The sequence below is a fragment of the Bos mutus genome, chromosome 3 (genome assembly GCF_027580195.1).
Source record: "Bos mutus isolate GX-2022 chromosome 3, NWIPB_WYAK_1.1, whole genome shotgun sequence".
Taxonomy (NCBI): Eukaryota; Metazoa; Chordata; class Mammalia; order Artiodactyla; family Bovidae; genus Bos; species Bos mutus.
Genome location: NC_091619.1, coordinates 80,733,600 through 81,021,957, shown reverse-complemented (window position 1 = coordinate 81,021,957; position 288,358 = coordinate 80,733,600). Strand labels below are relative to the sequence as shown.

At 37.2% G+C, this 288,358-nt stretch overlaps 3 protein-coding genes, 1 non-coding gene and 2 pseudogenes across 10 annotated transcripts; 3 read left to right on the top strand and 3 right to left on the bottom strand.

Annotated features, from left to right (window-relative positions):
- Positions 1-1,984: 1,984 nt before the first annotated feature.
- LOC138987304 (U6 spliceosomal RNA) lies at positions 1,985-2,089 on the bottom strand. Its single transcript, XR_011463795.1, has one exon. It is a non-coding gene; the product is annotated as a U6 spliceosomal RNA (small nuclear RNA).
- Positions 2,090-55,826: 53,737 nt separating this feature from the next.
- USP1 (ubiquitin specific peptidase 1) lies at positions 55,827-67,493 on the top strand. Its single transcript, XM_005899850.3, has 9 exons — positions 55,827-56,184; positions 58,178-58,416; positions 59,901-60,021; positions 60,701-60,805; positions 61,336-61,496; positions 62,788-63,473; positions 64,093-64,263; positions 64,931-65,132; positions 66,428-67,493. Exons 2-9 carry the CDS (start codon positions 58,247-58,249, stop codon positions 67,161-67,163), a joined length of 2,352 nt encoding a protein of 783 aa, XP_005899912.1. The 5' UTR covers positions 55,827-56,184; positions 58,178-58,246; the 3' UTR covers positions 67,164-67,493.
- Positions 67,494-68,939: 1,446 nt separating this feature from the next.
- Positions 68,940-260,806, bottom strand: DOCK7 (dedicator of cytokinesis 7). Of its 7 annotated transcripts, XM_070367918.1 has the most exons (50): positions 260,399-260,785; positions 233,790-233,895; positions 224,519-224,694; positions 224,275-224,343; positions 220,986-221,115; positions 220,679-220,891; positions 220,275-220,360; positions 219,331-219,397; positions 218,246-218,395; positions 214,398-214,478; positions 212,092-212,257; positions 206,493-206,635; positions 202,541-202,634; positions 200,974-201,136; positions 172,634-172,751; positions 169,186-169,256; positions 165,318-165,456; positions 164,292-164,393; positions 161,503-161,589; positions 156,500-156,731; positions 153,748-153,912; positions 151,872-152,041; positions 142,977-143,069; positions 141,687-141,776; positions 140,669-140,764; positions 137,701-137,841; positions 137,492-137,605; positions 135,727-135,897; positions 133,418-133,557; positions 125,229-125,398; positions 123,813-123,967; positions 118,658-118,840; positions 118,418-118,553; positions 114,818-114,914; positions 111,974-112,070; positions 111,529-111,663; positions 110,423-110,575; positions 103,909-104,067; positions 103,167-103,267; positions 101,198-101,390; positions 99,117-99,260; positions 96,704-96,835; positions 95,148-95,162; positions 86,779-86,904; positions 84,938-85,027; positions 84,585-84,821; positions 84,110-84,253; positions 83,378-83,484; positions 73,801-73,968; positions 68,940-70,551 (listed from the first exon to the last, which is right to left on the bottom strand). In XM_070367918.1, the coding sequence occupies exons 1-50, from the start codon at positions 260,434-260,436 to the stop codon at positions 70,509-70,511; spliced, it is 6,396 nt and encodes a 2,131-aa protein (XP_070224019.1). In that variant the 5' UTR covers positions 260,437-260,785; the 3' UTR covers positions 68,940-70,508. The 7 variants fall into 7 exon arrangements, with proteins under 7 accessions (XP_070224019.1, XP_070224021.1, XP_070224022.1 ...); XM_070367920.1 differs by lacking the exon at positions 95,148-95,162; XM_070367921.1 differs by lacking the exon at positions 142,977-143,069 and having other exon boundaries at positions 68,942-70,551; positions 260,399-260,783.
- ANGPTL3 (angiopoietin like 3) lies at positions 181,571-191,279 on the top strand. The gene is made up of 7 exons (XM_070367917.1): positions 181,571-182,276; positions 184,177-184,287; positions 186,600-186,714; positions 187,705-187,818; positions 188,524-188,619; positions 190,229-190,492; positions 190,838-191,279. The coding sequence occupies exons 1-7, from the start codon at positions 181,782-181,784 to the stop codon at positions 191,020-191,022; spliced, it is 1,380 nt and encodes a 459-aa protein (XP_070224018.1). The 5' UTR covers positions 181,571-181,781; the 3' UTR covers positions 191,023-191,279.
- LOC102277607 (large ribosomal subunit protein uL14 pseudogene) lies at positions 247,503-253,603 on the top strand (annotated as a pseudogene).
- A 21,002-nt stretch (positions 260,807-281,808) lies between the features above and the next one.
- Positions 281,809-282,578, bottom strand: LOC102277315 (heterogeneous nuclear ribonucleoproteins C1/C2 pseudogene; annotated as a pseudogene).
- Positions 282,579-288,358: the final 5,780 nt, after the last annotated feature.

Genomic DNA, 288,358 nt, shown 5'->3' with positions numbered 1-288,358 from the left:
CTGAAAAATAAGGAAAATGATAGTCCCACCTCAGAGGGTTGTTGCAAGATCAAAACATTTCCATCATGAACATTAAAAACATATGTTTGCATAAGTTAACATGCAAAGCACTCCAAAAATGCCTAGCACACTATAAGCATTATTTAAATATTCACTTTTAATATTAGGAACAATTCCAAGATAATAAACTAAAGTGATAAAATGGTTTTATCAGAAGATGCAAAGTGTTTATTTAAGTATTTATAATTAGTATTGTTCTAATTTTTATTACTGTTGTTATGTACCTTTAACACTTATCTGATGTCACAGGCACTCTGCTGAGCAGTTCCTAAGCATTGTTTATCTAATCCTCTCAACATCCCCCATAATGGATGAGGAAACTAGGACATAGAGAACATAAGTGATTGTCCAACAATCAGCCAACTTGAACTACAGTGTATCTTACTTCAGACCTCTTATATCACTTTATTATACATTTTACAACAGTCTAAAACTGCTGCTAACAAAAATGCATGTACAACAGAATGATGGAAAAAAAGTATCTGGGAAGAGGGCCAATGATTGAGACTGGAACCTGGGTTAATATAGTTATTGCATTAAGCATTAATTTAGAGCTAAGCTTCCCAGCAACCAAAGCAAAACAGAACATGCAGTGTGTCATATAGTATCTGATTTTAAGAAACAAGCCATGCTCTGTCTTCTCTCACCCTGAACCTGATGTACTCCTACTCATTTATTCATCCATAAAAGCTAGTAAATATCTACATTTGCCAGACACTTTTCAGTCCTTCAGAAGACATAGTAGTTCCTGACACCAAACTGTCAGCTAATTTTACATTGTGGTTTGTCATAGGACAGATATGGGGTGACCTATTGAATAACGTCTTCATGAAAGCTGGTGCAAGAGCTGCATGATCACAGTCTGAGTGACCACTTTTGGTGTCAGCCCTCAATAAAGGCAGGCAGCAGCATATTCAAGCCGTAGGTCCTGGTAGGGCTAAGTACCTCAGAGCTCTTTGCATGGCTGTGAACTACTACGATCTATTCAACTGAAAATAACCTAAGATGCCATTGTATAAGACAGTGCATTATTTTACTTGACTTGAAACTGTAAAAGGAGTAGCAGGCCTAAAGATTTAAGAGGAAATTATGGAAAAAATTGAAATTTTTTAAATGTTGAATTCATCCATTGAGGTAATATATTTTCCTGAAAATTGGGGAAAACTAGATTTCAGAAATAGAATATCTTGATACAGCCATCGAAAAGTAATGATCATAAAATAAAGTTACAAGTGAGAGGATAGAGCTCTTTTTTTCTTTTCTTTTAAAAACATTTTTATTAGAGTATAGGTGATTTATAATGCTGTGTTAATTTTAGGTGTACAGCAAAGTAAATCAGTTATGTTGTTGTTGTTTAGTAGCTAAGCCTTCTTCAACTCTTTGCAGTCCCGGAGAGCCCCACCAGGCTCCTCTGCCCATGGAATTTCCCACACAAGAATATTGGAGTGGGTTGCCATTTCTTCCTCCAGGAGATCTTCCTGACCTAAGGATCAAACCCAATTCCCCTTCATTGGCATGAGGATTCTTTACCACTGAACCACCAGGGAAGCCCCAGATCAGCTATGCATTTACATATATCCACTTTTTTACTTTCAGTTTGTTAATTTTTATTTTAAAAAAGTTGTATTGAAGTATATACAATGTTGTATTACTTTCAGGTATACAGCAAGGTGAATCAGTTACACACATACATATATCTATTCTTTTTCAGATTCCTTTCCCATACAGTTATTATAGAACAATGAATAGAGTTCCCTGAGCTATACAATAGGTCCTTATTTGTTATCTATTTTATATGTATAGTAGTGGGTATATGTCAGTCCCAATCTCCCAGTTTATCTCTCCCCCACTGCCTTTCCCCCCGGTTAATGTAGGTTTGTTTTCTACATCTGTGACATTATTTCTGCTTTGTAAATAAATTCATAAAAATATGGAATACTTCACGAATTTGTGCCATCCTTGTGCAGGAGTCATGCTACTCTTTTATGTATAATTCCAATTTCAGTATTTGTTCTGCCAAAGCAAGCACGAGGACAGATCTCCTTGGTGTCTCCCTTGTTGTCCATGGGAGTGTGGCTGAAGTTGGGGGTCAAAGCCGGGAATGAGGAACCAGGACCCTGGGTTGCTGCCCTCTAAGTCCCTAGGATGGGAGAAAGGCATCAGCCCTCACAAGTCAGCCTGCTTCCACAGAATGAATTCCCTGCTGTGCCACAGGCTAGGTACTCTATTAATATTTCTTACTCTGCCTTGGAGCCCTAAGGCAGCAGGCTAATGTGCTTTCTGTATTTCCAAGACAGGGTAGCTTAATGCAGCATATCCCAAACTTCGATGAGGAAAAATCTTCGCTGGCAGCATACCTACTAACATCTCCAGGACAATGTTCCTCGTGACATGCTGATCTAATGTGAGTGTACATGAATAAACTCTGGCCAGTGTTCAAGATATGGGAAATAATCCTCGTATTATGCTTTCATCTGGCTTTCAAGTTTGGATGTTGGTTTTTCTTTAAACAGGCCTCTAACTCACTGAAGCTCTTTGTGCAAGTAGATATGTTTGCATTTCAAAGTCTACATTTCCCAAGAAAGCTAAGTTCTGAAAACACATTTTGCTGTGATAAAGACTTTTATGGATTATAAAGCTAAACAAAAAGTACAATGAATTTAAATGTTCTTTCTTAACATGAACTTAGCCACACACAAAAAAAATATTTATACAATCTTCTTTGCCTATCAGTCCACTGGGCAATGACATAACCAACACATTAAAAAAAAAAACATGTAGATATACATATGTCAGGGGCTTCCCCGAGGATTCAGCAGTTAAAGAATCTACCTGCCAGTGCAGGAGACACAGAAGACACGGTTCAGTCCCTGGGTTGGGAAGCTCCCCTGTAGAAGGAAATGGCAACCCACTCCAGTATGCTTACCTGAAATATCCCATGGACAGAGGAACCTGGCAGGCTACAGTCCAATGGGTCACAAAGAGTCAGAAACTACTGAATGACTAAGCACACACACACACATACATATTTGGATGCGTTCATGGGTAGTAACTATACTTCAGGAATATTAACTATTCTTCTCCCGTGGGGTGACTTTGACAAATCATTTCCTATGTATATTTCAATCTCACTATCTGAAAAATGAAGGTGTGGGATTATACTGTTTTTAATATTTCCCCAAAGATGAGAATCCCTGGGAGTAGTGGTTAAACATTGAAATTACTAAATCCTATGTTTGAACTTCTGATTAAATGAATTTGTTTGTTCATTTTTTTGTGGGCTTGCTTATACTCTTGCTTGTTCATTTGTTTCCTTTTAAACAAAGACTCTAGGTCTTTATCTTCGAGGAAGTTGAAAACTTGATTAGATGACTCAGGGACTTTCCATCTCTGTCATTCTGTAATTCTATAACTCAGTGAGGTGGAAGACCCATTAGCCTCCTCACTGGAAGCTACTGAGATTAAGATAAGACCTTGGGAAATTTCTCTTTCTTAGGTTCTCCCCCATGAGGAGTGGCATCCAGGTAAGTTTGTGTGAAATAGACATCTATTTCTCCTAAGTCAGTGAGATGATAAGCCTCATGAGAACAACAAACAGTAGTTATGCTGTGGTTATTAAGACTGTGAACACACTTCCCTTTAACTTTTCTAATCTGTTCTCCTAAATAAGTATCCTACTCAGGGTCTTAGTGTCGGTTCTCCTCCCCAAACCTCACATTGATAGCTTTGAATATCCAGAAGTGGTTTGAGAAACTCATAATTCTTTCACATGAGTGTATGTTCCTCGGTTCTTTGTCTCGTCACAACAAAGATTTGGAATGACGGACGTTAGAGCCCCCTCGGCATGTCACAGCTCTTGGGTCTTGGATAGACCATGTTATAGCTCTCAGGTCTCAAAAGGACCATGTTATAGCTCTTAGACAAATCAGTGTTACAGTTCAATTTATTTAGAAAATAGCAGGAAAATTCATCTCCGTGGCGTGAGGGCACATCGATCCAAAGACACCAGGAGAAGATCACCCCAGTGGGAGAGAGAGAGAGAGAGAGCTAGCTTTGGCTCCTCTTTTTATATGTTTTTCTCTCCCTGGGCCTGTCCTATGTAAATTGGGCCAGTCTGGAGTGTTGTTTGTTTTACCTGAGGTCCTCACTCGGGTCCTCGGACCTTCCTTTGTTCTATTTCCACGGGCTTTTCCCTTCCTTGTCTTTTAGCCACCACCATTTTGGACTCCTCTTCCCTATTCTACCTACCTAACAATTCCATGAGTGGCTCTGGAGGTAAAGAGCATGGTGATCTGTGGTTAAACTTCAAACTACTACAAACATTGAGTCCATCTGCACTCTTGCTTCTCTGGAAGCCAGTGGGTCCCCGAGATTGATTTAACAATTTCTGGGAACTGGCTGGAAAAATGAAGGCTGGTTTTCCAATCAGTCCTTTAAGACAATCAGAAGACGAAAGGCTTAAAGTTCCTAAGACTTTAGCCTCTCTAAAAGAAAACCTATAGGAGAGCACCCAAACACAATCATTTCAATTTTCATTTTTAAAATTTCAGTTACCCTTTCCATCGTCCAAATCAATGATTCATGTAGGGAAGAAAGCAGCATTGTGTTCTGCTGTGGAAAGATTTTGGAATCTCTTTCCCCGAACATCTTTAATAACAGTGTTAATCAGCATGAGAGAAAACAATGGACACTAGGGAAAGGAAATACAGATATGAGACTGATGAGGTTAAGTAAAAATCCTGAAATCTTGAATTTGAAATGGAAGTATCAGTATGAATCATGATATAGCTTTAAAACAAAATGGTAGTTTCTAGCTCTGTCCATGGAAAAGGCCTAGAAACAAATAACCAACCAAGTAGAATAAAACATGTAGTACAGATTGTGATCTTTAAACGCTATTTTCCACCAAAGAGAGCCAGAGTGACTTGGAGAAATAGAAGTGTTAGTTGCTCAGTTGTGTCCGACTCTTTGTGACGCTATGGACTATAGCCCGCCAGGCTCCTCTGTCCATGGAATTCTCTAGGCAAGGATTCTGAAGTGGGTTGCCATTTCCTTCTCCTGGGGATCTTCCTGACCTAGGGAGCAAACCCAGGTTTCCTGCATTGTAGGCAGATTCTTTACTGTCTGAACCACCAGGGAAGCCCCCTTGGAGAAATAGATGATTCCAAATCTGGGGTGGAAAATTACAAGATGAGCTTGTATTGTGTTGCCTTGCGAGAAAGCAAGGAAACTTAAAACAACTAACATGTCAGAAGGTCTTGGGAGCTAACTTAAAGAGAATCCCGCTAGTCAAAGATGGTACAATTGAACACTAATAAGAATAATCACGGTAATATATTGAAACCATCAAGCATATTAAAAATCCAAGAATTTACTATGGTATGTTTAAGTCCTCATTGGTCAAAAAAAAGAAAAAAGAAGAAAAATGCACTGGTCATGTTTGGAGGACCCTGGGGAGCAACTCACTATTTTGAAAACTGGTAAACAAAGAAAAAGCATCAAGCACTTAGCCACTTTGCTATACAATCTGTTATTTCAGCCAAGTAGTGGATTAGAAGAAGTTTCTCTTTATAGAGTAAATTTCAGCTAAATATTTTGTAAAGGAATGATCTAATTTGATTATTGCCAATTTACATTTCCTAATAGATCCATAAAATGATCACCAATAGTTGCTAGTATCACAAAAAAAGAAACAACAAGATTTTATGTATCTCCTGATGGAAATATACATCATCCAGGAAGTATTCTTGCCAACAAATTCAAATTGGAATCTGAGTAAGTCTCTAGCTCTAACCACGAATTTATAGGATGTACAGGGGTCAGAGAAAGATGAAATCAAGGAAATACAGACTATACAGAAAACTCTACAAGGCACTGACCCAGATTTTTCAATGAATAAATTACAAGGAAAAGAAGAAAAAGGAAGGAGAGTGATCTTTAGGTTTAAAATCGGTTTAAATATATCAACTGTTCAATACATGGATTTCATTTGGATCCTGATTCTAACTAAAAATAGTTAACAGTTATGAGACAATCAGGAAGTTAGACCACAGGCTGGATATGTAATGATAAAAAAGACTTACAATTTTTTTAAATGTAGAAAATCTTCTAGTGATATTTTTTAATAGTTCTTATATTTTAAATGAGCATACCTATTTACAGAAAAATGATTCAATAGCTGACATTTGCTCCAAAATACTCTAGCCTGCAGGGAGTAGAGAGTATAGAGAAAACTAAATGGATTATCAATTGATAATTATTAAGCTGGGTGATGGTTACATGGGGGTCTTATTATGCTAGTCTCTCTACTGTTGTATATAGTATAATTTTTTCCAAAATTAAAAAAAAAAAAAGGATTGATCATTCCCGCTCTTGAAAGGATTTACCTTGTCTATTCTTGAAGGTGGCCAAGGAAGTCATGCATTGGTCTCATTCCTGTGGGAGGAGCTATGCACAGAGGTGGCAGAAGTGGGATGACCCTGCTGGATTCTTCCACTGAATTGAGGTATTTTAAAATAAGTGATTTTAATAAACATTCAAAAGCAACTTTTTCCAACATCAACTTATTGCAGTTGTTTTAGGTGAGGGTGGAGGGCCACAGAGGACCATGATGTCAGATTCCAGAACACAATTTTTCCCCCTTGAACATGATTTAAAACTCAAACCATCTTCATGAGTCTTTCTGAGGCCAAAAGGAAAATCCTGGGCTCTAGGCCAGCACTCTCCCCCTCGGCTTTTCACAACCAGCTTTTTTCCTCTCATTTCTTTAAAGAACATAGAAAAGCAGAAAAACCTGGAAAACATTATGTACCTTTGACAAAAATAAAATAAAAACATACTGTGTCAATTTCTCACAGACACTATAGTCAGAATCAGAGTCTCATATTATTTTCAGATATGTGGGAGAGTCTTCTGTTAGATACTCAGCCCAGCACAGCAGGGAGAAAACAGGATATACTGTAACAAGGTTGTAAATAGATTTAAACCCCTTGGGTTTCCCTGCCTGTAGCTTCCTAATGCCCTGCCTCACAGTGGAATGACAGGGCCAGTATCCTACACCTCAGACATTTTCCCAAATTTCCTTCTTCACACAATCCTGGAATTCCTCTTGTGCACAGACTAAATAGAAACAAAATCAAATTAATGACAAATGACTTTCCAAAAACTTGAAATACAACAAAAATTTTTCTGAACAGGAAGAGTAGCAGACCCAAACAAAGCCACCCAAATTGTTTTCTTCACATGCCAAGCTTCATATCTAACACAATTATTCCTGATCTATGGTGCCCTTTTCATTAATTTGTGGATTTGAACCCAATCTGATTCCCATCTTTTCCATTAAAGCCTTCAATCTCCCCTAAGAACCAAGGTCTAGGCTGAGGAAGTTGCAGTTACAAACAAAAATGAGTTAATACCAAGCAAAAGGTATCAAGTAAAGCCTGCTCTACTTTCTTGACTTCTTTCTTATAATGCTTTTACAACCCTCTGAGGCAGCTGCTCTTATTTCCTTCATTTCACAGTCAAAGAACCCAAAGCTTCAAGGGCTACAACAAGTAAGATGCTCAGCTATGACTGGAACAAATTTCAGTTTTACTCCAAAGCACAATCCTGTAATCACTGCACTAAACCTCTTACCAGCCAACTTTGGAAGGAACTTAGCTGCTTATGTTAAAGGTAGCAGAACTTTGTAAGGAAGATGCCAAGACAGCAAGACATAGTGAGAAAGGGTACTGGCTGTTGTATATGGCTGTGCATATTGTGTAATGCACAACTCCAGGGGGCACCACTCACCCTATAGCTTATGGAAATGGTGCACTTGAAATTATGCTTAGCACCACCTGCACGGCAACATGCATTTCATGTCCTTGAAATTTAAATAAGCTCCTATGATCTTTGATCTTCATTTCATTTCTCTGAGCTTTAACTTCATCATATACAAACTGGGACTGCCAATAAATGCAGAACAGGCAATACTGCTAAGATGACTGCTACCCCAAGCCTATTAGAGTCATTATGAACACATAGTTTATCAGTACTGTAACTAGAAATCAACTTCTCCCAGAGTGCTCTGCCTAGGGGTACAAGATCATTTTGAACTGGGTTTGGCCAGGTGAAAGTCTCCTTCTCCTCCTTCTGAACCTCTACATGTAGGAGTGCCAAGAGCTCAGTCCTTGGGCATCTTCTCTACCTAATACTCATTTTCAAGGTGATCTCATGCAGGCCCATAGCTCCAATACCATCCAAAGATGATAACTCTTACATTGTTAAGAGTTATCCCAACCTTCTCCTTGAGATTCAGGTCCTGTGTCCATCTCGACTTCCCACTTGGACACCTAATTGACCCCTGAAACTAATATAATTTGAGATATCCACACAAGCAACAAAACCAAAAATAAATACATGGGACTATAACACACTAAGAATCTGCACAGCAAGAGAAATGATCAACAAAATAAAAAGGCAACCAATGTAATGGGAGAAAATATTTGCTAAATACATTGTATCTGATAAGGGGTCAATACCCAGAATATGTGAGGAACCCATATACTCAATGCTAAAATGTAATAATTCAATTAAAAATGGACAAGGGATGGACCTGAATAAACATTTTTCCAAAGAAGACATACAAATGGCCAACTGGTGTAAGAAAACATGCCCAACAGCAATAATCATTAGGGAAATGCAGATCAAAACCACAGTGAGCTATCACCTCACACCTGTTAGAATGGATGTCATCAAAAAGACAAGAGACTGTTGCAGTTGAGGATGTGGAAAACCAAGGGAATCTTTGTGTGGCTCAGCTGGTAAAGAATCTACCTGCAATGTGGGAGACCTGGGTTCAATCCCTAAGTCGGGAAGATCCCCTGGCGAAGGGAACAGCTACCCACTCCAGTATTCTGGTCTGGAGAATCCAAAGGACTGTATAGTCCATGGGGTCGCAGAGAGTTGGGCATGACTGAGAGACTTTCACTTCACTTTGTACATTGTTGGTGGGAATGTAGATTGGTACAGTCACTATGTACCAAAATAGTACAGAGGTTCCCCAAAAAGTTAAGATAGAACTGCCTATGATCCAGTTATCCCACTTCTGAGTATATATTCAAAGGAAATAAAATCACCAACTTCAAAATGATATCTGCACCCCCATGTTCACCACAGCATTATTACAATGACCTGGAAACAACCGAAGTGTTCATCAGCAGATGAATGGATAAAGAAAATGTCACGCACACACACGCACATACACACACATGCACACAATGCACACACACGCACACACACACACATGCACACAATGCGCGCACACACACACACACACACACACACACGCCACGAGCACACACACGCACATACATGCGCACACATACGTGCACATGCACGCGCACGTGAAAACACACATGCACGTGCACACACACACGTGCACACACGTGCACACACACACATGCACATACATGCACGTGCACACACACACACATACATACTGGAATATCATTCAGCCATGGAAAGAAGGAGATCCTGCCATTAACTACAAGGATGAAACTTGAAGGCATTATGCTAAGTGAAATGTCAGAGAGAAAAAGACAACTAACATATGTTCTCACTTATGTGCGGAATCTTTAAAAAAAATCTTTAAAAAATCATAGAAACAGAGAATAAATTGGTGGTTGTCGAGGTTGGCAGGGGAGGAAATGAGGTGAAAGTGGTCAAAGGTACAAGTGTTCAGTAATAAGAAGAGTAACTTTGGCGATGTAACATACAGCATGGTGACCATAGTTAACAATATTTGAAAGCTGCACTGATTCGTACTGACATATGGCAGAGACCACCTTAACATAGTAAAGCAATTATCCTCCAATTAAAAAAAAATGAAAGTTTCCAAGACAGCAGATTTTAACACACACACAGAGAAAGGTAACTGTGTTAACTAATCTTATTGCGGTAATAATTTTGCAGTATATACACATATCAAATTATCACATTGTACACTTTGATCTTATACAATGTTATATGTCAATTATATCTCAATAAAGTAGAAAAAAAAATAAACTTAGTCAAATTTTTAAAAAGATCCAGAATGCAACTTGTGCTTTTGAACTCTAACCAACTCTACCCCAATACTATCAAAGTCACAACATCCACCCAGCTGCTCAAATCCAAAGCAAGTCCTCTCAACTGTGACCTTCAACATTTATCCTTACTGTGACCCTCTTTGACCACTTCCAGTTGCTGCTTGTGTGTGTGTGTGTTTATTCCATGTGTTGTATTTGTTATTCATAAAGAGACATTGTCTTTCAGTTTGTGGGTTCCAGTTTTCCTTTTAAAGCAGTGTCTTCATGGGTGGGCCCTACTTACCAAACTGATTTTATTGCTCTCACTTCCAAATCAAAGCAGACAGTCTTAGTCCTGCCTTGACCACAAGTGTCTCAAAGGAGTTTGCCTCTTCTCACAGCCCCTACTTCCTTCCAAGTCCCTGACTATTCCACCCTCTATATTTCACCCCCGCAGCAACCTACTGACACTGCTCTTGTCAAGACCGCCAGAATGTTCCTAATTGCTAAACCCAAAGGATTATCTGTAGATAATGTATGATTATCCCAATCATATTGGACCTCTCTGCTCATCAGAAATTGCTCATCTTTCCTACCATTCTGAGTCCTGAGGCCCCTGCATCCTGCAGTGTTCCCACTACTCCGGCTGAAAGGGGTCAGATTTCTTTGGTGACTCTCCTTCAGTCGCTACTCTTCATTCTCCTTTCTTCTTAAAGGTTCTTAAGCTTCTCTTTCTCAAGAAAACCTCTGAAAATATTGTTGAAAACTATGGGACACACTCTTCTTTTGGAAAAAAAAAAAAGGCTATGTTCATGGATACATGGTATTTTAAGTCATTTCAATTACTTAATATTTCAGGCTCCATCACACCCTGAAGGCAAGCTAGACAGGCCCTCTGCTCTACGTTCTCAGCCTGGGGGATGCCAACCATTCCCTGGGCTTTGAGAGTCAACTATATGCTAGTTTTCAAATGTGTACTTCGAGCAGCAACTATTCTCCAAATAGTTGGAGAATAGATTCTCCCAATCTCACATCCTCAGTTTCCAACTAAAACATGTCTATTTATCACCATGTGCTCAGTGTATTCCAACCTAGCCTGAATATGTGGCAGTCCCTGGCTAATTTCTCCTCCAGGTGGATGACATCACTACTCATCCCAATCACCAAAAAAAAAAAAAAAAAAAAACAAAACACCCTGCTCTCCCTCTCCTTTTTCTTGTAACTTTCTAGACTCAAGTCCTTCTCATCTCTTACTGGGATTATTAGAGGAGACTCCTATTTGGTCTGTTTCCCACACTGCCTTCTTCAAAGGCACCCTCCACAATACAGCTATTGGGTTAGCCAAAAGATTCATTCAAGTTTTTCCATGAAATGTCACGAAAATACCCGAATGAACCTTTTGGCCAACTTAATATATTACTCTTTATGGACCCCCTGCACTTCTCATGACAGTATATCCCAAGTGTGTTTCCAAGAATACAGTGTGTGCGAACAAAAAGTTATCATGGTCAGTTAAGTTGAGTAAGCATTAGGTTTAATTACTTCTCAGAACCTTCAGTAAGTTAAACACATTTTGGAGTTCCAACTGGGGGTGTGTGGAATAAAACATTTGTCGAGCATTTTGGCGACAAAAGTCCAGTGTGCTTTAGATTAAACTTTAAGTAGGGTTGGTCTACGAGTTGAAATTTAATTTCCTCATCTGTCTTCTCTTCCAGTTTCCAGCTGTTCTTCTTGATAATGTTGACAATGGGAGGACAGCAGTGTGTACTCTGGATTTAGGAAGACCAAGGTTTAAATTTCAGCACAAGACTTTGGGCCGAATTGCTTAATCTCTCAGAATGTGGACTAGCCCCTCTGCCCCTCACTCAGCTGACTTCTACAGGCTGCATCATCTAGCTGTTCCTGCCCTCATCTAGATGTTTCCAGTGGTTTTGTGGAAAGCAGTGGTGGGAGCCCAGTGGGTGACAGCAGTGGGAGAAGAGAGAGCAGTATATTCAATACCCCTACCCCCACCTCCCTGCCTTGTTGTAAGGCAGTGTTTTGACCATCTGACTCTCCTGGCTCCAGCTGTCTCCTGTCTGGGTCAGTCTCTCCCTCCTCCTTCCCTTCAGACCTAGAGGTGATAATGACTTCCAGCTGTTGCTAATCCCTCATGGTTTCATCGTCACTTGTGTTCCTTTAACTCTGTTCACACCTCTGTAAATAGTCCATTCCTTAAACTCTCTTTGATTAACTCCCCTAAGTATACCATCTGTTTCCTGCTGGATCTCTGACAGCATAGAACTTTAGTCTCCTTACAAAACGGGGATCACAACACCCATCTCATGGAGCTGTTGAGAGCATTTGGTGAAGGTGCATGAGTGTGTCAAGTTCCAGCAGAGTGCCTGGCACACAGTGGAGAGTGTGTTAATTGCTCAGTTGTGTCTGACTCTTTGCGACCCTATGGACTGTAGCCCGCCAGGCTCCTCTGTCCATGAAAGTCTTCAGGCAAGAATACTGCAGTGGGTTGCCATTTCCTTCTCCAGGGGATCTTCCTGACCTACGGATCAAACCCGAGTCTCCTGCACTGCAGGTAGATCCTTTACCATCTGAGTCAGTACTGCTCACTAAAGGAGAGATGGCTTCCCTGGTTCTGCTCCCTTCTGCCGGTCGTCCAATAGTCACATACACAGAAATCTTCCTGCTCCCTTGCAGTGACCCAGGCTGATATGCGTAAAGGGAACAGTGCCGAGCCCCAATCTGAAAAGCTGTCATAGGAACCCAGGCTCCACTCAGCAGCCACAGAACAGGGCTGACCTGCAGGTCCTATTACAGGGTCTGGAACAGAGGATCCTAACAAGAGCTGGAACAGTGAGGGTCAGGGTATCTATGTGCTTAGCATTCCTCTTGGGAAAAAAGCTGCTTCTGTACTGGCCCCAGATGGTCTGTCCCCCCACAGTGGCCAATTGTTTCCCAAGGAGGAAATTCTTCCAGTTCCAAATCTACTCCCTGTTCCCCATTCAAGTGATCAAGTGGCCTCCAATGGAGGATGCTACTTGGAAGGGGAGGTCATTTGAGCTGGCTTGTGGCATGTAATCAGAATGCAATTTCACTTTGTTTTCTACCATCTCTTTAAATGTGGAAGAATTCTTCCCATACCTCGTGAAAACTCGGAGTTTGTTTTTTTTTTCATCATTCTCAAAGCCCATAGAACACAGAAATAAACTCAGAAATAAAACCACCCAGTACATTATGCAACATTCAAACTTCATTCAAAGGTTAAGTCTCTTCCCTACCTCATGAGATATCAGAAAGAAATTCTCTACCAGGACTACAGTACATCCTGTGGCAGAGGTGACAGCTGCAGTGACTTTGAGCCCTCCCAGCACCCAGGGGCCTTAGTGATTTCAAATACAAAGTTTCTCCTAGCAACACGGAGCCCCATTGTGGTCTATCGCCTCCCCAGTGAGGCGACAGGACTGGAGGAATGATTCCAAGGACAAAATGAGGACACAAAAACAAAAGCCTAGCAAGGAGAGGAGGTGGGACTCTGCGTGGAAGGCGAACAAGGAAGGTTTCGTGGCCCTCTTCCCCTAGCACTTTTTAGCCTCCTCAAAGTGGGGTCAAGTGTCCCCAGGACACTGAGGCTTTCCCAGAGATGAGGAGGGTCTACCCTGGATAGCACAGGGTGCCCTGATTTCAAGTCCACCAGTAGGAGAAAGAGAGTTTTAACTCTAAATAGCCCGTAGTAAATGCAAGCTTGGGGGTAGGGGTGTCACAGGGTGGCCGCCAAATTAAATGACTCTCTTCTACAGGCCACTCTCCAGGACTCTCTATAGCATGCTGACAGCCTGAGGCACAGCTCCAGGAGTTTATTCAGATCTGCAAAGATGGTAAAATCCAAATCCAAGAACACCTCCCTGGGTCAGGTGAAGACATAGGTCATAATGGCATCCAACCACCTGAGCCAGAGTTATTTGGGAGGCAGAGTGTGAAGAAAGCTGTGAGTCAAGGTTGTTCTGTTTTTTTCTAGATCTAGAGTTAGAGGGGAGAAGGCAATGGCACCCCACTCCAGTACTCTTGCCTGGAAAATCCCATGGACGGAGGAGCCTGGTGGGCTGCAGTTCATGGGGTTGCTAAGAGTCGGACACAACTGAGTGACTTCACTTTCACTTTTCACTTTCATGCATTGGAGAAGGAAATGGCAATCCACTCCAGTGTTCTTGCCTGGAGAATCCCAGGGACAGGGGAGCCTGGTGGGCTGCCGTCTATGGGGTCGCACAGAGTCGGACACGACTGAAGCGACTTAGCAGTAGCAGCAGCAAAGTCAGAGGGTTGTGGTCACAGCCCCTCCATTTGATGCCACCATTTTCAACATCGCCGCCATCAGATCCACTACCTAGAATCCTTAGTGTGGCAGGCAGAATAATGATGCCCGCAAGATGTCCATGTCTTAATCCACCAGACATCATAAGGCAAAAGGAACTCACAGAAGTGATTAAATTCAGGATAAGTTGGGGACATTTTCCCGAAAGATGGTGCCAGTGCTGTCACATGGGTCCTTATAGGAAGGAAGCAGGAGTGTCAGAGTCAGAGAAGATCTAACAGCAGAAGTAGTGGTCAGAGTGATGCATTTATTGGCTTCAAAGATGAAAGGGGGCCATAAGCCAAGGAATGTGGGTAGCCTCTGAAAGCTAGAAAAACCAGGATTCTCCCCTACAGCTTCCAGAAGGAGTGCAGCCCTGACAAGGCCTCGACTTTAGCTAGAGAAACTGATCTCAGGTTTTTGACCTCTATAACATAATTTGGGTTTTTTTTTAAGCCACTAGGGCCTTCCCCAGTGGCACAGGGGTAAGGAATCCACCTACCAGGGCAAGGATGAGGGTTTCATCCTTGGGTTGGGAAGATCCCCTGGAGTAGGAAATGGCAACCCACTCCAGTATTCTTGCTAGGAAAAACCCATGGACAGAGGAGTCTGGCAGACCCCAGTCCACAGGGTTGCACAGGGTCAGACATGGCAGCTAAGCACACACACACACTAGGTTTTTAATAAATTGTTATAGCAGCAACTTGGGAAACTAAAAACATGGTAAGAGAATACTGAGATGATTCTTTCAGGATCCTAAAGCCCCAGTCAAAAATCATCCTGATGAGACCCAACTCTCCACCTCACCCCTGTCCAGTGATATTTTTACTGAAGTTGATCTTCCTTCCAAATCTGGAAGTCACAGGATTATTCATATCCAAGCTTAATCTCTGTCAGGGACACCTTACATGTCTCAGCACTGGGCATAGCTCTCCTTCTTCATGGGTTGATGCCTAGTTCTGGAGTGGATATAATTTTGATATGAGGAAGAGTCCCCTTTTGGAGAGAAAGTCCCTGATAGAAGATTCTCCCTCATCTATGATGGCATTCATTCAAAGATCATGGTGACTCATTGAGTGGTAGTGGGAATAAATGGTCAGTTTTCATAATATCTGTATGAGAAACATCAGCAAATGCTAAATAGTATTCAAGTACCCCTGGAGGAAGAGATTAGGAACTGGAAATACTGGGGATCAAAAGATACCGCAGCCTAACATCAATACTCAATGTTAACTTTATTAGAACTATGTATTATAATTAACTTTATTATACAACATTTGGTTTTCTCTCAAGTTAATTGCCTTGGTTTTGTTTGTTTCGTTTTTTACCATCACCTTTTAATCTTCAAACTCTGGTACTGAAGTATAAATCTCCTCTTAAGAAGTTCAAACACATGAGGCAATTGACCTGCTTTATTTTGTCTTGGTTACATCTCTCCCAAGTCCCTCCAGCATCCCCCTCACCTCTGGACTGGATCCTCTCTAGGCTGAGCACAAGGGCTTTTCTGCTGGGTTAGCTCCACTTTGGGGTTAGTAGTACTAGATTGATTGAAAGGTACCCTAAAGGAAACTGCCTTGGAATCTATGCCAGTTCAGATTTTTTTCCTGAAGAGACTCTATAGCCTCAATTCATACATGGAACATTCTCGGTCATATTGAACTTAATCCCAACACCCAATAAATCCCCACATTTTAAACTGTTAGTGTGTCAAGTAAGTCTGACAAACAAAGATAGCTAGCAGGATCGCAAGGTGGGGATAAGTAAACATAGACCCAAGGCAAAAAAAAAAAGATGTTATTACTGCTCTGACACTAGCTCTGGCCCCTACTAAACAAGGGGGCTCAGGTCCACACCAGTCCCTGGCCCATCACCTGGAGAGGCATGTGTTGTTGAGACTTTGGTTGAAGAAGGGCACCACAGAACCAACTGCATTCCGGACACCAGGTAAAGAAATGGGAGCTATGCTTAACACAACATTGTAAAGCAATTTTATTCCAAATAGAAAAAAAGAAAAAACAAAAAAGCAATAAGAATATATGGAATAGGTGGATAGGTGGCTCAGATAGTGAAGAATCTGCCTATAATGCAGGAGACCTGGGTTCAATCTCTGGGTTGGGAAGATACCCTCGAGAAGGAAATGGCAACCCAATCCAGTATTCTTACCTGGAGAATTCCATGGACAGAGGAGCCTGCAGGCTATAGTCCCAAGGGTCACAAAGAGTTGGCCACAACTAAGCAACTAAACACTTTCCACTTTCAATCAGGATATATGAACAGCACATGTAAATGTGGCCATTATTTTGTAATAACTTTAAATGGAGTATAATTTATAAAAATATTTAATCATATTGTACACCTGGAACTAATATTGTAAATAAAGTATACTTTAAAGAAAAGCTTTTCTAAAAAAATAAATAATTTTTAATAAAAGAAATGGGAGCTATGGATGAAAAAAAATGATGTCATGTTGAATAATCTTTTCCCTAGTTTCCTAATTTCTTAGCCAATTCTCCTGGAGCACGTGTTCTCAAATAAGGGTGACAAGTTCTTAGATATTACAATGTTTCATGGCCCTCCAAGAGGCCACAGTAAATAAACAGATATACAGTATATCTGTGATATTAAAATTTTATGGGGAGAAGAGTGATTTGGAAAACTCTCCAAAAAATTCCCTTAGGAGGGAAATCACAAAAAAATTCTTTTTGAGGGTTGAAAAATGCTGTTCTCGAGAAAGCTGTTTTTGATGACTAGTCTCTTCATAATGTATTTTTTAATATATTTTACTTGATTATTAAAATTTGAGTCAAATGGAAAACTGGATTATTTTCTGTTGTGTTCATAGTTGGAAAAACAGCTCCTACATAAGCCTGAATCCTATCAGGACCCTTTAATAGTCATGGCACAGGAAGCGAAGGTAGAAACAAGGAACTCGGGGTTACCTATTAGTAACAGTCCAGGTTTATAAAAATCAGGAGTGGGGGCAAACCTCATACATGAAATTCACCCAGGCACGAGATAGGAATGGGCTGTACCTGCTTCCAGGACCAACTTGGTGGTGAGACCACTTGTGTTCATACAGCTGCCTGGAATAACATCTCAGTGCTAATGAACGGACCTCCATTATAAGGGGTGCCCTAAGTGTCCTAATAATCAACTATTCTGCACCTTTGAAAATACTATAGTGAAAATTGAGAACAATTTGAATAGCCTCAGCTATTGGAGCCAAATTTGAGAGCCCTGGGGTAAAATATTGGGTAGCTTGAATCTATTAACTGTTCAAAGAAAGAGGTCAAACTGCTCCAAGCACAAATTGAGCTCCTAGGGTGGAAGTGACTGAGACAGAGAGTGGGACTAAAGTGGGCCCAGTTGGAGAACTACTGTTTTACTTGATAAAAGCTTTTGATGGATAGAGCCAGGACTTAACTTGCGGTCCAGTGGTTGAGACTTTGGCTTCCACCACAGAGGGCTCAAGCTCCGCCCTTTGTCAGGAAACTAGAATCCCACATACTGTATGACCAAAAAAAAAAGGATAGCTCCTGCAAAGAAAAGCTCCCAGTTTTCATTTTCAGGTTATTTCAGATTCCAAATGCAAAGAATCTAAATGTGTCAAGGCCTCTTAGATTTTTGTTCTGTTTGTCAGATGGATGGAGGATGATGAATCATCTTTCCTCCCCCTGCCCCATCCCGCAAAGTAGCTCAGCCTCGATTCTATCACCTGAGCTGGAGCGGGAGCCTCCGCTGAGCTGGGCTTCCCATAAGTGCTTGTTGCTGAACTCACGGTGTCGGTGTGCATGTTTTCTGGAGGGAGAATGACATGTCAGTATACTAATGACAGTCTGCATACACACAGGCCCGTGGGCCATCAGAAACACAGACCCTGCTGTGTAACCTACAAAATAATCAACTGGCAATACTTTATGTCAATGAAACCAAACAGTCCTGGCAGGAAGGACACTGATGGGTGTGTGGAAGTCAGGCAGGCCAAGTACTTGCTGGTTCCACAGGAATAGCGACACCTCTTCTGACTCCAAAGGAACCTGATCTCCTGGAAGACAGGACTGTGAATCTACTACTGGGTTTGGCAAAGTGGAAAAGTTTACAGTGGTGACCTGGGACAAATCCTGAATGGAGTGAGTTGAAAGGAGAATGAGGGGAAAGAGAATTGGAGACAGTGAGAACTGACTACTTTTTCAGGAATTTTGATGCAAAAATGAGTAAAGAAATGGGATAGAAGTTGGGGCAGGGGGAGAGAGAGTTGGGATCAAGAGAAGATGGATAATGGAAGGGATAATGGTTCAGTTGTATGCTCATGGCGAGTGGGGGCAGTGAGGTGCAGACTGACAATGTCAGCTACAATGGATGATCAATCAATGTGATGGAAGGCTTCAGTGGAGTTGGAGGGTTGTTGAGTTGGGACATTAGAGCAGAAAGTTGGAAAGTTACAGTTGAGATGATGAAAAGCCCAGATACTATCTTTTAGTTTTTTGGCCATGCTGCTTGGTATGTGGGATCTTAGTTCCCTGACCAGGAACCAAACCCACACCCTCTGCAGTGGAAGCATGGAGTCTTATCCACTGAACCACTAGGGAAACCCCCAAACACTATCTTAAACCCACAAAAAGGTATCCTGCAGAGGGATGATCCTACCACCAGAATGAGGGCTCCTTATCAAACTATGCTGGGAAGTCTTCTAGTTCCATGGTCTAGGATTTTGAGGATGACAGGCATGCTGTGTGGATGGTTGGGTAGCAAGGATAGAACACTTTGGTCCCAAAGAACCTGAGAAACAGCCACAGTGTCAGCCCCAGGCTGCTTATCTCAGGACCTCCATGTAGAAGAGAAAAATCTACTCTCACTTAGATTCCTGTTATTTTGGTTCTCAGTTCTTTGCAGCTGAATCTAATTCTAACTAATGCAAAGAGTAATTTTAAAAAGCCCATCCAGCAAAATTACAAAATTATTTATTAGGTAAAATAGAACTGGGGACTAAAAGTAATAAGTAGTCAGAAAGAAAGGCAATACTATATTTAAACAGACTTCATTTTTTAGAGCATTTACAGAAAACTTGAATGGAAAGTACACAGATTTTCCTTTTACCCCTCTACCCCCACACATCCATACATAGCCTTGATGTCTTTTCATGACTCGATAGCTTATTTCTTTTTAAAGATGAAAACGTTTCCATTATCTGGTTATACTACAGTTTATTCATTCACCTACTGAAAAACATCTTGGTTGGTCCCAGGTTTTGGTAATTATGAATAAAGTTGCTATAATACCCACACGCAGGTTTTTGTGTGGTCTTAAGTTTTAACTGACTTAAAGTTGCCCATTCCCATCCATTTTAGTTCACTGATTTCTAAGATGGCAATGTTCAATCTTGCCATCTCCTGCTTGACCATATCTGATTTACCTTGATTCATGAACCTAACAATTCCTGAAGAGACGGGAGAACCAGACCACCTTACCTGCCTCCTGAGAAACTTGTATGTACATCAAGCAGCAACAGTTAGAACAGGACATGAAAAAACTGACTGGTTCAAAACTGGAATAGAAGTACGTCAAGGCTGCATATTGTCACCCTGTTTGTTTAACTTCTATGTCGGAGTACATCATGCAAAATGCCAGCCTGGATGAATCACAAGCTGGAATCAAGATTTCTGGGAGAAATACCAACAACCTCAGATATGCAGATGATACCTCTCTAATGGCAGAAAGTGAAGAGGAACTACAGAGTCTCTTGATAAGTGTGAGAGAGGAGAGTGAAAAAGCCGACTTGAAACTCAGCATTAAAAAAACTAAACTTTGGGCACCTCATCTTTGACAAAGGAGGCAAGAACATACAAGAGAGAATAGATAGTCTCTTTAGTAAGTGGTGCTGGGAAAACTGGACAGCTTTGCATAAAATAATTAAATTATAACACTTCCTAACAGCATACACAAAAGTAAACTCAAAATGGATTAAAGACCTAAATATAAGACAAGAAACTATAAAAATCTTAGAAGAAAACATAGGCAGAACACTCTTAGACATAAATCACAGCAAGATACTCTATGATCCACCTCCCAGAGTAATAGAAATAAAAATAAAATGGGGCTTGTTAACTTAAAAGCTTTTGCACAGCAAAGGAAACTATAAGCAAGGTGAAAAGACAACCCTCAGAATGGGAGAAAATAATAGCAAACAAAATAACTGATAAAGGATTAATCTCCAAAATATACAAGCAGCTCATTCAACTCAATACCAGAAAAGCAAACAACCCAACTAAAAAGTGGGCAGAAGACCAAAACAGACATTTCTCCAAAGAAGATATACAGATGGCTAATAAATACATGAAAAAATACTTAAGATCACTCAGTATTAGAGAAATGCAAATCAAAACTACAATGAGGGATCACGTCACACCAGTCAGAACAGCCATCATCAAAAATTCCACAAACAATAAATTCTGAAGAGGGTGTGGAGAAAAGGGAACCTTCTTGCACTGTTGGTGGGAGTGCAAATTGATGCAGTCACTGTAGAGAACTGTATGGAGATTCCTTAAAAAACTTGGAATAAAGCTACCATATGAGTTTTTACCGCAGCACTATTTACAATAGCTGGGACATGGGAGGAACCTAGAGGCCTATCAACAGATGAATGGGTAAAGAAGTTGTGGTACATATACACAATGGAATATTATTCAGCCATAAAAAGGAACACATTTGAGTCAGTTCTGATGAGGTGTATGAACGTAGAGCCTATTATACAGAGTGAAGTAAGTCAGTAAGAAAAAGACAAATATCATATATTAATGCATACATATGGAATCTAGAAAGATGTTACTGATGAACCCATCTCCAGGGCAGCAACGGAGACACAGATATAGAGAACAGACTTGTGTACATGGGATGGGGAGGAGAAGGGGGAACAAATTGAGAGAGTTTCATTAAAACATATATATTACCATATGTAAAATTAGATAGTCAGTGGAAATTTACTGTATGACACAGGAAGCTTAAATCCGGTACTCTGTGATGACCTAGAGGGGTGGGATTAGGTGAGAAGCAGGAGGCAGGTTCAAGAGGGAGAGGATGTGTGTGTACCTATGGCTGATTCTGGTATCTGGCAGAAACTGACAGAATATTGTAAAGCAATTATCCTTCAATTAAAAATAAATAATTTTTTTAAAAAACTAAGATCATGGCATCTAGTCCCATCACCTCACGGCAAGAAGAAAGGGAAAAAGTAGAAGTAGTGACAGATTTTCTCTTCTTGGGCTCCAAAATCACTATGGACAGTGACTACAGCCATGAAATTATTAATAAAAGACACTTGTTCTTGGAAGGAAAGTTATGGCAAATCTAGACAGCATATTAAAAAGCAGAGACATCACTTTGCCAACAAAGATCCATATAGTCAAAGCTATGGTTTTTCCAGTAGTCATGTACAGATTTGAAAGTTGGACCATAAAGAAGGCTGAGTGCCACAGAATTGATGCTTCCTAATTGTGGTGCTGAGAAGACTCTTGAGAGCCCTTGGACTGCAAGGAGATCAAACCAGTCAATCCAAAAGGAAATCAACCCTGAATATTCATAGGGAAGTCTGTTGCTGAAGCTGAAGCTCCAATACTTTGGCCAACTGATGCAAAGAGCCAACTCATTGGAAAAGACCCTGACGGTGGGAAAGATTGAAGGCAAAAGGAGAAGAGGGCAGTAGAGGATGAGATGGTTAGATAGCATCACTGACTCAGTGGACATGAATTTCAACACACTCGAGGAGACAGTGGAGGACAGAGGAGCCTGGCTGCAGTCTATGTATGGGGTCACAGAGTCAGACACTCTGTCAGTCACTTGTGTCTGACTCAATAATAACAATAATAACAATGACTAAATAACAAAAGTTTTAATTCCTTTGGATGAAAACTTTGGTAAGGAATATGACTGCTGGATTTTATGGTAGGAGTATGCTTATAAAAAAACTACCAAACTGTCTTCCAAATTGGCTGTACCATTTCTCACTCCTGCCGGCAATGAATGAGAGTTCCTGTTACTCCACATCCTTGTCAGCATTTTGATGTGGTCAGTGCTCTGGATTTGGGCCACTGTAATAGATATGCAATGATATCCCTTTCCTATTTTAATCTGCACTTCCCTGATGACATATGATACGGACCATCTTTTCATATATTTACTTGCAATCCTTATATTTTCTTCAGTAAAATGTAAATTTTATTTCTTTGTTAAGGTCTTTGGCCCATTTTCAAGCCAAGTTGTTTGTGTTCTTGTTGCTGAATTTTAAAAATTCTTTGTATATTTTGGTTAACAGTCGTTTCTCAAAGTATATTTTACAAAGAATTTCTCCGAGCCTGTGGCTTGTCTTTTCATTTTTTTGGCAGTGTCTTTCACAAAGGAGAAAATTTTAATTTTAATGAAGTCTAGCCTATCTTTCTTTCATGGATTGCACCTCTAATGTTGCATGAAAAATGTCATCATCAAGCCCCAGATCATCTATGTTTTCTCCTATGTTATCTTTTAAGAGTTTCACAGTTTTGCACTTTACATTTAGGTCTGTGATCCATCTTGAGTTAATTCTTATAAAGAGTATAGGTCTGCGTCTAGAGTCTTTTGTTTTATGTGGATGTTCATTTGCTCCATTGTTTCCCCTTTACTTCTTTGTCAAAGAGCAGTTGACATATTTATGGGGTTCTATATCTCCAGCTCTATCTCTGGGGCTTTATTCTGTTCCATTGATCTATTTGTTTGTTTTTCTTTTATCTTTTGCCATTACCACAACTGACCTGATTATTGTAGCCTTATAATATATCTCAAGGTCTGGTAGTGTCAATCCTCCAACTTTTATTTTCTCTCTGAGTATTTTGCATGTTATATTTTAATATACTCCTATCAGACATGATCACTCAGTGGACTAAAAAAATTAGTACTAAATAAACAGAGTATGAATATACAAAAAGTGATCATGTATTAATATTATGTGTAAATTATGTGTAAACTATGTGTAAATTATTAATATTATGTGTAAAGGTTATTCCTAGTGGCAGACAAGAGAATCTACACAAGCTAATTGAAGCAGAAAAGAACAACTAAAATATTAGGTATCTCCTTGATTATCCAGGAAGACCAGAGAGCCAGGCTTGTAGACCACATTGCCAGTTCTGAAGTGGTCTGTGTCCCATTCAGTTCAGTTGCTCAGTCGTGTCCGACTCTTTGCGACCCCATGAATCACAGCACACCAAGCCTCCCTTGTCCATCACCAACTCCCGGAGTTTACCCAGACTCATGTCTATTGAGTCATTGATGCCATCCAACCATCTCATCCTCTGTCATCCCCTTCTCCTCCCGCCCTCAATTTTTCCCAGCATCAGGGTCTTTTCAAATGAGTCAGCTCTTCGCATCAGATGGCCAAAGCATTGGGGTTTCAGCCTCAACATCAGTCCTTCCAATGAACACCCAGGACTGATCTCCTTTAGGATGGACTGGCTGGATCTCCTTGCAGTCTGAGGGACTCTCAAGAGTCTTCTCCAACATCACAGTTCAAAAACATCAATTCTTTGGCACTCAGCTTTCTTTACAGTCCAACTCTCACATCCATACACGACTACTGGAAAAACCATAGCCTTGACTAGACGGACCTTTGTCGGCAAAGTAATGTCTCTGCTTTTGAATATGCTCTCTAGATTGGTCATAACTTTCCTTCCAAGGAGTAAGCATCTTTTAATTTCATGGTTGCAGTCACCATCTGCAGTGATTTTGGAGCCCCCCCAAAATAATGTTAACCACTGTTTCCACTGTTTCCCCATCTATTTGCCATGAAGTGGTGGGACCAGATGCCATGATCTTAGTTTTCTGAAGGTTGAACTTTAAGCCAACTTTTTTCACTCTTCTCTTTCACTTTCATCAAGAGGCTCTTGAGTTCTTCACTTTCTGCCATAAGGGTGATGTCATCTGCATATCTGAGGTTATTGATATTTCTCCCAGCAATCTTGATTCCAGCTTGTGCTTCTTCCAGTCCAGCGTTTCTCATGATGTACTCTGCATATAAGTACATTAAATAAGCATTAATAAGTACATTAAATAAGCAGGGTGACAATATACAGTCTTGACATACTCCTTTTCCTATTTGGAACCAATCTGTTGCTCCATGTCCAGTTTTAACTGTTGCTTCCTGACCTTTACACAGATTTTTCTGGATGCAGGACAGGTGGGCTGGTATACCCATCTTTTGAAGAATTTTCCACAGTTTATTGTGATCCACACAGTCAAAGACTTTGGCATAGTCAATAAGGCAGAAGTAGATGTTTTTCTGGAACTCTCTTGCTTTTTCAATGATCCAGTGGATGTTGGAAGTTTGATCTCTGATTCCCCTGCCTTTTCTAAAACCAGCTTGAACATCTGGAAGTTCATGGTTCACGTATTGTTGAAGCCTGGCTTGGAGAATTTTGAGCATTGCTTTGCTAGAGTGTGAGATGAGTGCAGTTGTGCCATAGTTTGAGCATTCTTTGGCATTGCCTTTCTTAGGAACTGGAATGAAAACTGACATTTTCCAGTTCTGTGGCCACTGCTGTGTTTTCCAAATTTGCTGACATATTGAGTGCAGCACTTTCACAGCATCTTCTTTTAGGATTTGAAATAGCTCAACTAAAATTCCATCACCTCCACTAGCTTTGTGCATAGTGATTCTTCCTAAAGCCCACTTGACTTCACATTCCAGGATGTCTGACTCTAGGTGAGTGATCACACCATCGTGATTATCTTGGTTGTGAAGATCATTTTTGTACAGTTTTTCTGTGTATTCTTGCCACCTCTTCTTAATATCGTCTGCTTCTGTTAGGTGCCCATACAACCAGGAAAAGTGTCTAAGCCCCAGCTGAAACTTAATGAACAGCCCCAGCTGAAACTTAACAGCCATTACCTCTGCCACCTGCACTCTGCACCTTGGACAGTAGGGGGCAGATGTCAGTTAGTGTTCTTGCATGAGGCTCAAGTCTAGTTGAGAAAGTCCTCTTGAGAAAACCTAGTTAGATAAAAGTCTGTGTGTGTGTGTGTCCTCAGTCGAGCCTGACTTTTTGCGACCCAATGGACTGTGTAGCCCACCAGGCTCCTCTGTTCACGAAGTTTTCCATTCAAGAATACTGGAGCGGGTTGCCATTTCCTTCTCCAGGGATATACCCGACCCAGGGATGGAACCTGCATCTCTTACATCTCCTGAATTAGCAGGTGGGTTCTTTACCACTAGTGCCATCTGGGAAGTCCTATCCCCATACAAAAAGTCACCAGCTCAGACAGTTTCATGTATAAACTCTTCCAAAATTTCACAGAACAAATAAGGTTTCACACATTTTCAGAGAATAGAAAAACAGGGAAAGCCACCCAATTTATTTTATGAGACTAGTATAACTTTGATTGGGCTTCCCTGATGATTCAGATGGTAAAAAATCTGCCTGCAATGCAGGATACCTGGGTTCCATCCCTGGGTTGGAAAGAGCTCCTGGAGAAGGAAATGGCAACCAACTCCAATATTCTTGCCTGGAGAATTCCATGGACAGAGGAACCTGGTGGGCCACAGCCTATGGGGTCACAAAGAATTGGACATGACTGAGTGACTAACACATGCACACACATAACTTTGATATCCAAATAAGGAAGAAAATAAAATCATAAGCCAATCTCTCTTATGAATTAAAAAAATTAAACTTAAAAAAATCTAGCCAAATTTAATACTATTTTAAGAAAAAACAAGTGGAAAAACCAAAAACATTTATCATGACCAAGTAGGACCTTTGGGGGAACACCAGGCTGAGAGACGTAGTCTAGTGTATAATTAAGACAGCAGGTACTAGAGCCAGTCTATCTGCAGCTTCCAAGATGTGTGACCTTGGAGAATTTGCCTACCTCCTCTGTGCCTTGGTTTTCTCACCTGCAAAATGAATGTAATAATATTTCCTACCTCATAGGATTTTTATGCAGATTAAATGAATGAAATCAGTCAAGAACTTAGAAAAGAGCCTCAATTACTTGTCATTATTTCATCAAATGCAGTGCAAATACAGATGCAAATAAAAAAAGATGAGACAAGACCAACATTAACAGCAGGTGCTGGCCAGGGGTGACAGTGAACCAGAAAGCTCTCCTCGATGCTTAGATACCAACACAGGACAAAGGAAGCCATTTGGGATGAGTAGGACTCAGAATTAACCGTGATTTGAACATAACATGACAAAGAAATTACTGAACTGGACTGAATTTTCCTGTATGGGAGCAATCAAGTTTTTACACTAGGCAGAATAGAGGCTGAGTCAGTACTCCAACTGACTTATAGAAAAGTTACATTTAGCGCTCCTGAGTCAAAGCTATGAACAATGCCAGCTGCATAATTTGCAAGGCCCAGTGCAAAATAAAAATGCAAGACCCCTTGTTCAAAAAGCAGGAATAATACACTGTTAAAAGTCCTAAAAATGTAATGCTTTTTCCTTTTTTCCAAAGTCTCCTCTCTCTCTCAACTTGCCATAGTACTTTTAATTTGCTATTTCGTGTTGTTTCAAAGTAAAGAAAAATTTAAAATTCAAATTATTAGCATGAATTCTACCATTCGTCTTTATATTGCGTAATGGCAGTTTTAAATGCACATTTAAGAGCGTTTAACTCATATCTGAAATCACCCTATTCATGTTTCATAGCTCATACATGAATGTGTATTTTGTTGTTACCAGAACAGTGGAAACACTGCAGAAAACTTAACTGGCTTTAGTTCACTTCATTGTACACACATATCCTAACAACACTCTTCACCTTGAGTATTTATTTTATATATACATTTATATATATATATATATATATATATAGTAATTTGTACCTCCTAATCTCCTACCCTATCTTACTCATGTCCCATTCCCTCTTTCAACTGGTAACCACTAATTTGTTCTCTGCATCTGTGAGTCCGTTTCTGTTTTGTTGTATTCATTTGTTTCATTTTTTAGAGTCCATACCTAAGGGATCACATACAGTATTTGTCTTTTCTGTCTGACTTATTTCACTAAGCATAATACCCTTCAAGTCCTTTCATGTTGTCACAAATGGAAAAATTTAATTATTCTCTGTGGCTAAGTAGTATTCCACTTTCTTAAAAATTGAAGTTTAATTATAGTGTTGTCTTAGTTTCAAGCACACAGTAAAGTGACTCAGGTATATACATATATATAACTGAATATATATTCTTTTTCATATTCTTTTCCATTATAGATTATTATAAGATATAGAATATAGTTCCTTGTGCTATACAGTAGGTCCTTGATGTTTATCTATTTTCTGTATAGTAGTGTTTATATGTTAATCCAAAACTCTTAATTTATCTCTTTCTGCCTTTCCCCTTTCAGTTCAGTTCAGTTGCTCAGTCATGTCTGATTCTTTGCAACCCCATGGATTGCAGCACACCAGGCCTCCCTGTCCATCATCAACTCCCGGAGTTTACTCAAAGTTATGTCCATTGAGTCAGTGATGCCATCCAACCATCTCATCCTCTGTCGTCCCCTTCTCCTCCTGCCCACCATCTTTCACAGCATCAGGGTCTTTTCAAATGATCAGTTTTTCGCATCAGGTCCCCATAAATTTGTTTTCTAGGTCTGTGAGTCTATCTCTGTTTTGTAATTAAGTTCATTTGTATCTTTTTTTAGATTTCACATATAAGTGATATCAAATGATATTTGTCTTTGTCTTTACTTCACTATGATAATCCATAGGTCCATCCGTGTTGTTGCAAATGGCGATATTTCATTCTTTTTTATGGCTGAGTAATATTTCATTGTATATATATCATATTCTATCTTTTTATAGCTAAGTAATTTTTCATGTCTCTCCATATTCTGTCTGTCCATCTGTCAATGGACATTCAGGTTGCATCCATGTCTAAGCTATTATAAATAGTGCTGCTATGAACACTGGGGTGCATGTATCTCTTCAAATTAAGGTTTTCATCTTTTCCAAATATAATCCCAGGAGTGGGATTGCTGGATCATATGGTAATCAATCCTACTTTTAGTTTTTTAAAGAAACTAAAACACTGTATTCCGTAGTGGCTGCAGCAATTTACCTTCCCACCAACAGTGTAGAAGGGTTCTCTTTTCTCCATACCCTCTCCAGCATTTGTTGTTTGTAGACTTTTTGATGATGGCGATTCTGATCAGTGTGAGGTGATACCTCACTGTAGTTTTGATTTGTATTTCTCTAATAATTAGAGATGTTGAGCCTTTTTTCAAGTGCCTGTGGGCTACCTGAATGTCGGTGTGTGTGTGTGTGTGTGTGTGTCACTTAGTCATGTCCGACTCTTGCAGTCTCATGGACTGTAGCCCGCCAGGCTCCTCTGTCCAGGGAGTTTTCCAGGCAAGCATACCGGAATGGGTTGCCATTTCCTTCTCCAGAGGATCTTCCCAACCCAGGGACCAAACCTGCATCTCCTGCATTGGCAGGTGGATCCTTTACCACAAGCAACATGGCAAGCCCATGTCTTCTTTAAAAAAAAAGTCTATTAAGTTTTCTGCCCACTTTTTGACTGAGTTGTTTGTTTTCTGATATTGAGCTATATGAGCTGCAGTATATTTTGGAAACTAAGCCCTGTCAGTCACATTGTTTCCAAATATTTTCTCCCATTCAGTGAAAGTGGAAGTTCCTCAGTCATGTCTGACTCTTTGCAACCCCATGGACTGTAGCCTGCCAAGCTCCTCTGTCCATGGAATTCTCCAGGCCAGAATACTGGAGTGGGTAGCCATTCCTTTCTCCAGGGGATCTTCCCAACCCAGGGATCGAACCCAGGTCTCCCGCATTGCAGGTTTTCTTTACCAGCTGAGCTACCAGAGAAGCCGCCATTCAGTAGGCAGTCTTTTCATTTTGCACTAGGCTGTGTCCCCAGGGTGAGCTCCAGTTGTCTCCAGCACCTCCAGTAAACTCTTTAAGATCAGCAGGTTGGTCTGACCCAGTCTTCTTTCCCTGAAGAATTACTACTGCCTTGAGCCCCAGATGGCAACCCACTCCAGTACTCTTGCCTGGAAAATCCCATGGACGGAGGAGCCTGGTAGGCTGCAGTCCATGGGTCGCCAAGAGTCGGATATGACTGAGCGACTTCACTTTCACTTTTCACTTTCATGCATTGGAGAAAGAAATGGCAACCCACTCCAGTGTTCTTGCCTGGAGAATCCCAGGGACGGGGGAGCCTGGTGGGCTGCCGTCTACGGGGTCGCACAGAGTCGGACACGACTGAAGTGACTTAGCATCTTAGCATGAGCCCCAGAAGTGTGAAATTTTGTGTGCACTCTTTAGGAGTATAGTCTCTATCTCCACTAGTCCTCTAAGTCTTCTGAAAGTAAGCCCTGCTGGCCTTCAAAGCCAAACATTCTGGGGACTCATCTTCCTGGTGCAGGACCCCAGGCTGGGGAGCCCGACGTGATACTCAGACCCCTCACTCCTTGGGAGAACTTCTGCAGTTGTAATTGTTCTCCCATTTGTGAGTTGCCTATCCAGCAATATGGGTCTTGACTGTACTGCAGCTCTGTCCCACCCCCACCCATCTCATTCCGGTTCCTTCTTCATATTTTTACTAGAAGATTTTTATAGATCTTTTCTATAGATTCTGGTCTTTCTGATCACTAGCTGCTCTGGTGTGCCTGTGAGAAGAGGGGAACTCAGGATCTACCTACTCCACTATCTTGGACCAGGGTCAGGAAGAAAAGGTTTTTAAACTGGCAAAGCCCCTACCTCACAGGATTGTTGTGATGATTAAATTACATAATCCATACAAACAGTGAAACCTAGTACCTGGTACATAGTACACACTCAACAAACATTATCTTTAAAAATAGTGTGAAGTAGTATTAATACCCCACTGTATATAACTGTAGATCTAATTCCAAACTTTCAAACATTCATTAAATAACTTCACATCATGCTCAGCTGCCACTTTTAATACCTCTGTCTCTTCTAAGCAGATTTTTTTGTTGTTGTTGTTAAACCACTCAGGCAAAGAAACTTCCTGGAGTGTCTAGAGGACCAACCAACAGAAGCTGGGTAAAATATTAATAATACTTATTTTTAATACAATGTTTATTATAACAATTATATACTGGGCCCTCAGCTTACATAATGAATGCAAGGAACTTTTTTCATCATCAAGTCAGTATCTTGGGAAACCAGCAGGTTAAAGACCATTCAACACTGTGATGTGAGTGCCACCTACTGCTGAGAAACTTAAAGGCACTCTCAGATAGTCAATGCCTCTATCTGGTTCGTGACATGACTTGTTCCTTCAGTTGGATGAAACTTCAGTTAGTTAAAAAGGTCAAACTTAAAAAGTTCTCTTTAACTTTTATTTAGTTAGCTAGTTAACCATCCAACTACTCGTGCACAGGCCCCCTTTTAACTGGAAAACTCTGTCTTTTAACTACTTAAGTTTTAAATTTTAAGTTATTTTAACTCTGAGTGATTTAAGTAATTATTTCTAAGACTAGCTCAACGGGCCTGTCTTTATGATCTATAACATAAAACTTCAATTTCACTTTCATTGAGCACTTTAAGGAAGGTACTAGACATGGAGGATAATAAAAAATTATCTCAATAGAGAGCAACAATGTAAAAATTTGTTGTTGTTTAGTCATTATATCATGTCCAACTCTTTTGTGACCCCATGGACCTTAGCCTTCCAGTCTCCTTGTCCATGGGATATTCCAGGCTAGAATACTGGGTTGCCATTTCCTTGTAGAGGGGAACTTCCCAACCCAGGGATCAAACCTGTGTCTCCTGAAATGGCAGGCAGATTCTTTACTGCTGAGCTACCAGGGAAACCCCAAAATAAATATACATATGATCAAATGTTAAGTGCTAAAAGGCAAGGATGAAGGAAAATCAGAAAAAAGATGAGAAAGCAGTTAGTTCTGAGTGAGAGTCTACAGACGTAACCTTTGAACTACAGAATGTCAGAACAGGTAGGAATTCATTCATTTGTCCATTCACTTATTAAGTGCCTACTCTTTGCACACAGACATATCATATAGAATTCATTTTCTAAAAGAGCCCATAGACTAGTAGGTGAGACAGATTTATAAGCATTTCTTTCCCCACCAGAATAAAATTTGGTAATTTGGAATGGAAATAAAAACATCAGATACCCATGTATACAAAGAAATCCACATCTAGTATAAAGCACTATAATAGTATTAAGTATTATTTTTTTTTCAAAGAAGACATACAGATGGCTAACAAACACATGAAAAGATGCTCAACATCACTCATTATCAGAGAAATGCAAATCAAAACCACTATGAGGTACCATTTCACACCAGTCAGAATGGCTGCGATCCAAAAGTCTACAAATAATAAATGCTGGAGAGGGTGTGGAGAAAAGGGAACCCTCTTACACTGTTGGTGGGAATGCAAACTAGTACAGCCACTATGGAGAACAGTGTGGAGATTCCTTAAAAAACTGGAAATAGAACTGCCTTATGATCCAGCAATCCCACTGCTGGGCATACACACTGAGGAAACCAGAAGGGAAAGAGACACGTGTACCCCAATGTTCATCGCAGCACTGTTTATAGTATTAAGTATTATTAAGTATAGTAATCATGCAAGGGCATGATTAATCAATTCCTCAGTGAGTCCCTGTACTGGAATATGAGTTCTTTGATGGTGAAATGTGCTTATTTGTTTTGTAACCCCTGGGCCAGCACAAGACCTGCAACATAGCCACCAATTGAGGCTGGATTGTGCTCGGGGGAGGGAAAAGACCAAAAAGGGTTTATCAAGAAGATTGAGCTGGGTGTTAAAGTTAAGAAGGAGTTTTAAAGGTTTACAGGGGAAGAGGGGGTTGGAGGGAGGGGGGGAAGAAGCCAAAGAAGAATAACAGAACAGAGGAATTGACATGGAAAAAAGATAGATTTGTAAGAGGTTTCCCTATTGTTGTTCAGTTGCCCAGTCATGTTCAACTCTGCAGCCCCATGGACTGCAGCATGTCAGGCCTCCCTGTCCCTCACCACCTCCCAGAGTTTGCCCAAGTTCTTGTTCATTGCATCGGTGATGCTGTCCAGCCATCTCATCCTCTGCCACCCTCTTCTCCTTCTGCCCTCAATCTTTCCCAGCATCAGGGACTTTTCAATGAGTCATCTGTTCTCATCAGATGACCAATTACTAGAGCTTCAGCTTCAGCATCAGTCCTTCCAGTGAATATTCAAGGTTGATCTCTTTTAAGATTGACTGGTTTGATCTCTTTGCTGTCCAGGGGACTTTAAGGATCTTCTCCAGCACCACACTTTGAAAGCATCAGTTCTTGGCATTCTGCCTTTACAGCCCAGCTCTCACAACCTTACGTGACCACTGGGAAGACCATACCCTTGACTATACGGACCTTTGTTGGCAGAGTAAGGCCTCTGCTTTTCAACCTGGTGACTCATTGGTAAAGAATCCACCTGCCAGTGATGGAGACACAGGTTCGATCTCTGATCCTCGAAGAGCCCACATGCCTCGTAGCAACTAAGCCCGTGAGCCATAACTATTGAGCCCCTGCTCTAGAGCCTGGGAACCACAACTATTGAAGTCTGCATGCCCTAGAGCCTGAGCTCCAAAACTAGAGAAGCCACTGAAATGAGAAGCCCGTGCACTGCAACTATAGCATGGCCCATGCTCACTGCAACTACAGAAAGCCCATTTGCAGCAACAAAGACATGGCACAGCCAAAAATAAATAAATCAGATAGATTTGAGAAAAAGCATAGCCCATTGGGAAACTGCAAATTGATTGCTATTTTCGGAGTATAGGGTGAAAACTGGGAATTGGTGGGATATTCGATTGGAGAAATAGGAAAAAACCCACGTAATGGGGGACCTTGCATGCCATACACAGGAGTGATGACATTACTGTGCACAGATACAGGTGTTGGAAAGGCAACTCGAATGGCAATGGAGAAGCTGGATCAGAGTGGGAAGGAGACTGAATAAGAGAAACTTAGCAGAAAGGTGGGCAAGCAGACAGTACAGACTGAACTAGTCATGGAGACAGAGAGAAAGGGACAGATTCCAGAGATATTTGTGACTGTTTTGACAATATGGAAGACCAGAGATCCTGAAATTCTTCTGCTGGATATCCCCCCAAAATACTCAACATACTAGTACACACACTATCTCACTCTTTTACATGATAAGATTCAAAATAGGAAGGAAAGGGAAATCTGATGAAACCAGGGGTGAAATGGTTGGGGGGGTGGGGGGTGGTGTTTAGTGGGTTTTTTTTTTTTTTGGCTGTGCTGAGTCTTCGTGCAGCATGTGGGCTCTTTGTTGCTGCATACAGGCTTTCTTTAGTTGGGGCGAGTGGGGGCTACTCCTCATTGCAGTGTGCAGGCTTTGTGGTGGCTTCTCTTATTGCTGAGCGTCGGCTCTAGGGCATGTTGGCTTCAGTAGCTGCAACGTGTGGGTTTAGTCATTGCGACTCACTGGCTCTAGAGCCGAGTCAGTAGCTGTGGCTCATAGGCTTGGTTGCCCAGCTGCATATGGGATCTTTGTTCTCAGACCAGGCATCAAACTCATATTCCCTGCATTGCAAGGCAAATTCTTAACCACTGGGCCACTAGGAAAATGCCAAAATGGGAGTTTAAGGCTAGGGAGAAGAGCATGGGGTTAGGAAAGGTGATGAAATAAATGGCGAGTGTGAATGATGATGGCTTCAGTTATCCTATAGTCATACTGCCCAAGGACCAAGGACAGGAGAACCACTGTATGGAGCGAGCTGAGAATAAAGCCTTGGGCCTACCCAGGGCAGGGCTATAGCAGAAAGACCATGCTAGGTAAAGCTAAGACACAGGAAAGGCTGGGCTGAGGAAGCTAGGGCTTCCCCAGTGGCTCAGACGATAAAGAATCTGCCTGCAATACAGGATAACCAGGTTCAACCCCTAGGTCGGCAAGATCCCCTGGAGAAGGGAATGGTTACCCACTCCAGTATTCTTGCCTGGAGAATTCCATGGACAAGGAGCCTGGAGGGCTACAGTCCACGGAGTCACAAAGAGTCAGATACAACTGAGTGACTAAGCCTTTCACACTTTTAAGGGGAAGAAATCGTTCGCACCAAGGTAGGGAACAAAGAAAACAGGTTTTGGCCTTGGCTCGCAGAGAAGTTTAAAAAAAGAAAATCTCCCCTGAGAAGTTTAGTGATTGACCAGCTCTCACATCTTTATGGCCAGAATCTCCATTTATTCTGATGGTCTTAAAAATTGCAAATCCCCCCTCCTCTCAAAAATCATTAGACAGAATGGACTAATTCTTTCCTGGAAAACCCCATGGACATCATAATAAGTCTAGTGAATGTCATAATCTCATATAGGTACAAAATTTTAAAATAGAAAAAATTTTCTTGTGCTAACTCCTTGGATTTATTCTCTTAACAACTTTCACATATAACATTATTGTTGTTCTTTAGTTGCTAAGTCGTGAACGACTCTTGCCATGGACTGTAGCCCACCAGGTTCTTCTGTCCATAGGACTTCCCAGGCAAGAATACTGGAGTGAGTAACCATTCCTTTCTCCAGGGAATCTTCCCAACCCAGGGATTGAAGCCAGGTCACCTGCATTGCGGGCAAATTCTTTACCATCTGAGCCACTAGGGAAGTTCTTATATAACATAGAGCAGGGTTAATTATATTTATCAATGTTGTACATCACATTCGTAGAACTTATTTATCTTGTAACTGGAAGTTTGTACCTCCTGGACACTTTTATCCAACTTCTCCTCTCCCTACCCTCTGCTCTGGTAACCACAAATCTGATCTCTTTTCCTATGCATTTGTTTGCTTGCTTGTTTTTGAAGTATAATTGAACCTACAACACTATGTTAGTTCCTGTTACACAGCATTGTGATTCAATATTTCTATGCGCTTCAAAATGTCACCATAAATCTAGTTACCATACAAAGATATTACACAGTTATTGATGATACTCCCCACACTATACACTGCATATCCATGACTCATTTATTTTGCAACTGGAGGTTTGTACCTATTAATCCTCTTCACTTCTTTCTTTCCTTCTCCTACTTACCTCCCTTCTGGCAACCACCTATCTGTTCTCTGTACCTATAACTCTGTTTCCGTTTTGCTATGTTTTTTCATTTGTTTTGTTTCTTAGAGTCCACATACAAGTGAAACCATACAGTATTTGTCTTTACCTGACTTAGCATAGTGCCCTCTAGGTCCATCCTTAAGGACTTAGACCTATTTTATTAAAAAATAAAAATAAAAAGAGTGAAAGGGTAAGTCTTATAGATACTTTTGTGTTTTTATACATTGATCAGTTGATTCCAAATTTACATGGAAATGCAAAACAACTCTTTGTTGTTCAGTGGCTCAGTCGTGTCCGACTCTGCAACCCTATGGACTTCAGCACACCAGCTTCCCTGGCCTTTACCATCTTCCAGAGCATGCTCAAACTCATGTCCAACTCTAGAATAGTTAAAATAATTTTGAAGAGAAACAAAGTCAGAGGATTGACTCTATGTGATCTCAGTATTTAATATAAAGCTACAATAGTCAAGATAGTGTGGTATTGGTGTAAGGATACACATATGGCTTAGTAGAGCCCAGATACAGACCTACCCCTACAGTCAGCCTTCTGATCTGCAGGTTCTGCATCTGTCAATCCAACCAACTTGGAAGGAAAATATTTTTTTTTAATTACTAGAAAGTTTCAAAACATAAAAAACTTGAATTTGTTGTGTACCAGCAACTGCTTACATAGTATTTACATTGTACTAGGTATATATAAGTAATCTAGAGATTAAAAATATATAGATTTATTTATACTAGATTTAAAGTGTATGGAAGGATGTGTGTTAGATTATATGAAATACTACATGATTTTATATAAGGGACTTGAGCATCTGAGGATTTAGATATCCAGTGGGGTCCTGGAACAAATTCCCTGTAAATACCAAGGGATGATTCTATATGATTAATTGATTTTTAATCAAGATACCAGGGTAATTCAAAAGAGAAAAGTTGGGCTTTGAAAACATGGTGCTAGAATACCTATAGATGCAAAATTGAAAAACCTTGACCCTTATCTTATACTACATATGGAAATTAACTTAAAACAGAAAAGAACTAAATATAAGAGCTAAAATTATAAAATTTCTAGAAGAAAATATAGGGTGAAAATCATTTTGACCTTAGGTTAAACAAAGATGTTTCAGATACAACACTGAAAGTATAAACCATACAGGAAAAAAAAATGGTAAATCGGGATTCATCAATATTCAAACTTTTTGTTTTTCAAAAAACACTGTTAAGGAAATAAAAAAGGAAGCCACAAGATTGAGCAAATATTTGCAAAACATATTTAATGAAGAATTGTATCCAAAATATAAAAAGAAGTCTTATAACACAACAATAGGGGGGAAAACAGCCCAGTTAAAAAAAAAAATAGGTACAAGGCATGAACAGAAATGTCAGTAAAGAAAATATACAGTAGCACACGAAAAGATGCTCAGAATCATTAGTCATTAGGAAAATACAAATTAAAACCACAGGAAGTTGTTGTTTTATATCTTCTAGTTTGGGGGAAATTAAATAAAGAAATTTGACAATATCAAGTGTTGGTGAGGATGCAAAGAGCCAGGAATTCTTATATTTTGCTCGTGTTTGTGTAAATTGGTATAAACACTTTGGAAAAGGGAACTCCTTGGTGATCTAATGGTTAGGACTCCATGCTCTCACTGCCCAGGGCCTGGGTTCAATCCCTGATCTGGGAGCTAAGATTCCATAAGCCACACAGTACAGCCTAAAAACAAACAAACAAACAAAGTACACAAAACAAAAACAATTTGCCATAACCTGGTCTACATACACCACAAAGAAATGCACAGGTCTATCAGAGATTGTATATAGCTAAACGTGATAATAAGGGAAAAAAACATGGAAATAATTCAAACGTTCATTGACAAGAAAATGGATAAATAAATCACGGCATGGTCACACAACAAAATACTGCACAACAGTGAAAAATAAATCCATTACAGTTATATGCAATAGCATAGTTGAATTCCTCAAAAGTAAGTCTACTAATAGTACAAAAACCAAATCAGGAAATGTACATAAACTTTAAAATCAAATGTAATGGAGTAGTTTATCCCAACACACACACACACACACACACACACACACACACATATTTGACAGAATTATAAAGATAAGAGAAGAATGAAAAAAAAATCTGCCTAAAATAGTAATTACCTAGAGGAGGGAGGCAGAAGCAAGACGGACAAAAGGGGTCCAATGGAGATCTCAGTGATGCTCACGTTTTAGGTTGGTTGGTGGTTCCACGGGCACTCATTCTATTATTGTGCCTCACAACTTACATATAAGCCTTGTATATTCTTCCAATCTCTCAAATAGTACTTAGTGAATAAAAGATATTTGGAAAGTTGGCTCAATGTGTAAGAAAGAAATCTAAGATAGTAACAGAATGTACTATAGCAAGTCTATTATGGGGAGTTTTTTTTTTTTTTGAAAACTCCCCAAAACTTTTCTTGCTCTACGACATATATTTTGTATTTGTGTGGAATCTTTTTCTTTCAAACAAACTGTAGCTAAATTTGTGTTAGCTAAACTTGTGCTAGGCCTACTTTAGGCCTTTTAAACGCTTGTGCAAGGAACATGAGGGATTTCTAATAAATGTAGCTGCTTGATGATAAGGCTTGTGACTCTTGTAAGCTTCAGATTATCTCATACTTACTTAAAAGACTGAAGTGGAAAAATGTCATAACAATTCCTTTTATGTGACTTTTTCACTGTACAAATATGACCGTCTTGCCTCTAGGAGTAAGAGACAATCTTGATTACACAGATTTCTCAATTCTAATCTTTTCCATTCCCTCCCCAGCAATGGTTGAAGTGTTGGCCAAACTAAATTACTACCCAGAGCAGATCTTAACAAATGTGTGAAATCTGGTACAGTTCAATAATTTATGGTCCCTTGATTGGAGTTACTTTGCTTAATAGATGGATAGCTGGGTGCATAATCCCATGTTGGCAGCAAAAGCCTCTGAAATCATTCTTGGGATCCTTTCATGGAGAGCAGCCTGAGAACTAACTCTGGTCTGGGATCATGCCTTTTTGCCAAGAGATCACAGACTCAGTTTTAGTGTGCTGCTCCTCTGTGTGAATCAACGAAATACCCTGGGTAAACCAAGGCTGAATGGTCCAAGGGTATGTTTTTTTCTTATGAGAACTGAGACAAAGGGCAGTTCCAAGGACATGCTCATTAACATATTAAATGTACACATAAATGTTCTTGATTTATGAATGTTGGAAATGGTATACTGTAGGTAATTTGAGACAAGATGTTGCTATCTTTGGGATATACTTGAAACTCAGGGGAGTTGGGACACTCCACTAAAGCCCATTTGGCTGGACTTTTTAATGTATGGGAAAACAGTGAAGTCAGAAATCTCAGCTGGGGAGACTTCAAGACTAAAATGGCCAGGTCAAAGTTCTTCAGCAAAACTGGGCAAGTTAGCCCAACCTGCTTCTTATACCCTACTGACAAAAATACAAGGGAGCGACAAAGAGATGGAAGAAATTATTACAGATTTTATAATTCAAAATAAGGAGAGATTCTTTAAAATTTTTATTTATGAGGAACTTTTAATATAAGTTAATAAGTTGTTTGCTTTTAAAAACAAGGAATTGAAAGAGCATGACTTAAAAGCCATGTTATTCATGCAAATTTTCTGCAAGCTAATTGAGTGTTTAAGAGGTTTTTAAGGTGTTGCAAGATCTCAAAAATGATTGTTTAGAAAAGGTTTCTCACAAGCAGCCAAATAAAAACCCTTAACTGAAAACTTAAATCTTCTTTGGTTAAAAGGTGTAAAAACAAATTATTTTTAAAATGTCTGTTTGCAAGAATGAATATGCATAAGCATATTTTGTGTTTTGTGCACAAATCTAAAGATATAACTTTTATTGGTATTGTGATTAAATTGTAAAAAACCAATAATCCTCAAGTGGTACGAATTAAGTTGTTTTAACTACTAATTTTGTATTTCAGCATAATCCCACAGGAGCAAAAGAGTGAACTTTTAAGTTCCAAAACAATGGCAGCAACCAGACAAAAAATTGTTGTGATTAAATAATTATAAAATGCTTGTCAGGGCAGCAAAGGAGACTCAGACATAAAGAACAGATTTTTGGACCCAGTGGAAGAAGGTGAGAGTGGTATGATTTGAGAGAATAGCATCGAAAAATATACATTACCTTATGTAAAATAGATGACTAGTGGGAGTTTGATGCATGAAGCAGGGCACCCAAAGCCTATGCTCTGGAACAACTTAAAGAGATTGGGTGGGGAGGGAGTGCGAGGGATTCAGGATGGGGGTGGTGGAAAACATGTATAGCTATGGCGATTCATGTTGATGTATGGCAAAAACCATCACAATGTTGTAAAGTAAATATACTCTAATTAAAATAAATAAATTAACTTAAAAAAAAATGCTTGTGTACCCACAGGTACACACACATAGCTACACATCTGGTAACAAACACACAGTTTCTCCATACCTCACTCTAAAGTGAGGAAAAAATGTGTCACTTTGCATCTTTATGGGCCTGGTGGCTCAGATGGTAAAGAATCTGCCCTCAATGCAGGAAACACGGGTTCAATCCCTGAACTGGGAAGATTCCCTTGGAGAAGAAAATGCAACCCAGTCTAGTATTTTCGCCTGGGAAATCCCATGGACAGAGGAGCCTGGCAGGCTAAAGTCCATAGGGTCACAAAGAGTTGAACATGACTGAGTTACTAACACTTTCACTTTTTTGCATCTTTATTCCAAAGACCTTGGTTTCTGGGCTGATAATAAGAAGTAAAGCTACTCCTTTATTTTTTTTGGTAGAGAGGAAAACAGAGTTTGGGGGGTTTTGTTTTGATGTAAATTTTAATTTTAAGTTTTAGAACTTTCATATTAAATGTTTAAGTTCAAAGGTAATGAAATATATGACATAATGAATCTAGGAGCACTAATATTTCTTACTGTGGAAATGTTCTTACTTAAGTGAAATAATAAAGAAAATTTATTGGTAAAATTTTTAATGAACTTTTTTTTTTAAGTGACTTCATGGTTCACATCTAAAGGGAAACCGTAGATCCTACAAAATAAAAAATTGGGAATACCTGGATAACCATGAAGGTATCACTTACCTAGAACCTGACATCCTGGAGTGGAAAGTCAAGTGGGCCTTAGGAAGCATTACTGTGAACAAAGCTAGTGAAGGTGATGGAATTCCTGCTGAGCTATTTAAAATCCTAAAAGATGATGCTGTTAAAGTGCTGCACTCGATATGTCAGCAAATTTGGAAACCTCAGCAGTGGCCACAGGCCTGGAAAAGGTCAGTTTTCATTCCAATCCCAAAGAAGGGCAATGCCAAAACATGCTCAAACTACCATATCATTGAGCTCATTTCATATGGTAGTACAGTAATGCTCAAAATCCCCCAAGCTAGGCTTCAATAGTATGTGAACCCAGAACTTCCAGTTGTATAAGCTAGATTTAGAAAAGGCAGAGGAATCAGAGATCAAATTGTCAACTTTTGTTGGATCACAGGGAAAGCAAGGGAATTCCAGAAAAACATCTATTTCTGCTTCATTGACTATGCTAAAGCCTTTGTGTGGATCACAACAAATGTATGGAAAATTCTTAAAGAGGTGGGAATACCAGACCACCTTACATGTCTCCTGAGAAACCTGTATGTGGGTCAAGAAGCAATAGTTAGTACCCTACATGGAACAATGGACTGGTTCAAAATTAAGAAAGGAGTACAACAAGGCTGTATATTGTCACCCTGCTTATTTAACTTCTATGCAGAGTACATCATGCAAAATGCTGGACTTGATGAATCACAGTCTGGAATCAAGATTGCTTGGAGAAACATCAACAACCTCAGATTTTCAGATGATACCACTCTAATGGCAGCAAGTGAAGAGGAACTTAAGAGCCTCTTGATGACAGTGAAAGAGGAGAGTGAAAAAGCTGGCTTAAAACTCAACATTTAAATAACAAAGATCATGGCATCTGGTCCCATCACTTTATGGCAAATAGATGGGGAAAAAGAGGAAGCAGTGGCAGATTTTATTTTCCTTGGCTCCAAAATCACTGCTGATGGTGACTGCAGCCATGAAATTAAAAGATGCTTGCTCCTCAGAAGAAAAGCTATGACCAACCTAGACAGCCTATTAAAAAGCAGAGACATCACTTTGCTGACTAAGGTCTGTATGGTCAAAGCTATAGTTTTCCCAGTAGTCATGTATGGATGAGAGAGTTGCACCTAAAAAAGGCTAAGTGCCGAAGAATTGATGTTTCTGAATTGGGTGCTGGAGAAGACTCTTGAGAGTCCCTTGGACTACAAGGAGATCAAATCAGTCAATCCTAAAGGAAATCAACCCTGAATACTCATTGAAAGGACTGATGTTGAAATTGAAACTTCAATACTCTGGCTACCTGATGCAAAGAGCCAACTCATTGGAAAAGACTATGATGCTGGGAAACATTGAAGGCAAATGGAGAAGAGGGTGGTACAGGATGAGATGGTCAGATATCATCGACTCTATGGACATGAATTTGAGCAAACTCTGGGAGATAGTGAAGGACAGGGAGACCTGTTGTGCTGCAATCCATGGAGTCAACTTAGTGACCAAACAATAACAAGCAACATGATATAAAATAGATATACATGCATATAGATAGATAAGGATATATCATCTGTCAATGGACATTTAAGTTGCTTTCATATCTTGGCTATTGTGAATAATGCTGCAATGAATATAGGGATGTATATATCTTTTCAAGTTAGTGGAATTTTTTTTTTCTTTTGGGAAAATACCCAGAAGTAGATTTACTAGATTGTATGATAGTTCTTTTTTTTTTTTTTTTTTTTTGGGGGGGGGTGGAATTCCATACTGATTTCCAGAGTGGCTGCACCAGTTTACATTCCCATCAACAGTGCATGAGGGTTCTGTTTTCACATCTTCAACAATACTTGTTTGTTGTCTATTAGATAATAGCCATTCTGACAAGTGTGACTTGACATCTCATTCTGGTTTTGACTTGCATTTCCCTGATGATTGGTGATGTTGAGCATCTTCTCATGTTGACCATCTGTATGTCTTCTTTGGAAAATGTCTATTCAGGGCTTCCCAGGTGGAGCTAGTGGTAAAGAACCTGTCTGCCAGTGCAGGAGACTTAAGAGACTTTGATCCTTGGGTTAGGAAGATCCCCTGGAGGAGGGCATGGCAACCAACTCCAATATTCTTGCCTGGAGAATCCTCATGGACAGAGAAACATGGCAGGTTACAGTCCATAGGGTCACAAAAAGTCTGACACAACTGAAGTGATTTAGCATGGATGCATTTCCATTCTTTAATAAGATTGTGTTCTTGAAGTTGAGTTATATGAGTTCTTTGTATATTTTGGATATTTACCTCTTTTCAGATGTATCACTTGCAAATATCTTCTCCCATTCAGTAAGCTGCCTTTTTGTTTTGTTGATAGTTTCCTTCACTGTGCAAAAGCTTTTCTAGTTTGATGTAGTCCCATTTGTTTTTGTTTCTCTCCTGTCTGAGAAAACATATCAAAAAATAAAACTACTAAGACCCATTTCAAAGATCAAACTGCCTATGATTTCTTCTAGGAGTTTGATGGTTTCAGATCTTATATTCAGGTCTTTAATCCATTTCCAGTTTATTTTTGTATATGGTGTGGTAAAGTAGTCCAGTTTGATTCTTTAGCATGTATCTGTCCTGTTTCCCCAACACCATTTCTTAAAGAAGCTGTCTTTTTCTTTTTGTATATTTTTGCCTCATTGTCATAGATTAGTTGACCATATAATTGTGGGTTCATTTCCAGGCTCTCTGTTCTGTTCCATTGATCCATGTGTCTGTTTTTGTGCCTGGACCATACTGTTTTTGAGTACTGAAGCTTCGTAATATAGTTTGAAATGAAGGTGTGTGATACCTCCAACTTTGTTCTTCTTTCTCAAGAATGTTTTGGTTATTCAGATCTTTTGTGTTTTCATACACATTTTAGAATTATTTAATCTACTTTTGTGAAACATGCCATTGGGCATTACCATAGGGATTGTACTGAAGCTGCAGATTACTGTGGGCAGCATGGTCATTTTAACAATATTAAATTAGTTCTTATAAGTCCTAGATGAAAAATACAAAATACAAATCCACAGAAAGAATTTCTTTAAATTGTTTTAAATTGTGATATTTGTGATAATTTTTCATTACAATATTAATTTTATTATATTTTAATATTAAATTGCTTTTAAAATTCTTAACTGGCTTTTGGTGCTGTAGAAGAAATATATATATATACACACATCTGTATACACACACACACACATATATATATACATATTCAAAGACTTTTTAAAGGTAACACTGAACTGCCTTAGATGAAAGATTTAAAATGACACTAGGAAATATATATTTGTATATAAAAAATATCTATAGTTAAGGAGTTATCGGGGCTTCCCTGGTAGCTCAGATAGCAAAGAATCTGCCTGTAATGCAGGAGACTCAGGATCAATCCCTGGATTGGGAAGATCCCCTAGAGAAGGGAATGGCTACCCACTTCAGTATTCTTGCCTAGGAATTCCATGGACAGAGGAGCCTGGCAGGCTACAGTCCAGGGGGTCACAAAGAGCCAGACGCCACCGAGCAACTAACACTTTGAAATTTTTTTAGACCAAATCTAATATAAAATTCTGTATCAATATCAGTTCATCTGTCTGATACATCCATGAGTGGTAGGATTTATACTTCAAGATAATATTCACACAAGACTAGGATAGACTGTATCATTAATGGCCCTGAAGACCAAGTTTCCCCACCCATATCCATGTCCTTGTGAAGACCCCTCCCACGTTGACTTTGGTCTTGGCCTTGGGATTTGATTTGGTGAAAGAAAGTATAATGCAGTATAAAACTGGAAGAGGTTTGTTACATACTTGTGTACTGAGTCCTGACCTCTTGAAATGCTGCTGTAGACGCCTAACCGGGAAGCCCCATGCAGCCTCTTTGAGGAGAAGTGGCCACGAGTATTACATGGGATCTTTTCAAAACCCAAAATGGAATGGTAAAATAATGTAAGGTGAATAGGAAATTAGGACATACTTAAATAAGACTTTTTTAAAAAAAATTAAAGCTTATAAACTTTTAATAATATTGTGGTAAAACAACATATTACATGGTATATTCAAGTTAGTTAGAAAATATTTTTAAAGATGAAACTGGAATTTTCCAGGAGGCAAGGGTGCTTTTCAAAACATTGCGAGGACATGGAGGCCAGTTTAAAGAGTCCACACAGGTTAAAAATGTGACAGGTTTTGCTTCAAAAAGGAAATCAGGATTACACTTAATTTTTTAAAAGACTGTAAAAAATCATGAATCCATAATGATACTCAAAAGAAAACAATTTATTTTCCTTTCAAATACTTGGTACTTTATTCAAGTAAATCTTATTCAGAGAAGGAAAAATATTGTTGTTGAAGTTTAAATGTAGGTCTCTTTTCAGGATAGGATAAACATACACAGGATAAGAGAATCTTAGTGGCATGAGACAGACAAGACTCGCTTCCCCTGGAATATAAATAGGTTCATGAGTCTTCCTGTCACCCCCTCAGCACCCACCCACTTACCGGACATTCATCTACTTCAGTTCAGTTAGACAGTTCAGCCGCTCAGTCATGTCCTACTCTTTGCGACCCCATGGACTGCAGCACGCCAGGCTTCCCTGTCCATCACCAACTCCCAGAGCTTACTCAAACTCATGTCCACTGAGTCGGTAATGCCATCCAAACATCTCATCCTCTGTTGTCCCCTTTTACTTTCACCTTCAATCTGATGCTGGGAAACAGCATCAGAGTCTTTTCCAATGAGTCAGTTCTTCGCATCAGGTGGCCAAAGTACTGGAGTTTCAGCTTCAGCATCAGTCCTTCCAATGAATATTCAGGACTGATTTCCTTTAGGATTGACTGGGTGGATGTCCTTGCAGTCTGAGGGACTCTCAAGAGTCTTCTCCAACACTACAGTTCAAAAGCATCAATTCTTCAGCACTCAGCTTTCTTTATAGCCCAACTCTCACATCCATATATAACATGACTACTGGAAAAAACATAGCTTTAACTAGATGGACCTTTGTTGGCAAAGGAATGTCTGCTTTTTAATATGCTGTCTAGGTTGGTCATAACTTTTCTTCCAAGGAGCAAGCGTCTTTTAATTTCATGGCTGCAGTCACCATCTGCAGTGATTTTGGAGCCTCCAAAATAAGTCTGTCACTGTTTCCATTGTTTTCCCATCTATTTGCTATGAAGTGATGGGACCGGGTGCCATGATCTTAGTTTCCTGAATGTGGAGTTTTAAGCCAACTTTCTCACTCTCCTCCTTCACTTTCATCAAGATGCTCTTTAGTTCTTCTTCACTCTCTGCCATAAGGGTGGTGTCATCTGCATATCTGAGGTTATTGATATTTTTCCTGGCTTGTGCTTCATTCGGCCCAGCAGTTCTCATGATGTACTCTGCATATAAGTTAAATGAGCAGGGTGACAATATACAGCCTTGACATACTCCTTTCCCGATTTGGAACCAGTCTGTTGTTTCATGTCCATTTCTAACTGTTGCTTCCTGACCTGCATACAGATTTCTCAGGAGGCAGATCCAGTGGTCTGATATTCCCATCTCATTAAGAATTTTCCACAGTTTGTTGTGATCTACACAGTCAAAGGCTTTGTCATAGTCAATAAAGCAAAAATAGATGTTTTTCTGGAACTCTCTTGCTTTTTCTGTGATTCAGCGGATGTTGGCAATTTGATCTCCTTTTCCTCTGCCTTTTCTAAAACTAGTTTGAACATATGGAAGTTCACAGTCCACATACTGTTGACCTGGCTTGGAAAATTTTCCTGGCTTGGAAAATTACTTTGTTAGCGTGTGACATGAGTGCAATTGTGTGGTAGTTTGAGCATTCTTTGGCATTGCCTTTCTTTGGGACTGGAATGAAAACTGACCTTTTCCAGTCCTGTGGCCACTGCTGAGTTTTCCAAATTTGCTGGCATACTGAGGGCAGCACTTACACAGCATCATCTTTTAGGATTTGAAATAGCTCAACTGGGATTCCATCACCACCTCCACTAGCTATGTTTGTAGTGATGTTTTCTAAGCCCACCTGACTTCACATTCCAGGATGTCTGGCTCTAGGTGAGTGATCACACCATCGTGATTATCTGGGTCATGAAGATCTTTTTTGCATAGTTCTTCTGTGTATTCTTGCCACCTCTTCTTAATATCTTCTGCTTCTGTTAGGTTCATACCATTTCTGTCCTTTATTGTGCCCACCTTTGCATGAAATGTTCCCGTGGTATCTCTCATTTTCTTGTAGAGATCTCTAGTCTTTCCCATTCTATTGTTTTCCTCTATTTCTTTACACTAATCACTGAGGAAAGCTTTCTTATCTCTCCTTGCTATTCTTCGGAGCTCTGCATTCAAATGGGCATGTCTTTCCTTTACTCCTTCGCCTTTCACCTCTCTTCTTTTCACAGCTATTTGAAAAGCCTCCTCAGACAACCATTTTGCCTTTCTGCATTTCTTTTTCTTGGGGATGATCTTGATCCCTGTCTCCTGTTCAATGTCACGAACCTCCATCCATGGTTCTTCAGGCACTCTGTCTATCAGATCTAATCCCTTGAATGTATCTCTCACTTCCACTGTATAATCATAAAAGATTTGATTTAGATCATACCTGAATGGTTCAGTGGTTTTCCCTACCTTTTTCAATTTAAGTCTGAATTTGGCAATAAGGAGTTCACGATCTGAACCACAGTCAGCTCCGAGTCTTGTTTTTGCTGACTGTAGAGAGCTTCTCCATCTTGGCTGCAAAGAATGTAATCAATCTGATTTCAGTATTGACCATCTGGTGATGTCCATGTGTAGAGTCTTCTCTTGTGTTATCAGAAAAGGGTGTTTGCTGTGACCAGTGCATTCTCTTGGCAAATTCTGTTAGCCTTTGACCTGCTTCGTTTTGTATTCCGAGGCCAAATTTGCCTGTTACTCCAGGTATCTCTTGACTTATACTTTTGCATTCCTGTAATGAAAAGGACATCTTTTTGGGGTGTTAATTCTAGAAGGTCTTGTAAGTCTTCATAAAACTGTTCAACTTCAGTTTCTTCAGCATTACTTGTCAGGGCAAAGACTTGGATTACCGTGATATTGAATGGTTTGCCTTGGAAACGAACAGAGACCATTCTGTCATTTTTGAGATTGCACCCAAGTACTGCATTTTGGACTCTTGTTGACTATGATGGCTACTCCATTTCTTCTAGGGGATTCTTGCCACAGTAGTAGCTATAATGGTCATCTGAGTTAAATCCACCCATTTCAGTCCATTTTAGTTCACTGATTCCTAAACTGTCAATGTTCATTCTTTCAATCTCCTGTTTGACCACTTCCAATTTGTCTTGATTCATGGACCTGACATTCCAGGTTCCTATGCAATATTATCCTTTACAGCATCGGACTCTACTTCCATCACCATTCACATCCACAACTGGGTGTTGTTTTTGCTTTGGCTCCATCTCTTCATTCTTTCTGGAGTTATTTCTCCACTAATCTCCAGAAGCATATTGGGGAGTTCATCTTTCAGTGTCCTATCTTTTTGCCTTTTCAGACTGTTCATGGGGTTCTCAAGGCAAGAATACTGAAGTGGTTTGCCATTCCCTTCTCTAGTGGACCACATTTTGTCAGAACTCTCCATCATGACCCGTCTATCTTGGGTGGCCCTACATGAAATGGCTTATAGTTTTATTGAGTTAGACAAGTCTGTGGTCCATGTGATCAGTTTGATTAGTTTTCTGTGATTGTGGTTTTCATTCTGTTGGCCCTCTGATGGATAAGGATAAGAAGCTTATGGAAGCTTCCTGATGGGAGAGGCTGGCTGAAGGGAAACTGGGTCTTGTTCTGATGGCGGGACCATGCTCAGTAAATCTTTAGTCCAATTTTCTGTTGATGGGTGGAGCTGTGTTCCGTCCCTGTTGTTTGACCTGAGGCCAAACTATGGTGGAGGTAACGAAGATAATGGCAACCTCCTTCAAAAGGTCCCATGCATGCACTGCTCCACTGAGTGCCCCCAATCCTGCAGCAGGCCACCATGGACCCATGCATCTGCCAGAGACTCCTGGACACTCACAGGCAAGTCTGGGTCAGTGTCTTTTGGGGTCACTGATCTTTTCTCCTGGGTCCTGGTGAGCACAAGGTTTTGATTGTGCCCTTCAAGAGTCTGTTTCCCCAGTACTGTGTAAGTTCTGGAGGCACTATGGTGGGGTTAATGGCAACCTCCTCCAAGAGCGCTTCTGCCATACCCAGGTCTGCTGCACCCAGAGCCCCTGCCCCTGCAGCAGGCCACTGCTGACCTGTACCTATGCAGGAGACACTCACAGTTCCTGCTCAGTCTGTGGGGTCTCTGGTTCCTGGTGTGCACAAGGTTGGTTTGGGCCCTCTGAGTGTCTCTGGCAGGTATGGTGTTTGATTCTAAATGTGATTTCACCCCTCCTACTGTCTTGCTGGGGCTTCTCCTTTGCCCTTGGATGTGGGGTATCCTTTTGTGTCGTGTATTATTACCAAACATTAAGGAAGTGGAGCAAGGCATTCCTTTCTTCATAGGCATGGGAGGGCCTCCCACTTGACCCTGGGTCTTCAGATTGTGAAAAAGAATTTAAAATCTTGAAGCCAACTGGATTTTACCTTTTAAATAGACTTTAATTTGTGGAAATGATTTTTTTAAATTTAATTACTGGACGGTGGTCTTACCAGCTGTGGTGAGGTGGCTTGCTATTTGTGATTACTAAAGATGCTGAATGAAGGTCAAGGGGTTCTCATACTGAGTCTTTCTTTACCCTGTACCCAGGTGGGGGCTGGAAGAACTGTTGTGTCAGTGCCAAATAACACATTCCTGTTGAGCCTATCTGCTCTTTCTCCAGGAATGAAATCAGAAAACAGTTCATTTACCAGTTTCTTTTTTTTTTTAATTTGTTTTCAAAGTAGTACGTGATTTAAAGGGTTAAATGGGTTCAACAAGACATTCCCTCAAAACAGTCCCTTCCAATTTTTAGCTCATTCCACCTGTTTAGATGACATGTTTGTATTTCTACTTCTTAATGCCTTTTTAGTCATCATCTATTGACTTCCCAATAGGAAGGAAAGGATTTAACACACTCCTCTGCACTTCCACTGCACATATACACTCTTAGTCCTTTTATCCTACTGATAGTTATATTTTGCTCAATTTGCCCAATCGGCAGGATGTTATTGATATAATAGATTAATGTGATGTTCAGCAGGATGTTCAGAAAGTCCAGATTGCTCCAAGGATATTTTATGATAGAGAGTAGGAATGTTAACGTAGCCTTGGGCCACTCTGTAAATGTGAACTTTTGTCTATTTCATGGGAATGCCAGCTGTTTCTGATCTTTGCTTTTGATTGGAACAGAAAAGAATGCATTCACTAAATCAATGATGTGTACCAAATACCTGAGGCTGTATTAATCTACCCTAGCAAATATGCCACATCTGGGCATAGCAGCTGCCATCAGGGCTACCAAATGTTTGAGCTTCTAGTAGTCTACTGTTATTGTTCAGGGTCCATCTATTTCTTTCAGGGCCACATGGTAGGTCAAACAGAGATATGATGGGAATCAGTACCTCTAAATTTTTAAAATTCACTAATTTCTGCCACCTCCCTACTCAGAGACAATATTGATTTCCCATACCATGTTTGGTTGGAGAGGGGAGGTGTTATCAGAAGCTTCCTTTTGAACTTCTGAACTAGGATAGCTTTTACTCCACAGGTGTTTGTACCAATTGCCAAATAGGTCAATCCCCTTACATATGTGGGGACTAGGAAAAATGACCACTGGGTGGGGCCACACATCCAATGGGCCAATTCTATGTTGGACCTTGACATGACCCCATTTATTAACTGGCCTCTCTATGTCCTCAGTCTGAGGGCCATATGATGCTTCTGGTCTCTGGATATCAATGTCAGTTCAGACCCTGTGTCTCACAGTCCTTGAAATGTCTGGGTATTCCTATTTCCTCAAGGTATAATTACCCAAAAAAATAACCAAATATACTTCAGGGCTGGACTGGTGAAATCACTACTGTTTATACTTGTTAAAGCACATCAGTGTCCTTCCACCCAAGGTCCTCTTCAGTCAGTGGGTTCTAGACCTATAAACTGGCTTAGCTGTGGAAACTGATTAAGGAATCGTAACTTTACTGGGTTACAGACCTTAATCTCCTGGTCATTCTACCCTTGATTTTTCTGCTGATACAAGCTAATAGGACCTTTGTTAGCTGTCTTATCTATTTTGCCTCCAAGAACACCATGTTTTATTAACTGGCTCCATAACTGTGTGCGTCATGTCCACATTATAATAATTGTAACCCCCTGGCTCCTGGAAGTTGAGTACTGCTGCTGAGCCTCAATTTGGGGGCATCTTGTCATCCCCACTGCTATCAGTGAGCCAAGTTTTGAGAAACCTCTGCTACCTTCAATCATGACTTGCAGAGAGTCACCATTGAACTTTTTAGTGTGCTTATGCCCTTTGCGCCAGTCTGCATTATAGTCTTGGTGAATACTGTGTCCTTTGGGCCACCCTTCAGAACATAATTATCATAAACTTCTGGCTGCACTGTAGTATAGCACATTTTAGCACACCCGCTTGCCAGAGTCTTTTAATCCCTTCTTGTCCAATCGGCCTGCCTTAGCACTTCTGGCATTTCATTCAGTGGGGATTATCGATTTCCCCATGTTCCTAGGAGCCATCATAGTAGCATATTTTGAGAGAAAGCCCATTTCTGCTTTTTAGGATATAGACATTATGGCTGGAACTTAAAACAGCTATACTGGACCATAGGTAGAAGCCACTCACTGAGAATGGAGGAAATTAGGTCCCCGATGGTCATGGAATCACCATGTGAATCTAAACTGCCTCCCTTGCACTGTTCATCACTGTTTATGTGATAAAGAGATAAATATTCATGTTGGCTAAGGACACTTGAAATATTCTGCTTCTCATAGGTTAATCTATTTGATCCCTATAAATTTATGTTGCATGTAACCTTAAAGATATATAGTCTTGGCTTAGTTGAAGAATTTGGGCAGTAAAGACTCAGATATCACAAGATGGGAAACTGGTGACCCTTGTTGCCCAGCTGCAAGATTATTTGTGGCATGATGGAAAATTGGAAAAATTTATGAACTTGGTATTTACTGGCTTTTTTTTTTTTTTGCCACTTTTAGCAAAGTTCTGTGAGCAATGAACTCAGACCTGAGCTAACCAATTTTGCAAGTACAGATGGAAAGAAAGGTACATTGCTTTGCTAAGAGGGAAACTCTACCTATTACCTAAGTAGATTAAGAGTGGAATTGGAGCATTAAAGGCCTAAAAAAAAAAAAAAACCAGCAACTTGTTATACACCTCCCCATCAAAGCACACAGAAACAGTGCCTGTGAACAAAAGCCTTGGAATGAACTCTGCTTGCCACTCGGTTATACAAAGTTGACAAATATTGGATTAAGAATGCTGTCAACCTGTTGAATCCCATTGTTTCAGATGCCTCCTAGTTAACTTGTCATTGAGAGTGATGTACAGCATAGCACACAGAAACAGTGAAATAAAAGAATCTTTGGGCTTGAAAACTATACCTAGGAAAGAAGAGTGGCTTTAACTTCTCCCACAAAGAACTGACTGAAAGCAAAAGGATCAGAAACACTTTAATTTTTGCATGAATTTTATTGCCAGAAATACTCCAAGCCTGATATGGATGTCTGTCATTGCTACTGACAAGCACAGTTGTGGAGGTGTTTGGCATTTCTGAAGCAGCATTAGCAGAAGTCTCGGTATTCAACCACTAGTTTTGTGGGCCTTAAGAGGCAAGACTTAGGATGTATTCTGTTGGTATTGGGTACAGTGTGGTCTTGAGTTGGCAACACAAGCAGATTTCTGATGCTTGTAATTTCCCACACAACACAGGGCCAGTTCAGTTCAGTTCAGTCGCCCATACGTGTCCGACTCTTTGCGACCCCATGAACCACAGCACACCAGGCCTCCCTGTCCATCACCAACTCCCAGAGTTTACCCAAACTCATGTCCATTGAGTCGGTGATGCCATCCAACCATCTCACCTTCTGTCGTCCCCTTCTCCTCCTGCCCTCAATCTTTCCCAGCATCAGGGTCTTTTCCAATGAGTCAGTTCTTTGCATCAGGTGGTCAAAGTATTGGAGTTTTAGCTTCAGCATCATTCCTTCCAATGAGTATTCAGAACTGATTTCTTTTAGGATTGACTGGTTGGATGTCCTTGCAGTCTGAGAGACTCTCAAGAGTCTTCTCCAACACCACAGTTCAAAAGCATCAATTCTTCAGTGCTCAGCTTTCTTTGTAGCCCAACTCTCACATCCATACATGATTATTGCCAGTGTGGTTTAGAAATCATCCTTTCTTGAAATCATAGAAGAGTCACTACACTTTGGCGGCCTGGTTCTGCGAAGACTTTGGTACTATTCCTGAAAAATTATTTTAGAGTGTCTTTAATCAACACTCCCTAGTATTCAAGGGGCTTCCCTGGTGGCTCAGTGGTTAAGAATCTGCCTGCAAATGCAAGAGACCCAGGAGATATGAGTTCAATCCCTGAGTCGGGAAGATCCCCTGGAGGAGGAAATGACAACCCACTCCAGTATTCTTGCCTGGAGAATTCCATGGACAGAGGAGCCTGGAGGGCTACAGTCTAAGGGGTCACAAAGAGTCAGACATGACTGAGCACACACAGATGACACCCAAGTATTCAATGCTTTTCCTGCTTATACTAGGGGAAGGACTCTATTCTATGCAACTGAATGTTGACGACTGATACTGTCAATTGTGTAGGAAGAGTAGCGGCTGCTGACACTAGGATCTTAAATGTAACTGGAAACTAGAATTAGGAAAATTAGAACAGAAAACTATAATTGGTATTCATCCTCCTAGAGTCTGAAGCAGAAGAAAAGATTGAGAAGAGGTGGTAAGAATACACAGAACTATACAAAAAAGGTCTTAATGACCCAGATAATCACGATGGTGTGGTCACTCACCTAGAGCCTGATACACTGGAGTCTGAAGTCAAATGGGTTTTAGGAAGCATTACTACAAACAAGGCTAGTATCACAGAGTCGGACACAACTTACCAACTGAACAACCACTACCACCATTCTAGATGATTCTTTAAAGTCTTGTGGATTTAAACACCATTTGGTGACTCTCAAATTTTTATCTCCTAATCACAATGCTCTATGGACCCCCAAACTTGAAATCTGTTGGCTCAGTATCCCTATTTGTATGTGAAAGAGACATCTCAATCTTTATGTCTAAGAACAACCACCCCTCCCACCAAACCCATTATTACCTCAGTGCTTTCCATTTTAGCCAGGACAACCACTATCCTATCACTTTGGTTTAAAACAAACAAACAAAAAAAACACGTTGTCTTTTTCTTACCTAACAGCAGATCCCATTGGCTTTACTTCAAAATATATTCTAAATCCTACTCATTCTCAACATTTCCACTGCTACCACCTTCTAATTTATTAGAAGGTGAGAATCTAATTTATTCCCTGGGTGATCTTCCAGCTTGCACTTTAGAAAGTTAACAGTCTACTACCACAAGCAGCCATTTTAGATTATCCATGCCCCAGCTCAAAAACATCAAACGGCTCCCATCTCCTTACCCTACTTAATAAGAGTCCTGACCATATCACTAATCTCATTTCCCACAGTCATTAAAACTAGGCTAACTGTGCTCTAAGCACCCTGGCCTCCTTGCTTCCTCCCAAAACACCAAGCACATGAACCCTGAAGACTTTTTAAACTTGCTCTTCTCCCTGCCTGGACCATTCACCCTCAGGTTCTTCCAAGGCTGGCTGCGCTTTCATTTAGCTCTCTACTCAAATGTCAAGACTGTGATATTATTACCCAAGAGAGCACACTCCTTATTTCCTTTCCTTGTAAGTCACGTCAAGAATGCCTGCACATAATGGGCACCTAAAACACGCTTGGTTAAATGAATTTGGATTGTACTTATTCTTCACAACACTTGTTTTGTGAGGTACCTCACCGAGGTAGGCGTACGACAGCAGCAGAAACCCGGTAAAGCCTGCCTTGCCGTTTTTGAGCGCGTAAGGACTAGCGCAGGATCCCCTTGCAGCTCCGTCAGCCAGAGCTGAGCCTTAAGAACGCTCTTTCGTTTTCTTGTCCAGTCAGGAAGGGGAACGGGTAAGCAAGAGGAAATGAGGCGCAGATGAAAAGGGAGTCTCAACTTTGTAGCATTCAGTTGAGAGAGAATCTACTATTATTTACTGCGGCGTTTGTTTTTACTGGGTGGCCTAGGACCCGGGGCTGCGATTCGATACAGAAATCCAAAGCGCAATGGACTAAGCAAGGAAGTCGGCCATTTTCAGAAACTAATCTCCGGGTAACTCCGCCCTGCAGTGTACGCAGGAAACGGGGCGGGATTTATTGTGGGCCTAGCTCCGGAAACCACACCCTCGCAGGCGTCCCACCTTCGAGGATTCACAAAACTCAGAGCGAAATTTAACAGTCGGCAGCGAAAGCGCGCACTAGAGAGCCAATGAGAGTCCAAGGAAGGGAACAGCGCCTGAGGAACACTCTGTATGTCCAAAAATGATTGGCTGAAGTCCTCCTCTCTTCTTTTTGGTATTGGCTGAACTGTTTTTCCCCGCCCACCTAATCCGCTTTTTGCCTAGGTACTTCTGATTGGCTCCTCTTGGGAGGCGGGTGGGCAGGGTTGGGGACTGTCATCACGGATTGGTGGATTTGAGTACCTGGCGGCTCCTTCCAGAGCAAGGAGCCCGTCCCATCTTCTCTCTGTCCCGTCTCCCGACCCGTACGCTTTTCCCCGAGCTCTCGCGCACGAATGGTTAAAAAAAAGGGCGGGGGGAGGGGGTGTGTGTGTGTGTGTGAGGCTCGAGCCCGCCGGCCAGGCCTCTAGCTCCCAGCGCGCGCCCTCAGCGAGGACCCGCGCGAGCTGCCCGTGACGCTGCCTGCGCTGTTTGAAACTGCAGAACCCGTTACGATCTTGGGGCAACTACCGTTCCAGCTGGTTCCGGAGTCGGGGCGTGCCAGAGGGGCGAGTGGCGGTCGCGAGGCGGCTCTGGCCTTTCGCGTCTCTGCAGCGTGGAGACCAGAACCGGCACTTTCGTAGGACGCCGCCTCCAATCGCGGCGCTGGCGCGGGCGGAGGCTAAAACACGGGGGTCCTGAGACAGAGGAAAACGCGCCAAGTTCCCGTCGGTCGTGGAGTGAGGAAGACCCTAGCGGTTCGGGCGCCCGGCTAGCGGAGCCGCTTCTGGCGCTCCTTGCCGTCCCGGGGCGGGGGCGGGCGCGGGAGGGCGCCGCTCCGGGGATGTAGTTGGTGCCCGCGCCAGGCAGGACCGAGCTGCAGCCCGGGTTCCCGCTCTTGAGCGCGAATGGTCACTTCCCCCGGGGAGGGCGATCGGGTCAGCTTTTCTGAGGGTCGGGGGCCCGGGGAAGGGGCTCACCTGTCGCACCCGCACTTAGCGGGTTGGACTCGCCGGCGTCACCGCCGCGGACCTCGCTCTGGGCCATGACCAGGTAAGGAGGGCCCGCGGAGGAGGGGCCGGTTCCCGGGCGCCGCGTCAAGTTCGGCCGGCGCCCAAGGGGGCCGTGGGGAGGACCCCCGGCTCCTTGGGTTGCCGCGTCCCCGCCCAGCTGCCAGCCGAGCCCTCCACTCAGCGGGCCGTGCCCCTTCCAGCCGCCGCTAGGGACTCGGGCAGGTGCGGGCTGGGCGTAAATAGGCCAACTCCGCGGGCGAGGGGCCGGGCGTTATGGTTTTGCTCTCAGACGCCTCCCGCCTGGTGCCCGCCGCCTCTGACGGGCTCGGACAGCGACACCGTCCGTCATCTCCTCAGTTTCTTTTCCGTTCCTACAGTGTGCGGGGTAGGGGCAAGAAATGTTTGCACTCACGTTGTTCTGTGTCGGTGATTGCTAAATTTTACCGCGCAGTTTAACTTTTAGATGTTCTACAAGTTTTTAGAACGCCACGTGTCTTAAACCTTTGTCGAGGATGTTATCCTAGTTTTACATTTTTCGTGAAAAGAATTGAGTTGTGCCATATTAGAGGAAAGAACCTGAAACTGATGGGACTTCGTGCTCACACTGTCATTTGGCCAAGAACATTTAACGTTCGATATATTGTGTTTTCTGCGAAACCTGATTTAGAGAAACGTTTTTGACGTAACAGCCTCCCAGTGATAGGACAGCCAGGAGCAAGAAGTGGTATAGCTTAAGATATGGCACCTGGTAAACTGATACATAGTCTAGGTAGGGCTAATGTTTAATCATTGCTTTGAGGAGGCCTGAAGATTGGTTTATGGATTAGGATTGATAGTTATTTCAGCTGCTGGGTCGTTTTTGTTGTTGTTAAGTCCGATTACTCTCTCAGAGAATCCAGTTTCCATCGTTTATTAGAATTGGCTCCTAAGAACAACCTTTTACAAGAATCAAGTTATGCTTAGGGATCCCTGACACTGTAGTGCAGTCTAGTTTACCATTAGTGATAGCATTTCATACGAATAAATTGAGCTGGAGTGTGGAAATTGGTTTGCTTTCTAGGTTTTCCTGAGATGTCTCAAAAAAAGGGCATGTTTCACTGCTGAGTTTAGTGTTGTGAATTCCCACTTCAGAGGCAGCTGAGTGAAATGCTTAAGGGTGTGAGTTTAGTTCATCCTTTACCTATATTTGAAAGTCATTGCTGAGCTTTTGGACGCTTAACTGATTTTCTGGTAGTAGATAATTATTCCTAATATCTTCCTAATGAAAAACAGGACTGAAGTGTAAAATGACTACCACAAATACAGCCTTTTTTTAAAAAAAAAAAAATCCAAGTTTTATTATAAAACAGGGAAGAAAGTTTGCACAAGGGAAGCTTTTCTTTTTTCCTACTTCAAGCAGTATTTTAATTCTATAGTTAGAAAAAGTTTGGAAAGTCAGTATATTTTGGTTTCTAGTGCAAAAGAATTTGATATACACAAAATACAGCAGTTTTACACGATTATCTCAACTTCGAATAGTTTATTACACAAGTTTTTAGGTGTAAACACTAGGTATAGGCCTTTTCTTGTATGTAGATTTTTAAGTAGATTATTCCATATAACTAGAAGAGACTTTGGAAGAAGAACTCAAGTCACTTCCAGCATTCCTTTGATTTTCCATTCATCCTTTTTCCCACCTTGTACTGTTGCTCAGTGTTTTCTGGATGAACTAACAGATGATAAGTTTTTACCCTTTAATGATAATACTTTACCACACATATCTTACTAAAGTGGGGTATTTTGTGATGCTCCCCTTAAATCTAATGGCAGGCTAATAAAAGTTCAGTATCAGGACTTTTTTTTGTTAAGAGTTAAGGACAAATGGCAGCTTGTTCATTTAAGCAGTAAACATTAACTGCCTCTTATTGGTGGGCATTAGATTTTCCAATACAAAGTTCTAATTAGTACCATTCCTTGGTAAATTTGTTTTCAGAAATGATTTTATTGCCTACAGTTGATAACTGAAAACGAATAACCTTTTCTCTGATTAACAGATATGATTGGTGATTACAAGATCCCTGTATAAGTTAATTCCTGTCAACTGCTTGGGATTTGAGGAGAAAATGCCTGGTGTCATACCTAGTGAAAGTAATGGGCTTTCAAGAGGTAGTCCATCAAAAAAAAACAGACTTTCCTTGAAGTTTTTTCAGAAAAAGGAAACCAAGAGAGCCTTGGATTTCACAGATTCTCAAGAAAATGAAGAAAAGACTTCTGAATATAAAGGGTCTGAAATGTATGTATGTTATTTTTAGCTTTTCTATACTTTTAAAAGTTCTGTATCAATGAAAAAGCAGGGAACTTGGTTTGATTTCTACAATCATTCTGACCTGATAGTCCATGCTGCTGCTGCTACGTCACTTCAGTCGTGACTCTCTGCAACCCCAGAGACGGCAGCCCACCAGGCTCCCCCATCCCTGGGATTCTCCAGGCAAGAACCCTGGAGTGGGTTGCCATTTCCTTCTCCAGTGCATGAGAGTGAAAAGTGAAAGTGAAGTCGCTCAGTCTCTTCCTACTACTAGCGACCTCATGGACTGCAGTCTACCGGGCTCCTCCATCCATGGGATTTTCCAGGCAAGAGTACTGGAGTGGGGTGCCATGGGACATAAAAAAACACACATTAGTGAGACAAGTCTAGCAGTGTATAGTAGAAACTGGATAAAACTGCTGGTTCCCCACAGAGATCACATCACAGTTAATATTATAAATCACTGAAATTGTGTTTGTCCAGTTAGACTAACTTACAAAAGTATTTGTTGACTAAAATTATTTTTCAATTTAAACCTGATTATAGTGCAATATGTTTTATGTAAGGGTAAAGAAATTTGTGGTGGGCTTTTGGTTTGGAAGACCTGACAGTTACCTGAGATGCACTTTGTAGTCCTACCTAGTACATGAATTCTCAAACCTATAAGATACGTTTTTGATGAAATAAATCCTTCAGTGATTGAAAAGAAATCAGAACAGAATGATATTCTTTGTTTCACCAGTAATGTTGTAGTTGGAGTCTATGCTTTGCTCTAAATTCAACACACAGTCACTCTGCTATATGACTAATGTAGATTTGGTCCCCTGTGTAATTTCCTAGTATCGGTATTTACCAATAATCAGTTTAGGAGATTATGTATAAACCTCTTGTTTACCAGCTTCATGCCTATAAACACCTTAAGGTATTAAGAATAAAAGCCAGCAGCTGTAAAATAAAAATGCTGTGAAGACTTTGTTAAAATGAGGTTAAAGAATTATAAACTTGAACAATTCATTTTTAAGTGAGGGACAGCTATATAAGTAAGTATCTTCATAGACTTGGTTTCCTCTTAATCTTTTATTAACAGAATCTGACTTAGTGCAGCCTCTCCCAAATATTGTCATATTCCCAGGATTCTGTTCAGAGTTAAACTACTTGATTAAAATGTCATGTTGGCTGAACAAATCATAGTACCAGTTCTGTAGTTTTCTACTTTGTAAAGTGGGATTAGCAGACCTTTAGTGGAATTGTTTGAAGCTTGTTGGCTGTAATATTGTTAAAGTGCTTGTAATACTTTTATTCTGGATGTTCAGCAGTTTTTACACCTGTAAAGATTAATTCTGTTAAAATGCCATCTGAATAAAATCCATGTACTTATCTACAACTTTGCGGAAAAGACTAAGTCTAGGGAAGTAGTATTTCTACTCTAAGATTTTACTTCGTTATCCATTTCTCTTCTCTGTACTTAATAGTGACCAAGTTGTTCCTGCGGCACAGTCCTCGCCTATAAACTGTGAGAAGAGAGAAAACTTGCTACCATTTGTGGGACTGAATAATCTCGGCAATACTTGTTATCTTAATAGTATACTTCAGGTAAGTTGACAGTTGTGCTGTATCATAAAATTTTAGTATGCAAAGACTAACAGTGTTTTCTGAGAATCTAGGTTATTGGAGGATTTCAGTTGTCCATACTGTCTTTGCCATTGATTGTAAATGAAACATAATGGGGTAAAATAATCACGATTCTAAATTGTACGTTATAAATTTCCTTTGAGGTAAGAAAAAATGATATATTAACATTGGGATAGCAAAGTTGAGTAGATGTTGGGTAAATTGAAGATACCAGACCTTTAGTTTTCTGTCCAGTTGGTTCTATGTGATATGAGAAGGGGATGACAGAGGATGAGATGACTGGATAGCAGCACGACTCAATGGACGTGAGTTTGAATTGGTGATGGACAGGGAAGCCTGGGATGCTGCAGTCCATGAAGGTCGCTAAGAGTCTGACAGGATTGAGCAACTGAACTGAACTGATACATGTTTTACTCCTTGAAACTATGTTTCATGTTATACACTTTAGGCTCAGTGCTTTGCTACAGAGGAAAGATAACAGGCTACTATGATGAAAGAGAACAATTGTTGACACACATCTTAATCTCAGAATTTTAAGTAATACGTATTTGAACATGCTCTTCAAAAAGCATGATAACATTTTAATGATTTTTTTAGGTATATTGTTTTTGTAAATACTCAAAACAGTCTCATTTTATAGGTATTATATTTTTGTCCTGGTTTTAAATCTGGAGTGAAGCACTTATTTAATATTATTTCAAGGAAGAAAGAAGCCCTAAAAGATGAAGCCAATCAAAAAGATAAGGTAAAATATAAAATTAACAAAACTCACTTGCTTAGAAATGAAAAAGTAATAAATACACAGAGGATTTGGGAGAATGACCAAGATTATTTCTCTTAAATTTACATGTGAAAATTAAATGTCTTATTGGCAATTATTTTTCATTCTTATGGGGTAGGCAGTTTGCTTAATTATGTCCACTTTTATATTTTTTTCTCCAGTCCTCTTGATTTATTATCAGTAAACACTTTCACACATACCACCATACAATATATTGTGCCCTTTTACCCTATTGTATTTTCAGATTGACTCATTTTTACTACTTATGTAAATCTGGAGAAACCTTTGACTTACATAATTAAAAAACCATTATCACTCACATAATAGAAAGTAACCAAAAATATGCTTAAATTTTTTTTGAAGTTTATTTTGTATACTTCCATAAAATTAGTCTTATGAAATTAGAGTTAGAAAAGCTAGTATTGTCTAGTGAGAAAAAGGGGTAAGTTACTTAATTTGTTCATAAATAAAAATATTTGTGTGTTTCTTGACAGGGAAACTGCAAAGAAGATTCTTTGGCAAGTTATGAACTAATATGCAGCTTACAGTCCTTGATCATTTCAGTTGAACAGCTTCAGGCTAGTTTTCTATTAAATCCAGAAAAGTACACTGATGAACTTGCTACTCAGCCAAGGCGACTACTTAACACACTCAGGTATAGCCTATTATATGATTTTAGGTTTCCAATTTAGCTACTTACTACTCTCTTTGGAGGAGAGTGCTATGTGAACAATGGGGGGAATAAATGGCAAGGAAAGCAGAAACTACAGGTCTATAGTCCTGATATCCCAGAGGCTCAGAAGACTGGAAATTTTTCCTAAGATTGGTACTAAATTCATTAAATCTGAATTTGTATGAGTTTATATTCATATTTACCTGTAATGTGAATATTCATACATTTCTGTAGAAGTAGTAATGTGTATAATTAGGGAATACTGTCCCTATTTTGTCAGTGATATGTATTTTACTTACATGCCAGGTTTTTTTAATCTGAAAATTTCTGAATTACCAAATATACTTGGTCCCAAGGATTTCAGATAGAAATCCTTTGGTCTGTATCCAAAATACGTTATACACAAGAACAACAAATCCCAAGCCTTCTGGTTTTGTTGTTTGTACTCAGAAGAAAACTATTAACTGAATTAGATTTCTTTGTAGTATTGTAATGAAACTTTGTCCTATATATAAAAAGGGTTTATCCAAAATATTACAGGGTTTTAAGTCTTTAAAAATTATTTCATCGTTTAGGAATAGACCTAGATGTAACATATTGCCACACATTTGTTAAGAGGCAGTGTAGCCTGGTGGCCAGGAGTATGTTGAAGCCTTGATTTTTGCATATCTGTGACTGACCTAGAGAAGTTATCTGTAAATAGTGGTGATATAATAGTTACCTCATAAGGTTATTGTGAGGATTACATATTTAATATAAAAAGCATTTAGAAGGAATTCCCTGGTGGTCCAGTGGTTAAGACTCCATGCTTTCATTCCCAAGGACCTGGGTTTAATTCCTGGTCAGGGAATGAAGATCCCACAAGCAGTGCAGCTTGCCCATGCACCACATCCTCCAAAATGAAAAGTTTGAGACTGTCCCAGCAGTCCAATGGTTAAGACTGCACTTCCACTGCTGGGGGCACAGATTTGATCACTAGTCAGGGAATTAAGATCCCACAAGCTGTGCTGCAAGGCCATAATATCTATCTATCCATAGTAAACATTGTGTACATATTAGCTATTATTAAAAATATTTAGGAGATCAAAGTATTTGTGATGATGAAAACGAGATTAAATTTGTTTTTCAGTTAAAAGTTTAGGTAGGGAGTTTCAGATTAGTAGCTGAATAAATGTTTCTGGACTTCAATAGTTCTGTAATGGCAAGGTGGTTTTTTGTTTTGGTATTATATCTTCAAAACTAGAATAGATGAAATGAAAATTTTTGTTTATAGGGAACTCAACCCTATGTATGAAGGATATCTACAGCATGATGCACAGGAAGTATTACAGTGTATTTTGGGAAACATTCAAGAAACATGCCAACTCCTAAAAAAAGAAGAAGTAAAAAATGTAGAAGACTTATCTACTAAGGTAGAAGAATATCAGAAAGAGGAAATGAGTGATAATAACAGCATGGAGATGGACAATATGAGGCATTCTGAGGACTATAAAGAAAAACTCTCAAAAGGAAATGGGAAAAGAAAAAGTGATGCTGAATTTGGTAACATGAAAAAAAAAGTTAAAATCTCCAAGGAACACCAGTCTTCGGAAGAAAACCAGAGACAAACCAGATCAAAAAGAAAAGCTGCAGGTGATACATTAGAGATTTCTCATAAAATAATCCCCAAGCACATTTCTGAAAATGAGAGTACAAGACCCTCCCAAAGGAAATCAAAAGTTAAAATAAATTGGTTAAAGTCTGCAGCTAAGCAACCCAGCATTCTTTCCAAGTTCTGTAGTATGGGTAAAATAGCAACAAACCAAGGATCCAAAGGACACTGTAAAGAAAATGAATATGATCTTGAAGAGGACTTGGGGAAGTATGAAAATGATAATACAACTAATGATTGTGAACTTGAGTCTCCAGGGAATAATGATATGCCCATTAATGTTAATGAAGTTAAGCCCATAAACAAAGGTCAGTATAATTTATTCTTGAACATTGATAGGAAGATTAACAGCTGCAGAATTGGAATTTTCTTAGATGCATATACATCTGGTATAAGTTTTAAGAGAAGTTTAACACAATGTGAACTAGTTTTTTAAGCACTGCACTTGTATGTAGTTTGTGTGTGTGTCTTAAGGTAATAGTAATTTATGTTTATAAATTAGGGGAGTTTAATACATCTTAATGACAAGGGAATATTTTATCCCTTTCTATATGCAGTATTTGACGTAAACTCAAGAAAGAAATTGCATTTACTAAGTAGTTATACTTGAACTGGATTTCTACATAGGTTCACACAGATCTCAGGGAAAATTTGTAGAACTGACACACTTTGGGATATCTTTGGGAAGGGAGTTTTAAGACACAATTGTGTTGAAACTCTTCATTGAGGTAACAGTAATTCATATATTCAAAATTTTCTTTACAGTGAGTTTATATTACATGATTGTCACCTCTTAATGCTAATAAGCAAGTTGAAATGTGAAAATCAGCCTTTTATTCATGGTCTACTTTAAATGGAATAATGGTTATTTGTGCTGTACTGAAAAACTCATCTGTATAGATTTGTATTTTCCTTTTTTTGTTTTAGGTGCAGAGCAAATTGGTTTTGAGCTAGTGGAGAAATTATTTCAAGGTCAGCTGGTATTACGGACTCGTTGCTTAGAATGTGAAAGTTTAACAGAAAGAAGAGAAGATTTTCAAGACATCAGTGTACCAGTGCAAGAAGATGAGCTTTCCAAAGTAGAGGAGAATTCTGAAAGTAAGCGAAATCTGAGTCTTGCACGGATCATGGAATAATTTCAGTTTTCCTCAACAAAACAGTCTAATAAGTAGCTTATATAATTATTGAGAAAAAGAAACTGTCTTTAGTGTAATAAAATCATTCTCGTATAACTTCATTTGTTAATAGTTAACTATATTTGAAAATTGTGGCATCTTTATTTTGATGTATAGAGTATGTTATAATGAGAAAATGAAATGCTTTAATAAGTTAATTTTGGCTACTCAAATATCTGAGCTGTTGAGGATATTTTTGTTGACAACATATTTGAACCTAATGTTCTATTTTGTGTAAACCACAAAAAGAAGAGTAATGTCATGGGAAATGATTGAGACTGGTTTACCTGTTTAGATACTGTAAATCGACTTCAATATAAACTAAAATCTCTCACATGGAGTCAGAGTAGGCCTATCTTGATTTTGCTGTCTCTTTTTCTCAATATTTTTTTTACCAGATATGAAATATTTAGAGGTATGTGCTCTGTTGAAGAAAGTTACTAGTTTCTGAAACTAAAAAGAAATCTCTTTAGTTATTATATAGGAAGGATTAGTCAATTAAAAATGCATGCTAATTTTGAATATAAAAAAGTTGTAGCTTAGCTTTTCAGAGATTTTTCACTTGTGAGTGACAGGATTCTTTTGTGTAGTTTCTCCAGAGCCAAAAACAGAAATGAAGACCCTGAGATGGGCAATTTCACAATTTGCTTCAGTGGAAAGGATTGTAGGAGAAGATAAATATTTCTGTGAAAACTGCCATCATTATACTGAAGCGGAACGAAGTCTTTTGTTTGACAAAATGCCTGAAGTTATAACTATTCATTTGAAGTGCTTTGCTGCTAGTGGCTTGGAGTGAGTATTCTAAAGTTTTATTCAAAATACTATGATATTTACTATAAAGGAAAAAAAAGATCATTTTAACTCTTGCTAATATTTCTTAGACTATCAAAATCATTTTATTCAATAAATAACATAAAATATGTCTTATACATGTGTGTGTGTGCTAAGTTGCTTTAGTCATGTTCGACTCTTTGCAACCCCATGGACTGCAGCCTGCCAGGCTCCTCTGTTTATGGGATTTTCCAGGCAAGAATACTGTAGTGGGTTGCCATGCCCTCCAAGGGATCTTCCCAAACCAGGGATCAAACCCACATCTCCTACATTGGCAGGCAGGTTCTGCAGTAGTGCCACCTTGGGAAACCTCTTATATGGATTTTACAAGTACACAGAGGTTGTATAACCAATCAGAGGGTTGCTGCTCAGACACAATTCTGATGACAAAAAACAAACATCATTGGAATACAGACCTTACTCAGCTTCACCACTCATAGGGATTGTCCTTAAAACCTCTTTCATCTCTTCCTGCTGTCAGCATCCAGCTACATATGATTTGTTCATTTTCATTCCTTTTTAATGGATTTGATTAAAGCAAGGAACAAATTTACACATCAGCTTTTTTTTTTTTTTTTTTTGAGGGGAGAGAAACAAGCAAAATTTAGTTTTAAGTAAGCCAGGAAATAAAACAGGTATGAAGAGATTTTTCTATAGTTGAACATTTAAGTATTTGAAAGATTTAAAAATAATAAATATCAAAATTCCAGTTAGTTTTAGATAGACTTTTCTGACATGTAGATATAATGTCATTGTAGCTTTTATTCCTTTCTATATTAATGAATTGTTTGAAATTACCATGAGAACTTCCCAGGAGCTCTCCACACATTTTATTTTGCCAGAAGATGACATAGTCCTTTCTTTCAGTGGACTTCTTCTTTTCTACAGTTATAGCTTTTCCTTTTCCCCAAATCTTGGTTGTAGAGACAGAATTCACACTAAAATAATTTATTAGATTTACAGGAAAAGAGATTTGAAGATCAGTGGTTTTTTTAAATGTCATTTTCTTACTGTACAAAATTAGGAAAATAAAAGGGGGAAGTGCCATATATCCTACACAGTAGCACCTATTAGTAGTGATTTCAGTATTTGTGTAAATGTCATACAAAATTTGGGTGGTGTTTTCATTTTGTTTTTATTCATATGACCAGTAAATATTAAGGGTTTATTCAGCCTTTTTACTTGGTTTCACATTGGGTGTAAAACTGAATATATAAAGTGGAATCCCAGAAAACCTTTTTTTTTTCCTTCCAAAGGTTTGACTGTTATGGTGGTGGACTTTCCAAGATCAACACTCCTTTACTGACACCTCTTAAATTGTCACTAGAAGAATGGAGCACAAAGCCAACCAACGACAGCTATGGATTATTTGCAGTTGTGATGCACAGTGGCATTACAATTAGTAGTGGGCACTATACTGCTTCTGTTAAAGTCACTGACCTTAACAGTTTAGAACTAGATAAGGAAAATTTTGTGATCGACCAAACGTGTGAAATAGGTAAGCCAGAACCATTGAATGAGGAGGAAGTAAGGGGTGTGGTTGAAAATTATGACAATGAAGAAGTGTCTATTAGAGTCAGTGGAAATAACCAGCCAAGTAAAGTTTTGAACAAAAAAAATGTAGAAGCTATTGGACTTCTTGGAGGACAAAAGAGCAAGGCAGATTACGAGTTATACAACAAAGCGTCTAACCCTGATAAAGTTGCCAGTACAGCACTTCCTGAAAATAGAAATTCTGAGACTAACAATACTAATGGGACCGATGAATCTGATAGTAACAAGGAATCCAGTGACCAAACAGGCATTAACATTAGTGGTTTTGAGAACAAAATTTCATATGTAGTGCAAAGCTTAAAGGAGTATGAGGGGAAATGGTTGCTTTTTGATGATTCTGAAGTGAAAGTTACTGAAGAGAAGGACTTTTTGAATTCTCTTTCCCCTTCTACATCTCCTACATCTACTCCTTACTTGCTATTTTATAAGAAATTATAGAGTGATTGTATTTTCCTTGTGTATATATTAAACAGACATGGATAAACATTGGTAAATTGATTACATCAAAGTAGCTTATCTTTTGAAGCTATTGGATATTATTGGTCTCTAGGTTTTTATATAAATAGTGAAATTTGAATTATTGAAAACCATATTAATTTTTAGAATGCATTTTCCTTAGTAGAGACTAGTGATACATTAGCTTCTGGGAACAAACTTGTATAGGTTCTTAATTGAATTATTCAAAATGGAAGCATTTAAACACTTTTGAATTTACATCTATCTTTTGTGTTTGCTTTTTAAAATAAAGTGCTTGTATTTGTATCTCCATATTTTGGAGTAATTATCTACACGATGTTTATAGGTCTTGTGGTTTTTCAGCTAAGAAGCAGCATCTCATTTCAGTACATACAGTTTTGTAAATCATAAACCAAACCTTAGATGGGCTATATTACAGGCACAAACTCTGGAATATGTATGTATTCACAACAGTGTACATTTTGTGCCTTGAATCACTTTGAAAAATATCTCAGAAAACCTGTAGTCAGTCCTCTTCTATCTTCAGAATTTTATGTGTATTTACGAAAATAATTCTGAATCCTAGTAAATCTTTTGGGGCATGGACTAATTTGTATTCCTTCATAGTCATACTCTGCACGATCTGTATATAGTACATCAAACTTAGAGGTGAGACCTTAAATTTAACTTTTTTAAAAACCAGGACAATAAAATGTAAACTGCTTAACAACAATGTATACAAATGCTTGAAGAATTTTTTACTTGCATATTTTTTACCATATATATAGCTGGATTCTCTTTAAAAAAAGAATGTGTGTATGTATATATACACACAAACATACTATAAACATATATACATAGAAGAGAATAAACATGCATAATTACCTTTAATAATACTTTCTGACAGTTGGAGGTGAAGAAATTTTCAAATAGAAATTGCGCTTATTGGTCCATCTTAACTGTCATACCTAGTTTTCCTTTAAAGTAGATGTATAACTTTAAGGAATCCAAAACTGGAGAACGTAAGGCTTTAGGCACAGAAAAACTGGGTTAAATTTTTACTTTAAATATTAAATTGGTAAATAATTATGACTTGTTAAAGGACATTCCTGATATTAAGAATATTAAAAATCCAAAGAATATATAATTCTTGGAATAACACTGCTATACCCCACCCACTTCAACAAATAAGAGTACCAGTCACCTAATAATCTATACAGTTAATGTCTTACAAATTCTTTTACAAGATGGTGCGATATAAAAAGTCACAGTTCATACCTCTTTCTACATTCAGAATCAATGGGACCTTTTAAAACTAAGAGCTCAGAACACCGCCCATAAGCGTTGAAGGAGTAGGAGTCACTAATAGACCTTTAAAAATAAAACATCCTTAACATTACTTTATGAGCTCTGATGGAGTAGTTCTAGGACAGAACTTGGGCTTCTGTAACACTCAAGAGACAGCTATGGTTAAGAACTAGTATAGATTGCTGACACAAAAATTTTATCTTTTAAGAAAACTGAAGAATACAGTAAGCTAAGTTAGGAAGTGTTCAGTTATACCAATGTTTTGAGAGGAAGCTTCTTCCTCTCAAATGATTATTGCATGATCATTAAGTCATACAAATCTTTAAAAAGTTCTTGATAGTGACTGAGATGGGTGGCAATCCAAATTCTCATATATGTGTAACCTTATGAGAAATGACCTAGGAATTACTTAATATTCTTCCCCCACCCCCCACCCTTAAGAGGAGACTATGTAAATAAGTTACCTTTTTTTGCTTGCTTTAAAGAGTTTCTGTCCTTGACTCTGCCTTTCCTTATTGTCCATCTGGATCCTCTGTTCTCATATATTTTTGAGGTTATGCTTTTCTGACTCCCTAGTTGACCCATTTTGGTTCACCTGTAACTCACCTGAAAAACCTTTCTGAGATTGTCTTTGAATTGATGTAGGTAAGAGGAATTTTAGATAATATTGCGGGTTAAAAAGATAGGCTGGAGCAGGGAATATTAGCCATCATATCTATGCTCTTAGAAGAATGAAAGTACCGTGTTTGACCAGTTCTTCAGTGATTCATATAAGTGGTCAGTAGATCAAAGGGACAGATTACAAGTGATCTTTCCTAAAACTGCACAAAGAAAAAATGTTCAGACATTTTCAGAAATCCTTAATACACTCTTCCTTAGAAAAGCTTGCCAAATATATGTTGAAAAAAACCTGAATTAGTTTTTCATATCATAAAAGTTGCAATTTAATTAGCTCTCAACTTTGACAGGTAATTTTACCTTTTATACATGTACTTTGTAAAATCTATACAAGTATCAAAAAATATAACTTCTTATTCACCTGATAGATTAAAATCAAACACTAACTCTTATTTTTATGGTGATGTAAATAAGTTTAAAGCAGATTTCTAACATCAGTTTAGATCACTAAAAACCGATGAAATGACTGATGTAATTTGAAACAGGAATCATTCATTTTAGTTGCATAAGAGTAAAAACTGATGAGATGATGGGCTTATTTAATTTGAAACAGGAGTCGTTCATTTTAGTTGCTAAGAGTCAGCTCATACTATCATTATTATAAGGTTGAGTCAGAGATCAAACTGGGTATTAGCTATCCTAGTATATAATCATTTATAGAGAGAAGTTATCAGGTAGTTACTTCTGCAGTTCTAAATACCATTTTGGGGTGTCTGGAAAATACCTTAGAAACCAGTCTGAAGACTTAAGCCAGTTATCAACTTATTTCCACCTATTTATTTAATCTGGAGCTATTATGTGGGCCCATAAAGTGACTGTCAATTATGATTTTCATTTTGCTATTTTTGCAACTATTTCTTGAATCAACTCTAACTCATTCTCTGCTTTTATCAATAAAAAAATTTTTAAGTCTTTTAATTAGTGTAAACGTTCACATATTTAATAGTACCTTTAAAATAAGCATTACTACATTTAAAATGGTTCCAAACAAATCTATAAATGGTAATATAAATTAAAAAATACAAACTTAAAGTAAATAAATTTAACGTTAGCTATGGTATAAATAATGGTAAATGTAAGTGTACCTTTGAGTCATTAAAATGTCTTTTTAAAAAAGGACAGCATATTACCAGAACATTAGAAACCACAGCCATGATTCTCAAACTTCACCAATTGCCATTTGATATTATTTTGGCCACTGCATTCTTCCATGAGTAAATTAATGCTATAATTTCCAGAATTAAGTCCCAAGTCTTTTTCAATAGCTCTTAAATTCTTTTCACACTCAGTGTTGATTGAATACATGGCTTTTTTCAAATGAATAAAACAAGTGCATTTAAATTAGAGATCCATTTTGCGCAGACTCATTCGACTGAAGGAATCTCTGGAGAGAAAATGAAAGAATATGAGTAAACAATTTTTATATAATCGTCTAAAATGTTTACATGTTTTCGGCCAGATATCTCAAAGTTTTGCCACCAAAAGCTTATTAACTTTAAAACTTTTGCAAGCAAAGCTCTTCATTTTCAACTTACATGCTCATCCTACACACTATTGCTCCATATATTCTAACTTGTAGACTTTTCGATAGATTTGAAGTGACACTGTCCAAGTCCATTGATCATTTATTCATTTGTCCAATAAATGTACTAGATATTTGATTAAACAGGTACTAAGGGGCAATGGGAGAGATTTCAGGAGATTTACTTGAGGTTAAAAGGCAAAACACAGGTATTTTACTTAAAATAGTAAACTCTAAGCCTTAAATCAGTGGTTCTCAAGTTTTGGGCATTTAGGTCCTTTATACACTCTTAAAATTGAGGACCCCAAGGAAGCTTTTGTTTATGTGGATTATTTATGATATTTATAATAACAGAAATTAAAACTAAGACTTTTAAATTATTTCATAAAATGAACCATTATATATTACTATAAATAGGATTTTCTATTAAAATTTGCAATAAATTTTAGAAGAGTTTAAATTTAGAAAATTATTTTTTAAATTCTAAATTTAGAAATTATTTTTTAAAATAATTTTTTTGTCATGGGAACATCTTTATTATTTTTTAATTTAATTTTTATTTTTAACTTTACAATATTGTATTAGTTTTGCCATATATCAAAATGAATCCGCCACAGGTATACATGTGTTCCCCATGCTGAACCCTCCTCCCACCTCCCTCCCCATACCATCCCTCTGGGTCGTCCCAGTGCACCAGCCCCAAGCATCCTGTATCGTGCTTCAAACCTGGACTGGTGACTCATTTCATATATGATATTATACATGTTTCAGTGCCATTCTCCCAAATAATCCCACCCTCTCCCTCTCCCACAGAGTCCAAAAGACTGCTCTATACATCAGTGTCTCTTTTGCTGTCTCTCATACAGGGTTATTGTTACCATCTTTCTAAATTCCATATATATGCATTAGTATACTGTATTGGTGTTTTTCTTTCTGGCTTACTTCACTCTGTATAATAGGCTCCAGTTTCATCCACCTCATTGGAACTGACTCAAATGCATTCTTTTTAATGGCTGAGTAATACTCCATTGTGTATATGTACCACTGCTTTCTTATCTATTCATCTGCTGATGGACATCCAGGTTGCTTCCATGTCCTGGCTATTATAAACAGTGCTGCGATGAACATTGGGGTACACGTGTCTCTTTCAATTCTGGTTTCCTCAGTGTGTATGCCCAGCGGTGGGATTGCTGGATCATAAGGTAGTTCTATTTCCAGTTTTTTAAGGAATCTCCACACTGTTCTCCATAGTGGCTATACTAGTTTGCATTCCCACCAACAGTGTAAGAGGGTTCCCTTTTCTCCACACCCTCTCCAGCATTTATTGCTTGCAGACTTTTGGATAAATTTAGAAAATTATTTTTAAAATAATTTTTAAATTTAAATATTTGAAAATAATTTTAAATTTAAAAAAATTTTAAGTAAATTTAGAAGGTAGTTTTGCTTATCTTTCCTAACATTAACGTTAATGTCTTAAGATTTACAATTTCTAGGAAAGGAGAGGACAGATACAAAGAGATTGTATTCAGCATTGAATCTCAAAACTTGGTTTTGGTGTTTTTATTTTGTGAAAATAGCAGTCTTGGAAGATAGTTTATCAAGAAAAAGTATTTTCTAAACTCAAAAAAACTGCCTGCAAATACTAAAAACTAAAGCTTGGAGGAATAACCATGATAGAAGAAGGCACAATTCAGGATACTGGTGTAAGGGAAGCTTCCTTCAGACAGAAACAATAGTCTTTCCACTAAAAGGAGTTTGAGAAATTTGATGGAAGTGAGACTAGCATTAGGACACCTCACTATTTCAGGGACCCAGCACTCTATCCCAGGACCTTTGACCAATGAATATAAGACTAGTGAAGGTAGGTAGAGGCAAGAAGTAGTCAGACATTCCAAAAAGACTAAAAAGGAAGCCAAAAGTGGAGGGGACTAGTGTTGCTTCCCAACAAGAGTTTCAAGAGGAAACCACCTAGGCTGTCTTGCATCATTGTAACAATAAAGTCAAGTCGCTCAGTCCTGTCTGACTCTGTGACTCCATGGACTGTAGCCCACAAGGCTCCTCCATCCGTGGAATTTTCTAAAACAGGCCGTTTGGTCTCCTGTTCCTGTACATGGTCTGTCTACATGTTCCCTGCAGGGGACATGACATACAGCATGCATTTGTTATACACTTCCAGAGGTTTAGAAGTACACAAATATTCTATCACTGAAGAACAGGGAATATTACCAGATAATCAAATAGCCAGCTTAATTTTCTTATGTATCAATAGTATACATGCTATTTATATAAGCAATTTCAAATGCCTTCCAAATATTTGATCAAGTAAGTATAAGAGCTTCACTGTTATAATTTTTTAAAAAGGGGGTGGTAAAATATTGGTGCCATAATTATTCAAGAGATGTATGTACATTCTAATTTAAAAACGCAAAGAATGCAGTTTACTTTTAGCAGTTATCATGCCCTGTCCAGAATTCAGGGGTTAAAAGTAAAAATATTAAGAGCTGTCCTTGGGACTTTACATGCCATTTAATTTCCACAACAACCTCTTCAAGGCAAGTATTATTTTACAGAGAAGTCTAAAATTAGATTAAATTATCTACTCAAATTAGGATCAGTTGTAGAAAATTCCAAGTTATTTCCACTTCTAATTTTGTCGCACTGAGAAAATAAAGGAAATAGTGAAGCTTTCTTGATACTCAGTGCAGTTAGCTGTTTTGATCCAAATCTAGAAGGACATATTATATACTATTTACTGTCAGGGATAATGGAAATGAATACCTGGCTTCAGTATATTCTAGCAAATTCTCTCAACAGAAATACCAGAAACTTTGACAGGACATTAGAAGAAACAGTTTTAGGAGATGAAACTTATGTGTGGTGTCCTGGTTAGTATGAGAACTTGACTTTATTATTCTCTTTCTCACAGACTTTTTATCTGGTAGGCTGATTCAGGTATAGCTGATAGAAGGCTTACAAAAGTTGGACTTGTTAGGTTTCAGAAGACATAATATTTTAAGCCATTTAATATAAGGTAAATACATTCACTATTAAATAATTCAAGTGGATTTCATTTTTCTGAAGATACAAAATAATAGAAAAAAACATGCATACCTGTGGCAGGTAACAGGTAATACTGCCTTGTATAACTGAGGGATCTTTCGGTTTATCAGAGGCTGTAGGGCCTCTTTAAGGCGATGATAATTTCTCTCCAGTTCCCTTTGATACTCCTTTTGATCTGGCCCAATTAAGCTCTTATTTTTCCTTAAGGCATCTTCACACCTAGGGAAAACAGTGTGTCGGCAAAAGATTTCTTTTGACATAGTTTGAAGGCTTACTGCTATATGTATATATATATACATATATACATATATACACACACACACACACACATACATCTCCACTATGATGAGGGCATTCAGTTTTTCTGTTTTATGTGAAACATCCTCTCCTGCAATTAGGTTTAGGGTAGGGAAGCAGGGCTCAACAGATTTCTTTAAAATCTACCTTCCACTTCCAATTTTCACAATTGAAAATTACGTATTTTTTAATATTAAATCTGACACCCCCTTCCCCCCCACACACACATATCACCACTAGACTATAAGTTCTTTAAGGTATATAACCATACTTATTTACTCAATGGCATCTGGCACAGTAGTTTGCCTGTATTCAAATAGAAGTTTCTTAAATTAATAGATGGACTTCCCTGGTGGCTCAGTGGTAAAGAATCTGCCTGCCAATGCAGGAGATGTAAGTTCAACACCTAGGTTGGGAAGATTTCCTGGAGAAGGAAATGGCAACCACTATAATATTCTTGACTGGGAAATCCAAGGTACACAGGAGCCAGGCATGCTATATACTCCATGGGGTCACAAAAGAGTAGGCCGTGACTTATTAATGAAACAAACAAAAATTGAATAGATTGAGATTGCTTATTCAATTCAGATATTAAAAAAAAAACTATCTGGACTCCAATAGATAAATGGAAAAAGTATGTTTAAAAAAGTATACATATCAATGCTTGTAGAATGCAGCTAAAGTGATACTTAGAGGAAAATGTATATATAGCCTTAAATGCTTATACTGAGAAGGCTAAAACTGAAGAGCTAACCAGCAATTTGAAAAGAATAAACTCTAAGTGTAAGGAAGAAAACAAAATTTTAAAGTATGATAATTCTACATTTAAAAAAATGCAGAAGATGGTTGTTTGAAAAATCTAAAAAAATAGACTAAACTCTGGCAAGAATAAATGAAAGAAGGCCAGGTATCCTCTTCTAGAAATGAAAAATGAGACGTCAAATACAGCAGAAGTTTATACAGGCACAGAGGATATTAGGTATAATTTAATGTAAATAAATCTGAAATTCTGCTTTTCTAGATTTACCAAAACACTCAAGTAAAAATATGAATAATCCAAAAACCATTAAATACATCAAATCAGTCAAATCACAAATCTACCCACAGAGAAAACATAAACAGGCAAATTCTACTTAACAGTCTAAGGACAGATAATCCCATTGTAGCACAACAATTCTGAATATATAAAAAACTATTCTAGACTATAGGAGGAATAAAGACCTATTCCTGAGAAGAGTTTCAAACTCACTTTTCAAGGCTGGGATATCAAAACTTAATGGAGGCTATAAGAAACAACTTGTAATTCAATCTCATCCACGAAAACAGTTGCAAAACTCCCAAACAATAAGAAACTGTCCTAACACTATATTACATCCCTACTCCCTACACACAATCCACTTTATAAAATTTTAAAATACTGTCATGACAAACTTGTAGCATAACTAAAAACTGGTGGGAACTTATTTCACTTAATTAAAAATATCTACAAAATACATGAAGAAAACATTATACTCAACGATGAAAAAATTTCTTTTAGATCAGAAATAAGAAAATGATGCCCTCTATCATTATTCCTATTCAGCATAGTTTATTAGAGATCCTAAACAGTACAGTAAGAAAAAGGTTCTACATATAAATTATTAGAATTAACAAGTGAATTTGGCAATATTCTCATGTAAAGCATGTAAAAATAAATTGTATTTCTGTATGCCAGCAAATAGAAAATAAATTTATTTTTTAAAAATATTTATTTGGCTGTGTTGGGTCTTAATTGTGGCACATGGGCTAGGTTGCCCAGCAGCAACTGGAATTTTCCCAGACCAGGGATCAAACCCATGGCCCCTGCTCTGCAAGGCAGATTCTTTACTACTGGGCTTCCACGGAAGTCCCCCAAAATGTAATTTTTAAAAATACCATTAACAAAAGTATAAAAATATCAAATACCAAAGAATAAGTGAAAATATAAAGTTTCTACAGAAAAATTTTAGAAAAACATTTAGAGGATATAAGTAAATGGAGAAATGTACTGTATTCATAGACTGGAAGAGTTAATTCTCTTTCCTTGAACAAAATGTGAGAGGAATTGGTCTATCATATATAAAAGGTTATTATAAAGCTGTAGTAATTAAGACAGCATATTAGTCAAAGAGATAAATAAAACAATGGAAGAAAGAAATCCTAGAAACTGATGCACACAAAGTGAGCACTTGATGTATTAACACTGCAAAGCAGTGGAGAAAGGGTAATCTTTGAAATAAGTGGCGCCAGGTCAACTGCACAACCATATGGGAACAGAAATCTGATTGCTATCTCACATCATATTCAGTTATCAGTATGGACAAAAATCAAACTGGCCCCCACCTTGAAGCATATGCAAAAATCAATTGAAAGAATTGTTTTTAAAAGTAAAAAGGCCTTTTTTGCCTTCTTCCCCTTTTGTTTGGGCTATACTTAATTTGAGAGCCCAAGGAAAGTTATGACCAACCTAGATAGCATATTCAAAAGCAGAGACATTACTTTGCCAACAAAGGTTCGTCTAGTCAAGGCTATGGTTTTTCCTGTGGTCATGTATGTGAGAGTTGGACTGCGAAGAAGGCTGAGCGCCGAAGAATTGATGCTTTTGAACTGTGGTGTTGGAGAAGACTCTTGAAAGTCCCTTGGACTGCAAGGAGATCCAATCAGTCCATTATAAAGGAGATCAGCCCTGGGATTTCTTTGGAAAGAATGATGCTAAAGCTGAAACTCCAGTACTTTGGCCACCTCGTGCCAAGAGTTGACTCATTGGAAAAGACTCTGATGCTGGGAGGGATTGGGGGCAAGAGGAGAAGGGGACAACAGAGAATGAGATGGCTGGATGGCATCACTGACTCGATGGACGTGAGTCTGAGTGAACTCCGGGAATTGGTGATGGACAGGGAGGCCTGGTGTGCTGAGATTCATGGGGTCGCAAAGAGTCGGACACGACTGAGCGACTGATCTGATCTGATCTGATCTGATCTGATTATATAGATGTTTAGGAAGTCAACATACTCTGACCTTGGGTAAAAAATTTCTTAAGACACAAAAAGCAAGAGTCGTAACAAGAAAGATGGAATTATTTTGCAATACTAAATTTAACAACTTCTGTTTATTAAAAAAAAAGTGCTAAGCCCCAAGTTCAGAAAAGATGTCTGTGATACAAATGATAAAGGATTACGTTTCCAGTATGTAAATACCCTTAGAAATCAGTAAGGAAAAGAATTCAGTAGGAAAATGGCAAATAAAAGAAGTTTGAACATTACAGAGAGGAAAGAGAAATAGCTAATAAACACATGACAAGATGTTCAACCTCGCTGGTAATCCAGGAAAAGGAAATTTAAACTATGCTGCTGCTGCTGCTGCCAAGTCACTTCAGTCGTGTCCGACTCTGTGTGACCCCATGGACGGCAGCCCACCAGGCTCCCCCGTCCCTGGGATTCTCCAGGCAAGAACACTGGAGTGGGCTGCCATTTCCTTCTCCAATGCATGAAAGTGAAAAGTGAAAGTGAAGTCGCTCAGTCGTGTCCGACTCTTAGCGACCCCATGGACTGCAGCCTACCAGGCTCCGCCATCCATGGGATTTTCCAGGCAAGAGTACTGGAGTGCGGTGCCACTGCCTTCTCCCAATTTAAACTATAATTACATATTATTTCATACCCACTAGATTGGTAAAAATTAGGTTGTCAGATAATATCAAAAGCGTCTGCCTACAATGCAGGAGACCTGGGTTCGATCCCTGGGTCGGGAAGATCCCCTGGAGAAGGAAACCCACTCCAGTTCTCTTGCCTGGAAAATCCCATGGATGGAGGAGCCTGGTACACTTCAGGGGATTGCAAAGAGTCAGACACGACTGAGCGACTTCACTTTCACTTCCACTTTACATTGCAATAGGAACTCTCCCAAACACTACTGGTGAGAATTTAAATCTGGCTTACGCACTTTGGAAAAAGATGTATTATCTGGTTGAAATTGAACCTATGGATATGCCATGATTTATTTACTCTTCTGTTGATGGATATCTTGGTTGTCTCCTGGTTTTGTGTTTTGTTGTCGTTTTTTAGTTATAAAGAATACTATTCAACTATTTCTTTACTTCTGGATGTACAAGAGATAGTTCTAGAGCTTATATACCTAAGAGTATGTAAAGAGTAAATACAAAAAAAAAAATGTTTATTGTTTTTAGGAATAAAAGAATGCAAGCTGAAGTACCATTTAAACTGATTAACAAGAGACACCATATTTAAATAGCATTACATAAAGTAAGGTGTACTGCAACTAGTAGTACATTTGCATTCTTGGCATTGTTACTACTTAGAACTTTTTGGAACAGATTACATATTAGGAGCCGATAAAAATGCTCATGTACTTTGGCTCTGTAATCTTGAGCTTAATACTTTAATTTGGCAAAAGAAAAAAAATACACTTCATTACTATACCACACTTAAATTCAACTTAAATTCAGATCTTTGATGAGATAATACAACTATTAGAATAATAGTTTTAACCTTAATTGAAAAAATAAGAATTTATATATATAACAGTTGTGGTAGAACAAATATGCATATTAACATAAAATATATACACACAAAAATCAAAAATACAGTATTCGCTGACTTGTAAGGTTTAAAACATGTAGTCTGGCTTTCTGCCTTTTTGTAATTTAAAAGAGAAAACCTTCTTTATAGTAACCCTTAAGGAGACCTGCAAACTATACGAATTCATTACCTTATCATAAATAAACACAAAAAAGAGGACATCTGTTTTAGAACTGTAGTAATAGTAAAAATTCCCCAAAAAATAGAAAGAAAATAAGCATTATTAGTATCTATGACCTAAAGAAGTATGTATTGTTCCAAGATCATCCAGCTCACAATCACAGTAGGGTTTTTTTGGTTTGTATTTGAAACGTCCCAAATAATAAAATCAATGTTTAAAAAATTTTTGTCAGAGTATGCTTGATTTACAATGCTGTGTTAGTTTCAGGTGTACAGCAAAGTGAATCAGTTGTACATATGCATATATCCACTCTTTTAGATTCTCCTCCCATATAAGTCATTACAGAGTATTGAGTAGTTTCTGTGCTATACATTAGGTCCTTGGTGGTGGTGGTAGTTTAGCCACTAAGTTGTATCTGACTCTTGCGACCCCATGGACTGTAGCCTGCCAGCTCCTCTGTCCATGGGATTCTCCAGGCAAGAATACTGGACTGGGTTGCCATTTCCTTCTCCAGGGGATCTTCCCGACCCAGGGATTGAACCCAGATCTCCTGCACTGCAGGCAGACTCTTTACCGACTAAGCTACAAGGGAAGATATTTTATATATAATAGTGTGTATATGTCAGTCACAACAGAAGTCAGTCAATTCTACAAAAAGAAGCTTGCTTTCTTTACTCTGGTCGTTCATCTTCAACATACATTAGGAGCCATGTTTTCTATAACCAAACTGATAAGGTCATCTAGCTCAATAATCAGATTATAAAATCCCAGACTTCCAATAAAGCTATCTGAAGTTTTTAAAAAGATGTTTACCATGTTCATGCAGGAGTAACTGATAACAATTAATGACAGCTATTGCAGTGAGAATAAAATACTGTCTTGAGAGACTTGAACAAGTTAGCATTCCTATTTTCCTGATGACAAAGTGCTGTAATGTGAAATTACTGCTACCCAAATAAACCCTTTCAGTGAATGATTTGATAAGAGAAACCACAGTTCATAATATAAGAGAAACCAGAATAGGAAGTCCAAGACTGGCTTCTGACTATGGTTCTGATGCTGCTTCGCTAGTTAACAAGTCATCTACTTAATGGTACTTAGTCTATTTCCACCAGTGTTTGACTACTTGTCTTCAGAGACTACAGTTCCAGCTTCACTATTCATCTTTCTCAGAACAGATCTAAACTTTGCTCATGCTGGTTATTTGTTTTTAGTATATCCCTCCCCTCTTTTCTGACTGAAAAACTAATATTCGTCTTTCAAGGTCCATTGTTTTTGTTGTTCAGTTGCTCAGTTGTGTCTGACTCTTTGTGACCCCATGGACTGCAGCACGCCAAGCTTCCTTCTCCTTCATCATCTCCCGGAGCTTGCTCAAACTCATGTCCATTGAGTTGGTGATGCCATCCAACCGTTTCATCCTCTGCCACCCCTATCTCCTCCTGCCTTCTATCTTTCCCAACATCAGGGTCTTTTCCAATGAGTTGATTCTTTGCATCAAGTGGTCAAAGTATGGAAGCTTCAGCATCAGTCCTTCCAATGAATAATTAGGGTTGATGTCCTTTAGGATGGACTGGTTTATCTCCTTGCAGTCTAAGGGACTCTCCAGAGTCTTCCCCAATACCACCATTCAAAGGCATCAATTTTTTGGCACTCAGCCTTCTTTATGGTCCAATTCTCACATCCATACATGACTACTGGAAAAACCATAGCTTTGACTATATGGACATTTGTTGGCAAAGTAATGTCTCTGCTTTTTAATATGCTGTCTAGGTTGGTCATACTCTTCCAAGGAGCAAGCGTCTTTTAATTTCATGGCTGTAGTCATCATCCACAGTGATTATGGAGCCCAAGAAAATGAAGTCTGTGACTATTTTCACTGTTTCCCCACCTATTTGCCATGAAGCGATGGGACCAGATGCCATGATCTTTGTGTTTTGAATGTTGAGTTTTAAGCCAGCTTTTTCACTTTCCTCTTTTACTGTCATCAAGAGGCTCTTTCGTTCCTCTTCACTTTCTGCCATAAGAGTGGTGTCATTGGCATATCTGAGGTTATTGATATTTCTCTCAGCAATCTTGATTCCAGACAGTGATTCATCCAGCCCAGCATTTCACATGATGTACTCTGCATAAAAGTTAAATAAGAATGGTGACAATATACAGCCTTGACATACTCCTTTCCCAATTTGGAACCAGCCCATTGTTCCATGCTCAGTTCTGTTGTCTTGACCTGCATACAGGTTTCTTAGGAGGCAGGTAAGGCAGTCTAGTATTCCCATCTCTTTAAGAATTTTCCACAGTTTGTGATCCTCAAAGTCAAAGGCTTCAATGTAGTCAATGAAGCAGAAGTAGATGTTTTTCTGGAATCTCTTGCTTTTTCTATGATCCAACTTGACTTCACACTCCAAGATGTCTGGTTCTAGGTGAGTGAACACACCATTGTGGTTATCCCATTCATTGAGATCTTTTTTTGTATTGTTCTTCTGTGCATTCTTGCCACCTCTTCTTAATATTTCTGCTTCTGTTAGGTCCATACTGTTTCAGTCCTTTATTGTGCCCATCTTTGCATGAAATGCTTCCTTGGTATCTCTAATTTTAAAGGTCCATATATGATGTTAGGAGAAGGGCATGGCAAATCCACTCCAGTATTCTTGCCTGGAGAATTGCATGGACACAGGAGCCCTTCAGGCTAAAGTCCACGGGGTCACAAAGAGTTAGACACAACAGCAACATTTAATACTTTGTACTCTGTACTTTTGTTTATGATGTTAATTCCTGTGTGAAATATTCCCTGACATCACCATGTAAAATGATCATTTCCTCTTTTGTGCTGATAGTGTGAGTGAAGCAGGAATCAGTATCAAGTTGTTGATTCTTTTCCCCTATTGTTTCAAAATTTTGCAGTTACTGAACACCTATTCATTATATGCCAAATGTTATTTGTGAAGCAAAAGAGGTAACGGCAGGCCTGAGGTTGCTATCCTAAAAAGGCCTGTTTGCAAGGTTGGCCCTGGGTTACAGTCTGGGAATCTGGATTTGGGAAGGGTTCCTATTATATGCAGAAACAGTGGCTCACTGTGCCTGAACATTTTATATAAACACTATAGTTTCTGTTAAATACCAGCTTTCCTTTTGGGAGTCTGGAATTTTGCTAACTGTCAGGGAGAAGATACCTATTGACTCAGTTCAGTTCAGTCGCTCAGTCGTGTCCGACTCTTTGTGACCCCATGAATCGCAGCACACCAGGCCTCCCTGTCCATCACCAACTCCCGGAGTTTACCCAAACTCATGTCTATTGAGTCGGTGATGCCATACAGCCATCTCATCCTCTGTCATCCCCTTCTCCTCCTGCCCCCAATCCCTCTCAGCATCAGGGTCTTTTCCAATGAGTCAAATCTTCGCATGAAGTGGCCAAACTATTGGAGTTTCAGCTTCAGCATCAGTCCTTCCAATGAACACTCAGGACTGATCTCCTTTAGGAGGGACTGGTTGGATCTCCTTGCAGTCCAAGGGACTCTCAAGAGTCTTCTCCAACACCACAGTTCAAAAGCATCAATTCTTCGGCACTCAGCTTTCTTCACAGTCCAACTCTCACATCCATACATGACCACTGGAAAAACCATAGCCTTGACTAGACAGACCTTTGTTGGCAAAGTAATGTCTCTGCTTTTGAATATGCTATCTAGGTTGGTCATAACTTTCCTTCCAAGGAATAAGCATCTTTTAATTTCATGGCTGCAATCACCATCTGCAGTGATTTTGGACTAGCCCTCAACAAAAAGCCTGGTTGGCATCTGAGTCTCTACTAGCTTCCCGGGTGGACATGATTTCCCCCATGCTGCCACGATTCTTTGCTGAACAATCAGCACGTCTAAGTGACCACCCTTGGAGAGGACCCAGGGAAGCCTATACCTGGTTTCCTCCAGACTTCACCCCGTGCCCTTTCCCTTTGCTAATTTTACTTTCAACTCTTTCATTGTTAACAAACCATAGCCATGTATATGACTATATGCTGTCCACTGAGTCCTCCTAGCAAATCATCCCATCTGGGGGTGTTTTGGGAGGCCCCAATTCATCCAAGTATTATTTCATCTAATTTGCACAATCTCCCTGTGTGAGGTAGATATTATATCCTTACTTCATACATTAAAAACAGAGGATCATAAAGATTAAGTGACCTGGAAAAGAGACATATAAGGATAAGATCTGAAGACAAATTTTTTGCTTCCAAGTTTGCTGCTTGTATGTTTTCTGAGGGAAGAGAGACAGAAACTCTCACACTGAATGTTCAAAATAAATAACAGCTTTCAAAGTTAACTAGTTAAATGTCAAACTAATAATAGTTTCAAGTTAAAGATTTCCTGAATCGAGGTTTCTCTCATTTTCAAAATTTAAAACATGGCATTACATAGAGAATTGGGGGGCACGGATACATATATATATATAAAATACATATGGAGTAGCAAGTTATACTCAGACTACGTCTCATTGTGAACCATTTTCCTATAGTTTCTCCTTTCAATAATCCCTTATGACTCATATCAAACTGTGGATTAGACATTCTCAATTTGAGTATCTTTATGTAGAAAACTTTGAATACCTTTTAGTAAAATCTTTGAAGCAAAGTCGCAGTTTATTATGATGTCTGAAGAGCTTTGGGTCACTGGGTATTTCCGATAGGAAAACCTGGGCAACTTCCAAAGGCCCCTGTAAAATAAGAAAATAAAACAAAAAGTATGTTTTTGTTTTTTAAATATTCACAGAAATAGAATTTACCAAATCCATTTTTCTTAGCACCAAGATGTGTGCATTTAAGCTTAATACATCCCGATGCCAAATCTATACTTTTGCCCACAGCAATTAACTTATTATTTCATATTTCAAAGAAAATGAGTAGGAGACAAAGCACTAACTATTGTATTCATTAATGCCTTTTGCCTTGTATTTTTTATATTCTTTATCTTAGATATAACAGTTATCAGGCTATGGACAATCAGCTGTCAGTCCACTGATTATTAGACACTTTACTTTGCGAAAACAGTTTCCCCAAAGCATTCATAATATTAGGAGGATATTTGGAATTAAAGGTAATCTTTTGTGCGTAAGTATATCATTTGGAAGTAAAAACTCTAAATCACATATACTTTTAGGAGGTAAAGGCCTTAAAATCTTTATTTCAGTTTAACCTCTTATATTTTCAGTGTCTGTGCAACTACTTCTAACATATTTTCACTTGATGTAACACATTTGTGATTTCTGGAAAATATAATACTGTAATCATTCCAAATTCCATTTATAACTAAAATCACACAGTATTAGCAAACACTCCCACCTGATTCACTGTTGTGCCTACAGACCCCTGGAGGACCATCTGAAGCATTTTTGGGTCTGCTGGATCTTGATGTGTTGCAAATGCCAACTCCTGAGTTTTTTTCTGCATATCTTCAATAGCAACTTCAATTGGTGTTAAGATGATCTGGGTGAAATAACATCTATTTAGGCCAGTGGATTGATTGAAAAATATTTAGTGAGCTTTATACACAATCAATTAAAATAAAAAAAGTGGCAACTATGAAGTATTATCTAATAATATATCCTGAAACTTTGGATCATTCAATGAAAAAAAAAAAACTTTTAAAGCATAAGCTGAGGGTGAATGAGGGACTTAGAAAAGAAGCTGAAAGTTAATGACTTAAAAATGGGTCAAATTCTAGTATGTTACCATACACAATGCTATGTCCACATTGTTCTCACACGGCTTCAATGTATTTGTTCCACTAATTCTTTTTCCCTCTTTGGAGTCTTACCTCCTCTTTGTGAGTGACATTGACCCTTGTCTTAATGTAAGGAAAGGCATGAGAAGTAGTCAGAATGGTCTTCCGTTTGAATTGTTCATGAAGCTCCCCATGGGCACGACCATCTAAAGTGAAGGGTGTACAGTACATGAAACGACGAAGATTATAATTTTTGTCAAAATATGTGATTCTGTCCTTCATCTCATATGTGTCAAAGTATGGTTCCACGTAGGTAATCTGAATATAGGCCTGAGAAATGAAAAAGTTCTTCATTTATTCACTGTTAAATTATTGTTTAGTCTTCCTCCAACAAAATCAGAGTCTCAAAGATGCATCTATGGGGCATCACAGTCTGTCAATCATACCTTGTTAGGATCTAATTTACACTTGTCCACAGGATTAGAATCTTTGATTACTTCAACTACATCCTCTCCAAATCTTTCTCCATAAAATCCCTAAAATAAAGAAAAAGAAATCTTTCACATGAAGTTAACAGTAGTAGAAAACAGAGAAGGCCTCTGAGGGAGACTCCTGAACAAATGAAGCCGTTTAGTAAGTTCTTATAAGATGGTGTCAATGATTACAAAATAATAATTATTTACATTAACAGAATTTATATTTAGCCTATCAAATTAACAGGCTCTCACTCCATATTTATTTGATATTATTCCCATTTACTCACTTTAAATAACACAAAATAAAAATAATTTTCACCAATGAAAATATAGGATTCCACAAGAGATCCTCAAGAAAACCAAAAAGGGAACAGAAAGAAGAGACAAAAAAAATTCATTATATTTGATGTGTATAGGATATTGGACGTCTCTGGTGGCTCAGACGGTAGTGTCTGCCCGCAATGAGGGAGACCTGGGTTCGATCCCTGGGTCGGGAAGATCCCGTGAAGAAGGAAACGGCAACCCACTCCAGTACTCTTGCCTAGAAAATTTCATTAACTGAGGAGCCTGATAGGCTACAGTCCATGGGGTTGCAAAGAGTTGGACATGACTGAGCGACTTCACTTTCAGAGTCTGATGTAACCTGACTTCTTACAGGCATGAGTCAATGAACAAGCATTCATTTTTCTGAATGATTAATGTAATGTTCCAGAATTTCCAAATAAAAACATTAACTTGTTGAAGTTCTGTGTAAGTTCAGATTTTGAAAAGGTAACCCTGGGTCAAGAATGTAGTGACTTTTCCATATGACCCTGAGTGGCAGCATGGGCAAAAGATGGAGCTCTTCAAAAGGAAAAATTAAGTCTCAATCCTCAAAGCAGAACAGACACTCCTACCTCAAAGATAACTTTTATGACTCAGTAAGTTTGAAAAATACTGTCTCAAAATTTCCCAAGACTTAATAGGCTTTTGAAAAAACAAGAAGTCACAACTAAAACCAGTTTGTGGAAGTTGAGCCCTGTGAAGTCACCAATAAGAACAGAACGCTGAAGAAATTAACATCATCTGTGAATAAAAACAAGCCTACACTCTTCTGTCTATACAAATCACCTGAGGATTTGTTAAAATACAGATTTTAATTCAAAAGGTCTGAAGTGGGGTCTGAGATTCTGCATTTAACAATCTCCCAGGTAATGTCAATGCAGATTCTGTCCATGAACCACACTTGGAGTAACAAGGACACAGAAAGATTGGAAAGAACAACTATAGCAGAAAAGACAGGTTAGTTTCATCAATATTAAAGTTAATCGTTTATTTTGAAAATTAAGTATCTGTATAAAGGTTAAAGGATTCTAAGAAGTGTTTTTAAAGTATAATTTCAAGCTTTTAAGTTCTAAAGATTACTTCACTGGGAATCAGTTAACCCAAAAAGGTAATGCACTTGGGTCAGAAATATCTTGGGGTTCTAGTTCCATGATTATTAATTCCTTATAACCTTTTCTACAAAATGTGGATAATACTATATACATTTCTCCACAAATCATGGTAATTCTAAAAGATACAGGGTTTCTAAAATATGTGTGAAAATAGACCCTCAAAAAATCAAGTTAATAATAATATTTTACTGTTGCTATCAAAGATTTTAAAAATTCAAGAGAATATTATTGTACCTATAAAAAGCCTCATACCCAAAAGGAGTAGATTATTTGGCAGGATCTGGCTTATTAAAGGATTAGATCTGGATCTGAAAAGTCTATTCATCATAGAAAATACAAATTAAGGATGAAATTTTGAACCACCACAGTATTCACCTCCAATCTGTGAGATATCTCTGCGAGTTTGGTTATTGCAGGTTCCTTGTAAACAAATTCTTGTTCATCCAAATCCCCAAACTTAGTTCCATAAAAACCGACCCGAAAATAGGTGCCAAACATCCGCTTACCATCCTAGGTGTAGGAAAACAGAGAAACTTTAATACAGAGACTTTTTGTCGTGCACATTCTGCTTAGATTGCTATGAGTATAAAATTCTCAAAACAAAAGTTTTAATTCAAAACCACAATATTTTATTATTTCTCAAATGAAAGTAACAAAATAATCTTTTCTTCATTATTTCTAACAAATAACATTGTGCAATTAGGGCTTTTACCGAATTACATATGGCATATATTTTTCAGGGACTGTACCAAGTAACATCCCATATAAGTCTATGTTTTTCTAAGTCCATACAATTGAGATAAATTAACTTATTTTCTCTATTGCAAGAAAAGTTGCTTGGTATAAAATAAACTGTGTTTTAGTCATCCTAAAGTAGAGCATAAAGTTAAATTTAAAAACAACACTAACATATTTAGTTACCATTATTAGCCTTTACATTACTATCTCTTTTCGTATTTTAAATGAGATCATAAAAGTTAGAAGCCAAGTGTAGCATCTGGCACAGAGTGGATGATCAGTAAATGTCAAGATCATCCTGAAGCACTGAAGCAAAAGATTTACAGTTAGTATCCCTCTGCTAATAAAAAAATACTGTTATGTTTAAGAGTAACTAGAAATGGAATTAGGAAGTAAAAAATACATAAATGAAAGAAGAAAAAAATTTGAGAAGAGTTGGTTTTTCTAAAGTACCCAAACCACCCACTGCATACATTAACCACACACATTCATCCCAAGTACAAAGTATGCTAAGGTCACCTTAACTCTTACACAGAAGATTTGAAAACAAATTCTCTTGATAAAGATAAAATACGTGGAAGCCTTTTGTGCTATTCTTACATTTTAGATACAAAGATGTTTCAAAGGATTTTGTGGTAGTGCCTTTAAACACAGCCACACATGACTGTTTATATACCTCAATTCTCTTTAAGCCTAGTAAGTTTCATACTTATTTTTCCTTTATTTACTTCTTACTGCAAAGGCTTACTCCTTGGAAGGAAAGTTATGACCAACCTAGATAGCATATTCAAAAGCAGAGACATTACTTTGCCAACAAAGGTCCGTCTAGTCTATGGTTTTTCCAGTAGTCATGTATGGATGTGAGAGTTGGACTGTGAAGAAAGCTGAGCGCCGAAGAATTGATGCTTTTGAACTGTGGTGTTGGAGAAGACTCTTGAGAGTCCCTTGGACTGCGAGGAGATCCAATCAGTCCATTATAAAGGAGATCAGCCCTGGGTGTTCTTTGGAAGGAATGATGCTAAAGCTGAAACTCCAGTACTTTGGCCACCTCATGCGAAGAGCTGACTCATTGGAAAAGATTCTGATGCTGGGAGGGATTGGGGGCAGGAGGAAAAGGGGACGACAGAGGATGAGATGGCTGGATGGCATCACTGACTCGATGGACGGGAGTCTGAGTGAAGTCTGGGAGTTGGTGATGGACAGGGAGGCCTGGTGTGCTGCGATTCATGGGGTCGCAAAAAGTCAGACACGACTGAGCGACTGAACTGAACTGAACTGCAAAGGCAAAGGGGTATGTAAAATAAGTTACAAATGAAACAGATAATAAAGCAAAATGGAAAATTCTGATCCTCAATTTACCAGCCTTCTGATAATAAAAACAAAACAAAAAAGCATACAATTGACTAAAAATATCTCCAGATTTTGTCCAGAAGAAATATAGTTTTAAAGAAAAATGTGTCTAGAGTTAAAGGAGGTTTCTAATTTTAAAAAATTGTTTCAATTATTTCAAACTTTAACAGACAAAATTAACTGACTTCTATAGCAAACGAAATTTCTCTAGATAGGTTAAATATATTCAATCAAAATTCTGATTAAAACCATCAACAAGCCAATGGAGCAATATTTAATATAATCAAGAAATGAAGGCCCCACTGCCTGGAAAATAAAAAAGGCATGAGAAAACTAACAATTTTTGATTGTTTTTTCCAAAAAAATACCATACATGAATATATTTATTTACTCTTTGGAAGCACAAATATTAAAATATTGTTATCCTGGCTGTACTCCTCTCAGGGCTTTCTAGTTTAAGATTTCTATTCCAAATCTTCAGTATTATGACCTTTTAATTATTTGAAAACTGCTATTAGAACTTGTTTCCCTTAAACTTTCCAGTCCTCAATCATCTTCATATGATGATTCACACTATGCTATCTTCACTTTATTAGTCTTTTGATGGCACCTTTTAAAGTGTGGTATCCCAGAAACAGACACAACATACACTGATCTGATCAGTGTAGAGATCAGTGGGCTCACTGCCTCTTGGGATGTGGACTTAAATTCAATAAATGCAGCTTAAAACTGAACTAGTTCCTGAGCAGCCATTTTAAACTCTTTTTATTCACTTTCTCATACTGACATTCAGTTCAAGGAAAAAAGAATATTGAGTGCTTGTAATGTGTTGGCCACTGCTCATCCTCAGTTCAGTTCAATAGCTCAGTTGTGTCCGACTCCTTGCGACCCCATGGACTGCAGCACGCCAGGCCTCCCTGTCCATCACCACCTCCCGGAGTTTACTCAGACTCATCCTCAGGAATAGGACAATAAAAATAAGTAAGACTTGGCTCCTCAAGAGAGTAAAATATGTATTCAAATAATTACAATACAAAAGGTTATAAGCTCTAATAAAAAGTGTCTTGAGAAAGGAAAGAGAAATCCTGTTGGAGCCAGGTCACAAAAGAGGTGACACACAGAAAGGATTCTGCAACCTAAAAGAATGGCTGAGCGGATGCGGGAGGGAAGGAAAGCACATTCTAGGGGGAGGGGAGGGAAGGAGGGTGGAGTGGAGGAGGGGGGTGGGAGGGACAGAAGAAGAATAAAAATGAAGGTAAGAGTCATTAAACAACGTATATGAGGTAACCATGCATCCATTCACATATTTATTGAAGGTTTACTATGTGTCTACAAACTGTTTAGACACTGGTGATATATCTGTGAACAAAACAGAGTGGTCAGGCAGGTCTCACCAACAGGTGACATGTGAACAAAGATGTGAAGGAGGTGTAAGAGTTATTCATGTGACTCTCCAGGGGAGGTGCATTCCAGGCAGAGGAAAGAGCCAGTGCAAAGGACAGGAGCCCCCCTCCTGTGCTTGAAGAACAGGAAAGTGGCTAGAGTGGTAAGGCAGAATGTGCAGCAGGGAGAAGATCAGAGGAGATAAGATCAGAGAGGAGTTACTAGAACTGAAAATGAGTGTGTGCAGTAGAGTAAGGAGATTTATTTTCAACTTACAAAGAGTTCCCTAATGTAAAACCATTGACTCTATCATGTTCATGAAAGTTTACTCATATAGCTTTATCTTCAAGAAAGATATCACTTTATCTTACTTCCTCTTCAGAGGTTTGGACCACAGGATGATAACCATTTTTCCTCTGAATTTAAAAAATAATACATTTTCCTACTATCTAGTCTATATTTTTCTAGCAGTATCTTCTTTTAATGTCATGAATTCTTTCTGAACTTCCCACCATTCCCACACTCCAATTATTCTTCCTCAGCAGTACTTACTGATTCCACCATCCTGTGTATAATGAAACTACATCCCAAGCAAGGAAATCCATTTACTCATCTATCCATGTCTCTAGTGGTTGAAATCTCTTATGACAAATAAGTTTTTTCTAGTTTTGTTATCTTTATTTAGCAGGAAACATTCAGTTGGGCTATTGCATATTTCCACACTGACGTCACTTCCAAAACTTCTTTCCTCTTCACCCACAGTTCTCTAATACATTTCTCTCGTTAACTGATTTTTCAGATAGGCAGACCAGTGTTTCCCAGGGGTCATCTCCTTCTCTTCTGTTAGATCTATTCCCCTTAAAGAACATACACTTTTATCAGTTTATTTAGTCATAGAGCTTGACCTGGGAACCTAACACCTCTTAGACTTCACAGCTAAACTGTGTTAAGATTTCAAGTAATTATAGTGATAGTAATGATGATGATAATCATAATAACAATAAAAATAATAATCACCAACATTTTTAAAGTATTGAGAATCCCAGGGATGGGGGAGCCGGGTGGGCTGCCGTCTATGGGGTCTCACAGAGTCGGACACGACTGAAGTGACTTAGCAGCAGGGTTTCCCTGGTCAGCTGGTAAAGAATCTGCCTGCAATGCAGGATACTGGGTTCGATCCCTGGGTTGAGAAGATCCCCTGGAGAAGGGAACGGCTTCCCACTCTAGTATTCAGGCCTGGAGAATTCCATGAACTGTATAGTCCATGGGGTCACAAAGAGTTGGACACAATTGAGTGACTTTCACTTTCACTTCACATGTACTAGATATGGTTATCCACTTTACATGGGTTATGCCAATTCTTATCACAACTCTCAGATATCATTATTTTCACCCTCTTTTTATAAATGAGGAAAAGTAATTTGCCCAAGGTCATACTGCTAGCCAACAGTGGAACTCAGCATTAAATCCTAGTATATTTGACACCTGAGTCCAAGCTCTTAATTACACTATTTAATCCCTGTATTCCATACACTCATATACAAATATGAGGACATAAGTATGATCCCTGAACCATTTTTCACTTCTCTGATGTCTTCCTTGAGAGTTTTCGAGAATTTCCCTGAGTAACTGAGATTTCCTGGGTCCCTTCCTCCCTAAGTTTTGTCTTCCTCTATAGTACAACACTGTCTCTACTGAAATTGTTATTACATGTTTGCATCTCCTTTCTGCACACTCCAGTATGAAAATCAGGTTAATGATTTTCATAAACTTACCAAATATATTCTTCTAAGATATATCCTACCACATTTCTTATCAGATGTTCAATTTTAACCTTTGTATGTTCCAGTCCAGGAAAAAATAATCATGTCCAATATAATCTAATAAATAAATGTTTGCTGTCCATATCTTTTTCTCATCAGAAATAACATAAAGGGCAGAACCCAGCCAGTAGTACCACATCATCAGGTGCTCAGTCATGGGTCTATACCAAATATTAGGGAGTCATCAACTATCAGAAAGTACCTCTTCATAGAGTTCTTCTCATCACATTTTCCTTACTTTGTCATATCTGACTTCACCTCTTTGCCTCTCCTGAGATAAATGCTCATGGATGTTTTATCCCTACACAGGTCTAGTTTCTTCTTTAGAGTGTCACATTTTCACACTTAACTACTTATTGTAAAAGTTTTTGCTTTTTTTTTTCATACTCTTTCAGCTTCCTGCCCCCCATCACCTATTAAAACTTGCTGTTTCCCATTCTACCCTTTACTCACTTGGATGAGTTTATTTATCTCATGCAGCCTCAGCATGCATGGATTGTGTTTAGTTGCTTAGTCGTGTCTGACTCTTTGCAACCCCATGGACTGTAGCCCGCCAGGCTCCTCTGTCCATGGAATTCTCCAGGCAAGAATACTGCAGTGGGTTGCCATGCCCTTCTCCAGAGCATGGATTAGGGCATATAAAAATTCAACGGGAGACACTTCACCAGAACTATGGCTAGTATTTCTCAGCATATAAAAACCAAAATATTGGCTCATCTTCATGTCCATCCAGTACAATGAAAAGAGTTAATATATAGTTATTTTGTATGCTTGAATCTCAAAAGTTAGAATACCTCATTTTTCTTTAGTGACTTAGTAGAGAGACTTCAGCTTAAACAAGCTAAGCCCACCTTCTCCAGCCTTGCTGGAGACTATAATATATACCTACTAGAGTGGTGATATTTCCTCTTGGATGGTGAAATATGTTGTAATTTTTTGAAGAAAAAAACGGAGAAAGTGTTATGTGACTATGTTATCAATAGTTGGGGAATGATTATTCTGAACATAATAAACTTGCATTAATCTACTTCTGAATACAAACTGTTCACTATTTGATAAATGGATAAATGTATCTTAAAATAAAATATGTGCACACAAAATATAAAATGGCTATAATTTTCCATATAGAAATTCAATATTTCTTTTCTCCAAAAATAATTTTAAAATGCAATTATAAGTAAGACATTTTTAAACATACTTTTTTCCCTATTATTTCAAGAAAAATAAATGTACTTGGGAAAGAGAAAATAAATAGTAAACAGTCATTCAGATATTGAAATTTGCAGAGCAAGTAATAGTTACCATGATTTAAGAAAGGTTCATGACTTGCTATTTTATATGGTAAATATTTTACCAAATTTGCTACCAGGTTTTAGAGTTATCTTTTACACACACATACACAATCTCACACACACAGCCCTAAAAAGCTTTGCCAACTCAAATGATTTGTACCAAATCAAGGAGCACAGTGAAAAATGAAATACAGTGCTAATATATAAGCTCAGATCAAGGAGGGAGCTATCAATTCAAAGACCCTTTCTATAGTGTATCAGATATCCTTACTGGATCTCAATCCAGTGAGAGTTCCTTAAGAATACTAGGAAATTAGCTAGGAACCATAGCTTTTAGAAAAAATGAAATTACTGAAGTTTTCCCAGAGTCAAAAAGAAAAATATTCACAAGATAGGAACTTACCACAATAGACAATAGTAAAAGTAGGGAGTAGGGTCAGCAACCAGGGGCAAGAGAGAAGAGAAAACAGAAAGCATTTTAATTAGGGAAATTTCAAAACAAATAAGCAGCAAATGGTAGCAAACATACTTTTAAAATGCAAGCATCCACTTAAGTTTTACAAGGGAAAAGCAAAAAACAAACGTGCAACAATTTTAGAAGCTACAAAGCTAAAGGTCCAGTGAAAGGTAGTGACAAGAATATAAATAAGAAAATAAAGTCCATGTGACTTTTACCATGCAATAAACATGATGACAGAATATTAATCATAACCAGTGAAAATTATACCTTTCAGGGGTCGATTTAGCATCAAGCAGACTAGTAATAAACTGCTCAGAGGTTCAATGTCTCTTCTTTCATGCTTACTTTTCACCTACTTCCATTTTGTGTTAGGAAATCCATAAGTAACTTTATGACTCAGAGATAACCATGGAAAGTCTCTATATAAGCCTTAATTGAGACACAAAAATGAGACGTTCTATACTGGGTATAAAAAAAGTCATACACATTTAATCTGGGGAACTAAGGTAGATTAAAAGTACTGGTTTCATCTGACAAAAAACAAAAGGTGGCAACTAATTCAGAAATGGAAGAGAATGCAATAGTAACACTCATTCTGAAGGTTTTCTAGCTGGGTCTCAAAACAAGAACTGCAAAAGCAAACAGAGAAAGCCTAAACTGTTTAATCAACATAAACCTGACTACAAAGTGAAAGGCAAAGCAGAAAAATTAACAAATATTAATACTCAGCTTTAAATAAATTGTCTTATTAATACCTTGCTTTACCTCATCAAAATGAATTATTTTGTAGAATTTTTTATTTTATAGAATTCTTTCCTTTTCAGAAAGGTTTTTAAAAAAGGTAATCAATTCTTTCTGGCATTTTTCAGGTATGATTTGATTTATATATAACTTCATGAGCCTAACTATTATACTTACTCCCTAAAAGGAAGCACACACAGTCTTCATTGAACACAATTATCAAACATTGTCAGAAAATGAGGTCAAATTAAACTTCAAGTTCTCTCAATCTGTTTTCCCTCCCCCCAACAAAATCAAAATGACAAAAGTGAATTTCATTCCTCAGTAGTACTTATACTCAAGGTGAAGTGACTCAAGATCAGGTTAACATACTCTTATCAATTCCAAGATGCACATTTTTTTGCCCATATTTTAGTATCTCTGTAGTTGGCATTCATTTTTCAACTGATGGGATGTTGGAGTTTAATACACAGGGATTGTTTGTTTTTCTAATCTTTCTTAAAGGAATGTGAAATAATGGGATATGTTACAATTGATAGCATCTTAGATCAGATGAAATATTTTATATTTACACCTCTGAGCAATAACACATAAATCGACCTCTGTAGAATGAGGTGAAACAATATGGTTAAACAAAGGAAATCTTGTGTGTAAATGTTGATGAAAGAAAATGCTTCAAAGGATAAAAACAAACTGAAGTGATGACAAAGTGGCTCATTTACCAAAGAATATCATTAGTGTAACATATGGATTTCCATGCACTGCCTACAACCTCTTAATAACAAATTTCTTAACATAACTTACAGTATTTTAACAAAATTTCTTTGGTTAATGAATTCAGTTGACAGCAGACAGCAACAGAATGCCCACAGCTAGCACATGTGGGCAAAGCATTGGCATAAGAAATCTGATCAAATCAATCTATTAGTGTCTTTAACTAACTAAAACATTACCTACCTCCCAGCCAGTACTCTGTATAATAAAAAAGTGAAAAAGGGCAAGTCATAAAAAAAAACTGTTTAAAAAGAACAAAAAAAAGCCAAAGGAAGTTCAGTAGTGTAAGAAACCATATACCATAAATTCTTCTCCATACAGAAAACACTATTGGGTATTTTAAACACCATATTCCTTTGCTTAAGACCTATGATAATTTTATAAATTGCTTGTTCAAAACCTAGAAGCTAAAATTTCACCATTTAAAACTTTAATAAGTAAAAAAGTACAAATTTAGGGGAAAGAAAGCTAAGTGCTTGTTTCATTTGTGTCTAAATTAGATCACTAACTAACGGGAGCTGCACTTCACTGAAGTACCCAGGGTAAGCCGGAATAGAAACTGAAATTTTGCCCAAATGTCTTTGATACAAATGGATGAAAGTTTCTTGGAAGCTGCTGGCTCTAGATGTTCCAGGCCTGACCTGTGTAATCTGCAATTTGTGTAACATATGGGAAGCTGCGATGAGATGTAACAGTATAACTGATTATAAAAAGACCCACCTGCTATGATCCAGAATTCTAATGATCTTTCGCAACTCCAATATTTTATTAAATGACAATAAAATCCTGGCTTAACAGGATAGCAGCCCTATTTAAGACTACGTTTTTCAGATTATATCAATTCATCTAGAACAGCTTAGTCCATGGCAAGAAAGAGGAAGTCAAGCTGGTAAGACAATAAAGTGGGACTAATACTGCACGCGAAAGTGGAAAAACAATACTATACTTCAATTCTTAGGTGATGGCAATAGCAGACAACAGCACAGGTAGCACAGGAAAGGAAGCAGAAGAGTGGAGGAGGAGGACCCTTAGCATAACGTTTCAGAGCATTTCAATGGAGCCAACGACTTAGCTTCAGGGAAATCAACTGCTAGTAGTCTACTTCATTTTAAACCAAGCTTATTTTAATTTTAAAGATAATATGTGGATCCCATGAAGTAAAAATAAGTACTGACATCATACTATTATAATCAAATAAATAAATAAATACAACCATTTGTTATTTTCACTAAATATTACTTTTACATTAGAAATATGTCAGAGGATGACTGAATAAAAATATCTGGAAAAAAGTTAAAAGTTCAGTTGAAATCATTAAAAATATTAGGAATTTATTAAGCTTTCATATCATTTAATAAAAAGTTAAATATAACAACATTTTGGCAAAAAATGAACAGAAATCAACTTAAAAAATCAAATTCATAACTATTACCCACACTGTGAAACAGAAAGTAACTCACAACTAAAAAAAAAATTAGCAACTAGTAATAATTCAAAAAAGTGAAGAAAAAAGAGAAGCTATGTGGGAAGGTTATGATGATCATAATCTACTTTAGGTTAAATTAATTGTTGTTAATGAGTCTTGCTTTGGCCATGAACCATCATTTTGACACTGTTCATTTGTAACTTGATTAAAATGGTCATTTCATGGGATCTAGTTTGACATTAGTACAAAGGAACACTAAAGCTTGTAGACAGTTTTTTCCACTTACACTGAAGTTAGAAAGTACAATTGTTACCTGATGAACAATTTTGCTGAAGGCTTCCTGAAGTTTACCATGAATCGTGGATAGTTTCTTTGCATCCCGATTAGCTTCGTGAATAGGAATAAGTACTTTGTAAACTTCATTAACTGCTTCATACATGCCAGCCTATAAAAATAATAAGAGATTGCTTTCTTTTACATCGACAAGAGAGTGAATTGCAGTTTATGAACTCACAATATTTCCAAGGCAATACTAGTATTTTCCAATAGGACATAAAAACAAATGCTACTGATTTTTAATTTGATTAAGACCTAATAAAATAATTTTGCACAATATATTATCTCTTCTATTGCGTGAAAACATATGTGTGTATCTGTGTTTTTGTATTTAAAATACACACATGTACATATATGTATACTTATACTTTTATATAATTTGAACTGGACATTCTGCTTTTACTACTCAGTAATTACTTAACTAAAATAAATGTGTGTATGTGTGTGTCCTTATATGTGCATATAAACTTTTGCAGAAACAAATTCAGAGCAGAGACATAGAAACCCAATTACTACAAGTCACAGATACACAAATATCACATAAACCTATTGCTTCCTAGGACACTAATATTATTAACTTTCCCCAAATATTAAATTGGCACAGAAAATCTTAAGGGAACTCTCCTATGGAAAAATCACTGATCTTTAACAAAGCGTAAGAAGATTCTGAGCCACCAGATTTTATTCAAGTAGGCGTTTTGGTTTACTAGTGGTTGGCCAAGTGTTGCTCTGATTATAATCAGAGTGAGTGACAAAACATGTTTATACTGCTATCCCCTTTTCTTGTAATGGATTGGTGGCTGTGGTGAAGGAAAAGAGATATTTTCCAAGAGTCACTAAGTTCCCATTGCTTCACAAATCAGCATTTTCCCAAGAAAATAAACATATGGTTCTTGTATTTTCTAGTCAGCTCACAGGAGTATATTTAAGCAATCATGTAGCTGCAATAGTAAAATATATTCAGTTTAACTAAAATATCCCAGTAATTATTTTAATTAATATTAAATAGATAAACTGAAAAAGAATGAAATTCATAATTAAATGCTATTGCAAAATAAAGGCTTCTGTAACATAAGCCACTGTAACCCAATCTAAATTCACTGCTGTGAATTATTAAAATTACACACATATACAGAGAATATTCCATTACTAGTAAAAACTTTTTTCCCTACTAGTTCAGATCCCTTAAACTGAAGCTCAAGGAATAGAGATCTGGGAATGGAATCAGGACAATCAAGGTCTTGAAAAACAAGAAATTTTAAAGAGGACAAACACCTAATGTTCTTTGAGTCTCAGAATCATTTTTACATGAGTTACTTCTAAGTGCCTATAATGATGAGAGGATGGTAACAGCAAACGTACTAAAACTTACTTGGAGCCAGGCACTGTGATTAGCACTTTACATAGGTTAATTCATTTAATCCTGACAGCAGTCCTTGAAGTACATACTATTATTAGATGCATTTAATGGATAAGAAAAGTAAGGCCCCGCTAGGTTGAGTAATTTGTGCCTAAAGTGCTTTAACTATTAAGTGCTTAACTAATAAGATGGCAGAGAAAGGGGCTAGACGTCTCCTAAATCAATACCCATAACCAACATATTGCTGGGTAGGGTTAAGGCCAGGAGAAGCAACAACCGATTCCCAATAACAGTATGGGGAAGTAATGACTATTACTTAACTACATCAGGAAACAGTACTTTACATCAGGCTTCCCTTTTACCCTAACATGGACCTCACTGTCTTGCAAACCTTGGTGCTGGGACACTGAACACTCATCAGGAAACTCACAGAAAGGAGGTGATGCTATCAACATGGCTCAAGAAAGTAAGCAAGGATTCAGCAAGCTATTTTTTTTCCTTCACCAATAAATATCGCATCTCTGATCCACATGACTGCTTCAATTCTTCATATACAGATGGGGAGGGACAAGGACTGGACTTCTAGCATGGTAGGGAAGTCAGACGAGGGATCTAGGACGCAGTTCATAAAGTTCCTGATACCACTTCAATGTCTACCCAATAGAGCTCATTATGCCAACAAACCGGTGAGAGGCCATAACTTTCCTGAGCACCAGAGGCTTTTTTAAGGTTTTAGAAAATGTTTGGTGGTAAAAGTTTTCTTTAAAAAAAAACAAAACTCTTATAGACTAAGTGCTGGTTCCCAAACAAGCAGATGAAAAACACTGGAGGAAGTGACAGACTATTAAAATAAAAAGGAATAAGCAATGATGAATGTGAAAAGAAAATCCATTACTAGAGAGTTCTTAATATATTTAGAGAAAATTATCATAAATGAAAAGCACAGTCATAAGCAGAAAGCATAAATATACATGTCACTAATAACTAAGAAGTACATAATTGTGGGAAGAAATGAACAAGAGTCATCTACCATAGAGAAAGAAGCAGCTGCTTGTTCCAGTAATCCCACAAGTCCTGACTCAGTAAAGTACTTTCCAGAGCAGATACCTTCTTCATCTGGAGATACCACGTCATCTGAGACTGCAGATTCTTCTAAAACATTAGAGGAAATATTCTAGGAGGAAAAAAATGTTTAGGTTTGTGAAATGGAATTAATTTATTAACATGAATGATATATATGAAGTAACTGAAGATGAAATACAGCTATCGGCTTATTAAAAAAAGGGGGGGTAGTCAATGCAAAGCTAACAGACAAATCTCCAAAAACTTCTTGTATTGTGAAGATGACAATAAAATGTAACACCACTGCTATCTAACTTTTCCATTAATAAAAAGTTGTAAGAAAATTTTTAAAAATCATGGGCTAAGGAAAATTGTAATATGACATAGAACACCTAAAGTGACTTAAACAGTGTTTATTTTTAATTTAATTCATGTTGTTAAAACTCCCTATCAGGGAAACTGAGATACAAAAATGGTCTCAAGGGTTGCCTGCTGCTGCTGCGGCTGCTCCTAAGTCGCTTTAGTCATGTCTGACTCTGTGCGACCCCATAGATGGCAGCCCACCAGGCCCCGCCGTCCCTGGGATTCTCCAGGCAAGAACACTGGAGTGGGTGGCCATTTCCTTCTCCAATGCATGAAAGTGAAAAGTGAAAGTGAAGTGGCTCAGTCGTGTCCGACTCTCAGCGACCACATGGACTGCAGCCTACCAGGCTCCTCCGTCCATGGGATTTTCCAGGCAAGAGTACTGGAGTGGGTTGCCATTGCCTTCTCCCAAGGGTTGCCTTCTAAGTCGCTTCAGTCGTGTCCGACTGTGTGCAACCCCATAGACGGCAGCCCAACAGGCTCCCCCGTCCCTGGGAGTCTCCTGGCAAGAACACTGGAGTGGGTTGCCATTTCCTTCTCCAATGCATGAAAGTGAAAAGTGAAGTCGCTCAGTCGTGTCTCACTCCCAGTGACTCCATGGACTGCAGCCTACCAGGCTCCTCCATCCATGGGATTTTCCAGGCAAGAGTACCAGAGTTGGGTGCCATTGCCAAGGGTTGCCTAACATACATCAAATTAATGAAAACACTCAGGTATAATAAAAAGCCCTCTTATCCAACGAGATTGGGATCTGTCATTACTTCTGAAAAGGAAATGATACATACATACCTTAAATATTTTATTTGAACCTAGATAGTCACACATTTGTCAATTTCTTGAAGTAGATCTAAGGCCTTTTCTTTGTGCATGGGTCTCAAGATCAGAGTTCCATGTAATCTCTTTTGACTAAATACCCACAGTGTAACCTCCATTTAAGATTTTCAATTTTGGTTTCTTTAGAGTAAAAACTTGAACTTAAGAGATTATCAAATTATCCTAGATTTCTTGGAGATTTTCCCTCAATCTTTTTCTATTTGTCTTGATCTCTTTGCAAAATATTCAGCTTATTAATAATTTTCATGGAAACAATAACTCACTTTCTTTTTGTATGTTGATTTATCAGAGAACATAATATTTAAATAATTTTTATAACTTCCCATAACTGGAATTAAGAGGCTTTGAAGAAAAGAAAAGCATAATTGACTCTTGGTAGACAAAGAATTCAGCCAGTGGGTCAGAGGTATGTAGCCCTACTAGAGCATAAACTATCATCTCTGAGTCATATCTTAGCATATTTTATATAAGCATAAATTATGGAGAATGCTGGTTTACCTGGTATTTTAATTAAAAGCCAATGAAGAGTGTCCACTATCCTGATTTTCAATATTTTGAATGTATTTCATAGATGCTATGAAGTCCATAGCATGCTATGGCCCATGCTATGAAGGCAAAGAGAATAAATATACTTTACACAGCACTGATAATATACAGGTAAGAAAACATGGAAGAGAATTAACAAGAAATACTCTTTAAAAACATATTAATGAAAGTGATAGTGAAATATTAATTCTTCTTGTGAAGCATCACTTTCAGTCTGTGCTTTCATTATAAGCTAAATGAATATAAACAGCAGTGAGAAAAGTTAAATCCAAAAAAGGACATACCTTGATTAAGGCAGATTCCTACCTGAAATGTTACACATCCCACGGGAAGATACTTCCGGTCCTCCAACATGCTCAGATATTCAGCGACAAGCGCTGCTGAGTGAACGAGGCACTGGGCAGCTTCAGCATGATTGCTGCGCTCCGAGTGTTTGCCAGCCATGTTCTGCAACCAGGTCAGCCGCAGATCTGGAGAGGTCTGGTAGCCCTTGGCAATTCTAGTTACAACAGAAATTCTCAATTAGCATTTCCTTCCTAATCTGGAAGGGAGTTCTAATTGCTTGTTTAGTGTGTAGGCTTCTATTACTGAACACAACCTATCAAGACAAGTTTTTGGGTGGTATGAACATGCTTTTGAGTGTGCTTAGAGAAATAATTGTGGGCCCATGGAATGGTGAGTATCAGGTTTTTTTGGCAGGGGTAGGGGAAGCTTAAAAAAAAAGATATTTTATATGAAAATCTGCCCTTTAAGGAAACAATCAGTAATGGAACATTTAGGAATTTACATGTTTATTATGGGGCTCTAAATAAGTTTTATATTCAAGGAAAAAATTTATAAAAGATTCTTTCCTTGTATCATCTTAATTTTAAGGGAAATATTTTATTCTTGTCTTTAAGAAACTCCAAAACTGTAAAAAATGAAGGTCAAATGGCAAAGAAAAAGTCAAGCTTTACTTATATCTTTGAAGATACAATAGGAATTACAAAATTCTAAAAATACCCAATAAAAGGAAAGTTATGAAAGAAACCTAGATAGCATATTCAAAAGCAGAGACATTACTTTGCCAACAAAGGTTCGTCTAGTCAAGGCTATGGTTTTTCCTGTGGTCATGTATGGATGTGAGAGTTGGACTGTGAAGAAGGCTGAGCGCCAAAGAATTGATGCTTTTGAAGTGTGGTGTTGGAGAAGACTCTTGAGAGTCCCTTGGACTGCAAGGAGATCCAACCAGTCCATTCTGAAGGAGATCAGCCCTGGGATTTCTTTGGAAGGAATGATGCTAAAGCTGAAACTCCAGTACTTTGGCCACCTCATGCCAAGAGTTGACTCATTGGAAAAGACTCTGATGCTGGGAGGGATTGGGGGCAGGAGGAGAAGGGGACGACAGAGGATGAGATGGCTGGATGGCATCACTGACTTGATGGACGTGAGTTTGAGTGAACTCCGGGAGTTGGTGATGGACAGGGAGGCCTGGCGTGCTGCGATTCATGGGGTCGCAAAGAGTCAGACATGACTGAGTGACTGATCTGATCTGATCTGATCTGATAGGCAAAAACCATGTCTAACATTAGTAAAATTAATGTTGTAATAAAGTATTAATACACTATGTTTTCTTCTTAAAGAACTAATTTTTACATTTAAAACGTGGGTCTTCAGCCTTCGTAGGAACTCTAGGGCCCAGGATGCCAAGGTCTTAACTATGTCATTATTTTAAAAATCTTGTTTTTGATAATCAACAAATACACTGAACAATTATTCATAATTCTTAAAAGAAGTGTCATAGGGGATCTGATAAAGCACATTTTGATTTTTAATTACCATTACCATGCCTTGCTAAGTCGCTTCAGTCATGTCTGACTCTTTGCATCCCACGGACCATAGCCTGCCAGGCTCCTCTGTCCATGGGATTCCCCAGGCAAGAATATACTGGAGGGGTTTTAATTACCGTTAGAAAATGACAAATAATTTTTGTATTCTTGTAAACTCATGTTTTCTGTGTATCATATTAACTTAAGCCCCATTATACAAGACATAGGGCTTCCCAGGTGGCTCAGTGGTAAAAAGTCCATCTGCTATTGCAGGAGATGTGGGTTTGATCCCTGGGTCAGGAATTTAACTTGGAAAGGGAAATGGCAGCCCACTCCAGTATTCTTGCCTGGAAAATCCCATGGACAGAGGAGCCTGCTGGGCTACAGTCCATGGGGTCAAAAAAGAGGTGGACACAGCTAAGCAGCTAAAAACAATACAAGGTATAAGTGAATTAAACAAATGCTACCTGTACATTAGATCAATTAACATTTCAGGATCCTCCTGGTGTTCCTTCATTTTAACAGTATCAGAAAGGATCATATGGAGATTAAAAACCAAATCTTGAACCTGTAGCAGAGAATTACATGAAAAACATTCTTCAGCTGTCATTTATTCACAACCATTAAATTAGTTTGAAAGATATTTCAGATTTGAAATCTAAAGCTTTCAAAACAAACAATTTTGATGAAGTTTTTTAGAGTGTGGGTATGCTGAAGTAAGATGGGCAAGGAGTAAATTTTACACAAATTCATCAGCAAACTATTTTTTCACTTCTCTCACCCAGAAACAAGTAGAACTACTAGTAGAAATAAAAAACATATACGGATATAAAGAATACAAAACAAAATTCTTTCTGATTTTCAGATTTTCTCAAAAGGTAGTTTCTATAAACTTAGTTTTTGAGGCAAACTACTGTTTCACAAATCAGTGGGAACACTTTCATCATAAAGTTTTTTGTTTATCCATACTGACTAAGTCTAGTGTTCTTTCTGGTACAAATTCACAGAATTAAACACCAAAAATATTAACCATTATGAGAAGGAAGGGTGGCTTATTAAAACAGAGATTCAGTCCTATCTATGACACATATGGATCTAAAGAAAAATATAGGTTCTGCCAGGAAAAACTAAAGTTTGATTTAACAATTTGGGAAATGCCTATTTACAATTCCTATTTCAGTTCATGCTGTAAAAAGTAGCATTTCTGACCTGATCAGGAAATGTTGTTTCCCTCAATTCCAAATCTTCTTCAGCATATGTCAGTATAGTCTTTAAAGAACGTCTTAAGAATTCTTCATTAAAATTCTGAGATGTGCCCACCAAGGAAGACAGTGACATGGTTACCTGCATTTTAACCCTGGCGAAATTCTGTAACAGAGAAATTGCCAGGCAAATATTTAATAAAGGAAAGCTTAAAGGGGAAATGTCTATTTTTTTTAACTTCCTATAAAGAAAAAGTTAGTATAAAACATCATTCTAGGAAAAATATTTTTGAAAAAGTAATGAAATGACCTGCCTCTTGAGAAATTTGTATGCAGGTCAGGAAGCAACAGTTAGAACTGGACATGGAACAACAGACTGGTTCCAAATAGGAAAAGGAATACGTCAAGGCTGTATATTGTCACCCTGCTTATTTAACTTATATGCAGAGTACATAATGAGAAATGCTGGACTAGAAGAAACCCAAGCTGGAATCAAGATTGCCAGGAGAAATTCAATAACCTCAGATATGCAGATGACACCACCCTTATGGCAGAAAGTGAAGAAGAACTAAAGAGCCTCTTGATGAAAGTGAAAGTGGAGAGTGAGAAAGTTGGCTTAAAGCTCAACATTCACAAAACGAAGATCATGGCATATGGTCCCATCACTTCATGGGAAATAGATGGGGAAACAGTGGAAACAGTGTCAGACTTTATTTTTGGGGGCTCCAAAATCACTGCAGATGGTGACTGCAGCCATGAAATTAAAAGACACTTACTCCTTGGAAGGAAAGTTATGACCAACCTAGATAGCATATTGAAAAGCAGAGACATTACTTTGCCAACAAAGGTCCATCTAGTCAAGGCTATGGTTTTTTCTGTGGTCATGTATGGATGTGAGAGTTGGACTGTGAAGAAGGCTGAGCACTGAAGAACTGATGCTTTTGAACTGTGGTGTTGGAGAAGACTCTTGAGAGTCCCTTGGACTGCGGGGACATCCAACCAGTCCATTCTGAAGGAGATCAGCCCTGGGATTTCTTTGGAAGGAATGATGCTAAAGCTGAAACTCCAGTACTTTGGCCACCTCATGCCAAGAGTTGACTCACTGGAAAAGACTCTGATGCTGGAAGGGATTGGGGGCAGGAGGAGAAGGGGATGACAGAGGATGAGATGGCGGGATAGCATCACTGACTCGATGGATGTGAGTCTGAGTGAACTCCGGGAGTTGGTGATGGACAGGGAGGCCTGGCATGCTGTGATTCATGGGGTCACAAAGAGTTGGACATGACTGAGCAACTGAACTGAACTGAACTGAATGAAATGTGTAATACTGAAATCCTGTTTTTAAATGGACATTAAGCTTAGAATCTTCCTGTGATAACAGCCTACAAAACAAGGTTGAAAAAAAAATTGTGGGTTAGACTTGAATTAGAAGTTGTGCCTAGACTTTACATTGACCTTCTATGTTGCTGCTGCTGCTACTGCTAAGTCGCTTCAGTTGTGTCCGACTCTGTGCAACCCTGTAGATGGCAGCCCACCAGGCTCCCCCGTCCCTGGGATTCTCTAGGCAAGAACACTGGAGTGGGTTGCCATTTCCTTCTCCAATGCATGAAAGTGAAAAGTGAAAGTGAAGTCGCTCAGTCGTGTCCGACTCTCAGCGACCCCATGGACTGCAGCCCACCAGGCTCCTCCATCCATTGGATTTTCCAGGCAAGAGTACTGGAGTGGGGTGCCATCGCCTTCTCCGACCTTCTATGAGGTATATGTTATTAACAATAACACCATTTTTACAGATGACGTTAAAGAACTTGACCAACATCACAAAATTCTTAAGTGTCAGATGTGGTCACTACACTCTACCTGATTTAATTATGTCCACTGTTATGATAAAAGTATAACTTAAGTCATATCCTGTACAAAGTAACGTAAAGGTATATTCTTTGGAATGATGACTGTAAGAGTTTACATTCTTCCTTTTTTAGTGTAAATTCATTTCCATTTCACTATTCCCCAGTATGAAACCACTTTTAAGAGGTTATCAGTGACAACCTTTGTTGTTGTTCAGTCCCTAAGTGGTGTCCACCTCTTTGCAACCCCAAGAACTGCAGCATGACAGGCTTTCCTGTCCTTCATTATCTCCTGGAGCTTGCTCAAACTCATGTCAATTGAGTTAGGGAGTGATGCCCTCCAACCATCTCATCCTCTGTCATCCCTTTCTCCCCCTGCCTAAAATCTTTCCCAGAATCAGGGTCTCTTTCAATGAGTTGGCTCTTCCCATCAGGTGGCCAAACTATTGGAGCTTCAGGTTCAATTTCTCCAGCACCACAGCTCGAAGACATCAATTCCTCAGCATTCAGCCTTCTTTATTGTCCACCTCTCACATCTGTACATGACTACTGGAAAAACCATAGCTTTGACTATATGGACCTTTCCAGGCAAAGAAATGGCTCTGCTTTTTAATAGGCTGTCTAGGTTTGACATTACTTTTCTTCCAAGGAGCAAGTATCTTTTAATTTTGAGGCTGCACTCACCACCCACAGTGATTTGGAGCCCAAGAAAATGAAGTCTGTCCTATTGATTAAATAAATGGTGCTACTATTGCAGTCAGTCACACAGGCCCCAAACCAGGAGTCATTCCATAGCCATTCTGCCCATTCATTACTCATACTATAAACTCAATCTACATCATCTAATCTGTGTCAATCTGTTCTTTCTCCATTCTCAATGCCATTGCTTTACTTTATGCCCTTATCATTTCTTACCTGGATTACTCCAACAACTTCCTAAGCAATCTTTCTTTTTCCTTACCCCCTAAGTAGCATCAGGGAAATTTTTGTAAAATGTAAATCTGAATGTACATTTCAGCCTTCTTCTTAAAATACTTTAATGGCTGCTCACAGCTTTTATTTTATCACAGCAGATAAAATTCATGTATTTGACCAAATAAACCTGCCAAACTACATGGTTGGAACTGAGTACAGTGATAAACAGGTATCTGTCCTATGACAGCTTAGTCTAAACATTTCAATTACAATTTTATCTTTTATTACTCTCTCTTTGAGCCATAATAATTAAGAAGCGCTAAAAAAGTTTCCTTCTCTGTTTGCCTGTTTCCTTCTCTCGTCTCAATGCCTTTCAAATTACATACGTGCCATTTTTGTTACCTAAAAAGTCTACCCACTACTTCTCTATCTGCATGGGCAATTCTTCATCCTTAGTTCAAGCATCTCCTCTTTCTGAAACCCTCCTTGAGAGCTCTTTTTCTCTGTGCTTATATAGTCCCCTGTGCTTACCTCTCAGTGTATGAACAGTAAATACATACTAAACATTTGCTCAGAGCCAGTTACTGATATAATAAGTGTGTTACCTAATATTAAGTTATATAATCCTCACAAAACCATCTAAAGTAGGTTCTTACTATTACTAGCTGAACATTACCTGTTCATCTCCTACCCTAGTAGATGCCAAGCTATTTTAAAATAAGTTTCCTTTTATCTATGTTTGCCTGATGCCTACCACAGTACCTAGAACACAATTCAATACATCTCTTGAATATACAATCTGTATAAAATCGTGTCAGGTATAAATCACCTATTCCTTTTTAGAGGTACTACATGACATTGACCGGAGAAGGCAATGGCACCCCACTCCAGTACTCTTGCCTGGAAAATCCCATGGATGGAGGAGCCTGGTGGACTACAGTCCATGTGGTCGCTAGGAATGGATACGACTGAGCAACTTTCACTTTCACTTTTCACTTTCATGCATTGGAGAAGGAAATGGCAACCCACTCCAGTGTTCTTGCCTGGAGAATCCCAGGGACGGGGGAGCCTGGTGGGCTGCCGTCTACGGGGTCACACAGAATCGGACACGACTGAAGTGACTTAGCAGCAGCAGCAGCACATGACATTAACATGATAAATTATCCATTTTAAATCCTCCTGTATTAACATAAAGCTTTCCTAAAATAACGGAGGAAAACTCCAAGTGTAGTCAAATTTTAGGGACTCATTTCCAAAACTAAATAAGATCTATAAAGTAACTAGATTCTTTGTTCTGAATTAGGAGAGAAGACTTGGCTTCCAGTAAAAATAGGACAGTGTGAGATAGCAAGTTCCTATTCTTCTGCATTTCATATAAAAATAAAAGACAAATAGAAAAAAAAGTTCATAAACTCTATTTCAGCAAAATGAGGAGACTGATATAATCTACACAGTATAAAAATGCATAATGGCTGCCAAGACAAGCTAAATAGGAAGCAGCTTCAATGGAAGGTAAGGAGGGGATAGCAAATAGTGAGGAATCCTAGGGTGCAGATATAAGAAATAATGGGAAAAACACTTCTTTTAAATTTAAATAAGAAACTCACTTTGAAGTGATAAAACTATCTGTCTTGAGGAAAAAACAACCAAAAAATCTCATAGGGCTGGACAGAAATAGACTGTCCTACAAATACCTAGGCCAATATAAACTGCTTCATTCTATGCTGAGTAACAAAAAGGTAAAGAAGATCAGTGAAATACCAGATAAAGAATACTTAATAGGAAAATGTGGTCATGAAACAGATGAAAATTCTAATTAAAATATTTTACTTTGAATTATAAAAAATTTATGAAGCCATTAACTTTAGGAAGGAAAAAAAAACAGAAATATAAGGACTCAAGGGAAGCCACTGTGGTAGATAAGAACCAATACCCACTAGGCTGGTGACAATACTGCCTCCACTAAGAATGTATGATTAAAGAAATAGAGGACTGAAGGTACTACATAATTATAAAGGTAACCACTAAAGCAGTATAAACTTTAAGGCGAACTTACTATGTACAAGATGAAAATAACCAACAAATTTTTTAAGGAGAGGAGTGGGGAAGCATAACAGAATAATACAACACAAATGCAGGATATAGCTGATATAATAACAAGTATGAAAGGTTTAATTCAACTTAGAAACTGAATTACAAAGCAAAACCCAACTCTATGTTGTAGATGAGACACACATTTAAAATAAAGTGATTCAAAAAAGTGAAAAAGAAAGGACAGGCAAAGATAACCTGAGCCACATTCAAATTAGAAGGAAAGTAGAGGTCAATACTACACAAGGCAGAAGTCAGGTCAAAAATATAAAAATTTTAAATTAAGCCATCTCAGAGTCTTTTTCAATTCTAAAGGGAATAATTCATAGTAAGATACAATTGTTACGAATAGTAGTTATCAATATACCAAACAGTTACGAATATCACTTTACCAAATAAGACCAAAAGGAGAAATAGACAATATGTAGGCTTTAAATCATCTCCTTTAGTCAACCAAAGAGACGAAAATAAAGTACCCCTTCTTTTTAAATGCTTGTGTAAAACATTTATAAAAACATTTTATGTTTGAATACACAAACACACACATCCACAGTACCAAAATGGAGACATATTAATTGTACTATGATCACTCTGCAGTAAAACTAAAAATTACTGGGAATTCCCTGGCAGTCCAATGGTTAGGACTCCACGCTTTCACTACTGAGGGCCTGGGTTCAAGCTTGGTTGGGAACTAAGATCCTGCAAGCCACAGGATAGCCAGAAAACAAACAAAAACCAAAAATTATCATCAAAACTTTTAAACTCTGTAAGGAAATCAAACCAGTAAATCTCAAAGGAAATCAATCCTGAATATTCATTGGAAGGACTGATGCTGAAGCTGAAGCTCCAATACTCTGGCCACCTGATGCGAAGAGCTGACTCATTAGAGAAGACCCTGATGGTGGGAGAAATTGAAGGCAGGAGGAGAACGGGATGACAGAGGAAGAGGTGGTTTGATGGCATCATCGACTCAATGAACATCAGTTTGAGCAAGCTCCGGGAGATGGTGAAGGACAGGGAAGCCTGGTCCATGGGGTCGCAAAGAGTAGGACATTACTGAGCAACTAAACATCATCATCATCAAAACTTTAAAACTTCAGGTTAAAATGAAAATACAAACTAAAATTACAAAATATGTATTGAATAGAAACCAAGAATACTAAAAATACTAGGTATTAGAACCAATGAGACATCAAAAGAGCACAATGCAATATTCTAGACCTTAAATAATTACATGAGTAAGAATAAAGGAACTAAACATTAGACTCAAAAAGCTAGGAAAAATACAACACATAAATCTATAATCAAATAAAAAACCATGAATGAAGACATGGAATTCTTCTAAGACTGGCATATAATCATGAAATACTGAGCAAAGATGTTTAAACTTAATTTTTCTTAGTACTTTCACTTCACTTAATGATAATAATTACAATTTATAGTCGCTCAACATACACTTGTAGTTTAAATCTGTACTATTATACGTTATTCTTAGTATACAAAATAAAACTGGAGATTTGGATTTTTATGTTATCCCCAGAATGAGAAAAAGAAATAGTCTTAAGATTAGACTCAAAATGCTATCATCTCCCTAAACCCACTTAATAGATACCTACAGAAGTTATAGTTCATTATGAATCCAAAGATACAATCCTACAATGAAACACTTACATTCCCAATCTCAAAGTTCTGTCTCATAAGCAGGTAAAGGGAGGCACTAGCATGTGACCGTATGGTACTGATGCTGCTGCTACAGTGCCGTAGAAGCCGGAGGCAGAGGTCAGCACACTGCTCTGTTTCTTCTTCAAACAAGAGCTCAGGGAACTGTAAAGAAACAATACCACCACTGAATTTATGTAGCAGGAGCTTCACATATATGTTAATATAACCTGATGAAGAGATTTGTTAGTTTAGCCCAGGAACTGAAAGCATGTTTAAGAGAGAATATTTGCTGCTGGTTAATAAAATGGACCAGAGAACTAGACAGACTGGGTTCGAATATGGACTATGTTAGTACTGTGACCTTGGACAGGTTTTCTCTTCCATAAAATGGGCCTAATAATACTACCTATGTGGGACTGTAAGACTACCTTAGATTAGATAATGTGAATAAAACACGTACTATAGTAACACACAATAAGTCAATGATAAAATTTTTTATTAATTTTTATTGAAATATAGTTGCTTTACAATATTAAGTTAGTTTTTTGCTGCACAGCGTGAAATGTTCTTACTATTACAAAATGGTATATGTTATCTTCACTGGCTAAGTTTCATCTTATAAGATGACTAAGATGAAATAGATACCTTCAAGATTAAGAATGTAGATTTTCAGAGGAAAACAAACATAGGAAATAAATATTTGAAGTAGTTAAACAAACAAAACAAGTACTTTTCTTTCCATTTACCTAGGATAAGCTAATTTCAATGGACTGAACAACTGACACACTAATTCTTGATAATTCACATCAATAAGAAATAGATAAGATGAACACACAAAAAGCCCAATATTTAAAACAGGCTATTAATTTCAGGCCCTTCTCCACATCAGAACCACTCTTTGTTTTTTTTTTCAATCCAGAAAACAGGTTAAAGGTAGTCCAAATAAGAAAAGAAATAAACAGTAGAGGAAAGGCGAAGAAGAATCAAGTCTTAGGTTATTACTAAAATTTTATCTATAAATATATTTAAGATAGAATCAATGAATGCATCAAGTGATCGTAGACAATGTTAGTAAAGAAAGGTCTGACAAGACAGCAGGCACAAAAATAACCCACCTTGGAAACCAGGGCTCTCTGGGTGGCAAAACAGTGCTGCAGATACACTGCACTTTGGTTACAGGCCATGCTGTGCAGAAGCACTTTTAGCACCCCACCAAGGATGCTCTCTTTGGATTCTGTTACAGAGACTGTCTGCAATTGTAAAGCAGAGATGTTAACTGTGATCTGGTTAGAGACAGAACATGTAAAAATTAACACATAAAAATTTTAATAGGAAAAAGATAAGGTAAGATCTACAAGCTCCTTAAGGAAAAGAAGCTGCAAGGGATTTTGATAAGAAAAGGGGAATCTAGAATTTAAATGAGAAAAAAAGAAGAGCAAGAACATAACTTTTAGGATCTACTGATATGCAAATATAATTATATGGTTCAATAAATACTTTTCCCCAACCCTAACTTACCAAATCTATACTAGTTTAAATTCCTCTAATTAGTGTTTTTACCTGAACAACAATCTCTAATGTATCCAAAATGATTAGATTTGCTTCAGTAGCCAGATTGCCATCAATCAGTGCTTCGTGTTCAATCTCTGCTCTTGACCTAAAACAAAAGATTAGAAAAAATTATATTTTATCTTTTAGAAAATCCAATAGATCTGAAATTCACAAAATACTTAAAGATGCACAGAAATTAAAAAAAACCTTGGAATCATTTTTCTTTTTCAGGGGGAGAGTTTTTCCAATAGTTGCCCGAGTGCAAAGTTATTAAGTGACTAAGGAAAAATATTCTGCATGTTTAAAAATGTTTTGTTTTAATCTACATTTGTCAAACATGCCAATACAGACTTTCTCACCCCGTTACAGTACTACAGTGCCACTAAAGGCATAAACACTTAGCTTTCAGAGCGAGTTACAGCAAACACAGGAAAACATTGTTGTGTTCTACACGGCACAGACACTAGGTGGTGCTATATAGGCTTGTATTTAGGGCTGCTTCCATGTAAGGCAGTACCCGAAATGTTTAGTACTCATGTTACCATTGCAAGGATTTTCAACATATTTATTTAGGATAACAGAACTTTCTTAAAAATAAAGTTTTGTCTAATTTTCCCAAATTTCTGATACAAAAGTTTTAATACGGAAAATGAGTAACTCTTCAGTGAGATTCTGGATGGAATTACTCATTAGAAATAAAACTTGATGTAATAAACTGGTTTACTTGAATACTAATATTTACAAAAGTATTATTTAATTAAAATTTAATGACTATATACGATTTATGAGTAAAGTTGACATTTCAATCACAATGCATATATGGAAACTACATCCAAATAGACCAAAAATATATATATATAAATCAAAGCAAAAATACAAGGACACATTAAATACTAACTTTTCAAAGTTAGCTATTAATTAAAGTCTGAATCTTTATTACTACCACTAAAGAGAACAGTTTATGAATTTACATTTTATAAATTTAAGGAGAAAATACAACATTAGAATTAAATTGGAAAAGAAATATAATGTTCAAACTTAAAATTCCAGTGAGATTTTGTGAAGACACATGAAAAACAAGATGTTTAAACCAAAAGAATCAGGAAAATACCAACAAGAAAAAGGAAATGGCTTCCTTAAAACAAAGTAAGATAAGCAGAGAGAACACATAACACAAGTGCAGAAGTAAAGCAATATACTAACAACATAGTATTTCAGTGCTTTGTGATTTTTAAAAAACACAATACATATGGAAAAATAATTAAAGAAATGGACTTGGACAAAAAGACAGAAAAGCAGACATTCAAACTTTAAAAATTTTTAACACAGTTATATACAGCATCTGCTCTGGTCCAAGTATGTGTCTTTCCTGCCAAATTCATACAATGAAAATCTAATGCCTAAGGTAATGGTGTTAGGAGGTGCAGCTTTTGGAAGGTGATTGGAAAATCAAGGCAGAGCCCTCATGAATGAGATTAATGCCTCTATAAAAGAAGCCCCTAGGAACTTCCTTGTCCTTAAACCATAAGGGAAAACAGCAAGAAGCCTATAAACCCAGACAAGGGCCTTCACCAGATACTGAATCTGTTGGTGTAATGATCTTGAACTCCCCAGCCTTCAGAACTGTAAGAAATAAATTTCTGTTATTTAAAAGTGACCCAGTGCGTGTTATTTTGTCATAGCAGCCTGAAGAGACTAAGACAGTTTCTGACAATCCTCAACTTATCTATGTGGTACTGATCCTGCTGCTTCTGTCTCTGCTGGCTCCCATAGGGCCTTGCTTCCTGTGTTTTATGATTTTACTGTGGGACAGCTGGTTTCCCTGGTAAAGAATCTGCCTGCCAAGCAGGAAATGTGAGTTCGATCCCTGGGTCAGGAAGATCCCCTGGAGAAGGAAACAGCAACCTTGTATTCTTGCCTAGGGAATTCCTACTTGCCTAGGAAATCCCATAGACAGAGGAGCCTCACAGGATGCAGTCCACAGGGTTGTAAAGAGTCAGACATGACTGAGCTACTGAGCATGTAGGAGAGCTAATATTTCTGAAAGCTTCTCTGTGAGAATCCTCTAAAGTTTGGATGGAAGATGGTTCTCAGGGTGACCAATTTAGGACAGGACTGGGGTGGGGGTCCCTGGGACATTCACTGCTAAAATTAAGAGTACTAGGCAAACCCAAATGAGTTGGTCACTATATTCTCAAAGTTTTAGGGGCCTATCAAGTTACCTGAGGGCCAATTTGAAATTAGAAATTATCAGGAAAAGATTGCAGCCCCCTGACACAATGCCAAGCAATTTTCAAGCCAAGCAATTTTACCTGTGGTTACCTGAGCAGTGAGAAGGGTTTATTTCCAGTTCCCCTTATGAAGATGCAGTCCTTTAGAATCCTGGACTCACGAAAGTGCATTTTAGGTTGTTTTTGGCAATAGAGTGGCCAGTTAGTGTACCTAGTTTGTCTCTATACTGGAAACAGAAGACTTGTAGTGTTTTGTCTTTAACTGTATTTTAAGCTCTAAGAGAGCAAAGATTTTCTAATTTTTTATAATCCTTGAAATATTTAGTTTCAGTGTGACACCTAAAATAGTGACATTTCAAAAACAGTTGCTCAACCCATTTTCCAGGGGGGATTGTTAGGGAAAATAAGGTGACATTGAAATACGTAACCTTTAGCTTTACTATACCATATGAAAAATTCTTCCCCAAAATTGTTTTTAATCCAAAATGGAAAAATTAAATATAACTGTTCTGACTTCTAAAATTTGAATGCCTAATTATATAAAATAACACTGAAAGTAATCGTTTTCCTCTTGCACTTGAAATTCAACAAGCCCATCAAAAAGATAAAATAGGTTTATTACTTGTCAAGCTTCTCGGTGTTTTGACGCCAGTGAGTCATATCCTTTCTCCACCTCAGATTTTCTTGACTTCCAAAGGCACTTCCAGATGGGCTTCTCTCTGTCAAACAAATTTCAAAACTTTCTTTAAAAATGTTATTTCAGTTAGACCGCATTCATGTATATTTGCAACCATATAAGAAACACTACAGGGCTTCCCTGGTGGCTCAGTGGTAAAGAATCCACTTATCAGTGCAGGAGACATGGGTTTGGTTCCTGATCAAGGAAGATCCCACATGCTGCAGAGCAACTAAGCCCGCCACAACTACTGAGCCTGCGCCCTAGAGCCCAGGAGCCGCAGCTACTGAGCCCATGTGCTGCACTACTGAGGGCTACTCGCCCCAGAGCCCACACTCCACGCAAGAAAAGCCAGTGAAATGAGACGCTCACAAACCGCAACTGGAGAGTATCCCCTGCTCACCACAACTAGACAAAAGCCCATGCAGCATCGAAGTGCCCAGAACAGCCATAAATAAATAAATAAAATTTTTAAAAAGAAATACTACATAATGTTAATAATTTTATTAACACAGCCATTTTATCCTCCGTACAAGTGGAAAAATCTGACAATGGTGCTTTTTATTAAAAATTTTCACAACAATTACAGGATATATTTGCTAAATGTAATATAAAAAACCCAAACACTTTTTTAAATAAGCAAACTTTTAAATTCTGACTTTCTGAAAATCTTAACCATGGTTTATAAGACTATGCATGATATGATTTTATTTTCTCCACCTTTGTTTATACTACCATTAGGGTGTGTGTGTGTGTGTGTGTGCATGTGTGTGTAGTTTCAATACATATGCTCTTGATTTAGGATGTACACAACAGTGATTGCTCCTTTTACCTGATTGTTTTTCACATAAATTTTCACTGGCCAGTTATTCATCACCTCTGCTGAAAGGCCTTCCTCAACTTTCCACCACTTCCTTTCCTCTTAATTTACTTTATTTCTCTCCACAGCACTTATGACCACAAGAATAAAAGCTACAAATTAAGGAAGGTTCTGAAAGTAATTACTTCTTTTGGTCCACAGAAGGCAGGAGAGGAAAACAGAGGGGCTCTCCCCCAAGAGAAACAGAAGGCAGAGTAAATGGTACGGGCTCCTTTAAGGGGCAGCAGCGGAGAAGTCATTAAGAATTGTGGAGAAATACATATATTTAAACAACGGAATCAAGTCATGACTTCAAGCTTTCAACTAGAAGACTACTCCTCCTCTTTGAAAAACAAGAGACTTTGGCTGGGAGGATGGAAAGTAAAATGAAAGTAAAAATGCAGAGTTCAAACAGAAATTCTAAAAATACTGAAAAACAAATATAATTTGACACACAATAAAGGATTAGTCCGGATATTCCTTCTGCTTTCCCTCCTTTTCCTTCTCTTTCTGTCCCTCTTTACTTCTTCAATTTTGAAACCTCTGTCTTTAAGGAATTTTGTGAAAGAAAGCAAAAAGATCTGTCTATCTTAAGACAGTTAACAACATAAGTATCTGTGATCTATCTTCATTATTATCATTAACTTTATTTTTTTTTTTCAGGAAACTTTCTCTCATCTCCTTAGTTAAGAACATCTATCATTAGGTGATCTAGCTTATTAAGTGTCCAAATATAAATAAGAATTGCAAACAGAATTATTTTAAGAAGATGAGAACTTCAATTATTTTTTTAAAGTGAGACACAATTGACATACAATATTATATTGGTTTCCAGTGTATAAAATAATGATGCAATACATGCATATATTACAAAATGATCATCACAACAAGTCTGGTTAACATCCATGACCATGAGTAGCTTCAAATGTTTTTCTCTTACGAAAAGAACTCTTATGATGTACTCGCTTTGCAACTTTCAAGTATACATTTGTTAACATGCTATAAGCTACATCTCTAGTACTTAAAGAATTTGAAAACTGTGAGTTTGTACCTTTTGACTCCCTTCACTCATTTTGTCCACCCATACCCTGCACCTAACTCTTCCCTGTACCTATGAGTTTGGGGAAAGTGGGGTTTACTTGTGGTTTTACTTTTTTTAGCTTCCACATACAGAACTTCATTTCTTACATTTAAACAGTGGTAGCTGTCCAAAGACTACACGTTTAAAAATGTAACAAACATATTGTTAAAAGCTCCATTCCTTTCAACAGTAAGTCCTAGAAAGAGCTATGGTATAATATAAAGAACACTAAATTAGAAGTCAAAAGATCCTGGTTCTGTCACTTAGTTTATGACCTTAGGCAAGTTATTTACCTCTGAGAGTTTTATTTTAAAGATGAGGATAATTGTTTGTTAGGTTTGATATAATTAAATGACCTAGAAAGTTAATTTTCATACTTTATAGAGTTGTTGTCCATATTAAATGAGTTAAAAGAAAATCAATAGGTACACGATATAAGCCAGGCGTGCTGCAGTCCATGGGGTCGCAAAGAGTCAGACACAACTGAGCAACTGAACTGAACTGAAACTCTATACAACTAAAGTGAAAAAACAACACTATTAATTTCAAAGGCAAAAATTGTCTTATTCATTATTAAATTCCATATACACATAGCATATACTTAAGTTTACCTAAATAAAAGATCATTAAGTTAAATGGCCAATCAAAAAACAACACATATAAAATATTCATGTAAACATACAATCACATTTTAAGTCAACAACATATATTGAGCTGTTAGCATATGTCATGTACACAGATGACTAAGCCATGTCCTTGACCTTAAGGTGTTTTCAGCAATACTACTACTTCACAATTTACGAAATGTTTACACACACACACACACACACACACACACACACAGTCACCACAAAGATGATAAGATCAATTAGTTACACTACTTTTTAAAATCTCAAACCACCACAAGTGGATGAGGAAAGAGAAAGTGGGAAGATTAAGTGGTTGGCCAAGATTATATGGCTAATGGGTAGCAGACCAGGGATTAGAAACAGACTTCATATGCAACTAAATTATTTTCTCTTCCTGACACTTGAGATAGGCAATATCTTTGCCTTATCTATGGGATATATTAATTCACTGCAAAAGTAGGAAACTTTTAAGAGTACAAAGTCGTGTTACAAAGGATGTACAGCCAAGAGAGAACCACAATGTAAGCTATAGATTCTGTATGATAATAAGGCATCCGTGTAGGTTGATCAATTGTGATAAGCAATGGCAACTCCTATATGAAAACCTAATAATGAGGGGTGTCATCCATGTGTGAAGACAGAGGATAAATAGGAAATATCTGTATTTTCAGCTCAATTTTTCTATGAAGCTAAAACTGCTCTTAAAAACACCTATTTTTTAAAATAAGGGAAACTATTAATAATCACACAAAGGTTAGAAGAACAAACTGAGATCAGAGCAAACTGGAAATATGTTCACTCTAAATAGGAATTCTAACTTGCAAAGACATGGCTATTCAAGTTAATTCACAGCTACATTAAAACACTGTTTTAAAAGTGCAGAATTGTCACTGAAGACTTGCAAAAATGATCACTGTAATAGTGTTCAAGGAAACTGAAAACATTCTCACCAGAAGGAGAAGACATTGTGTACGTACCAAGCTGTCCTCGGCTTCGGCGCACCATTTCTTGCCTAGCACCTATGCTTCCAAGAATAGCTTCCTCAAGCTTTGCTCTCATGTCTTTTGATTTCTTAAAGGTCAAACTATTCATTCTTTCAAATACTTTCTTTCCCTAAAATTTAAACATTAGAAAAGAAGACACAGTAAGGAAATTTTCTTCTTTTCCACATTATGTTCCCTCTTGCTCTTCTTTGCAATGGCACAATGATCACTTACTTTGTACTCAAAGCAAGATACACAAAGATAAAGCAGATCTAATAGCCGGTTTAGCTGCAGGACTGAGAGATCTGTAAACCACTTTTGTAGAACTGTCTCATCTGCATTCTTGAGAACCCAAAGCAGACAGATCAAAAGACTCCGACTTGATTCTGCTGAAAAGGTAGTGTGTTGCCTGCCACTCTGAAAATAGAAGGCAGTAAAATGAGACAGAATGATCAAAGACCACTTCTTTTTTTCAGTTGTCAGTTGTTTTCTTCTAAAAGCAATGTGAAAGTAATTACTTTAAAATCAAATATTTTGAAAGAGCCATTTGATTTAGGCAATATTTGTGTAACTCATACATAATCTTATACTTAAGGTTCTGAAACTTAACCTTTCCTAGCAACAGAAAATTATTTACAGGGCTTACAGAAGACTGTAAATAAAAGTTAACAGGAAACATGAAGGGAAAAACTAAAAGGTTCTATTATTAAAAAGTAGGTCCTATATTAAAAACTATGATATCTAAAGAAGACAATCAAAAGGGAGGGGTTATATGTATACCTATGGCTGATTCATGTTGAGGTTTGACAGAAAACAGCAAAATTCTATAAAGCAATTACCCTTCAATAAAAAATAAGTAAATTTAAAAAGACGCCAGGCCTCCCTGTCCATCACCATCTCCTGGAGTTCACTCAAACTCACGTCCATCGAGTTCGTGATGCCATCCAGCCATCTCATCCTCTGTCGTCCCCTTCCCCTCCTGCCCCCAATCCCTCCCAGCATCAGAGTCTTTTCCAATGAGTCAACTCTTCACATGAGGTGGCCAAAGTACTGGAGTTTCAGCTTCAGCATCAGTCCTTCCAAAGAACACCCAGGACTGATCTCCTTTAGGATGGGCTGGTTGGATTTCCTTGCAGTCCAAGGGACTCTCAAGAGTCTTCTCCAACACCACAGTTCAAAAGCATCAATTCTTCAGCTCTCAGCTTTCTTCACAGTCCAATTCTCACATCCATACAAGACCACTGGAAAAACCATATCCTTGACTAAACAGACCTTTGTTGGCAAAGTTATGTCTCTGCTTTTCAATATGCTATCTAGGTTGGTCATAACTTTTCTTCCAAGGAGTAAGCATCTTTTAATTTCATGGCTGCAGTCACCATCTGCAGTGATTTTGGAGCCCAAAAAGATAAAGTCTGACACTGTTTCCACTGTTTCCCCATCTATTTCCCATGAAGTGATGGGACCAGATGCCATGATTTTACATAAATGTAAATAAATTTAAAAATTCTAGTGAAAGACAAAAATGAACAGACCAGACTTTAAAAATATAAGACAAAATACAACTACATGAATTAAATAATGAAAATGTTAGCTATAAATCGTAGTATGTAGTTAGAAGAATAATTAATGGAAAATATTTACAATTAAAATAAGTATCAAAGAAGGAAGGGTGAAAATTAGCAAGTAAATATTTAAGCATCTATCTAAAGAAGTTAGAAAAAAGAACATCAGTATAAACCAAAAGAAAGTAAAAGTAAATAATAAACATTCAAAAGTGAGGCTCAGCATTGACCCCAAATGTGTTCTTTATACAAACTAAAGGAATATACAAATTTCTATTGAGACTGACTTAAGACAAAAGATAGGAAAAGCCAGTCACAGAAATGAAAATGTTTACATCTACTATAAATGTTATAGACTTTTTAAAAATCATGGAAGATACTTGAAACAATTTTGTATGCCAAGAAATTTGAGTAAATTTCTACTAGAATAAAATTTACAAAAACCAGTGTAAAAAGAAATAGAAAACTTGAACAGTCCTACAATCATTAAATACATAGATAATTTTAACACTTTCAAAAAAGATTACTGCAGATACAGATGGCTTCACTCACAGGTTCTCCAAATATTCTAGGAAGAAATAATTTCAATTTTAAACAAGTATTTGCAGGGAACAGATAAAATGGGAAATCCCCTAGCTCATTTTCATCGGCTAAACTACCTGATTCCAAAATCTGAACAGAACATTATGATCTTACTAACACAGATACACAATCTTAAAATATAGCAAATCAAATCCATTAATACACAATCACAAAAAAATTAAGTTTAATTCAGGAATTTAAGGTAGGTTTAACACTAGAAAATCAATTGAAAGATTTAAAAATACAAGATAAAAAAGCAAAATAACATGACAGTCTCAATGGTGCAAAAAAGCATGATAAAACTCAACAACTATTCATAATCACAAAAGGTAAACTTAGCAAACTAAGAACAAGAAGGGGACTTCCATAATATAATAGAGGGTATTAAAAAAAAAAAAAACCAACCCCCAAAACCAAAACCTTTAGCACCTATATTTAAGAATAAAATGTTGCAATCTTCCCCTTTTATGATGCCAACTATCACTACTTCTATTTAACACTGCACTCAAGATTCTAGCCCATAAACAAGCTATGAAAAAACACTGAAAGGAAGAAATGAACGGCCATTATTCATAGATGATATGATTGTATACATAGGAAAAAAAATTACACCTATGTTATTAATTTAGCAATTCTTCTGGAAATAAACATTATTGTTCAAAATCAATTCTATGTCCACACAAAAGCAATCAACAATTAGGGAGTTCTCTGATAGTTTAGTGGTTAGGATTTGGTGCTCTCACTGCCATGGCCCAGATTCAATTTCTGATCAGAGAACTGAGATCACACAAGCCATGGGGCATGGCCAAAAAAAAAAAGATAATCAGAAATTAGAAAACAATTTATGAAAAAGATGACATTTATGAGACTATGAGAAAATGATGTTATATATATACTTATATGTGTATTATATATTATCATACTGCATAACTTTATAATATTACTAAAATACTTTTAAAATATCAAGGACGTACAATATACCTACAAAAGATGTTCTGGGCCTCCTTGGTAAAAAGCTATAAAAGTTTATGTATATAAACACATCAAAGAAGGTCCAAATAGTGGGGAGATCTAACATATTCAAGGATTTGGGGATTTACTGGTGTAAAAATATTAATTTTTCCAAAAACTGATCCATAGATTCAATACAATCTTATGTTAAAATAAGACACTCTATTCACCAAATTCACAATTAAGTGTGTGGAAAAAGCAAGTTACAAAAAGAAAGAAACCTTTGAACCACTTATAATTGGCAATGGACTTAATCCTGACATGAACTACTATAAATTATAAACAAAGGCAGACAATCCAACAGAAAATGAGGAGTCAGTGTTCTATATTTTGTCCTGAATGATGGTTAAAAAAGTATTACTTTAAAATCTTTTGTAAACATCTACATTTATGTTTCATGTACAGTATATTTCACATAAGTGAGGTTTTAAAAAACAAAAAGCAAGGCCAATAAAATTGAGAATAGTCGTCATTTTGAGGGGAGAAAGGGATTGAACTGAGGGCAAACTGGGAACTTTCAAGAAAACTGAAAAGTTCTACTTCTGAAGCTGAGTGGCAGGTACGCTGCTGTTTTTCCTATTATATTTTAACTGTACATGCACTTTATATACATATATACAATAGCAAATGCAAGTAAAAGAAAAAACTGATAAATTGGAATTCATCAAAATTAAAACTTTTGCCGATTCAAGTGACACTATCAAGAAAATGAAAAGATAATCCACAGTAGAAAATATCTGAAAATCACATATCTGATAAAGAATTTATGTCCAGAATATACAAAAACTCTTTCAATAACAACTCAACAAGAAGATGAATAACTCAATCTTAAAACATTAAAGGATTTGAATGGATGTTTCTCTATGTAAGATACATGAAAAGATGTGTATTATACACAAATGAAATGATAACTCTCAATATCAGTAGACATTAGGTAAACACAAAGTAAAACCACAATGAGACACCACATCATACATACTAAGGTGTGAAGAATATATAATAAAAAAGGGATAATAAAAAGTGTTGGTGAGGATTTAGAGAAATAGAAACCTTTATTAATTGCTGGTGAGAATTTAAAATGGAACAGCTACTCTGAAAGAGCTTAAAAGTTTTCTCAAAATATTAAAGATATTAATACACATGATCCAGCAAATCCATTCCGAGGTATCTACCTAAGAGAAATGAAAACATGTGTGGACATAGAGACACGGACACAAGTGTACCTAGCAGCATTATTCCTAACAGCCAAAAACTGGAAATGAGTCAACTATTCATCAAATGATAAATGGATAAAAAAAAGCTGGTCTATCAATATAAAGGAATATTATTTGGCAATTTAAAAAAAGTACTGATACATGCCACATCATGAATGAACCCCAAAACATTACTGCTTAGTGAAAAAAGCCAGCCATAAAGATCACAGTGCATAATTCCATCTAGATGAAATGTCCAAAATAGGCAAATCTCTGCAGGCAGAAAGAAAGTTAGTTGCTGCCTAGGACTATGGCTGTGCGGCAACAGAGAGCGAAGGCTAATGGGCCTCAGGGTTCTTTTTGGAATGATGGAAATGTTCTAAAATCAGATTGTGGTGATAGATGCCTAACTCTGTACAGATACTAAAAACCATGACATTATACACTTAAAATGGATGAATCTTTTGATATGTAAATTATCTCAATAAAACCTTTTTAGAAGTTGTCAAGGAGGCTAGCTTCCATAAATATGACTGCAGCTTTTTGAAAGAAAGTCATTTAAAACTTTTAGAAGTTGATCTTGCTCTACTAGCAATTTGTCTCCTCCCTGCCACCATGTTCTTCCCTCTTTAAGAGGGGAAAATACAGAGCAAAATGATTATCAATTTATTTAAATATGAAAAAGTATGAACCTTCACAGATTAAAAATAAATATTCTCAACAGCTAAAAAAATCTCTTAGGACTGATAAAGAATAAAATAGATTTTAAAAATGAAGAATAGAGGCTATAAATTGAAAATAAGGCAACTTTCAAAATTCTGAATGGTAAAATAGAGTTTTTATACCAAAAAGATTGAGGTAGTTAAGAGTTTTTCAAACTTAGTATAATATAGAAAATATTTTCAGAAAAAAATAATATTTTCACAAAATAAAACTCAAAGTACTTTTGCATCAGTTAATATAATAATCTGTTATTGAAGAGTATATCCTTGTAAATATCTGTCTTTCCAGATAAAACTTCTGTAGGAGGGTTGTTTTTACCGTTGACGTGAGGAGGAAACTGCCGGGCCTTGTTAGTTGAGGAACTGATGTTCCTGCAATTGCCATGGCAACTGTCTGGCTTATCATGCTTCCACTCTCACTCTCATAATCATCAGTAGCTATACAGATTGGTCTTCCTCGTTGATTGTGAGTTTCTGGAAAAAATAACCCATAAATAAATAAACTTCTAAGTAACAGCTATTGGGCATGCAATTCCCTTTCTATTCTCCTTTACTCTTCAAAGGAAAACCTATTAACATATACTGTGTATTATTATATTTTACCTCTTTTAAATAATAGTTTAAATATTTTAAACACTAACTCATTCCTACAGTATTATTTAGAGTTTTGTAAGGAACATTCAGTTCAGTTCAGTCGCTCAGTCATGTCTGACTCTTGGCAACCCCATGGACTGCAGCACTTGCTAGTAAAAGATATACAGTAACAATAATATAAATTTCTGCCTTCAGATAAGGAAACCCACTTTAATGATCAAATACTAGGAAAACTACTCAATTATAAGTCTATCAAAGGCAAGGAGTTGGTTATCTTTGTAGCAGTAGCATCTACTGATGTACATATTAGATACCAGTAAAATTTTTTTAATTAAACTGGAAGTACTTTATCAGGCTAACTGCTAGTTCGAATGCAACCTACACTATTTTCTTTAAAAGAAATGAAGGAATTTAAATAAATTCTAAAATTGGAAAGCAAGAATAAAATTTTGTGGGTTACAGTTTTTAAAAAGCAACATAACTTACACTTATTAACCAGCTATTAGCGATATCATTCTCACTATTCAGGTGAATATTAATTTCAATTTTATGTATATGAATAAAACTGAGACTGAGAGTGGTAGATATCTGACAAGTTTTCTCATATTTTTTTTCCAGATAAACAGTATACACTCACACACACACACAATTCTCTTTCCTAATAGGTAGACATGTGCGTGCATGCTCAGTCCTGTCCAACTCTTCCCAACACCATGGATTGTAACCTGCCAGGCCCTTCTGTCCATGGAATTTTCCAGGCAAGAATATTGGAGTGGGTTGCCATTTCCTCCTCCAAGGGATCCTTCCAACCCAGGGACTGAACCCATGTCTCCTGGTCTCCTGAATTGGCAGGCAGATTCTTTACCACTGGGTCACCTGCGAAGCCCAACAGGTAGGTATACAAATGCTGTAAAACCATTTTTTTTAATGCATCATAAGAAATACTTACAGAATCCTTGCAGTGAATTTTCTCACAAAGTCAAAAGTTTTTTTTCAAAATCTGTTAAGTATTTACAGTGTACCTACATCATTGTGAGTTTTCTTACATTTCTTTTCCTACAGTAAGATCATTTGCAGATTTTTCTAATACTTTTAAACATTGAGATTTGCCTTTAGAGTTTGTCTTCAATATACTAAGTACCTGTAAAATCATATAGCTGAGGAACAGTTTCCATGATAATACCAATCAGAGGTAGATACAACATAGCCACTCGAGCCTTTGTCTGAGGGTCAGAGTACCGTGGATCTGAGTCGTGACTGGATAATAAATTGTGTACCATATTGATGACTTTCTTATGCAATCCAAACAGTCTATTTAAAAAGAAGATGAAGAAGGAGTTGCAGTAAGGTCACAGAGATTAGTTAACATCTTTAGAGCAAATAGTAAGTCACGGTACTGAATCAGTTTGTTCAACTTCTTAACTTTGCCACATATTTGCATGTATTCCTATAAAACATTTTTCATTTTAAAATTAACAAATGTTCAAAAAATAAATAAAATAAAACCAGTGAATGTCTCACTGTATTAAAATAAGAAAGGAGGGAAAAGGAAATACTATATAAATTCACTTAGAAGTAAATCTGAATATATTTTCATTAATTCCTTAGAAATTAATGCACTTAATATTAATAACTTTAGATCAGTTACAGTTATATTTTAAAGCAAAAGAGTTTTAAGTAGCTGTAAATTTTATTTCATCAAGTGAAATCTTTTCACATTTATCTAAAATAAACTTTTCTTTCCTTTTGCAAAGAGGAAAAATCCTCTACCTATGGATTATGTAGTCCACAACAAGGGTTGTCTTTCATATCTCTGTTTAAACTGACCCTCCACGCTCATTTGGGCCCTTACTACTTTCTACACATCTAAGCCCAAGTTTCAACTGGGCTACTACAATAGCAAGGATCACTCTCCACACTCTTTTGGCTTCTCTTCTTAGACTGAAGCTGCTTGATGATGCAAACCATTCTAATGTAAAATGTCTCCAACTTCAACTGCCCTTAATGCTGCACCTGGCAGGTGCTTCAGATCTCATTCTTTCTCCTTAAGCCTCTCACCATCAACCTCAACAGAAGACCTTACCTCTAACTTTCTTCTTCAAGGAAAGAAAAGCCATTCTAAATATGCTCTGGCCAGATTTGTCAATGCATCTCCATCTTTACAGCTATCAAATCAACTTCCCTTTTATCTCAGAGAAAGTTGTACCTTCTTTCAGAAAGTAGTTCCCCTTATGCTCAGTGAATCTCCCCTTTCTTCAATAGCTTCAATGAACCCCTTCACTAAGTTCTTCCCTTGTAAATACACCTTCACTTGAAACTAGTTTACTCTGGCTTGTATATAGTATTCCTCTTATATGATTTATCTAGTAATAAATTTCCTGAATGTACAGTCTGTATCAAGCATTTTCTTCCATTTACTTCCTAATATCTACTCTCTTTCTCTCAAACTACAAGTTTTTTGAATGCTTACAACGTGGAAATGTAACAGTTTCATCATTTAATAGCTAAATTTTCAAAGATATTGAACCTCTGTTTCCCTATGTATAAATAACCTACCTCATAAAGTGGCCGTGAGAATTAAGTTACATCATTTATGTAACATGCTTACCACAATGCTTTGCATACTGCATCCTTCAGTAAATATTAGCTTTTCTCCTTAAAATCACATAGCAGATTTAAAACCAGGTATTCTTTCTCTGGGGCTTTTGATCTTATCTACCATTTTACATAGCTATATATGAAATCTAGCTGGAGATTCTTCTTCCTCCCAGATTTTTATTCAGAAAGTATATTTTTAAATACTGTTGAGAACTCCATCTAATGGACATATCTCAGATTTCATTTTCTAGCTCTCTACTTGACACTTTGTCACTTTTTATATTTTCTTCTCCATATTTTCTCTAAATAGCTCCCACCACTCTTCATATTCTCTATCATTCTTCCCAAGTTTCAGATTCTGGTCATTTGCCTTTTATGTTCTCTTTTTCAACTTGTATCACCAGTGATGATTCCCAAACCTGGGTATATTAATATTTAGCATCTCTCAGCAGCTACAGGCCCCAGACTTCAACCTATCTAAACTCTATCCACTCATCTTCATTAAGCCTTTTCATATGTCTACAATACTTAGACACACACAGCCTTTACACACACACACACAAACACATGAACACAAACACACGAATGCTCTGGACACATGCACGCCCAAGACCTGTCAGATCTTATGCTGGATGCTGGAGATAAGACATCCTATCTTATCCTATCCTTGTCCCTATTCTTAAAGAGTTTGCTTTAGCAAGAGAGAAACACAGACACAAAAATAATAATTCAGTGTTACAAATGCTTATAACAAAGGTGCTAATCTTCTTCAGAACTAGGTTCTGTACTACAAAATTTGCATTTAACCATAGTATATTGTTTCAAAGTTGTAACTTTCTAACTACAATGAAAATTTCTAGAGAGCAAATCTTTGGTCAATATTAGAACATATTACTGCTACTCAAGGAATTATTTATGATTACTTAGCAAGCAAAAGGAGTAAAAACATTCCTCTTAAGGGTCTATCTCAATGTATGCTGTTTTTATCTATGCAAATGTGAAAAAAAATGTAAAATATAGAGATGAGATGTGAGTCTCAAATAGTCAATCATTCACTCACTGAATTAACATATACTTACCAAGTGTCCACTCTGTACCAGACACAATTCTAAGGCAGTGGGAATACAGCAGTGAACAAGAAAGAAAAGTGCTGCTCTCATGAGCTCATATTCTAATGGGAGGAGACAGATAATGAACAAACGAGCAAATTTCAGGGAAATGCTTTGTAGAAAATAAAACAGGCTTATATGGTTAAGAATAATTGTGGCAAGGGTAACACAGCTATAATTCAGACTGGGTGGCCCAATGACGTCTCATTGAGAAGACACTGTTTGACTGGAGACCTGAAGAATCACAAGGAAGAAATGCCTCTGTGTGGAAATCTCAGGGCAATTTCAGCATTGCTTCAGGCAGAGGAAAATCTAAGTGCAAAGACCCTAAGGTGGGACTGGGTAGGCCCATAAGGGAAACAGAAACAAGTCTAGGATGGCTAGACTTTAGTATATGCGGAAGAAGGGAAGTGACCGTGTAAACAAGAGTTACATATACAGGGTTTCGAGGTTCATTACTAAGTCTGGATTTTATTTTAAATGTTATTTTAAAAGTATACATTTTTAACTATTTTTAAAGTAAGAAGTGTGTGCTTTTAAATACATTGAAGAGTTTTAACCAGGGAAGTAATATAACTTAATTTTCATTTCTAAAAGACCACTTAGGTTGCTGTGTAGAAAAGGGATTTTAGGGAGGGAAGAGCAGAAGCATTATTAGGGGAGTAGCTGTAAAGAAGAAGGGAAGTAGCTGGACTTGGAATATATTTTAGAGGTGGTCCTAAAGCACTTGCTAATGGACTGGGTGTAGGAAAGAGTGAGAAGACAAGAGAACAAACAGCAGTAACAGCTTATAATCCTGTGTATTACCATTTAAAGCTATTCCAGTTACCTTCTAAAACTCAATAAACAAAGAAAAAGTAGTGGTGAACACGATTATCATTGCTTTCAGACTTTACAGGGTCAGAAAGTATCTAAAGAGCCACCTTGAAGACCAGCTTGAAGAGGCAAAAGGGCAGTAAAGAAATCAAGAGGCAGGGGACATATGTATATCTATGGTTCATTCACGCTGATGTATGGCAGAAACCAACACAATGTTTTAAAGCAATTACCCTCCAATTGAAAATAAAATTTTAAAAAAAGAACTCTGAATACAGCATACAATTTTTTTTTTTAAAGAAGTCTTTCATGAGCCCTACACTGTTCCACAGAAATGTATCTATTTTAACAGAACTGATCCTTGACTTTGAGAAGGAAACCTCATCACAAAAATGGTTGACTGTTAGAATTCTCTATTCTTTATCAGACACCACTGAATACCTACACAACATCTCAGAGCAGACATAGAGAATAGACTTATGGACATGGGGAGAGAGGAGGAGAGGGTGAGATGTATGGAGAGAGTAACATGGAAACTTACATTACCATATGCAAAAGAGATAGCCAATAGGAATTTGCTATATGGCTCAGGAAACTCAAACAGGGGCTCTGTATCAAACTAGAGGGGTGCAATGGGGAGGGAGATGGGAGGGAGGTTCAAAGGGGATATATGTATACCTATGGCTGATTCATGTTGAGGTTTGATAGAAAACAACAAAATTCTGTAAAGCAATTATCCTTCAATTAAAAAATAAATAAAATTTTAAAAAAGGTTGACTGTCAGAATTCTCTATTCTTTATCAGACACCACTGAACACCTACCAACATCTCCTTCACCTGTCTTCCTCCCTAATAGAATGCAAAAATGTTCAGGTATACTTTCATGTCCCTGAGACTCAGAAGAAGCTGACTCTATTCCCCTAGTTCCTGAAGTCAATCCAATCAGACTAGCCCTGCCACTTACAGTAGCCAGTCAACAAGCTGTTTCATTACTAAGATGAGAAGAGATTAATGTTAATCAACTGTTTCCTTAATTGAGAAGGTCTACCAAAAAAAAATCACATGAACTAAACACTTTTTAGTGCCAGCTGATTATTATTTAGGCATGAGCTCCTTATCTTCTGCTTTGTAACAAACCACCCATGAACTAAAACCTGTCTAAGCACCACATGTGAGTTAAAGTGATCTAACTCACCTGGAAACCTGGCATTGCTCTGGTGTCTAATAGTGCAGGACAGGCAAGTGAGCCAGACCAGTCCAAAGAAAGATGTGCATTGCCTGCTTGGGAAAAGGGTTTTTTTCCCCTCTCTGCTCTCCTGGACACGAACAAGTAAGAATTTAATCCGAATTGGCAGAGCAACTATCTTACAGTCATGAAAGGCACACTAGCCTCAGGAAAAAGCTGAGGCTCCTAGCAGAAATAAGATATAAAAGAAACAGAACCCTGATAACATCACTGAGCTGCTGGTTATACTGTGCTAAAACCTTGCCTCTTTCTTCCAAATATGAAATGATAACTATCCTTCTTTTAATAAAACAGGCAAGAAGAAAAGTTTTCTATTTCTGGTAACCAAAATTATTCTGATACATCAAGTAAAAATACTGGAAATATAAATTCAAATGATTGAGATTTAAGTTACTTAGGAAAGGCAGTATGTTTAGAAGTTGCTTTCAGAGGGATTTTTTTCAAACAATGGATCCTTTTTCCCCCAAAATGACATTATATTCATTTAACAATGGCAAAATAAAAAACTGGTGGCAAGCAGGGGTGCGAGACCCAGAGTCTCACCCATTAAGCCTGCCCTCCCCTACTCCAATGTCTGCACCACAACCCCATCCTACATGGAAACACACTAAGAACCTTTTCAGAACCCTACAGTTCTGCAAAGTACAGCGTGAAAACCTGCTTCTTAATATATCCCTAACATGAGAAGATGCTGTTATGAAAAAACTCATGACTTTCATTTGCATAAGATTTACCCTTTCACAATTTATTAAGCATTAACTATGTACCTATTGCTAAGAACGTCACAAACCTCATTTCATTTGCTCATTAAGTACATCAAAGTATTCTTATAAAACCTGCTCAAAATATCTCCTTTTGTTCTCTGGACCTCTTCAGGTTAAACTGCATTACAAACTCCTTAATGATCCTACTATGAGGAAAGTTGAAAAAAAAGAGCAATTACTACCCAAATGAGTTATGGTCATAAAAACTTTTGAAAACAGCTATACACTAATAATGAGAAAACAGAAAGAGAAATTAAGGAAACAATTCCATTCACCATTGCAATGAAAAGAATAAAATACTTAGGAATGTATCTACCTAAAGAAACTAAAGACCTATATATAGAAAACTATAAAACACTGGTGAAAGAAATCAAAGACGACACTAATAGATGAAGAAATATACCATGTTCATGGATCGGAAGAATCAATATAGTGAAAATGAGTATACTACCCAAAGCAATCTATAGATTCAATGCAATCACTATCAAGCTACCAACGGTATTTTTCACAGAGCTAGAACAAATAATTTCACAATTTGTATGGAAATACAAAAAACCTCGAATAGCCAAAGCGATCTTGAGAAAGAAAGATGGAACTGGAGGAATCAACCTGCCTGACTTCAGAATCTACTACTAAGCCACAGTCATCAAGACAGTATGGTACTGGCACAAAGACAGAAATACAGATCAATGGAACAAAATAGAAAGCCCAGAGATAAATCCACGCACCTATGGACACTTTATCTTTGACAAAGGAGGCAAGAATATACAATGGATTAAAGACAATCTCTTTAACAAGTGGTGCTGGGAAAACTGGTCAACCACTTGTAAAAGAATGAAACTAGAACACTTTCTGACACCATACACAAAAATAAACTCAAAATGGATTAAAAATCTAAACGTAAGACCAGAAACTATAAAACTCCTAGAGGAGAACATAGGCAAAACACTCTCTGACATACATCACAGCAGGATCCTCTATGACCCACCTCCAAGAATATTGGAAATAAAAGCAAAAATAAACAAATGGGACTTAATTAAAATTAAATGCTTCTGCACAACAAAGGAAACTATAAGCAAGGTGAAAAGACAGCCTTCAGAATGGAAGAAAATAATAGCAAATGAACAATAGCAAATGACAAACAACTAATCTCAAAAATATACAAGCAACTCCTACAGCTCAATTCCAGAAAAATAAATGACCCAACCAAAAAATGGGCCAAAGAACTAAATAGACATTTCTCCAAAGAAGACACACAGATGGCTAACAAACACATGAAAAGATGCTCAACATCACTCATTATCAGAGAAATGCAAATCAAAACCACAATGAGGTACCATTTCACGCCAGTCAGAATAGCTGCGATCCAAAAGTCTACAAGCAATAAATGCTGGAGAGGGTGTGGGGAAAAGGGAACCCTCTTACACTGTTGGTGGGAATGCAAACTAGTACAACCACTATGGAAAACAGTGTGGAGATTCCTTAAAAAACTGGAAATAGAACTGCCTTATGACCCAGCAATCCCACTGCTGGGCATACACACTGAGGAAACCAGAAGGGAAAGAGACACGTGTACCCCAGTGTTCATCACAGCACTGTTTATAATAGCCAGGACATGGAAGCAACCTAGATGTCCATCAGCAGATGAATGGATAAGAAAGCTGTGGTACATATACACAATGGAGTATTACTCAGCCATTAAAAAGAATACATTTGAATCAGTTCTAATGAGGTGGATGAAACTGGAGCCTATTATACAGAGTGAAGTAAACGAGAAAGAAAAACACCAATACAGTATAATAACGCATATATATGGAATTCAGAAAGATGGTAACGATAACCCTGCATGCAAGACAGCAAAAGAGACACAGATGTATAGAACAGTTTTTTGGACTCTGTGGGAGAGGGTGAGGGTAGGATGATTTGGGAGAATAGCATTGAAACATGTATAATATCATATAAGAAATGAATCGCCAGTCCAGGTTCAATGCAGAATACAGGATGCTTGGGGCTGGTGCACTGGGATGACCCAGAGAGATGCTACGGGGAGGGCAGTGGGAGGGGCGTTCAGGATGGGGAACACGTGTATGCCAAAACCAATACAATATTGTAAAGTAATTAGCCTCCAATTAAAATAAATAAATTTAAATTAAAAAAAAAGAAATTCAGAAAAAAAAAAAAAAGAAAACAGCTATTAAGATAGAAATACCCTACAAGGATCTTAGATCACAATATATTTATAGAAAAGCTGTTTCTGCAAATTCAAATCATCAGACAATGAACTCTTCTTACTATATCAATTTTCAATAATTCTTTAAAAGTGTGGAAGTTTTTAAAACAAGTTTACTTGTTTATAGAGCAAATTTTGAAGTACATGCTATATATTATTAATATGATAGCAAATGACAAATTTTACTCCCAAAGAATCAAACAGATTAGTCTATTTTCCTTAACTGAATTGTGCTTATTGCATATCAACAAATCTGAAAGTCCATCTACTAACATGCACAAATATTTCAGGTACTACTAAGAAGGAGAAAAATACTACCAACTAAACCATGATAGAATATGATACATGCTAACTTCAAGACAAACATCAAATTCAGAGATGACAAAAATGTCTTTCTTAAAACTGATGAAATACAGAAAAAACATGAGTATGGAACTTAGTGAACAGAGAAGTAGAAGAAGAATGGTAAAGAATATTCTTTTGAGTCCCAGAAAGTTAAGTGGGATACTTCTGTTCCACTGTCCAAAATCAAACTGATACTGTACACAGCAAAACTGGTCTACTCACCCTTCAGCATCAGGGTCCAAAATGACAGCCAGCTCTGTTAACACAAGTCCTGCCAAATAATGCTGTTGGCGGAAAGGCACAGACAGTTCAAACATATTTGCAATCTTCTGGTCTTGGACATTGGTGGAAAATCCAGAACTCTGTTTGGGAGTGAGGTAGAACAAAACTATAATAGCTATGCAACAAAACATTCTATAGACAGAGCATTACAACAAACAAGATGTGAGCATCAAAGAGAGTGAGAGTGAGACAAACATTTTAAGTTAATTTTTACATTACTATTATTAACACTGGAGAAAGCACCTGCTCTTACTTTTGGTATAGGAAACTATGATGAAATAACATTTTAAATTACTTTCAATTTCCTTTTTTTCATATTAAATTTTTTCATCTGATTTTTCCTTTATACTTTTAGCCACTAACTATTTCACTATCATATTCTGAATGGAAAAAAGAACTAAATCTCTATGATGCATTATGTACTCACTGTTGAGTACAAGAGAAATATTCATAGTCAAATGCTATTGGTTTCCAGAGAAATTTCAAATACTAATGAAGCTGTTTTTTTCAGGGAAAATACTCTCTCTAGAAAATTACTATTATTTTTTGGTTCATTCAGAGTTTTTACAAGTTTTCTAATACTGAAAAATAGCATCCCCCAAGATACAGTTCAAGGCAAGAATGTCCTCAACCTTATCACCCTTTAATCCATATTCAAGACCAACAATGTGAGGTTTCTTACAACAGACTTCAGATTTCTCTATGGAGAAATCACCTTCTTAGTAAGTATATAAAACTATTCAGGTCCCTACCTCCCAAAGAGTGATGTCTCTGTCATCTACTAGAATCTGAAAATTATGCAGCTAGATGAGAAAGTAGGGGATGACGGGACATTGGAAGAAATTCTATTAATTTCTTGGCTGGAGAAAATGTTCAGCAGGGAGTCAAGTATAAACAAATGTGTTTCATTAAAGGTTTAAGGAACTTTACCTATGATTAATTTGTCCTTGATTGTATAGCCACATCTTTGACAGAGGATGGGGGAAGAGAACAAAAGACTAGCCTCATTAGTTATTAGAAGAAATGCGTCTTAGCCAGGTAAAAATATGTGGAAATAGGCTGATCCTTAAGAATTTTTGCAAAAGTAAAAAATGAGAAGTTGTGGGTGATCTCCGTGTTTTTCAATCTTTCTAAGTAAAGTTCAAAAATTTTTTATCAAACATCTGAGATTGATCTAGTGTAGTAAATTACTTTCAGGAATTAAAAGTCTCAAAAGCAAACTTAAAAAGAGTTCAGATCACCTTTGACTTTAGACATTAAGAATATAAGGAAGGGACTTCCCTGGTGGTCCAGTGGCTAAGACTCTGTGTTCCCAATGCAGGAGGCCTGGATTCAATCCCTGGTCAGGGAACTGGATCTCACATGTCACAAGTAAGAGTTCATATGCCGCGACTAAGACCCAGCACAGCCAAATTTTTTCAAAAAAACAATAGCTTAAGGAAGTAGTTTGTTTGTCTTAGGAATTACATAGCAAAACATTTCCCTAGGAGGGAACATCTAGACTCCTCTGATACTAAAACCACAAAATCCCTTCATTTCAATCTATATGACAGGACACATAATAATTGCTATGATAATCTTTTGTCATCTTTAGAGCAATTATTAGGCACCCTGTGAAAACCCATGAACAACACCTAGTTTCCTTTGGGTTCTCTGGATACAAGAGAGGCAGGAAGGGCTTTGCCAGGACTGCATTGCTGTTTTACTTCTTTCTCTGCTAAGTATACTTCATTCCCTTTCCTTCCATAGGTACTGACAGCTAATAAACATCTTGCCCCCCCCAAACTCAGTCTGTGTCTGCATCAAGAAAACCCAACTTGTGAAAACATCAAGTGAGTTTATTATGTAGGTGAATTCACTCCCTTGTGCGCAAATCAGTCAGAGGGGTACAACAAAATGGTTAGAACTTAGACCTAGAATAAAGCCAACATGTGCCATGGATCAAAGCCTAGCTCTGCCAGTTTTTACTAAGTGACCCTGGGTAAGTTACTGATCTTTCCGTGTTTCAGTTCACCTGTAAAAAAATAATAATAGTAGTAATAGAATGTACCTCTTAGGGTTGCAATGAAGAGTAGTAAATGATTAATATTTATAAAGCACTTAATCATTTACCACTTACAAAGCCCTGAGTATGGAGCCTATCACACAGTTATTATTCACTAGTGTTACTTTTCACTTTTCCCAGCATTTAAAATACTTTTTCCACAAATGCAGGCTTAAAAAATTTTTTTTTCATACATTTTGCATACCTGAGACGTTGCAGAAGAAACAGAAGGTGATGGTGATGCAGGTGGAGTGAGCAGGCTGCAGGGTAAGTTTAAGGTAACATAGTGCTCATGGCTGCAGATGATTCGCAAAAAATCAAGCCTCAAGGACACCAGGACACTTGGACTTGGTAATGAATAAAGCTTTGAAGATACCTTGTAAGCATTGCAGAAATTAAAAAAAAAATACCAATTGAACATATCATTTCTCTAATACCAACACCAGAATGATGAATTAAAGAATTAGAAAACAGTACTCAATGGACAGCTTTGGGTTTTGTGGTTTAAGTAACATTGTCAGCTTTTTCCAGAGTTACTGCTAAAATAAAAAACTGAGAACTACAAAATTTACTGTATAAATCCACTGACAAGGTGCATTCTTAAAGCCACATTCTTATATTTCCAATACAGCATTAATATTTCCACCTCTCAAGGATATTCTTTCTGAAGAAAAATTATACTATCAAAGTAACTTTATAAAAAATTATCCATTCTTTTTTCAGCACTTTGTGCTAAGCTATATTTATAACTATCTGTTTTCCCAACTACACCATTACTTATTTGAGACAGTTATAAACTGACTTATTTTAAGAGTTTTAGCATCCCTAGAGTCCAGCTTAATGTGTGGCAAATGTAGGAGGTTAATAAAGAATAAAGACAGGACAGGTTTTGAGAGCAATAATACATGAAATTTCAAGGGAAACATTACGAATAATACATTGTGTGGCAAATACTTGCCAACAGATCAGTGCCCATGCAGTTTCAACTTCTCTATTAAAAAACAGAACAGGGATTTCCCTGGTGGTCCAGAGGTTAAGACTCCAAGCTCCCAATATACAGGGCACGGATTCAATCCCCAGTCAGGAAAGATCCCACATGATGCAGGGCTCAGCCAAAAAAGAAAGATACACACAATAATGGCATCCAATTGAACAGATTTTCAAAATTCTAAGTAGACTGCCAAATAGCATTTTAAACCAGTAGTTCCCCTAAATTAATCTGTGGACCAGCAGGGAAGTACTTTACAAGCACTGTTTCCCACACTCCCCACCCTACCACCGGATTCAAACTCCTCAATAATGCTGGGATGGGACACAAGAGACCTGTATATTTTTAAAGCTGCCTTAAAAGGCAATTCGAGGATGATTATATAACTTACTACCCAAATGGTCTACCAGGACAAATAACTAACGTCTTCTAAAAGCCAGGTTTCATTAATCAGCTGAAAATTTTAACACAAAACCAGCTGTTTGTAGACAAGTTCCAGGATACTTTTAGTTTAGAAAAGGCAAGATGGTGATATTTTAGACTTGGGTAAACATCTGCCCACGATTCTAAACTCTACAATGTCTAGGGCTTCCATCATGAGGAATACACAGCAAAATGCAACTGCTTTAAAAATCACTTAAGCTAGAAAAGGTTGGGTTAGCTGTTCATTCAGTAAAAATGCTACTCTGGCATGGCAACCTGGGGCTGTTTTACATATAGACTACTGACTTGATGGTATACTTCTAAATGGGAATTAAAGAGTCATGAGTGGGCCAGGAAAACTCAAGGAAAAGATGGCTCTACTGATAGCAGCTTGCCATAGTTCTATGAACTGATAAATGTGATTTATTTTTGCCTTACTAATAAATATAACACTTTTAAAAAATATCACTATATAAATGTGTTCATGAAAGTTTCTTAGCTCTAGCCCTTAAAGAGCAAACACAGAATTTAAATTATTTCATTACTAATTATACTTTACCTGTTTATAGCAGGTCTTTATAAGGCTAAAGACAAATCCTCTGTCCATAACAGACAACAGATCATTGAGAAAAAATGCAAGGCTTGTGTTGAGTCTCTCAACCATTTCTGTGTCCTGGGAAACAAAATTAAAAAAAGAAAAACAAAAGTATGGTAGTTTAACGTGTGCCTGAAAGACTGACTTAGTTTTTAAAAGTAAGTTATCATTACCTTCTGAAACCGTGAAACTATATCACTAGCAATTGTGCTAACAAGAGCAGCAATGTCATCCATGAAACGTTCTGGAAAACGAGTCTTCCTTGGCGCATCGAGTTTATCATTAAAGTATAAATGATGCACCATGCTCTTTACCTGAAAAAAGAAATAAGCCATTAGTTCAATTTCCTTTTTTAAAAAAATTGAAATATAATTGTTTTACAATGTTGTGTTAGTCTGCTGTACAGGAAGTTGATCAGCTATACGTATACATATATCCCCTCTGTCTTGGACCTCCTTCACCTCACTCCATCCCACCGATCTAGGTCATCACAGAGCACCAAGCTGAGCTCCCTGTGCCATAGAGCAGTTCTTATGGGTGTAACTAGCAGTTACAGAACCCTAAACTTTAGGGTCATTTCCGTCAATATACCACATGATTTAATAGAAGGCTAAAATACTCTTAACTCCTCAAAGATTATGAAAAAGTTCCCTACAATATTTTGTATGTTGTAAAGAAGTATCAAACAACATACAACTCAATCTCTGTAACACCTTCATAAAACTATTCTGGCTATCAATGGGAAAAAAATTCTGGGTATGTCAACAGAAAAAAATTTTCATCCTTTGAAATTACTTTAAGTCAAATCTTTCTAAGACTCAGCAACTGTGCCATTCCATGTTCCCTGCAACTGGTAGCTTTGAGTGATCAGAAATCTTGACTGCACGAAGTATCTTTAGCACTTAGCATCCCGTGGCATGATGAATACATATTAAGATTAAAATGTTAGATAAAAATCAAAGTAATTTCAATTTACAAAACACTTTTAGACATAAATTCTTATCACAGTGTGTACAGTAAAGAATTTTAAATTCAGGGAAATTAATGACAAGATTTTACAGTTGGTAAAGAGTAGAAACAAGTCAAACTGTACCATTTTGACTATTTTGTGTTTTAAGAAATCCGAACATACATATAAGGCTATTGATCTTATATTAAAAGCACATGAATTACAATTTGATGTTTAGTCTCAGGGGGAAAAAATGTGTTACCTATCACTAACATATGGTCCCTGATTTATTTTTTTGCTGAAAAGCAAATCTCAAGAAGAAATGTCTTTTTAAGGAAAAAAAAAACACTTTTTCTGAAGTATAGTTGATTTATAATGTTGTGTTAGTTTCTCGTTACAGCCAAATGATTTAGTTTTGTATACATTCTTTTTCATATTTTTTTCCATTATGGTTTACTTCAGGATACTGAATATAGCTCCCTGTGCTATACAGTGGGACTGTGTTATTCATCTACTTTATATATAGCAGTTTGTATCTGCTAATCAGAAACTCCTAATTTATCCCTCTCCCATCGCCTTTCCTTTTTGGTAACTCTAAGTTTCTTTTCTACCTCTGAGTCTGTTTCAGTTTTGTAAATAAGTTGATTTGTAGCATATTTTAGATTCCACAAATAAGTGATATCATATGATATTTAACTTTCTGACTTACTTTATTTAGTATGGTAATCTCTAGGTGCATCCATATTGCTGCAAATGGCATTATTTAATTCTTTTATTTAGTTCTTTTTTATACTTATACTAGAATACAATAGTATTCTATTGTGTATCTATTGGAGAAGGAAATGGCAACCCACTCCAGTACTCTTGCCTAGAAAATTCTCTTTTTTATCCATCCATCTGTCGACGGACACTTTAGTTGCTTCCATGTCTTGGCTACTATAAATAGCGCTGCTATGAACATTTGGGTGCATGTATCTTTTCAAATAAGAGTTTTCTCCAGATAACATGTCCAGGAGTGAGGTTGCTAGATCACAGGGCAACTCTAGTTTTAGTTTTTTAAGGAAACTTCATACTGTTTTTCATAGTAGCCACACCAAATTACATTCCCATCCACAGTGTAGGAGGGTTTCCTTTTCTCCACACTATCTCCAGCATTTATCACTTGTAGACTTTTTAATAATGGCCATTCTGACTGGTGTGAAATAATACCTCATTTAGTTTTAATTCAATACTGAGAATGACTGTGAGTGGCATACTCTAGAACCTCCATTGTTTCTTTTCTATCTTTTTTTGTTGTTTTGCTCTTGTTTCTTATTATTTTACATAATTTTTGAAAGAAAATTATGTAAAAAGAACAAGTGAAACTTTTTCACCTTTCTATAGATAGAGAGGAAGGGCCTGAGTGCCAGCATACCTGAGTCTGAATCAGAGGTCTGCTGTCTACAAGCTATGTACACTTAAACAAGATCTTAATCTCTCTGTGCCTCGATAATCCCTGGGCCATAGGTCTGACCACACGGTGTGTGTATGTACATTGCTTTTATGTATATATGTGTTTATGTTGTGTGTATAAATATTTACAAAAATATTAATTCATTTATTTGTTTTTAATATCATTTACTGAATTAAGAAAAAATTATTGTTGTTTTTTATTGTCTGTAACCACCGTTTCCCTTTTAAGAGCTTTCACCATTTTAAGAGCTTTCTAGCCATAAAAGTAGTAGGTATCTATAAAGCTCTTTTTATCTGGTATTGCCATTATACACTAGTATGTTTGGACTAAGACTGAATGTATCACAGGTTAAAAAGATAGCTGCTGCTGCTGCTAAGTCGCTTCAGTCGTGGCCGACTCTGTGTGACCCCATAGACAGCAGCCCAACAGGCTCCCCCGTCCCTGGGATTCTCCAGGCAAGAACACTGGAGTGGGTTGCCATTTCCTTCTCCAAAAAAGATAGCTAGCTTCTCCAACTATTCCTAAAAACAGACTTAAAATTAACTTTATAACTCCATCTAAATAGTGCTGATTATTCACAGTGTTATTTAGAGATATAGCAAACATAATTTTTCTTTGGAGGCACATGTAAAACCGTAACATGGACAACAGAGAAAGATTTCTAGGGCAGTAATAATGACCCAACACAAAATTATTCAATAAGGAAAACAGTATTACAAAATGTGTTTAGTTTGCTCACCATTAACTCAAAAAAGAACCAGGCTTGTTGCAAAGCTGATTCCCGAACGCTGCCACTGCAAACAACCCACTGCAAAGCCAGCTCCTCATGAAAAAGCTATCCAGAAGTAAATCCAAAGTTATTATCAATGCCAGGTCTGCTGATAACACAAATCAAATAATAATGCAAATACAAATGAAGATATAATGAGGATAAGCAAAATAAGGCATGTGAACCATTCAACGATGCAGTGAGGACACCCATTAACGAAACGGCTATTTATACATGTAAGACAGTGGCATGTTGAACAGCTGAAAAAATTACATGTTATCTTGCAGTAAAATGTAATTCCAAAAGGACAGGTGGGAAAGAGCCTCCTAAATTGTACCTGCAAACAGAAACTAGATCGAAAGCTCACAGCTACAATAAAATCTGGCTTTTGTCTTACATATATATTTCAACATATGCAAATACATTCATGAACTTTGCTGGTACAATTTAGGAAATACCTTTAAAAATTTAAACTTTGATATCAGCCATCAATTTTCAAGGTCTCAGGTATTTAAAGTCATTTTATTAAAACAGCAGAAATTTCCTGCCTTATAATGGATATGCATACAAAGCATTTGCAAAATAGTGTATATTATGAAAAAGGACTAACAAAACTGTGCATAAGGGAAGCAAATCAACATATCTTACTAAGAGTGATAATTTTTCTAACTCATCTTCCTTTCCCTGGAGATTTAAAACACAAAACAGAAGCAAGTTACAGAAATAGAATTAAGAGTTGATACAATTTTTTGGTACTAAAATTTGATGATCAAATTTAAGTCACTAAACTAAAAATATTCATCCACAAAGATATAAGCATTATAATAATATAAAAGGGCCTGCAATGGAAAGGCATGCCCAAAAAGGCATCAGACAAGCAATGCTTGCTCAAATGTATCTTTAAAAGCAATCCAATTATCTTAACATCTTGTTCTGGTTATGTTGGAATTATTTTCCCCCTATATGAATTGTCTTCATATGAATCTACCTTTTTAGTTGGTAAGCGTCCCGTTAATGTTTGTAAGAAACTTGACGTCTCTGTGTGCGAAGACATACGATTACAACTTCGATCCATAGCCTATGGAGTGAAGATGAATGAATGACGAGATAACATTAAAGTCTGCTGTGAATGACTTTGCTCCTCAAGGATTACCTATAATTTTTTAAATAGAGCTTTACTGTGGTTTCAACAACCATCTATTTTATTGCGCATCCCATTTTCACCATTTAAGTTGGTTTAATGACAATGGATTAGAAGTATCAAAATGGCTTCTATATATTTTATCCTTAAAAGGTAAATATTTTAATGATTATATAAATTGAGAGTGCTGCAAAGAATGAAACTTTTATCTCTGTGATATATACACATGCATGTATCTAGTAAGAAAATGCAAAAAGTAAAAACATACTTCTCACTGGTCTCAGACCAAAAAGAGAAATCAAGAATTTTATATTTAATTTAAAAATTAAAAGTTTAGAATGGTTTCTTTTATGTTTCACTATCATCAAAAATTATGATTCAGATCTGCCATATACTATATTAAATATAAATCATTTATAATAATGAATTTGCAATTAAATTTTTCCCTCAAGAATGAGAGAGAGCATCTTCCTCTAAAGCCAGCACACAGGTGAGAAGTATATTTTGAGGAATCATGCAGTATTAGCTATCAAGCAACTAGACTAAAGTAAGCAAAACCTAGTACAAAGAGGTTACAACAAACTTCATACTTTGCAACACAGCACAGATTAAAACAGATTTTTGTTTCTGGTACTTAATCTTACAGCATGGGGATCATATACTATTCGTATTTACTTTCAGCTTATTAACAACATTTCTAGTCAGTGATTATGAAGAAAATGACAAGATAATAAATGCTAAAGGAGAATGATACAATAGCTACACTTTAAACCAAAAGCAAATGAAAAACTGTCAGGTTTTTTCCACACAAAATTTTTTTATTTTAATTCTTCCTGAAGATGTGGTACCCCGAGGGTAGAAACTGTTATCAAAGCCATCAATTACATAAGCAGCAGGCACTGAAACATCAATGGGGTGTACAACAAAGGAAGGAGGAGACAGGAAACAGGAAAGGAGAGTATTACTGGTGCAATTGGTGGTATTCATGCATAGCAGTTGGAAAATGTGCTAAGTAAACAAAAACACACTTTTTAATGATTAAAAAGCAAGCCACTGAAATCATAGTATATACTAAGAAGTAACGTTCTAAAGGGAAACATCAGCAGCCAAAAAAGAAACCTCTAACATAAACACCACCTGTGTTGATTCTGCACTTGGACTGGGGTTGGATCCCCATGGGGCAGCTTTTGGACCACCAGTGTTAACCCAGGAATTGGAGCGATCTAAACCCTAAGCATATAATAGAAAGCAGTTGGAAAGGAAAGAAATATTACATGTGGCATGCTATATTCTTAAAGAAATCCAGACTTTCCAATGCAAACATGTTTTTAATTAGTACTGTTAAAGCAACCAAAATTTTTAGGCATCTATAGAATATTAGTTAATCAAAATCATCTTATTACATGGTAATTTTTTAAAAATCACAATGAAAATTAAGCATAGTATTTAATGGCAATTTCTCTTTATATAAAAGGATCAACTTTAACTATCAACAAAGTTCCCACAGCAACCATCCCCCTCAAACTCTCTTTAAAGATGATACAAGCTAGCAGCAAACAATTTCCTCTAAATCTAACTGAGGTTTAAAAGAAATCAAAGAAGAACATTCCATTCTTGTTTAAAAGACTTTAAATTTTACTCAATCTGTCATCAACTGAAAACGTCTGTGCAGCAATACTCCGTAATTATATTTGAACTTGCCTCCTCTTTCACTCTCTTTTAGGGACCAATAAGAAAAATTAGGCAAAAATTAAGGAAGAAAAAAAGATGCCCAATATATGCTCCTTCCTAAAAATGATAGTAGATTTGGAGTTGTCTTCAGTCTTATTGTGCTTGTTGAAAGTAAACATAATCATAGTATTTTATACAAAAACTGTAAGAAAAAACCTTATGCTGGGGCTGTCTGTAAGATCTGCATCTTCATCATCACTATCATCAATTTGAAGTTAATTTTAATATGTATGACTACAAGTGACTTCCCTGGTGGCTCAGACAGTAAAGCGTCTGCCTACAATGCAAGAGACCTGGGTTCAGTCCCTGGGTCAGGAAGATCCCCTGGAGAAGGAAATGGCAACCCACTCCAGTATTCTTGCCTGGAAAATCCCATGGATAGAGGAGCCTGGTAGGCTACAGTCAGTCCATGGGGTCGCAAAGAGTCACAACTAAGGGACTTCACTTTCACTTTCACAAGTGAATTATGTCTATCTTCTCTGAAAGAGGTTATTATGACCCTAGGTAGAGGGAACTGGATGGTATCATCGACTCAACGGACATGAGTTTGAGCAAACTCTGGGAAATGGTGAAGGACGGAGAAGCCTGGAGTGCTGCAGTCCATGGGGTCACAGAGTCAGACATGACTAAGTAACTGAACAACAAAAAGGGAACTGGGGCTTTAATTCAGTTTCTTAAACCTGATCAATCTATTTGAATTATAAAATTCAGATTCTGGGCCCTCCCTCGAGCAATCCTGATTCAGTAATCTGGGCTGGGCCCTGGAAATCTGCTAATAGAACTGAACAAGTTATAAGAGATTTTTTAGAGGACTGCTGGAGACAACACAAGAGAAGCCAAGTAAAAATATTAGGGCTGAGTATGAGCCCAGACAGAAAGCACCAAAGAGAACAGGTAAAAGAAAACAAAGAGTAAACAATGGTAATCAAGTCTATGTAGACACTAGTATCACTTGGGAAGGTTAAGGACAACCACCACAACACATGTGCAGGGCCCTACCTGTAAGCAGTCAAATAAGAATCTCTGAAGGTGAGGCCTATGCGCTGATATTGCAGGAAAGAGGAGACTGAAGGAAGAGGGAGGGAAAGAGAGAGGGGAGGAAGGGAGGGGAGCGGGGAGGAGGGAAGACAAACTACTAGCTCTCAAAGGCTTATGTTTAGAGGGAGAATATTTCCCCTCCTTTTTTCTCTATTTTTTTTCCAAAAATACAGAGAAGTTCACATGATGATACAGTAACTACCTATTTCCCCTCATTTTTGACATTGAATGTGTAAGATGAGTTAAAGTTGAAATGCAGGTTCTGTTGCTTACTAATTGCAAAATCTAAGGTAAATTACCTAATCTCTTTTTCAGTTTCTTAGCTACAAAATAGGAATAATGATGTGTCTCCTTCAGACTGTAAAGATCAAATTAAATAATGGAAGTAAATCACTGAATGTAATGCCTCAAATATAGAAAATTCTTAAAAAATAGTTTTAATAAAAACTTGCCCTAATGTTTTTAATGCTTCCTAGCAAAGTAAATTGGGCAATACTCAAATACTATAGAATTATTTAATCAGTAAGTTTGTTTAAAATAAAATACCCCTATACAGACTTCTCAGAACTTCATTATATTATTTCAAATAAAAGCAAATCAGCACACAGTATGCTTTTCAGATAAATTAAAACAAAAACTTTCAGTCTCTCAAATTATGTCACTGCCTATGCTACAAAAAAATAACAAAATATTATTTTTAATATTATTTAATAACAAAAAGTTTTTAATATTATTTTAATAACAGAAAAACAACTGTGCTCTCCCTACCACAAATTTCTACAAAAAGAAAAACAGTAACTTTGTTGTACACAAGTTTACTTTTTAACCTCTTGCTTAACAATTTCCTTTAAGACATGTACTAATACGTAATGTGAGAATAAACAATAACCCTGTTTGTACCATTAATTATATATTATATTCACAATACTGAGACTCTGAACAGTTATAATCACATCCAGTCAAAGCTAACTATTTAAAGAAAACTGGTAGCCAATTTATTTGTAAAGCAAATTATTTCCATAATTTAAATGTCATAAAGTTAAGAATTATATAGAACAGCCTTCAGTTAAACAAATTCATCACTGATATTTACAAATATAGTAACTATATTTATGGATCTCCAGTAGCAGAAGAGATTAACCAAATGTGTGTGCATGTGCATGAAAGTGTTTTTGCTCTGTTTTTGCCTGATCTCTGTAATCTTATTGTTTTGTCCCTTAGACGCAGACAGGCTCCTTCCCTGAACAAGTCAATTTCACTTGCCATCAATACTCATGTTTTAATACAAAGATTTGGCTTTATACCCACAAACCGTCAGCATAGTGGGTTTAGTAAGCTATGCACACAGTAAGTTCTCAATGTTTGAAAAATAAATGAAAAAGTAGGAGACAATACATTAGAAAGAAACTAATTATCAATGTAAAATTGCTCTGGAATTTGACTGACTAAAAGCAATGAAGTTCAAACCTGATGTAACCATATATTAGTATTAACATAACTGATTGTTAAAAGAACATTGCTAGGATAAAGAAAGATCAGTTGTGTCAAACAATTATGAAAAGTCTCAAAAGTATGGTTTTATAGACACTAGAGTAACAAAAGCCTGTTTATAGTATTTTTTAATTTTAGTAGCTTCACATTTTGTATTAGGAAATGAAGTCTAACTGAAACATTCATAAAACTAAATTTCTTAAAATGTTTAAGTATTTAATTAATCTTGCTAGCAAGGAGGCAAACAAAAGCATAACTCATTTTTTTTAAGTTGTTTACTCTTGGTAGAGATACTCAATGGTTACTAACATTCTTTCATTGGATAAAGATCTTTTGAGCACCTTCCATATGCTGGACATTATACCTACTTTAGATACATCAGTGAAGAAATATCTCTGCCTTCATGAGCTTATACTCTATAATCAAAGGAGATAAACACTGAAAATAAACATAATAGGTAACTAATTTATATTTGCTACATTAAAAGTAGACAATGTTATCAGTCAAAGAAACAGAGTAAGGGATGAGAAATCCCTGGCACAAGGCTGAGGAGAAAGACACACTTAGACACTTAAATAAGCTGGTCAGAGAAGACCCCGTGGAGAAGGCAGTCCTTTGTGTAAAGACTTAGGGAAGTAGGGGAGTTAGTCATAGGATCTTGCTCAGAGAAATGACATAATCCAACTTATGTTTTGTTTGTTTGTGATTTAAGCTTTTAAAGCAGCATTCTGGCTGCTACTGTGTGAAGTGAGTATAGGCTGAAAGCACAGAAACCATCTTTAAGATGATGGTAATTCAGACCAAATGGTAGTATTAGAGGTGGTAGGAAGTGGCTCTACTTTTAACATATGCAAATCTGAACAAAAGGGTTTTAAAAATGCAGCTGAGTTTAGAATTCCAGAGAGAGATTTAGAATTCTAGAGAGAGATCTGAAATGTAATTTTTGTTAACTATCACAATATAATGATACTTAGAACAACTGGACTTCATAAGATCACCAAGTCGGGGAGTGAAGAGAGAAAGGAAAATAAGACAAGAGGACTAGAAACCTGGGGCACTTCCAAATTAAGAGATCAGAAAAAAAAAAAAAAATCTACAAAGGAGATTAAGCAGGTATAATAAGTACAGAGGGAAATCAAGAGAGTATAGTGCCCTACAAACCAATTAAATAGAATAAATCAACAAGGAAGGAGAATTACTGTGTCAAAGCTGCCGTAAGATAGTGGCTCAGTGGCTTCCCTAGTAGCTCAGCTAGTAAAGAATCTGCCGGCAATGCAGGAGACCCCAATTCAATTCCTGGGCTGGGAAGATCTTCTGGAGAAGGGATAGACTACCACTCCAGTACTCATGGGTTTCCCTGGTGGCTCAGATGGTCAAGAAACCACATGCAATGCAGAAGACCTGGGTCGGGAATATCCCTGGAGGAGGGCACAGCAACCCACTCCAGTATTCTTGCCTGGAGAATCCCCATGGACAGAACAGCCTGATAGGCTACAGTCCACGGGATCACAAAGAGTCAGAAACAACTGAAGGACTCAACACACAGCACAGCCAATGCAGGAGATGCGGGTTCAATCCCCTGCAGGAGAAAATGGCAATCCACTCCACTCCACTCCTGGAAAATCCCATGGACAGAAGAGCCTAGAAGGCTACAACCATGGGATCGCAGAGTCAGACACATGTGAGCAACTGAGCACACATGCACATAAGGTAAAGTAGGTCAATTGTTGAGGCTCAACCATCAGATTTAAGAATATGGAGTGCCTGGAGAGCCCTGAGAGCATTCAAAGGGCTTTTCCAGGGGTCATATATGGATGTGAGAGTTGGACTGTGAAGAAAGCTGAGCACCGAAGAATTGATGCTTTTGAACTGTGGTGTTGGAGAAGACTCTTGAGAGTCGCTTAGACTGCAAGGAGATCCAACCAGTCCATCCTAAGGGAGATCGGTCTTGGGTGTTCATTGGAAGGACTGATGCTGAAGCTGAAACTTCAATACTTTTGCTACCTGATGTGAAGTGTTGACTTATTTGAAAAGACCCTGATGCTGGGAGGGAGTGGGGGCAAGAGGAGAAGGGGACAACAAAGGATGAGATGGCTGGATGGCATCACCAACTCGATGGACATGAGTTTGAGTGAACTCCGGGAGTTGGTGATGGACAGGGAGGCCTGGTATGCTGCAATTCATGGGGTTGCAAAGAGTCGGATATGACTGAGTGACTGAACTGAACTGATGCGTGGAAGATCAAAGAAATATGTTTGAAGTAGGGTAATGAGAGTTAAGGGCTTCCCTGGAGACTCAGTAGTAAGGAACCCACCTGCCATTGCACTTGACATGAGTTCTATCTCTGTGTGGGGAAGATCCCCTGAGGGAAGGAAATAGCAACCCACTCCAGTATTCTTGCCTGGGAAGTCGCATGGAGAGAGGAGTCTGGTGGGTTGCTGAACATGGGGTCAGAGCAGGGTTGGATATGACTCAACAACTAAACAACAACAAACAAATGAGAGTTAAAGAACAAGAATAAATGAATTGAAGACAGCAAGTATAGAAAATTCTTTTAAGGAATTCTATAAAAGGTAGAAGAGAAATGGTAAAGAAGCTACTAGAAGAAATACTAGAGAAAAAAAAATTTTAACTGGAGAAATAATAGCATGCCTGTACGTGGATGGGATGATTTAGTAGATGGGGAGAAACTGAAGATGTAGGAGAGGATAAACACTGTTGGAGTGAGGATCCTGAGTAGGTGAAAGGGGATGGAAGGTTGTATACAAACAGAGGGAATGGGCTTAAAGAAATGGGCAGGTCATCTATGACAGACGTATTAGTAGTAGGTAGTAGTAGATGGTGGTGGTTACAGAGATGTGATGGTCAAAGGTTAAAAAAGTTTTCCTCTAATGACCTCAATTTTGTTAATGAAGTAGGAGATAAAGTGAGGACCGGTGGGGAGCTGTTAGAGGATCTGAGGTACAAAGCACGTAACGTTTTTCTGGGACAATGGGGAAGAAAAATGGAATAAAGAAATATACTACAATTGCTTGACAGCATTAAGGGTTCTCTTAATCTCAAGGGAGCCTTTAATTTCAAATAAGACCAGTCATGGTATTTCTCAAATCATGTTTAGCAGCATAGGCAGTCAACGAAATTCAACTACAGTTTGAGGTTTGGATTAAGCAAGTAAAATGAAGTGAGAGAAAGATAAGGGAACTGAGGCCTGTTTATAAAGGTAATAATTATAATGACTGCTCATGGAATTTAGGGCTGGCTAAACTGGATGAAAGAACATTAACAGGGTGAGGTACAGTAAAAATATCTTACCATCAAGTGACTGGAGGTGCAGAGTAATTGTTGGAGTTGGGGTACTAGACAGAAAAATATGAGCTAATGATTAGAGAATAAGATGCATGAAATTGAGATTATGAGGATTAAAGTTATTCGTCATGACAAGACCAAGGGTACGACCATGGCTAAGGCAGCACGAAAGACAAAAGTCATTAAAGAATTTCTTGAATTTCCAAGTCAACAGAATCAGAATAAATGAAGAGTAGGTATAAATAAACTTCAGATTCCTTATTATTTTCCAATGAGATAAAAGTTATACACCATTATTATTAGGGATTATGACTAAAGGGTAGGCCAAAATGAAGGTAGCTATCAAAAATTTTGCAATAAAAAAAAGAACACAGAAAAAACATTTAAATAAAATTTGATTAGGACAACACTATACTGTCATAAGACAAAAGTCTCATCTTATAATGGCTTTCTCAGAAGTTTCCATATATCACAATATCAGAAGCAAGTTTACATCATTATTATGTCCCATTTTATGAACCACTTGAAAAAAAGCAAATAATCATTCCAATATATGTACATCTTTGTTCTAAATCATGATGTTATAATCTAACACATCATATTAAAGGAAAACACTAGAATTATGCTAAATCTTATAGAAATTAAAAGGTGTTTCACAAGTAGAACCTTGAGGAAAATGGCATCTATAGCGCGAAGGCAATGGCACCCCACTCCAGTACTCTTGCCTGGAAAATCCGTGGACAGAGGAGCCTGGTAGGCTGCAGTCCATGGGGTCGCTAAGAGTTGGACACGACTGAGTGACTTCACTTTCACTTTTCTCTTTCATGCATTGGAGAAGGAAATGGCAACCCACTCCAGTATTCTTTTTTTTTTTTTTTTCACTCCAGTATTCTTGCTTGGAGAATGCTCCCAGGGACAGGGGAGCCTGGTGGGCTGCCGTCTATGGGGTCGCACAGAGTCGGACACGACTGAAGCGACTTAGCATAGCATAGCACAGCATAGCGCTTTAACAGGAAAATCTCTTATAATTCACAAACGGAATTCATTCTACTGAAGAACTGTACTTACAGTAAATTATGCTAAGTGTTACTTCTATTACAGTGAGAAAAGATCAAGAATGAAGACAAAGATAAAAAACCTTTTCCTAGACATGGAAAGATATGTAGGGGGAGAAAAGCTTTCTCTTTAGCAATTAGGAATTATTACTCTGCAGGATTCATGTAAATACATCTGTACAACACAAAAAGTGAAAGTTTGTTTAATTAGAGTAACATCTATTTGGATCTTTAAATTATTGAAATTCACATTTATTTTTTAAATTAAAAAGCTACAAAATATTCTTTTCACTTTCTCACAGACCAGAAATTACTTTAAAAATATATTTTTGGTCTGTGAGAAAGTAAAGTTACTTAAAAGACACTTTAAAATGAGCAGTAATAAAGTTTATTGGAAATTTCTGAATGCAAATTTCTATAACTGTATGAATAGATTTTAGTAATTCTGATGTGTTTGGTCAATATCCAAGTATTTCACATAACAAACAAGCTCAGATCCTTTTTTTAAAATGTCTATTATAGCTCAGACTAAGAGTTAAACACAAGACTGCAGAACATTTACTAATTCTTTCTCATATCCCAATCAAGAGACTAAATGCCAAAGAAAAATTGGCTATGATTCTATTAACAATGGTGTCTTCCTCCTTTCCAATAGCAAAAAATCTACTTAAGATGGTTCGGTCAAAACACAACATAATATGATTACTTGGCCTCAATCTTACAGCTCTTTTTTCCACTTTAATTTTCAAACTGAGTTATTTTTGTACTTTAATTATAGTAAGGCAATGACTACTTGTTCCTTAAGTATATGTGAGGGGGAGGTAATAAGGATGGATGCTTAAATAAAATATGGCTGGACCTTATACTGGCCGACCTCTCCCTTGTTGTTTGGAATAATCATTAACCATGATTAACTAAATCACATTTTTCTAATCCTGGAGCACCTTACATAGAGTTTTCCATGTGAAATATAGCTCTATTACCAATTAATTAATCATTATTTTTTATATTTTTAGAGAAGTGAGACTCATATTTCAAGTCAGTAATATGGTCCCACTGGACAGTAGTCACAGTCTCTTAGCCCTGTAGAACACCAATATAACCATTTTCACATGATGATCAGACAGACAATGAGTTGTATGTGACTAGTCATTCCGGACAAATTTTGAATTTGGCAGATTTTCTTAAGCATAGTGCACAGACGAGTTTGTAATAGCAAGCACATTAATAGAAACATCACTTATGTGTTCACTGATAGAAGAGAAACATAACATTTATTACTAATTCAAATATATTTTAAAATTCTTACTACTAACTCAGATACATTTTAAGAATAAAGTAAAACAACTGGATATTTCTCATTTGTTCATGAACTGAAAACCAAATCTATAGATGTATATCTTCAGTTTACCTTACTGCTGATGATTGACCGTACTTCATCATCTGGGGACGTGGGAGTTCCAGATATATCTGGATTACTATTACTAAGGCTCCGAGAACGATTTAAATTAAGGCTTGCAGGTCTCACAGCAGATCTAGCCATTGTGGCATAATGCACTGATCCTCCCAAACCCCCAGGACCTAGAGTTGTATATAAAATAGCACATAATTAAACAGTTAATCGGGAAAGGACCTGAAAAAGTCTCTTCCACTTTATAAAATTCCATAAAGATAATAAATTGCTTTTATTTCTAAATGAAAATAGTAGAAACAAGAAAACCACTCCAGACCTCATGAGAGCTATACAAAGATAAATTTTTTACAGCAGCTGACAAAACCCTGTGAATTATAAATACAACCATTATCTCTTCAATGTTTCTACATTTTGTATTACATATAGAATAAAAAACAACAGTAATAAGAAACATATACAAACATCATTTCACTTATATATGAGGGTATCTAGGACCCAAAGTGCTCCAGCTAACATCTTTTCCTTTTTTCCCACCCCCTCCTGCTCTGCCCCTTGATACAAAGTCACGAAGAGGGAGACCCAATTTACCATCAGTATCTCTTCAATGAAGCTATGGCTATATCTCTATCTTCATAAGTGATAATTTTAACTATAACAAAATAGCATCTTTATAACATACATACATAAATAAAGATAATTCTCCTAAGAGCCCAAGTTATACAAAAAAAGCAAAGAACCCCTTTTCTGTCTGAAATCAAGCCTGATACCATCATTCAACCAGGATCTATAAATATAAAGTACCCAACAAATGTAACTCCATTTCTTATTTAATGAAATCTTTCTAAGTGTCATATCAGCAAATGACATACACTTGTCAACTAAGTAATTTATAGTCTTCAGGTCAGCATGTGAAAAAGACATTTTGCAAAATCTGTGAAATTCTAATAGTGTACTAAATGAAACAGTAAACGGAGCAGCATTACATATAGCCCATAATCACTTATATACTCTGAGACAAATTTAGAAATTAAGATAGGAAACAATGAACAAGATTACGAAAGTCAATCAGTTCTCTTTTTACAATTAATAAAATGCACTATAACTTAATTATTATACCTAGTTTTCCAAGTGAATGTCAGAATTTCTTGTCATCATTATTTATGTTAACACTGAAAATAGCTGAAAAAGGGCACTTACCATTTTCACTAGTGATGAATGATGACTCTTACAGACAAATATGTGAACAGGTTGAAAAGTATGTACAACATAATCATTAACCAACTAACTAAATGACTAAAGGGTGATTCAAACACTCAGATATCCCCCTACCACCACTACCACCAATGTCATATAAAACACAAGTAAGTGACGACTTTGGGCTCTGGTATCCAGAAACGCTATATTATTTTATTGACCATGAAGAGACTAGAACTTTTCTAGAGGATCATCCTTTATATCACTGCAGGTTTCACAAGGTTATCAGGAAACTACTGGGCCACCATATTTCTTCTTTAATGTCCAATAACACTCTGAATGACAAATATAACATTCTATTTATCTTAACAGGAAATAAGAAATGCTTCCAGAAACAGAAGTTATTTTCAAGGTTCATTTCCAAAAATTAATTCAACTAAGATCTCTCTAATTCAAATTAAAGGAAGCTGTACAAATAATGATGCTTTAAAATGTAACCTATTTATCCCTTTAACTCCGGTAGCTAGCATAGTCCATGGCACTCAGCAGGCATTCAACAAATGTTTGTTGTTGAATAAACGCATCACACTATGCACTTCAAGATTATTTCAGTCCTGCTTATAAACAATAAACACATAATCTATGCAAGATAGTTTCATAGTAAAAAAGAATAAAATACCTGGTGATGGGGAATTAGGGTAAGTATTTGGCAACCGAAAAACATAATAGATATATGATGCAAGAAGGCAGTTTCTGCCATGCTGGTCATGATTTCCTTCCAAGTTTTTGTGAAGCCGATTTATAATTGATGCCATAGCTTCAAATGATGCTTGACCTAGATTAACTTTTAAGAAGGAAGAAAATATTTTTTGCACTAACATTTTTAGACTGTAAGTTATAAAACATCAAAGCTTTACCTCCACTGTATACATTAAGTATAATGACTACACACATTAAGTGTTTAAGATATTTGACATTAATTTTATGGTATCTATTTATGATATTATATTAACTGGGACAAAAATATTTCTCTCAACAAAATGAGAAAAATATAATTTTACTAATTTTACAGGAAAATTACCTGGTTTTGCTTACTCAAAAAAAAAAAAAATCATCAAACAGGTACCCACCATTTTGTAGAATAATACAAAGTACATGATAAGAAAAAAATCTATCTTGTTAGAACCTTTGAGAAGTAACTTCTCATTTTAAAGATGACGCTGAGAAACTAAATATTAAGCACATTACTTTTGCTTAAAAATAAGCACACTACTTTTGCCTAAAAAATAAAAATTAACAATAAAAGTTGATTATGAAAATATTAACATGAATAGAGCTCATAAGCTACTTAACTGAAAACAGTATCTATAAAAGGATTGGAAGGACAAAAGGGTAGAAAACCAGGATAAGGTAAGACCACTGCACATTAAATGCAAAGCTAAGTAATACCTACTCAGCCATGCAAGTCAGTATATAACAAGAAATTTGCAAAAACTGGAAAATTCTGATAGCACAGTGAATAAATGGATAACCTAAACAGCTATTCTGAACAAGAGAGCCTCACATTTTATGATTTATTTCATCAAGACAGGAATTTATGAACAGATAATGAGGCCAATTAAGTCTTCCTAAAAGTGGAATAATCAGACAGAGTGGTCATTTAGGAAGATTAATCTACATATACTGTACTAGAAGAGAGACTGGAGAAACAGAGAAACTAGAGAGACAGAGACTAGAGAGACAGAGAAACCTAAGCAGGCTTTAGAAATCCTATCTGTATTCCTGGTTGACTCCTTTTTCTTTTCCTTATCGTAGCTATTTTGGAGGAGGGTATGGCAACTCATTCCAGTATTCTTGCCTGGAGAATCCTCATGGACAGAGGAGCCTGGAGGGCTGCAGTCCATGGGGTCGCAAAGAGTCAGACATGACTAAGCGACTAAGCACAGCACAACACTGTAGCTGCTACAAACCATCCTACCATCCTTCTCAAAACTAGGTCCACTTTAGTCCCTTCTCAGCAAATCTTGTTTTTATGTCATACTAGAAATTTATAAAGCATGAAAGTCCTGAAGTTCTTACTACAAATGTATTAGAATCTGAAACAATTTTTAGTTCCTTTCCAAAGGAAGCAGTGCTTGTCTCCTAAGTAAAAATGATCTATTCACCTTCATTTTTTACTTATAAGCGTGCTTCACTAATTGAACCCTTGTGTACCTCTATACAGATTCTCAAAGCATATGACTCTTTGACCAAAATTATTCTTGCTAATTTCACCAGTGAACATTTCTTCAGAATAGTAAGAGTGGGACTTGGAGTCAGTTGCTTAGGTGTGAATCCTTGGGCAAATTTTTAAGCATATGCTCACGATTTTATTCATGAAATCATGAAATGTATACTTATATCTAGAGTTGTAGAGATTTCACATATCAATATAAATAAAGTATGCTGTGCTTAGTCACTCAGTCGTGCCCAACTCTTTGTGACCCCATGTACTGTAGCCCACCAGGCTCCTCTATCCATGGGGATTTTTCAGGCCCGAATACTGGAAAGGGTAGCTTTTCCCTTCTCCAGGGGAATTTTCCCAACCCAGAGATCGAACCCAGGTTTTCCACAATGCAGGCGGTTCTTTTACCAGCTGAGCCACAAGGGAAGCCCTTGTACACTATACATATAATTAGTCTCCTGGGGCTAATTATTTACCGGTCAGACTCTTACTCATTTTTAAATGCTCAACCTAAAATTTACCTCTACTCACAAGTCATCATAAAAACATCTCAAGGAGCTGAATACTCCTCTCCTTTGTGCCACCTCTTAATTCAAAATTTCTATAACAAGTTACCTGAAATTTCTTACAAGCTCAACTACTTTGCAGGATTTGGGTGGATACTGTTAGCAAAAGTAAAAGAATAAATCTTGGGGAAAAGGCAGGAAACAAGAATAATTCTTTTTCCTTCCAGAACAAGTCACAAGAAAAAGAAGATAGAGATTTTGAGTTACTGAAGAAAATATCAGCTATAGTATATAGAGGATTGCAAATGAGTGAAAATACAGATTACAAATCCTGTACACAAACATAAATGATTTATCTGTTGCATGTTTTCTTAACTAGTCTATGACATCCATAAAATCAAGAACCATGCCTTGGTCAGTGCCCATCAGTGTATAGTACATATTAAGTGCCTAATAAATATTTGGTGAGTGAATAAATATTTGTGTTCATAATTTGAATAGAGGTGTATGGCACACTTTAAAGAAACAAAGAAACTTATTATTTTCCAGCATTAGAAACAAGTAACAACCTTCCCCCCGCCCCCACCCAAATGAAACACAGTCCTTACAGAGATAGCAAATAGGAATCATGGTATTATTTCTGTAAAAGTTAGAAATGTCAAATGATAAATCTTATGATTCCCTAAACATAAGTAAATTACCTATTTGGCCAGCAATGACAGGAGGTCTAACAACTAAAAGTATCAGTTTATCAAGCAGGAGATGAAGAAATCGGACCACTGGTTCCAACTGAGATGAATTCAACGCTGAAATACTGCTCTTCAATTCATTTTCTAAATTGTTTTCCATGATTCGCATGTCTCCAATTCGGACTGGGAACATGTGTTCATCCAGAGCATTTACCAGAGCAAAAAACTTATCGAGATAAGGGTCCTAAAACAAAGAAGGAACAGAGGCACTAAACAATCTTAGCTTTGTAAATACTCCTAACTATGGACCTCTGGTATCTCATACTAATTGATAACACAAGAGAGTACACATTAGTATATACATTGTTTCCAATTACCCAGTATTCTATTCTCATCTGTTATTATAATGTAGCTGCTTCAAATACTATTGATTACTCAAAAAAAAAATCTATTGATATCAGGATTTTTTTCCAGTTGTTGAGTCTGTCTTATTGTTATAGAGCTCAATTATTATGGCAGGTGTGTAAGTAACCTACCTGTGTCAATTGTTAATTTATTACCTCTTAGCTCCATCCAACCCCTCCGCCCATCTTTTCCACATTTTGCAACCCTGGACCTAGACTCTTCAAACTACATTTGTCCTTTGTCAGCTGGCTTGTGTTAGGCTCTGACAACAGAGGGTATGGGAAACAGTCTTGCCAGGCTTGAGGAGTTGGAAGGGAGTCTTCTTCTCCCTGTTTGCTTTCCTGATGGCGGCGAGTGGACGCGAAGCTATGGCTCAGAGGCGAGGGTCGTGGGCAGCAGGGGTGGCTCTCCAGTTCCACAGCAGGTCCCTCTATCCAGTCTCCTCCACAACACAGCACAGCAGGCGCAGTGTGACTGTGGCAGTGGTGTCCCTCTTCAGGGGTCTGACTCTCACCCTTCAAATCTTCCTCTAGGTTTCCAAGTTCCTTCCTCCCTTATCACTCTGTAACTGCTCTCCGTTACAGATTCTCTTTTAACCCATTTATGGAGTGAGTCACCTTTAACCTAGTTAACATTTATTTACAGATTTTCTCCATTCCATTATTGGCAGTTTCCATCTCCTGACTAAATCCTAACTGCTATTCTCTAACCTCTTTCTGCGCTGACAGAACCACAATCTTTATTTAAAGCAGAAATGTGCCTGCTCTTCAAGCTTTATTCGTATCTATTCGATGACCACATGCTATCATTTTGACCAATGAGATGTGAGAAAAAGTCTACTAAAACTCCAGGGAGACTTTTAGTTAGCTAACAATGAAAACAAACTTTAAGAAAAGGCACTAATGCTAAACAGCTTTACATTTATCATCTTCAGTTCAGTTCAGTCGCTCAGTCGTGTCCGACTCTGTGACCCCATGAATTACAGCACACCAGGCCTCCCTGTCCATCACCAACTCCTGGAGTTCACCCAGACTCCAGTCCATGGAGTCAGTGATGCCATCCAGCCATCTCATCCTCTGTCGTCCCCTTCTCCTCCTGCCCCCAATCCCTCCCAGCATCAGTGTCTTTTCCAATAAGTCAACTCTTTGCACGAAGTGGCCAAAGTACTGGAGTTTCAGCTTTAGCATCATTCCTTCCAAAGAAATCCCAGGGCTGATCTCCTTCAGAATGGACTGGTTGGATCTCCTTGCAGTCCAAGGGACTCTCAAGAGTCTTCTCCAACACCACAGTTCAAAAGCATCAATTCTTCAGCGCTCAGCCTTCTTCACAGTCCAACTCTCACATCCATACATGACCACAGGTAAAACCATAGCCTTGACTAGACGGACCTTTGTTGGCAAAGTAATGTCTCTGCTTTTCAATATGCTATCTAGGTTGGTCATAACTTTCCTTCCAAGGAGTAAGCATCTTTTAATTTCATGGCTGCAGTCACCATCTGCAGTGATTTTGGAGCCCAGAAAAATAAAGTCTGACACTGTTTCCACTGTTTCCCCATCTATTTCCCATGAAGTGATGGGATCAGATGCCATGATCTTCGTTTTGTGAATGTCGAGCTTTAAGCCAACTTTTTCACTCTCCACCTTCACCTTCATCAAGAGGCTTTTAGTTCCTCTTCACTTTCTGCCATAAGGGTGGTGTCATCTGCATATCTGAGGTTATTGATATTTCTCCCAGCAATCTTGATTCTAGCTTATGTTTCTTCCAATAGTGTTTTAACTTGATATGTTTTAAATGAATAAAAATAATTCTATTGAACTATGTATATAAATTTTGGTCAATTTTAAAGAGATACAAATGAAGTTACAAAACATCATAAAAACACTTACTGTCTTCAATTGAGCCTTTTAAGAAAGATTATAATACATGATGCAATTATATTACATAGCTGTAAAATTTATAAACTTTTGAGTTTCAGTCATATCTGAGACTGTCAGGATGCTACACATTACACCCTCCCAGTCTATTCTTCCTCTACTTCTATAGATTCAAAATCATCTATATGAAATATCTCACCCGAAATCCTTCTTTGTTACATTAAACAGAACATATGTATCTGCCTCCCTAAAAACAAAGTTGGAAGTAAAAGATACATTACCAACACTAAAAAAAGAGAAAACTAACAATGATTATAGAATTCAAAGCAAAAATGAAAAAGAATGTGTTTGTACACTTAAGAAGATATCGTATGATATTAAAAATAATTTTATTATGAGAAGGAAAGTGTTTCAACAGTATACTATAATGCCAACCTTTTCATTATCAGAAGAGTAAGTTCTACAGGAAACACAAAAACACACGACATATCTAGTAACAGAAAAGTAAAAACTCCACTGGAGCAGTATTTTACTGGGATCTACCTGTGGAAAGCTAAATAAAACATATATACTACCTTTTTTGCTGTTGTTTTAAAATATAATACAGAGACACTCTGTCTTCTTACTTTTCTCTATCTCACTGTGCAGAGAAGAGTTAACATAGCAAGCTTAAGACTGCTATCATTTCAAAGGCCTGATTTCAAGGTTGGCCCTCGGCTGGTATCAGAAGTTGGGTATTAGGAGGGTTTCCACTGACAGGCGAATGCTCACTACACCGAAACTGTGCAAGCAATATAGTTTATGCTTAATACTTGCTTTGGTTCTATGAATCTCGCATCTTGGTATGTGTTAGGCAGTGGGTGTCTACGAGACAAGCCTATGGTAAAAACTCTGGGAACTGAGCTACCCTGGTAGACATTTCACATATGCTGTTCCCACTTGCCCTGTGTGACTCCACTAGGAGAAAACTCTTGAAAGCCTGTGTCCTATTTCCTCCAGACTGAACCTCTTTCCCCTTATCTGATTTTGCTTTATGTCTTTCACTAAAATAAATCATAGCTGTGAATATACTCTCCACTGAGTCCTGTGAGTTCTGCTAGAAAATCACAGAAGTTGAAGGTAGCCTTGGAAACCTCCGCATACCCTTTCAAGTTGGAAAACCCACATATTCTATTTTAAACATCCACCTCTTCTCACTCTACATTTTCTCCCTGGAAAATCATATTCACTAGCACAGTTTCAGCTATCACATTTATTCTGTTACTTCCCAATCCTAAATTCATTCATCACAAGTGCCTACAGGACATCTTTATCTGAAGTGCACAAGAACTTAAAACTCAAAATTAAACTCCTTATGGTCCCATAATTTCACCTCCTTGGTATGCTCCTAAACTTACTTCTCTCGTGTTTACTTTTAAGTTAGAAATCACCATCCTAAATTCTGTGGCATTTAAGGTTGTTCATAATATTTTATCAGCCTGGTCTTCTATGTTCATGTTCTATGTCATGATTTTCCGTGCACTTAAAATTGCATTCACAACAGATTACCTGCCCTTGCTTTATCTGTTTATTTTTGGCTGCACTGGGTCTTCACTGCTGTGTATACACTTTCTCTAGTTTTGGCGAGAGGGGGCTGCTCTTTGTTCGGGTGCACCGGCTTCTCATTGCAGTGGCTTCTCTTGCTGCACACCCAGGCTCTAGGTGCACAGGCTTCAGTAGTTGTGGCACACCAGCTTAGTTGGCATGTGGAATCTTCCTGCCAGGGAAGACTGTGTCCCCTGTGCTGGCAGGAAGATTCTTATCCACTGTGCCACAGGGAAGTCCTGCACTTGCTTTTAATCAACTGCACTGTCTACCTTCTCTTCTATATATGATAAATATCTACTCACCAATGCAGTAACTCAGTTCCCAGCAAAACTGACAACTCTCTGTACTTGAAAAAATTTAGTTCATATATCTAATATAATACTAGCTTTCTTGTATTATGATTATTTTTGCATTTCCTTCTATTTCACTGTAAAGTCCTTGAAAGGAAGGCTCACTCTTTCACAGGTAACAACATCCCTGACCACATGGAGCTTACAATATAATGGGAGAAAGAACATAAACAAAGGATATGAATGAATATATATGCACATGGAGAGAGAGAGAGAAAGAGTGAGACGAAGCAAAAGTACAAGAGCATGCAAGTGAAAATAACAAGCAGTAATGAGTGCAGTGTAAGACGAGCCAGAGTGATGGAGCTGCTATGGTTAAGAGTTACATGCAAAGGCTTCTCTTTATGAAGAGAAGTCAAATGAATGTCAGAGGAAAAGCGTTCCAGTTACAGAATGAGTAAATACAAAGGCTTTCAGGAGACCTTCGCACATTTCAGAGATATAGAGAAAAATATGGAGACCCCCAAGGACCTTTTCCATTTGAAGTATCTAAGTCTATGAGAAATAAAATGAGCTGGAAAATCGTTTTTCAACTCTAATTATTCTGCTATGTTCTAGAAACTTAGGGGGAAAAAAATCACTTTAATTGTTCAAAATGAAGTCAATAACATTCTGAAAAGGAAAATATTTGCTTCTGCTGACATTAAATGATATTTTGTTGATTCCTTTAAAAAGTTACTTCTAAACCTATACATTTTAAACTGATACATAGTTTCAAATGTCATAACAGAAAAAACTGATTTAAGTTCAATTCATTTAAGTGAAATGTGATCGTAAAAATTATTAAAAAACCACTTACTTGTGTATGGATAGATGAAACAGCAACAACTTCAACATTAAAAACACCTTTGTGATTATCTACCCATTTCATGCCAGGTAGGGGAACCTATAAGACATTGAATACAATGATCACAGATGCTTAAGTTGATTATGAATGCTGAAACAACTATGAATTATGAAACAAAAATTACGATATCTCAATAAGAAAAAATACTATGGAAATATATTTTATGCACTACAAACAAATGTAAAACTTATATTTTGTTCTTATTACAAAATCAATGTTTCCTACAAAAGAAGTAAAAGGCTCAAGGAGCAAAAAGCAGAAAATATGCCTTCAAAATTCTAGCTTCCTAGAAACATATCCCTTTATATCATTCCAAATCTTCCCTACACATATATATCTTTATATACACCCTCACATAGGTGGTACCAAACATATTATTTTGAAACCTGCTTTTCACCTATCACATTGTGAATCTCTTTTAATGGCAATAAATTCACAACTATAATATCTTATTGGTTTATAATAGCCTATTTTCTTTATATTAAAAACTCCTATGTTTTAATTTGGCTTTAAAATATTCATAAGCAAAGGAAGTCTGTTGTTTTAAGGATTAGGAAACATTTTTTTTTCTGACATAAATTGCTTGGAGTGTTAAAATCAGATCACAAAAAATTATTTTTAAAAGACAGTACATCAGTTCTCTCTATTCTTCCTGATAAGTACAGCTAAAAAGCTGGAACATGATACTTGAAAAAAGAAACATAGAGACTGAAAGGGGAGAGAAGGAGGTAGATGTGCTAGGGACCTCAGGATCAAAGGAACTATAAGGCAGTGTTTCCTGAGTTTTATTTTTCTCTCACGTATCCTGGACTAGTTTGCTAGAGAAGCTGGTAACCCAGAAATGCTAAAAGGAAAAGACAAAAAGTCTGCTCCCTCTAGCCAAACCCAACAATTGCCCTAATCTGGCCAAAGCCAAGAAAACAAACCACAGCCCCATTCCACCTCCATGTCTGACTCTTTGCAACGCTATGGACTACAATCCAACAGTCTCCTTTGTCCATGGGATTCTCCAAGCAAGAATACTAGAGTGGGTTGCCATGCCCGCTTCCAGGGGATCTTCCTGACCCAAGGATCGAACCCACATCTTTTATGTCTCCTGTATTGGCAAGTGGGTTCTTTACCACTAGCACTGCCTGGGAAGCCCCATGCACAGTGGGGAGTGTGAGTCTTTACCTCCCCTGGCAACAGGACTTCTCACTACTGCTAAAACACAGACTAACATAAGCTCTAGAGTCGCAGCATAATACCCAAAATGTTTCGGATATAACAAAAAACCACACACCATATCAAGAACCAGGACAATTTCTACTTAAATGAGAAAAGACAATCAACAGACATCAATAGTCAGATGACACAGATACTAGACAGATCTGACAGGAGTTTAAAGCAGCCATCAGGGAAAAAAAGGCTACACAAACAATTACAAACATCCTTGAAACAAATGAAAAAAAAACAGAATGTCTCAACAACAACAAAATAGGCAGATAGGCTTTCTTTCCCATGGTTTCTTATTTTTATTATATGAAGAAAATAAAACCAAAGAAAGTCAGTTTTCTATTACAATTCAACACTAAAATTAGTGTTGGTAATTAATGTAGGTAAGAAATGTGGTATCTTTACTGAGGTAAATAATGAAGTCTTTGAAACTTTTTTTTAAAAAAAGCTGGTGGAGTATATAGTAACTACTCAATGCAAGAAATGGCACTAGCTCTTACAATGCAAAATACTCATTTTCATCTTTAAAAAATAGGACACCCAAGTAAACAGTGAACACATACTTCTTTAAAAACAATCTGCAGCATAAATATCATTTGGACACTTGTAAGAAATGTAAATAATCAAACCCCAGCCCAGACCTTACGAATCAGAAACTCTAGGGCTAAGGTTGAACCACTGGTAATACTACAAATACTCCAGGTGATTTTGATGCACGCTAAAGTAAGAACTACTCTCATAAAATATTCTAACAAGTAGTGTGGCAACAGGAATACCATAATAGTAGCAGACACTTCTTTAGTATACTTCATGTGCCTGGCATTATTCTAAGTTCTATGTACTACTAATCATTCAGTCATCAACACAATCCTTTTTGTAGGCATTACTTATTTTCCTCAATTTACAGATGAGAGAATTCAGGCAGACAGAGTCTTAAGTCAGGTTGCCATAACAAAATACCATATACTGGTTGACTTAAGTAACAGAAATTTATTTCCTCACAGCCTGAACACTAGAAGTCCAAGATCAAGGTGCTACCACGGTCAGTTTCTGGTAAGAACCCTTCCTAGCTTGCAGATGACCACCTCTCACTGTCTCCTCACACAGCTGAGAGACAGTAAGCTCTCTAGTGTCTCTTCTTACAGAGTACTAACCAGGCATGAGGCCCCACCCTCATGACCTCATCTAACCTAATTACCTCCCAAAGGCCCCCATCTCCAAAAGCTGTCACACTGGGCGCTAGGACTTCAACAATTTAGCAGAGTAAGAAACTTACCTGATATCACACAAGTGAGCAGTGAAATCTTGGAAACCATACTACACTGCCTTTCAAAGGTGTATTAGAAAAAAAAAAAAATCAACAACATATAATGCTTCAAAGTATTCTATAGAGTAATTTTAATTATAGGAGAAATAATAGTACTTCACTATATACATACTTAGAGACAGAAGTTTGAGAAAACTACCTTTGTAATGAAAAACTCATTTCATTGAATCTGGAGAATTTCAACGTGAGAGATACTGACCTCAGGAGACAGTACAGAATAAGCCTGTGGTGGTTTTTCCAGTGAGACTGGTAGGCAAAACTGCCCAGTCTTCAATCGTCCATTCTGAAGCATTGGTATCCACTTTTAAATAAAAAAGAAATAACATTAACTTAAATGTTTGTTATTAATATTACTTCAAAAATCTGTTTCAAGAACTTGCTATAAGCCAAATTTGTCTCACATCACTAAATACCAAGGGATTTAGTTAGGTAATAATAATAATTAGGCCTTTATAATTCATCTAAAGAAGTTTCCCCATGGCTTGAGAAGGATCTCCAAGCCATTATTACTAACTATGCAATATTTAAATCTATAGCAGTACCTTATTAGGCAAAGGAAAGTTGGCAGTAGAAAAAGGCCATAAAAGGAATCAATTTTAAACTGGGGTAATGTGCCAATGTAAATAGGGAAAGAAAGATTTGATTAGACATAAATGTTGAAAATAAAACTAAAGAGTATGACAAACTTATTTTCTAACATTTAGCAAAATTCATGTCATAAACTGAAGACAAAAAATATGAATCAAATGTTAGTTTTTCTCTTTTGGGTGAAGGCATGCCTTTCTGACAAAACTGTGATTAGCACAGTATGATGTATTCATCTTAGGTTTATAATTCAAAAGCAATGATTTTCAAGAAATACTCAAGGGTTTTAATTGCTTTAACTAAGGCAATTGAAAGGGGTTTTAATTACAGAGGTCTCTTTTAGTTATGTTACATTCAAACCATTTTCTTCTGAAGAACCCTTAAAACTATTATATTTACACAGTAATGTTGGATAAATATACAATAATTAGGACCAACACCTAAGTGTTTAAACATGTTAGTTAATTAATGACATTAGTTAACCATATTAACAAGCATTTTCTTCTTACGATGACCCTTCCTAACCAATGTGGAGAATCAGATAAGGAATCCTCAAATAATAATGGACACAAAGTATATCTTAAATATTGTAATTATTTTTATGATCAAAGAGGTAAATATTTAACAAAAATATACTTACTGTGTATCCAACAGGAGTTTCAAGAGGAGTATTTTGTTTTTGTTGACAACTAACATGATAAAAAGTAAAAAGCAAGTGATGATGGTCAGTTAAAGTAGCAGGGAGTTTAACCTTGATTTCTTCATGAAAATCAGGAGACCTTCATACAAAAAACAGAACAAAACAGATCAATAATCAATAATGTGTTCAAAACAAATAATTACTGCATTTGTATACCTGAGTAATTTTTAAATTAATTTCATGATTCGTGCTTAATTTTTCTTCTAGTCCAAAGTATTTTTATTTCCAAACTCTAAGTAACTAACTCCTACACTTCCAGATGAGGGAGCTGTCACTGTTTCTGAAATGTCTATCCCATTTTCATTAATGGGTTGAGTAATCCTACTATTTGAAAATTCACTAATAATCACCACCTTAATGCTGAGATCTTCATTAGATTGGAAATTGTACAGAAGAGGAAACTAGGGCAAGGCTTTCTATTTTATGACCAATCTAGATATGTATTACATAGAAAAATAAGTTTTTTATAGTATATCTCATAACCATACCATAGAAAAACATTTTTCTTTTATAGGAGTACAGCTTTATATTAAGACTAATTTGTTTATCCTTCTATTTAAAAAAAAAGAAAAAAGATATGTTTAGACAATCTGGTATCAAGATGGGCTCTCTATAGAATTTCCTTGTATTTATTATCCCATTGCTAAAGAAATAATGTTACCAAAAACATGGACTATTTATTGACTGACAGCTTAAAAAAAAAAGGAAAAGAGAAAAAAGAACAGAAAAAGAAATCAGAGAACACCCACAATTGCATGTGTCCCACTGCTTGAAAGTGCACACAGCTACTATAGGAATACAACAAATGTCATATCTGATCAAACCAGTAGTAGTTGCATCTCAATACAACTGAGATGTATTGAGAGTGGCCCGTATGGGCATTTCTGTGGTATAAGCATATGCATTTCTATGGTATATCATAAACAGCACCATGACTGCTATTTATGATATAGAGCTAAGAGAGAACCTTAGCATCCCAGCCTTCTGTATTTGGTTAGTAGCTCTCAGAGTTATTACAATGAAAAGACATCCACACTGTATGGCTCCAACTATCTTTAAAGTGAAAGCCATCCCACCAACTAGGGATTTTCCTCTGATGCGAAATATGTCAAATATTCTTCCATCTCAAATAAGCTTCAAAAATGCTTAACAGGTAAGGGGCATAAAGGTTTTAATACCCATAAGAAAGATAGTTAATGCTTGCCATTTGATAATTTGATGACTTCAGTGAATATAAGATGCTATAGATCGTATTACTTACTAATCACCACTGAATTATGAGAAAGTTGTATTTACTAGTAGTGTTAGACTCTATCATTTTAATTCTACTAATGCTGAGAGCAACAAAATAAAGACTTAGCCACAAACGGAAATTACAACCTTCTTTCTCCATGTTTCCTGGTATTTAGTGTTTCAGTTCATTTCTTTCCTGAAATCATTATGTGAAGGTTCTTATGGAAAATTAAACATCTACGAGTTATTCATCAATAAGTATTTTTATTTACCCACCATTAGGCTAATAAGCACTGTGTGATTTTTATGGTGGTTTTAAAGATGAATATTTTTAAAAAACCCTCAAAAATATATATTTAGCAGAAGTATAAGAACATATATCAACAGCTATGCTATAAAGCAGGGGTTGGCAAACAATGGCCACAGGCCAAATCCAGTTCATTACTGGATTTGTACAGCCTACAAACTAAAAAATGATTCTTATATTTTTAAGTAGTTAAAAAACTCAAACAAATAATATTTAACTTAAAATATTAAATGAAATTTAAATTTCAGGGTCCATTAAAAAATTTTATTGGCAGACAGCAATGCCCGTTTACTTGCAACTGACTGTGCATGGCTACTTTTGCAGAACAACAGGGCTGAGCAGCTGCAAAAGAGCAGACGGTGCACAAGTCCTAAAATATATACCATCTGACCCTTTTTAGAGAAGTTTGCTGACCCCTGGTATAGAGCATATAAGGTTAAGTGCTCCAAGAGAAGAGCTAAACAGATTATTTCAAGTTTTGGATCAAGGAACTGTCATTTAGGAAGAGATACATGATATGGGCCTTAAACTATGAGTAGTTCAATAAATAGAGGGAATTAGTATTATAAAAGAAAAAAAGATCCAAGAAAGGCCCAGAAACAGGACAGCACAGGATATGTTTGTAATGGAGCAGAAATATAAACACTAAGACATAAAAGATGATTGGATTAGAGACATTAAGAAGGAAGTTAAGAATGTTTTATATTCTGAGTCAGAGCAACTGGAAAAATGGTGGTACCCTTAATAAAAACAGGGAGAGACTGGTTTAGGAAGAGAGTCAAGAATAAACACATGGAAATTAAGAAGGAAGTAGGCATTCAAATGAATACACCTAAAAGATCTGAAAATGCACATCTATAGCTCAGAAAGAAGGTTAGGACGGAAAATAAAGAGTGAGGACAAGCCACACAAAGGTAAAAGCAGTAGTGGTTTCGCTGAGTATAATTCTGGAATACATACAAGATTATTTAGGGAGAGAACATTATAGAAAAAGAAGGTTAAAGGCAAAACTTTAGTGCTTTGTGTGGAAGGCGTATGTTTTAAAGAAAAAGAAAAATTAGAATAATTATTATAGAAAAAAAGTAAACCGAGAGAGGGCCATAAAATAAAGGTAAGAAAGAAGAAAGTTTTAGGGAAGGGAAGGAAAAGCCATGCTACATAACAGCAGTGAATAAAGACTTTTGTTTTTGGAAGTATAGAAGAAACAAATTTTGTGGCAATAAGAGATGGAGCCAATGAAGCAGAAGACCGATGATGTTAAGAAAAGGAATAACTGATGGAGTCACACTCTGAAGAGGCTGGATAAGACTCTTTGAGAGCAGAGATGAAAAGATCCACGCTGAGGGAGGGAGTGGACCATTACCAACCTCACAACAGAGGAATGCAGATCCACACAGAGATAATCTGAGATGAAAAGCGTAGCAGTTCACAGACACCAAGTCAGATGGTCTCAATCGACTTCGTAAAGCAGGACAGAAAGAGGTAGGAGCTAAAGCAAGGGAAGAAAAGCTTAAAATAGCCACTGCCAAATGGGAGAGAGGGTAAAAAAGTGATGCCAACCAAATTTACCAAAGAGGAGTGGGGCCAAGAGAAGGTAAAACACTGTAGCCTCATCATGTGATAAAACACCATCAGTCCATGACAGCCTCAATGGGCACGATTTTGATTTTTCTCCAATAGCATCCAATAATAGAAAAAAAAAGGAGGGGTTAGCGTAGGAGCAGGGGGAGAGGAGGGAGGGGAAGAGGTAGGGATGGTAGAAGAGGAGGAGGGGAAGGTAGAGGAGGAGGAACAGAAAGGAGGAGGAGAAAGAAAGCAGAAATTACGTTATCCAGAGTTAACAATCAATTTTCCAAAGAACTAAAATGGAAAGACACTAAGGCAAAGATTTATTGGATGCTGCACCAACTTACTAGATGTTGCACTTGGGTGCAAGTTTAGTAAAGAGTTAAGTAAAACTACAAAGTGTAGGTGAAAACAACAGCGAGAGACCGAAAGACCAGAGGCCACAATGGTAATCAATAACAATATAATAAAAATGAAAGGATCAGAGAATTTGACAGAAAAGATGTTTTGTATATAAAGTCTTAACTTCGAGATGTCTGTGGAGAGAATGTATATCTACAGGTTGAAATTTAAAACTCTGATGTTGGCTGTCTTGAATTTGCACATTCAGTGCAGCAAAGCATTCAGTAAACACACTAATGTGAGAGCTAACAATGCCACTGAGAAGTGAGTAACTTTGAAAGAAATATTTGAATTCAGTACCTGTTATGATATACTACGGCTGTATAGGCTTCCTTTGAAAATTCTGAACAGCTAGATTTACCAAAGATTACCTGTAACAAATAACAGCATGTTGAAACTTTGTTGTAATAAATGCTGGATGTTTCATATCTATGTAAGAATTGGTCTGATTTAATAACTGAGAACAATGGGCAAAATCAGCCCAATGAAGAACATGTGCCTATAAGTTCAATTGCTTAAATGTAAATTTCTTTTCAACTACACACCCATCTGACATTCAAACATTCAGAAAGTTTCTATCCATTATATCTATTGGGCAATAAGGTACATTTCTTTTTCTTGAAGAAGGTAAAGAATTCATTTTAAAATCTAGCTGTAGTACATAATTTGGAATTTATATAAGAGTACAATCCTAGAATGGTGACATATATCTACTATACAAATTGGTGGCTTCTCTACTAAAACAACAGTCATTCTAAATGTCAAATATAAAGTATTTATATTAAAATATTCTAATTTTGGTCAATCTCTGTATCCTTACTGTAAGCTACTCTACCATGAAAGAGGAGCTCCAGTCTTCTATTCTTACTTATGCTTTTTTTAATTCACCACATAAAAAAAAAAAGTACCACTTTTAGAGACTGGATGTTTCTAAAAGTTTTAGCAACATTTTAGAGGTAAAATAATTCAGTCTTATATATCCGTCTCGTGAATTCTACCCAACCATGCTATGGTTAATTAGGGCAGCTGATTAGATAAATGTCTTATTGATGTCAATGTCACAGCTATGATTCCAATGTGGCACGCTTACAATGTTATCTAGTCACAAATTAAACCTTTAAGTCTGGCCAGTCATTCTACACACGCATGAATAGGTATGTGGACAGGTCATCACACTTCTATCACACAAGTGGTAAAAACGACTCAAAGTTTACTCCTCATGGGAAGGGGTTAACTGGCACCATCCTTAAATAAAAAGAACATAATAACAGATATCTATGTTTCTTTTTGCAGGTCCTTTTAAGAGTATGTAAAAGTACAATAATTATGACTCTCCTAGATATGTCTAATTTCAAAAGTTTTCTAAGAATATCTTACTATGTTTTAATAAAAATGTTGCTGCAGTGCCAGAATTATGAAATTTATGATTTTATCATATCAATGTTATTTGATCAAAATTTATCTTAAGACCCATTTTAATAGTTTAAAAAAATAAGCAAATACAAAAATAAGCAAATGTCTGGTTATATATTCTTTCAAACCACCCACTCACATAAACATAAAAGCATTATATTTTCATAACATTAATAATACACAAGTGAATGGAATGCAGTACATTTTTCCCCCTCTGAGAAGCTTTTGTTTTTCACAAAGTAATTTATTTTCATAACATGCATGAAATAAACTGGAAAGTGTTCCTTTGACCATTTAACATGTATTTGTAATCATTCATCAACATGAACTGAGCATCAATTATGTCAAGCACTATGACAGGCATCAAGATACAGATATGAGTAAGATATGGTCCCTGCCCTCAAGGAGCTCACAGTCTAGTGGACAAGGTAAAGAAATAAACATATAATCATAAAGGAAGCAGCCTGTAAAAGAAGTCAGAAGGCACTATGGCAGTGCCAAGAGAAAGAGTGGTCTAACTGTCAATATGGCTGGACGCAGCTGGGGCGCTGCAGAGGAGGCCATATATATGCTAAGACAAGGAAGAGTTTGTTAAGCAAAAAAGAAAAACAAATTATTTTACATACACCACGTTTGTCATAAGCTCAAATTCATATGACCATTCACATATAGGATAATAAAGTATCTATTTTCACAGTCCAGTATCTTTTCATCAACAATGATGGTACATTCAGTCCTTCAGCAGAAATGAAGAGCTAGTTAAAAGCATGAAATGCTCATTCCAAACCCCAAGAGTAAATTCTACATTTATTGAAATATTTGCTCAGCATGCATTATATGCAAAGACCTGAAAAAGCTGCCATAGAAGAATACAAAGATGAATAATTTGTGCTTGCTGTTATCAAGATCTATAAATCCTGATGAAATTGAGGCTATAGTGGAAATGAAAATAGTTTTCTTAGTAAGTAGAAAATCAAAAGAACTTGATTCAAATGACTCACATAGAAGGCCAAAATAAAACTGTAAATAATGCACCTGTTAGCTTATTTTCAATCCACAAAGGTTCTCTCAGAGGGTGAACATCTACAGGTGACAGGTACGTTCCTACTCTGTAAGTTAAAAAATCTACTTTCATGGAGCCTGCATTTATTAGTGTCCCACAAGTCCTCAATGACCATATGGGCAGTCAAGACCCTCCACAGTCTGGCCTCAGTCTACTATTTCTGACTTATCTTGCATTGTTCTAGCTCACTGGCAACTCACCATTCTACCTCTGCTGAAGAACATTCTCCAATATGAACTGCCTTCCTTTCCCCATGGTCTAGACCCACTGCTGTAACATTTTAACCACTTCTGAGGCATCCTCTCCTTCCTCTGAACATCTAGGCCTTTGAATCCCTATATACTATCAATTTTCTAATAATTAGCACATACCTTAGGTTCTCAATATTGACTGAAAAATTTAATCCCTTGAAAGCGTTAGTCCCTCAGTGGTGTCCGACTCTTTGAGACCCCATTGACTGTAGCCAGCCAGGCTCCTCTGTGCACGGAATTCTCCAGGCAAGAATACTGGAGTGGACTGCCTTTCCTTCTCCAGCGGATCTTCCCGACCTAGGGATTAAACCCAGGTCTCCAGGATTGCAGCCAGATTCTTTACTGTCTGAGCTACCAGGGAAGCTGTAATCCCCTGGGGGAATTTAAAAAATAATGGTATCTGCCTGGTACCCCTCCCCAGAGTTTATACTGTAATTGGAATGAGATTCAGCTGGGCACTAGCACTTTCAAAAGCTTCCTGTGTGAGTGTAAAATGCAACCAAAGTTGAGAACTATTGCCAGAGGTTCTCAACCAAGGTGAGAAGAAACATACAAATTAGAATTACCAGGAGAGCATTTTCAGCCCCCATTTACTGCCTACCACTTTCCACCTCCCTTACCTGCCCTTTTATTCTGAAGGAGGGGAATCAGAATCTCAGATGCAAGCAAAGAGAGGAGCTATCTGTGCTCTGTTAGAGCACTCTAGGTGATTCTGATCTGGCCCTCTTCTGAAGTTCACTATTTTTGAATCTTATGTGTTGTTCTTATATCCTCTAGATTATAAATCTTATTCATCTTTGTATCTCTGGAAGTGCCTAGCATATACCAAGTCCTCAATAAACAAGACTTCAAGTAAACTCATTACTACCTGTTCAGGAAGTAATGAAGTCAGAAATACAGTTTACAAGATCACATTAATTTCCAATTTAGACCTGCCAACCAAGTGATACCACACCCCCCCCAAAAAAAAGTCTGTTTGAACCACATATGAAGAATAGAAATTGTAAAGAACATTTCTTACCGGCATGGCATTGCTAGGATCCTCCCCATACATAAACTGGACTTTCACTGTTATATTTCTGGCAGAACCTTGACGGTTGGCAAAATTAAGACTCTGAGGGTATATGTAGAGAAGGTTTCTGTGAAGGCAATAGTATACATGATAGTGAACATATCTGAAAATACTATGTATCACTACTACACACTACAAAAGAAACAAATGAACAAATACTGAATTACTAGCATTTGCTCTATAGACACTATGCTATTTTTACATACAATGTTAGATTTGATCCCTAGAGTAATCATTCAAACAGAGAGCAATCAAATATACCCCCACTTTACAGATGAATTGAGGCCCAAAAAAGTTAAGAGATTTTTCACATACAACCAAGTGGTAAAGCTGAAATCAGAATACAGTTCAGTCATACTTCAAAATGCAAGTTATTTCCTCTAAAAGAGGCTTCTGAGAAATAAACAAGTGAGGATAGAAACATTATTAAGAAATTAAAAGACAGTTCTAATATTATCTTATAGGATGACATTTATAAATAAGGCTTTTTGTATAAATGTGATCAAGGTTTTAAGAGGTATAATATTCTACATTATTGTTCAAAAAACACATATGGCAATATGGTAGGCATAACAGTATTAGATAGCTACTATGAGAAAATCACATATTACTCTACAATCAACTGACGTAAGCCCAGTTGCATCTTACACAGCTGCTGGTAGCAGTTGCTGCTCCCAATACAGAGATGAGAAATAATTCAAGAAAAAGCATCAAAATAGAGGGCTTCAAAAGAAGTAAGAAAAAATAGATTATGGCTGATTCATGCTGCTATACAGCAGAAACCAACACAATATTGTAAAATGATTATCCTCCAATTAAAAATGAATTTTTAAAAAAAGAAAAAAAGATTTTTTTTTTCTTTACCTGAAGGCTAGTGCTTGCTGACAGCGGATGTACAGGACTTCAAATATAATAAAACCCTCCTAATCAAACACTGGGGCAATGAAAATAGGTCTAAATTTTCCAGAAGGTGGTAGGGTAATACAGAAATTTTAAATGAATATACTCTTTGACCTAACAACCCCATCTCTAGTCTAAGGAAAGAACCACACATATGTACAAATGGGTGTGTTCAAAGAAATTCATGACATTGTTTATATTAGGAAATAGCTATAAAGAATTATAAAGAAATATGTTCATCAGTACTGGGCTAATTAAGACATACTAATAAGACAAATACCTATCAGAATCCCAAAATGAAAATGTACAGCAGTATTTATTAATGCAGAAAGAGATACCCAGCATGTTGAATGAAAAAAAGGCAGGTTCCAAAGCAGGATGTATAGTGGCATTACCCCACTTACCGAAAATTGTGAAGAAATAATGGCAGAAAATGTCTCTAATCTGAGGAAAGGAACAGACATCTAGTTCTAGGACATTCAGAGAGTTCCAAAGATGAACTCAAAGAGACCCACATCCAGATACACTATATGTAAAATGTCAAAAGTTAAAAATGACAAGATTAAAAAGAGGTAAAAGGTGTCATCACACATCTAATGGCAGGGAAACACCTATAAACAAGAACATTTCAAAACAATGCTGCGTTGTGAGAGAAGTGCGCAGTAGCTATGGGAGAAAGAGACAGGTACTTAGTTGATCATGACGAAGTCTTTTCATCTTCTACCACTGCTATGGCATTTGTTAAAGAAACTGAATTATTTTTGTGTAGATTTTTCCAGAGGCTAGATTTTATTGACTGCACCCTATAGTAACATTTAACATGTTCCTCTGTGTTTTCTATCAACTGAAAGTTAAATCTAGACCTTTGGTCAAATTTCAGGGACAAGACCACTTCACAAATGATACCGTATCCTTCTATCAGGAGGAAAATGTTTGGTTGTTGTTTCTCTCTCTGTGCAATTAGTAGATAATGATGATTCATGCCTAAATCCATTAACTCATTAAGGGTTGCCAAAAGGTAATATTCTATCACTGTTTCTATATTTAAAAGCTGAAATATCTCTATGAAAAGCACTTTTCCTTATCTACTGAGAAGCAAGAATAAATGCTTCATTCTTTTCCATTATCTGCCAGTTTTCAAAATAATCAGTTGGTACATTACATTCCTCTAAAAGAGATCAATTTTTTTAAAGTATCACTTATAAATTAATGGACCAAACATATTAACAGGTTTAAATATTTTGCAGTTACTATCTTTATTGGTGTTCAAATTGTATCATCCTTGACAAGTGAAAAGGTCAATTCAAACTGCCTCATAATCCCTTTGATTCAGTCATACTAGTCTTCCACAGCTTCTTGCTAATTCCAGGCTCTTCTTATACACTTTCTTTCCAAACCTGGAATCAGCTATTTCTCCAAGGAGCTGTGGTTTATAAAGTGGAAAATGTTTTTCCAGGCCACTAATTGTGGGTTACTCATTGTTTCTTCTTTTGAAAGAGTTAGGGGAGAATGCTTTTAACATGAAATATACCTAAATTCATAGTGACAATTCACATTCAAGAGTACAAGGCTTTTTTCCTTCTTTTCTATCTTGCATCTATACCATTTTTCCTATGCTGAGAATCACTGCCAAGGACATTAACTATGAGAGAACTAAAATATCATTTAATTACTCATTGTGTGTTATTCAAACAAAGGAGTCTTAAGGAACTCCAAGATCTTGTGGTCATCCAGAAGAGGATGAGCCTACAAAGAAGACTGGTCAGTCACCTACAAAGCAGCAGAAGGAAAACCTTGAGAGTACAGTGACATGGAAATAAAAGGAAGAAATTACAAGTAGAATTAAAGAGTTAAGCATCAATTGCTATTCAGGGACCACATGAGGAAAGAAATGAAAAATGTCAACTGAATTCAGCAACATCACATAAACACACCACAGCTTCTCTATCCATTCATCTGTTGATGGACACTTAGGTTGCTTCCATATCTTGGCTATTGCAAATAAGGCTTTCATAGACCAACTCTTAACCTTTTCTCTGAAATAACTGGTAGAAGTGTAAAGCACCATAGGTATGCTCTTAAAGTTCTTACCCTTTTAGCACTACAGGAAAATTAATCAAATCCAGATGGTGCTAGTGGTAAAGAATTCACCTGCAATGCAGCAGACACAAGAGACATGGGTTCAATCCCTGGGTTGGGAAGATTCCCTGGAGAAGGAAATAGCAATCCACCCCAATATTGTTGCCTGGAAAATTCCATGGACAGAGGAGCCTAGAGGGCTACAGTGCATGAGGTCACAAAGAACTGAACACAGCTGAGCAACTGAGCACAAGTTACTGATAATTTTAGGCTGAAAACAGACAAAAGTAAGATTCAAGAGTAGTAGGCATTAAAAAAATGAAGCCAGTACAATTCTGAAGAGTAGAGTTGAGAAAGGGAGAAAGATATTTGGAGACAAAACATGGGGATTTGGGAAGCTTTTTAAGACTGGAAAGGTTGAAGTGTGATTAAATCCTAATGGAAAGAATGTAGGTGAGACAGAGTTTGCACACACTAAACAAGAATGTAAGATTCCTGAAATGGTGGGAGAAAATAGGATCCAAAGCCCTTGACAACAGACTGGCCTTTAATATGCTTATAATTCCTCACTGTGACAAACATTTACTGAGTATACATTTACTGAGTATATTTTCAGTATACTAGATACTGAAAATAAGGGAGTTCTTGACTTCATAGAACTCACGTCTGGAAGGAGAGTCAAACGGGCAAATAATTATAATGCAGAACGATAAATGTTACGAACACTGAATGTCTTTGGGGGCCCACAAGGGGACTTAAAAACTAAAGAATCTGCCCACAAATTTCAATGAGAAAATTGCAAGTTTAAAATAGACAGGCAAAATGCACAGCACAGCAAAACACATCATACTTTCCTCCCACCCCTCAACTTCTGCATTGGATTACTACTGTTTTAGATTTGTGGATGTGGACATAACCAGTCCCTTTCCATCTTTTAAGTTTTAGAAAGGCTCACTTTCCCTCTCAAACATGACATCACTTTGTTATTCCATTCACAACTCAAATAATCTGCTTAAAATAATCCTAACTTATCTTGTTTACGTATTATTTCTTGTTTATATATCTCCTTTACTTAAGGTCAAACTCCATGAGTGCAAGGACCTTATCTATCTAGTTAGTTGCTCTATTTCTGATGCCTAGGATAGCTTCTCCTATGAATAAATCATTGACTGAATGAATGAATAGTACAGAACTCACATAAATATTTACTTAACTCTTCTGGAGTTTGGATTTTCAAGTGAAATGGGAATTAACTAAATGTTAAGCTATGCTTAATTTCTAATATAAGTAATACAATTTTAAATTCAATTTGCCTCTGAAGGTGAAACGCACGCATTTAGACCAGGTTCTTTTGACTACTAACTCCACTAATAAAGTTCCACATAAATCTAGTAAGTCTTTACCCTGCATTTGTAATACTCCTTCAGAGGAATTTTAAGTTAACGTAGAGAAGGTAGATCAATAAAGAGTGTTGAGTTGTTGAGATACCTGACTAGCCTTTTTTAAGGCTGATTTCATATTTCACCACTTTCTCAAAATGAATTCTAGACTAAACCCAAGTTTTAAATAATAAAAATAAAACTAACAGGAAAGCATTAAAGAGATCTTATTTTATAGGTAAGGAAGACATTTCTGAGCATGAGCCACAAAAATTCATAAAAGACCAATTTTAAAGCCTCTACAGAGCAGGGGATACCAAAAACACAAGTGGGAGACAGGACAAACTGGAAGAACACTGATGTTACATAGATGACAAAGAGTTAATATCCATCACATGTAAATAATTCCTAAAATTGGTCAGAAAGACAAACAAACATGGGACAGGGAGTTTGATGGGGAGAGGGAGATTTAGATAATACCCAGATAATTCACAAAGAGAGCAAGACAGAGAGACAGCAAAATCAACTAGATATATTTGCCTACCAGGTTTATCAATATTTTTTGTCTTGCTCATTCAAAATACTGGTAAAAATTAATGAGAAAAAAGAAACTCTCATATCTTTTTGGTAGGGATGTAAACTGGCACAATCCTTTTAGGATAATCTGCAAAGAGAAATCTACTTTGAAAGTTAACATCTATGAACTTATCATATGAAAATATTTATATACAAATAGAAATATATTTTCTATGCATATTGTTTATAATCAGAAAATTACAACCAACTTAAAGTATCATTGATAGGGAGATGATTAAGTTAAGGTGCATCTATGTAATAAAACACTGTGCGGCCACTTAAAAGGATATGGTAAATACACAGGCACTCATATAAAAATAAATTTTAAAATGTTAAAGTCTTAAATCAATGTACATATATAAAAAACATGAGCTATACATAACATACTCTCATTTGTGTTAAATAAAAATTACATTTAGCCAGTCATCCAAGGGAACTGGTATGATAGACCCCAAAATGTTAGTAGTGAAGAGTGAGGATTTTTATATTTTAAAGATTTTCAAATATCTGGGTTTCCACATTAAGTACTTTCAGTATAAAAATTAAACATTTATTAATGCCAGTTAATGGACATAGGAAAAAAAGCTAAGATAAATAAAATGATTCCTTCGAAGGTCACTCACCTTCTGGACCTTTGTTGTCCAATAATACAGTCTAGTGAGAATACAGGGCTTCCCTGGTGACTCAGATAGTAAAGAATTCTGCCTGTGTTACAGCAGACCGGGTTTGATTCTGGGATCAGGAAGATTCCCTAGAGAAAGGACTGGCTACCCACTCCAATATTCTTGCCTGGAGACTACAGAGTACTTTACGTGGACCTGTTCTAACTGACATATCCTGAAAGTATAAAATACAGACTAGATTTGGAAGATAGTATGAAAAAAGAATATAAAACACCTAATTAACAATTTCATACTGGTATATTAAAATGGTAATTTTTGATATATCAGATAAATAAAACATACGTTAAAATTAATTTCACTCATCTTTTTTCAGTTTTTTACATAAATAACTCACACTGTACTTCCATTGGCCAGTACTATTCTAGAAGAAAAGGAAACTAATATATTACTTTTTCATTAGTTCATATAAATATTTCTATTTATAAATATTTTTCTCAGTTACTTTTAGTCTTTCTACCAAATATATTAATTCAAAAACAAATGACCACAGTTAAAAAGGAAAAAATTAGTAGGAACATACTATATTCAAATTAACAGGGATACAAGATCCAAAATGCCTTGTGTTTTATTTGGAAGCCAAATCTCCATAAGATTGCACAACCTGGGAGAGGATAAAAGACTCTGCTTCACTTTTTAAACAAAGGTCCTAAATGTCCTAAAATTCCATGCAGCTAAGAAGTTTTGAGTATTAGTTCGTAGAAACTGGGAATCCTTAAATTGGGTCTTAATTTTGCTTAGTTTCTTATTTTCTTTAGCATAAAAATTTTAAGTTTTTATAACGTTACTGGTTATATCTGGTCAGGGTTCTGTTTAAACACATTACATTTCCCATGTTGACACTCTTCCACAGCTTGTAATTAGAGAATTTATTTATTTTAATTATATTTCATAACATGTCAAACTACTATAAGAAAAAAATTACCCAGATATTTCTACCCAAAGACAATATCATAAACCAAGAATATGCAACCACTGCCTCTAATCTCTTTTAGCATTATATGTGAAGCGTTACAACTACAACTTCAACAGAAAGTATTAATATTCCAGCACATTAACTAAAAGAGAAAGAAATTCCTATACATAGCCTTTCTTTGGTATTATTATCCAGTTACTTTCATGCACTGGAAGGGACTACTTTTCAAATTCTTTTCATTGTAAAGAACCTCCAATACTAAAAAGGAGTATCTATTACATGCAAATTTTGTGTTTGAAAAACTCCCATGTTAAGACTTATCATTATCTTATTCATTCAATAAAAATTTAGTTTCTCCAACATGTAAGGAATTTACTGACGTGCTCTATGGAATATAAATTAAAAACAGATACAGATCTTACCAATAAACAGCTTAGAGTACAACAGAAACAAGAAGTTGGCCGTCTCAACTGCCCCTCAACTAGAAGGTGAATGAAATATCAGGGTCAATAGTTTCAAGCAAGGAAAGGAGACAGTTCAATTAAGACAAGTTTTGAAACACCCTCTTCATGACCAATGATCACAACACTAACATATCCCTTTTAAAGGGGGGAGAAAATTCAAATTTTTTCACTAGTTCAACATACGCTTCTATAATTTCATAACATGCACCAGTGGTAAAGGTAAAATGAAGATGAAGACGAAGGAAAACTGTTTTGCTTTTCTTCTTCACTACTGGAAGTATCTGTATACTTTATTTACTTGCATTCTTTATTTCTCTTACAAACAGAAATACTTATATTGTTCTATATTGGACACTTAGAAAAAGTATACCCAGGCTAAACAAAAGAAATAATTCCTTGTACTTACCAAGGTTCAAGAGACCAAAGTAATAAAAACCAGATTCTAGAAAAATTTCCGAACTTATGTCATCTTAACATAAGATTAGATAATATTTATCAATAAAATATTACTTTACTACTACATAAATGCACTGACTTTCTAATTACAAAACAATAGCTAGTACATAATACCATGCTATGAAGAAGGCTGAGCGCTGAAGAATTGATGCTTTTGAAGTGTGGTGTTGGAGAATACTCTTCAGAGTCCCTTGGACTGCAAGGAGATCCAACCAGTCCATTCTGAAGGAGATCAGCCCTGGGATTTCTTTGGAAGGAATGATGCTAAAGCTGAAACTCCAGTACTTTGGCCACCACATGCGAAGAGTTGACTCATTGGAAAAGACTGATGCTGGGAGGGATTGGGGGCAGGAGGAGAAGGGGACGACAGAGGATGAGATGGCTGGATGGCATCACTGACTCAATGGATGTGAGTCTGAGTGAACTCCGGGAGTTGGTGATGGACAGGGAGGCCTGGCGTGCTGAGATTCATGGGGTCGCAAAGAGTCGGACACAACTGAGTGACTGATCTGATCTGATCTGAATACCATGCTGTATTTACTAAACACTAGGTATTGTTCTAAGTGCTTTAAAATATTAATTTTTAAACTCTATAAAGTGGATATTATCTTCAATTGATAGACAAGAAAAAAGGGGTACAGAAAAGCTAAGTAATTTCACAGAACTAAAGACCAGCAGAGTCAGGATTCCAATTCAGCTAGTCTCTTTCCAGAATGAAACTCTTAACCACTATGGGTTACTACATCTACTGTAACCATTCTATCCAAAAGCCCTTAATGCTAAATGATCAAAAGAAAGGTTTTGTTAAATTTAGATCATGAATATTGTTCCCACGTTCGCAAACTACAGAAAAATTTATAATGGGCAAATAGTTCTTGACACTGAAACCACATAATCTACTGGTCTTCCAGTGGGTACAGGGGAAAGAGGCTAGAACACAGAGACATAGAATATAACAGAGAAAAAGGATGAAATACCTTTTAAGATATGGGATTTTGTGATTATATATAAACACGGTTTAGACAGACCATCTGAAGCAAAAAAATATACAAACAAATAATTATAGTGACAAATAATAAGGAATAAATAATCACACATTAGCTCATATAGAGTAGCATAGGAATACAGCATTAACATCGCCTGCAGATGTGGAGGAAGGCTTCAGAGAACACATTTTTGGGGATCATCACTGTTTAAAAAAAAAACTAAAATACAATTTAGGAAATGCATACTTGATTCATTAATTTTTCCTCAGCTTTAATGATGAATTTATCTGTCAAAAGAGTTTGATATTTACTTGTAAATCTCTTTAAAAATCATGACAAATTAAAATGAGCTTTTAAAAATAGGTAGATCTCCTAACACTAAAAATGCAGTTTACAATACAGCAAAATTAAATACAATAACCATTTTAAATAATCAATTAAGGTTGTTGCTCATTTCTTTGATTTCATTTAGCATTGATCTAACTCAGTCTGGAAGGTTACATTCATACAAGTTTACACAGCTTAATGATTAACTATATTGACCCGCCAACCTTACTGTGTCTGTGGCAAATAGTGTTATATAGAGAGTTCAGAAGTCTTGGTATGCTCCCAGGAAAAAAACAAATTCCAAATCGCTTGAAAGTGAATAATTAGGATAAAAATGTACACTATCAAGCTCTTTCTTTTTATTGCTCCTCTAGTTATTTCTTCCAGAACTGACCAAGACTATACATCACTTGACTCTATATCTCCAGAGCCAAAATCAAGATTTGCTATGTTAGATGATGTAAAAATTTTAGCCAATGGCCTACTTCAGTTAGGACATGGTCTTAAAGACTTTGTTCATAAGACTAAGGGCCAAATTAATGACATATTTCAAAAACTCAACATATTTGATCAGTCCTTTTATGACTTATCACTGCAAACCAATGAAATCAAAGAAGAAGAAAAGGAACTTAGAAGAGCGACATCCAAACTGCAAGTCAAAAACGAAGAAGTAAAGAACATGTCACTTGAACTCGACTCAAAACTTGAAAGTCTCCTTGAAGAGAAAATTCTACTGCAACAGAAAGTGAGATACCTGGAGGACCAATTAACCGATTTAATTAAAAATCAACCTCAAATTCAGGAATACCTGGAAGTAACTTCACTTAAAGTAAGTAGAAACTAAAGAGCATGATTAAGCTTTCAATGTGGATCTTTTCAAAAAATATTTTAAGACATGCTACTTGAAATACTTAGTTGAACTGCTGAAACACTGTATTTTTCTCATTAAAAAAAAAAAAGCCTCCAGGAAATAAATTTTCCTATTATAATTTCAAGCTGGATTTTGTTTCCCTAACATTATTTATGAAAATAATTGAACTTTGCATTTCAGATGAAGATTACAAGTCAGTTAAGCAATGAAATTTAGAAGACTAAACTATTACAATATTGTGAATTACTGAAGGCGAGTAAAAAGCTAAAGGAATATAACTTGTGTAACTATTTTATCTTTAAAATGTATAAAAGTAATACAGTAAATAGAAAACACTAAAATGCTGGGGGGTTTTTTTTCCCATGTAATTGAAGTAGTTTAAAGTTCAGGAAATCAGATTTTAGAGATGGTACAGTTTAAATAAAAAACAAAAACAGAAGTATGTACTATGTGAAAGAAGCATGCAAGGGGAAAAGGTTTGCTGATATTCATGTTTGTAATATACTATTAGTTTAAAAAATTAGACTGTGACAGTCCTATAGGATATTTAAAAGTCTAGTGTAAGAGGGTTCCCTTTTCTCCACACTCTCTCCAGCATTTATTGCTTGTAGACTTTTGGATTGCAGCCATTCTGACTGACGTGAAATGGTACCTCATAGTGGTTTTGATTTGCATTTCTCTGATAATGAGTGATGTTGAGCATCTTTTCATGTGTTTGTTAGCCATCTGTATGTCTTCTTTGGAGAAATGTCTATTTAGTTCTTTGGCCCATTTTTTTGATTGGGTCATTTATTTTTCTGGAGTTGAGCTGTAGGAGTTGCTTGTATATTTTTGAGATTAGTTGTTTGTCAGTTGCTTCATTTGCTATTATTTTCTCCCATTCTGAAGGCTGTCTTTTCACCTTGCTAATAGTTTCCTTTGATGTGCAGAAGCTTTTAAGGTTAATTAGGTCCCATTTGTTTATCTTTGCTTTTATTTCCAATATTCTGGGAGGTGGGTCATAGAGGATCCTGCTGTGATGTATGTCGGAGAGTGTTTTGCCTACGTTCTCCTCTAGGAGTTTTATAGTTTCTGGTCTTACGTTGAGATCTTTAATCCATTTTGAGTTTATTTTTGTGTATGGTGTTTAGAACTGCCTTATGATCCAGCAATCCCACTGCTGGGCATACACACTGAGGAAACCAGAAGGGAAAGAGACACGTGTACCCCAATGTTCATCGCAGCACTGTTTATAATAGCCAGGACATGGAAGCAACCTAGATGTCCATCAGCAGATGAATGGATAAGAAAGCTATGGTACATATACACAATGGAGTATTACTCAGCCATTAAAAAGAATACATTTGAATCAGTTCTAATGAGGTGGATGAAACTGGAGCCTATTATACAGAGTGAAGTAAGCCAGAAGGAAAAACACCAATACAGTATAATAACGCATATATATGGAATTTAGAAAGATGGTAACAATAACCCTGTGTACGAGACAGCAAAAGAGACACTGATATATAGAACAGTATTATGGACTCTATGGGAGAGGGAGAGGGTGGAAAGATTTGGGAGAATGGCATTGAAACATGTAAAATATCATGTATGAAACGAGATGCCAGTCCCGGTTCGATGCACGATACTGGATGCTTGGGGCTAGTGCACTGGGACGACCCAGAGGGATGGTATGGGGAGGGAGGAGGGAGGAGGGTTCAGGATGGGGAACACATGTATACCTGTGGCGGATTCATTTTGATATTTGGCAAAACTAATACAATTATGGAAAGTTTAAAAATAAAATAAAATTAAAAAAAAAAAGTCTAGTGTAACAGGAAAGAAAGAAATCTCTAACCAACCTACAATCTATATCCAGACTTTGGTAGAGCAGCAAGATAATAGCATTAAAGACCTTCTTCAGATTGTGGAAGAACAATACAGACAATTAAACCAACAGCAAAGTCAAATAAAAGAAATAGAAAATCAGGTAAGTCAATATCTTAATAGTATGTCCAATCTTTTACATAAAAATAAGGTTTATGAAAATATGGACCCTAAAATTATTTACAATAATTATAGCTGGATAATGAATAAAAGGATCACATCAGCATGACTGTTAAGTTTGCAGGCTCTGAAGCTAGTAAACTACCTGGGTTTGAATCCTGGTTCTAAAACTTTTGTGTGACCTTGAATAAATTATTTAACCACTCTCTCTGTTTCCTCATGTACTCTAGGTAGACAATAAGAGAACCTGCCTTATAGGATGGCTGTGAGAAAAAAGAAAGAATTCATGCAAAGTACATTCTCAATATAGCAGCCAAAGAGATTCATTTAAAATTTAAATTACACTATGTCTCTCTTTGAAACCCCACAATGGCTTCACATCTCACTCACAGTGGCCCAAAAAGACTGGGATGATTCTTAATCATCTCACTGACTCCATTTCCTCTTTACAGTCATACTAGCCTTTTTACTGCTTCTCAAACACATCAAACAAGTTGCTATCTCAGGGCCTTTGCCTATGCTGCTCTCTGTCTGGAATGCTCTTCATCTTGGTATTGGCATGGCCCACTCTTATTCCCTTTAGGTCTTTCTCAAATACAAAATTCTCAAAGAATCTTTTCCAGATAATTTAATCAGACATTTCAATCCCCTACACCCATGCTTGAAACTTGCTACCTCGTTCATTACTCTCTTTTTTCTCTTAACACTTACCTTTATTTAATATAATATATATATATATATATATATATATTTGGTTATTTATTCTGTCTGTCCCTGCACTAGAATGTAAGATCCACATGTACAGAAGTTTCTCATTTTTTAAATTGCTGTAGACCCCAAAATATAGAACACTGATACATAGTAAACACTTAATAAATACATGCTGAGTTAATAAAGGTAATGTCACATTTAGTACAAACAAGTCAATAAAAACTTGCTGTGATTAATATTATTATAATTATTAGAAGCTACATGCCTAATAATTAAAGTTTAATACCCAACAGTATAATTTAATCTACAATATAAATAACTGGCTAGGTGAGGAAGGAAGATACCTGTTTGGAATAAAGCCATGCCAAAATCTAAGCATTCCAATATATACTACCATAGTTCAAAAATATTAATTAGTATTAATACTATTAAACAGCCATTCAGGAATTTCAAAAATAATACAGACTTGAAGAAACTGGTTAAAAAAATAGATGCCAAGGACTATAAAACAAATATAATTTCCACTAAACAAACACATTATGTTTTAGTAATTTTATGACTCATAATTTTAGTAACTTACTTTTGCTAATTTATCAATCATTATTTAGTAGGCTATTTTTGCTAATTGTCCAAAAAGGGGTTTTTTCCAGCTAGTTTTAATTCCCATAATTTCTGTCTTACTGTATGTTATTTTTCTCTTTTTTCCTACATATTTTACTATGAGTAAATGAACCTACTTACAAAAGTAAAATGTCACTATTATAAAATGGTATACATCTTGTCTAGTAATAAAATGTATGAAGAATTTAAAACAATAAATTTCTAAGTCGGGAGAAGCCTTAGATCATCTGACACAACTTACTCAAATTTAAATTTACAAACCAAACTCTAAAGTTAAGTTACTCTAAGACCACAGTCACTTAGTAGAAAAGACAAACATACAATAAGTGAACTTTACAAGAGAGCCTAGTGAATTGTATCCTAAGAAATGCCATTTATGCTGATATCAAAAAACTAACACTATTAACACAAGATATTACATACTCTGCTTTTTTCAAGTCATCAATAACACAAACTATCAGTCAATAAATTGCAAACCCAGCAAAACAGACAATGAAATATTAAATATATGAAAAGCAAACAAATAAACCTGCCAATCTGCTACCTCTACAAATACATTTACATGTCAAAAACTATCAAGAAAGCAACCCTGTTCAAATTACTATTATTATATCTTAAGACCTACAACTGAGAATTATGAAATTTGAAATCTGCCTCTGTCACTGAACAGAATATATATTACATTCATATAAATAAATAGAACATATTAAAATACTTTAAGCAAAGTCTCTGCCTTTGGTCTTGCTGTTTTTTGATCAATTTCTGGTTTTTGCCTTGGTATCTTTATTTTTTGAACTCATTAAATAATGTACCTAATTAAATATTTTGAGAACAGGAAGTCTGTATAATATGTATAGCATTATTTATCCCTCTTACCATTGAAAACAATAATATATTATGAACTCAGATTTCCCCTAATTAAATATTCAAAATTTTAAAAGTAGATTTGTATTCTTTTATCAGTTAAGAAGAACTGGTATTAAAGAATCCACAGAAATTTCTCTTTCTTCTAAACCAAGAGCACCAAGAACTACTCCCTCTTTTCACTCGAATGAAACAAAAAATGTAGAACATGATGGTAAGATAATTTGCTGCGTTTCTGTCTTGAAGCTATTATTATCAAATTTTTCTTCTATCTTTGACATTTCCATCAAAAATCCCTATTCTCAGAGCCTGTTCTAGACTAAAAAAGAATAAAGAGATACATTCAACAAATATGTGTCAACCTAAACTGGATCTTAGTGATTTTTTTAAACCCAATAAAACATTCTTAAGACAATCAGAGAAATATGAATATAGACTTGCTATTAGGTAATAATCATTACTTTTCTTAGACGGAAAATGGTATTACAGTTATGTAAGAGAATAATCTCATGTTTAAGAGCATTTAAGAGATGCATGCAAAAGTATCTAAGGGATTAAGGGTCATGATGTTTGCAAATGACTTTCAAATAGCACAATAAAATTCATATTTGTACATATTTGTTTATAAAGCAATAAGGTAAAATGTTAACAATTGTTGAATATGCATGGAAAGATTATGGCATTCTCTTCAAGATTTCTACTTTCCATACAAAAAGCAAAAAGATGGGGAGACAAAGTCTCCATTCTCAACCAAGCTTCAACAAAATGATATATTTTCAAAACACATTTATTTTTAATGTAATTAATACAGGGAAAAAAAGGTCTTTGTTAGTTTCTTCTATATATGTTCACTCTTTCCACATTAATCTGTTGACAACCTAGTACGCACCAAGCACTATACTAATATCTCATATGTGGAATTTTATTTATGTTTTTCCTAGGTCTAGGGGAAAGGGCACTTAAAATTCTCATTTTGTCGCTTTCTCAAAAAAAAAATCAGTTTGGTAATAACTATTTGATATTCTTCATATAACATGCCATCTAATAAAAATGTTTTAGCATAAAATAGTTTTTCAATAACACATTACTAAAAAAGGCTAAAGACGACAGTCACAATTCCATAGAATTTCAACTAAAATCTCAAGCTCTAAAGATATCATTCTTTACTAATGTATCTTATGTAATAACATTTTGTTGATTCTAGACATTCCTGCTGATTGTACCATCATTTATAACCAAGGCAAACATACAAGTGGCATCTACTCCATTAGACCTAGCAACTCTCAAGTTTTTAATGTCTACTGTGATGTTAAATCAGGTAAAACCAGCCTAAGAGAAACAGACAATAGTAAGTAAGCTAAGGTTACTCACTACCTATTAGTAAGACTGCTGCTGCTGCTGCTGCTAAGTCGCTTCAGTGGTATCCAACTCTGTGCGACCCCATAGACGGCAGCCCACTAGGCTCCTCTGTCCCTGGGATTCTCCAGGCAAGAATACTGGAGTGGGTTGCCATTTCCCTCTCCAATGCATGAAAGTGAAAAGCGAAAGTGAAGTCACTCAGTCGTATCTGACTCTTAGCGACCCCATGGACTGCAGCCTACCAGGCTAATTCTCTTATTTTTGTCCTGAATACACATAAAATAAAATATATATAACACAAGTAGTTATATATATCTAGATCTAGATATATATCTGTATATCTGTATCTAGCACATATATGTGTACTAGATCTAGTACATACGTTTGTCTTATTTATATATTTACTTATGCGTTCATTCAATGTTCTCCATCTTTTTTTCTAAAAAACAATCTAAAATGACTGCTGTCAATAAGTTTATTAAGACAAATTAATTGGTTGCCCTTCATTTAACTTCTTGGGCCCACAATAAATAATAAAATACTACCACAACAATGTTAATAACTACCTTATACATCCACCAATAAAAACCAAACAAAAAAACAGTATTTTGTTACAACTATCAGCATCAGTCTACTGAAAATACAATTTGTTCATTATATTCAGGTAGTTCATGGACATTAATTCAACATCGAATAGATGGATCACAAAACTTCAATGAAACGTGGGAAAACTACAAGTATGGTTTTGGGAGACTTGATGGTAAGATGACTTCATACATTAATTCACTTGTTAACTAAAGCATATTTATTAAAAATCTATTAATAAAGCCCACTGTGGATTTGGCATTAGAAATCCAATGAATGAGGTACAGTCCCAGCCTTCTTAGAAATTATTAGCAAATAGTTACACATTTGTAAGTACTGAACTTACTACCATTGTCTTTTTTTGAATTATACTTTCCATAATTACATGTCTGTTCTATGTATATACTTAGCACAATTTAACTGGATGGCTTCTGATTATCATAATTATGATTTTAAAAGACAATTTTGATTTAAAAGTACTATATGTTTCAAATAAGTAGTAAATGCTATGAAGGAGCTACAAAGAAAACCATCCTATCAGTGGTCATTCTGCTTTCTTATTAACATTTTAGATATCAACTATTTGGAAGTTGGAAGGTACAAAGAAGCTGTCAACTGTCAGATCTAAACAAAATGTTTAATTTCAATTATTTAAATATTATAAATGTATATTATACAATGTGTGGTTCAAAATAAATTTAGGTAATTCAATGCAAATTATTATATTTTGATCACAAAATAAATAAGGTAAAAAATAAAATAAGCTAAATAAAAATAAGATAGAGGTTTAAAATCAAAAAAGCACATTATAAAAATCCATGTTATGCCATGTACTCATTCATAAAATGGGTAACATCCATTATTATGGCAAGTTTTTAAATATTCAAGACTATTTGACTACTTAAACAGTTTTAGATTCAAACTACCAATTAAATCCCAAACTAAAAGGTATAATCAGTGATATGCTTTGTAGGATCAAGTCTTTTCCTAAGAGTGACAGTCCAGAATACTCATTTATTTCTTCAAGGACGTAAGCCATTTGTAGTTTGCAATTCTTAAAATGAAATATACTGATTCAACAGCAGTAAAGAAATTCTGACTTTTTTCCCTTAAATGCTTTAATAAAAGGGATAATTAAAGAGAGATTAATTGTGGTGATTAAAGAGAACTGTTTGTATTTATGTTATGTTTTTCATTCCAAATAAAATGTTTTAAACTATAGCAAAAAGTTATTAAGAATAATGTTTTTTATTTAAAAAATTTATTTCCTTCTTTTTATACAAGGAAAACATATATACCAAGAAAATATCAAAGGCCAAGACTATATGAGAGGAAAATAACATTATTATCCAAGTCTCTAGAAATACTTAACAAATCTCTTCATAGTATATGGGTATTAAAAAAAACCCAGCTGATTATAAAGCCAGTATACATAAGCACCCAAAAGTTAGATAACATTTTACCAATGACCAGCCCTATAAATACTTGTAATAGTCTAATAGGTTTCACCTGTGAAATATGCCTGATAATATCCAGTTTATAATGGATAATCAGACTCTAGGCAGCCCATTCATATTTTCACAGTTGTTGTAATATAACTATCTTCAATAAAACTGTTTTTAAAACAAATATTTTAAGAAACTCTAAAATAATCAAAGGATTCAAGATGAAAACAATTAAGCTACTTACAGCAAAAAAATAAAAACAAAAACTCTCAAAATAAATGGTCACTGCCTCATCTACAGTTAACAATCCACAGATTTCTACAACTTTTTTTTTTTCAGGAGAATTTTGGTTGGGTTTAGAAAAGATATACTCCATAGTAAAGCAATCTAACTATATCTTACGAATCGAGCTAGAAGACTGGAAAGACAAGTATTATACTGAATACTCTTTTCACTTGGGAGATCACGAAACCAACTATACACTACATCTAGCTGAGATTTCTGGCAATGGCCCCAAGGCATTTCCGGAACACAAAGACTTGATGTTTTCTACTTGGGATCACAAAGCAAAAGGACATTTCAACTGTCCAGAAAGTAATTCAGGTATCCTCTTCCTAATATCAAAACTTTATTTTCATATCTTCAAAATACCTTTCCAGAGTAATAGCTAATATCTTTCAATGTCAACTCTTTAAAATACGAATCCAAAATAAACATTTTCTCTGTATGTAAATGTCTCCTAACATATGTGGTAATTTGATTCTAGTTCAATTATGCATTTTACCTCTAACCTTTCTCAGATATTTTATTTTTGATCAGATGTATGAGACATATAAATCATTTAAAATTGGAAACTATGTATATAACTGAAGATGCACTCACCGGGTAAATATAATAGCAACTATATATGAGTCTGTATCTATTAAACTGTGTATCTATCCTTTTTAGGAGGCTGGTGGTACCATGATGTATGTGGGGAAAACAACCTAAATGGTAAATACAACAAGCCAAAAGCAAAAGCTAAGCCAGAGAGGAAAGAAGGAATATGCTGGAAGTCTCAAGATGGAAGGCTGTACTCCATCAAAGCAACCAAAATGCTGATACATCCATCAGATTCAGAAAATTCTGAATGAACTGAGGCAAATGTAAAAGCCAATAAATTAAACATTAAACTCATCCCATATTATAATGGCTTAGAAATCCAGTATTAAACCCCTAATAGAAGGCTTAGAAATAAATTCTTTATATTAAAGCCACTACCAACTTAATATTAAACATATCATCACATCACTTCAAAGAACACCATTTACCGTTCTCAATCAAAATTTTATGACAATCATTTATTCATATATTTTGTGATGTGTGAATCAAATTTTAGAATTTGATTCTAAAGTTTAACCACTGGATGAAATTTCAAAACACCGCCCTAAATAAAATAAAAAAAATTTTTATGTTTAAAGTCATCTTGTTAGCTAACTGCACAACTTCTTCAGTTAAAAAAATACTTTTCTTGCTAAAATTCTACACTTGAATAAATATAAACAATTAATAATTGTACAATTCTTAAATGATGTAATATTAATTTCAAAACTAAAATTAAATAAGTTGATTTTACATGTGAAAATCAGTAACATGGATTTTAAAATTGATACTAATTTTGCAACAAAATAATTTGGAGTAAATGTTTGGTATGCTTTATTTATGAGGCCAAATGAAGCAGGATGAAATACTGTATTGAAATAGGCTCACACTGTTAAATATAGTAGATCATAACTGCTAAGTCATACTGACTTTAAATATCAAGTATCATTGTACCTTATTTGTTGACTTGTCTGGACTCTATACATATTTTAACTCCTGAAAGTGAAAGTCGCTCAGTCATGTCCCACTCTTTGAGACCTTAGTCTTTGGACCTACACAGTCCATGGACTTCTCCAGGCCAGAATTCTACAGAGGGTAGCTGTTCCCTTCTCCAAAGGATCTTCCCAACCCAGGATGGAACCCAGGCCTCCCTCACTGCCGGTGGGTTCTTTACCAGCTGAGCCACCAGGGAAGCCCAAGAATACTGGAGTGGGTATCCCTTCTCCAGCAGATCTTCCCAACTCAGAAATCAAACCAGGGTCTCCCACATTGCATATTGTCTGGACTCTATACATATTATAACTCCTAATGTTGTGAAAAACAAATAATTTCAAGGTGATCTTGTCAAAATACAGTAAGGAAGAATGTGTTTGTGACATCAAATTAAAGTTTAATAATTTATTTCCCTTGGACACAGTGTAAGTCTAATACTAATTTGGAGGTTTTCAAAGAGAATTAAGAATCATAAAAAGTTACTGAATGATTAAACAAACAGTCTGAGGAATGTTAACATTTCCAAATTCATTAAAGACTCAGTCCTCTAAATTACAAACATTTACATTCTTGTAGTTTTTTATTGACATCTAATAGGAGTATGATTGTACTATTTCTAATTTAAATAAATTCTAAATACTTAAGGATAATTAGAGGATATTCTGACCGTAATATCTTTTGTCAGTATTTATTTTTTTAAAGTTTCTAAAGAAACCATCAAAGAGAAATAAAATCTTGAATTAAATTCAATTTTTAAAGACTAATTTCTTTAAAAAAAGAAAAAAAGGATAGTGCCGAAGTTCTGTCATCATTGTCACTCAGTCACCCAGTCATGTCCAGCTCTTTGCAACCCCATCGACTGCAGCACGCCAGGGTTTCCTGTCCTTCACCATCGCCCAGAGCTTGCTCAATGTCATGTCCATTGAGTCAGCGATGCCATCCAACTATCTCATCCTCTTGTCATCCCCTTTTCCTCCTGCCTTCAATCTTTCCCATCATCGGGGTCTTTTCTAATGAGTGGGCTCTTCCCATTAGGTGGCATAAGGATTGAAGCTTCAGCATCAGCATTAGTCCTTCCAATGAATACTCAGATTTCCTATAGGATGGACTGGTTTGATCTCCTTGCTGTCCAAGGGACTCTTAAAAGAGAGTCTTCACCAACACCACAGTTCAAAATCATCAATTCTTTGGCATTCAGTCTTCTTTATGGTCCAACTCTCACATGCATACATAACTACTGGAAAAACCATAACTTTGACAGGACAGACCTTTGTTGACAAAGTAATGTCCCTGCTTTTTAATATGCCATCTAGGTTGGTCATAGCTTTTCTTCCAAGGAGCAAGGGTCTTTTGATTTCATGGCTGCAATCACCATCTGCTGTGATTCTGGAGCCCAAGAAAATAGTCTTTCACTGTTTCCATTGTTTCCCATCTATTTGCCATAAAGTGATGAGACTGGCTGCCATGATCTTCATTTTCTGAATGTTGAGTTTTAATCCAGCTTTTCACTCTCCTCTTTCACCTTCATCAAGAGGCTCTTCAGTTCCTCTTCACTTTCTGCCATAAGGGTGGTATCATCTGCATATCTGACGCTATTGATATTTGCTCCCAGCAATCTTGAGTCCAGCTTGTGCTTCATCCAGGCTGGCATTTTGCATGACGTACTCTGCATATAAGTTAAATAAGCAGGGTGACAATATACAGCCTTGAAGTACTCCTTTCCCATTCTGAACAAGTTGCTTCTTGACTTACATACAGGTTTCTCAAGAGCAGGTAAGGTGATCTGATATTCCCATCTCTAAAAATTTTCCAGAGTTGTTGTGTCCAAGTAATGTAGTGACTCACATTACTCAATAAGTATTCACCATTAGGTATTTTAAATTGTTCAATATATATTTTTAGTATATGACACATTCAAATATTTATGATTTATGTGGATCCTACACAAATATTTAGTTCCAAAACATACAAAGAAATAAAGGCAGGAAATAGTTTTCATTTTCAGAACCACATTCAAGCTGTCAAAATTGACCTTTGAAAGCAAAAGTGCCAAAATGGCCTTTTTTTCCCCCAAAAAGTAGGAAGCTTTCAAATGTAAAATAATGTTATTTAATATAACAATTTTTTCTCAGTTTTCCAATTTTTAAAAATTCTCACATAATGTGCTGCATTTTGTTTCTTTCAGGCATACTGAGTTTTTTCCTGCATATAAAGCTCCGATTGAGAGAGAATTCTGTTAGAGAAAGGATTTTTTTCTTTATGCTTCACAAAATTATGTCCTCAATCCTCACTAATTTGCCGAAAGGGTTCTAACTGCACCACTAACACAACTGTCGAATCCAGTGACCTCTGAGTCCACATTCCCTTTGATTTCTTTACTATTTACTAATAACAATATTCTCTTCTCAAACTTGACCTTCAGCTAGTTTGCTTCCACAGTACTACTACTCTCCATGTTTGCTTTTGTTTCTGGCTGAGCCAGCGCAGCATGCAGATTCTGCACTTCCTCTGCAGTAGAAATGCAGTCTTAACCACTGGACTGACAGGCAAGTCCCTGAGTCCATCTTTAATGCCCTATTTCTTCCTAGTATTTAGCACTGTGGACCCATGTAAAATATTCAAACATCTATTCGGACCTCAGAAATTCTATCTACTCTCATGGATTCATTTATTTTCCATGAATAAATTTCCCAAATCTACGTGTCTCTCTCTCCAGTTCCCCTTCTTCCACTGCCACCTGCCATTTCTCCTTTTCATATCCTATAGCCTCTTCAAACTCAACTTACAAACAACAAATCCATCAAAACCTTACTGCCTCTGCTGGTCTTCCCTTTTACTTTTTCACATTCTCCTCATTTCTTTATATACCTTAAATGGCACTACCATACTTCCAGAGGATTCACAAGACTCCCAAAGGGTACTAAGAACCCCAGTTCTAAAGGAAGATCTATCATCATATGATAACCTAGTTTAAGAAAAATTAACTACATGGCTCTCAAGTCATAATATAAGTGGTACAGTCTTCCTGTGCTACTTGAAGTATATACAGGACCTTACCAAGCAGAAAGGTTTAGGGAGGCATTCTAGAAAAATGAAATGGCATTAGGAAAGTATACAGTGGGGTTTTGAAATAAATAATTTTGATTAGAGCCGAGGGTTTGTGTTGGGCAGGAAATGGATAAACAAGTATTTTGGGGTCAGGTTTTAGAAACCCTGAACACCTGGAAGAGATCTGAATCTTACTTTGTAGGCTTATGCACCTCTAATTGGGGTACACATTCTTATGAGGGCACAGCTAAATGACAAATGCAAGCCCATGGGATTAACATGACACATCTCCCAGGAATATCACTTTTTTGTTTTAGGGAGGAAATAACTATTTTTATATGAAGTGGATTTATGAAGTAGAAAACATAATTCATGTGCAATTTTAAGGCACGATTCTTAGATTTAAGATAAAATCCTAATAAGATTCTAATATCTCTCTCTTTCTCCCTGGCCTTTCACTTCTCTTCATTCCTCAGCTATTTGTAAAGCCTCCTCAGACAACCTTTTTTGTTGTCTTTGCATTCTTGCATTTCTTTTCCTTTGGGATGGTTTTGGTCACTGCCTCCTGTGACGCTTCTGAATTCAGTGCTGAGACTGCAAGGAGATCAAACCAGTCAATCCTAAAGGAAATCAACACTTCATTGGAAGGACTGATGCTGAAGATGAAGTTCCAATACTTTGGCCACCTAATGCAAGGAGATAACTCATTTGGAAAAGACCCCGCTGCTGGGAAAGATTGAAGGCAAAAGGAGAAGAGGACAGCAGAGAATGAGGTGGTTAGACAGCACCACCAACTCAACAGACATGAATTTGAGCAAACTGTAGGAGATACTGAAGGACAGGGAAGCCTGGCGTGCTGCAGTCCGTGGAGTCACAAAGAATCAGACATGACTAAGCAACTGAACCACAACAAAGCAAAAATAATCTCACTTCTTTCACAAATATCCTAGTAAATGGAGGCTTTTCTCTGAAACCTTGCAGCATCACTATCTGGACCCCTTCAACTGGCACTTAGCAATTAAAGACAGAAAAATAAATCTGGCAAATTATAAAACTAAAATAGTGAAAAACAGCAGCAAAAATCCCAAGAGCACCAAAGATAGCTTATTTACTTGCTTTTAGTGAATTACTACAAAATGTCTATATCAAGAGATTACACTGAACTAGTATAAATTTTACCGAGAGCAAGTATATACATTTCTTGTGTCAGGGTTACTTACTGTAGTATAATCTATTTACACATTGTCAATCTAGTATCAGCATGTTTTCATGCTTGTACTTTTTCTTCCTAATAGCATAACTCACAGTAATTGATTAACTTATTCATTAATTAAAAATGCATTCATGAATCAGTATTTATTGTGTATCTAATTACTTCCTTATAAAGCCTGTTACAAATATATTGTTACATATTCCACATTCTGTTAGAATAATCAAATGTCTTTTTTTTCCCATAAGAACCACAAGCACTGTACTTATGCATTTACTACTAAGTGATCATCCAACATAGTTCTGAAAATGGAAAAGAAAGTAACCAAATGTTGGCCCTTTTATCAAAGTCCAAAGTGTTTTCATGGCAAATCAAACAGGGCAAAATTACTCAACTGGTGTGAAATGTGCAGTTCAAGGTCATGAAAATAAGATTAACAATCTCCCTAGTAAGCCTGGAAAATCCCATGGGCGGAGGAGCCTGGTAGGCTACAGTCCATGGGGTCGCTAAGAGTTGGACACGACTGAGCGACTTCACTTTCACTTTTCACTTTCATGCATTGGAGAAGGAAATGGCAACGCACTCCAGTGTTCTTGCCTGGAGAATCCCAGAGATGGGGGAGCCTGGTGGCTGCCGTCTGTGGGATCACACAGAGTCGGACACGACTGAAGTGACTTAGCAGCAGCAGTAAGCCTTTACAAAATGGGGTTTCAATGACATTTTAGAAAATATAAAATCAAGGATTCCATCTCAAACATAAAAACTGTTTTTCTAAATTCATATGTGTAATCCCAAGGACAATCATATGTCTAACAACATGATTATGTTTATTTGACAAAGCAATAACCTACAACCTAAAAGATTTAAGGCTCTGTTTATCTTTAAATAAGCAACTAAGCCTAACACTAATGACTAACTTTTATCGAGCATTTAATATGTGCCAGGTACTTTCCAACACCTTAATCCAGGGAGATACTGAAGGCTCTCAGTATAATGAGTAAACCAAGAACAAAAAATACATCGGAAATAAGAACTCCATTGCAAAACAAATGCAAACAGAATTTCTAGGAAAATGGTGCCAACAGGCTCCAAGACAACAACTCTACAGTAAGCCAAGTGAGCCTTGAAAACTTCCCCTGCCATACTAACATATAATTTAGTTGCAAAGAGACTAAGGAAGGTACAAAAGAGGAAATAATCTGATGGGTTTTACTGTATTGCAAGAAGCTTTACAGAGATGACAAGTATTTTTTTTCAAGGTTTATGCAAGTATATGTATTTTTTTAAGGAAGAGGATATCAGAGTTAAATCTTCACCTTCTATAGCAATCAGTAGGTATTTTACATTGAAAGAGAATCAAGAAATAGCGGCATGAACATGTTATTTAAAAACAAGGAGTAAAGCAACAAAAGAAGGAGCAAAAATGGACAGACCATAAAGTCACTACTGACTATAGTGACTGACAATAAAGATTAGACATCAAGGTAGGGAAAGGATGATTAGAACAAGATGAAGGACCTCTGTTTTTAACTTTAAGCCTTATGGCACAAAGTGAACTCTAAGTACACTCATATCATTTGTTTAAAATCTATATATGTAAATAAATTTTAAAAGATAAATAGAAAAATGAAAGAAAAGATCCTTCAAAGTCCCCAGTTTTCATTTCCCCTGTCTCTGAAATAATCCAAGTAGAAGAAAGATAGATACACACAAGTTAGGAATGTTCTGCATGAGAGTCATATACTAGATAAGAGATAGGGTTGATAACATCTAAGTTGTTCAATACCAATCATGGCTCACTTCTTTATTCCATGTTCTTTTAAGTAGTCATATATATATACACATATATCTATATATATATAATAAAATATATATAAAATTTATAGGCTGGATGAAGCACAAGCTGGAATCACGATTGCCGGGAGAAATATCAATAACCTCAGCTATGCAGATGACACCACCATTATGGCAGACAGTGAAGAACTACTAAAGAGCCTCTTGTTGAAAGTGAAAGAGGAGAGTGAAAAAGTTGACTTAAAACTCAACATTCAGAAATCTAAGATCATGGCATCTGGTCCCATCACTTCATGGCAAATAGATGGGGAAACAGTGGAAACAGTGACAGACTTTATTTTGGGGGGCTTCAAAATCACTGCAGATGGTGACTGCAGCCATGAAATTAAAAGACGCTTGTTCCTTGGAAGAAAAGTTATGACAAATCTAGACAGCATATTAAAAAGCAGAGACATTACTTTGCCAACAAAGGTCTGTTTAGTCAAAGCTATGGTTTTTCCAGTAGTCATGTATGGACGTGAGGGTTGGACTATAAAGAAGGCTAAGTGCCAAAGAATTGATGCTTTTGAACTGTGGTGTTGGAGAAGACTTTTGAGAGTCCCTTGGACTGCAAGGAGCTCCAACCAGTCCATCCTAAAGAAGATCAGTCCTGAATATTCACTGGAAGGACTGATGCTGAAGCTGAAACTCCAATACTTTGGCCACCTGATGCAAATAACTGACTCATTTGAAAAGACCCTGATGCTGGGAAAGACTGAAGGCAGGAGGAAAGGGAACGACAGAAGATGAGATGGTTGGATGGCATCACTGACTCAACGGACATGAATTTGAGTAAACTCCAGGAGTTGGCGATGGACAGGGAGACCTGGTGTGCTGCAGTCCATGGGGTCACAAAGAGTCAGACACGACTGAGCAACTGAACTGAACTGAACTGAAAACTTACAGGAGAATATTTGTATTTGTATTTCTTTTTTTAAACCTGTTTTTTTTTTTTACACATGTTTCTTTTAAAAGTAGTATATATTTCATTTACCTTATATTCCAGGAGTTCTACTCGCATTAAATGCCAATCACCTGCAATAGTTTGTGCTCTATACCCTCACAAAAGAAGACAGGTATTATCATCCCCACATTTGATAATAAAACTGAGTGCCAATAAACTAAGTCATTTGTTCTAAGCTACTAAACAGTAAACAGTGGAGTCAGATATCGTACCCATACCTGTGCAACTCTAAATCCCATTCATAACACTATATAGTGTCATGTTTCTTAACACATTTAATAAGTATTACTGTGTACTCTCCACGTGCTAGCACACTATTCTATATGCTGGAGATAAAGTGGTAAACAAAAAGACAAGCCCTTGCCCTTTACAGTAATTACATTCATATAACAACTCAATACATATTGTAATGCCAGATAATGATAAATATAAGGAAGGGTAAAAGCTGGAGGAGAGAAACAATGGATCTTTTAGGTAGGGTGATGAAAATGACCTTTAAGTAGATAGATATATGACTGAATAAGGAATCAAGTCATGTGACGATTTGGAGAAAAACACAACAGGCAAAGAGGAGAAAAAAATTAAAAAATCTTGGGCAGAATTTTGTTTATTCAAGGATGAACAAAAAGGCCATTGAGGCTAAAATGAGCAAGGTAGAGATTAGTAGGATATGAAGTTAGAGAAAGGCAAGAGCTAGATCATATAGTCTTATAGTCTTCATTATTTTTCTGCTTAAAATAGAAGACATTAGAGGACTTTAAGACACAGGACCAAATGATCTGATTTATATCTTTTAAAAATCTCTCTGACTACAATGTTGAGAACTGACTGAAGCATGGGTAGAAGTAAGAAGATCAAATTTAAAAATGTACACAAAATTCTAGATCAGCAGCCATCCAGTATTCTAGTATCTAGTTCTATTGATTATCAACCATTTGAAATGCAGTGCATCTGAACTGAAACATGCTTTTAGTGTAAAATACACACCAGATTTTGAAGATAAAGGAGTGAAAAAAAGCCAAAAGAATTTTTGACATTTACTATATGGTATAATGATACTATCTTAGATATACTGGATTAAATAACCTATGATTACAATTAATTTCACTTGTTTATTGTTTTAATGTAGAAACTATAAAACTGAAAATTACAAATGTGGCTCCCATTATATTTCTGTTTGACAGTGCTGATCTGGATGGTGACAAGTAGAATTTCAAACGTGGAGGAGGTAAGGAGCATTAGATTTGGGATTCATTTTGAAGCAGAGCCTACAAAACTTCTTGGAGGAGTAAATGTGAGGAATACAAAAAAAGAGAAATCGTTTTGATTCCAAACACTTTGTCTCAGCAATTGGGTAAATGGTGATGAAATATACTAAAGTGAGGAAGCTGAGGCAGAAACTTGTGTCGGAGGTGCCCTGCTGGATATCCCAACAGACATGTCAAGTCCTGGTCTCAGCATTCACAAACAAAGGGAGCCTCATTCATACAGAGAACATATAAATGGTACCCCTGGAGTTATGCAGCGTTCAGTCTAGAATCCTATCCAACAATCTTATGTCGAGTATTCTGAGTAATACAGAAAGTGAAAGTGAAAGTGAAGTTATTCAGTTGTGTCTGACTCTTTGCAACCCCATGGACTGTAGCCTACTAGACTCCTCAGTCCATGGAATTTTCCAGGCAAGAGTACTGGAGTGGATTTCCTTCTCCAGGGGATCTTATAATATAGAATCACACCAAATACTGTTGATTATTATTAGAACATAGTACAGGTACATACATTTAATTCATGTGTAATGTTAGATTCTGCTAATAAGAACGTCTGAGGAAATATAGTAACTACAAGTTCAAATGTTTTAACCTAGCAACCCACAATTCACATGTTAGCTCCAACACAGTTAGGTATGAACTCTCTATCCCTCAGTTTACTCACTTCTAAAATGAAGGTAATACCTACCTCAAGTTATAAGGATTAAATAAGATATAGTATGTAAGGTAATTAACATACCTATTACACAGTAAGAGCTAAATGCATTACAGCTATTAGCAAAATCATGAAGTAAGAAATGAAATAAGTAGCAAAGCTGCAAAGGATTTTGCAAGACTTTCATTCTATATTAATATTAGAATATACAGTACCTTACTTCAGGAATTCTCCAAAATTAAAATGCGTTACCTGTAAGTAGTGTTTGGAACATAGACATCCCTTGCAGGAAACTCCAAAATTTCTCTAGTAGGTCTAACTCTACTGTCAGGGTAAGGCTTCACTTGAAGCAGCTCTGGGGTCAGGCAGTAAAGGGGATTTTCAGGTGCAGGAGAAATGTCTATCTTCAGCTGAGCTGCATACAAAAAATACATTATAAAAACAATGTAAACATGTCATACAGAGTGAAGTAATTCGGAAGAAGAAAAACAAGTATCCTGTATTAATGCATGTGTATGGAATCTAGAAAGATGGTAATAGATGAGCCTGTTTGCAGGGCAGGAACAGACATGCAGTCATAGAGAACAGACATGTGACGTGGAAGAGGCGGTAGGGAAGGAGAGGGTGAAACGAACTGAGAGAACTGAACTGACATATACTCCCTTGTGTAAACACACAGTGGGAACCTGCTACTAACACTGAGAACTCAGCCTGGTGCTCCGTGATGGTGGCGGTCAGGGGGAAGGAGGCTCAAAAGGGCGGGGACAGACACACACACAGCTGATTCACACTGTTGTACAGGAGAAGCTAACACAACACTGTAAAGCAATTATACTTCAATAAAAAATTTTAAATAAAATAAAAAATATAATAAATAACAACCTCACACAAGTATTTTTGGAAGGACTTAAATCCTATTTCTTCAAGAAGCCTGGAAAGAAATCAAAACTGCTATCACCTCAGAACTCTGAATTATTTCATCATATCAAATCTCAAACTACTAATGCAGACATAAAAAGATAAAATAATAAATGCTTAATGAATGAATGAATGGAAAGGAAGAGGCAAAGGAGAAGAAAAAGAACACAGGAATCTTACAGGGAAACAAGCCAACATTTCAAAGATTAAATGATTTAGCTTAAACTTTTGCGCTCATGCTCAGTCATGTCCAACTCTTAAGAGACCCTAGGGACTATAGCCCTCCAGCTCTGTCCATGGGATTCTCCAAGCAAGAATACTGGAGTGGGTTGCCATGCCCGCCTCCAGGGGGTCTTCCCAACGCAGGGATCAAACCCGCATCTCCTGTGTCTCCTGCATTACCACTGGGCCACAGGAGAAGTGCCAGTTTAAACGAAACTTGGTTGCTGTGAACTTGCTCAGTCATGTCTGACTCTTTGCGACCCCATGGACCACAGAACGCCAGGCTTCCCTGTCCTTCACCATCTCCCAGAGTTTGCTCAAACTTGGTAGACTTCAAAATAGTTTTACTCTGGAATAGTTTGCTCTGATCACAATAGAAACCTATTTGTGAGTATCTATCATTACATGTTATTTTTTTTCCCCTCTAGAAAATAATTTTAAGCCACAATATTATTCATTATTCTCCTTTCAGTACTCAAACTATCAAAGGTACTGAATCCTGTATCCAAACTGTTAGACTACATGAGAGCAGAACAGTAAAATGAAGAAGACTGACAGGGATTAAGCACAGAAAGACATACAGGTCAGATATGAGAAAAATTAACACATTACTACAAAAAATACAATTTTTAATGATGATAATAGCTGTCATCATGTCTACACAAAAATGTTTAAATACCCGTAATAGGTCTTAGTCGCCGTAAAACAGAAGATGGCCTTCTCATATCAGCAAGGAACTTGTACAGATCTTCATCACTTAAGCGATCTCCTTCCTAATATTAAAAATAGAAGAAAAAGTATTTGATCAAAAAAATATAGTACACTGAAAATAAATTTCTATTGCCTGTTAATTAATCCTGCCCCTCTTCCTTCAACTTAGTCTGAATGAAAAGTTAAATTAACACAATTATGATTAAAAATAAATATGCTAAATTATTTTCTTCTTTCTATGCTTTTAAATTATATTAAGCTATAATATTGCTATCTATGTTTTAGCTTTATAGATTTATTTACAGCTCATTATCTATGTTTATAAGGTACTACAGGGCATTCTAAAATATAGAAAAATCAATGCAAGTTAGAAGCAGATGAAGAAATGAATGTAGACAGAAAAGACATACATATGTATACATATACACATATATATCTAAATGACAGTCTTTAAATTTGTTCCACTTGCATTTTCATTTGTCTTTGCAACTTTATATTGCCAAAATATAAAAGCAAAATACAGAGCATTGGCTAAATTTGAAAATGAAAAGAAAAAAAGAACAACAAAAAACTACCCTTAAAAAAACCATAACTATCCTGATAATATGACTAAAAAGAAAACTCCAAAAGGACCTCAATCAATGGGAAGACACACACAAAAAACAAGACCAGGTCTAATTAACAAAGAATTTCCAATTTATTGTAATTTTTTTCTTACAGTTAAAATAGGCAGTGATTGACTTTTTTCTTTTATTTAACAGTCTTTAGATTTTATTAATCCAAACCTTCTGCATTTGACATCTTATTTTTTTTAATCCATAGTTCATATAGTATCTTTTTATCTTATTTGGTAATAAATATATTTAAGGCTCCTTTATTACTGTGAGTTCACCTTGAGCCAGATCCCAATAGTTCACTATTGTATTCTAAGCAGGATACAGAACAGATCTTCTTTTATCCCATTATTTTAAATAGTGATTTTTACTTTTCAAGCGGTTAGAGATTTTTGTTAATACTTGTATAAATGGTTTTTAGCTTTACTGAGTTATAGTTAGAGAATTTGACTTCATGAAGATTTTTTCAGTGACCGAATATATGACTGAACTATTGTAAATGTTCTATCAGTCACTGAAACAGTATATTCTCTCCTTTTGAGTATAGAAATTAATACAGAGCTTTAAATTTAAATGGCCCTTATTTAGAATACATTCAGATTATCTCAAGACTCAGTTATTTCTGTCTACTTAACTTGTTAAACCAATTATATTAATGGCTTCCATTCTTTTTACTCCCTGTTTCCATGCCTTTTGCTGCATGGGACATAATTCCCTTCTCTAGGGTTGGCCATGTGACTTGTTCTAACCAGTAAACAAACATTTTATAGAGAACTGAAAAATGCTTGCAAAAGTAAGCTTGCTTCCTCTCTGGAACTTGTCACTGCCATAAGAACACAACCCAGCTGGCCTGCTAGATGTTAAGAGTGCGCAACATATAAAAAGTCTGAATCATTTCAGTTTTCGCAGCAGAAGTCAGTCTAGATCAACTGACTCTTATCAATCTCCAAACACATGAATAAGCCTAGCTGACACTCATTCCTCCATACTGCATGTTCACTGCTATGTGCTCCTGAAGCAACATATAACTTCTATACCTGTCAACAATAGAACAAATATCCTTATAATGTATGGATTTAATTTTTATTTTTAAATCTTTATGCATTTCTAATCATGTTGGCCTGACACATTTCAAATCTGTACATAAATACTCCTGATAACTATATCAAATCATGGACAGTAATCATTCATCAATTAAAAAAACAAAATGAGAAAAAAAGTTGCCTTCTGTATCTTATTTAGGAGAAACTTATACCTTGAATTCTACTTTATTAAACTTGTAATGTCTGCTTTTTTACTTAATTTGCACTTGCCTGATACACAATATTCAAGCTATTTATAAAAATGCTTATAAAAGTCATACATGTTAAGTTAAAAATTATAGAACTGCATAAAAGTTAAGTGTAAGTGCTTTCCATTTCTCCATATATCCAGAAACCATCATTTTATAAGTTTTTATAATTACTTTGTTCCAGTTTCCAGTTACTAGTCCTCAATAGGGTTGTGTAGATGATGAATGCTCAAAAAATATGTATTGGATAAGTAGGTAGGTGGGTGGATTGATGCTCAGTACATGGTGAATGCTCAAAAAGCATCTGTTGAAATAAGTGGGTGGGTGATTGGATGACTTGCTGATTTGAGATTATAACAGTAGTTCAATAATAAAGTAGGCTGAATTAAACCAAAAAGGAACTGAGTAAATAGTGGCAGAAGTGGAACACCAATTGAAGAAGGAAAAAGAGAAATGTACATCTACTGCCCTCTTTCCACAGCTAAGTTTGGCCTATTACCTCATCCAAGTAACACTATGGCATTTTCTAGATTCTTTCTTGCACTATTACCACAATAAGAAGACCCTTACCACTTCAGACACTTCTCACCGGCTTTGTTTTCCATTTGAGTGTCTCAGAACAGCTGCCTGTGAAGGCTACTGATACATAACTGTGAGAAGGTCTTCAAGTAGGTGCTGCTGCTGCTAAGTCGCTTCAGTCGTGTCTGACTCTGTGCGACCCCATAGAGGCAGCCCACCAGGGTCCCCCCTCCCTGGGATTCTCCAGGCAAGAACACTGGAGTGGGTTGCCATTTCCTTCTCCAATGCATGAAAGTGAAAAGTGAAAGTGAAGTCGCTCAGTCGTGCCTGACTCTTAGCGACCCCATGGACTGCAGCCTTCCAGGCTCCTCCGTCCATGGGATTTTCCAGGCAAGAGTACTGGAGTGGGGTGCCACTGCCATCTCTGTCAAGTAGGTGACTACCTGTCAAATCACAGGTTGTGCTGCCCTAAACACCTTGCCCTCTCAAGTTACAAGGTGTCATTAAGCTAGGATTTTCTCTTCCTATTTACAGTAACACCTCAGAAGGAGAAATTTTGAGACAATACTTAGCCTTTTCCTTTAATCTGCTCCAAAATATATGCATGGTACCCTTCGACAGTTCATCATCACACAAATACAAATTTTTCTCCCATTCTTATTATAGTTCTGGTTGTTTGGTTACTTTAGACAGACTTCCAAAATTTTCTGATCTTAATTCAGAGTATAAAATTCATTTTACATCAAAATCCAGTAGCACATACATCACGTAAGGACATACAGACAGGTATGCACACACGCAAAACTTAGAGGGAAAAAAAGCCTACTGAAGCAATACTTAACTTCATGAAGTGCAATGCACTATTAACTTTTTATTCAACTTATTTTTTATTTTTTTAAGTTGAGTGTTATTTACTAAATTTATATTACCATTAATGGATCATGACCAGCATTTGAAAACTACTGATCTGATTCACAAGTTGAAGTACAGAAAATATACTTGCAAAGAACAAAATATCTTTGATCAAGAACTGTTTAGACTTATAAACTCACCTATAAAAAAAATTTTAGCACAAAAATAAACTACTAGAGCATGAAACTTCTATTCCATATACTATGGATGTGGTATTTCAGGTTAAAAAAACTTGGGTGGTGAGGACAGACATAACCCCACTAAGTTTAACTGACCAAGAAAATTCATAAACCATCAACGCTTAAGACAAGTTAAAATATTAAAATTAAGAAATAGGATACAGATGCAGATGACTGATTCTGAAGCATTACTAGTCAATATCAACATTTAAATAAATATGATAAAACAACACATATAATATTAATTGTTTTTTCTTATAATTTTTATTCTTAATGCTTTTTTAACTTCTTGAAAGCACAATTATTATATGTACATGTACTACATGGACAATTATGATTTTTCTGGAGTCAAGAAAAATTTATGTACAAGTAGCCCACTAGAATTCCTCCATGACAGAACAATACCTGCTTAAAAAAATTTGTTACTGTGAGAGTAGCAGGTCGAAAGCTGGTCAAGTTACAAGCATCATCTCCACTTGTTGTCCTTTCAAGTGATCTTCTCCCAACAATACTAGAATTCCTCCTCTCGGACCAAGACCCCTTTCGTTCTACCAAGGGAAAAAAGCAAGATATTCATTTCCATGATATTTAAAATGTATCAGCTTTACAAACACAGGAAAATATCCACTAAAGGTGAAAACTGTCCCTGCAGCATACTGATTACAGTAGAAGAATTTAACTTCTGGAGAGATCTGTAAGGAAACATTTCACCTAAATCTTTGGGTTCTCTCTTAAAACTTCTCCAGTGTAAAATAAATCACTACTACGTAAAGATTATGCAAATAACCAAAGATGAGCTATGAAAAGCACACAGAGAGGCACTATATATTTACTAGAAAATGTTCACATAATGCAAATTTTAGTCACCTTACAATGGTCCCACAGTCTCAGCACTTGAGTTTGAAACAGAATTTAAGATAATTTGCATTCAAAGTCTTAGTAAGATAAACTTACTATTCAAAACCAATAGAGCAACTATGCTGAAGATCAACAAGGAAATAGAAAACAAAGCTATACACAAACTAGATCTAAAAGTCATCTACAGTCTATACTACACTAAGCAAAAGCATAATATAGATTCTTCTCAAGCACACACAGGAAATTCTCCAAGACAAGACTATACACTAAGCTACAGAACAAAACACAATAAATTCCAAGTGACTTAAATCATCTAAGATATGTTTTCCAAGAGTAACAGAAATTAACCTATAAATCAATCACCAAAGAAAATTTGGGAAATTCATAAGCATGTGGAAATTAAACAGTGCACTTCTGAATAACTGATTAATCAAAGACAAAATAACAAGGGAAATTAAAAAAAACACTTAAGATATAGGAAAATGAAAACATAAAATCCCCAAACATTTAATATATCACTAAGGAAGCTCTCATATGGAAATTTATAGTTGCAAATGTTTATATTAAAAAAGAAAGGTCTCTAATCAGTAACTTAATTTACATCTTGCTACTGCTAAGTCACTTCAGTCGTGTCCAACTCTGTGCAACCCCACAGATGGCAGCCCACCAGGCTCCCCCATCCCTGGGATTCTCCAGGCAAGAACGCTGGAGTGGGTTGCCATTTCCTTCTCCAATGCATGAAAGTGAAAAGTGAAAGTGAATTCGCTCAGTCGTGTCTGACTCTTAGCGACCCCATGGACTGTAGCCTACCAGGCTCTTCGCCCATGGGATTTTCCAGGCAAGAGTACTGGAGTGGGGTGCCATTGCCTTCTCCAATTTACATCTTAGGAAACCAGAAAAAGAAGAGAAAGCTAAATCCAAAGCAAACATTAGAAAGGGTATCAAAAAAGACAACAGTTGAATGGGAATAAATGAAATATAAACTAGGAAAACAACAGGTAAAAAAAAATCATTGAAACCAAACATGGACTCTTCAAAAAGACATTTTAAAACTTTAACTGAAGTGATGAAGAACAAATACATAAAAAGGACTCAAATTACTTAAATCAGGAATGAAAGAGGGAACAGCACTACAAATCTTAGAAAAAGGATTATATTGAAAAACTACAAATACCTGTAGGTCAGCAGATTAGACAACAATAAGATAATTTGAATGAAATGAGTATTTTTCTAGAAAGATATACATTACTGAAACTGACTCAAGAAGGGAGAGAAAATATGAATAGATCTAAAATAATAGATCTAATTAGTAAAGAAAATACTTACCACAAAGAAATGACCAAGCCAAAATGGCTTCACTACTGAAAACTTTCAAACTTTCAATGAAAAACTAACACCAGCTGTTTACAAACTCTTCCAAAAACAGAAATAAGAATTCACAATTCATTTCTATGTCACCAGTATTATCCTGATACCCAAATCACAGATTACAAGGAAGAAAAACTATACACCAATATCCCTCAGGAACATATTAATAGAAGCAAAATCACTATACAAAATACTAGGAAACAGGTTCTAAATAAACATCTATAAAAATTATTAACATATATCATGACCAAGTGGGACTTCTCCCAGAAATTTAAGATTAGTTTAACATCCAAAACCAATCAATTGATGCAATACACCATACAAAAAGACTACAGGACAAAACCCAGACAAGTCATCTCAATAAAAGCAGAGAAATCATTTTATTAATATAAAATCCAATATTCTTCCCTGATAAAAACACTCAAAAAGTTAGGACTAGAAAGAAGCTTCCTCAAAATACTGTATCACATCTATAGAAAATCTACAGCAAACATCATACTTGATAGTGAAAAGACTGAATGCATTCCCTCTAAGTCAGGAATAAGGTGAGGACTTATACACTAGGTTCTTATTGAGATAGCTAGAAAAGAAAAATAAATAAAGACATTGAAATGGAAAAGGAAACAGTAAACCACTTTTTTAAAACTTATACCCTAGGTTCTTGTCAAGATAATTAGAAAAGAAAAATAAAGACATTGAAATGGAAAAGGAAAAAGTAAACCAATTTTTATTTGCAGATGACATGATCTTGTATATAGAATCCAGAGAAGAAAAAAAAAATAGTTAAAAGATTCAAAAAGGTTTCAAAGTACAAGATCAATATTAAAAAGCCAGTTGTATTTCAACCTCTAGAAATGAACATTATAAAAATGAAATTAAGAAAACAATTCCATTTAAAATAGCATCAAAAAACAAAAAAACACATGAACATACATTTAACAACAGAAGGGCAAGACTTGTACACTGAAAACTACAAAACACCATTAAAAAAACTTAATAAGATCTAAATAAATGGAAAAACATTTCATGGATTGGAAGACTTATTATTGCTAGAAGGGAAACTCTCCCCAAATTGATCTACCAAATCAGTGTAATTTCTATCAAAATTCCAGCTGCTTTTATGCAGAAATTAATAGCAGATTCTAAACTTCTTATGAAAATACAAGAGCTCAAAATAGTCAAAAGAACTGGAGGACCCACATTCCCAATTTCAAAACTTACTGCAAAGCTAAAATTATAAAGACAGTATAAAAATTGCATAAGCTTAGACATATCTATCAATGAAACAGAAATGACAGTCCAGAAATAAACCCACATATCTACTGTCAATTGATTTTCAACAATTATGCCAAGACCATTTAATAGTGCAAGAATGATTTCTTCAACAAATGGTGTACGAACAACTAGATATCTACTTGGAAAAGATGAAGCTAACCCTTATAAGTAATTCTTATCATGTACAAAAATTAACTCAAAATGAACTATACCCAAATGTAAGGGTTGTAATTATAAAACTCTTAGACAAAAACACACAAGTAGCTGCTTTTCAGTCTTGAATTAGGTAATGCTATCTTAGGTATAATAGCAAAAGTACAAGCAACAAAAGAAAAAAAATCAAAGAAACTGAACATCAAAATATAAAACTTCAGTGCTTCAAGCAATGCGATCAAGTAAGTAAAAGGACAATCACAGGATGGAAGAAAATAATCTTCAAATCCTTTATTAGATAAGGGATTTGTATCCAGAATATGTAGGACAAGAAGCAACAGTTAGAACTGGACATGGAACAACACACTAGTAAAAAAAACTGGGAAAGAAGTACGTCAAAGCTGTATATGGTCACCCTGCTTATTTAAATTATATGCAGAGCACATCATGCAAAACGCTGAGCTGGATGAATCACAAGTTGGAATCAAGATTTCCAGGAGAAGTATCAACAGTCCCTGATATGCAGATGATACCACTCTAATGGCAGAAATTGAAGAGGAACTAAAGAGCCTCTTGATGAGGGTCAAAGAGGAGAGTGAAAAAGCTGGCTTAAAACTCAACATTCAAAAAATGAAGATTATGGCATCCAGACCCATCACGTTATGGCAAATAGATGGGGGAAAAGTGGAAACAGTGACAGATTTTATCTTCTTGGGTTCTAAAATCACTGCAGATGATGACTACAGCCATGAAATTAAAATACATTTATCCCTTGGAAGAAAAGCTATGATAAACCTAGACAGTATATTAAAAAGCAGAGACATCAATTTGCTGACAAAGGTTTATACAGTCAAAGTTTTGGTTTTCCAGCTGTCATGTATGGATGTGAGAGTAGGACCATAAAGAAGGCTGAGCACTGAAGAATTGATAATTTTTAACTGTGGCACTGGAGAAGACTCTTGAAAGTCTCTTGGACAACAAGACCAAACCATCAATCCTAAAAGAAATAAACCCTGAATATTCACTGGAAGGACTGATGCTGAAGCTGAAGCTCCAATACTTTCGCTACCTGATGCGAAGAGATAAACTCATTGGAAAAGACTGATGCTGGGAAAGATTGAGGGCAGGAGGAGAAAGGGGCGACAGAGGATGAGATGGCTGGATGGCATCACTGACTCAATGGACATGAGTTTGGGCAATCTCACAGGAGATGGTGAAGGACAGGGAAGCCTGGCGTGCTGCAGTCCACAGGGTAACAAAGAGTTGTACACGACTTAATGATTGAACAACAACAAATCTAGAATATATAAATGATTATTATATAGTCATTTATAAATTATAACTATTAATTATAACTTAATGACAAGAATACAAAAAAAGCTGGTTAAAAAATGAGCATCAATAGTAAGAAAAAAGTCATTAAAAAATGGGAAAAGGATATAATTATATATTTCTCCAGAGAAGATGTACAAACAATAAATGCAAACAAAATGAAACTCAACATCATTAGCTATCAGGGAAAGGCAATTCCAAACCACAATGAGATACCACTTCACCTGGATGGCTATATTCAAAGGACGGATAATAAAAGTACTGGCAAAGATGTAGAGAAACTGGAACCTTCATACACTGCTAGTGTAATTTTTAAATGGTGTGGTCACATTGGAAAACAGTCTGGCAGTTCTTCAAAAGGTTAAACAAAGAATTGTATTACCAGAAATTTCATTTCTAGCTATATGTCCAAGAGAAATGAAAGCATATGTCCACACAAAAGCGTGTACATGAATTTTCCTTGCAGCATTATTTATAATAAACAAAAAGTTGAAACAATCCAAATGTCCATAAACTGATGAATGGATAATAAAATGTAGTATATCCATTCAAGGGACTATTATTCAGCAATAAAAAGAAATAAAATTTTGACACATTTACAACATGGATGAACCTTTCCAACATTATGCTAAATGCAAGAAGGTAGTCAAAAGATTACATATTGTATAATTGTATCAATATGAAACATCTGGCACAGGCAAATCCATACAGACTGAACAGATTACAGGTCGGTTAGCACTGAATGTGGGGACTTGAGGAGGATGAACAGTGACCACCAGTGAGTATGAAAGTGTTTCAAAATTAGATTGTGGTGACAGCTGCAGAACCTTATGAATATAACAGAAAACACTGAATTAGAAACCTTAGATGGGTAAATTATATGTGAATTACATCTCAATAAACATGTTAAGGAGAGAAAGAAAACCCTTTCAATGCCTCATTACATTGCAAAGTTGACCAAAAAAACAAGCCTATGTAAGCAAAAACTATAGAACTATTTTATATAAAACACTCTTACCTCCAGTGCTTATTTCTACCTCTGTAGAATCTCTTTCCAAACTTCCAGCACTGCTAACAATATTCATTAAATGGATTGCAGTCCAAGCAAAAGGCATGCGATACTTCCCAAGTCTTTGACAAAACTGATCAGCTTGACTTTTCAGCTTCTCCAATTTTTCCTTATTCTGTAAAACAAAACTTTATACATTATATGATTATGCTCAAAAGAAATGAATTAAAGGCTATATCATAACGGAAAATATAAAGGTTAACAATCTTCAATTCTCAGCAAAATGGAAAAACAATCCATACCTTTCAGCAATCAATTAACAGTGTGTGCGTACATGCTAATTTGCTTCAGTCATGTCTATTAGTGACCCTATGGACTGTAGCCTGCCAGGCTCCTCTTCCATGGGATTCTCCAGGCAAGAATACTGGAGTGGGTTGCCATACCCTCCTCCAGGGGATCCTCCCCACCCAGGGATTGAACTTGCGTTTCCTGCCAGTTCCTACATTGCAGACCAATTCTTTACTGCTGAGCCACTGGGGAAGCCCCAATTAACATTATATTAACTACTAAAGAACCTTAACCAGCTCTACAAATGCATCTAAAAGTCTGTAAAATTTGTTTGTGATGATCTTATTTTGGGATAAAAGAAAGGAGAGCAAGTGTCAAGCATGTTAATGTACTGCATGTACTATTTTATGAAAGAAATATAGCCATGTTTCAGTCATCAACTGTCAATCACAAAATATTCTAGGTTATGACTTATTAAACTTTTTTATTCTATAAAAAAAAGATGGAAGCATTTGGGCCACTTTGAAATAATCACTAACTTATGACAACTATGATGTAGAAGTAGGTAGTGCACAAACAGACCAACAATAATAGGTCCAGAATTGTGATAAAAGAAGCAATCAAAAAAAGTACAAGGGGACTAAACCCTTGAAAAAGACTAATAATGCAAACAGTACATGCTTATCTGGAAGACAACCTGAAGCTGGCTCAACTTTTAGGCCATCCCTGAAACAAACACCAATGTGGCCTGCAATAGTCAATCCATAGTTCAAGGATGAAAATCTACACCAAAATCTCTCATGTGCTCTTTCCATATAGGACGTCAGTGAGGTCATACTCTAATGGCAGTGTCCTACCATGGGACTCAGGACTGAGAAAAGATGAAGGGATACCGAAATGATAACAATGTTTTTTGCTATATCTATTATACCTCCAAAATAGGTCCTTGCTTTAGGAGTACTTACAGAAAATTAAGGACCCATATCGAAATTATGTAAATACGTGAGGGAAGAGTGAAACAAGCCACAATGACACACCTATGAGTTTCATATAACAGAGAAAATTTAATTTGTAAAATGACAACCTGGGGAAAGACAGAATACTTTAACCCTACTTTCAACCAGATATCTAGGATCTAGGAATCAGAGAACATCGTGTGCTCAGATGTACCCATAATAGCAAAAAAGGCTCAATTCTTGTTATAAATCTCAGAAAAACAGAAAGCAACAATTTTCTAAATTTTGGTGATTTGTTCAATACTCCTCAAGCACACTTCTCCTGCCTGTTTGACATTAAATCATGTGTTTAAAGATCCAAAAATCACCTTTTATTCTTATAGCTAACTCAGAGAACCTAGAATTTGGTACCAATTATTCACCAACTATTTTTGCTTTATAAGTTTATCCAAATTCTATAAATTTGTTATCTGATGGCAAAGGGGAGAGTATATTTTCTATTTTTACAACATTCCTTAATTATCTGCCACTAGACTGATATCCAAAATACACCTGCTTTGCTAGAAAAAGTTTCATCAAAATCACTGTCTGGTAAAAAAAAAAAAAAAAAAAAATCATGATCCAGTGGTTTGAATTCCATAAATCCACTGCAGGGGGCATGGATCCCATTCTTGGCTGGGAATCCCAAAAGCTACAAAGCATAGCCAAAAAAAAAAACAAAAAAAATCACTATTTTGTAAATACAGAAAATTTTCATTATTTACGAATTAAACTGAATTACTTTCTCTCCAAGAAAAAAATTTAAGAGTCAACTAGTTTGGGGGTTGGGGAGATGTCAAAGAATAGCATAGCACATGACTCAAACTAGATGACAAAGGTAATAAAGAAGAAAGAGCATGCCATCAGAAAAAGAAAAGAAAATTTTAGTAGTAAAATTTAATATGGCATCCTCTCAGATTATAATTTTGGAGATTAGAGACTATTTAGGATTGGGTTTGGTGATCTGTGGGGAATGGAGAGTGACTGCTAATGACTATGAAAGTGGGGGGAATAAGAGGCAAGAAATTCTACCTTGGTGGCATCTGCTTCTTTGAAAATCATATACGGTTCTGCACACTCTCCAATGTCTCCTTGCTGCAGCACTTTTTCTAGCTGTCAAAGGCAAAAAAAGGAAAGATTAATTAAGCTTAAAAATAAAAGCAATCAGCCTGGAATGCAAGGATGGTTCAACATATAAAAATCAATCAACTTAATACATCACATTAACAAAATAACAGAACAAAACCACATGACCATGTTAATTATTGCAGAAAAAAGAACTGGACAATTCAACACACTTTCATGATAAAAAAAAAAAAATTCAACAAACTTGGAAAAGAAGAAAACTACCCCAATATGAGCCCATCTATGAAAAGTCCACATCTAACATCTTATTCAACGTTGAAAAACTGAAAGCTTTTCCTTTAGAATCAGGAACAGGATAAGAATGTTAACTTTTGCCAATTCTACTGAACAAAATACTGTAAGTCTGAGCCAGAGCAATGTGACAACAAAAAGGAAACCCAAAAAAGAAACAAAAACATTCAAATTAAAAAAGGAAGAATTTACATTATCTCTATTTACAGACAACATGATCTTTTACACAGAAAATCCTAATATTCCACAAAAAAATGATTCAGTTCAGTTCAGTTCAGTCGTGTCCAACTCTTTGCGACCCCATGGATCGCAGCACGCCAGGCTTCCCTGTCCATCACCAACTCCCAGAGTCTACCCAAACCCATGTCCATTGAGTCGATGATGCCATCCAACCATCTCATCCTCTGTCATCCCCTTCTCCTCCTGCCCTCAATCTTTCCCAGCATCAGGGTCTTTTCCAGTGAGTCAGCTCTTTGCATCAGGTGGCCAAAGTATTGGAGTTTCAGCTTTAACATCAGTCCTTCCAATAAACACCCAGGACTGATCTCCTTTAGGATGGACTGGTTGGATCTCCTTGCAGTCCAAGGGACTCTCAAGAATCTTCTCCAACACCTCAGTTCAAAAGCATCAATTCTTCCACGCTCAGCTAAGGATGTCCAACTCTCACATCCATACATGACTACAGGAAAAGCCATAGCCTTGACTAGACAGACCTTTGTTGACAAAGTAACGTCTCTACTTTTTAATATGCTGCCTAGGTTGATCATAACTTTCCTTCCAAGGAGTAAGCGTCTTTTAATTTCATGGCTGCAATCACCATCTGCAGTGATTTTGGAGCCCAGAAAAATAAAGTCAGCCACTGTTTCCACTGTTTCCCCATCTATTTGCCATGAAGTGATGGGACTGGATGCCATGATCTTAGTTTTTACAACTAATAAATAAATAAATAAATTCAGCAAAGTTACATGATACAAAATGAACAAAAATTAGTTGTATTTCCATACCCTAACAAGCAATTCAAAAAGGAAATTAATAAAATAATTCCATTTATAATATCAAAAAGAATAAAGTACTGAGGTATAAACCAAAAAGCTGAAAGACTTGTAATCTGAAAACTGTAAAGAGCTAAATAATTTTCTACAAGAATGCCAAGACTATTCAATGGGGAAAGAACATTTTTTCCAACAAATGGTGTTTTAAAAAACCCTGAATTCCTAAATGCAAAAGAATAAAGTTGAACCCTCACATTATATACAAAAATTAACTCAAAACAGATCAAAGGCCCCCCCCAAAAAAAACCCTAAAACTATAAAACTCCTAGAAGAAAAATAAAGGAAAAGCTTCATGTGATTAGATTTAGTAATAGATTCTTGGATTTTACACAATAAAAGCAAAGGCAACAAAAGTAAAAATCATTAAACTGGATTACATCAAAATTTAAAACTTTTTTATATGATAGGACACAATCAACAGGGTGAAAAGGCAACTCACAGAATGAGAGAGAAAATATTTGTAAATCATATAACTGATAAAGAATTAATATTCAAAACAGATAAATCCTACAACTCAACAAGAGAATAGCAAATAACCTGATTATTAAATGAGCAAAGGATTTGAACAGACATTTCTCCAAAGAAGCCAAACAAATGTCTAAGAAACATATAATGAACACGCTCAACATCACTCCTCAGTTTGCTGTTGTTTTTTAGTTGATAAGTCATGCTTGACTCTTCTGTGACTCCATGGACTGTATGTAGCCTACCAGGTTCTTCTGTCCCTGGGATTTCCCAGGCAAGAATACTAGAATGGGTTACCAATTCCTTCTCCAGGGGAATCTTCCTGACCCAGGGATCGAACTGACATCACCTGCATTGGCAGATGGATTCTTTATCACTGAGCCACCTGAGAAGCCCTTCACTAATCACTGGGCTTCCCCGGTGGCTCAGCGGTATCACTTGGGCTTCTCTGTGATGCTGGTGATTTAACTGAATCAAGTATGTAAATCAACTGACCAACCTACAGACTCCTGGAAGGAGCACAAGCACCCAACAGAGTACAACCTAGACCAGCTGACCACCAGACAACTTAGATGCATGAACTCAAAAAATGCTTACTGCTGGATGCCACTCAGATTTTTGTCTTTTTGTTCTTGTAGAGGAATAATTAACTAATACATAGACCAAGGTAATTTTTCTTTCAAAAAACAAAATTATATTGCTGGACTATGATAAAAGAAAACTTTTAAATATAATTTCTTTAAAATTTGTATATATCTTAACTTGTTCCTATTTTTGAAATTACACAAAAGTCTTTTTCTGTTTATATACAAATTTTTATGTGTGTTTAGGTATATGTGTATTTATTTTACACAACTGGGACCATATTGTATGAACCATCTCATTTTTAAGCAGACAGTATTCTAATCATCATCACTATCTTTCTAGTTCATTCCCTCAAATATGTTCTATTTTATGAAAACTTACTATTTTCCCATGTAAAATAATGGTGTATAGACATTTGTCAATTATTTTAATATCTAGAACTTTACTTATAAGTGACTTTCTGAAGACCACTGCTGCTAAATCTTTGCTTGAAAAAAAAATAAATAAATAAATAAATCTTTGCTTGGAGAATTGTTCATTGTAACTAAGATTTATTTTAACCTGAATTCATAGGAATCTATCCACAAATTAGGACATTATTCCTGTGGGTAAATAAAATTCATTTCATGACAATCTACTTTACAACCTTATTATAAAATTCATTACCTTTTTATGATAATTTTAAGGTAAAATGATTAAAGACTATATTTTAGGCAACTCTCAAGTCAAGGTCAAGTTAAGGTAAATAATTATTAAGTTATCCTAAGCTAGATAGCTTAGTAATATTCAAATTTTAGTATCTGTAATCCTTATTCCTAATTGATTGATAGTCAAATCATAATGCTCCATGATTTCAATGATTTAGATTTTAGTATTTATATAATTTAGGAACTGCATGATAAAACCACAGTATAGCTCCATATCCAAATAACCATAGATGGTTAACTTAATATGCCAATGCAGCTAAGTTATCAAACACCAGTCAAGATGTTGCTGTGCAGGTATTTTTTTAGAGGTGATTAACTTGTAAATCAGTAGACTGAATAAAGCAGATTACCCTTCATAATGTGGGTGGGCCTTATCCAGTTAGTTGAAGACCTCAAGAACAAAGACTAAGGTTTCTCAAAGATGGATTCTCAAGACTACAACATAGCAATCCTCGATGTGTATATGTATCTTCCTCCTATTGATCTGCTTATTTAGAGAATTCTAATAAAGCTTCCCACTCAAGAAAAATTTAGGTAGCAGCTATAGTATACATCCAATATTATGTTAAAAAATATTAACATGAAAAAATAGGCAAAGATAAAATCTTTGACCTTAAAAAGCTTGTGATATTGACAGGCAGACAAGTACACAGACATAACACAAATAAACAAATACATTTAACATTATTCTCACCTTTATTACAAGAAAAACATCTTGGGAAGGATAAGTGATAGAAAAAATAGCTGATCTTGCCAGGGTGGTAATGGCAGCAGGTGGTACATGTGGACGTAATAATCCTTTCATCTGCTCAGAATTAAGGTCAAAATAGAAGTTTTCTGAAATCTAAAACACATATTCATATGTTAAATTTAAAAACTGTGCATTTTATAAACACTCACAAAAATCATAAATATTCAGTCTTAAAATATTACAAATATTAAACAATTATACTAACATACAATGTACCATACATTTCACTATCAGTGAAGATATATAAAGATCTTTACATATCTAAATCAAAGAAAAAAAATTAATGCAAAAACATATTCTAAAGAACCATATCCCATACTCTTTTAGTAAGAAATTTAACTTCTGATAAAGTATATAAAGAAACTATTATTAAGATGAATTACCCCAAGTTGAGTCTTTGAAAACTTAAATAACATTTCAGAAGATGTGATTTAGGAAATACAAGATGCTGGAGTAGAGTCCCACTACAGAAATCCACAATATGCTGACAGCAGAAGTCATTAAAGGCATTTCAACTTTCTACTACATGGTAGGCTTAGAATACTAAAAATGATGTATGATAAGTCCTCTGAAAAACTCCTAAGTGTAACAAAGATATAACAGCAAAACCAAGAGCAATATTTTAGATAAGAATATTTAAAATATAAATAAATGATCTTTTAATAACAGCTAGTGAGAATTTAAAAATTACATCAACAAAACTTCACTGTCACCATCAATCTAACTCTTTATACATCATTTGCCTAAGATGCTTTTCTTGTTTTTTTTTTCTATTTCTTACACTAAAAGTAAGTTGCTCCTGCTACTTCTTTTTGGAACTCTTTCAATGAAACAAAAATAAGTCAACTAAACTATTTTACAGTAGGAAAATAATGTCTCACAGTTCTATTTTCTTTTTTAAAAAAGATTTTTAAAAAAATCCATGTTTAATAATAGTCTCAAAAAATCATTCTTATAAAACAAATTAGAAACAGGTTCCAGAACCTCGGACTGTGACAAAAGACTACGTTCAAATTATATAACCTTACCTTTTTCTTTTCTTTCACATCATATAAAGCCAAACTTGCAAAAATGGGTTCAATTTCAATCTCAAACCTTTAGGAAAAAGAAGGATGAGTTTTAAATATATACATACAATATTGTAAAGTTTAAAAATAAAATAAAATTTAAAAAAATAATAAAATAAAATAAAATTTAAAAAATAAATAAATAAATATATACATAAAATACACAGTTCAATGAAATTCTCATTCCAAAAATAAATTCCCTCTATACCTTGTACTTCTATCTACCTGGGTTATACCATCTATACTACCCATCTTCCTTGAACACACTTTTCCATGAATATCTTCCACAGTCTAAATCAACTATTAGCACATACTTCAAAAGCTTCAAAAAAAAGTCCACCCCCTGGTGTCGCTAGTGGTGAAGAACCAGCCTGCCAACGCAGGAAACACAAGAGACGTGGATTTGATCCCTGAGTGGGAAAGATCCCCTGGAGAAAAGGATGGCAACTCACTCCAGTATTCCTGCCTGGAGAATCCCATGGACAGAGGAGCCCAAGGGATACCGTTCACAGCATCACAAAGAATCGGACACTACTGAAGCAACTTAATACACACCATGAAACAAATATAAAATCAACTCTAAGGAAAAAGATACTATTGATATTCCTCAAGCCAAGAACAGTGTCTGATAAATATTACAGATTTCAGTGAATTTTTTTTTCAAGTTTTAAGATAATTATATAACTGAGGCAAAGAGTCATCTTCACCTGTGAGCCAAAAGTGCTCTGAAGTTCAGCTTCACAGGTAAGGTTAAATGCTTGGAAGCATTTAAAATTATGTATAGAACAATACTTTTCTAAGGGACACAAACACAAGTATAAAATCCACTAGGATTTTTTTATACTGGCACTCAAAACATTACTCCAGAAAAGAAAAGTTATATAGTAAACAAAATAAATACTCACTTGAGTGATAAACATTTTACAAGAAGTCTTTGACCAAAATGTTCTTTGGGCACATCAGGAACACTAAGTCGTTCTATTGGCTCTTCCTGCAAATTGACAAGCAGCACCCAAGTGAACATGCTTACCATGTTTCAACCCTTGACAATTTATTGTTTAAGAACTTATCTTATTAACCTACTACTTTAAGTCTTCACAAGTATGCAAAGAAAAGAATGGCCTATTTATCCTCAAACAAAAGTCATTAGATTATAAGTGTGCTCAATTATATTTCATTTACAAAAAGCATAGCTATACTTCCATTGTTTTATTCCCTACATTTATCATAAAACTATTAATATATACAGTTCATACTCCCAAAACATCTATCTCTATAATCTTTTGGTTCTTTATCCAAATATCTATACCTCATCTGGTGATGGATGCAAGGCAAAGAGTTCCTTGTGACGATTTGATTTCCTTTGGTCATCATTCTGACGGTCTATTTCTTCATTTGGAGTTCGATCAAGTAAGTTGGGAAGCAAAGCATCAGGAAGTGAATTTTTCAAGTCAAAAATACTGCAGGCCCAGCTACCCCTTGGAGTATCGTCTATTGACATTGAACGTCTTTTAAGATCATCCTGCCATGCAAAACATTAAATTTATTAACCAATGAATAAAAAATAAACTATTTCAAAAGAACGCCTTATAGTCATTTAAAAATAAAAGTATTACTTGTTCATCCTGGTAGTTGTTGCCATCTGGAGCTTCATCGGATTCAAACACCTGCTTCGGCAAACCTTTTTGCCTTTCTTTCTGTTTATCTAATGTATTAGGATTAAATCCTGTTCCCAGTTTATGATATCTATTCAAAATAAAATAGTTAAATAAATATCAATTTTCTGAAAATTTTTCATTTTCATCATCATTATATAATAAGCTAACTCTTCTCCATACCATTTCTTTACATAGTAAGAATATATTCTGGCAGTTTTGAGTATATTAAACATTTAAGAAGAAGAAGAAGTGAAGTCACCCAATCATGTCCGACTCTTTGCAACCCCATGGACTGTAGCCTGCCAGGCTCTTCCATCCATTGAATTTTTCAGGCAAGAATACTGGAGAGGGTTGCCATTTCCTTCTCCAGGGGATCTGCCTGACCCAAGGACTGAACCGGGGTCTCCCACATTACAGGCGGACTCCTTAACGTCTGAGCCACCAGGGGAGTCTCATTAAACATTTAACCAAAGGTTTAAGAAAACATCCATCCAAAGTTCCTTTAATCCAACTAGACAGCAGATTATGAGTTTCCAGAGGTAAATCATAATGTCCTTCTTTTCATGACAATCCTGTGGATATACTGTATTTTAAGTTGTACTTTCAATTAAGAAAACTGGTCAGTACAAGGAAATGATGGGATGCCAGGTTAAAAATAAAATGAAAGAGTAGAAAATATAAACTGCATTCATAACAGTGTAAATTTTTAAAAGGCAAAATATAGAGAAAGCATTGAACCATAAAGTTCCAAACAGCCAAAAAAAATTTTTGCTATATCTCATTATGTATAAAAGATCTCAAGCAACCTAAAGCTTCAGACTTCTAAAATGAAAAACAGCAAGATCTACACCATTGTGGGGGTGTGTGTGTGTGTGTATATAAATATATATATACTTAACATATATTGTTATATAATATGTATATTAGGCTAAGAACTCTTAAATTAATACAAGCTTTTTTCCAAACAACCCAATATCCAAGATTATCAGAGACACTACAATCAAGAGCATTTACCGTGCCATACCTCATACAGTCACAGTGGGGGAAATTTTAATTGAAGTATAAACAATTATAATTACCAGAGGATATTATGGTGTATCAGTCAATTGATGACACAGTAAATAAACACACCTGATACAAATTAGTCACATTGTGTCTTGTTGCTAAAGGTACTGAAACAGCAGCTATATGATGTTCATATCATAGCATAATCATAGATTGTTTACCATTTGAGCCACCAGGGAAGCACTAGGTTCTCAAGCCCCCACTATTTGTGCTCTTAAAATAGGGATACTTCTACTCCCAGGTCTATGCATAAAGGCATAGGAGGTTTTAAAATAACCAAATGTCCAACATTTACCCCAGGTCCCCCTTCTACTGCCTGTATTCACTGAACCTAACGTTCTATTGAACCTTGGGCATGTATCTTCTCCTTGGATTATTTTGTACTGTGGTTTTCTATTGTTTCCAATGACACCTATCTTTTCTATTTCAGGGATACTTTGAAACTTTTAGACTGCCAAAAGTATCCCTTTCATCTTCCATTTACCACTAAAAATAATATCTGCTGCTGCTGCTAAGTCACTTCAGTCGTGTCCGACTCTGTGTGACCCCATAGACATCAGCCCACCAGGTTCTCAGGCCCCTGGGATTCTCCAGGCAAGAACACTGGAGTGGGTTGCCATTTCCTTCTCCAATGCATGAAAGTGAAAAAGTGAAAGTGAAGTCGCTCAGTCGTGCCCGACTCTTAGCGACTCCATGGACTGCAGCCCACCAGGCTCCTCCATCCATGGGATTTTCCAGGCAAGAGTACTGGAGTGGGGTGCCATTATAACAGAAAAAAATATATGCATTAGAATCTGATGCCCCTAGGTTCTAATCCTAGCGATCCCATTTTTTGGCTATGGGATCTCAAAGAAATTACTTAACTACTCTAAGCCTAAGTTACCTTATCTGTTGGAATCTTAAATGAGCATTAAGTACCCAATAAAATGCCCAGTATATAATGTTAACTACCATACCCTCTTGGCTTAAATCAAGGTGAGCAACCCCATGATTACAGTTAAGTAGCAGATTCCAGATTCCATGAGGTTATTTTGCAACTAATCTCTTTTTGTTAACATTTCTGATTATAAGCTTCCAACATACAAGCAGATGTAAAGACTTTTGAGTTATCTGACAGAGAAACAGTATTCTTCAGTAATCTGTAAAATCTGGCTATTGAAATACTTATCAAAATTCTAAGTTCATAAAAACAGCTCTTCTTTATAAAGGGTAGCAGACTGTGCTTTTATTAGGTCACACTAAAACTAAAAAGCATGTCAGCAGTATCCCCAAGAGTGATGCTTAGCACAATATTAAATGCAGTGAAATAAGACAGAAGGGCAACACAATAAGCAATGAACACATCACTGTTGCTAGTACAATTTAGCACAGAAAACTTCATTTCTCAAAACTGTAATGTCTTAACAGAATTTTGCACTATTGCAGTAATTATTCTTCCTTTAGAAAAATAGAATGAGGCCAACAACATTCAGCACAAAGACCCTCTTCACTATGCAAGTTAGCAAAGGAAAAGTAATTTTATTTTATTTCTTCATCTGACTTGATATTTCAAACACCATCCACTAGGAACAAATTTTGTGGCAATACCTTATTTTTACAAATACTTACTTGACTGGATATACAGGTCAAGGACCTATAAATATTCAGCAGGTTAATAAATGGCCGAGACCTTTCAAACAGCTTGATCTAGAACATCAGCTATTAAATTTAACTTAATCAATCAATAAATTGGATCCATTTGAAAAATATAAATTATTCATCAATATTTACCCATGATTTCCCAAAAGAATACTACAAGTCATTATTATTACATATTATTAGTAATTATTAATGATCTGTGATAATAGAAGTACTATCCCCAGTTCAGTTCAGTTCAGTTGCTCAGTCGTGTCCAACTCTTTGTGACCCCATGGACTGCAGAACTCCAGGCTTCCCTGTACATCACCAACTTCCGGAGCTTACTCAAACTCATGTCCATCAAGTATTATTTTATAAGGAAAATAAGAGAAAGCTAAGTGTGGCACTTCTAAGGAGGAAATATGTATATGCAAAGGTTCTTCTATTACTTTTTCAGCTATTTTTCAAATGAATTTTCAGTTCTCATAATTAGGAGTAACCTACCTTAATCCATTTATAGATCCTGCTCAGTATTTTTAAATATCAGGATGAATATACAACTTACTTTCTGATCACAATTGCCCAGTCTTCTGTATAACTTCTAATACAATCTCTAACATGTGGATCCATTTCACTGTTTTAAAAAAGAAAATATATTTATAATTTAGACAGGAAAGCACTGATGTTTATGAATTTTGCTGCTGCATTCTTGTTGAATACCACCACAAGAAGCAGAATCCAAATAAAATAATGGAAGGCAGTTGTTTTATAGTTACACTAAAATCAGAAATAGGTAGATGTCTCCTTACCTTTCTTCAGGTACAGCTGAAACAAGAGTTCTACAGTCCCTAGGACTATAAACCACTTCAATATCATCTGGAGGGAATTCAACCAAATCCCTTAAAGGTCCAGAATCCACAGCTAAAGGATGAGTAAGGAGGTAATCTTCCAAATCCACTGGGTCCACTGCTTCAGTAAGCGGCACCTTTATAAAGAGGGGTAGGTGACAGAGGTGGGTAGAAAGGAACAGGTGGATACAAGAATTTTAAAACTTTAAATAAAGGAGATTTATTATTTTAAAAAATATATTTTTCTCCAGTTATCTCTAAAATGTCAACAGATATTCAGCCAGATGCACTAAAGAAATCACAGGTGTTGGCCTTCCTATAGTTCTTTGTGCTTGGGTCAAACTCTCTTTTGATCTTCTTGCTTCGATTTTGCCCTTAACTCCCACATAAAAACAGTAAGATAATTAACAGGTTTATAATACTTAACAATGACAAAATGCTCATTGAAGGAATTCTTTTTTATAATTTGGAATTTTCATTTCTAAGTTTCTTAATGGTGTCTTTATTGTTACTGCTGATCACTCTGGTAAAAACATGCAACATACTGCGGTAGGCTGAAAAATGGCCCTACAAAGATCGCCACAGCCCAATCCATGAACCTTAAATGTCAAAATAAACAGATAAATAAAATACAAAATAAAACACTGTTTGAAGATACCATTAAGGATCTTAAAATAGGGACATTATCCTGGATTATCTGAGTGGGTCCAAAAGGCAATCATATATGTCCTTATATGAAGTCAGAGGGAGATATGGCCCACACCAAAGGGAAAACCATATGAAGAAACAGAAAAGAGAGATTTGAAGAGTCTCGATTTCATGATAGAAGTGATATAGCCACAAGCAGCCATCAGAATCTGGAAGAAGCAATAAAAAAATACTAAAAGGAGCCTCTGAAGAAAATGTGACCTTGCCAATACTCTGATTTCTACCCATTGATACTGATTCGAAACTTCTGGACTCCAGAACTGTGAGAGAGTACATTTCTGTTGTTTTAAGCCACCTAGCTTGCAGTAATTTGTTACAGCACCCAAAGAAATTAACACAGACCATATTAAAAGTATTATTAGCGATAACAGAGTATTTGTGGCATTCCTTAGCCAAGCTGAAATAATAGTTTTTGATAAGGTATTCTACTTCTTGTCTAATTCAAGAAAGAAAAATTATTTAAGCAAAACTATAAAGGATCTTATATTTTCATATATTAACGTAAAAATTGTGCAGCTGTAGATCAATGAAAATAAGAATATGTTATTTTTCAAGATATTCAATTGGGTAAAAAATACTGCGACTTGCTACCATGCAAGTTCACATTACTACAAAGAAGGTGCTTTAATCTAAACTTCTCTGGACTGAACAACTAAACAGAGTTGTTAAAACAACATTTTAAAGATATGAAGTAAAATACTGAATAACTATAATATCATAAACACTCAAAAGATAGTAACAATTATCGTCATTATCTTTATGTGTTTTCTCATTTATACCGCCCCTAAATCTTGTTAAGTTAGAGATAATTACTATTTCAGTTCTACAAATAAAGGCAATTGTGGTCAAAGAAGTTAACTTCTGGAAATAACAGCCACAAAATGATGGAGCAAAATATCAAACTGAGTCTTCAAAGTCTAAAATTCATGGTTTTCTCTCATAAGCATTCTATCTCACTATCTCATCAAGAACATAAATATACTATCATGACATTCTTTCTAGAAGCAAAGAAGCAATTCATCAAGGAAAGGGAAATCTTTTTCAATTACTGTTGTTGGAAAAGCTGGATAACTATATGGGGGTGGGGGGGTGGGGAATGAACCTCAATTCTTATATCACAACATGTACAAAAACTGAGATGGATCATAGATACAGACATAAATGCTAAAACTACAAAGCTGCTAGAAGAAAATCGAATATCTTCAGAATATAGAAGTAGGCAGAGGTTTATATTTAGGTCTTTGATCCATTCTGAGTTTATCTTTGTGTATGGTGTTAGGAAGTATTCTGATTTCATTCTTTTGCATGTAGCTGTCCAATTTTCCTAGCACTACTTATTGAAGAGACTCTCAACACTAAATGACAGAGAAGATAAATGATCTTGTTTACCAAAGTCACAATGAAAGTCACTGGTTTTCTAGGTGTACTGTTAGCTAGACTTGGAACAAGGAAGTAAGTATATGTTTGCTACCACTGTCTCCACTCTCCCTGCCTCCCATCAGAGGCAACTGCCTGGGCGAGTTTTCGGATGTAGTGATAAGATGCTTACAACTACATATTATTTTACAAGACTCCAAAGAAAGATCCTGTATTTACAGATCCAAGGCAGGAGACTGAAAAATGATTTTATAATAGAAAGTGACTAGACAGTAAGCAGGGTTAAAGGGTGACAACAAGAAGCAACCGTGAAGCACTAGAATCTCTCACAGGCGATGTGAGACACTGTCTTCCTTCAACAGTCACTGTACTGCAATTGTGACTGACGTGTTTAGTGTTAAGGTCTCTTTCAAACTCTTCAGGTATACCATCAAAATTCTTGTATTTGATTAGTGGTTATTTCGGGCTACAGGGAAGGGGGGTTAATTAAAGGGAGATAGCCAAAGATTTATTTTTGAGGTAATGAAAATGTTTTAAATTGACCGTTATGATGGTTGCACATATCTGTGAATATATTAAATCCACTGAACCATAAATTAAATGGGTGAACTGTATGGTTATGTGAAATAAATCTCAATTTAAAGCCATTAAAAAAATTGAAACCATCTAATCATACACAGAAAATATAGAAGATAGGAAAAACAAGTATACAAGGAAGAAATTTCAAAAAAGTTGAATCAGAATCTAATCAGTTACAGGAAATACAGGAAATAGAAAAACAAGTCTACAAGGAACTATACATAAAATCCAAAAGGCAGGAAATTGTAAGACAACTAATCCAATTTCCTCAACAAGTCAATGGCACAAAAACAAACTTAAGAGTTGGGGGAGGGAGTAGTATTCTACTGTATAGATACACTACATCTTTATCCATTCACCTGTTAATGGGCATTCAGGTTGCTTCTATATATTGGCTACTGTCAGTAATGTTGCCAGGAACACTGGGGTGTACCTTCTTGAATTAGAGTTTTCATTTCTTCAGATAAATACCCAGAAGTGGAACTGCTAGATCATATGGCTTTTTGAGGAACCTCTATACTGTTTTCCCCAGTGGCTATACCACTTTACATTCCCACCAACAGTGCTCAAATTTTCTCCATATCCTTGCCAGCATTTACTATCACTTGATGATAAACAACATCAAGGTTGATCAACCTTATCATTTTTGATGCTGCTGCTAAGCCGCTTCAGTCATGTGCACTTCTTGATGATAACCATTCTAACAGGTATGAGGAAATACTCTCATCGTGGTTTTAATTTCCATTTCCTTGACGATTAGTGATGTTGAGCACCTTTTCATGTATCTGTTGGTCATCTGGATGACTTCTTTGGAAAAAAATGTCCATTTAGTTCTTCTGCCCATTTTTAATTGGATTGCCTTTTTGCTGTTAAGTTGCATGAGCTCTTTATATATTTTGGATATTACCCCTCTTATCTGAAATATATTTTGCAAAATTTTGTTCCCACTGTTGTTGTTATTCAGTCACTCAGATATGCCCGACACCTTGAGACCCCATGGACTGCAGCACGCCAGACTTCCCTGTCTTTCACTATTTCCCAGATCCTGCTCAAACTCATGTCCATTGAGTCAGTGATGTCATCTTGTCCTCTGTGGTCCCCTTCTCCTGTCTTCAATCTCTCTCAGCATCAGGGTCTTTTCTAATGAGTCAGCTCTTCACATCATGTGGCCAAAGTATTAGAGCTTCCTTTCAATGAATAGTCAGTGTTGATTTCCTTTAGGATTGACTGGTTTGATCTCCTTGCTGTTCAAGGGACTCTCAAGAATCTTCTCCAACACCACAGTTCAAAAGCATCAATTCTTCGGCGCTCAGCCTTCCTTATGGTCCAACTCTCTCATCCATACATGACCACTGGAAAAACCATAACTTTGACTAGACAGACCTTTGTTGGCAAAGTAATGTCTCTGCTTTTTAATATGCTATCTAGGTTGCTCATAGCTTTTCTTCCAAGGAGCAAGCATCTTTCAATTTCATGACTGCAATCACCATCTGCTGTGATTTTGGAGCCCAAGAAAATAAAGTCTTTCACTGTTTCCATTGTTTCCCCATCTATTTGCCACGCAGTGATGGGACTGAATGCCATGATCTTTGTCTTCTGAATGTTGAGTTTTAAGCCAGCTTTTTCACTCTCCTTTTTCACCTTCATCAAGAAGGTCTTTAGTTTCTCTTCACTAAGGTAGTGTCATCTGCATATCTGAGGTTATTGATATTTTTCCTGGCAATCTTGATTCCAGCTTGCACTTCATCCAGCATGGCATTTCACACAATGTACTCTGCATATATGTTCAATAAGCAGGATGACAATATAGAGACTTGACATGTCCAGTACTAACTATTGCTTCTTGACCTGCATACAGATTTCACAGGAGGCAGGTAAGGTGGTCTGGTATTCCCATCTCTTAAAGCATTTGCCACAGTTTGTTGTGATCCACACAGTCAAAGGCTTTAGCATAATCAATGAAACAGAAGTAGATATTTTCCTGGAATTCTCATAGGATGCCTTTTGTTAATTGTTTCTTTAGCTGTGCAAAAGCATTTAAATTTGACAATTTGACATTTAAAGTCAACAATTTGTTGACTTTTGCTCTTGATGTTTGTGCTTTAGGTATTATATCCAAAAAAAAAATCTTTTCTAAGACCAAAATCAAGGAGCTTTTTCTCTACATTTTCTTCTAGGAGTTTTATACTATCTCTTTTGTTTAAGACTTTGATCCATTTCAAGTTAATTTTTGTGAGTGGTGTAAGATATGGGACCAATTTCATTGCTCTGCATGTGTCTATTTAGCTTTCTCAGCACCATTTATTAAACAGACTATCATTTCGCCATTGGATGCTCTTGGCATCCTTGCAGAATATTAGATCACCATATGCTGTTCATATGGTGATCTAATATTCTTCCAACCATATGTTGGAGGATATTATGCTTAGTGAAATACATCAGACAGAAAAAGACAAATATTTTACAATATCACAGATATGCAGAATCTATAAAACAAAACAGACTAAAGAATATAACAACAATAAAAAAAAAAAAAAAAAACAGACTCACAGATATAAAGAATAAACCAGTATTACCAGTGGGGAAACAGAACCAAGAAAGAGGTAGGAGATTAAGAAGTAAAATCACTATTATAAGGCTTCCCTGGTGGCCCAGTGGTAATGCAGAAGACATGCAGAAGACATGTGTTCAATCCCTGATCTGGAAGATCCCACATGCTGCAAAGCAACTAAGCCTGTGCACCACCACGACTGAGCCACTGCTCCAGAGCACAGGAGGTACAACCACTGAGCTCACGTGCCCCAGCTACTGAAGCCCACACAGCTGAGAGCCCGTGTTCTGCAACAAGAAGCCCTGCACTGTAACTAGAGAGCAGCCCCTGCTCAAGAAACTAGAGAAACACCCACACAGCAACAAAGACCCAGCACAGCCCAAAATAAATAAATTACTATTATAAAATAAATAAGCTGTAAGAATATACTATACAGCAAAGGGAACAGAGTCAATTTTTATAATAGCTATAAATAGTACAACCATTAAAGATAGTGAAACACTGTGTTATACACATGAAACTTATTTAGTATTATAAATCAGCCCTATTTCAATTTAAAAAAAAAAAGAGGAAGGAGAAACTACCCTCTTTTTTTAAATGCAAGTGATCTAAGACCAAATTCCATCTGTGGATTTTGTTTGATCCTGATTTGAATAAATCAACTACAAAAAGACAAGTGAAATAATTGAGAAAATTTAACATGCACTGGATAATAGATGACACCAAAGAATTACAGACTGTCTATTTTGTTGTGTGATAACAGCATTGTGGCTAAATTAAAAAAAAAAGTCAATGTTTTCACTTGTCTTCTACTTCTGTGTATGTTTGAAGATTCCCATAACTTGAAAAGAGCTTTCTCAGAAAGAATATAAGAAGAGAAATTGAAGTCAGCAAGCTCTGACAACGCTTTGAAGGAATTCTGTTGCAAAGAAGAGCAAAGAAATACTGAAAACGGGAGACTGATGGAAAAGTGGGGCAAAAAAAGAATTCTTTTAAATGGGAGAAACAGCAGCACATCTGCATGTTTGTAGACTGATGGGAATGTAATGATCCAGTAAACAGTAAAAGTAATGCCATAAAAGAGCAGGGAGAATTACTAAAGTACTGCATTTTAGTAACAGAGGAGTTGGGATCTAGCTCCCTAGTGGTTTATCTAGAGCAACTGGTGAACAGACAGACAATACAGGTACAGAAGGTAAAAGGTGGATCACGTGGTGATAGGAGTATGTGGATGCCCCTGACTGCTTCAATTTTCTCAGTGAAACAGGAAGCCAGGTCATCCTAAGACTGAAAATAGAGAAGAGCAATTAGGATTTTAAGGGAAGAGTAGGAGGCATGAAATCAGTCAACTAAAACAGCAGGAGAATGAACAGACTAGGAAAATAAAATATTTTTAGTTTAAGCAATGTAGAAGTCTTCATGCATTAGTGGTCAGATATGTAAAGTGAGACCAGTCAGTGAGACCTGTGTATTTTTCTCCAGCCACGCCCAGCTGCATGAGTGCTGACATGAAGTAAGCAGAAGGTTGGGTTTAAACAGTGCTGAGGTAGTGCCAATGACATGAGAAGTTAAGGAAATCAATGGTATATGCAAAAGAGTAATTATAAATTTCAACAAATAATTTAAGTTTGGTAAGGAGAAGAAAAAAAGAACATCAAGGAGTGAAGGACCTAAAAGCGTTAGCAGGATCAGTTGAAGTCAGAGCACCAGAATAAGAGCGCAAGAGAAAGAAGCAGCGGTGGTCAGAGAATAAGAATTGTGGAACTGAGAGTACATAAGGCTTAGTCATTCATAAAGACCAAATCCAGGGGTAACTATGGAAATGAACAGTGAAGGTGTAACACACAACACAGGAAATCAGTTGAAAAGAGGAGTTCAAGACACTCAATAGGGTATTAGAAGGACCATCTCTGTGCACACTGAAATCATCCAGAAATCTACATATTATAAACTTGCTCCCATCAGTATGTTACTGCTGTTAAAAGTAAACTTCATATCTTAAAATTTAATAACAAACATTATAAACATGTCACCACAAGCCATTTAAACTACTATGCTCTGGCATACCATGTTTGTTCAATAATTGGTACTATTTCACAGATAAAAAGAAAGTGTTAATATAACTCTACCCAACTCACTCTTAACTACTTTTTCAGTTTTTGACAAATGGAGCATGTTTTTAATTCATATTCCTACTACAACTAAGTATCAGGGTTTTTTTTTTAATTAAAATTGATTATCCTCATGCCAGCCTCTTGAATTAAAAAAAAAAACAAACATATATTTATATCTCTGACACAGCTCCTGGCTTAAAAGCAATAATTCAAAACTATATATTCCTTTCTATTGAAGGAGATAGATAATACTATGAATCTACACAATTATATAACACTTACTTCAGTATCTATTGGGGCTTCCCTGGTGGCTCAGAGAGTAAAGAATCTGCCCGCAATGTGGGAGACACACGTTTGATCCCTGGCTCGGGAAGATGCCCTGGAGAAGGGAATGGCAACCCGCTCCAGTATCCTTGCCTGAAGAACCCTATGGACAGAGAAGCCTGGCAGGCTACAGTCCATGGGCTCACAAAGAGTCAGACACAACCAAATGACTTACTTTCACTACTTCAGTACCTATTATTCCTAGAAAAGATTCCTGAATTTTCATGTATGAATCCACCTTGGGTCTGAGAAATTCTATTTATACAATTCCAGAGTTGATTAAATCCTGAATATAAAGTTTTGCAGTTGATTAGGAAATCAACACTTCTGTAACACCTCCCAACACTCCCCTGTTGTGTGATATTTCAAGTTTCAGGAAAAAGTGAGGTAGCAACCAATAAGGTTGTTAGTGATACTAATGATGGAACCCAATTTCCTGGCACTTCAGTTCAGTCGTTCAGTTGTGTCCAACTCTTTGCGACCCCATGGACTGCAGCACGCCAGGCTTCTCTGTCCATCATCAACTCCCGGAGCTTGCTCAAACTCATGTCCATTGAGTTAGTGATGCCATCCAACCATCTCATCCTCTGTTGTCCCCTTATCTTCCTGCCTTCAATCTTTCCCAGCATCAGGGTCTTTTCAAATGAGTCAGTTCTTCACATCAGGTGGCCAAAGTATTGGAGCTTCAACATCAGTACTTTCAATGAATATTCAGGACTGATTTCCTTTAGGATGGACTGGTTTTATCTTGCAGTCCAAGGGACTCTCAAGAGTCTTCTCCAACACCACAGCTCAAAAGCATCAATTCTTCAGCACTCAGCTTTCTTTATAGTCCAACTCTCATATCCATACATGAATACTGGAAAAACCATAGCTTTTGACTAGATGGACCTTTGTTGGCAAAGCAATGGCTCTGCTTTTTAATATGCAGTCTAGGTTGGTCATAGCTTTTCTTCCAAGGAACAAGCATCTTTTAATTTCATGGTGGCAGTCACCACCTGCCATGACTTTGGAGCCCAAGAAAATAAAGTCTGCCACTGTTTCCATTGTTTCTCCATCTATTTGCCATGCAGTGATGGGACCAGATGCCATGATCTTCATTTTTTGAATGCTGAGTTTTAAGCCAGCTTTTTCACTCTGCTCTTTCACTTTCATCAAGAAGCTCTTTAGTTCCTCTTCACTTTCTGCCATAAGGGTGGTGTCATCTGCATATTTGAGGTTATTGATATTTCTCCTGGCAATCTTGAGTCCAGCTTGTGCTTCATCCAGCGTGGCATTTTGCATGATGTACTTTGCATATAAGTTAAATAAGCAGGGTGACAATATACAGCCTTGACATACTCCTTTCCCAATTTGGAACCAGTCTGTTGTTTCATGCCCAGTTCTAACTGTTGCTTCTTGACCTGCATACAGATTTCTCAGGATGCAGGTCAGGTGGTCTGGTATTGCCATCTCTGTCAGAATTTTCCAGTTTGTTGTGATCCACACAGTCAAAGGCCTGGCTCTTATCTTTCCACTGTTTTTCATGGCCTAGTCAGAATGTAACTGTAACATACCATATCTTAAACACATTACTTACTGTGGTATGATGAGATATATTGCCAACAATGTTGAGGTTTTTGAGCAGCTGGGGAGAGCCACTATACTGTCCAGAGATCTGCTTCCTGACTTCAGCAGCCACAGTTCTGCAACAAAAAAAGCAAATACATTGTTTGCAAAAAGAAATCAGCTTAATTTAAAATGGTAGAAAGCTAAATATATTAAAAGTTCATTTAAAGAACAACAAAATCTCAGCATATCAGTAAGGTTATAAATTTATAAGCTAATTTAGTAAATACTACTTATAATTATAGTAGAACGTCTTTATAATGCTGATGCAGGGTACAAAACTGACAGTCAACTTACATAAGGCTTCTTTTTGTATATGACATTTCAGGGAAATATTTTGGCTTATGACAGAGCTGAAAGCTATAAGAAGTATATATTATAAAGTATATAAATTTTAAGGATATAAAATTAATTCTAAAATACTTTATAAACAATATTCATGGCCCATAAAATTATTCCCTATTTTTACTTAACTAATAAAAACTGTCTGCATACTCTGGTATTAATGGCTTTCTATACTTCGACCCTAATCACCTCTTCAGCTTTTATATTCTATCTCAAATTCTTCTCAATGAACATAAATTGCATCCTAGAATGCTGTTTCTCTCCTGTATCCGCAAATTCAACTCAACTATTTTAAAGGTAAAACTCAAATGGCAAGACTTCCATAAAAGCTTCTTAACTCACCACAGCTAAAATAATATCCTTCTTTAAAACTCAGAGCATTCATCATAACCTAACTCGCATTTTTCTCCTTCCTAGTTATTTTTTCCACATTCATGTATGCCCTATATAAACAGAGGCAACAGTTTCATTTACTGCTATTTTCCCTAAAATATTTGGCATGTGGCACTTAAAACAGAGAAATGTTTATTCACCTCTGGGCCAGCTTGATGATACTTTTGTTCTGGAGTGTTCTCAAATTAACGGTTGAATTCAGAGCCCTAAACATCTTAGTGCCCATTCAAATTTCCAGCTGAATTTCTAGACAATCTCATTTTCCAAAAATTATCTGAATATTATATGATATAGTCTTTAGCCTCTTCTCTTCCATACTTCCTTACCTTTTTCATATTCAACCACTCTACACATACCTCTTGAGCACTGTTAGGAGCTGACTACTCAATTAGAAATTTTTGATACAAAGGTAAAAGAGTTATTTTTTAAGGCTCAAGGTACTGAATTAGCTCAACTTTTTCTTTACTTGAAGTACTTTAGATCATATTTGTGTTTCATAAAAAGTTAATTTGTTATTTTTAATTGCCAAAAGTTGGAAGCTTATTCAACAGGTAAAAGGGTAAACAAACTGTAGTACATTCACACAATGGAATACTATTCAGCAACTAAAAAAAAAAAAAAAAAATGTGCTAGCAAGCCAAAGAGATGAGACATGGAAGAACCCTAAGAGAATATTGCTAAGCGAAAGAGACAAGGTACTGTATGATTCCACCTACATGACATTCTGGAAAAAACAAAAGTATGGAGAAGAGAAAAAAACCAAAAACAGCGGTTGCCAGGGGCTGTAGGAGGAAGGAAAAGGGAGAGAGGAATAAGTAATGCCCAGGAGGTTTTTAGGGCAATGAAACTATTCTCTATGACACTATTATAATAGACACATATACTGTACATTTGTCAAAACCTAAAGAATGAATAACACAAAGAGTAAACCCAATGTAATTTTTGGACTTTAACTAATAATAATGTATTAGTATTGGCTTATCTATTATAACAAAGGTTTCACATTAATCCAAGATGTTAATAATAGGGGATACTTGGTTGGGGTATAAACATGGGTGATCTCTTCACTTTCCACTTTTCTTTAAATCTAAAACTTGTCCCCAAAAAGTCTTAGTTTTTTTTTTTTTTTTTTAAAAGCAAATGAATAAAAAAGACTGACAACAGACAAGGGAGGAAGAAAAGAGCATGAAGAAACCTTTAGAGGTTAGAGATGAAAGCTAAAGAGAAAAGGTAACCTTTGAAGGAGAATACTGATCGAGGAGAGGGCAAAGGGCAAAGTCTGTAAAGCACCGGATGTGAGAGGACAGGAACATTTACTTCAGTTTATGGCTCCCCTTAGGTCTTTTAATGACACCTATCCACTGTGAATGTTCATCAGGTTTAGTTTAAAGGCCTTACAATCTCCTGTTGGGTTGTCAAGACTGAAACGAAAATATGAAAATGCCTTTAAAGAGAGAGAGAGAGGCAGAGAACAAATATTATATCTCTACCTTCCTCAGTGCTACTTAACTCAGTCTACCAACCTCAACACAACTTGAGTGTTTCTGTTTTTCAGTGTTTCTGTGGCTAAACCATGAGTAATCTGAATTGTAAACTGCTGTATTTCATCAAGGTCAAGATCTCACTAATTGTTAAGGCTTGCTGTTACTTCAGGTACAGCTAAGAAAGAAAAGCGTCGTTAATTAACCATTACACCATCAATTAACTGAAAGACATACTCTGATTTCACAAAAATGGTAAAAAATGAAACAAAACTTAAAATATTACTTCCAAAAGAGACAATCTTTTGCTTAATAACAGAGACATGCAATCTCCAGAGAGACATTAATCTCCACATTACAAATATTTGTCTTATTTGTACAAGACATGATTTCCCCCAAAGAGAAAACCAGCAAAAATTTTTAAAATAAGAACCATTTCCAAACTGAGCTATAATGGTAATAAAAATATCTGCCACCCAGCAAAGGATGTATTTATATTAAGACCCTCTACATGAAAAGATTTCCTCAACGGTAATTGAGGAAATTTTCCCAAACAGAAAAGCCTCTCGTAACTACACCATGGTCCAAAGTATGCATGACAAGTACTGTAATAAATATAGTTCCTGGTATCAGTTAAAAGCCTTTATCATAGATTACTTTTGTGATAATTTTTCCTATTTCTAACGTAGCTCATATAGTAAAGCAATACAAAGAAGTCTTTTTACTTCTAATAAGCTATTAACATCAACAGCAAAGTGGAAAGAGGTCAAAAATCCCACAGTTACTTATGCTCTTAAATTATAATAGCAGAATATCTTCTTCCCCTCCCTGAAGAACATGATCCAATATTTGACCTATTTATCTCCTTACCAACTCTCCCCAGCTCCACAAACTCCCTTACTATGTCAACACACATTACAGTTTCTACAAAAAAAAAAAAAATGCACTCACTAAGACCATTCATCACGAGACATTAGAAATGACAAAGCGTTCACATTCTGAGGGAAAATTATGTTGCATGTAGCATTTCATCTAACCTCATCCCACTTTCAGATGCCCCATCAACCATGATTTCCAAATGTCTCAAGCCTAATCTGGGCCTCTCTCATCTCTACTCATTCTTCATGGGTCCAGAGGAAATGCCCAGGTGAAGATGGCAGGCGGATTCTTTACCACTGAGCCACCTGGGAAACCAAAGGAGAGTTTAGACTAAAACAAAAGAAGTTAGTTGAGCTACTCCTATAAAGTTTAAAAAAAAAAAAAAAAGTCTGCAATGTAATAGGTCAAATAAGAATAATATCTCTTGGAACTGATACTGTTTACATTGAAGACAGAACTCAGGGAAGAAGTGTAAGGGAATATACCATGGAATATACCAGGTAAGGGAACATATCAAAGACAAGGCAAAAGGGCTAGCTAAAAAGCCCCAAAAGAAAAAAGGTAAGAACAGATGATACTCCAATGCTGTGACTATACAAGTCCAAGACTGATAACCAACAGGCTGAATCATAGTTGGACCATTGTGTATAGTTCCTATTAAAGACAAAAAGAGGCAAAAATAAATAAACAAATGCAACACTGTATCACTTTCCAAGTATTTGTGCCAAATTTGTCCAATATAACCATAAGTTTACTTTTTAAATCTGTGAGTCTATTTCTGCTTTGTAATAAGTTCATTTGTGTGTGTGTGTGTGTGTGTGTGTGTGTGTGTACGGTTATCAGGGGAGGATGGGGTAGGAAGGGATAGTTAGGGAGTTTGGAATTGACATATACACTGCTATATTTAAAATGACTAACATAACACTGTTAGTCAACTATCAGTTCAGTTCAGTTCAGTCGCTCAGTCCTGTCCGACTCTTTGCGACCCCATGAATCGCACCACGCCAGGCCTCCCTGTCCATCACCATCTGCCGGAGTTCACTCAGACTCACGTCCATCGAGTCAGTGATGCCATCCAGCCATATCATCCTCTGTCGTCCCTTTTTCCTCCTGCCCCAATCCCTCCCAGCATCAGAGTCTTTTCCAATGAGTCAACTCTTTGCATGAGGTGGCCAAAGTACTGGAGTTTCAGCTTTAGCATCATTCCTTCCAAAGAAATACACCAATATAAAATTAAAGGTTTAAAAACAAGCAAAAACAAACCTGTATATCTAATATCTAGATCACAAAAAATACAGAGAACAGTATTAACAATACCAAAAAAGGCAATCAGACAAAAAACAAAAGAAAAGTCGTGTCTCTTTAACAAGTCAATGTGATGAATAAATAAACACAGTGGGCTAAGCTTTAGCACAAAAAAGACATAAGGCTAAAAATTAAAGTCTATTCAAAAAGAGAAAGAAAGACTTAAATATAACCAAATACAATGAATAGTTCTTAACTGGATCCTGGTTTGACCAAGATATTTCTAAGGATAATGAGAAATTTGAACATGGACAAGGTATTACATAATTCAGAATTAGTGTCTTTTTAATGTGGGAACAGTATTATAATAATGGAAGAAAATGTCCTGATATTTTAGAAAGGCAAATGAGGTCTATAATTTACCTTAAGGGCTTAAAACTCTTCAGTTATTACTGCTCTGCCTTAACAGAGAAAACTAGAAAACTAAATATGGAATACAGGTATGGCAAATACTCTTCAACAAGTGTATCACATCCTCTGTACATTCCTGACTGGTTAATCTGCCTCTTTTACTCAGGTCAGACACTCATCCTCTGTGCTTTCAAAGCACTGTGTTTATCCTCATTCATTCAAAGTAACGGAGTTTCCAGGAGGCTCGTTCAGATAGGTGGCGGACTAGTCAGACTGTTTTCCATGGTGGAATGAGAACCTGGCCTTGCAGACAGAGTTTGATTTCAGCAATGGGAAAACCCAATGTTTGTAAACATTATCTTTGAAAGAAGCACATAAATTGCAATGTAGGTTTTTCTAAAATGGTAGTAATGCAACCCACAAACGTAAAAGTATGGTGGGGGAAAAAATAGTCTAGTGAAATATGAAAGATTTGGCTTCTCAGACCTGGCACACTCACTTTTCAGAGGTACCTTTGCAACCTCCTTGAAGAATGACTGAAGCCAAGGAAACTTTAATTCTGACAGGAGTATGTCTCTTTTTCTGTATAAATGTCTCAAAAGAGGTTAATTTCTGCCATTAAAGAAAATGTGTACTGTTTTTAACTGTCTGGCAGCACTTTCCTATCAAAAGCTACCTCATTGTGATAACTGAGCAGATAAATAGTATGTATCAAACTGTTCTGAAATCTACTTACCTGTCTCCTTACAAGGAACTAAGCAATTAGTTTTACCTAGCTTAGCACCCTCTAGGAGAGTGCCTAGAACACTCTGGTTGCTTAATAAAGTTTAAAAAGCTGAAGTGAAAAATATGAGACTATAGAGAAATTCGGAAAATTCAACAGTGGCCACAGAACTGGAAAACGTCACTTTTCATTCCGATCCCAAAGAAAGGCAATGCCAAAGAATGTTCAAACTACTGCAGAATTGCACTCATCTCACACGAGAGCAAAGTAATGCTCAAAATTCTTCAAGCCAGGCTTCAGCAATACGTGAACTGTGAACTTCCAGATGTCTAAGCCGTATTTAGAAAAGCAGAGGAACCAGAGATCAAATTGCCAACATCCGCTAGATCATCAAAAAAGGCAAGAGAGTTCCAAACAAACCTACTTCTGCTTTATTGACTACACCAAAGCCTTTGACTGTGTAGATCACAACAAACTGTGAAAAATTCTTCAAGAGATGGGAATACCAGACCACCTTACCTGCCTCCTGAGAAGTCTATACCCAGGTCAAGAAACAACAGTTAGAACTGGACATGGAACAATGCTCTGGTTCCAAATTGGGAAAGGATTATGTCAAGGCTGTATTTTGTCATCCTACTTATTTAACTTACATGCAGAATACATCATGCAAAATGCCGGGCTGGATGAAGCACAAGAAGGAATCAAGACTGTCAGGAAAAATATCAATAACCTCAGATATGCAGATGACACCACCCTTATGGCAGAAAGTGAAGAGGAACTAAAGAGCCTCTTGATGAAAGTGAAAGAGGAGGGTTAAAAATCTGGCTTAAAACTCAACATTCAAAAAACTAAGATCATGGCATCCAGTTCTAGCACTTCATGGCAAATAGATAGGGAAACAATGGAAACAGTGAAAGACTTTATTTTCTTGGGCTCCAAAATCACTGCAGATGGTGACTGCAGCCATGAAATTAAAAGACACTTGCTCCTTGGAAGAATAGCTATGACCAACCTAGACAGCATTTAAAAAGCAGAGACATCACTTTGCCAACAAATGTCTATCTAGTCAAGGCTATGGTTTTTCCAGTAGTCATGTATGAATATGAGAGTTGAACCATAAAGAAAGCTAAGCAACAAAGCTTTTGAACTGTGGTGTTGGAGAAGACTTTTGAGAGTCCCTTGGACAGCAAGAAAATCAAACCAGTCCATCCTAAAGGAAATCAGTCCTGAATATTCACTGGAAGGACTGATGCTGAAACTGAAGCTCCAATACTTTCACCACTTGATGTGAAGAACTGACTCATTTGAAAAGACCCTGATGCTGGGAAAGATTGAAGACAGGAGGAGAAGGGGACGACAGAGGATGAAATGGCTGGATGGCATCACCGGCTTGATGGACGCGAGTTTGAGCAAGCTCTGGGAGGTGGTGATGGACAGGGAAGCCTGGTGTGCTGCAGTCCAGGGGGTCACAAAGAGACAGACACGACTGAGCGATTGAACTGAGCGAAAAATTCATAATTCCTCTTCCCAGTAGTTCAATAAGAATGCTAGAATGGAACAACTGATATGAACTTCTTGAGAGCAGGAATTACATCTTATTAATCTTTACATCTTCAGTGTCTAAGATAATGAGACAATGGCAGGGGGAGAAAGTAGAATGGAGAGACAAGTATAAGAGTGGAGAGAAAGAAAGGAGGTAAGAGAAAAGGATGAACTTAGAGACTACCCAGTATATGAACTTTCCAAATGCTTATCGAAGTAAACTAACCTATAAGTATTGTTGGTTTCTAATTGATTTAAAGGAGACAAGAAGTATATCTTTTTATCTATTACTGCCAAATAATCAGGTAAGTGCTTGCTGGGGAGGAAGAAAGTCTGAATCAACAGAGGTGTTCTAAATGTATGTAACTTTTTCTTTAAGAGCCTAGTAACATCATTATGATTCCATTTGTTAAGTGGTAAGTTTAAAAACTACTACTGAATCATAATGCTCTCCTATTCTATGTGAATCTCTTCTTTTTAACAATGTGTTAATAAGACAACATGTTTACTTATCTCAAAGTAGTCTCTAATATGTCTTTAGCAAATCTGCAAAGGGCTGGTTCCAGAACTACACTTAAAACTCTTTACCATTACATAAATACAGTTACTATGAGAAGTAGGGAAAATAAGATTTCCCACTATGGAGAAAAGGCAAAACAAATTGATAAAAGAAGATATCTTTTTTTAAAAAAGGAAAATTCACATGGTACTGGGGCATCCCAGGTGGTACTAGTGGTAAAGAACCCACCTGCCACGGCAAGAGACTTAAGAGATGAGATGTAAGAGATGCAGGTTGGATCCCTGGCTGGAGAAGATCCCCTGGAGGAGAAGCCTGGCAGTGCATGGGGGTCGGAGAGTCTGGACACAACTGGAGTGACACAGCATGCACACACATACATGGTATTAAAAACTCAAGCTTGCACTTCCCCTGGTGGTCTAGTGGTTAAGACTTCGTGCTCCCAATACAAGGAGCATGGGTTTGATCTTCCCTGGTCCAGGAAGATCCCACATGCCATGTGGTGCGGCCAAAAATAATTAAATAAATCTCAAACTTTACAAAGAAGTAAAAACAAAAGGTCTATTTCTCTACCCTTTCCAATCCCCAATCCCATTCCCCACTTAATGTTTTCTTAGGGATCCTTCAAGAAAAAGATGTGTGTATATAAGAAATTCTTACTTTTTAATACATATAACATCATACATAACCTTTTCTTGGTATCTTACATTATACACTTAATATATCTTGAGAATCTTTCCATATCAGCACATAAAATTAATAATAATATTCTATCAATGTTTACCAAGCACTTACAATGTGCCAGATGTTGTTTACAGTGTTAAATTTCTTATACCTCATTTAACCTTCAGAAAAACTCTATGAAGTGGGCACTATAAGAGGACACTGAAATTTCAAGAAGTTCAGGTCATATTAATCAATAAGGAATAGCCCTAAGATCTGAACTTAGAGCACTTACTCTTAACCACTGTTCTCCTCTTATCTAACATTGACTCCATGAAATGGATAAGCTGCAACATATTTAACCACTCTCTACTGGTAGACATTTAAGCTATTTCTGGTCTGCAAAGTTCATCATTAGAATGTAAGCTTCATTGAGAGATTTTGGTCTAAATCAAGAATTACAGGCGATTTTTACTTTCTCTTTTGGGCCTTTTGTATTTCCAAATTTCCTGCAGTACTACATACTAATCTACAGCAAGAAAAAATAGACATTTTTAGATAAATTTCAAAAATAGAGCAACCTTCCCAAGCTTATAGGGTAGATGCTGGGTTTGAATTCAGATCCATAAAACTCTGAAGGCCTCTTTCCATGGAAGAGTTTCCAAAGGTAAATAATTCTAATTATAGTTCATACTGGGCTTCTCTGGTGGCTCAGTGGTAAAGAATCCACCTGCCAATGCAGGAGACATAAGTTCTATGCCGGGGTCAAGAAGATCCCTTGGAGAAGAAAATGGCAGCCCACTCCAGTGTTCTTGCCTGGGACAGTCCCATGGACAGAGGAGCCTGGCAGGCTACAATCCTTGGGGTCACAAAAGAGTCAGACACAACTTAGAGACTGAATGACAACAAATATTTCATATTAATGATTTCTCTATTCTCCAAAATCTAGCCTATGAGGTCAGTTAAAGATACCCAGCGAAAATGTCTGATACACATTAACATATTAATAGGAACACTATAATAATTACTACCACTGGTACGATCTGTTTCCTATCTTTCATGAATGGTTAAATAAAACTCCCACCTGAGGCGCTGTCATTCCTAAGTTATCCTGCATTAAATTCTTTATGAATCTAGGTCCAGAGAGGACCAGTAACAACTAAAAGTCCAAGAAAACAAAAACACATACAGGTTGATTTGTGAAACCAAAGAATAGAAATAATCCTTCTCTATAATACACTTCACATTTAAGTCAGAGTTCCTTTAGGGGCAGAATGGAAAAAAAAAAAAAAAGGATGTCAGATGACTCATGTATCCCATCTGACACTATCTGGGGATAATATTTAAGTTAAAGATTCAGAAAGCACTGTATTAAAAAGACTTGGAGGTCTCCATCATTCTGATCTACAGCATTTCACTATTATCTCAATTTCCTCACCTAAAACATGGTGGTAACAATGCTCCCTACTTCATGGAACATATTAAACATAGAAAAAAATTTAAAGTCTTAGTGTTTGTAAAAATTATCACTGAACTTAAATTGGCAACTAAAAAGAAAACTGAAGGGGGAAAATCCGTACTGTAAAAAGTCAATCCTCCCAAAAGGAGATAAATATACCTTAATTCCACTAGTTCAGGAAAATAAAGCCAGAATCTCCTTACCCATAAATTCTAACACTGTATACCAAGATAAGATAACATACAAATTATATTCTGGTGTAAACTGTATACAATTAGTTGCTAAACTCTGTTCATCTTAAAGACTTCTCAAATCTTTGTCCCCTGCTTCAGTTTCCTACACTACCTGCCTCAGTTCAGTTCAGTTCAGTCGTTTAGTCGTGTCCAACTCTTTACACCCCCGTGGAATACAACACGCCAGGCCTCCCTGTCCATCACCAACTCCTGGAGTTTACTCAAGCTCATGTCCATCGAGTCGGTGTTGCCATCCAACCATCTCATCCTCTGTCATCCCCTTCTCCTCCTGTCTTCAATCTTTCCCAGCATCAGGCTCTTTTATAATGAGTCAGTTCTTCACATCAAGTGGCCAAAGTACTGGAGCTTCAGCTTCAGCATCAGTCCTTCCAATGAACAGTCAATGTTGATTTCCTTTAGGATTGACTGGTTGGATCTCCTTGCTATGCAAGGGACTCTCAAGAGTCTTCTCCAACACCACAGTTCAAAAGCATCAATTCTTCGGTGCTCAGCTTTCTTTACAGTCCAAATCTCACATCCATACATGAATACTGGAAAAACCACAGCTTTGACTAGATGGACCTTTGTTGGCAAAGTAATGCCTCTGCTTTTTAATATGCTGGCTAGGTTGGTCATAGCTTTTCTTCTAAGGAGCAAGCATCTTTTAACTTCATGGCTGCAGTCACCATGTGCAGTGACTTTAGAGGCCAAAAAAATAAAGCCTCTCACTGTTTCCACTGTTTCTCCATCTATTTGCCATGCAGTGATGGGACCAGATACCTTGATCTTAGCTTTCTGAATGTTGAGTTTTAAGCCAACTTTTTCACTCTCCTCTTTCACTTTCATCAAAAGGCTCTTTAGTTCTTCTTCACTTTCTGCCATAAGGGTGGTGTTCCTCTGCATATCTGAAGTTATTGATATTTCTCCCGTGAATCCTGATTCCAGCTTGTGCTTCATCCAGCATGGCATTTCACATGATGTATTCTGCATGTAAGTAAAATAAGCAGGGTGACAATATACAGCCTTGACATACTCCTTTTCCTATTTGGAACCAGTCTGTTGTTCCATGTCCAGTTCTAACTGTTGCTTCTTCACCTGCATACAGATTTCTCAGGATGAGGTCAGGTGGTCTGGTATTCCCATCTCTTTCAGAATTTTCCGCAGTTTGTTGTGATCCACACAGTCAAAGGCTTTGCTGGAGTCAATAAAGCAAAGTAGATGTTTTTCTAAAACTCTATTGCTTTTTCGATGATCCAACGAATGCTGGCAATTTGATCTCTGGTTCCTCTGCCTTTTCTAAATCCAGCTTGGACATCTGGAAGTTCACAGTTCACGTACTGCTGAAGCCTGGCTTGGAGAATTTTGAGCATTACTTTGCTAGCATGTGGGATGAGTGCAATTCTGCAGTAGTTTGAGCATTCTTTGTCATTGCCTTTCTTTGGGATTGGAATGAAAACTGACCTTTTCCTGCCCTGTGGCCACTGCTGAGTTTTCCAAATTTGCTGACATACTGACAGCAACACTTTCACAGAGTCATCTTTCAGGATTTGAAAGAGCTCAAATAGAATTCTATCACCTCTAGTAGCTTTGTTTGTAGTGATGCCTCCTAAGGCCCACTTGACTTCACACTCCAGGATGTCTGACTCTAGGAGAGTGACCACACCATCATGGTTATCTGGGTCATGAACATTATCTATAACATTATCTGTTACATAACATTATCTGTAGGTAGGTAATAGTTAAATGTTTAACTTAAACTTTTATAGTTAACTTAAATAGTTAAACTTAATAGTGACAGCTTTCCTCCTAAGACTGGAATGAAAGCAAGGATGTGCATTCTCACCATTTCTATTCAACACTATACCGAAGGATCCAGGCAGTGTAATTCAGGAAAGGAGAAAAGGAGGAAGGAAGGAAAGAAGGAAGAAAGGGAGAAGGGAAGGGAAAGAGGGAGAGAGAGAAGGAGGGAAGGAAAGGGAAGAAATTAAAGGCATTAAGATTGGAAAGGAAGAAATAAACTCTTTACTCACAGACAATACATCCTATAAGCAGAAAAGTTTAAGGAATCCACCAAACATTTCAAGAATTAATAAATGAGTCCAACTGGATGCTTGGGGCTAGTGCACTGGGACGACCCAGAGGGATGGTATGGGGAGGGAGGAGGGAGGGTTCAGGATGGGGAATACATGTATACCTGTGGAGGATTCATTTTGATATATGGCAAAACTAATACAATTATGTAAAGTTTAAAAATAAAATAAAATTTTAAATAAATAAATAAATGAGTCCAGCAAGGTCAGAAGATACAAATTTAACATTCAAAATTCAATTGCATTTCTACATACTAGCAACAAACTCACCAAGAATAATTCTTTAATTCCATTCATGGTAACATCAAAAACAATAAAATACTTAAAAATAGATTTAACAAAAGTGTAAGACTTACACACTGAAAAATTTTACTAAGAGAAATCAATAAAGCTCTAAATAAATGAAGACACAGCCTGTTTTCATGGATCTGAAGACTTAATATTGCTGATGCCAACTCTCTCCAAGATAATCTACAGATTCGATGTAATCCTTATCAAAATCCTAAAAGAATAGTTGCAGAATTGCCAAAATTCATGTTGATACTGATTCTAAAATGCTTGCAGAAATGTAGAAAACAATTTTTAAAAAGAAAAAAAAAGTTGAAAGACTTACACTTCCGGCTATCAAATTTTACTGTAAAATAACAGTAATCAGAACAGTTTGATATTGCAAGGACAGATATACAGATCCATGATTTCTGACAAAGTATGAAGTCAATTCATACCTTGAGAAGATGGTCTTTCCAACAAAGACTACTGCAACAACTGGACATTCACATGCAAAAGATGAATTTAGACCCTCATCTCACACTATGCACAAAAATTAATGCAAAATGGATCATAAACCAAAAGTAAAAGCTAAAACTTCTAGAAGAAAACAGAGAAGGAAACCCTAAGCATGAATTATGCAGTCTTAGATAACAACACCAACATCATAATCCACAAAAAGAAAATTACTGAATTAAACTTCATCAAAATTTAAAGTCTTTGTGCTTCAAAATTCACCACTAAGAAAATGAAAAAACAAACCAGACAGGAGAAAATATTTGCAAATCATATATCTAATAAAGGGCCTGTATCTAAAATGTATAAAGAACTCTTACAACTCAAAAACAAGATAAATAATCCCTTCAAAATTGAGCAAAAGATTTTAATAGATATTTCACCAATAAGATATGTAAATGGTTAATAAGCACAGGAAAAATATCACTAATCATTAAGGAAATGCAAATCAAAACCACAATGTCAGTACCAGTACATGACAAGCTTTGAAAAGCTATACTAAGTGAAAGAAGCCAGACACAAAAGGCCATGTATTATATGATTCCACTTCTGTGATACTTTCAGAAAAGGCAAATTTAGAGAGAAAGTGACAGACTTAGAAGTATATTAGGGGTTGCCGCAGCTTGGGGTGGGACTAGGGAGTGACTGTAAACTGGCACGAGGGATCCTAGGTGGGCATGAAAAAGGTCTAAAACAGGATCCTGAGTGATGGTTTCACAACTTTGTAAATTTACTAAAAATCACTGAATGATACACTTAAAATGAACTAAGTATACGGTATGTAAAGCATAGCTCAATAAAGTTGTCCTGTTTTGTTTAAAGAAAAAAAAAAAAGAGGACTTCCCTGGTGGTTCAGTGGTTAAGAATCTGCCTGCCAATGCAGGGGACACAGATTTGATCCAGGAGGATTCCACATGCCATGGAACAGCTAAGCCTGTGCGCCAGGACCACTGTGCCTGCGCCTGCGCTCCAGAATCTGTACTCCACCACCACAAGAGAAGCTACCGCAGTGAGAAGCCCGTGAACCACAACTATAGAGTGGGCCCCACTCACTGCAACTAGAGAAAGCCCATGTGCAGCAACGAAGACCCAGTGCAGCCAAAAATAAATTAGTAAAATATAAAAATAATAACTATAAAAATTAAAATAAATGTAAAAAAAATGTTTTTAAGAGTTTGGATATGATTGGAACTACTCTGTGTAGATAAGAGGAAGAAACTGCTTACAGTGAGAAAAAGAATGTTGATGATGGGAAAAAGAGAAGAGTTGGGATGAAGTCACTAAGAAAGCTTTGGACCCTGAGGCCCCTTACCACCATCTCTGTATCTTTAGCAAAGTTTCTGAAAATCAATAATAGGCTGATATGCGCAGAGGAGTGCAGTTTTCTGGTGTCACAGGACAAATATGGAACACCTAAGGATGAGGCAGGAGTGCAGGTACAGAAAGAAGCATGGGAAAGCCAGAAAACAAGAACCAAGCAGACCTCCTTGGGAGGTGCAAGCTGCCATTAAGTGAAAGTCACTCAGTCGTGTCTGACTCTTTGCGACCCCATGGACTAATCCATGGAATTCTCCAAGCCAGAATACTGAAGTGGGTAGCTGTTCCCTTCTCCAGAGGATCTTCCCAACCCAGGGATCAAACCCAGGTCTTCAGCATTGCAGGCAGATTCTCTACCAGCTGAGCCACCAGGAAAGCCCAGAGTTGGCATTAAGGTGAGAGCTAAACTTAAAGTTAAGAGACGGGATCCACAGCTGGCATCAGGTTACCCTGGTTTTCTTTTTGTACTTCACCAGTTACATTTAAATTTTAGCAGGTAGTCGAGCTGACTATACAGCTATATATTTAAATGATTATAGTGATGCTGCTGCTGCTAAGTCGCTTCACTCGTGTCCGACTCTGTGCAACCCCATAGACAGCAGCCCACTAGGCTCCCTCGTCCCTGGGATTCTCCAGGCAAGAGCACTGGAGTGGGTTGCCATTTCCTTCTCCAATGCATGAAAGTGAAAAGTGAAAGTGAAGTCGCTCAGTCGTGTCCGACTCTTAGCAACCACATGGACTGCAGCCCACCAGGCTCCTCCATCCATGGGATTTTCCAGGCCAGAGTACTGGAGTGGGGTGCCATTGCCAACTTCAAATGACTAATTTCAAAGAATATCAGTTGTTTTGGGGACCAGCTCTCTGATCCTCCTTCTTTTGGTTATAAACTCCTTTTTGATAAGGAACTCATTCTTTGAGGTTGAGTGTTGCTGACACCATCATATCTCTCCCCCAAGCCACAGAGGACATACTACCCAGGGACTGGTCAGAGTCCCCTGCATCCCTAAATTAATAATTGGTTCAAGGAAGGATTATAGTAATGTGATCCAAGCCAGACCAATAACTGAGTTCCTAAACCTTTTCTGCCACAACTAAACTTGCAGGATTCTAGCCTGGGACTGTCAATTCCCACTGTAACCCTTTTATTACAACTCTGTGGAAAATCTAGCCAAGACAAGAAGATAAGAAGCTTATATTAACATCACTGGACTGAATTAACCACTGGACCGAATGTACTCAGTTACATTAGTCAGCAACTTTTTGTATGTGCAAATTGATTTGAGGTTCTGTCACTTGAAACCAAGAAGTCTCTTCTATAAAAGGCCACTGAAAAAGTAGGGGGACATCTCGAGTGGTTGACAAAGGGGTCCAAAAGATGCAACCCAGAAAGGAAAGGGAAGTAACTCTGAGTTAGGAAGACTCAGGAGAAAAGCAGGTAGATAAATTTCCTCTTCTTTCAGAATCCCATCTGCAGATCTGAGGAACTGTTCTGCTGTCCAATGATAACCTGTATGGCCTAGCAAGCACACGTGCCGAACAATCTCTTCCTAGCTCTTTGTGAAGCAGTGGCCAACGAGATAAGGTATTACCTTACATTGTTTCCCATCTATCTCTGCTTCACTTCCCTTTTCTCTTGTAATGCTCTAGGATTATGCCTCCCAGAAAAAGTCTTAACTCTTTATCTTTGTCTCAGTATCTGTTTTCTAGGGAACACAAACCAAAAGATCTACAAAAACCTACAGTAACCATAAGGCTTAATACCAAGTGAAAACACTTTGAGATCATAAACAAACTGAGGATGTTGTTGTTCAGTCGCTAAGTTGTGTCCAACTCTTTGCAACCCCATAGACTGCAGCATATCAGGTTCCCCTGTTCTTCACCATCTCCCAGAGTTTGTTCAGATTCATTCCATTGAGTTGGTGATGTTATCTAACCATCTTATCCTCTGCTGCCTCCTTTTCCTATTGCCTTCAACATCAGGGTCTTTTCCAATGAGTCAGCTCTTAGCATCAGGTGGACAAAGTATTGGAGCTTCAGCTTCAGCATCAGTCCTTCCAATGAATATTCAGGACTGATTCCTTTACAATTGACTAGTTTGATCTCCTTGAAGTACAGGGGACTCTCAAGAGTCTTCTCTAGCACCACAATTCAAAAGCATCAGTTCTTCAGTGCTCAGCTTTCTTTATGGTCCAACTCTCACATCTGTATGTGACAACTGGAAAAACCATAGCTTTGACTATATGGATCTTTGTCGGCAAAATGATGACACTCAGTACTAACACAAGGTTGAATAGAAATGATATTAAAAATCTATACAGTAATGCAAGGTAATAATCTGCAGATCAACACAAAAAAATAAACCAGCTACAAGTTTCAAAAAGATACAACAAAATCCTTGATTTTCATATGATACAGCTATGTACATAGAATAAACAAGGCCACAGGGCAATAAGTAGGTTGACTGCAGCCTAATCTTCCCGTTCAGCTTTAGTCCGTCCTGTAACAGAGGTTTATCAAGTACAAAGTTGGAATATTAAGCCTCCTGAAAAAGACTGACCCTGTGTTTTCCTGAGATAATATAACAGTTCTGGTTGAATCAGTCCCACGATGCTGTTGTATAACAGCCTGAGGACCATCCAGAGTTGAAGAGCCTGTGCCCATTTTAAAGAATCAAGGATTATTATTAAATTTCGATTAAAAAATTTTTTTCCTGGGTAAAGAGTATAATTATTTTAATCAATTAATTATTATTTTATTATTTTCTTCAAGATATGCTTTCATTTTTTTACTTGTAAAGAAAAAGTATAAATAAGAAGCAAAACAAAAGATATAGACTAAAAGTAAAAAACTGGGGCAGACATTATCAGTGTAAAATAGCAACCAATGTCTATAACTAAGTAAAACTACAAATTGTCAGTACATTTTGCCCCTTAAAACCAATTCTTTGTGCAAAATTAATTTGATATAACAAATCTGGAGGGCAAGGCTACCCGTCACTGTACCTAGGTCTATATTTTTTCTTTTTTTTAAATTTTAATTGGAGGCTAATTACTTTACAGTATTGTGGTGGTTTCTGCCCTACATTCACATGAATCAGCCATGGGTGGACATGTGTTCCCTGTCCCCTCCCTCCCCATCCCATCCCTCAGGATCATCCCAGTGCACCAGCCCTGAGCACCCTGTCTCATAAAAGAAAAATAAAATAAAAAGGAATACACATTTTTAGATTTAACAAGAGTTTAGCAAGATATATTATTATTTATTAGTCACTAAGTCATGTCTGACTCTTTTGTGACCCCATGGACTATAGCCCCCCAGGCTCCTCTGTCCATGGGATTTTCTAGGCAAGAATATTGGAGTGGGTTGCCATTTCTTTCTCCAGGGTATCTTCTCTACCCAGGGATTGAACCCATGTCTGTCTTCTGCACTGGTAGGCAGATTCTTTACCACTGAGTCACCTGGGAAGCCCAGCAAGATGTATCACTGATATATACCTAAAAATAAATCTAACAAAAGATATGCAAAACCTTGTAGAGAAAACTATAAAATTTCATTGTGTGATGAAAAGTGAAAGTCAAGTCACTCAGTCGTGTCCAACTCTTTGCAACCCCATGGACGGTAGCCTACCAGGCTCCGCAGTCCATGGGATTTTCCAGGCAAGAATACTGGAGTGGGCTGCCATTTCCTTCTCCAGGGGATCTTCCCAACCCAGGGATAGAACCCTGGTCTCCTGCATTGCAGGCAGACACTTTACCATCTGAGTCACTAGGGAAGCCCTCATCGTGTGATATAAAGACCTAAATAAATGGAGACATACACCACAATCATGAATTGGAAACTCAATAATATAAGAATATCATTTCTCCCCCAAATTGATGCATAGATTCAAAGCAATCCCAATCAAATTCTAAAAGGACTGGGCAGTTTCTCATTTGGGGGGGGGTGTTTTATTTTGTTTTTTGGAGGACCTGAGGACCATTCAGAGTTGAAAAGCCTGTGCCCATTTCAAAGAATCAAGGATTATTATTAAATTTTGGTAAAAAATTTTTAAAAAAGAAAATACAAAGTGGGTTGCCATTTTGTAGATGGTTTACAGTATAGTTGCTTTACAATGTATCTTAATTTCTGTTGTATAGCAAAGTGAATCAGCCACATATACACATATAACCCTTCTTCCCTGGATTTCCTTCCCATTTAGGTCACCAAACTTTTGGGAGCTTTTGTTTGTTTTTGGTAGATTCTAAAATATGCACAGAAATTCAAAAAGCTAAGATCAGCTAGGACACTTTTTTTTTAAGGTGGAAAGAGTTATCCTACCAAATTCCAAAGCTTATTATAATGAAAACTGTTTATAATTAATGAAAAGATGTATAACCAGATCAATGGAACAAAACAGAACCCATAAAAAAGACCCACAAATAAGGACACAAACATATTTATAGAGATGGCAGGACAGATCAATAGCGAAAGGAGAATCCATTCTGAAAAAAATAAAATTTCACTCCATACACATATCAAGTCCAGGTGGAATATAAACCTAAATACAAAGGCGGTAATTACAAAGTTTATGATAAATATATGATATACAAATGACCTCAGGGTAATAAAATATTTCTTAAATAAGACCCCAAAAGTACTATAATTTTTTTTTAGAAAACTGCTATACTGCATTAAGCTTAGTTTTCAAAAGATTCCAGAAAAAGGATTAAAAACAAACCATAGTGTATGAAGATATTTGCACAATATAAAATCAATAAATAACTAATCTACAGAATATATGTAAGGTACTCACAAAAATCAATAAGAAAAAGAATCCAAAGGGAAGAAACAAAGAAAGAAAATGGCAAACTATTTAATTAGGTAATTTACAAAAGAGTAGATTCAAATGGTCAATAAACATACAAAAACAGGGCTCAATCTCATTAGTAATCAAATAAATATGCGTTAAAACTTTTATAATAAGATAGCACCATGCATCCATCAGACTAGCAAAAATGAGAAAGTTAGCAAAACCAAGTGATGGTAACTATGTAAAGCAACACTGTGGGAGTGTAAATCTGTACATCTATCTTAGAAAAGTTTGGCACTGCCTAACAAATTTGACAATAAATAAAATTGCTACAACAAGCAATCAAGACCCAGCAACTCCACACCTGAGTATACCCTAGAAAAACTCATGAACACATGTACCAGAGTATATGTGTAGGAATGCTCATAGCAGCATTGTTTCTAATAGTCAAAAATTGGAAACAGTCCTTTTTGTCCCTTTCCGGCCTTCAAGATATCGAAGCGAGGACATAGTGGTCCTCTGGTGCGAAATACCGGATTTCCTTGGGTCTTCCGGTTGGAGCCGTGATCAACTGTGCTGACAACACAGGAGCCAAAAATCTGTATATCATCTCTGTGAAGGGGATCAAGGTTCAATTGAATAGACTTTCTGCTGCTGGTGTGGGTGACATGGTGATGGCCACAGTCAAAAAAGGCAAACCAGAGCTCAGAAAGAAGGAACATCTAACAGTGGTAATTCGACAACGAAAGTCATACCGGAGAAAAGATGGTGTGTTTCTTTATTTTGAAGATAATGCAGGGGTCACAGTAAACAATAAAGGCGAGATGAAAGGTTCTGCCATCACAGGACCAATTGCAAAGGAATGTGCAGACTTGTGGCCCGGGATTGCATCCAATGCCAGCAGCACTGCATGATTCTTTGGTGTATTTGTAAAAAAATAAAAATTATTTGCTCCCCCAAAAGAAAAATTGGAAACAATCCAAATGTCCATCTATTGTAGAATGGAAAATTGTGGTTATGTTTATACAATGAAAAATATTAAGCAATGAAAATGAATGAACTTCAACTGCTTGTAACATCATGGCTGAATCTCACAGTTACAATTTTGAGCAAAAGAAGATAGAACAGCATACAAACATACAATATGATTCTATTTAAATGAATTCAAAAATTTTCTAAATTAAATTACTTATGGATGCATTCATAGGTAGTAAAAATACAGAAAAGCAAGGAAATGGTTATCTCAAATGTCAGGACAGCAGCTTGGAGTACTCTGAACCAAAGGGTAAAATTTAAAAGAGAAAAGGCAGCATATATCAAAAACAACAGAACTGTTACAGAGATGGAAATGAGCAGAGCATTGTGGGGGTCAAGTGAAAACACCAGATTGACTAGTCCAAAATGTAAACTCAAGAATAAGCACTAGAGAAAGACCAGATTATAGATGACTTTTAAAATGCAAGCAGGGGGCTGGATTTAACCCCATAAGAAGTCACTATGTATACATTTTTGAACATAAGTATGCCATGATAAGGAGAAGGCAATGGCACCCCACTCCAGTACTCTTGCCTGGAAAATCCCATGGACGGAGGAGCCTTGGTAGGCTGCAGTCCATGGGGTTGCAAAGAGTCGGATACGACTGAGCAACTTCACTTTCACTTTTCACTTTCATGCATAGGAGAAGGAAATGGCAACCCACTCCAGTGCTCTTGCCTGGAGAATCCCAGGGACGGGGGAGCCTGGTGGGCTGCCGTCTATGGGGTCGCACTGAAGCGGACACGACTGAAGCGACTTAGCAGCAACAGCAGCATGCCATGATAAAAGCTGTGTTTTAGGGAGAATTCATTTGAAACACATTTGAATTAGAGGAGGGAGGGACTAGATAAGCTACAAACTTATTGTGGTTATCTGTAAGTGAGGTTATGAAAAACGATTCAGGTGGCAGGGTGGTATTCCTTCATACACTTTTTAGATGTCCAGTTTACTCAAGATTTTATGTGCTAAGCACTGGAGATAAAAAGACCTAGTGTGTGTGTGCTCAGTTGTGTCCGACTCTTTGCAAACCCCTGGACTGTGGCTTGCCAGGTTCCTCTGTCCATGGAATTATAAAGATTAGATGGTAAAAAAAAAAAAGATTAGATGGTGAAGTAAGAAAGGAGTTCCTCACTTATACTTTTGAAGATCCATCAATGTGGGTGAGTTGAGGATAAGGAGGGATTATTGATGTGTAGTTGCTAAGTTGTGTCCAACGCTTTTGCAACCCCATGGACTGTACAGGAGTACAGACACCATGGAGCCACTAGGCTCCTCTATCCATGGGATTTTCCAGGCAAAAATACTGGAATAGGTTGCCAATTCCTACTCCAGGGGATCTTCCCAACCCTGGGATCAAACTGGCGTCTCCTGCACTGCCAGGCAGATTCTTTACCACTGTGCCACCTGGGAATCCCAAAAAGACCGAGACCAGTCCTCAAAGAGCTCTGAAAGCAGTATAAAAGAGGGGGAACAGAAAAAGGAGAACAAGCATGAGAAATTTAAAAAATAAAATAAAAAACTGTAGCACATGAAATCAGTGATGAACAAAAGAAAAAAGTCAACCATTCCTAATTCTCAAGAGGTCTACAATTCAAGTACACATAAGGTAGCATGGTAAGCACTGCCATATGGCTACAAGATTGACGAGGAGAGCAAGTAGGAAGTAGTCGTGACTATACCACACACATGTGAGAAAGGTGACTATAAAAGAAAAAGGAATGACTGGTTGGCAGCTAGAAATGCCAGAAGACTCGACAGTTCTTTGTTTTATGATGAGAAAGGCATGATAAGCCTTACGGCTTAAGGGAAACATCCATGAAAAAGAAGAGACTGAAGATGCTACAAAGGAAAGGGAAAATTGTGAGATCAAGGTTGGGAGTAGGTGGCAAGATACATGGTCCAAAATACAATAAAACAGGTAAGTTTTAGGGACAAGACATCTTTCGGGTTCAAGAGAAGGACGGCTGAATGACATACTGGGACAGTCATATGTCAAGGTTTAAATGAAGGACTCATGTGGTATGGAGGCTTCCCATATGCTAATGGTAAATAATCTGCCTGCCAATGTAGGAGATATAAAAGACACAGGTTCAATTCCTAGGTCAGGAAGTTCCCCTGAAGGAGGGCATGGCAACCCACTCCAGTATTCTTGCCTAGAGAATTCCATGGACAGAGGAGCCTAGCGGGCTACAGTCCATGGGGTCACAAAGAGTTAGACACAACTGAAGCGACTGAGCACAGCACAGCACCATGTGATATGGTCCCAAAATTTTCAGTAAAAGATGGAGTAGGTAAACAAAGATAGTAAATGAGAGAAATTATTTGGAATAAACCTCATTTCAAATGAGAAGACATTAATTAATACAAGATCAACTCTGGACTACTCTAGTCTCCTCCTAACACTACTCTGCAGCTCAGGAGCAAGAAATAGGTTAGATATTCAGCATTAACAGTTAGGGAGATGAGCACAACAGAAGGTCAGGGAGGTGGTATATGTGTCTAAAGTGATGACACAGGCAGCACTGAAACAGTTGATACTATGTGGAAATGATTTACTTTGATCAGGAATGAGAAAATGAATTGAACAAAGTAAATTAAAAGACTGGGCCTATCCAGCCAGGGTTATGAACAGATTCAAGACTAAAAACAACTGAGGTTATAAATAAGCCTATATCCAGAAAATCCCACTCATGTAAGATTTTCCTCAGAAATAAAGATCTGATGAAGTCTTTCATTAAATTCTGATTCTTGGGCAGCAAAATGATACCAAATTAACAAAGATTAAGAAAGCGAGGGTAACTCTGGGGATACTAATAGCAGCACTGTTAGAAAATCTAGAACTACCACAGAAAATATCTTGCAGAAAGAAAATACAAATAGTAAGGGTTTAACATCTGAAATCAGAGGACTCGGATTTGAGCCTCAAATAAGACAAATAATCTCATTCTCTTAGTAGGCCTCAGTTCTGCATCTAGATTATAGGAACGGTAAGTAAGGAATAATAGCAGCAGCTAACATTTTTTGAATGCTATGTTTCAGACACAGGTTTGTGTTTTACACGTATTATCTCAATTAATCCTCAAATTAACCCTATAGAGGTTTCTAGCTCCACTTTACTGATAAGCAAACCAAGACAAAGAGGTTAGTTAGATCGACTGCCCAGAATTACACAGCTATCATTTGTATAAGCAGAACTGCAACCTGAGGGATGTGACCTAGAGCCTACCTTCTGTTCTATGTTCTTCTGCCTTCTGGGTTATGAAGATGAGAATGATGTAAAAAGTGTTTTAAGTACACACAAATGTTCATCATTACAGCTGAATATCAAGTGACAGGACAAAATAATCCAAACGAAATGCTAAATCATTTATCTACAAACAACATTCCATAAATTGCACCCATTATACATTGCTGTTGTTCAGTCACTAAGTCATGTCCGACTCTTTGCAACCCTATCAGCTGTAGCCCGCCGGGCTCCTCTGTCCAGGGGTTCTCCAGGCAAGAGTACTGGAGTTGAGCTGCCATTGCTTTCTCCATGAAATCTTCCTGGACCAGGGATTGAATCCACATCTCTTGTACTGGCAAGTGAATTTTTTTCCAACTGAGCCACCTGGGAAGCTCATTATATTTGAGGGAGTGATTACAAAGGTTAACAAAGCATATGTCTTGTTCTCCAAAAGGGGGGAGAACAGACAAGAGGCAGTACTTGACATGAAGTCTGCTTTTCTATGATGAGCTGAGGTTAGTAGTGCAATCAGTGATACAGAATAAAGAGCTTCAAGAAATCATCAAATCACAGCCTCAAAAAAACAACGGCACTAAAAGCAAAGGACTAGGAAATAACTGAGCCAGAAAAGAGACCAGTATAATTCTTTTTAAAGGTTTTTAAAAAACCATAAACCTTTGAAAAAGAAAAGTAAGTTTTCAGATAGCAACAGGCTTTTCACAGTGCAACAAAGTTCATACAGGTACATCATAAAAAGGAATATTACTTCCAAGAAATGGTCCTAAGCCATTTTATAAATCCCATAATAATTTTTAAAAAGTGATACTTACTGAGCACTCATTATCAAAAAAGCACTTATAAGCACGTCACAGGTATGAATTTATTCAACTCTTGACAACCATCCTATACGGTGAGTCCATATACCATTAATTCCATTTTATAGATAGGGAAAATGAAGTAAAACTGTGGGGAAATAACTTGCCCAAGTTCACTCTATGAGGGGCAGTGCTAGGATGTCAAACCAGGCAGTTTGTTTTCAAACTGTACTATACTTCCCATGGTAGGAAATTAAGAAGCAGAACAGGAATTTATTCAGCCGTATTTTCCTAGGAGGAAAGTATCTTTCATTCACAATGACCAGATAAGCTGTTTTGTCCTCGGTCTTCCCTCCAAATTAAGTCCGAGCACTCCTCCTGAACTATCTCACCTACTCCTCTGCTTTAACTACAGTCTACTTGCTGATTACTCCCAAATCTAGACCTCCAACTCAATCTCTCTTTGGCAGCTTAAACCTGTACCAACAGCCTCATAGACATTTCTCTTTGAGTGCTCCACAGCACTTGGAAACTAACAAGTCCAAAACTGAATTAACATCTCCAGTACACCACACTTCCCACTCTCAGGCCCCTTCCTCCTCCTGCACTCCCTTACCTCAACAACTGCCTCTAACCCATTTGCTCAAATGAGAAACTTGGATGTCCTCCCAGACTCTTCAGTCTTCCTCACCTTCCACATTCAGTCACTGCACCCCTATGTCTAAATATCTCTCCAATCAATTCATATATCTTCACTTCTATTGCCTCATGTACTTTTATAACTTTACAAGGCAATGTTAATTTGAATTTTTTGTTGTTTTGCAAAACTGGTTATCTTTTTTTCTTGTGTTTTGTCATGTCTATCTGAGGACAAATTCCATGACTGGAGAACAAACATTGTATACATTTCATACCTAACTCCCTAATGTGCACTTTCTTGATCAGCACAGTGTTCTCAGAGATAAGCTTTTGGCCCTATTTAAGAGAAATTAATACTTAGCATGCATGTCAAGTAATACATCTATTTTTAAAGGGCACCACCTTCAGAAACAAGATCAAATTATTTTACAAAAAAAGAACAAAAGTAATAATTTCCTATTAAGTAATAAATTCCTATTAAGTCTATCACAGCTCCCTAGATTATATTACTTAAGAGTTCAGTGATAGCTAGCAGGAGCCATACACCATACTAAAACCTTTACACCAATTATGCCACAATGTTTACAACAAGTCTACGAGCTGGGTACACTTTTTTAATTTGTTTTTACCCATTATCCAGACCAGCTTAGAACTAAAGCTTAAGAGAACTTAATCAATTTGGCCAAGGCGTCAACTTAGAAAGTAACAATCAGGATTTCAGCCCATGTCATAGACTGAGCCTCTATGCTCTTAAGCATTTGCTAGTTTGCCTCCTGAGGAAATGAAATATGTTTTAAAGTTCGAAAGAAAAAACAAATAAGCACAAAGCTTAAAGAGATGTTAGTTTTAAATGAAAAACATAACCAAAATAGAGTAACACTATGGAAGTTCAGATAGTTAAGAAAAGACTTGCTTGGCAGGCAAAAAAATCTTTCAGAAATAACAGTAAACTAAAAAGATCCAGAGTCAAGGAAATAGAATTGTCGAAAAAGTAATATTTTCGAATGTTTCTTTTCTTGTGAATTCATGATTAACAGAATGTCTAGTGTCGTATACACTCGTATATTTCACAAAGTCTACAAATATTAGAATCCTCCACCGTAATTCAGTTTTTAGTTTTAGAGGGGAGAAAGGCGGCAACATTCTCACCACAAGTAGGTAAAAGAAAACTCAGCCTTGATCGTTTACTTTTTACGTCTAGACTCTTAAAACGAGTCAAAGGGCCGGCGTATAAAGAACACTGCCTATCATCCATCTTTCTCCGGAGCTACGAGAAATACAGGGTAATTTACATTCACACGCTACTAGGATCAAGCTCCAGCGTACAATTTGGCAGATCCTGCAGCTGCACACGGAAGGTGCAAAGCACAGGTTCTCAACTTTTTATTCTGGCCGTACATTTTCCATTCTGGGTGCACGCGCCCACTCTGAACAAGACCCCTGGGTGCAAATAGGATTCGTGTCAGATTTCTGGGAAGGGTGAAGGGGCGTGAAGGAGGGGCGGCCTCCCTCCTCCACCGGGAGTCCGCCGCGCGCCGAACCTTTTGTTGGGGTGGAGACGAGGGCGGACCCCCCGCACCCTCCTGGGGAGAACCGAGGGTGGGCGGGGAGAGGGAAAGGGCCCCGGCCAGCCCGGGGGTGGGGACACAAAGAATTCGGGAAGCGCGGAGCGGCCAGCCGCCGAGCTTACCCCGCCTGCCTTTCAATAAGCCGCCGCCAAACTCCAGGCCCGGGCGGCCGAGGAGCCGGCGGAGGCGGGCGCGCGGGGCTCTCTGCGCCCCCGGGGTAGGCGAGGCCTGAGGGCCGAGGCAGGAGCGCCGCGCGAGGCCTCGGCAGCCCCGGCGAGTCCCTTCGGCCCCTCCACCCAGCAGCCGACCAGGCCGCGGGATCCCGGCGCCCTGGTCGCCACACCCACCCGCCTCCTAGGCCGGGCCCGGGAGGACTCTCCGGCTCTTCCTCCGGCTGCCGCGGCGCGCCACACGCCCCAGATTTACCTGCTGATCTTCTGGGCGAAGGCGCGGCGCTCAGCCATGGCTGCTAAGGCGGCGGCAGCGGTCTGGGCGCGGACGGGCGGGCGGGCGCGTGCCTCCTCGCTCGCGCTCCCTCCCTCGCCGCCTCCTCCAGTCCCGGCTCCGGACCCGGGAGGCTGGGGCTGGCGGCCGGAGCCGGGAACGAGCCCAGCCGTAATGCTCCTGAGAGACGCGCAGCAAGAAACCGCTCCTCCCCCAGCGCGTCAATCCCCGCGGGAACCCGGGCTTCAGAACGCAGCTCCGGCCCGCGGGAGCCAAGAGGAAGAATGCGGCATGGAGGGACCCAGCCGCCGGCCGTGACCGCACGGCTGCCGCGGGGCCCACATGATCAGAAGGACGCAGAGAGGCCAGCGACCCGGCGAGGCTCAGGAAAATAAGATAACCGAGCGCGTGGGGGGAGCCTAGCTCTCCCAAAAAGGAAGGGAAGGAAATGGAAGTTAGGCTTGGCCGAGGGGGCTGTGCTCTGCCTCCCGGGATGGCTGGGTCCGTGTTCTTGCAGCGCCCATCTCCGAGCAGTTGAAAGCACTTTCTGTTCTGCTGCGACCTTGTGAATGGGGTCTCACTGGATGGGTTTTCTTATAGAAAAAGAGCCAGAAAAGAGCTTTCTCCTGCAGAGGTCACAATAATAATAGTTGCTTGTGGTCCTAAGCCAGGCCCTGGGTTAGAGATTTACACACACGATTTTACTTAATCTTCACAACAGCTCTTGGAAATAAGTTGTTACTATCCCCATTTTAGAGAAAAGGAATTTGGTTCAGAGAAACTAAGCGAGTGGTCGTAGGTCACACAGATGGTAACCTCTTCAACCCAAACTCAAACCCGGAGCCCAAGCCTTTTCTTTGAGGACAAGTGTTTCTGCGGTAATAAGACTCTTCCTGAATCTATTTCTTTCCCCTTTTGAATCTGATTTTCCATTTGTATGTGTTGAACCAGATGAGTTCTGATGTACTTGGCCATTTTGACATTCTGCTAAGTAATCTGAATGTTTACCAAACTGATCTTGCTCATCAAGTCTATAAAATAGGGACTGGTAGAAATCCTGTTTCATTATTCTGTTGTAATCCCTTAGTGTCTAGTATATTTGGCTCCTAATGCATATTTGCTGATTACTAATGTTACAGTGAAACTAAGAAAAAAATACCTTAATTTTAGTAGCTTTCTCTTAACTGTTGCAAGACTTTAATATGTATATTTGTGTTCATGCACGCGTGTGTGTGCTCAGTTGTGATTGTAGCCCGACAGATTCCTCAATCCATGGTATTTTCCGGAATACCGGAGTGGGATGCCAGTTCCTACTCCAGGGGATCTTCCTGACCCCAGGGTCATCCCCATGTCTCTTGCGTCTCTTGCATTGGGAGACGGATTCTTCACCATTGTGCAACCTGGGAAGCCCTCCCTCTCTTTTACAGCTGGCCAGTTATCAGCATGGTGTTAGGTCATCTGTACAGTCACACACTGAGTCAGAGATAAAAGCCTCAGTTAGTCAGATCCATAACTTCCTGTCTTTATCTTCTTGTTCTAAGCGCTGTGGAAGACTTCATTCATTTGTATAACAATGCTCATTCCTGTAAAGAGAGTCTATTCAAAAATGTACATATGTAGCCTCTCCCAAAGTGTAGTCCAAGTGTAGTCTAAACTGCTGTTCTCAGGAAGTTTGAGTTTGTTAGCAAACATGAAACAGCCTCTCAAGGAAACATTAGTCAAGACTAACACTGTATCTTAGCCTTTAAGACCCTCCACCCATGATAGGAACCTCATCATATGCTGCCACCTCCTTACTATGTGACCTTGGGCAAGTTACTTGATCTCAACTCTAAAATTGGGTAATAACTGTACCTACTTGAGAGAGTATCGTGAGGATTCGTTAATTCACATACAATTCTTAGAACAGGGCCTGGCATATGGTTAAGTACTATATTAGCTGCTGTTAATATTATCACTCTTATTATCATTATTCATCCTAGCCTTAAGCTTGTCCTGGATGCTTGATAGTCACTGAATCGTTTGTCTGCTCTCATGCTGCCAGCCAGATGTTATATGCCTTTATCTCTGCTCTCCAAACATCTTTTCACTACTCTCTCAGAGAACTAACCACATTCTCCTTTGAATGGTTCTTTGTGTACATGACTCGCTAGTTGCCAAAGTGTCTGAAAGGACATTACATGCACTGTGCAGCTTGCTGGGAACATTTAGAGCAGGAAGAGGACAAGCTGTAAACAGGCTAGACAGAGTCTGGGGAATACTTCAAGTGAGAATGGTGGTCCCTACCTCTGGAGAAGAGCTAGTATCACAGACAAGCCCAGTGTGGCCAGAGTGGGCAAATATTCATGTCCCACAGGAGTCCAATCTCAGGGAAATGTATGGAGCTCAACAGAAGAACTGAGAGGGGAATATTTTTGGTTGATCAGCATCCAAGCTCTCCACGCTGTCCTCAGCATGCACACGTATGCATGTGCGTGCACACACACACACTGGCATCAATTGCCATACTTCTATACAGCTGATTCCCCACCCCAGTTTCAAGGATAAGCCTTGGTTTAGGCCTGGCCAAGCCAACCAGCCCATTCCCCTGGCTTCTGTGTCTGGTTTTGGGATAACCAAATGAGTCAAGCCAAGATGGTTGAGCCCAATCAGAACTAAAAATTGCATGTGTTATACCAGTGGCCTCCACTCAAAGAAGGCCTTCCTAAGAGTGAACTCAGTCACAGCGGAGAAGAAAGCAAAAGATGGAAGGAGAATCCTTATGCATTACTTGAGCCTTGGACTTTGCAGTTACATGAACTAATAATGTGCTGGGGGGAGAAGTGTTGGTTTTGTTTTTTTAGTTTTTGCTTAAGCTAATTTGAGTTGTGTTTTCTGTCATTAGCAAATGTGAAAAATTAGTACTACAACAGGAAAAATTCAGGACAGTACATATAAGTTCTAAACAGTATCAGTTCTCAGCATCAGGTGAAGACAAGCTATTCATTTCTTTTTTTTTTTTTTAATATTTATTTGGCTGTACCAGGTCTTTAGTTGTGGCATGCAAACTCTTAGTTGGCGTCCTGTAGGATCTAGTTCCCTGACCAGGGATGGCACCTGGCCCCTGCATTGGGAGCACAGAGTTCTAGCCACAGGAGTGTCAGTGAGGTCCTAAGATGTTCATTTCATATGAGGTGGTGAAACTGGGTGGAGTTTACTTCATGTTTAACCCAGTTAAAACTTTGTGGAAAGGCTCATTGGAACTCTGGGAACACCAATGGTCTAGCCATTGACTAGGGTTCAAAACCCAAGTGCCTCCCTGGTGGAAAGATTCTAGCAAAGGAAGTACTTACCGGGGACCAGGACCAATGTGGCAGCATAGCCCCCAAGTCATTAATTTTAGGTAAGAAAGCCTCGGTACAGTTTTCTCACTAGATAAACAGCTTTATAAAGTCTTTGAAGCAGAAAGACTTAGGGATCAGATCAGATCAGATCAGTCGCTCAGTCGTGTCTGACTCTTTGCGACCCCATGAATCGCAGCATGCCAGACTTAGGGATAGAGAAGGAAAAGAAGAGAAAAAAGAAAGGAAGGTCATATTGGTTTCACATTCTAACTTTTATCAAGCTCGAGTTTCCCCTATTAAAAAGTACTAAGGAGGACAGCAGTTGCGGCAAGGTCAAGGTTCTAAGGCCACAGTACAAACAAGCAGTTTTTGTGTCATGAGGAATAAAGGGGGCTTCCCAGGTGGCAGAGTGGTAAAGAATCCATCTGCCAATGCCAAAGATGAAGGAGACGCAGGTTTGATCCCTAGTTTGGGAAAATCCTCTGGAGGAGGAAATGGCAACCCACTCCAGTATTCTTGCCTGGAAAATCCTATGGACAGAGGAGCCTGGCAGACTACAGTCCATGGGGTCGCAGAGAGTCAGACACGACTGAGCACCCACACAAGAAATGAAGTTTTAGTTTTGCAGGTAGAATATGTTCTCTTTGGAGATTTGGGGGAGGGTGGGGACTGGTTCCTCTTTTTCAGGCTTATGCTTTAATTAAGCACCACTGGATTCATGCAATAAGAGTGACATGGTGTTCCGTCTACTGAAGGCTCTACGAAGGCTAAAGGGGTGTGGCCTGGGGGGAAGGGAGGACTGTGCCATGCCACTTGGGCTTGCCTCAGTCCCAAACGAAGCCTGGGAGTTGGACACAAAGTCCAAGGTGGAGATGCTTTGGCTTGTCCTCAGTCATTTGCGAGTGCATGCTCAGTTGCTAAGTCGTGTCCGACTCTGTGCGACCCCATGGACTGTATCCCCTCAGTCCAGTGGATTTCCCAGGTAAGAATACTGGACTGGGTTACCATTTCCTCCTCCAGGGGATTTTCCCAACCCAGGGATCGAAACTGCACCTCCTGAGACTCCTTCATTGGCAGGCGAATTCTTTACCACTGTGCCACCTGGGAAGCCCCTCTGTCCTTCACTCTCTTAATACCTAGCAAATGTGATTCAGGGATCCTAACCTGACCACACTTCACAGCTAGTAGCACTCATGTCTACCCTGTTATAATGCTTTATACATTACTCAGTTGTTGCCTATTTATCCACGTACTCCATCAGACTTAATCTCCTGTTCACTATCATATTTTTAGTATCTAAAACACTACCTGATCCATTACAATCACTGAGTAAATATTTCTGAGTGAATGGATGCCATGGACTACAGTATTTTGAGATCATAATTATGAGATCCGTAATTTACATTTTCCTAAAGCAGAGCTTGAGATACAACTTGGAAGCAGGCAGTTTATTAGAGAAGAGATCCTAAGAAGCTGGAAAGAAGGAGTAGAGAGAGTGGACCAGCGGATAGAAACTCAGTAAAGAGGGCATTAGTAGCTCTGTGAGCATCAAAGCTCAATCCTGCCTACCATTGTCAGGAGAATTGTTTAGTATGCACTTCAGAACTGGCCCTCTGAGGTTGAGTATTTAGCTACCCTTGGTTGAAGGCTGACCCTAGGGACATTAACACACCCACACTCTGTGCTGCAAAAAGTTGATACGGTAAAAAAAAGATACGGTAGATGCTTCAGATGGGAAGCCATCTGTGAGCATAACTGTCCACCAGGGCTGCCACTAAAATCAGAGATGAGCTGTGGGGAAGAAGTATGAAGCACCAGTAGTTTATATTACAGAACCCTGAAAGTGACACAGTGACTACAGTAACAATCCTCCTAGAATAGAATATATTTGCTCTTCGTGGTTCTTTAGCTGCAAATGGCCGAAAGGCTAGACTATCCCAATCAACATGGCCTGAAGCATAGGCTCAGTGCCCCCTTTAAAAACAACCCCATGTTATGTCTTTTCTGAATGAGCTGTATTTAAAGGTAGTCATACTTGATGAGGGAAAGTTCTTCTTTTAGAAGAATTCCAGCTAACAGCTGCAGAGGTAGTACAGACTCTGGTGAAACAGTGAATCTAGACCTGCACTAGCCATTAACCACTTGCCATATGTAACCATTTACATTTTAATTAATTAAAGTTTAAAATCACTTTTCAGTAGTATTAGACATTTTTCAAGTATTCAATAACCACATGTGATTAGAGGCATAGGACAGTTTATAGATAGAACATTTCCATCATCATAGAAATTTCTATTGGACAGTACTGACCCAAACATTATAGCTGATAAAACATTAAATAAGAGACTGTTGGGGAATTTTAAATGGTTGGGTCAGGCCAATAAGAACAGAACCCACTGATTAATCTTAATATCAAAAAAACTCAGTCACTATATTCCTCCTCATATGATATAAAGATGAGATGTTTACAATGTGTGCAGTACCACCTATGAAATATTTCTATCAGAACTTTAAACCCAAATCTGATCAAGCCTCTGGATCTAATTATGAGCCTATAAAAATATAGGGGCTTGGGGAAACATGTTAAGTAATATCCTAGGGTTGCAATCTGCTTCCCAGGTGGCTCAATGGTAAAGAATACAGCTGCCAATGAAGGACCTGCAGGAGACATGGGTTTGATCCCTGGGTGGGGAAGATCACCTGGAGAAGGAAAGGGCAACCCATTCCAGTATTCTTGCCAGGATAAACCCATGGACAGAGGAGCCTGGCAGACTACAGCCCATGGGGTTGCAAACAGTTGGACCTGACTGAAGCAACAGCACATATGCATTCAGGGTTGCAATTAGCAAAACTGAGGATACGACAAATACTACAGGACATAATGACCTGGTTCCTTCAAGAAATAAATGGCAAGGAATTTTTAAAAGATTGAAAATAGAATAAAAGCACAAGCAACAAAAGGTGAATTGGACATCATCAAAATTAACAATGTTTGTATTTCAAAAGATACCACCATCAAGAAAGTTTAAAAACAAACCAAAGAATGGGAGAAAATTTTTGCAAATCTTTTATTTCATAATAGGCTTATGTCTCAAATATATATAAACAATTCTTATATGTCAATAGTAAAAAGAGAAATAACCTAATTTTAAAATAGGCAAACAATTTGAATAGATGTTTCTCCAAAGCAGATATGCAAATGGCCAATACACATACGAATAATGTGTTCAACATCATTAGCCATGAGAGAAATGCAAATCAAAACCACCGAGAAATATCACTTCACATCCATTAGAATGACTAGAATCTAAAGGACAGATATTAATAAGTGTTGATGAAGATGTGAAGAAATTAGAATCCCCTTATATCACTAATATGAATGTAAAATGGTCCTGCCATTTTTTGGAAAACAGTCTGGCAGGTCCACAACATGTTTATATATAGAGTCACCATGTGACCCAGAAATTCCATTCTTTGGTATATACCCGGAAGAAATGAAGATATATGTCCACACAAAAATTTGCCCATGAAATGTTTATAGCAGCATTCTTCATAATAGCCAAAAAGTGGAGGCAGCCCAAATGCCAATCAACTAATGGATGGATAAAATGTTGTATATCCATATAATAGAATATTACCTGACAATAAAAATAAAGTACTGATACATGCTACAATGGATCTTGAAAACATCCTAAGTGAGAGAAACCAGACACAATAGGTCACAATTTATATGAAGTGTGAAATAGACAAAGCCACAGAGACAGAAAGTAGATTAGTGCTCCCCAGGGGCTGAGACAAAGGGAGAATGGAGAATGATTCCTTATAGGTGTAACGTTTCTTTGGGAGGCAGTTAAAATGTTCTATAATTAATTGTGATAGCTGTACAACTCTGTGAATGTACTAAAATCTATATAAATTTGTGTGTGTGTTTATTTTCTAATTAATTTTTATTGGAGCATAGTTGCTTTACAAGGTTATGTTAATTTCTACTGTACAGCAAAGTGAATCAGCTACATGTATCCATATATCCCCTCTTTTTTTGTATTTCCTTCCCATTCTCATTACTTGTCTGTTTTATACATAGCATCAGTAGTGTACATATGTCAATCCCAATCTTCCATTTCCTCCCACTACTCCCCTAAAATCTACTTAAATTTTATACTTTAAATGGATGGATTGTATGAAATGTGAATTATATCTTGAACTGACTTTATTCACAACACTCTGACACCAAATATGAGTTTTTTTCCCCCACACAAACCAATTCTCCAACTCTCTGAACATCAGTTGGGTGCCTGTAGTTCATTTCAGTTCTGACACTACCTACCTGGGGTTTGATTGACCCCACAAGTTAATCCTGCTCAAGCCTGTAAGATTACCCCCAACTCAGATGACAGTTTCAAGTCAGAGGTCACTACTTGACTTCAGACCAACCGGCTGTAAGTTCAGTAGGTTACCACAGTTCCCTTTCCAGTTTCACTAATTTGCTAGAATGGCTCACAGAACTCAAGTAGATTCTGTACTTACTATGACCAGCTTACATAAACACTACAAAATGAACGTCCAGATAGAGGTACTTAGGGCAAGATCCAGAAGAGGCCCAGCACAGGCCCTTCTGTCCCTGTCAAGTTGGGGTGTACTTGGCAGGTAAAGTGTCTATCAACTCAGAAACTCTCCAAACAGTGTCATCTAGGGTTTTTATGGAGGTTTTATTATGTAGATACAACTGATTAAATCATCTGCTACTGGTAACTGACCTCAATCTCCAGCTCCTCTTCTCCACAGAAATCTACGGATAGGGATGAAAGTTCCAAACCTGTAATCTCCTAGTTGGTTCTTCTGGCAACCTGCTCCCATCCTAATGCAATCTAGAGACCCACCAGGAGTCACCTCATTACCATAAACCCATACAATTCAATTTTCCAATCCCAAAGAAAAGCAATGCCAAAGAATGCTCAAACTACCACACAATTGCACTCATCTCACACGCTAGTAAATGCACAATTGCACCCATCTCACATGCTAGTAAAGTTCAAAATTCCCCAAGCCAGGCTTCAACAGTACGTGAACTGTGAACTTTCAGATTTTCAAGCTGGATTTACAAAAGGCAGAAGAACCAGAGATCAAATAGCCAACATCTGTTGGATCATCGAAAAAGCAAGAGAGTTCCAGAAAAACATCTACTTCTGCTTTACTGACTATGCCAAAGCCTTTGACTGTGTTGATCACAAACAAACTGTGGAAAATTCTTCAAGAGATGGGAATACCAGACCACCTGACCTGCCTACTGAAAAATCTGTATGCAAGTCGGGAAGCAACAGTTGGAACTGGACATGAAACAACACACTGGTTCCAAATAGGAAAAGGAGTACGTCAAGGCTGTATATTGTCACCCTGCTTATTTAACTTATATGCAGAGCACATTATGAGAAATGCTGGGCTGAAGCACAAACTGGAATCAAGATTGCAGGGAGAAATATGAATAACCTCAGATATGCAGATGTACCACCCTTATGGCAGAAAGTGAAGAAGAACTAAAGAGCCTCTTGATGAAAGTGAGAGAGGAGAGTGAAAAAGTTGGCTTGAAACTCAACACTCAGAAAACAAAGATCATGGTATCTGGTCCCATCACTTCATGGCAAGTAGATAGAGAAACAGTGGAAACAGTGGCAGACTTTATTTTGGGGGGCTCCAAAATCACTACAGATGATGACTGCAGCCATGAAATAAAAAGATGCTTACTCCTTGGAAGAAAAGTTATGACCAACCTAGACAGCATATTAAAAAGTAGAGATGTTGCTTTGCCAACAAATGTTCATCTAGTCAAAGCTATGGTTTTTCCAGTAGTCGTGTATGGATATGAGAGTTGGACTATAAAGAAAGCTGAGTGCTGAAGAATTGATGCTTTTAAACTGTGGTGTTGGAGAAGAGACTCTTAAGAGTCCCTTGGACTGCAAAGAGATCCAACCAGTCAATCCTAAAGGGAATCCGTCTTGAATAGTCATTGGAAGGACTGATGCTGAAGCTGAAACTCCAATTCTTTGGCCACCTGATGCAAAGAACTGACTCATGTGAAAAGACCCTGATGCTGGGAAAGATTGAAGGTGAGAGGAGAAGGGGATGACAGAGGATGAGATGGTTGGATGGCTTCACTGACTCAATGGACATGGGTTTGAGTGAACTCCGTGAGTTGGTGATGGACAGGGAGGCCTGGTATGCTGCAGTCCACGGGGTCGCTAAGAGTTGGACTCGACTGCGACTGAACTGAACTGAACTGATACAACTGAACGGAGATTCTTACGAATAACAAAAGATGCTCCTAACACCTCTATCACTCAGGGAATTTCAAGGATTTTAGAAGCTCTGTGTCAGATACCAAGGACAAAGACCAGATATATGTATATCTTATTGCATCAGATATCTCAATAAATCTATCATTAATACACAGAATAAAATAGATGTAAGTAGAATACAGTATTAGGGTTCTCCAGAGAAATAGAACAAATTGGAGAAAGAGTGAGACAGAAAAAAGAAGAGAAGGGAAAGAGAGTTGCTAGAAAGAATTGGCTGATGTCATTCCAATTCAAAAGTAGGAGGCTCAAGATTCAGGAAGAAACAGTATTTCATTTTAAGGTAGAAAAAAACACAAGTCCTAGCTGGAAAGCCATAATCCCTCTTATTCCGCAGAAGTTGTGTTTTTGTTCTATTCAGGCCTTCAACAGTTTGAAAGAGGCCTATGGATATTAAGGAGAACAGTGTGCTCAGTCTATTTATTTTTTAAATAATTTTATTTTTGGCTGCGCTCAGTCTTCATTGCAGCCCCTTGTTGCAGCAAGCAGAAGCTACTCCTCAGTTATGCTGCACGGGCTTCTCATTGCGGTGGCTTCTCTTGTTGTGGAGCAGGGGCACTAGAGTGTGCGGGCCTCAGTGGTTTTGGCTGGGGCACACAGGCTCTAGAGCACAGGCTCAGAGCTGTGGTGCATGGTCCAAGTTATTCCACAGCATGTGGCATCTTCCCAGACCAGAGATCAAATCGCGGGTCTCCTGCATTGGCAGGCAGATTCTTAACCACTGAGTCACCAGGGAAGCTCTCAGTCTATTTAAATATTAAACTCATCCAAAAACACTGCCACAGGAATACCCAGATTAGTGTTTGGTCAAATATCTGGGCACCTGATGACCTTAGTCAAACTGGCACATAAAATTATCCATCACACATTCTAACCCAAATACAATGTGTATAGTTTTGGGGTCCAAAGAAAAAGACTGTAAAATAATACACTTTTGTGAAACACTCAGCAGTTTTTGATCACTGACTGGGTATTAAGTGAAATTAAGAGTTATTGTTTTCTGGATATCTTCCATTTGTTTCTTCAGAGTCACTCTCTACCTTCCTCTCTTCTCCAGAAGGCTGGCCACTCACACACACACACACACACACACACACGTAACATATCAGTAGGCTCCCATGCTCTTTATCTATTAGGTGGACTTGGCCAGTGAGAAATCCTGCAAGAGAACAGAGAGAGGGAGGGGAGTAATGTCAAGGTATCACTCCCTTGTCTTTCTCCCTGAAGGGAGGATTACTGTTGTGTCTCCTCACCAAAGGTCATTGCTTTTTTCGGAGTACTCCACCCTATAGATTCTTTCTCCTGCTGGGTTCTGGTAACCATTCCCTCCCCATGTTCTTATGAGTCTGGAGGTGGTGCCAACATAGTCACTTACCCTAGGTTAGTGCACTATATACCTTGTGGTTTCTCTGTACCCACAACTTTTAAATAAACATACCTAAAGTTATCTTATTTGAGTGTGCCATTGGTTTCCTGTGGAAACCTTGATTTAAGTGTGATAAGAGTTTTGTGGCTATATAAAAAAAAGTGTCTGTGGCAGGGGAGTCTTGTATTCTTTTATGATATAGTCTGAAATGTTAATTGATGAACTGATATAAAGTCTGGAATTTGCCTTGAACATAACCCAACATTATTAGTATTTCAGAATCAATAGGACAAGTGTTTCAGAATTAATAGGTCAAAAAGTTGCAGAGACTTGTACAACAATATGAATACTACTGAACTTTACACTTAAAAATGACTAAGATGTAAATGTAATGTTATATAGTTTTTACCACACACACACAAAAGGAAAATCCAAGACGGGCTTGTGTTGATAATTGTTGAATCTGAGTGATGGAAGCATGGGAACTCATTACTTCATTCTTCCTAAGTTGAAAAAAAGAAAAAAAGCCCCAAAGAGTATGATATCAGAAAGAAGAAGATGACCTGCTGATCAGAGAAAACAGAAAGAGACTTGAAATCTCAGAGAATGAATTTATCATGTTAAGTTCAGTTCAGTTGTTCAGTTGTGTCTGACTCTTTGCAACCTCATGGACTGCAAGCACACCAGGCTTCCCAGTCCATCACCAACTCCTAGAGCTTGCTCAAACTCATGTCCATCAAGTTGGTGATGCCCTCCAACCATCTTATTCTCTGTCGTCCCCTTCTCCTCTCAGCTTCAATCTTTCCCAGCATCAGGGTCTTTTCAAATGAGTCAGTTCTTTGCATCAGGTGGAAGTATTGGAGTTTCAGCTTCAGCATCAGTCCTTCCAATGAATATTCAGGACTGATTTCCTTTAGGATTGATTGGTTGGATCTCCTTGCAGTCCAAGGGACTCTCAAGAGTCTTCTCCAACACAATTCAAAAGCATCAGTTCTTCAGTGCTCAGCTTTCTTCATGGTCCAACTCTCACATCCATACATGACTACTGGAAAAGCGATACCTTTCACTAGATTGACCTTTGTTGGCAAAGTGATGTCTCTGCTTTTTAATATGCTGTTTAGGTTGGTCTTAGATTTCTTCCAAGGAGCAAATGTCTTTTAATTTCATGGCTGCAGTCACCATCTGCAGGAATTTTGGAGCCCAAGAAAATAAAGTCTCTCACTGTTTCCATTGTTTCCCCATCTGTTTGCTATGATGGGACTGGATGCCATGATTTTAGTTTTTTGACTATTGAGTTTTAAGCCAGCTCTTTCACTTTCATCAAGAGGCTCTTTAGTTCCTCTTTACTTTCTGCCATAAGGATGTTGTTCATCTGCATATCTGAGGTTATTGATATTTCCGCTGGCAATCTTGATTCTGGCTTGTGCTTCATCCAGCCCGGCATTTTGCATGATGAACTCTGCATATAAGTTAAATAAACAGGATACCAATATATGCCTTGACATACTCCTTGCCCAATTTGGAACCAGTCCGTTGTTCCATGTATGGTTCTAACTGTTGCTTCTTGACCTGCATACAGATTTCTTAGGAGGTAGGTCAGGTGGTCTGGTATTTCCATCTCTTGAAGAATTTTCCACCATTTGTTGTGATCCGTATAGTCAAAGGCTTTGGCCTAGTCAATAAAGCAAAAATAGATGTTTTCTGGAACTCTTTTGCTTTTTCGATGATCCAACAGATGTTGGCAACTTTATCTCTGGTTCCTCTGCCTTTCCTAAAACCAGCTTGAACATCTGGAATTTCACGGTTCACGTACTGTTGAAGCCTGGCTTGGAGAATTTTGAGCATTACTTTGCTTGCATGTGAGATGAGTGCAATTGTGCAGTAGTTTGAACATGCTTTGGCATTGCCTTTCTTTGGGATTGGAAGGAAAACTGACATTTTCTAGTCCTGTGGCCATTGCTGAGTTTTCCCAATTCACTGGCATATTGAATGCAGTACTTTAACAGCATCATCTTTTAGGATTTTAAATAACTCAGCTGGAATTCCATCACCTCCACTACCTTTGTTCATAGTGATGCTCCCTAAGGCCCAGTTGACTTCACACTCCAGGGTGTCTGGCTCTAGATGAGTGATCACACCATCATGGTTATCTGGGCCATTAAGATCTTTTTTGTATAGTTCTTCTGTGTATTCTTGCCACCTCCTCTTCTTAATATCCTCTGCTTCTGTTAGGTCCATATCATTTCTCTCCTTTATTGTGCCCATCTTTGCATGAAATGTTCCCTTGGTATCTCTAATTTTCTTGAAGAGATCTCTAGTCTTTCCCATTCTATTGTTTTTCTCTATTTCTTTGCATTGATCACTGAAGAAGGCTTTCTTATCTCTCCTTGCTTCTTTGGAACTCTGCATTTAGATGGGTATATCTTTCCTTTTCTCCTTTGCCTTTCAGTTCAGTTCAGTCGCTCAGTCGTGTCCAACTCTTTGCGACCCCATGAATCACAGCACGCCAGGCCTCCCTGTCCATCACCAACTCCCGGAGTTCACTCAGACTCACGGCCATCGAGTCAGTGATGCCATCCAGCCATCTCATCCTCTGTCGTCCCCTTCTCCTCCTGCCCCCAATTCCTCCCAGCACCAGAGTCTTTTCCAATGAGTCAACTCTTCGCATGAGGTGGCCAAAGTACTGGAGTTTCAGCTTTAGCATCATTCCTTCCAAAGAAATCCCAGGGCTGATCTCCTTCAGAATGGACTGGTTGGATCTCCTTGCAGTCCAAGGGACTCTCAAGAGTCTTCTCCAACACCACAGTTCAAAAGCATTAATTCTTCAGTGCTCAGCCTTCTTCACAGTACAACTCTCACATCCATACATGACCACAGGAAAAACCATAGCTTTGGCTAGACAGACTTTTGTTGGCAAAGTAATGTCTCTGCTTTTGAATATGCTACCTAGGTTGGTCATAACTTTCCTTCCAAGGAGTAAGTGTCTTTTAATTTCATGGTTGCAGTCACCATCTGCAGTGATTTTGGAGCCCAAAAAAATGAAGTCTGACACTGTTTCCACTGTTTCCCCATCTATTTCCCATGAAATGATGGGACCAGATGCCATGATCTTCGTTTTCTGAATGTTGAGCTTTGCCTTTAACTTCCCCTCTTTTCTCAGCTATTTGTTAGGCCTCCTCAGACAACCATTTTGCCTTTTTGCATTTGTTTTTCTTGGGGATGGTCTTGATCACTGCCACCTGTACAATGTCATGAACCTCTGTCCATATTTCTTCAGGCACACTGTCTATCAGATCTAATTCCTTGAATCTATTTGTCATGTAGCCATGAGATCAAATTCATGAGAGTGAATTTATCATGTAGCCAGACTAAAAGGCCTAAGTAGCTAGGGGTTAAGGAAATAAAGCAAGTAGAGGAAACATTGGGTTGCAGGGCCAGCTTGAAACCATTGTCAGTGGTACCCTATGTGCCATTCATTTTTCATATCACTGGGTGAGAATGTGAAACCTGCTTGGGATTATCACTCTGGATCTGGGTCCAGCCAAGGCCAATGTTCTTAGGAACAGTAGGGCAGATCTGTATCAAGCAGGTCTGACACCGAAAGGAAGCAGAAGCTCCAAAGTTCAAAAGAGTTAGAGTCATGCAAAGGTTCTGTCAGGTACAAGACCCTGTGTGTTGGATGTTGTGGGGAATGACTAAGAGTAGAATGAACAACTGAACATCTGAAAGAGACACTTGATACCCTTGAGATGAAGAAGTACCTTTCCTCTGGTACCTGGGGAGGGATGGAAAAATCACATAGCATTTTAGAAGTAGAGATAAGGAAAGTGAGGCAGCTGCCTTCAGATAGCATTTCATTTTCTCACTAAATATCACCATGTAATCCTGGTACGTTTATTTTCAATCTCTATATAACCAAAGGTGACCACCACCATACAGTCATCACAAAATATAACCTATCAAGTGAGTACCTATCTCATATCTACAGGTCCCACCCACAAGCCTGGGAAAGGCTTATACAGAACATGTACACCAGGGGCAGGAATTTTGGCAGATGTCTTAGAAATCTGCCTACCACAACTAGGAAAGAAAGGGAATCTTGGATATATGGGGTCATTGATAAAACTGGTTCAGTTCTGGGTAATTGTTAAGGTAGTAAATTTTCTGTTATCAGTATCATATGGCACTGGAACCAGTATGAAAAAGAGTTGTAGAATATTCTTTTTCTAAATATTTGAAAGAATTGCATAGCTTCTGTTTAGGGATGCTGCCTAACCCCATAATTATGTGATTCTGAAATAGAATGTCATCTAGCACCTTAATTTTGGTTTTTGCTATTTTAATCTATGTATAATTTTCTTTAAAGTTCATTCCTTTCTTTCCTAGTTTAGCTCTATAATATTATACAATTGTTTTATAATAGGTGGGATATTATACCAAGGTATTTCTGAATCAGATTCTGACTGCTCCTGTCTCTGCTGATGGCTCAAATACATTACCTAATATCACTGAATCTCACATTCTCTACTTCTCAAACAGAGATTATAACAGATACTTCTGAAAGATTGTGTGAAAATAACTGATGCTACAAAAATAGCTTAAAAGCTGTAAGTAGAAAGAGCTTAAATATTACTATAAAAGCTCACTTTTATTTGGCATGCTTTTTCAAAGTACATTTTTTAAAACAAGAATTACCTCTGTTGTTGCTCTTCAGTTGCTAAGTTATGTCCAACTCTTTCTGACCACATGGATTGCAGCACACCATGTTCCTCTGTCCTCCACTATCTCCCAGAGTTTGCTCAAATTCATGTCTATTAAGTTGGTAATGCTACTAACCATTTCATTCTCTGCCACCCCCTTCTCCCTTTTGCCTTCGATCTTTCCCAGCATCAGGGGTCTTTTCCAATAAGCTGGTTCTTCACATCAGGTGGCCAAAGTATCAGAACTTCAGCTTCAGCATCAGTCCTTCCATTGAATATTCAGGGTTGATTTCTTTTAGGAACTCTCAGGAAAAACTATGTCGTTGTTCAGTCACTCAGTTGAGTCCGACTCCTTGTGACCCCATGGACTGCAGCACCTCAGCCTTCCCTGTCCATCACCAACTCCCAGAGGTTGCTCAAACTCATGTCCATCGAGTCGGTGATGCCATCCAACTGTCTCATCCTCTGTCGTCCCCTTCTCATCCTGCCTTCAATCTTTACAGCATCAGGGTCTTCCAACAAGTCAGTTCTTTGCATCAGGTGGCCAAACTACTGGAGCTTCAGCTTCAGCACCAGTCCTTCCAATGAATATTTGGGACTGATTTCCCCTACAATTGACTGGTTTGATCTCCCCACAGTCCAAGGGACTCTCAAGAGTCTTCTCCAGCACCACAATTCAAAAGGATCGATTCTTTGGCACTCAGCATTTGTTATGGTCCAACTCCCATATTTGTACATGACTACTAGAAAAACCAGACCTTTGTAGGCAAAGTGATGTCTCTGCTTTTTAATATGCTGTCTAGGTTTGTCATAGATTTCTTTTCAAGGAGCAAGCATCATTTAATTTCAGGATCACCTTGCCAGGCCTTTAAGGTTGTCAGCTCTAAACATTTGTGTACTTTTACATTCTTCTATAAGATGTATTTGTAAATCATAAACCTGGAAAAAACCTGAGATGCTATCTAGCTTAAGTGAAGTGGAGTGAAATGATTTCCAACTAGAACCATTGAGGAAGTGACAGAACCAGGCACAAAACTCAAATGCTATTTTCTTGACTTCATGGTATCCATTCATTCACTGACTTATTCACTAACTGAATAAATATCTTCTGAGTGCTGCTGTGTGACAGGGTTTTTCCTAGGCCATGATGATACACAATTAATGAGAAAATAATCCTTGCTTTCCAGGAAATTGGTAGGGGAGGGAGGTGCAAGGGAAATAAATAAACAGGCAATTCTTTGATAAAAAGTATGCACAGAATACTTTGGGAAAATGTAAGAGGGGACCAGTTCTGGAGTGGGCAAGAAAAAACTTCCAAGAGGAAGAGACCTGAGCTCTAAAGGACAAATAAAAACTAGTCAGGCAGAGAAACTAGTGCGTGTGGCAGAGTAAACAGCACGTACAGGTGCACTGAGGCACGAGAGCTTAGCTGTTCTGTGAAGCTGAAAATGGTTCTATGTGATTTGAGCTCAGCATGTAAAGTAGGGAATGGTAAGAGGTAAGACTGGAGAGATAAAGCAGAGGCCAGATTATGTAGGGTTTGGTGTGCCAGGCTAAGGAATGTAAAGTACACACCAGAAGAAATGGCAGTTCAATTCAGTCCCTCAGTCACGTGCGACTCTTTGCAACCCCGTGGACTGCAGCACGCCAGGCTTCCCTGTCCATCACCAACTCCCAAAGCTTGCTCAAACTCATGTCCATTGAGTTGGTGATGCCATCCAACCATCTCTCCCTCTGTTGTCCCCTTCTCTTCCTGCCTTTAATCTTTCCCAGCATGAGGGTCTTTTCCAATGAGTCAATTCAACCTGATCACATGGATCCCAGCATTGTCTAACTCAATGAAACTATGAGCCATGCCATGTAGGGCCACCCAAGATGGACAGGTCATGGCGGTGAGTTCTGACAAAATGTGGTCTACTGGAGAAGACAATGGCAAACCACTTTAGTATTATTGCCTTGAGAACCTCATGAATAATATGAAAAGAAATGGCATGGGAAGATAAAAATGACAGGGAACAATCTGGTCAAATTTGAATTCTACAATGAATACTCCAATTTCGGTGAAGAAAACAGATTAAAGAGAAGTTAAAAGTGGGGACAGGAAGACCAATCAAAGCATTGTTGCTTTAATCCAAGGGTTTCACTCAACAGATCTGATTACTGTAACAGAAACCCAAATAATATGGGTTTTTACAAGATAAAAGTTTTTTCCACTCTTAGGGCATAAGCAATCCAGGGCTGGTAGAACAGTTCCAGAACATGGACTGTCAGATGTTGTCCTTATTTGCACATTCTAAAGTAATTCACAAATCCCATATATGCCTTATAGTCTAAGACATAGTAAAATGGAGAAAAGGTTATGTTTCCCTTTAAGTTTATGACCTAGAACACTGACATCACCTCAGTTTATATCCCATTAGCCAGAATGTAGATACATAACCCCTGCTTATCTGCAAGGATAGCTAGGAAATGAAGTTTATATTCTGTGAGGCCATGTGTCCAGTTAAAAAACAAAGGTTTATTATCATAAACAAAGGGAAGAAGGAATTTCCTGGGGGACAAGTGGAAGTTTTCTATCGTAGTACGTAAGAACAAAAGGACCTGATTCCTAAATCCTTCTGTAGATTCAACGCAATTCCAGTCAAAATACCAGTGGTATTCTTCATAGAAATAGAAAAAACAATCCTAAATTTGTATGAAACCACAAAAGACCCCAAATAACCAAAGCAATCATAAGAAAAAAAGGACAAAGTAGAAGTATCACAGTTCTTGACTTTAAACTGTACTACAAATCTACTGTAATAAAAACAGTATGGCACTGACACAAAAATAGACATATAGGCCAATGGAAAAGAATTAAGAGACCAGGATTAAACCCTTGCTTAATGGTCAACTAATACCCAATGAGGAAAGAATAGCCTTTTCAATAAATGGTTTTGGGAAAATTGGATATTAGATAAACACATGTAGAACAAGGAAATTGGACCCATATCTTGCACCACTACAAAAATTAACTTCAAATGGGTCAAAGTCTTAAACATAAGATCTGATGCTATAAAACTCCTAGAATAAAACCTAGAGAAGTACCTTGTCTTGGAAATAATTCTTTTGGTTATGATACCAAAAGTACAAACAACAAAAACTAAAGTCAACAAGTTGGGACTACATCAAACTTAAAAGCTTTTGCACAGCAAAAAACCAAAAAACAGTTAACAAGATTAAAAGGAAATCTATAGAATGGGAGAAAATTTTACAAACTATTTATCAGACAGGAAGTTAATATGCAAAATATATGAAGAACTCATACAACTCAATAACAAAAAGATAAATAGTCAAATTAAGAAATGGGCAAAAGAACTAATTAGACATTTCCCCCAAGTCATTCAAATAGCCAACAGCTAAATGAAAAGTTGCTCAAGATCACTAAGCATCAGGGAAGTGCAGATTAAAACCACAATTAGTTACTGCCTCACACTCATTTGAGTAGTTATCAAGAAGACAAGAGGTAACAAGTTCTGGGAAGGTTGTGGAAAAGAGGGAATTTCATGCAGTTAGTGGAAATGTAATATGGCGCAGCCAATGTGGGAAAAACTGTGGTGTTTCCTCAAAAAATTAAAAAAAGAACTTCCATATAATCTAGCAATTCCACTTCTGGGTATTTATCTGAAGGAAACCAAAAAACGGTTTCTAAAAGATGTATATACTCTCATGTTCAATGCAGCACTGTTTACCGCAGTCAAGCTATTGAAGCAACCCAAATGGCCACTGGTAAGTGATTGAATAAATAAAATGCCCTACATAAATATAATGGAATATTATTCAACCATAAGAAAGAAGAACATCCTGCCATTTGCAACAACATGAATGAAACGAGCACATTATGGTAAGTGAAATAACTCAGAGAGAGAAAGACAAGTACTCTGTGATATCACTTATATATGGAATTTTAACAAGCTAAACTTGTAAAAACAGAGAATAAAAAGGTGGCCCCCATGGGTTGGGTGTAGGAAGACAGGACAGATGCTGTTTAAAGGGTACTAAGTTACTACAAATAGTACATAAGCCCTAGAGTTATAACTCCAGTACAGTGAATATAGATAGCAAAGATACTAGAATTTTAGTATTCCAACTACTAAAAAGAAAAGATAATTATGTAATGTGATAAAGGTTCTAAGTGTCACTACAATAGCAATCATATTACAATACAGAAATGTATCAAATTAGCTTGCTTTACCCATGAACAGAAGAGCCTGATGGGCTACAGGCCATAGGGTCGCAAAGAGTCGAACACAACTGAATCGACTGAGCAAGCACGCATACATAACTTAAATTCACATGATGTAATGGATCAAATATATTTCAGTTAGAAAAAGAAAAAAATTAGAAAAGAACCTGAAGTAAGGCAGTAGCAGTGACAGTGAAGGGAAGTGGACAAATTTGAGAGTTAATCAGTGGGCACAGTTGACTCAGCTGTAGATTGGCTGTAGAAGGAAAGGGACAGGATGGTGCCAGAAATGATACTCAGGTTTCTGACTTGGGAACCTGGGTGAATGATGGTTACTATAAAAAATTAGGGAAGAAGTAAAGAATTCAGTTTTGCACAAAGCGGGTTTGAAGTGTATACAGGACATTTAGGCAAAAATATTCAATGGTCAATTTTGGAATCCAAAGTATTTATGTGAAAATTTGGTATAGGAAAGAAGATGTTATTTGTGATATGAGAGCAGGAAAAATATATCAACCAAGGGAAAGAAGAAAAGGCTGAGAGCAGTAACGAAATTTTTAAAGAGAAAAGTGGTAAAGGGATACTAAAGAGGAGGATAGGAAGAAAGGACAAAGAAAATAAGAGGAAAATGAGATGTGGCATTTTAAAAGCCACATATGGAGAGCTTTTCACAAACGCACAATAAAAATTATTCATACTCAGCCATAAAAAAGAATGAAAATTTGCCGTTTGCAACAGCATGGATGAACCAACCTAGAGGGCATTGTGCTTGGTAAAATAAGTTAGATAAATGCTGTATTTTTTCACTTATGAAAAGTAAAAGTGAAAGTCACTCAGTCGTGTTCGACTCTTTGCAGCCCCATGGACTATATACAGTCCATAGAATTCTCCAGGCCAGAATACCAGATTGGGTAGTCATTCCCTTCTCCAGGGGATCTTCCCAACCCAGGGATCGAACCCAGGTCTCTCACATTACAGGCGGATTCTTTACCAGCTGAGCCACAAGGGAAGCCCATGTGGGATCTAAAAATAAAATAAATTGTTTTTTTTTTTTTTTTCTCAAATTCCTGGTTTAATAAGGTCTTGTTTATTTTGAGAAAAAAGGTCCCAAACATCAGGCTGTTCACAAAAATAACCCACAGTATCAACTTTAGAAAACAAATCTTAAGACTATTACACTAGTTATTTTTCTAGAGGATGCATTTAACATGCCAACTCTCATTCACAAAAATACATTGTTACATTTGTGTTGAACAGCCCCACACAGCACTCTTACGTGGGGTTTAACACACATACCTCTAACTCAAAGCTGCTCTCAGGTTCTACTCAACTAATGAGGACTGCCTTTGTTGTCAGGGAAGCAACTATTGTATGAATGGAAAGAACTGTACTCCCTGTGTAACAAGAGATTATTTTGGAGACAGTTGATAAAAACCATACATCCTTTTTATTGTTAAGTCATAAAGAGGTATCAAAATTAAAAGCAAAAATTACAGGGTAAGACTTAACGTAACTACTAGGAGGGTCAAAGGAAGTGAAAATGGGACTAGGCGCAGGGCAATATGAATTAATGAACATGGGAAGGACAAGGATGGGGAGAACAGTGAGCATGTGCTGAAGATACTAGGGGAGAGGATCTGGTGAAAATTTTGATCTTAGACAAGCGCCTAGGTAAAGAAATAATGGGACAAGATTTCTAAACCCCGCTATGTGCTTAAGAGTCATCCTCGCCATTGGCGCTGTCTCTGTCATCCTCTCCTTCCTCAGCCTCTTTTTCATCATCCTTGATCAACTCCAGCTGGTCATCCCCCCGATCTTCATTATCATCATCATCCAGTAGGTCCCCCTCCTCAGCAGAGTCATCTGCACCCCCCTCAGACTCCATCTTCACATTAGTCTCATCTTTCTTCAGGGAGCTGCTGCTCTGCTCCTCTTCTGACTTATCATTCTTCATCTCTACTCCTTGTTTGCTCTGTTCCTTTTCAATTTTTTCCAGGCTTTCCAGTAAAGAATCCACTTTTTGTTTTATCTGGGTTAACTCCTTCTTAATGGTCTGAAGGTCATCTCCTTTCAACTTTCCAGACTTAGAAGAAGATCCGCTGTCCACTCTTAGAATTGAAGCCACTTTTGCCCCTTCGTGAGGTGTTTCCTGATACACGCTGGCGTTTTGAGGGCACTACAGCCCGAGCAATAGCAATAAATTGTTAAGTTTAACAAAACAGAAAAATACTCACAGATATAGAGGCTGAACTAGTGGGTACCAGTGGGGAGAGGGAAGCAGGGAGGGACAAGATAGGGGTAGGAGATTAGAAGGTACAAACTACTATGTATAAAATAAATAAGCTACATAGTTGAAGTTTGCAGCACAGGGAACAGAGACAATATTATATACTATCTTTAAATGGATATAATCTATGAAAATGTTAAATCATAATGTTGTACACCAACAATTAACATAATATTGTAAGTCAACTATATTTCAATAAAAAAATAATAAAATTTAAAACTATAAGTTATTCAGGAGCATTATTGGAAGAGTTCCCAAGGAAAATAATGAACAAGCTGGAGAGTTCCAAGAAGATGGTTGAGCCATTACTTATATTGAGGCAGGGAATCTAAGTAAAAGCAATAATGGCACCAATTTTATAGATTTTGGGGAGGATAAAATTAAATAATTCAGAAACTTGGCACATAGTAAGTACTCAATAAGTATTAGCTTTCCTTGCTGTTTTTATAATTATTAGAAGCATTATTTTGAAATCCACTTAATAACTATGGGTTTTTTACCTCCTGTTTCATGTCCTTTCATCCTCCTCCCCCCTCTCCATTTCTCACCCTTACCACAATGAATAATGCCTAGAATGATAAGATGGAGAAGGAAATGGCAACCCACTCCAGTGTTCTTGCCTGGAGAATCCCAGGGACAGGGGAGCCTGGTGGGCTGCCGTCTATGGGGTCACACAGAGTTGGACACGACTGAAGCAACTTAGCAGCAGCAGCAGCATGATAAGAACACTGTGGAAAACTTGAACTCTATTAGCAACCCTTTTGGTATGGTCAAGTCAGTGGATCAAAAAAATTCACATATAATGAAATCAACTATAAAGACTGACCAAGCAGAGTCCACCTATTTTTAGAGTGTTTCTTTGATATATTTTTGTTCTTTCTGCAGTTAGACATAGCCTTATTGTGTGTCCCTTCACATGTTTTAAAAGACATCACATTTACCAGAGGACTTCATAGCACAGTAAAGGACATGCGTAATGATGAGGCATTCTTATGGGCTTATCAGTTTCCTTATTTGTAAAGTTGGCCTTATAATAACAAAAGAGATAGTAACATCAAAGCATTTTATGAGTGCTTTTGCCTTTTGGAATTCACTGTTCCACTTGAAATGTTTCAAACTTCTAAAGAAAAAAAATCACAAATTCTCTTGAGGTAGAACAAATATAAAGAATAACAATTCTTTTTTCCCAAATGTAGACATAACTCTTAACATTCCGTAAGTAATGTTATATTTCATTGTGCAAATGATGCAACTAATCCTCTATGTTCTTTCTATATCTGGAAGAGGATGGATAGGAGTCAGGGTGGAGGGGTTTGTGTAATCTTAGCTTCTGAATGGCTCAGTACCTAAGTTTTTTCTTTATTAAAAAAAAAATAATTTGTATCAATGCAATTTCTCCCTTAGAACTTTTGTGATAAAGAACAGAATGTCTCTAGTAAATAGGATGAGTAAGAGAGAAGATCACTGTAGGTAGGGATGGGTAAAACTGAAAACAGAGAATAAATAGGAGTTAGCCAGAAGAGCGGAGAAGGCAATGGCACCCCACTCAAGTACTCTTGCCTGGAAAATCCCATGGATGGAGGAGCCTGGTGGGCTGCAGTCCGTGGGGTCGCTAGAATCGGACATGACTGAGTGACTTCACTTTCACTTCTCACTTTCATGCATTGGAGAAGGAAATGGCAACCCACTCCAGTGTTCTTGCCTGGAGAATCCCAGGGACGGGGGAGCCTGGTGGCTACCATCTATGGGGTTGCACAGAGCTGGACACGACTGAAGTGACTTAGCAGCAGCAGCCAGAAGAGATGGAGAAGGCAATGGTACCCCACTCCAGTACCCTTGCCTGGAAAATCCCATGGATGGAGGAGCCTGGTAGGCTGCAGTCCATGGGGTCGCTAGGAGTCAGACACGACTGAGTGACTTCCCTTTCACTTTTCACTTTCATGCACTGGAGAAGGAAATGGCAACCCACTCCAGTGTTCTTGCCTGGAGAATCCCAGGGATGGGGGAGCTTGGTGGGCTGCCGTCTATGGGATCGCACAGAGTCGGACACGACTGAAATGACTTAATAGCATAGCCAGAAGAGATGAGCTTCCCTGATAGCTCAGTTGGTAAAGAATCTGCCTGCAATGCAGGAGACCCTGGTTCGATTCCTGGATCAGGAAGATCCCCTGGAGATGGGATAGGCTACCTACTCCAGTATTCTTGGGCTCCCCTTGTGGCTTAGCTGGTAAAGAATCCACGGGCAACGTAGGAGACCTGGGTTTGATCCTTGGGTTGGGAAGATCCACTGGAGATGGAAAAGGCTACCCACTCCAGTATTCTGGCTTGGAGAATTCCATGGACTGTGTAGTCCATGGGGTTGCAAAGAGTCAGACAAGACTGAGTGACTTTCATTAATTCAGCCTGAAGAGATTAGATGATGAGGCTAATAGGAAAGAAAGCTGAGTGGAGCAATAGCTAGAGATATCTTCCTGATAGACTGTTCTAACCTGCATTGTCCAATATAGTAGCCACCAGTCCTAAATGACATTGAGCATGTGAAATGTGACTAGTCTAAATGGAGGTGTGCTATATGGCAACCCACTCCAGTACTCTTGCCTGGAAAATCCCGTGGGCGGAGGATCCTGGTAGGCTGCAGTCCATGGGGTTGCTAAGAGTCAAACACGACTGAGCAACTTCACTTTCACTTTTCACTTTCATGCATTGGAGAAGGAAATGGCAACCCACTCCAGTTCTTGCCTGGAGAATCCCAGGGATGGGGGAGCCTGGTGGGCTGCCGTCTATGGGGTCGCACAGAGTCAGACACCACTGAAGTGACTTAGCAGCAGCAGCATACATGTAAAATTACACTGGATTTCAAAGGTTTAGAATGAATAAAACATTTTAAACTTTGTCATTAGTAATTTTTATGTAGATTACATGTTGAAATGATATGTTCAATTTATGGGACTAAATAATATATATTCAGTTCAGTTGCTCAGTAGGGTCCGACTCTTAGCAACCCCATGGACTGCAGCATACCAGGCCTCCCAGTCCATCGCTAACTCCCAGAGTTTACTCAAACTCATGTTCATTGAGTCGGTGATGCTATCCAACCATCTCATCCTCTGTTGTCCCCTTCTCCTCTAACCTTAAATCTTTCCCAGCATCAGGGTCTTTTCAAATGAGTCAGCTCTTCGTATCAGGTGGCCAAAGTATTGGAGTTGCAGCTTCAACAGCAGTCCTTCAAATGAATATTTAGGACTGATTTCCTTTAGGATGGACTGGTTGGATCTTTTTGCAGTCTAAGGGACTCTTAAGAGTCTTCTCCAACACCTCAGTTGAAAAGCATCAGTGCTTCAGTGCTCAGCTTTCCTTATAGTCCAACTCTCACATCCATACATGACTACTGGAAAAACTGTAGCCTTGACTAGACAGACCTTTGGTGGCAAAGTAATGTCTCTGCTTTTCAATATGCTGTCTAGGTTAATCATAACTTTTCTTCAAGGAGTAAGCATCTTTCTATTTCATGGCTGTAGTCATCATCTGCAGTGATTTTGGAGCCCCCAAAAATAAAGTCTGCCACTATTTCCACTGTTTCTCCATCTACTTGCCATTAAGCAATGGGACCGGATGCCATAATCTTTGTTTTCTGAATGTTGAGCTTTAAGCCAACTTTTTCACTTTCCTCTTTCACTTTCATCAAGAGGCTCTTTAGTTCTTTTTCATTTTCTGCCATAAGGGTGGTGTCATCTGCATATCTGAGGTTATTGATATTTCTCCCAGCAATCTTGATTTCAGCTTGTGCTTAATCCAGTCCAGCATTTCTTATGATCTACTCTGCATATAAGTTAAATAAGCAGGGTGACAATATACAGCCTTGACCTACTCCTTTCCCTATTTGTAACCTGTCCGTTGTTCAATGTCCAGTTCTAACTGTTGCTTCCGGACCTGCATACAGATTTTTCAATAGGCAGGTCAGGTGGTCTGGTATTCCCATCTCTTTCAGAATTTTCCACAGTTTATTGTGATCCACAGAGTCAAGGGCTTTGGCATAGTCAATAAGACAGAAATAGATGTTTTTCTGGAACTCTCTTGCTTTTTCGATGATCCAACAGATGTTGGCAATTTGATCTCTGGTTCTGCTTTTTCTAAATCCAACTTGAACATCTGGAAGTTCACGGTTCATGTACTGTTGAAGCCTGGCTTGGAGAATTTTGAGCATTACTTTACTAGCGTGCGAGATGAGTGCAACTGTGTGGTAGTCTGAGCATTCTTTGGCATTGCCTTTCTTTGGGATTGGAATGAAAACTGACCTTTTCCAGTCCTGTGGCCACTGCTGAGTTTTCCAAATTTGCTGGCATATTGAGTGCAGCACTTTCACAGTATCATCTTTTAGGATTTGAAATAGCTCAACTGGAATTCCATCAATCCACTAGCTTTGTTCGTAGTGATACTTCTTAAGGCCCACTTGACTTCACATTCCAGGATGTCTGGCTCTAGGTGAGTGATAACACCATCATGATTATCCGGGTCATGAAGATCTTTTAGGTATAGTTCTTCTGTGTATTCTTGCCACCTTTTCTTAATATCTTTCGCTTCTGTTAGGTCCATACCATTTCTGTCCTTTATTGAGCCCATCTTTGCATGAAATATTCCCTTGGTATCTCTAATTTCCTTGAAGTGATCTCTAGTCTTTCCCATTCTGTTGTTTTCCTCTATTTCTTTGCACTGATCACTGAGTAAGGCTTTTTTGTATCTCCTTGCTATTCTTTGGAACTCTGCATTCAAATGGGTATATCTTTCCTTTTCTCCTTTTGCTTTTTGCTTCTCTTCTTTTCACAGCTATTTGTAAGGCCTCCTCAGACAGCCATTTTCCTTTTTTGCATTTCTTTTTCTTGGGGATGGTCTTGCTCCCTGTCTCCTGTACAATGTCATGAACCTCCGTCCATAGTTCATCAGGCACTCTGTCTATCAGATCTAATCCCTTAAATCTATCTCTCACTTCTACTGTATAATTGTTAGGGATTTGATTTGACCATTCATACGTGAATGGTCTAGTTGGTTTTCCCTACTTTCTTCAATTTAAGTCTGAATTTGGCAATAAGGAGTTCCTGATCTGAGCCATAGTCAGCTCCTGGCCTTGTTTTTGTTGACTATATTGAGTTTCTCCATCTTTGGCTGCAAAGAATGTAATCAATCTGATTTTGGTGTTGACCATCTAGTGATGTCCATGTGTAGAGTCTTCTTTTGTGTTGTTGGAAGAGGGTGTTTGCTATGACCAGTATGTTCTCTTGGCAGAACTCTATTAGCCTTTGCCCTGCTTCATTCTGTACTCCAAGGCCAAATTTGCCTGTTACTCCAGGTGTTTCTTGACTTCCTACTTTTGCATTCTAGTCCCCTATAATGAAAAGGAAATCTTTTTTGGGTGTTAATTCTAGAACGTCTTGTAGGTCTGCATAGACCCATTCAACTTCAGCTTCTTCAGCATTACTGGTCGGGGCATGGACTTGGATTACTGTGATATTGAATGGTTTGCCTTGGAAACAAACAGAGATCATTCTGTTGTTTTTGAGACGGCATCCAAGTATTGCATTTCAGACTCTTCTGTTGACTATGATGGCTACTCCATTTCTTCTAAGGGATTCTTGCTCACAGTAGTAGATATAATGGTCATCTGCATTAAATTCACCCATTCCAGTCCATTTTAGT

Coding starts and splice junctions, on each gene's coding strand:
- DOCK7 (XM_070367918.1), bottom strand. CDS start 260,436: ATGGCTGAGCGCCGCGCCTTCGCCCAGAAGATCAGCAG. Junction 140,765..141,686: donor GACGCTTACCAACTAAAAAG/GTAGATTCATAT, acceptor ACTTCTGGATAG/CTTTTTCATGAGGAGCTGGC. Junction 125,399..133,417: donor TTGGACCCTGATGCTGAAGG/GTGAGTAGACCA, acceptor CTTTTTAAATAG/ACTGTTTGGATTGCATAAGA.
- USP1 (XM_005899850.3), top strand. CDS start 58,247: ATGCCTGGTGTCATACCTAGTGAAAGTAATGGGCTTTCAAGAGGTAGT. Junction 60,806..61,335: donor AAGCCAATCAAAAAGATAAG/GTAAAATATAAA, acceptor GTTTCTTGACAG/GGAAACTGCAAAGAAGATTC. Junction 64,264..64,930: donor AGTAGAGGAGAATTCTGAAA/GTAAGCGAAATC, acceptor TCTTTTGTGTAG/TTTCTCCAGAGCCAAAAACA.
- ANGPTL3 (XM_070367917.1), top strand. CDS start 181,782: ATGTACACTATCAAGCTCTTTCTTTTTATTGCTCCTCTAGTTATTTCT. Junction 182,277..184,176: donor TGGAAGTAACTTCACTTAAA/GTAAGTAGAAAC, acceptor ATCTATATCCAG/ACTTTGGTAGAGCAGCAAGA. Junction 187,819..188,523: donor CTACTGTGATGTTAAATCAG/GTAAAACCAGCC, acceptor CATTATATTCAG/GTAGTTCATGGACATTAATT.